The sequence below is a fragment of the Coturnix japonica genome, chromosome 2 (assembly GCF_054131305.1).
Source record: "Coturnix japonica strain WE chromosome 2, WE-NBRP24, whole genome shotgun sequence".
NCBI lineage: Eukaryota > Metazoa > Chordata > Aves > Galliformes > Phasianidae > Coturnix > Coturnix japonica.
The window spans coordinates 20075569-20346083 of record NC_140664.1 but is presented as its reverse complement, the minus strand read 5'-3'; the positions used below and the strand labels follow the sequence as shown (position 1 = coordinate 20346083).

The following is a 270515-nucleotide window of genomic DNA, read 5'->3' as shown; positions in this document are numbered from 1 at the left end:
TGCTGTGGGGCAGCCAAAGCAAAATCAAGTCAAATGAGTAGCTTTGAGGAGGCTTTTAATTAAAACATGGAATGATAGCTGTTGTCTTCAGAGGAGAAGGAAGAGAAAGACTTCTATTTTGGTTGCTACCAAATGCACAGGCTACCAATTTGTACCTTTCCTGTTTGAAGGCAGCGCTGCTCCTCCAGAATGTCTCTGGGCTGAAGCTCTGGGCAGGGTTCTTCTGGCTCTCCTCCTATGCCCGCTGCCCTTTGTGCAGGGCTGTGGGTCAGGACAGGGCGACCGCTGTTTGGTCCTTGCTCCCAGGAGCAGGGCAGCTCCAGCCCACAGGCTCCAGTGCTGCATGCTCGCCTGCCCTTCATCCCATTGCAGTGCAGCCACAGGCTCATATCCTTGAATTTCTCCTTCTCTTGAGATATTCAAGACCCACCTGGACGCCTACCTGTGTGACGTGGTGTGGGGAGCCTGCTTTGGCAGGGGGGTTGGACTCAATGATCTCTAGAGGTCCCTTCCAACCCCTACAGTTCTGTGATTCTGTGCCTGATCAGACGAGCCTATCCCTCATCCATGCAGCAATTGGCAGCGATGATCATTGATTCTGTCTGCTTTTCTTCTTGCACCACTTTGAAATGGAAGCATTTTCTTTTGAACAGTGCATAGAATACAGCAACGTCCATGGGGTGGTCAGCGAGTGTGTGCTAAAGGTTAGAAACGAGGACAAAGGGTAAGTGCCTTGTGTGCGTTTCCTCAGGAAGCTGAAGACAAAGACTGGGGTAAGATTCCAGATCGTCGGTTCCCATGCCGTAACCACAGAATTATCATGGGACTTGCTTAAAAAAATGCGTTTCTGTAGTAAATCCAAGACCGTTATCCACACTTCTTAATCCCTAAAAATGAAAACATACTGTGTGATATAAAAAGGAAACAGAAGGAAGGTGACGCTACTCCCACCCTATTAATATATTCTGGTGTTCGGTTTGTTTTCCTGGGTTACTTCAATTTACCCACGTTTCCCAATGAGTTTTCATGACCAATGCCTTGACTGTTGATTTAAAACTGCTGTTGACTGAAGGTAGGTAAACATGTGTGGGGCAAAGTGGAGCTTCACACTGCAGGTTTTGTTACGATTGCAGTCGTTGCTCTCTGGCTGCTCTGTGCTTTTGCTGTGCACAGTCATGCTGGAGCACAGTGCTTCCTACCAGCTCTGTGTTTATCTGACTGATTCTTCCGGTTGCATACATTTGTCTTTCCAAGCAATGAAGCAGGCAAGTAATTTGTGTTCCTCATAGCTCACCAGGTGATGTTGGTTGGATCAGGGCTGCAGAACAGGCATCACACAGAGGCTTGGAGCGAGGTTCTCGTGCTGGTTTTGAATTGGAGCCCATTTCAGAGTGAAATCTTTGCCTCCTGAAAGAATAAAGCTTGTTGTTTGCCCCCGCACCTCCCTGTTTTCCATGTACCTTAGCATAGATTCCAGGAGGATTTTCTACATGCCCTTCCCTGGCACAGAGGTGAGGCTAACAGGTCAGCAGCTCCCTGGGCCATTCTTTCTACCCTTCTTAAAAATGGGTGTTAATCACGTTCTACCAGTCACCAGGCAAAGCTTCATTTTCCAGTGAGTGACAGAGGACAGTGGTGTCCCAGTGTGGATCAGTTTCAGCCTCTGATCTCCTGTTCCATTCACAGAGGCCTTAATCTGTGCAAGGGGAGGTTCAGGTTGGATAACAGGAAAAATCTCATCTCAGGAAGAATGGTGAGGCATTGGAATGGGCTGCCCAGGGAAGTGGAGTAGTCACTGTGTTCAAGGAACATGTAGCACTGAGGGACATGTTAGTAGGCAGGATGGGGCTGGGCTGATGGATGCAGTAGCTGGTCTTAGGGAGTTTTCCAGTCTTAACGATTATGTGATTTAATTATTTTTTGTTCATCTCCCTCAGGAGGAGCTGGAGGTTCAGATTCATCTCCCCTTGACACAACTGACAGAAGTGCAGGGTTGCCATGGGCTTCCTTGGCAGTCAATAATGAGTAATGATCAAAGAGCAAGGCAAATTGCAGATGGTTTAATCACTTTCTAGAGCTGCAGCTGACCTCAGATAGAGGTGCATAGCAGGTGTGTGGCTACACCAGGCCTCTAATAAACAGCACCTCTTGGACATGCCTGGATGGAAGGGATGGCTACCAGTCTTTGTCCCACGCTGCTCCATCAGTGAGCCAGCCATCTCTTTTCCCTAATAGTCATCAGTGTGCTGCTGTTCTCCAAACGCTCTGGAGAGCCCTTGGCATACGTTGTCCTTCTTTCTTCCCTGAACTCTCCCCAGGTGTAATTCATATTCCCTAAAGCTTCCAGCTTTAGGAACCCCCTACAGCTGTTAGAAGAGGCTTAAACAATCTCAGTAGGAAGCAGAGAACTTTATCATAGCTAAGTAGGATGAGTACACACGTAATCCCCCTTACAAAGCCACTTGCCTTCCAACTCTAATGCATAAAAATTAGGAAAGGATTGGATCAATGTTATTTTTCTCGTATCTAATTCGAGAACAATAGAGCACATTAAGTAATTAAAATGTTCACCTGTAAGGTGCTTAAAAGCAAAGCTGCTGGCAGATATATAATTAGCTGCAGTTAGCTGCTTGCTTATTTACTTCAGATAATTTATCTAGTGTGGGGTCTTTTGGCTTGGAGCTTCATTTAGAAAATGCTGTTGCATAAGGTAATGCAGCAGAATAGGTGGGGGTTACAATTAAAAAGGTACAAAAATTATAGTTTATTAAGCCAACATACATGCTAAGTTAGGGCATTTCAAGTCCTCTTTATAGTGCCATCTACAGGTGTTGGCAATTAATCTCTTATCAGAACTACAGTCCCTAACAGGCTGTGTAAAATCACCCCAAATGGTGCTATTTTATTGTGTTATTGTTGGGGCTGTTTTTGCACTTTGTTTAGCTCTCTCTCCATGAGCTGCTGGCATCACCACTTGGAAGTAAGGCCTGTTCTTTTTGCTTCTTTTTCCTCATGGGTCTTTAAAATCCAACTACAATGGGAAAGCAGACCTTGGGGGAACTATCTGCAGTTTGTCTATTGCTCTGATGCTGTCTGTGAATGAGGGACTCAGCCAAAGAACCCACAAACAGTGTTTGTGGTCTGGATAAGACTTATGGGAGGCTGTGAGATAAAGACTGACATTGGGGCAGAGGGAGAAATATCCCTTGTTATCGTATTGTTGTTTTCCAAGTGTTGCAGAGGAAGTGAGCTTTTACAGTGTAAAATGCCTCATCCCTGAAATGATAAGTAGTGCCTACATATATCAGCTGCTGGGATCTGCAGCTCTTGCTGGGTTGCCTTTGAAGGTTTGGGGGCTGCTCTGCTCTGGATGCCTCAGGGAACCTCCCCACCTCTCCCATCTTGATAGCTGATCTCAGCTACGCCCCTGGGTCCGTACGTGTTTGTATTCTGACTGCGATAAAGAACAGTGGTTTTTGCACGGTATAAATGATTGTACTTCACTGTAGGTCTTGAGTTCAACAGCCACAGGAGACTGAGCCTGTCAGCAAGTGAGCCCTGCCTGAGTTTTTCTTTCTTAGCTAAGTGTTGATTCCGTTGCTCCCAACAAATGCATCTCAATATAGAAATCGTGTGTGAGGTGACACTTTCCCTGCCCTATGGAATATTTTTCTCTGCCTGTATTTAGAGTGTTTCTTGGGGTCTGATGAGCAAACTTTTCCATAGCAGTTCTTTTGCTGAACCTGGGACTGCCCCATCCCTTCCAGATTACCATGTGCTTCTAATGACAACTTGATGCTCCATGGTCTTACCCAGCATACAACAAAGTGTGGGCAGCTGCTGGTATGCAAAAGATTTCCAAAGATAGTGGGGTTTTACCAAAGCTGAATCCTTCCAACAGGTGGGATCTGCTCCTCCCACAGCTGTCCCTGCTGGGCTGCTGCTGCTTTTCCCAGGTGACGGACAGATGAGCACATGGAGCCTTCAAACTTGACTTGGCCAACGCTAAAGGGCTGGGTAAGCCCAGCTCAGCGCACTTGAAGTCAGCAGCTCCAGAGAAATGCCTATGTGAAAGTTCAGTGTACAACAGGAACTTTAAGCCACACGTCCCGATAAGAAACTAGGAACCTCAAGAAACAGACTAGGAAATGAGAACAAAAGGTAGCAATTGTGTTTATCACTCAAAGGATCTGCCTCGCCCTCTGACTTCACCCTTCCCATAGAGCTGGGTCACCCTAACCTAGTTTTCAGATGACAGCTCTGGAGTTCGTAGAAATATGGTGAAGCTCCACTAAGGAAGAGCTTTCTCCAGATCATGGTGCTTTTCTTTACAGTCCCCCATTACCAAAACCAGCAGCTGTGGGTTATGTGGGCACCACAGCTGGGGAAAGCTAATTCTCCTTGCAGGCAGGGATAAAGGTTAGCTCAGCTGTGCAAGCTGATTTAAATTCAGCTGCACGTGGCCACAGATTACACCTTTTGTTCCTGACAAATACGAACACGATATTTGCTCTGCAAATTCACCGTTTCTCATGTACCATCGTTCCCCTCGCTGTTCATCTCGGAGATGCAGAGTTTTGCTTGGCAGGAGGACAGCGCAGAGGGTGGTCGGGCTGAGTGGGAAGCAGCACCTCCTAGGATGAATGTGGGGTTTCCTCTTTTCCCCTGAATTCTTGTGCAGCTTCTAATATCTTGGTGAGATGCAAACAGCAAAAATAATAAAAGTCTTCTAAGCTACTGAGAGCAAAGGGAAGAAGACATGCTCTAGTGAGAGCAGGAACAGGACTATGGTGGATACAGCCAGTGACAGAAGGCTTGTTGGAGCCCTTTTCCAGCTTGGAAATTGGATTCAGCTAAGGGAGCTGTCAGGGCTCCCAGCTGTTTTCCAAAAGCACAGTGTTATTTTTTTAGCTGCCCTCCCCATCCCACATCATCTTTGCTCTGGATGTAAAGGCACGCAGTCTCATAGAACTGAATCATAGAACGGCCTGCATTGGAAAGGACCTCAAGGGTCATCAGGTTCCAACCCCCTTGCCACAGCTGCTTGATTTCTTGCCTACCTGGGGGAAATACTGGCGATAGGTGGACAGTCGAACTGGATGATCTTAGAGGTCTTTCCAACCTTGGTGATTCTGTGATTCTATGACTTCACTCAATGGATGATTCTCATCAAGGAGCGCCCATTGTGAGCAGCGTGTCACAGAAGCAACCTGTGGTGCCCTACAAGGGCTGTCAGACACGCAGGAGCATCTCTGCTCAGGTACCGATCCGGATTTACCTCTGCCTAACAGAGCAGGTAGACATTGCTTCGAAAGAAGTCATGAAGAATTTGTGAAGGATTTCAAAAAACAATTACTATTTTATTAATTATCAGCTATGTTCTGTGACAGCTAAGAAACGACTGCATAATGTGGTCAGGCAGAGGGTTGTGAGAAGTTTCTGCTTGAGCTTGGGAAATAATGGGAACTCTCTCCAGGTGAGTGTTTTATGTAGTAATATCAGAAAATGCACATGCTTATAGTGTAGTGAATGTTTGCAGGTCATTTCTCTAACTCTATGAGCCGAGAAAATAACAAGAAATGAATTAGGAAATATGATGCAGGTGACCACAGAGCTGTTTCAAGGCTATTCTTCAGCCTGTTTCCTTCTGCACAAAAGGGCTGACTTCACGTCCTGCCCATTCCAAAACTCATCACGTTCAACACAGGACAAAACCATGTGCACAGAGCTGGGGAACACAGGAGAAATGGAAAAGCTTTTCCAGAAGTTGGCAGTTGACAACAGGCTCTTGAAAAATGATTTGCTTGCATTCAGTGATACTTCTTCTGCACTCCAGACAGGCCTCTTCTAGGAGGCTGTTAGGTTTACTGTGGTTGAACCAACTGAAATTCCAGCCAGGGAAAAGTTTCTTATGTTTCTTCCTTTACCCGCTGGATTTCTACCAGCATAACACTATTGATCTTAGGGCTCAGCCTGAAGCAGGCCCAGCTGATGGTTATGGCTGGCTGCTGTCTTTGACCAGGAAGCCAAGGGGCTGGGAGTCAGGGGTGCCCACTCCAAGCTGGGATTTGATGATGGGCAGAAAATTGCCTGGGTAAGGAAGCAGTGGTGCTTCCTTATCAGAAAGCAGTTTTTAATGAGTTCCTAGCTTATTCAGGAGATAGTTACTGATATCAACAGCTGGTTACAAAACTTATTCATGGCGTCACAGAATGATATGAACTGCAAAAACTTTAAAATCATCTAGTCCAACCCCTCTGCCATAAGCAGCCACTAGATGAGGGTGCTCAAAACCCCATAAAACCCACCTTTGAACAGATCCAATGATATGATCCATAACAAACCTGGGCAATCTGTTCCAGAGCTGCCAGGTTAAACACAGACCCAGCTCAGGCTGCTGCTGATGTCCTGGCCTTGGTGCAGCATGTAACATGGGGCTACGCAAGGCTGGCTTGGGGTCCTCATGCCACAGAGGCACTTGCATGTACTGCAGACTCTTCACTGATGATTAGATAATAGGAATTGCCCATTTACTTTCATTTCAATTGTGCGTGACTGGATCAAAGGATGTAAGCTCTCTCTGCTTCAATTACGTATTTTGGTTTAATGTAGTCCAGATGGCTATTTCATCTCAGCTTTTATATTTATTCACGGCCTTTCTATTTAACTTCCCTAAAACAAATACTCACTCGTAGGCGTGTGTTAATTCAGGGGTGGGAACTGCCTCAATCAATATGTTGAGGTGAAGTTCCTATACCACAATAGGTCCTATGTCCTATGTACATAATTTCTGTTTTTATTACCCCATTGCAAGCCTCAAATATATGACCAATGTCTTTAAAGAGTTTACTTTGATTTTTTTCTCAAATTTAAGTAAATTACAGTTTTCTTCATCATTAGATTTACAATATGCAGATATTCTTTCTTTGACTTTTTGGTTACACCCTTCTGCAAAGTCTGGGTGAATGCTACTAAAGCAAATACCCAAAATGTTAGCAGTGGTACAGTACATCGCCTCTGACTGTTGCTTGGGTGCCAAGCAGAAGGTATGATTTGCTGCTGTTTTTTTGTGCAATTCTGCAACCAGCATGTGAACAAGAAGAGAAAGAAGAAAGCTTGAGAGGCCAACAGATTAAATGCTGATACTTTTCAGCTTCCAGCCACATCATTGTCAAAGCTGATGCTTCCAGATGTGTGCTGTGTGTCGGTGTGGATGTTTCTGTGGGGACCTGAAGGCAGCACAGAGAGAGCCTGGGACCTGGAGGGAGTTGGGGTTCAAGCTGTAGGATTGCAGAGGGGGAGCTGGAAGTGGGGAGCAGGAAGGAGCATTTTGATCCTTCTGGTATTTGATTTGGGCTTTTAGTTCTTGTTTGGCTAACAGGATTGCAATTCCTCTTGGTGCACTTCAACTAAGAACATCTGAAACTCAGCTGCAGCCAGACAACAGACTTTCATTTCATGTAATCTGATTTTAGCTCCAGTGATTAGCCGTTCTGTTGTCAGCAGCAAAATCTAATTGTCATTGTAGTTTCTCTTTTGGAGCCAGTACGTGCAAACGACTTACAAACAGGGTTTCATCTCACCCCTTTTCTTCTTGTGTAATATCTCCCTAGATGTTAGCAAACAGGAATGTGCAGGGCAGAGTAATTTCAGACTGAGGTGTGAGGAAGCTGGTAGCAATCACTTGCCAGTTCTTCTGTTGCATTAAATGGGCATGGCGAGCTTTCTTTTAGTATTCTGAGTATTAATAATGGCCTGAAAAACTGATATCTATATACATCTTCTAGCATCCTTAATATGAATATACCCTTCATGAGGCATGTGGCACTAGGAGTCCCATAACCAAATCCTAAATAGGGTTTTTAGACCTGAGTAAGAGTGACTCCTCCAAAGATCAGCCTGAAACTGAGGCTAGATGGGTTGTTCCTCTTCTGACCAAATTTTGTTGCAAGTTGTCTTTTGTTTGTGAAATAATTTCCTCCAGAGGTTGCCTTAAAAAAAGATAAGGGTTTTCATTGGATCTTTCCCTTTCCTGCTAAACCCATTAAATCACGGATCCAGATGGTTTTCTTAAACACGAGTCCTACACCTGGGAGGAAACGGAGGTGGCAAAGAGTGGTGTGAGCAGAAGCTTTCTTGGGACATGGGATACCTCTGCTGATGTCACATGTGTGTGACAGCATTTAAGCAGCAGCCTTTGGCATCTCTTTCCATGGGGTTCCCTTTGGGATACCTTGCACACTTCCAGCCTAGCAAAAAGTTAGAAGTCACACCCAGTTCATGCTTCAAAGAAAACCCTCCAAAAATCCCACACATGAGAAAACATGCACTTTCCAGTGAAATGACCTTTGACTAACTGGAAAAGCAGGAACAGTACACGGTCATCCTCTATGCAATGGCATAAAAGTTTGCCTGCATGAATTAAAGTCCACCTGTTTGTCAATATTTCTGCAGTTGTGCCCTCGGGATTTCTAGGGCACACATGTGCTTGTTTATCCCAAGCTCAGGCCATGCCATCCGCCTCAGACAAGCACGTGCTGCTTGATGCTGCCAATAAGTGAGGAGGACAGTACTCAATGTGCTGGACCCCATGAGCCTGATGGAATGTCTAGATGGCTAAACCACTCTTGCCCTACTGATAACATGCCTGAATGAGGCATCATCTTTGCTCATGACCTTGTGAGTAAGCCTGGAGTTTTGAGCATTTGGACTTGACCCAAGCTGGAACCTCCATGGTTGGCCCATCCAATGTTTTCCTCATCAGCTGATTTAAAAGTTTTGCATGTGGGTGGGAGTCCACACATGGCCTGTAGCCAAAGGGAAGACAGGAGATTGTTTCACTCCAAAGTCTACATTGGAGAAGGACTGAGCAAGGTCTCAGATGTAACTGCAAGTTATAACTTGGCTTCAGAGTTATGATGTATGCACTCTGGGCAGTACAAATACTCTGTGGTTTTAAGAAAAACTGTTAATTTGTTGATCTTCTGGGTAAACAATAAAAGCACATGTTAAAAAAATCTGACCACAAAATTGATGGTCAGAATTTCTGTCCCTTGAATATAACATCTTTGTGAGCACATTTTCCAGCTCCCTTCCCAGGCTTACCCAGTGCCAGCCACCCAGTGCTTTAGAGGGTGTGGGTTCATCTGGAGTAAGCTGCACAGGAGGACAGCCAGCATTTTGGTTACCCTCATGAGGCTCTGTATTGACAGCTGGAACCTTCTGCAATTACTTGAATTATATCTATCTGACACATGCACACAGTGATTGCATAGAAATTTAAGAACAGTTGATGGTGCTGAAAAGGGGAGCCAGGTTTCTTGCTGCTTGCTCTTATGCGTGCTATCCTGGATTCACTTTCCTTTATTGCTATGGTTTTCCTTCCTCTCTCTAACCTCAGCCCCATAGGCCATCTTCAGTCAGATTACTGACAACTGATTTAATCGGTCTTATGAGGCTGTACTTTGAGAGGCTTTCATGGAATAACGTGAGATAGTTGGTGCTGGCAACCATTCATAACATGCCTCACTTCATTTTCCTCTTCTATTAATTTTTGTAGTGTTGAGGAATGGTGCTCATCTTCGTAAGTGAATTGGTTTCGGACAGAAACAGGATGCTGCACAGTTTGGAGAGTGATTTTGCAATTGCTTTTAATAAATGTCACTGTGCAGCTAGATGGGAATTTAACTCACAGTGTGTGGTGTTGGAAAGCAAGAAGCCACCAGTCCTGCACTTGGCTTGGCTGATCGGGCTGTGACTCAGTTCTTCTGTGTAGGTTGTTTGAAACACGGGGTACTGGGGAACAGACCCATGGTGGGCAGCTTCACTTGGGGCAGGTATGGTTCCCTTGGCATACTGCTGGCTGGGGAGAGCTATTTGTGTGGGCTGGTGCACAGTTAGTGGTGTCACCAGCTCTTCTGACATGAGATCAGTCAGAATAATAAGTTTAGCAGAAGGAAGTGACCTTGTGGAAAGAGGAGTACATGGGGAGCTCTGAGTAAAAGACACATGACTACTGAGGAGCGTGATTGCTTCTAAATTGTGAATCAAATGGAAGTGGTCTCTACACTTTCTTTCTTTGGTGGTACTTGTAGGCAGTAGTTATAGAGCAGCACTTGAGTTTTATCTCTGGAAATGTGTTGTAGATCACAGGAAATTGCTATGTCTAAATAAGTGGGCTTATTAACTAAATAGGATATCTATCAAGACCAGACTCTTTGTGATCACATTTCCCATTACATTCCAGTAACTGTTTGAAACTTGGGCAAAAATCCCCAAAACCCAAATAGATCCAGAGTTGTTCCTGACTTCAGCACGGCTGTGTAAGCACACAAAGGCGGATCCTGTGGTGGGTCTAAAGCACTGACTCACACAGAATCCCTGGTAGATATCTCCCACAGGTTTCACCGCACAGGATCTTGGTGTTTCACCGAATTTTGAATTGCAACTCTCCTACTTTCTTGCCATTTTCTTACTCCCCTTACCTCATTACCAACCTTAAATTCACACTGTGGATCTAATTGCTCCCCACGCATTGGGATGTGGCACTTTCAGTGTGCCAGAAGCTGCTGTAGCTGAGCATGCTCGCTTCTGAGTGCCCACTGAAATTATTTGACTCACCTTGGAAACACTGCAGGTAATGGCAGAACTGTGCTAATGTTTCTGTGTGGGGAAAACGAATCCCACAGAAATAGGCACAAGAGGCTGGTAATAGCAGCTGCTGCCCACAAGATATTAGACAAATCTCACTCTGAAAAACTATTGTTTTAAAGCCGTTTGATTCATTGGTTCCCTCCTTGGCAATGTAAAAGAAGATGAGAAAAATGCACCAGGAATAGAACAGCACTAGAAAATACTCAAGTTTGGGAATACGAGGAAATGTTTTGCGGTAGTGAGTAAGGATTGACTAAATGCTATCATGAAGGGTTGAGAGCGGTACTGCATTTCTGTAGCTCTGCGGAGTGCTCCAGGAATTGACTAGTCAATGCTGCCCATAGTTCTCTGGGAACACATGCACCAATAGGTAAACATGGAGCAAACAGCTTCAGGAGCCTGGGGTCTTGAAAATAGGATCAACAATTCCCATTACCACTGGAAATGTTTCAGTGGTGATTGGTGGTGATTTACAGCCAGCCAATGACTGAGGCACCTGCAATTTTTTCTGCTATTACTTTTAATTCCAGGTTTATGGTAGGAAGTCTTTTCTGATCCCTAAGTGCCTGAATTCCTATCCATTACCTGTGCCTTCATAGTCACCCTGTTTGCCCCATCAAATATCCCAGTCCAATCTGACAGTGTTCTGTAAAGTGAACTGTTCTAAGCCACTTCTGTGTTCTGTATCAGCACCATTTCTCAAAATACACACACAAAAGCCAGTTCCTCAGTATGACCTTTCTACCTGAATTATCCTCTAATCTCTTAATTCCCAATTAATACTTTCTCATTATCTATTTCTTCTTCTTTACTTTCCTCACTGAGATCCCCTCTTTCCCATTTCAACTAATAATTTCCCTTTTGTTCTCCCATCAATCGGTTCATTGAAGTCTGGGTCGATGAGATCTATGATCTGTAAAAATTCAATCGTCCACAAGATCAGCTCCTTATTAAAGAAAAATCTACAATTTTAACCCATTTCCCATTAGCTCCACAGTCATGATTACTTTTCCCTGCAAAATATGATTTAAATTGTGTAGAGCCTTCTGGAACCTGACTTTATAGGAGTTACAGAAATAGTCTGGGAATTGCCTAGATTGATTTTCTCTCTGGTCCCTTGTAAGATATTAGGCTCTTGTTCTCTTTGTTCTTAAGCCATACAGTACTATTCCTGAGCTGAGAGATTTACTACAACCTGTCAGTATCAAGCCTTCACTTTCACAGAGGGGATCTTGGAGGAAAACTTGAGCAGACAGAGCTCTCCATGCACTGCTTTTCCCCTTGACAGGGCAGGATTTGATGATAATACAGGTGGCCAAATGATGAAGAAGGTGGATTGATTGGGACTGGGTCTTGGAGGGGAAGTCTATGCCCTGTAGATAGATAGAGCAAGATAGAGCAGCCTCAGTGAAGGGGAAATGTCATGACTATCAGATGGCACAGGGTCAGCTAAAGGCTCCAGACTGCCTTTGAGCAGTTGAGCTCTTGCTTGCTTTTTTGGGCTAAGCCATGTAAAAGATCAGTGCACTCAGCTCTGCACCATCTTCATTCAGCACCAGGCCAGAAAAGGCAACTGAACCTTGTGCCGCGAGCAGGAGGCATCCCTGAACAGCCAAATGAGAGCAAGGCTGGCTCTGCCAGGAGGAAATGAGTTTAGGTTTTCAAGACAGCACTAGCAGGTCACTCATTCTCTGAGGAAAGGAGTTTTGATGTGTAGCTCTCTCTCTGACCGATTAAGAAGCAAGGTTAATGAGTGCAGTCTTGCCCAAAGGCTGTTGACCGTGGCCTGAGAGGCTCTGCAGCCCAGAAGCACAGTTCAAGGATGGACCCAGGAGAACCTGGTCAGTGTCCATGTTCCACCCTGTGAACCTCTCCAGAGTCAGCATCTTTATAAAGAGCCAGTTTTTGACGCTGATTTCAAAGGAATTGTGAATCACTTGTTACTTGGTATTACAGCCATGTTACGCTTGAAGGCAGAAGTGCCCACAAGGGTTGTTCAAAAGCTATTTTTACTTCTGCAAACAAAGAAGCCCTTGATACCAAACAAGTGACTATGTCCCCTAAGTATGCCTGCTTGTCTAAATATGGAGATATTAGTAAGCATTTATTTTCATTGTCCGAAAAAGGAGGAATTACTGTTTCCTTTCTTTTTTTTCTTTTTCTTTTTTTTTTTTTTTTAATGTTAATGGAGAGCTTTTTAGCCCTTTGGACAAGGGCACTTTTTTTGTTTTCCCAAGAAATAAGACTCTTCTATCTGTGCACAATATTGGCCTTGCTTCCACAACAGAAATATTCTTCCAGGATATTTTGATTATGTCCCCTGGGAGGACATCATCATCAGCTGTTTTCCAGATGTTTTCGTCTTTCTTAATCATCCTTTCTCACTGGCTGTGAGATCTGATTCAAAACCAAAGAATGTCATCCCATCCGGCATAGCTCTTCTCAGTCCCCAGGAAGTGTTTATTTTTGCAGCGTATATACGTGAATTTAATTAGAAGATGAAGTGAAATAAATCTATTCAGAGCATAGTTATATACATGACACTCCACTGGCAGCCTAGATCTTCCAGCATTACCAGTAGGAGATAAATGACGAGGAGAATTTATCTCTCACATGTTCTCCTCATCAGGTTGAACTCTACAAGTCTACCCTGGAGAATGCCAAGTGTCCTTTTTGAAACCTTTGGAGTCACGGCACCTTGCAGAATCATAAGAACAGCACGCTGTAACCATCTCCATCAATGGCATGGAGAAAATGAAGAGCGGGACAGGCACACATGGTACTAACCTTCACTTCTCTCTCAGCCTCCAGCTGCTTTCAGACAGCTATTGAGACAGAAGAAGAAATTCTTCCAGGATTTCCCCCTCATTACCATGCTCAGTTCCCCTGAGTCCTTCCAGCAACTATGTGCTTCCCAGCCATGACGCCCTCAGACACTGCTGCCTCTTGCTGGTCTTAGACATGGCACTGAGGGACAAGGTTAGTGGGCATGGTGGTTGATGGCTTGATGACTGGATTAGAAGATCTTAGTGGTCGTTCCCAGCCTCAATGATTTTATGATTCTGTGATTCAGCATGATCACCACATTGTAACAGATATCTGTTAAACCTCCCCAACACATGCATCTCCTTTCCACACAGGGAATCATCCACTTCTTCTCCTGCTCCCTGCTTGGCTCCTGTTCCTTATTTGCCATCACATTTGCTTGCGTCTACACCAAAGCTCTCCTTGGTCATGAGGGGAAAGGTCTGCACCATGACACAGTATTTGGACAAACTATGGAGTTCTGCAGTAGTACTTTCTATTTTCTTCCTACTTGCCTGAAAGAGTTCAAATTTACTTTTTGCACACTATCAAAAACTGAGTGGAAATTTTCAGAGGACTATTTGTCATAACCACAGAACAGAAAGTTCCTCAGCAGGAGGAGTAGCTCAGAACCCATGATTTGTTTTGTTTTTTTCTTTATTTGGTTTGGGTTTTTTTTGTGTGAAATTAAGATTTTTCTTCCCTTTTTCATTTCTATGAATCTATCTACACTAAATTCTACCCACCATTTTAATGACAAAATCATCCAGTTTATTCAGGCCCTTCTGCCAGAGCAGGGGGCCCAGTCCCATGGCCAAGCAGCTTCTGAACATCCCCAGGGAGGAGACCCCACAGCTTGTGGGCAACCTGTGCCAGTGCTCTGGCACCGCATGGCACAGCAGTGCTGCCTGGTGCCCTGAGGGAGCCCCTGTGCTCCTGTTTGTACCCATGGCCTCTTGTTCTGGCACTGGACACAACTGAAAGTCATATTATGTTTCTTCTCTTACGACCAAGTCTTTGGTTTCCCTAAGATCCTGCTGAGGAGTTTCATCAGAAGCATTTGATTGAGGAGCCCTGGCAAGGCAGTATTGATTCTCTGTATCTATTGGGAGATTATTCCACTAGATCCATGATGCAAGAGCATGCCTTTACTCCAGGCACTTGATTTTATGTTTTTAGGCTGAAATTCTCCATCAAAATGTCTGATTTCCCTGCTGACCCATACTCCAAATTGTCATCTATTTCTGCATGTAATAGAGGTCAACCGCTCCTTAATCAAAACAGTACCTTCTCCTTCCATTTCATACTGTGTAATAATAACCTGTGTATTCCTGCTCTTAAAAGTTAGTTGGCTGTGCATATCTCAGTGGGATTATGCAGGACCTCGTCTGATGAGAATGGGCCTCCAAAATCCCACTGAAAGCCTAACATACAGCCAGCAGCCATCCTGAGCAACCCAGACAGCACCTGAAGCACACTCGCAGCATTATGGGATGTATGCTCTGACCAGCTAAACAAAATGAATGAGAATTTTTGAGAAAATAAATAGTTCTATTTCTGAAAAAAATCATAATTTACAGTAATTTCTATAATAACCTCAAGAATTTCTTTTCATTGTCTATACAACAATCCTTCAGGAATCCTTGTCCTAAGACATATTGAGGTTGAGTTTCTCTTGTTTTCTTTCCTAATATATATGTATTTAATGGGTATCGCATGTTAGGCTAGCAACCTTGAGAGTTTGGTCACTCCTACAAATGCAGATGAAGGAAAAACTCTGTCAGAAGTTTCTACATATTTTACTCTGGACTTTCCTATTTATCAGCCCCCTTGGGATGTGCAGTTTTGGGAAGAAGGATGTGGTGTGGCCCTGTGGCTTCAAAGAGCCTGAGACTGCATGAGGTGTCCCCTGGCCTGAGTGAGTCTCTCCCGTCCATTCCTCCAGACTTGCTGGTGGGCAGATCAGTCACAAGTCAGACTGGGGTCACAGTGCTGCAGGCGTCCTGGGGTGAGATGAGGAAAGTGAAACTCCTGGGCAGCGGAGCTGGCTGTGAAATTCATTCCTGCTGGGGTGTTCACAGTGTACATGTTTGCTCAGGTTTCTCTTCTTCCTTCTTTTCCTTAGCCACATTAGACACAAGTGAATATCTTTCCAAGGATCATTACTAGACTGTTTTAAGAACACACATTTTCAACATTTCACCCTCCCCTCTCATCCCATTGTCTCCTTCCCCTGAAATACAGGCTGCCAGCCAGCTGGGACACTGGGCCTTGTTTATATGTAACCTCAGCATATACACAGAATCACAGAATCAGGAAATCATCTAGGCTGCAAAACAACTTCAAGGTCACCAAATCCAGCTATCAACCTGATCTACTGAGCCCTTTTATTAAACAATGTCCCTTAGTGCCACATCCATATATTTCTTAAAGACCTTCGGGGATGGGGACAACACCGTGTCCTTGAACAACCCATTCCATTGTTTGACCACTGTGAAGAAATTCTTCCTAATATCCAATGCAAATCTTCCTTAGTACAACCTGAGACAGTTTCCTCATGCTTCTTTGCTTCCGCACAAAAGCTGGGTCTGACCCTACCCATTTGTTCTCTCCTTCCCCAGGACAGAACCAGAAAGGAGAAAAGAGCATCAGCACCAAAAGAAAACTGGGCAGAATATTCATTTTCCTTGTAAGATTAGTCATGTCTGCCATTTATTTTTTAAACCAGTCTATTACCATTGTGGAAGGAGAAGCCCATGGGTATGGATTGTATAAGAGAGTGAGAAGAGTGTGAACACAACAGTTTGACATGGATCCACCTCCAGTGGCCTCCAGTGGTCCTGCAGGGTCTGAGTTGAAAGTCTTTCTGACATCAATACCATGAAGCCATCTGGGCACCTGTTAGCTTACTGCCTCCTTTCAGCCTCAGTTAGAGGAAGATGGAACCACAAACCACAGGAAGAAAACACACACACTGGAGATTGGAATGGAAATTGTCCATTTTTTGGCTTTTTCAAAGGAAGTGTATGCAGGTGAGCACAGACTGGAATGCATTTTATGATCTGTTGACATTTGGTTATTCAAGTGCAGAAGAGGTAAGGCAAAAAACTCGCTGTACATTTAATACCGTTATCCATTAGAAAGTACAGACTGTTTATTTCAGTGCTACCTCTTTCTGATTTATAACTCCCGTGTAAACTCTATGCAGGCTTTATAGAATAGAGCAATGCCAGGTTCAAGGATTAAGATCTTTACCATACATTTCCATTAATAAAACCTTTGTATTTGCCAGAAGCAGCTTCTAGTTTGTTTTCATAAAAAGGAAGCACTGTGAACTTCTCCATGGAGTTTTCACTTATGATCTTCCTCATTTCATTTCTCCTTAATCTTAAAATAGACTGCTTCAGCTGAAAGCTGGTGGTTCCACTTTGTACAGGGAAAGCAGAGCAGAACAGTGTGAGATGAAATGTGGGAGCTGGTCCAGAATGATGCAATGAAGAAAGCGTCTTCAGCTGCAAATGTGGAAGTAGCCAAGATGTGCAAACCACCTCTCTCCTTCAAGCTGGAATGAAAATGGAACTGAAAATATCATTTCTGAGAGGCATGAGCAATAGCCTCAGGACCTGCTGTAAAAAAAGGAAGTTGTTTAAATATACAAAGTTTGCATTAGGAGCTGTTGGAAGGCACATGAGCAGAAATTACTTGCTGATCATGTCATGCATTTTTAGAGGTTCTCCTCATTTATCCCCGTTACATATGTGCTCACTGGTTCTTTCACTTGGAAGAGCTGCTTAGCCCACAGAGATCCATGTTTCACCATGCATGCATTGTAAAACTGCTATAGGAAGAGCGTTCAGCGAAGAGTTAATGGCTTCCTTAGAAGGATAATACAGTTAACAGTGGAGAGGATGTACAGCTAAATATGGCCCTTATAAAACTTAGCAGATAGCATTAAAAAACAGACGTGCAGGAAGTGTCTAGTTCCTATTAGAACTGATTGTACACAGTTGCATGGGAAGAAATAAATTTAGTGTACAGAATTTTACATCACATCCTTTGAAAGCAGTGAAATTCTCTGGGGTCCACAACTCTGTGCATCTGGTCCGCATGCACATAACATACACACACAAACAATTAACTGGTGTGCAAGGTCTTTAAAGGAAAATACACATCTAAAAGTTAGCGCCTGCATATGCTGAAGTAAATGGCAATGTTGTGACTGGCTGCAACGGTCCCAGATTGGGTTGCACCCAAATCTATAAGTGAGATCCTCCTCCTCCTGATACTGCACTCTCCTGGGGGAGCTCCATGTGTATGTGAAGAAGGGAGAAATCCATTCCTGTGCTCTGTGTGTTAGAAAAGCCTCCTCATTCTTTTATTTGGCCTAATTCTTATTTCAGAAATAAGACAAGAGCTACTTAAAGAATTTCCATTGATCAGTAGATCATTTGTTATGAGCAGAAAATTGGATTTACTCTTACTCAAGTTGACTGATTTGATGGGATTCTACATGTTTATTTTGGGGATATTTTCAGGAAAAAAATATCTGGAGCCAGAATTATCTAGCATTAAATAGATGCTGCTCACAGGAGCCTGAAAAACCTTTCACAACTGTGTTTGAAATGACTTTTTTATTCATTTGCAAGGACATCAAAGAATCACTTTGCCTCTAGTCTCAGTCCTGCCGCTGGCAGGTATTGCCAAGGAAGTGACCCAGACAGCATAGAGACAAATCTGTGCTGAAGTGCAAGGTAAAAATGCCTACCAGCAGAAAGAGCTGGACTCTGAGTATGTTTCTGGACTCAAACCCAGGGCTTTTGTTCCCAGAAGACTCACTTCCCATCGGTACACAGTGAAGCTTCAAGCCTGTGCAGTGAGGATGTCCCAGCTGGGCTCAAGGCCTGAGGAGGGGGAAGGCTCCAGGCCTCTTTCAGATGGGAGACTGAGCTGTTCTTCAGTCCCCAGTGGGGGCAAGAGTCATGCCTGGTTCCTCACAATGCCCTGTGGCCTCTGAGAACTGAGACAGCAAAAGAATAATGTTCAGAACAAAATATCCTTGAAAGCTGTTGGGTTGTAGCACCCTAGAAGAATCTCCATCCTTTGGCGTCTAGTCCATAATAAGGGGAAAAGCTAAAAATGCAGATTGACAGATCAAAGCAGCAGCCACCATACATACCATGGACGAGTCCTTAGACAGCTTATCTCCTGTATTGACATATCACCATATACTAGGAAGCAAACCAGGGTGCCCGGTCCATCTGGATTCTCAGCACCAGCAAGAAAGACAAAAGTGAATAGAATCACTATGGCAAAAAAGAAGGTATGGAAGATGAAGATTTCCAATACAGAATCTGGGTTTTATGTTGTGTTTTTCTTGCTACAGATGGCCTTGTGTGGAATATGGCAGCTATCCTGCTGTGTTGGAAGAATTAAGTTCAATTTAAATGTCTGGATTTCCAGTCTACAGGTTTTGTAGGAAACAAGCAAGCAGTTTAATGGAAGAAATAAGCAGAAAACTCTCTGCTGTGCACTGTATTTACAAATCATTTTTTGGTCATTTGATATTTAATTGAATTTTATTCTTGCATCAAGAAAATTGAGACCAAAAGTGAAATTAAATGACTGATACTGGCCAATATGCACTGCTGGGGCAGAACAATTTTTTTTCTCTGATGAAAGGTACCTATTTCAGCTACTTTGGCAGCTCCGCGGTTCATCTGCCAGCATGCAGGGTTGTTTCCATTGGCATCTGCCGGCTTTGGATAAGGTTTGCACAGCAAATCCCCCATCCACAGCAGGGCACGGGCAGGCAGGTCTTTACAATGAGGTTACTTTGCAACTCCAGGAGCACACTATGTAATGAGAATTCAAAGCAGCAGCAGAACATTATTGAACAGCACGCCAAACATGCTGCTATTACTTACCATCTGGTAAAAGTTAAATTTCATTAATAAATATTATTATTATTTACTGTGGATTTCAGGAGCCTGTGAGAGCTGCAGGACAATCTACCCAAGCAGCAGCAAGTTCCTTGATGTTCTTCATAATGGCCTTTTTACAAAGTCTACATAATTTTCCTGTTAAGTACTATCCAAGCAACAAATCTGTTCAGAACAGGAATCTATATTTCATTTTGTACAGTGTTTCTTAGAGAATTCATCAGCTGAATTTATCTGGTGAGCACAGATCATGAGATTAAAAGGATGACACACCCCCCCCACACACTACACCAGCTAACCCACTTTGCTTTGTGTGACATCAATAGGTTAGCAATGTTGCTTTTAACCACTGACAGCAGCATCAAGCTTCTAATGGGCATGTTTGTTGTCACAACTGGTAATTCCCATCACCAAACTAAAGGCATGGATTCCCCAGCATGTCTTTTCACATCCTTTTTCCAACTGTGCCAGAGTACTTGGGCTAACAACCACCTACTTGTGGCTCCAGCATAGTTTATTCTGAACTGGGGGGATGCATTTATGTCTGTACATACATGTATGAATTCAGGCTTGTAGTAAAGGTGTTGCTTTGAAACTATTCACACCAACAGGATGGACACGGACCTGCTTCTGTTGAGTCTGACTTGTAATTACCCAGTGGGGTAGTTCCAGCTGCTGCACAACAGAGCAACAAGTGCCTGTGTGGTTCCTGTAGGGGTATCATCATCCAGCCTTCCTTCCCTAAGCAGTAAACCACTAGCACTGCTGTTAACAAAGAGAAGTATGATCACACACACAAAAAAACACCTTGTCATTCACTCTATTTGCCCAAGATGTCAGTGAGGGCTCAGGAGTTTCTTGTCTCTTCCATCTGCATTTCCAATGAGAATCAGTCTCCTGGTCCAGTGGCAGGGTGTAGCTGCCCAAGAGCTTGGCTGTGCTGCTGCCCTCTGCAGTCCCTGATCTGAGCCTGAACCAGTGAGGATCCCCTGTTGTCATCAGGAAGATTGATCATCAGCTCAGTTCTGCAGTGTCACATTGCAGCAGTTCTCAAACACAATGAGACCAGTGGCCACAACTGTCTCTGAAGTCTTCAGGAGCAGAGTGATTGTCTCAGCAGTTTTTTTTTTTCTCTCTCAGGGTATGGAGAATTTTAGACATAGGATCATAAGAGTTGGAAAAGACCACTAAAGTCATTCAGCCCAACCATCAACTCATCCCCATTGTGCCCACTAACCATGTCCCTCAGTGCCACATCTCCCATTTCCTGAATGCCTCCAGGGATGGTGACTCCATTACTTCTCTGGACGGTTCTTTCCAAGGCCTCACCACACTTCTGCAGAATAAATGTTTCCTAATATCCAACCTGAATCTCCTGTGGCACGACTTAAGGCGACTATCTCTCACCCTATTGCTGTTACTTGGGAGAAGGGTCTTACCCCCACCTCACCACAGCCTCCTTTCAGCAGAGAGCAATTAGGTCTCCCCTGAGCCTCCTCTTCTCCAGACTGAACAATCCCAGTTCCCTCAGCCCTTCCTCACAAGATTTGTGCATCAGATTCCTTACAGCTTCATTGCACTTCTCTGGACACACTCCAAGGCATCAATGTCCTACTTGTGTTCACCCAGGCTGACATCCTCATACAGTAAAGTGAATTCCATGATCACCCTGAGCAGGGTATCCTTTGCCAAAGGTCTTGCTTGCCACAAGTTAAACCTGGGGCTTCCAACCTGATAATATCTTCAGTACTCAAGATGTCTAAATAAAGATGATGAGGATCAGAAAAGACAGAGGTAGATTTTTATATTTATACTAAACACTGAATAAAGAAATTAAAATTTTCAAAGCTGACAGTATGTTTTCTTTCACTCAGTTTTATGTTCTAGAAGTGTGAGATGTTGAGACTCTGCAGGTACACCACCACACTACTGAAACACCACCACTCAAGAGCCACTATCCCACATCCCTATCTGCAGTAGTGATGGATCAGGGGGAATCTTCCAGGAGATACTCATGTTACTTGCAGTGAGGCAGCCTGACAACTCGCATCATCCCCTAAGAGCAAACCCTAGGGCTGCGGGTCTGAATGACCCCTAGGCAAGTTTTGCATGACCTCAGTGATGCACTCCTCAGAGTACATCTCCAAGAGAAGAGTTCTCTGTCAAGGTGTCCACCAAGGTTTTCCTATGGCCATTCATCTAGACCCAGGGCAACTACCCTCTTTCTTTAGCATGCAGTCACTGTTATCAGGCTAACTATCTAACATATCTAACTGCAGAGATGGACTATACTTATTACTGAGCTGGCAAAGCTGTGGGTCCCCAAAATACCTGTTAGAGAGCAGTTTCGCTAAGAGCAATCTCATTATAGCCAGGCCTTGGCTATACCTTCGACACCCACACTTGGCCAGGAGGTGATAGGTGGTGTACTGCCCTGAAAGATCACAGGGAGGGCTGATAAACTGTGCCCGTGACCACCCATAAACCAGCCACAAGGGAGAGGGAAGATATTGAATAGAGCAGTTGTTACTAAGGCACTATAAAGCAATCTGTGCACCTGAGCACACCTGTGGAATGGGCTGAGGAGAAGGAGAAGGTCCTGAACCCATCACAACACATCAGGAGGAAGATAGTAGGAAAAAGAGGTGTAAGGTACAGCCCAAGCTAATTGCGGTAAGGGTGGCATCCACCCTTAACTGTGGGTCAACCCTAGCCCTGATTTTCTCAAAACAGGCTTAACAATGATTAACTTTGGGCTGGATGAGGAAAAAATAAATGTTAACTAACAACCTTGATTTCCTAGTGCACACAACACCAGTTTTTTTTTTGTTTTTTTTTTTTTATGTTGGCTCCTCTTGCCTTTTCCTATTTGCCTGGGAAACACCGACCCCATTCATTGCCCTTTTTCTTCAGCTTTATACCAAGGAAATGACAGAAAATCTGGAGTGATGAATCAGGGATGCAAAGCAAAGCCTATGACCCGCAAGCATCAGTCAGTATGCAGCCATGCTGATGGAGCTGCAGATCCTTTTTCTTCCTCTTACCTTATGAATTAATTTGCCATCATGTCAGTCCAATTGTAACTAAACTGGCTTCTTTTCTTCCGCTTTTTATGATGCACTCTGCAGTGCTATGCTTAGCCTGAAGGTTTCAAATGGCATGTAAATGGATATTGCCCTGCAAGCTGCATTCTGCCGTACAATCACAACCGTCTCCTAAGTCTTAAAAGCCAGAGCATGATGTGAATTATAGGCTTTTCTTCTCCGTGTGGGGCTCATAGCTTATAGTCCCAAATTACATTTTGTCAGCCTGTTAACAAAGCAAGATAGAAGACCATTAAAAATAAGCTGCCGTTATGTAAGTGTTCACGAGTGTCTAAATATTAATGTCAGGACTCCGTATTATGGAAGTGCTCTAAATAATCCTTTTTAGCCTTTTCAGTTTAATCTTTATTCATATTTTATCCATTAGTTACCTTTAAATAGCATGGTTCTTTTGATAACTAAGAGGCTGTGAATAACACTCGCTGAAATTACAATATCCCTGTCTTTCAGTGCCACAGTCAAAAATGACTGTATTGCTGGGGCCACACTGTCTTTGGTATTTCAATTGCAAATGAACTGTGCAACCTGCAGCAGTTTAAACAAAATAATGCAAACATCCTGGTGCCCACCTCCTTCCTCCATCCACCATCTGCAGCAGTACCGAAATCTCAGCCCACTGCTATTGTCAGCGCTGAACTCACACCACCATAACACTCCCTGTTATTTACTGGTTTCCAACATTTACCTCCAAAATGCTACCTTGATGATGTCAAGGTGATGAGATAAAATGATAAAAAAGCAGGAACTAAAAGCTTCCATGCTGTGCTTCACTAGCTGCTGCTGTCCACAACCCATCTATTGTGTCAGGGAATTGTAGGGGTTGGATGGAGGCCACAGTAATGTTCTCTGTGTTTGCTGCAATATCCAGTGGCAGGAGAGGAGATATTCATTTATTTTATTTGCTCTCAGTATGGTACGATCCCTGCCTTACCAGGGCTTTCATCTAGAAAGCACACAAGCAGTAGTGGAATGCAAGGAGTTTGCACATGAAGAAATAAATGACCTCAGGTGATCATTTGTCATGTCATGGCAGAAGGCTGGATCTTGTACACAAGTGGCTACAACATCTGCTGTAGCCCAGAAGCTGCATCTCCTCCAGTCTTTACTGGTCATCACACTGGTTAGCATGTGACAACAGCTCTGGCACGACTGGTGGCATCAGCATGCAAAGTGTGTGTCCACTGCAGAGGGTTCTCCCCTCCACCAGGATGGACTACTCAAGGTTTGGGTAAGACAAGAATGAATTTCACAAATATCCAAGCCTTCTGTGTCTCAGCAAAGGCAGTGAGAAGACAATTGCATCAATATTTTGTTGATGAATGCCTGTATCATCTGGTCACAAAGTTCTGAGATCCAATTCCAGAACGCTCCAATGACGGTTCTTTAGGCTGAGATTGCGCTTACTTAAATAAAAAGAGCCAAGCAAGAGGGGTTGGAATATCATGAGAAGGAGGATTGTTCCAGTTCATCTCACTCCACCAGGCTGCCCAGAGAGCTGTGTGTGCCCCATCCCTGGAAGCATCCAAGGCCAGTGTGGATGAGGCCCTGGGCAGACTGAGCTGGTGGATGGCAACCAGCTCACAGCAGGGGGCTGATACTGGGTGATCTTTAAGGTACGCTCCAAACCAAGCCATTCTATGATTCTGTGATTCTATGATCACCACTGTTTGGAGGCACAGTCATTGTCTTGTCTCCCATTGTCATGGGAATACAGCACATCCAGAGGAGGACTCACCTTGTGAAGGAATTCCTCATCATTAGATTTATGAACAAGGGTATTTTCTATGACAAGACGCAGTCTTGGGATACCATGTTGAAAGCTTTGCTGTTACAACCAGGTTTCTGAGGAAGTAGGGATAACATTATATGCTGATGAGAAAGTCCTCCGCACTGGTGCTAAATGATTCACAGGGTCACGCTGGAGCGCGCTGTAGAAATAGCTGCTGGTAAGGGAGAGCATCCCAAACTGTGGCCTACAAAGCAAATCCTACTGCGTGAATCATGTGGGAGTCATTCTCTCCCATTGCTTCCAGCTGCTATATTGCTCAAAATGTTACTAAAAATACAACTGTTACTTAATATAATCCTTATATGTAGCTTTTCTGCAACATAATCTTGCAAGTTGTATGGGGAAATCCTCCCACTCATGCGACAAAAATATGTGATTACTCTTCAGTATCTGGGTTTGTCAGGGGATGCATACATTTCCCCTACTTTAAACAAATTCTTCATCAATTGCTCAAAGGAATGTGATTTTTAGATGACCAAAGAAATGGAAGAAGCCCCAGAGGCGCACTGCCAACATCATAGAGGAGGGGTCGTTGCTCCCAGCTAAAGCACCTCATATTGACATCCCCCTGTTTTGAGGAACACACACGTGGACTGATGCTTTTATTTTTCTTTCAGGGCTTCAGTTGATGGTAATAACTTTAAATGAGAACATAAAATTTCACTCCTATTATCCAAGCTCTCTGGAGCATCGCATCATCTTGAATTATAGTAGAAATAAGTAATTAGGTACAATCACAGTGTCTAAATGTTATTTGATTTTGAACACTGACTTCCAGGAAATCAATGATAAATAAAAATTTAGTTCTCTGAATCTTTATGCCTGGGATTACAAGCTATAAACAGAGGGACCAAGGGTACCAAGGGAGCATCCAGAGGTTTTGCATTGCAGCAAGCAGCGCTAAATATTTCTTTAAGCTTTAAAGAGGACTTGCAAAGTGATCTATTTTCACAGCAAAAGCACAGAAACCATCAGTGTTTGCAGTATTTGCACACGAGCTGTATTTTCTTTTATACTTGTGCACCCACACACACACCCATGCAAACATGCACACACACGGGAGGCTGGATAAATGTAAGAGAAACCTACAGTTTTGATTTATTTAAGAGAAACCTACAGTTTTGATTTATTTAACACCCTCTGTTCCATTCACTATAAACTGTGGACTGATATTACTGACATTTTGACAGCAGCTGGACAACTGTTGATGCCTACAAAAATCCGGTGGAAGTTTGATGAACTGTAGAGCAAATGTGTGTTCACAGCAGAAATGCATTGTTTTCTGCATGCCATTCTCTCCTCTTCTCTTTAAAATACTTCAGCCATCTAATCTGGGATCAGGAATGACACCATGTCACTTAAATTGCCAATCACACAGAACACGTAATGAGCAGTGAGTAGCTGAAACAAAACAGTTGGAGCACAACCGGTAATCTGAAAATCATCTGTCCAAGCAAGTCGGTGCCTACTTATGAATAACAAATGCATTTTAAGAAATTGGTGCAGGCTCATGAATTGATTTGCTAACCACAAACCGGGACAGAGTATTTACAGCCCCAAGCAACAGCCATCATTATGGGAGAAGAACCAGGCTATAGCACCTTGGAGATGCTTCTGAGGGTGTCTTTTGTGCTCCCTCTGAGCTGTTAAATCTCTCAGATTGTGCGATGATTGTGGTTCTTTCCTGTGATGCTCTGATCTCTTCCTGGCCACAAGAGAGCACCTGTCCCAGAGAAAACGGCTGTGAGGTAGCCAATGAACACAGGTTTCAACACAGCTGAAAGCAGGGACAGATGCTGCTTGCTCTGTGCTTTGGGTTGTTTCCAGCACTGGACTGGAAGTTTGCTGGCAAATGTTGGCAAAAGTTGCCTGTGACCTCTGCAGGAGGCACAGGGAGGGATAGAGTTATGCAGGGAGGGTTCAGAAATGCATTTGTGCAAGGCAGAGTTACTGCCCTTGTGAGGTCTGTGGTTCTGTAGCAGCAGAACCTCTCCCTTTCTTATCACCATTTCTTATACTCATCCTGCAAGAAGCATACATGAAGAAGCATGGAGTAGTTACGTTTTCCATCAGTGTTGTATGCCATTCATCAGTTGGACTCAATGATCCTAGCAGGTCCCTTCCAACTTGGGATACTTTCTGATTCCGGGATTCTGCGATTGCATGCCAGAAATAGGCTTTAGTTCTTTGTTGGCTTCCAGTCCACATTAACAAAACACAGCAAAAGCAATTGCTGAGCAAAGACAGAACTGGAGAGAGCTGAGGAGAGAGGAGAGACTGAAAAATGAATGGCACCTCTGAGCTGCTGCTCAGCCTGAGCATGGGCTGCATGGCACCTCTGGGACCTTACAAAGCAACACCACTGACCAGGAGGGACATATTTTCCACCTTCCTAACAGAAAAAAAAAGAAAAAGAAAGCTATTTTCTCTTTGAAATCCTTGGAAGCTCTGCTAGAATAAACTCTCTAATCCTGTTTGAACAAATGTGATTTTATATTCTCAGTGTTTGCTTTGAGTTGCGTTTCAAACCCCCATAGCCACTCACTTGGAAAAATGTTTGTGGCTCAAACGTAGTGAACAGCAAAAAAAAACAACCCCACAAACACTGTTTACTTCTCCGACTGAATTAAAAGCATTTTATTTAAAGTGTTTACAAGATTTTCTACCCGTAACAACAATTCACTGCAACATCGGAGCAGCACTTTTAGGGCTTTTTGAAATTACTGCCCAGTAATCATTGTAATTTGATTATGTTACGAAGACTGTTTAAAAAAATCAGGAAATTGGGTTTCTCTTTGCTAAAATGAAAACAGGTTGTAGGGAAGAGATACTCGGGCTCTGAGTGCTGCAAGAGCAGCTTCTGCAAATAGCCAGATGTTCCCATGTGGTGCACTGGGCAGAACGAAGGGTTTCAGAGTAGGATGGCAGCGTGATGTGCAGCCATAGACTGTCCTCGGGCAAAGGGATGGAACTCCAGTGCCCTTTTGGAAGGCACAGGGCAGTGAGTGCCATCCTCTCTGAGCTCAGTGCGTGGAAGCAGCTAGCGCCAATGGCTCAGTGAGCACGTTTGCAGTTTGTCACTTCAGGATTCATCACGCTGTGCATGTGCCTGGCAATCCGCAATCCACTCGGGATAAAGGTTCTCCTTGAAAGTTTGGAATGACTGAACCGTCCCACACCTTGAGTGCACCCTCTCTTCTGCCCTGTCTGAACACAGGATCCACCTGAAATCAAAACTCCTGTGGAGTAAGTCCCAGTGAAGTTGGCTTTGCATTGTGTTTTTCATGCTTGGGGTTTGTAAAACTGCAGTATAAATTCTTCAGCATGCAATCATCTCACATGGGTAGTTGGGTGCAGCAGCCATGATGGCTTTGGATGTGTATTGCAGCTCATAGAATGGTCAGAAGGAATTTGGCAACGTTGTCTGGGTTACACATTCACTCCTCTCTTTTCAGGAATGCTGTGGGATTGATCTTTGACCCAGAGGGCGGCACAGAGGCGGCCTTTGCCTCTGACCTCTCTTCCTCTGAGCTGCCCTGTGAGGTCTGTATGACATCCTCCTAGTCTGACAGCAGGGGAGTGGGGGGTTCATAACATCATAGAATCATTAAGGTTGGAAAAGACTGCTAAGATCATCCAGTCCAACTGTGAATCCATCCCCACCATGCCCACATCCCTCAGGGCCACATCTCCACATTTTATGAACACCTTCAGAGACAGCTACTTCATCACCACCCTGGGCAGCCACTTCCAATGCCTCACCACTCTTTCTGAGAAGAATTTTTTCTTAACATCCAACCTGATGCCCTCTGGAAGGCACGCAGGGCCTAGTCTCAATAACAGAGAGGGCAGGAGCATATTACCTGAGCAGGAGCACCACTGAAATCCATACAGCAATAGCCATCCTCCCCTGGGATAGCTGTGACCAGGGACTGCCTGGCCACTCCTCTGTACCTTCCTTGCTGGTGCCTACTCCCACAAGAAGCCAAACCCTTCCCATCTCCAGGTGGGAACATCTGCAGGAAAACCTCTAGGTTTTCTGTCCATTTCTGGCTCCCAGTGATGTTTACCACTTTCATTAGTCTTAGTTCCTACCTGTTTGTCCCTCACTATCGGGAAAATTTCTGAGAAGATCATATAGATGGGAGCCTCCACCTACAAGGCTGTAACTCTGATGGAAATCCTCTAAACTGTTTTGAGGTCCCAAGGGTATTTTTTTTGAGCATTCCTACGTTTTCAGCAGCACATTCTGGATTAATCTCAGGTTTCCATTAAAAAGGCATACACCTTATCTAGTACACTGTCATTATTCAGTACATCCTTTTAATGTTCTTCAAAGAGTTGTTCCAGATTGGAAACAAAAAATTTGAAGCACAGTGGGCAGATATATCCTTTCAGAATTTCACCAGAGAGTTGTATCATGGTCTTGTTATTTTTCTTTATTCCTGTTTGATGCTGTTATGACCATAAAACCAATTAAACTGTTGTGGGAGGTAGGAAGGCAGTGAGGACACCCCAAAAGTGCTGGACCTGAGCCTTTGCTGCTGGCTCTGTATTGTACTGGACTATGGCTCCACAATGCCTTAGATGTCTCACCTGATGTCTCACAGAGAGATGGAGGTGTGTGGGGCTGCTCTTAGATCTCACTGTGAAGGAATAAAGCATCATCTTGTGGTGCCCACAGGATCATATATTCCCAGGATGGATGAAATTGGCAGGGACCTCTAGAGCCACCTGTACCAACCCCTGCTTCACCAGAGACACCCAGAGGAGGGGTCCAGGCCCATGTCCAGGCAGCTTCTGAAGAGACCTCAAAGACCTTAGGAGACCTCAAAGCCCCTGGGCAGATTGTGCAAGGGCTCCAGCACCCACATAATTAAGAGAACTTCTGGAGCTGAATGTCATTCTGCCAATGACAGGCAGAAATTCAGGATTGTGGGGTCTTTTTAGGCAAGAAAGACCCATATTAATCTGCATGGAGATGGACATCTGATCTTGTAGGTCCTTTCCAACCCTGTGATTCTATGATTCTATGATCCCTCAGGCACTTTTCTGGCCCAAAGTGGTTGTTGCACTGCAAGTCAGAACACATGATAATTCCCATAAAGCTTCCTATTCATGTGGTGCTGGAACACCAAGGCAACAAATTGGATTTAGTCTCTTAACAACGTTTATTTAGATTTTCTCTAGTCATGGATCTGAGGGTTCAGGAGACCATAAACCTTTTTTACTCTCTGGCTCTTGAAAAGAAAGAGTTGAATCTCCAGATATCATGGGAAAGAAATGGGTGACTTTGGATTGTGCCCTGCTCACAAGGAATGCTGGAGATCATGTTCCCTTTGAAGAACTAGGCAGGGATCTCAGGCAGGGATGTCATCTCTCCTGGCCTTTGAGTACTCCTGGGCTAAAGAACAGGGACTGTAAAGACGTAGAATTAGCTGCTGAAAAAGAACCTGTCTTTTTATATATCTATAACAAGCACTATTTTCCAAAAATTTTTATGAGAAGCAAAGGATATTCTGCAAAATCCACTCTGTGACTATCGGGGCTTGAAGACACAGTACTCTAAGCTGCTGAAAAAGGATCAAAGCTCTCAGCAATGGATTTATCAAAATGCTTGAGTGAACTTTTCTGAATGTGAAGTGGAATTGGTATCCTTGATAATAAGGATTCTTACCATGTTAAATAATAATGTAGGATTTTGAAGCAACTAAACTCCTACAGCCTGATACTGTCACTGTACTTTTCATCTCAAGAAATTTCGGGGACTAAAACAGTTAAAGATTTATTTCATTGTGTGCTTCCGAAGGAAAAGCCATGTTAGAAAACAAGGACTGGAGCTGTGGCAGATGGTGCTATTCTGGAGAAGAAATTAGTGTTTAATAAAGATTATAACAGCGTGAACCAGATGTTCACCTCACATTTTATCTTTGAAAAGATTTGGGAGAGTGCCAGAGAGATACATATGTGCATCACAGATCTTGAAAGAGTACACAACTGGATCCCCTGGGACTCGTTAAGGGAGGAGTCACTTTTGGGGAGCTATCAAACTTAACTACAGAGAGCAATGAAGCTGTGACTAAACATCTCCTCGGAACTCCCCTTCGCTTTTCACATGGCCAGAACTCTGGCAGAACAAGGGTGGCAGTTACCCATCTTTCCAATGAAAACGGTGACCCTAGTTGGATTGCACCATGTAGGAATCTTCTGGAAAATAATAGATGACTCAGTACCGAAAGCTTGCAATGAGATGCTGCTCTCATCAGGCTTTGCCTAGCCACACATGTGGTGCCATTCCTCAGCCCAGTGCGAGCCCTGCACGCAGTCATGAGGTGATGCTTTGGTGTGGCTGCCTGCAGAAGCACAGCTGTGTCAGTACTGCTCAGGTACCGGTCTAGCCTCTGCTCTCCTAGGGCTGGCTGCTCTAAGAGGGACTTCACTGCATGATGGAAAGAGATCACACCACTGTGAACTTCAGCAGGCACAGTATGTGGTCTCTTAATTTTTAGGGGGAGGCTCATTCCCAAAAGATCGTGTGCAGTAAGTACTGATGCTGGCATCAGTGTTACTGTAATCAGAGCAGGTGCCTACTGCAGGATTTGTTACCACCTCCTATGTTATGGTAGAAACCACATATCTATGTATCTACAGAACCTCTGAGCTCCCGCTACCCTCCCTTAGTACCCAAACACACTCTCTACAAAGGATGTTCACAATACGTGAGGCACATTAGAGGAGTGCATATCTTACTATAGCCCATGGTGAATTTAGTTGCTAGGATCTTTTTCTGTGCATGGCATGTGTACTTCAGAGCACTGCTGGGAGATTCAGTGCCACAGCCATTTCTGCTGTCAGAGCTCAAGGTGGGGTATCAGAGGAACCTGTTCTGTATAAACACAAAAATGGCACTAATTAATGGGATTTTAATAAAGAAGACTAGATAGCTATGCAGACATAAACTGTTTTAGAACTGATTTACATCAATTTGCTTGCTATTAGTCAGTTGTAAATCAATTAAATGTGTCCACAAGGAGGCTCTGATTGGTACAAAAAGCAAGGCCAATTCGCAGACTGCCTGTACTCACACTTCAAGGTCTCCTCCTCACAGTGGGGTGAGGCTCTGTCCTGTAAACAGCATTCTTATCTTTTCCACTGTACTGTTTCTTGAGGCTCAAATGCAAAACTGAACTACTACTGTACAGCTGTGTAGTAGATGCTTTAGCTTTAAAAATCTCCCACCAGATTCATGCTAAACTGCCTTACCTTGCAATTACTGCAGGTGAGGAGCTCACGGAGATGATTATGAACATCAATGGAACTCAGCTGATGCGAGGTTACATATTTAACTCCATTTTCTTCTGGAGCCCTCAAACTAAAGTAAAGGTTATTCTCACTGACAGCATCTTTTGTGTACGCAAAAGTGCAGGAGAACTCATTAAGGACTTTGTTCTGCTCTGAAATTCTTAGGAGTCACGCCAAAACCCCTGGGCTGCTAAAAGTGTCCTTCAAGATCTGGAAGTTAATGATTTTAAAATGTTCATTACAGAAAAGAAGAAAGAAGGAACCATTGTAAATGTCATCCTATCACATTGGTGAAGAATTTGGAAGGGAAAGAAAGACTTTCTTTTTCAACATGAAGACATTTGTGTGGTTTTCCACTACGGAAGCACTGCAGCTTGTGCTGTCAAAATAACTGTACTTCTGTAAAGAATTTCTGAAGAATATTTATGAGCAAAACCAGCTGAGATTTCTGAAGTGAGGGCCACATCAGCCAGCACCAGCAGGCAGAGTCCTCCAGCACAGCAAATGAATGCGGGCTCATTGTTGACCAAGGCTCAGCCAGCTCTGCACCTGGAAGTCAGCAACATCACCTACCTAACCCATCAGCATCTATCTGTTCATGGGACAGATTGGCAGAGAACTAGGTGGGACAGAAGCAACAATTTCCCTCGTGCCTTGAGAGCTGTTGTAACTTTTCAAGCAATGCCTGAGTGGATGATTTTAACAGCAGGGTGTTCACAATTTTCTTGGCCTCAGAAGGCTGCTTCCATTTCCTTTGTCCCAGGTTCTGCACTGACGAGCTCCAACGCTGTCCAAGGTCCATTGCACATTAAGAGGCTGGCATGGCCGGATCTTGCAAGCATGCATGGGCAGTCACCCCCAGAGCAATCCCAGCAATACACACATGGAAATGCTCAAGGGAGTTCTGTTGCTCATATGGGTTATCACTTAAAAACAGGGCCTTTATAATAATGTTTATGACTGCGCTTACTGCCCCACATAAAAAAAGAGGGGAAGGAAGAAAGAACCCACCACCTTGGCCAAAGTGCAGGCGATGATCCCCATTGCAGTGCATGTTACTCTTTTTTCTCCCCACTGCTCGCACCCTTCTCCCTCCCTCCTATCCTCCCATTTCCTTCCGCTGCTACAAAGCCCTTCAAAGATCAAAGTCATCATTGACCATGAGTTTGCACAATGTTTCTGCTTTGACACTGGCTGGGAGCCAGCTGGCATGTGTTAAAAACCATCATCAGAATCTGTTTAATTACTGTTCCCAATGCAGTATTTTAACAAAACACTGGAATGGACACAGTTCCAGCAAGCTGATGCCCAGTGATCGGACATTGCAGAAGTGCAGATATGACTTTGATGTTGGCTGCTAATTCTTTCTTTTTCTTTTTTTTTTTTTTTTTATAATTTCATATTGTTAATCCACTATTTGGCCTGCTTTGAAAAGATACCTTTGCAAATGCAGTAAAAACATATCTCTGAAATCTTCCTCAATTTAATACGAATACCTTAATATAGGAGACCATACGGAGATTCATATTGAAGGTATTCTACTCCAAAAGGATGCTTCCTCTGCTAGGACTCCCTGCATCTGTGACCTGCTGCTGAAGAGGGGCACTCTCCCAGCCAGCCATGGAGAAGAGAGTTAGCAGGGCTGATGATATAAACCCATACCGTCTAACTTCTGGACCTGTCAAAACCTTTGGATGTCTCACACCTCTGGATTATTCTCTAGACTATAACTGTGTGTCCATGCTGCCTCTGGAGAGCACACCTAGCACAGATCAGGCCTTGTGCCCCAGGTATCCAGCAGCTCTCCTCATTGAAGACTTCATGCCCTGCAGCTCTCTTATGTTGGTACACATTTCCCTGCCACCCACAGTCTTAACCAGTCCTAACACTTAACTACTCTACTGCAAGACATCAACCAATACTTCTACCTCCCTCGAATCATGTGGCAGGACACCTGTGGGTCATTCCACACTTTGTGCCTAAGACTTTGCACCTCCATTGACTGTCCACATGCATCTGCGTCCTCCTGCAAGTCAGGGAACCACAGTCAGTTCCACAGAGGATGGCCTCTGGTACCTTTAGTGACTGTGAATAATCCATTTGAGCTCCTGCCACAAGTTCCAAAGTGTGAGCAGCACACAATGATGCCAAGGACATAACCTGAACCTTCTCCCACTTTAAGTGGCTGGATTTGACACTGTCAAAACTCAAACAACAGTGACAGGAAAAAGCCAGGATGTAGGGGACACTCAAGAGGACATTCCCCTTTGCACAGATCCTGGGACACCATATCACAGGACAGTGCTGCACACAGGCCATGTGTTAGAAAAGTATTCTCCTGGTCACGGGAGGGGGATATACAACACTGCTTAATCTCAGCTCATATGAAAAACATGTCCTCTTGTCCTGCTTCCCATACCACATCACAAAGCCTGACACAGGCCTCAGTCCCATGACCCCCAAGTGTTTTGCCATAAGAGAAAGTAGGGGAGATGTTCTTCAAGGCCTTCATGACACTGGGCTGGACACTAATCAGCACATAGGGTTCCCAGCAGGATGTAGGACATACAGTGGCCAAGTCACGTGGTGCTGTGTCCTAAAACAAGGTTGTGTTTGCACTCCTTGCTTACAACTGCCCTGTCTTGTGAGATTTCCTGCACTTCAATGGTGTTTTCAGATAGGAAGACCGCACATGATGCCGTCGCATTGGTGTTTAACTGCTCTTCTTGCAAGCCTGGTTTGACCTAAGACAAGAGTTGGGAATGGAGGGGAGGAAAGGGAGACAGGCTGGGCAGGAAGCAGAGTCCAGTGAACTTTCACAAACCTTAAACAACGGCACTTGGCCAGGATTCAGCATGTAAGACGGACCAAGGTTCAGGGTGATTTATTCTATCTGGAATCGTTTCGCATCTCTGGATGTAACGTGTGGGCTTGGCTCTCTCCCTTACAGAAAGTAAGCCTTCTGACTCAGGCTTTCAAAGTGATAATTCATTTATCTATAGCACAGCATTTGCCTTCTCTGCATTCACAAATTTGGAACTAATTCCCTATACGACATAGCATTTAATGAGTTTGTCTCCTGAGTTCTGCAAAGCATTTAAAATCCTTTTGATGGCATTTTCTCTTTAGTAATTAATGTCTTATCAGTGAATTTTGCGGAGAACAATGGCCTGATTCTCCTCCGATGCCATTTTACATCTCCGTAGCTTCACTGACTGCAAATGAATTACTCCTACTTTGCATAGTGTGAGAGGAGAATTAAGACCTTAAGCCTACCACTATTTAATCACATGCTTTGAACTCATTTTCTCTCATTCAGAATTTGTCCTTTGCTTGCAGCACTGCATAATTTCCATTTTACTATCATTAGGAAGCTGGTCATTATCGAGAATGTCTGTGTACCAGCCTTTGATTTCTGAAACCCCAGCTGAGGAGTGCTCCAGCCTCCCATGGAAGCTGATCAGGGGAAGCCCTCACACCATGGTCTGATGGTTGTAGGTGGTGGCTCTTCCCCTCACTTAGGTGTCTGACAGCAATATGAGCACTGAAGGACACTTCTGATTATTTCACTTCATCCCTATTAAGTAACCTCTTTTAGATATCTGATGGTTTTCCAGGTATGTGCACACACATAAAAAAAAGAAAAACCTGAAACATGAAAAAGAAGCTCTTTCACTGACATAAAAAGTCCAGCTGCATTTTCTCTTAGAAACAGTCAGACTCTCCTTGTACTGCAGACTAATTTGTTTTGATGCTCACAGGATGTATATCCTGAGATTGGAATAATTATGCTGAAACAAGCATGACCTGGACACATCTTTGTTTTGTTTTTTTGGCTCTCGGTCCTGTTCCATCAGGAGAAGGTAAAAACAACAGCAACAGACTGAGAAACAGAAATGCAAAAAACCCCACCAAAAACAACAAACAGATGTGATGAAACTTGACATAGATGCCTGCTTCCAACTGGAATATGTTTATGCTGTACATACACACACATTTATGCATTTGTATGTGACCTGTAAAGCTGGTAGCAGTAACTACTGATTCCTCAATTACATACAAATCTGGACTAATTTTAACATGCTCGGTATATGATATGGGAAAGTTGTGCAGTATCTGCTTACTCACAAAAGTTAGGAGGTAAGAAGTGGTGATAGTTAATGCCAATGACCTTTACTCATCTAGGTAAGGATTTCCAGGGACAGACAGAAGAAATCTGTTATACAAAGCGTGACATATTGCATGTTATATTTTAAGAGAAACATTAAGAAAACATTTGCTATAAGAAGTACAAAGCAAAGTACTCAGAGTTGAGAAACATCTGAAATAAGGTTGTCCTTGCAGCTAATGCCTTCTGATACCATCTGTAATTACAGTTTTCTTTGTCATTGCCTCCATTGCTTTCAACTTCTGTATCAAAAAACTGCACGGATCTTCCTGGCAGCATCACCTCTTGCAGCACAGCCCATTATTTATGTCAAGTAGCCCACGCAGAGTGCTGAGACATCTTCCTGTAGCTATTTGCAGAGAGTAGAGAAACATGGATCCTTACCATCAGTGGTGTCGTTTTCAGGTCTGGAAGAGAACTCAGCTGCCTGATGACAGGCAGTTTCTACCTGCTCTTTGGTAGGGTCATCTCCATCTCACTCTTCTCCTGCCTGTTCCTGGACACTCTGGGAATCACCCACACGCTCTGCCACCTCTGCCTGGTGCCATCCTCTTCCAGCCCAACCCCTTGGTGCAGGCACCCACTTGTGCTCACACCTTCCTCTGCTCTCAATCTCCTGTTTTCACAATGCTGCTCCCTTCCCTCCTCAGTCTCTCATAACCACCATCCCTCTCCATCTTCCTCTGCGAGTAAGCCCAGATCCCTTCTCATCCTCATTGCTGCAGGAAGCATACACAGCAGACCTTGTCTCTCCTGAGCTGGGAGGAAGTCTACAGCAAGCTCTTTTATTTGGAGACCAACCACAGAGACATTTCTGCGGTTCTCAGCCGGAATGCGGCCAGCAGAGATGGGATTTTTAGATGTCTGAATTTAACAAGTCTCTACCAAACATGTACAAACTGCAAAGACAGTTACACTTACTCGTGGTCCAGACTGGGGAACAATTTCCCAAACGTGTTGAAAAGCAAATTTCTCTTGTTTGGTTGACTCCTCCTGCCAAAATTTTGCTCTTTGCTTCTGTGTATGGAGGTAAAACATCTCCTCAAAGCAATGCTTCTAAGACTTTGGCTTTACATAGACAAAATAACATACTTTCTCCTAACCTTGCTCTTGGATACAGATGAGCTATTCTAGATAAAACTTTCAAAACAAAAATAAAACAAAACATAAGAAATCAGCTGGAGGCTGATAGCCAGCATAGGAAATTTCAGTTTGATGCATTATGCTTTGGCAAATGTATAAGCAACTGACAACAAGATATAATAACGAAAAAAGTGTTGGGCAATCTCTGCACCTATAATTCATAACTCCTACACATTTTAAGATAATGGAAATTACTCATGTTCATCAGGAGTTAAATGGATGCCTCTGTTATTACTTGGATTATTCGGTGAGCGACGGCAGCCAAATGTATGTCTAACTGACTTTCATTAACTTCAGCAATATACCTGGCAGAATTAAAATCTACTCCGATTCAGCCCTTCCATATTTTTCTCCTGCTGGGCCACATACAAACCTTAACTATGATATGATCTTCTGGTATAATAAACTAAATCAACAATGCATTTCATTTGCAGGGATTGTCATGTAGGCAATGCTTCCAAGTATGCAAATGTCTCTAGGAAATATTGAGCCATGGCTCTAAATGAAACTTTCAGAGATAAAGAATTATCTCTTCAATTTTAAAGGTACTTTTTGTACTAATAAAATAGAAAGCATAATAGCCTTGGCTAGAATGGCAGAATGGTGAATTTTAACCTTTTCAGGAGGCCAGCACAGACTGACACTGAAGTCTTTACGGCAGTGAACATCCAAACCCAAGGTTAGGAAATTAGCATTTTGTGTCAAAGTCTCCTACTTTGTGGAGACCCTCGCTGTCAGTATTGCACCAGTCACTTTGCTCTTGTTGTTTGGTAGGCATCCCTCCTCCATAGCAGCCAGACACTTGAGGCACGTGCTTTCTGTTTAAAAAACAGAAAATTCAGAGATTTGCTGAACAGCAGGGACTTAGACATATTCCAGGAGTGCAGCCAAATCTGAGCATTAAAACCTGACCAGGTCACCTTTGAATCAGGACGAATGGTTAGTTTGGGCGTCATCCTCTACATGAGTGTCAGAACATCCTGAATGTGAATCTTCCAGAAAACCTGTTAACATCCTCCCCATCACATAGGAGACTGTCTCAGTATCCTGCCTGCCTCACCTGAAGCCTTTGCCTTCCCAGTGCTGGTTTTCCTCAGCATCTCTTTGTACCCACTACCACTTGTCCCAAAACAACAAACACAAACCAGGCTATCCTTGACTTGCTTTTACTCTACCCATAATTTTCTGCGAGGCTGTTGCTTGTGCCCTGATGACAATACCAGCATTTTTTTACCTTTTGTTTTATTTTGTTATGGAGGGAAGGAACTCATGGCCTTCACTATTCATTTCCATTCTTAACACTCTCGTTTTCCATGAAAAAGAACCAAAAAAGTTAGGTTTGTTGGAAGTTTTTGGTTGCCGCATGGCTCAGTTGCAGGCCACGTTCAGTCTGTCCGCAGTGTTTGTACAAAACACAGCATGCAGTCTTTGTGCACAACCCCTGCCCTCCCACGGCAGACACAACAAGTGCTGGGTACTCAGCAGTGGCCTTAGCTCCTACCATGCTATCAGGGAGGGCCCGGTTCTGTGCAGACACATTTTGTATTTTGTATCTAACCAAAATAAAAAGAATAAAAAATAAATAACCAGCATCTATCTGTGATACAGAAGCTGCACAACAGAAGAGCCTTTGAATCAAAGAGAAACAAAGATGTCCCCGGGCAGTTTGAGGATGCTTAGAAGAGGTACCCTGGAACAAGAGCCTGTTGGAGAAGGTTGCCTGTTCATACATTGCAGTGTTAAGCACCGACACAGGAAAGAACCATTTAATGGCATGTTAACAAAATTACTGCCACCCCTCCTGAGATTCAAAAGACTGCTCTTTAAATGGCCCCACAAACAACAGTCCCACTCTACGACATCCCTGAATTCAGGTTATAATATGGGAACTAACTTGAGTGCACTTGCAAATATTTGGTGAGATATTCTCATAGAAGAGTTGGGCAGTTTTATTGTTGTAAAATTAGAAGCATAAAATTCCTTATTTTGGGGATGTAATAATGAATCTCACACTGGCCTGTCCCACTGATGAATTTTAACAATTTTATTTCAGATTGCTGCTGGCTTAGGATCAAGCAGATTCAGCATCACCCGCTCTGTTTTATATGTCTCATTTATTCCTTTTCACAGGTTTGGCTCCTCTTTGAATAGGTTATGTGAGAACATTTGTCACCTCCTCTGACCTTTGAACGTGATGCCAAGACTGTCCCACCCCAGAAAAAAATCACTCGTACCATACAGGCTAGCTCCAGCCAGTATCACCTCACCCTCTCCTCATCGCAGTGAGGGGCTTTCGCCTCACTGGGCCACACTTTGTGTTATTAGCTGAATCTTAACAAGAAACAGCACGATGGGAAGCTCTCCACAGGCAGCTCTCTCACCTTACCCCTAGTGGTGGGTTATGTCCTGAAGGACACAGCCATGCGGAACTGGAGGCTCAGGAAACGCTTGGGAACTTGTTAAACACAATTCTCCCTAACTGCGACTCAGTAGCCATAGCTTGAGGTCTTCTCAAGGTTTCTAGACTTGATTTTGCACAGTTCCCACCTCTTTCCAACCACAATTCTTCCCTAAAATGTCAGTAACCAGAGGGTACATTCTTCTAAAAGTGTCCTGCAAAGCATTTTCTGTGCTCCACAGCGCTGCTGGCCTTAGAAATGCTTGTATTTGTGTGAAGTTGCTCTGTGCTCTGACCAGCCAGTGCACAGGAAGGCAGGCCACACACCCAGGTGATGAACTTCTCCCTGGGAGAGACCCTGAGCCGAATTTTCATGTTGCACAGATATGTGGGTTATAGCTCAGGCTTTTCTGTGGTTTATAACCACACTGCTCATGCTAGGTCCTTCCAGCAGATGACGTTTCATAAAAACTACTGTTTGGTGAATCATAGAACATCCCAAGTTGGAAAGGACCCACAGGGATCATTGAGTCCAGCTCCCAGCTCCACACAGGACCACCCCACATTCCAGCCCAGTGTCTGAGCTGTGTCCAAATGCTCCCTGAGCTCTGGCACTGGGGGCCGTGCCCACCACCCTCTGGTGCAGACCCTGTCCCTCACCCCCAGCTGCCCCTCCCCTGATGCAGCTCCATGCCATTCCTCAGGCCCTGTCACTGTCACACAGAGCAGAGCTCAAGAGGAGCTGCAGCCGCCGTCAGGCCTCCCCTCAGCTCCTCTGCTCTGGGCTGCACAAACACAAGGACCTCGCTGGCTACCTTCTCACTGTAGTTCTTATTACATCATTCCTTTGGGTTAAAAACATTTTGTTTCAGCTTCATGCTGGGCCTCCCACTTGCCTCTATCTCTGTAAACACAGGGTGACAAGAGATGCAGGTGCCAGGGCCTTGGGCTGTATTATCACAGCCATTTTCCATGGGGCTGCAGACTGTAGGGAGGCAACAATTGGTCTCAAGAAAACTTTCTGTTATTTCTGTGAACTACAGGGGTCATCCTTCCCTTCCCTTTTTTCCCTTTCCCCTTTTCCCTTCCTTTCTCCCCATGTCCATTTCTATGAGTCCAAATTATCCGTCCAACTTCTGGCCTTCAGCCCTGCTCCTTCTAGTATCAGTACGTGGGCCCAGCCATGTTCTTGGCATCAGAGGACATTCCCCTGCACCTGAGGCTGTGTGCAGGTCTTTGCAGATGTTGCAGACCTTCACTCCAAATCTTTCATTGACACCAACTACGTGGACCCCTGCTGTCCATACAGAGGCCATTAGGCACTGTTGTCTTTGCCTGAGGAACACCTTCCCTTAGCTGGATGTGGATAACATTTTGTCTTTGATATATTCTACTGAGTACATAAATCCCTGATAATCATGGATTGTAACAAGGAAAAAAAAAAAAAAAAAAAAAAGAAAAGGTGAGCTAGGTTTATTTATTGAAGACATGTGCCTGCAAGGTCTGAAAGCTACAATCTGTAGTAAATCACCTACCCCTTGGTGTTTGTCAAGCCTTAGGATGCTGCCTTTTATGTTATTTGTTTCAAACACTCCGGTTTTATGCTATTAAGGAACCTGCCAGCCCAGGGAATGCTATTTCTGGTTCCTGCTTTGACACTGGGCAAACTGCAGCTTCTCTACATCTGCCATCCCTGCAGATAGGGGTGCCTGTAGGACCCCATGAGATCCTGCAGGTTTGGACCAACCTGAGTTTTCCTCCCTTTTTTTCCCTGTGCTTCAGCCTCTCTCATCAAGACATGATGCATGCAACAGTTGCTCAGTTTGTTAGGTTGCAATCCAACCACCCGTCAAAGAAGAGAATACACAGAACTGGCCCTAAATATTTGCAACGGCCTTTGAAGGAGAAGGAATCTATTAAACAACCTGTTTGTGCATGACGCCTGCCAGGAGTAGACCATTGAAAATCTGCTGAGATTTCAGCAGTGAATGCAGCCTAAAAATCAATGACACGGCATGTCTGGGAGGTAGGTCTGGAAATAGCATGGCCAGCGCTGCTGAGAAGTATCACGTTCCTGGCAGTGGGAACACTCAGGACGTGGCCACCTGCCCCATGGGGACATGAGTCCCGCTGCTCCCCAGGACACAGCCGTATCACCGGCATGTGTGGGGTGCCTTTGTCTGGGAGAGGCTGGGAAGACGACAGACTGCGTGTGCTTAATTAACCACCTTTGGTTTTGTTTTTCTGTTTCCATAGCAGGGACTGGAGGCAGATGGGATCTCAGCACCACTCAAAGGCCAATGCAGGTAAGGCGATGGGCATGGAGAAGCACCTGCACTGGGATCCTCATGCTTCTTGCTTCCATGGGGTCCTCTGAGTGGGACAGGCTTGTCTAAGAGTGATCATTATGGTCCTTGTGACTACCTTAGTTTGGCTATAAACACAGCCTGAAGCTCAGAATTGAATCAAATGCAGTTGGTTGTAATCAAGAGCAATATTTCACCTTCCTGTGTCCAGTGACTGATGTAACACATGGATACGCTTGGCAGTGGAAACGCACTGGCACAGGTACCCGAGTCAGAACGATGCTCCTAAGCTCTGCAATACTACCACTTTCCCTGCATGATAAACACCATGGGCCAGTCCCAGCAAGACCTCTTGGCTTCGCTTCTGGAGTGCGCATCCTTGGTGCTGTCAATATTTGTTTTGAAGACATTCTTCCTGGCTCCATGTATGAGACACAAATCACAGCCACTCTCTTATTTCCTAAAAGTTTCAGGTCTTCTGAGAAAAGTCTGGGAAAAAAAGCAAACCAAAATGAGCTGCCATTTTGGCACCCATGAGCCTCATCCTTTTTGTTTCCCAGCACCTGATTGCTGCCTTCTAGGTAACTGGGGGAGGATGTGAGAGGCAGCGCGGCTCGGTCCGGCGGTTGAGGACACAGAGCAGAGGGAAGAATTCCCTTGAAATAAATAAATAACTATATGATAAAAAAGCAAGCAAGCAAACAAACAAACAAAAAACAGCAGAGGGAGACTTTCCAGGTCCCTGCTTCTATCCGGGTCCAGCCCTCTCATGTTTTCCACTGGGGGGGAGGACGGCAGAGTAGAGGATAGAGAGGGGGCGGTGGTTATTTTTTTTGGTGGAGGGGAAGGTGGAAAGTTGCTTGAATTTGCGAGGGGCGAGAGCCGGCGGCGGAGACGCGCCGCCTCCTTCCACTGGCTGGGGGAGCTGCCAATCTGTGTTGTAATCCTGCAGGAATTTCTGCGGGGTTTAACTGGGAGCCGCGCTGCCGCTGCCGCGCACACGGGGCGGAGGGCGGGAGGGAAGGAAGGAAGGAGAGGAGCGGGCGGCGAAGAAGAAGAAGAAGAAGGAGGAGGAGGAGGAGGAGAAGGTAGCAGCAGCAGCAGCAGCAGCAGCAGCAGCAGCAGCAGCAGCAGCCGGGCAGCGTTGTGCCGCCGGGCAGCGTTGTGCCGCCGGGCAGCGCGGAGCTGAACGCCGACAGCAGCGGAGCGGAACGGGCCGGAGGGCGCCCGCGGCCCTGCCCCGCGCCCCCGGGCGCTGCCGAGCGCAGCGGCCCCGCTTTCTCCTTTGTGCCCGGCCACAGGCGGCCGCCGCGCCGGCTCCTCGGGAAGAATGCGGTGCGTGTGGCTCGCGCTCACCCTCAGCTTCGTGGCCTGCGCCTCCGGGCAGCCGGTGAGTGAGCGAGCGGCAGGGCGGGGGGACGGGACAAGGACGGGACGGGGGCGGCCACCTGGGCTCCGTCCGCAGCGCTGCCCCCGAGGAATGTCCTCGATAGGAGCAGTGGGAGCGCCCCTCCAGACCCGACTTCACCGCGACGCCCCGACCCGAGGAGGTGCGGGTCCGCGTCCCCCCGGCGGCGCCTTCCCCCTGTTCCCCGCGGCTCGACAGGCTGCTACGGAGGGCACCTAATGAGTTAATTGGCCGTGGCTATGCGGCTCGGTACGCGCCCCATGACCCTCGCTTCCCCGCGGGGTGCGCGCCCATCCCGGCTGCCCTCCCCGCCCGGGCTGGCTGCGGATAATGCCGCTGTTTACGCTTCTCGCAGCCACAAGTGTCTCCTCTGAGCGGGGAACTCTGCTTAATGCAATTAACTCCGTTGTCGGGATTTGTACCTCCCGAAAAGCCGCTCCTCTGCGCAGCGCTCCCGCCCCGCGCTGCGGGCGGATCGGGAGAGGATTCGGGCTTCGCCGGCGGCGCTTCGGGACGGTGCCGGGGCGGAGGGGGATGGAGGAGGAGGAGGGAGCCGAGAAAAGAACGCGGTTACAGCGTTGGGACAAATATTAGGAAATAATAAATGGAGGTTTCAGTCCGAAATTAAAATACCGTGACAATTTAATCCAATTAAAATGAGCTGCTCCACTGAACTAAATAATGTCACCGGCTCGGGTTCGCTTTTGAAGTTGCCTGGCTATTGTATAAATAAGCCCCGTCGCAGCTTTCGTGCGGTCCGCCTCATCATTAGTGATTCCGAAGGATACAATTGCAAAACGCTTTTCTTGAGGGCTAATTAAGACCGAGTTGTGTCGAGCCCGGACTCCCGTTCCCGCTATGCGCGCTCCCCCTTGCTGTATGTTTTAGTTTCATAGGAACGCTACTGTTACGAAGTTCTCTGATGGCGGAGTAACTGCAACTGCCACAGTCATTAGTTAAGTATTAAGTTGGATGGTTTTGCCTTGGGATGAGCAGGCTCCTGCGGCTGGAACGGGGGGAGCCGTGCTGCCGGCCCTGAGCAGCGCCCTGACTGCTGCCAGAAAGTTGTGGGCAGATGGGAGAGGTGAAGGGAGGTGGATTTTTCTCCCCCCTCCTTTTTTCCTCTTTGGCGGCAGCTACGAGGTCCTTTAAGGAGGAGTTTTGTAGACTGGTGTCTGGGAAAAGACGGATGCTAAATCTTGTCTGTGCAGAACGCTGTCCTGGTCCTAAGTTGGATTTTATCTGGATGCTTACAACAACCCTGCAAGCTTTTGGAGTACTGACAAATGGTTTTAGCTCCTAAGTTCTTTTCCTTTGTTTGATTCTTGAAGAAGTATGTCCTGTGTTTGCTTCGTGTAACTACCAAGCCCCGCTATTTACTGGGGTGGACCCCGTTGGTGTTAATCACGTTAAAAACATACTGGGAATGTAGTAGGGAGCTGCGTGTCTGTGTGCCCTGGTGTTGGCTCTTGTGCTGCAGATGTACTGTGGTGTGCGGTGTCAGCTTGGCATCAGGATGCAGAGGGTGCCGGGCAGCTGTACCCTGTTGTGCCTGGCTGCAGGAGGTGGCAAGTGCCCACATCAGAGCTGGCAGATGGCACTGGGCTCACAGGGTACTTCGCTGTGCAGGGGGAGATGCTGGATATCAGTGGGGTCTGGTAACATCAGCAGATGTGAAGGCACTTTGAGACTCACCCAGGCTTGGGTGAATTGTGGAAAAGGTGTTCTTTCTGGTTCCCTTTTAGGAGAGGGAAAGAGAGTGATGTGAAAGTGCTGGAAAAAGAAAAGGCCAGCTCTCTAAGTGTGAGTCAGGTGTGTCTTTTATGAGGTTGGGTTCAGTCTTGATGATAGCAGGAGTCAACGCTTGCTGATTTTAATAGCAACAGAGAGCAGTGCCAAGTATCTCACTGTCCTTGTCAGTTCCCATTCTGCCGAGGCTGATAAACCTTTCTGCTTCTTTCTGCTCCTCATCAGTAGGACTAATGGCTTTCCAGGGCTTGTGTGATGCTCTGATCCTCTCCGCAAGCCAAGGTGGGTGCAGGGAAGACTTGCTGGCAAACAGGTTTCTGTGTGTGCTGCACTGTAATCCTGCTGCTCTCACAAATGGGAGAACAGTCGTGGCTCTCCTCCTGTGTAGTGGTGTATCTTGAGTCAAAGGACTCTGCTTCATGCCAACTCCCCAGCACTGTGTGCGTAGTGTTCTTTAAAATAGAGCACTGCAGCACCAACATCAACTATGTGGTCTGTCTGTTCCTTTTGTAAGCATCTAAGCACTGGATTGTTGACATATACGCTATTATTGAAGGATTACTTGGGTAATAATTTGTGTATTTTTGAGAAATATTTAATATTTTGGAAGCACGGTGCTGTAATTTTTTCTGCATTTGTTTCTAATCATTACTTTGCTTTTGGAATCTGGAAAATGGATCCCATGTTGGAGAGGGTGAATGTTTGTTTTGGTTTTCAAACACGCAGCTTGGTTTTGGGGATGGTAATTACAGGAGGAGAGAAAACTGCTGAAGAGATGGCTGATGTTTCAGATTTACATTCTGTGAGTGTCTCTCCTAAGCACGTTTAAATGTGCATTGCCAAGTAAATTCCAAAGAAAGATAGGAAACTTTTAAGTCTTGATTTATTTCCACCCTTCCTCAGCTCACGTGGGCTGCTGCTTCTCTGCAGGAGTGAGGAAGATCTTCCCGTGGCTGGCAGCACCTGGAACTAGCCACTGCTACTGGCCACTGCTCCCATTGCCCTGGCTCTGTTTTGGGGGCCTGGCAGCAGCCCCCATGTGCTGGAAGCTTGGGAGGGCTTCAGCTTCTGCCTCTGCCCTCAGGTTTTGCTATTGCGGTGCTGCAGTTAACTCGCTGCTGGAAGCATCCCTTTATCTGGATGTTCTCAGGAGTCCCTTTCTGGGAATAGGTTTCCCTCCCAGGTTAGCTTATCTTTTAAAAATTAAAGAACAGATGATTCTTGACCCGAGATCAAACACTGAAGCAATTTCTCTTTTTAATATCTTAGCCCCGAGGTCTGCATTGGAACTGACTTAATATTCAGGCCTAAAGTGCAGGGAAGTTTTCTCTGCATTTTTTTCTAGATCCCTATCAGGGAAGAAGATGAGCGTCTTCAAGGACAAGTCAGGACAAATAGTTCCCAGTTTGCAGTTGGGTGCTGGGGTTGTGGTTCCTAGGCAGGTGATACCTCTGTGGTAGGTTTGTGGCAATTGCTGCAGCTATGGGATAGAGATGGTGGGCTGGAAATAACGAGCCACAAACCTGGGGTTTACTTGACGTTTTGATGGATCTGAGTCTACGTGGTCATAATCTGAAGTACGGTTTTAGGATGATCAGATGAAGGTTTGATTGCTTGGCCAGCAGAGGTCCAAGCTGTGCAGAGTCCTACCTCAAATATGCTGTCATGATCTAATGCTTCCAGAGAGGACGGAGGAGAGCTGCCTGCTGCCCTTGCAGGGAACGTGGCTGCGTTTGGGCCAGGAGCCCCAGGCTTGGCAAAGAGCTCATCCATCACGCAGCAGACGAGCTCCCTGAGGAGCAGCCAGCCGCCTGCAGAGCCCTCTGTTTGCACTGCTCTTCATGGCCAGTTGTCTTTATAAAATGTCAAGCCGAGGCATATGGATGGCATTTATTAATTGCATTATCTCACCAAATTGACTTTTGCCATTGACCAGTTTAAACATTTTCCTTATGGCAAAGAACTACAGGCTTTAGTAAGGCTCAGAGGCTGAACAAAGGACTCTTGTCTACTTACGGAGAAGTGCTCCTTTGTCATCTGAAGAGATCTGACTGACCAGGATTTTTAACAGAAATGTTGTGTTTGAGAATGGAAAGCTTATTCTAGGCCTCATGCAAGACCCTGCTTGAATGTAGGGCATAAATATGCCCTCTGTGTTGCTGCATTTGAGAGAGGATGCACAAGTAATGAGCAAGCAATTTGGTCCACGTTCAAGTTGCTGTACTTTCAGCACTGCAGCAAGCATGAGAAAATTTACTTTAGGCTGTTCTGTGAAAGGACTGTCATTTGGTTATCTGCAGTTCATGCTCACAAGATGACAGTGAACTGCTATCTGCAATCTCTTCAGGACTAGTAATTTATTCATAGGTTACATGGCACCACTCAGTGATTTGGGAACAAGATTTCTCTTGCTCACATTTGAAATATAATTTGCAATCTCCCGAGTAAAGACTGCATTAGTGTTTGACCCTGTAATAATGACAGTTCTCCGTATGTATGTTGTTTTCTTGATTAGCTCAGCCCTGAGGGATGCTTTCAAAAGCATACTGGATATTGGGGTGGAAATACAAAAGATGTGTAGTTCTGCAATGTACCGGAAAACTAACTGCAAGAGGAAAAAATAGTGTGTAACAGCCGTTTACAACAAGTACTCTTATGCTGAACAGATGATTCTTGACGGTGTCTCAAGCTGGGTGCTCATTTAAAGTGAAATAATGATTAACAAGGAGTTGGGGAATCTGCAAGACTTGGCCTAGTCTGTAGATAGGCTGCTTTAGTGTGTTGGTAAAGTGCTTGACTGAAGTCTGAGCTGGATGCTACACCTAAAACCACTGTTCTTAGTTTGCATCTGAACAGCTTCTTCAGAATTCTCCCATCTAAGCTAGACTGTTTTGTTCCCAAAGTGAACTGATTTTTCTGAAGGTTCAAATAAAAACCTGTTTCTCAGTGGTTGCGTTGTGAGGGTGAAGATAAATACATACTTTATGCTCCCATTAAACATAGGATGAAAGGACTTACTAAAGGTCAAACAGCCTTTCGTATGTACAGGAACTGAATCACAATGTTCAGAAGTACCACAGTGATTAACAACCAGAATGCTGTTGTCTGGATTTAAATATTATGTTGTCAGACGTGTTGCTCCTGCTTGATTAAATGTAATAAAGCATAATTTTCTCTAGAGGTGCTTCCACATTGATGGAGGTTGCATGTCACCTTTCAAAGCAGTGTGAAGTGGCCCATCCTTATTTTCTGCACAGTATTTCAGAAGCGTGAATGTGAATGGTCTCACAGAGCTGCAGGAGGTGGCGCAGTGTGGGAGGTTCAGTGCTCCTCAGGGGGCGGCTGGGTGCATGGCTGGAGTGGCTTCCAGACTAAGGATGTCTTGAGAGAGAAGTGATAATGTGCTTGCTGGCAGTGAACTAATAACCTAACTAGGCCTTTCATCTCTTCTGCCCTATCTCACATCCTCTTCATGTCCTGCAGTAACTCAGTAGAAGTAAGCTCTCCTCTTTCTCTAGGCTAAGATGCATTAATCCCAGTTGTGTCTCTGTGGGTTTTGGTGACCCTGGGGTACCTGGCTGGAACTAACAGCTGTGCCCAGCCAAACACCATGCTCTGGGTCTCTTTCAGTTTTAAAAGCTGAATTCTGTTTGCCTTTCATACTGGGGTCTGAAGGAAAGGGCTGATAGTGGTTAGGTGTATTTAATATGAGAGTACAGCTGTCCAGGAGGCTGATTCTTAGAATCGTAGAGTCACAGAATCACAAGGTTGGAAAAGACCTACAAAATCATCTAGTCCAACCATCTTCCTATCATCATTGCTACCAGTAAGCTACTAAACTATATCTCAAAGCAGATATTTCTTCATTTGCTGGGTTAAACTATTCTTGCTCGCTCTGGATGCAGAGATCTCAGAATCAGTGCATCACTTAAACTGATTACTGGGTGAAAGCCTCCACAAAGCCTTTCCCTTCAGATCACTTTCGAGTATTGTGCAGTTCTCCATTCACATATATGGTCACGGAAGTGTGACATTGATGGTGTTCTTATAACTTAAAATGAAAACTTGCAAGGAAAGCAAACTGGAAAGGTGAAGCTAGTTCCAAGTAATGGAATTGCACCATCGCTGGGACATGCAAAAAGTCAAACTTCCATTGAATTTAAATTTGTGATGTTGCATAAATAAAAATAGGTATGGCTCGGTTCTATAAATAATAATAAAGTATGATTCCTGCAGCAGGGATTTGCATAAGATAATGTTGCTGAGGAGCAGGATTCTGAGTTTTCTGCATTGCAGAACACCCCCTGGCTGTGGAGCTATGTCCCCTTCCAGCATGGAGCCCACAGGTGCTGGGTGCTTGCACAAGCCACTGGTGGCAGTGCAACCACATTACTGTGAGGCTTTGTGTGGCAAGGAGATGGTGTGTCCATGAACAGAGCATGGGGAGTTGGTTATGTTAGCAACTGGCTCTTCTAAGTCTCATTGGTGAGAAGGTGAGAAGCTCTCAAGAACTGCTGGGGCAGCATGCAGTTAGGAGACTAATGCTTTAGGATTACTGGTGGCTAAAGCATTTGCAGCATGTGGAACTCGTAAATCTCTTCATGGAAGAACAGTACTGGAGGTATAAATGAAGTTGCCTTTTGTATCTCCTAAGTTCTTCTCATTGATGGGGTTTCTTGTAGTTTTCCAGTCATGTTCTCTTCAATTATTTTCCATCTGTGAAGAACAACTTTTTGAATGGAACAGCTGTGATGGTACAGAATGAAACTTCTTGCAGTACATTTGAAATCAAGTGTCCATAAAGGCTGAATTACACAGAGCACTTCTGCACTGATCTCTCTGTAGCTGTTGCCTCTCGAGCTTGGAAACTGTGTGAAACTTTGTGTGCAGATCTTTATCCTGTGTAGGTCTCTGCTTTATGTGTATCCTCATGTTAGGTGCTTCTGTGTGTGTGTGTGTGTCTCCTGTTATGAAAGGCAATATGTTTTTCAAACGTCAGGAAGGAAATGCCCTGCAGAACATGCAAAGTGTTAAACAAACAGAACAGAATTGCCCTCAAAATATTTAAAATTCTTTTGTGCTGGTACCAGGCTGGGAAGAGCGGCTTCTCTAACCTTATTTATCAGGGGGAAAAAACCCACAACCTTAAACACAAGGTGGTCTTTATGTATTGCATATATACTTTTTTTCTTCTTGTTTCTTGATTTTGTATTAAGTTTTCCTAGCTTTTGACCAAAACTTTGCTGCGTGCTTCTGCCTGCTGCATGGAACTGTGGCTGAGGTTGCCAGAGCGTTTGGCCGTGGATGGGAGGTGGCTGAAGAAATCCTGTGGCAAAGCAGGAGATGCTCTTCTGGGAGCAGCTGTGGTTGTCCTCACAGCACAGTACAGAGCATCCCTAGGGATACAGGGGGACTGATGAGATGAGGGTGTATTAAAAAGACATACTGATGTAATCTAACGGCTGTATCTCTGTTGAATCACACTTGGAAAACCCACTGCAGCTTAATGACTTGAATGCACAGGGCTTGAGGGTGAGGAAGGTAGGTCCTACAGGCGCCTCTTAAATAGAAATACTTCTGTAAGGCACCCAGTTGCAGTTGTTACTTGAAGAGATGGCACATTAAGGTTGGGGGTGACTGACAATGGCCCTGTTCCTATTGCGTATTGGAAATGCTTTGCCCCTGTGTTCAACCCAAGCAGCCATGTGGAACCAAATAGTAGGGCTGTGTTTGGCACTGCAAGGGGAGGATCCTTGTGCCTTTGTTGAGGCTCAGGCTTTGTCATAAATAGTGTTTCTGTGGGGTGAGGAGGCCCGTGACACTGTGCTGAGCCTCACTGGGCAGGGAGAAATTCTGAGCTCCAGCTAACATAAGAGCGTCGGGTACTGTTAATAGTATTGCTGTGCTGGAAATGTCATCCCTTGTCTGCTTTGTTACTGTAGGGCATTAGAAAGGGGAAATGACCTTTTTCCTTTTTGTTCCTGTTCTTACTGCGATTCAAAACCTTGAAAAGCTTATTCTACCCTTGGCTGGTCTGGGATTTTGTGATTTCGCTAATGCCGCTTTCCTGAGCGTATCTTTTCCACTTAACAGGGAGTTAGTGACCTGCAATTCTGATGGAGGTCTCTTCTGGCGCATACCTGTAATTGGCCTTCAGCTTGACGGCATAAAAACTGTTCTACACTAAAAACCAGTCCAGCTTAATAGAAATGAAGGTTTTCTGAAATGTTTTTGAGAGCCGTGTATCTTGGCTATAGGTTAGAGAAGTCTTCCAGCCTTGTGAATATTTATTAATGCTGCCATAATTATGTGTCTATAGCACCTATCTGTAACACACAGATAGGACACTCAGTGCTACTTCTTTGCCATACACTTCTTGCTGTTTCGCATAAACTCAGAGGATTTAATAACTGATTTAAACGTGTAGAAGTATTTCACTTGAGTAACTCCAGGGAGACTGAGGAGAAAATTTCTTCTGATAAACACTTCCAGTCTCAACAAAAGCAGATAGGATCCGTCTTGGTGGAGATTGTGGCTGTGCTGTGGCTGGGCCTGGCACGGTTCCTATAAAGCTCACGTGGCGTTCCTGTATTTGTGATCAGAGATGAATGTCTGAAGAGAGGATTAGCAAGAATGTTGCTTTGGATTTCTCTGTGGCTTTCTGTAGATGCACATGCAAAGCTGACCTCTCTCTTGTTATTTAGTGCAGCTTGCACAACTGGAAGACCTTAGAGGAGTCGAGCAGGCAGCTGTGCCAGCTGTGCAATTAATGGTGACACCTAACAGGAGCGCAGTGGAAAGCAATAGGTTGTTTCTGTGTATCTTAACAACCCTCCCAACAGCTGGGCTTGCTAGAGTGAGCTCAGTGAGCTGTGAAATTTAAAAGCAGGAAAGGAAAAAAAGGAACAGGCTGAGCTTCTAAAGATTTTCTTACCACTGGGTTTGTTGCACTGTTGAGCATAGATGTAGGTGACTCTGAAGTTACTGCTGTGTTTGTATATTTCTTGTTTTATTCCTTGAAACTTTTGGTCTTTGGGCTGTAAAGATGAGCAAGGAAGGGCTGTATAATTGTATTTATACCTAATTTTTGTGTCCAGGGCAGTTCTTCAGTCTTTGCCCTCCCAACATGGCTGTTGGAGCGTGCTCTAAGTGGGGATAGCCCTGAGCTCCTTAGGAGCAGGAGATGGTGTGGAGCTGGGTGTGTGGAGCTCTAGCTTGGCACTTGCCAGCATCGCTCATTACTGTGACACTAATCACCTCCTATACGTGCAGATGCAGAGTGTTTAATTAAGAGTACGTGCGGGGGGAAATCATAATTCCTCAATCTATGTGGAATTACGTGGTTGTCATATTTGAAATGTGTGACCATTGGTTACAAAGGATGTTTTCTGGAAGTGCTGTAGATCTGGTGGCATATGTCAGGGACTGGAAAATGTAGGCTATTTATAATTATCCACAGGTGGAGAGGGAGGCAGCAATGCACAGCGCTAGTAATAATTATCATCAGTGTGGAAGTTCATCTCTTAAGCCGCTGGTTCTAACGCACTACAAAGTATTTGATCTGGAATCTGGCACAGCCTTCAAGTGGAGCTGTTCAAAGGAGTCCTGACCTAATTTTGCTGAGGAAGTGTGCGAGCCTTCCTCATTCTGCTAATTTCTTGCAGAAGGTTTTAATGATAAAGTCTTCCTATCCTACATGTGCACATATTTTACCGCAGAGCATTTGAATAAAAGAAGCCATTACCAGCCAGGTGGTAAATATAGCACACAGCTTAGCAGAAATGACCTTCAATTAAACAGAGGCGGTCCCTTCTACCACACCACGCAGTTGTCATTTAAATTGTTTTAAGCCTATTTTTGCCGAGTCTTTTTGTGAATAATTGGAAAGCCTGAAGCACAGCGCTTGGCTCTGTGTGTGAGGGGAGACTCGGTGCTTGTGCTGAACTCCTGTTTCAGTCAGCACTTCAAAAATGGGAAGTGAGTTACAAATGTTTGCTCTCCTTTTCAGGGAAACATATAATTAAATTATAAGACCTTGTCCACTGAGCTATGTAGTTTTATTTTTATTTTTTTCCATTATGGGGTATAGCACAAATGCTTTGACTTTCCTCTGGAGAAATCAAAGCAGATGCAATGACATTATGTCTTAATGGGCTTTCATCTTCAAAAGAAAATGGGGGGGAGGGGACAAAAAGTCCTGTTATTCAGCAATGTACAATAGTGGTAGGGAGAGTTCAAATAGGTGTTCCTCATTACTGACTCTGTAGGTGTGGGCTGTTTTTATTGTAAGATAAAACACAAACAAAACAACCTCAACCGTGGGCTTTTAAGTTCTGTCTAACCTGTCACTCGTTCATTTTCTTGTGCCATTATCACTGCAGTGTTGTTGTAAGACTACTGCTTTCCTACCAAAAATGCAGCTTTTTGTTCAGTATGGTTTTCTCACTTGTGCTAATGGCATTTCTGAGCAGTGCTGTGCAGCATGCAGTAACTGTAGTGCGCTTAATTGTAATTTGTCTTAAGTTCTTTGCTCTATTTCTCCAGTCTCTTAAGTCTTCAGTCTCTTAAGCTTCCAGTCTCATTAGACTGATCTTTTTTTTTTTTTTTTCATTATATTTTTCCCCTTCTCTGCTACTTTAGTGCTGCCAAGTCAGCCAGGTAATGGCTAGTCCTGGCACAGCTCTCTGGTCTCATGTTGCAAGCATGGGATCCGAGAGCTGGAGACGAGGCACGTGAAGAGCTGGAGACAAGGCACGTGAAGAACTGGGTCTGCTCTGGTTGCTTGCCCACCATCAGGTGGCTTTCTGCCTGCTTTGCTGTGGGTGGTGATGGGAAGGAGGAGCATGTGGGGGGTTGGGGTTACAGCGATGCAGAGCATCCCAACCAGGCTGAAAAGCAAGGAGGTAGTAGTGTGGGGTGGGAATCCACCTCTGCTTGCTCAGCCCTGTCTGACAGCACAGCACGCATGAGACAAGTGTTTGAGCAGACGTGGATGATGTGAGCAAGGTATCCCTCATCCGCTCTGCTTTTTGGAAAGTGAGTGTGCGGAGCCAAACTCTGCAGCTTGGCGTTCATCGCTGCCCTTTGGGCTTTCTTGGAAGCCGTGCAGCTCTCCTCTTGCATGGGCAGGATGGGCCAGCAGGTGCAGCAAGCTGCTGGAGCCACTGCTCTCTTGGGACCGCAGCGTTGCTGCAGGGCACACTGGTGCACAAGCAGCAGTTGGCTGCTGGAGCAATCCATAACTGCGTCACCCAAGCAGAAGGGAGTGCGCCGGAGCTGGGATTAGTTGGAGAAGTGAGATGTGTCCGGTTACAAGGGAACTATAATCAAGGTGACAGCTGCTTTCCCTATACTATATTGAAACTAAATATCCCAAACCCTTAGATAAAGCCCCTACGCTCTTACTCTTTCCACAAGTTGTTGGAACACTTAGCGCTGTTCACTAATTAAGTATTGGAAGGGCAAACTCTTTCCGTGGTTACCAAAGGGGAAAAATGAGCATCACTATCCCTGGACCGGGAGCACAGATGGATGTGTACCCTATTTACACTTGTCCTTAAGTGTTTATACCAGAACTTCCTGATCATGGGGTTGATCTCCCAACACCAGAAAGTATAAATCCTGCCCTGCTTGGTGTACAACAGTGTTATTTAAAATAAATATTTATGCTTGTCCTTAAATGACCATTTCTTTCTTTGGCTACTTAACCTGGCAAACCTCATCAGAACTCAGGAATGAAAAGCAGGAGGTGCCACCTGAAATAGCATCAGTGTGCTCCTGGGGAGAAGTGTGCTCGAGGAATGGGCCCTGAGAGTCCACCCTTGGCTCTATTTATATCTTCTGCCTAATAATACCTGCTGAATATTTTTAAACAAAATGGTGCCTGTGGGTGTCTTACCCACAGGAAAATACAAAAATACCTTTCCAGGTTTGGGGGGCTGTAATGAAGGGAATGTTTGTGTGGGGAGAAGCTTTATGTGATAGGGTAAGATAAATGGAGACCACATGAAATTATTAGTTTTGAGCTTTATAATGGGGTTGTGACTTAGGTTTTAGGAATGATCCTTTGATACAAAGCCTTCTCTTAATAGGTTCTTCAGAGAAAACAAGTCCTAGGCTTTTATGGTTTTGGAGGGGGTGGAAGGGGTGGCCAGCATAGTGTCCATAAGCTATGTTTTCTTCAAGGACTCTTCCCAGGCCCCTGCAGAGGGCCCATCAGAACAGCATAAGAGAGAGGGGGCTTTTAGCTGGGGAGCCTGAGTCTGTGTAGTCAATGGGCTGAGAGATCTAAAAGTCATTGAAGGAAAAGCCAAGGCTCTGAAAAAAATCAACTTTATGAAATGTAACTCCCAAAAGTATGATAAAATGTGCTAGGAGCTTTGCAGGGTGCATTAAGGGATGGCTGTTCTCAATGGAGGAGGGTGGGTGGTTAGGCCGCGGCCTGCAGGGCTGTGCAGGAGATGGCAGCCCCACCATGAGCTCCCTCACGCAGCCCCTCGGCTGGAAACCTCGCCTTCCCCGGCCACAGAGCCTTCTGCAGCCAGCAAATGGAAAAGCATGTCTGCATCTCACTTCATTTGTGGTCGGTGATGTGAAATATTTCCAGAGTTGGAAGTACATGCTGAGCAGTGCTGATACTCCCATCAGCACAGAGAAATGGGATGGTAGTTAAGGTACAGGAGGAGCACGAGGTTTTCTGGCTGTCAGCTGTTTGGATATTTGAAGCTCCTGCTTTATCCTTTTATCTTCTCTCAATTGCACCCAGCATGGACCAAGGCCATGCTGTGCAGAGCCTGTTGGAAAAGGTGCTTGGTGAAGTGGAGAAACCGCTCAGTAGTTAGGAGGCACAAACATCTGCCAAAGGGCTTTTGTACCTAATGATTTTTACTCGTACAAAGCCTGGAGAAATAGGTACCCTGATTACAAGTATCCTGTGAGCTGTCCTCTTGCTTGAGGAGACAGCTTCTTCCGAGGGAGCAGGAACAAACACCATGGAAATGAAAAGCAGAGGCGGTCGTGTAAGAATCTCTAATATTTTTATTTTTTTTTCCCTCTTTCCATATGTATTTTTAATCCTCTCATACTGGCAGTGGAAGAGGATTCAGAAGGCAGTGTGTTCATTAGGTGTGGGACTTGTGAAGCCTGACCAAAATGAATAGGCTGTGCTGGGCAGTCATTGGATACGTGCTCTGGAAATAACTCCTTCATTTTCTCTTGAGGTTTGAGAGATGAAGGGAACTTTCATTCAGCCTTCCTACTTGTTTAAAATAATACGTTGGCATGCCAAGCAGAGCAGGGTTTGTTTTCTCTGATGCTTGGAGAAGAACCCCATGATTAAGAAACAGGCAGCTTGTGAGTCCTAGTTTGTTTTCTTGTGTATTTGATGCTTGTGTTTGTTGTTTGGCAAGGTATTCACAAAAGTAAAAGCTTATTTTAGGAAAGCTTGTGAAATAGGTGATGCTTTCAGAAAGAACAGCATGACTCTTTTGGCAGCACTGTGGCTAAACAAGTAAATATGTATTTTGGTCAAGAGCCTGATTTTGGATATGTCTATGGACCTGTCCCGCTGTACCCTCCTTGGTGTGCCTGTGATTGCAGGCGGTCTCTGGAACACCACAGATCTTGCATCAAGTATGTTTGTAACTACCCCCCGACCCCCATTTCATGAATTTTAAGACTTTTTAGTTCAGTGTCAAAGGCCTGGATGGCTCCACTGTAAATTCTTTGGATTTACAGTATAATTAGCACAAGTCGGAGCAAAGTGGCCCAGAACTCCAGTGGTGGTTTCTTGGCCCGTTTCTATGGAGGAAGAGAGAACTGAGTAACTGACTTCCCTGCGTTTGTAACCTCTGAACTGAAACTGTTGCTGGCAGAATTTATTTGTGCATTTGTATTTCCAGTGTAGGGGAATCTGTCCTGAACTGCCAAAAAATACTGAACATTCCTTTGCTGAAAATTTGGTAGAGGAGATGGGATCAGTTCCAGCACAGCAGCATTACTCCCTGTGGGTATAGAGGGCACTGGGACAGTCAGACTGAGAGACGGGCAAAGAGGAGAGCCACAGCTTGACCTCACATGCTGAAAACCACCCAGTGACTGCTCATGGCTGAGTGATGTTGCTCCAGGAAAGGTTTGTGGCCCTGCAGGGAGCGGAGGTGTCCCTGCTGCTGAAGCTGTTTGGCAGTGGGCTGCCTTCATGGGAGAAGTGAGGCAGCCTGTCTGTGTGGAGAAGGCACCAACACCACTTCAGGTATCTGAATTGGTGTGAAATTACACAGATAAGGCTGCTCTGTCAATACTTCAGCTCAACATAAGAATTTTCTAGCTCTTACTGGCACATAAGTTACTGCCTTGTTATGTTCGTATATACTTCAAGTACTGGTGTTTTATCTTTGGAAATCTGTGATTCAGAGCTTTCAATGAAGTTTAAGGTTGTGCATCGTGGTGTATATTGTTATAATGCTTCTATTTACGTGATTGAAATTAGGTAACATTATATAAAAGCTATTAAAACTTGGTTAAAGTTCACCTAATAAACACTTACTGGCTGCAAAATATCAGGCACTAATGCCTGATAAGTGAGGGTCTCCAGGAGGCAGCTCCAGCTCGGATGGCATCTCTTCTGTTCCTGTGCAGCTTTGCATTGAGTGACATCCTTCCCACCTGCTGCTTTTTGCCTGAGGTTGGAATTTCCTTCTTTCAGTGCTTGTCACTGTGGCTGGACGGCGATGTGGGGATCTTGCACTCTCCCAGTGCTCAGAAAAAGGCAGTAGTTCTCCAGGACAAATCCTCTTAGAGATGTGAATTCATTTGCCTCGCAGGGAGGGTTGAAGCAGAGCATCTATTCAAGCAGCGCTGTGATTTCTTCATTGGAATTCAGATGGATATTATGCATGTTACAGAGCTCAGTCTCTGCATATATTTTTGCTCTTTAAAGTCTGCTTTTAAATGTCAATATACTCACCTCTGAAGCTTAAACATCCAGAATTGACAGATGCATTTTCAGAACTAGAGGGAATGAGGAAGGCAGTAGTAAAATAAAACTCTCTGGGACCGATTCAGCATCAGTATGCAGTGGATGAGGAGTCCGGGAGTACCACAGATACTGCTTTCTGAGACAGCAAGAGCCACATGAATGTGTGTCGGTTACTTCTGGAACAGAGTGGGCAGGATTTTGTACAGAGCAAGAAGGCAATAATTCAATCACATGCATTATGGCTGTTTGATGGGAAGGGCAAAACTCCGTTTATGTATGGGGGAAAAAATGCAGGACAAGGAGGAATTCAGGAGTTGGTCAGAATGGTGCTGTTTTGCCTATTGAGGAAGAATTGACAAAGTAACAAACTATCCCCTGAGAAGAGTCACTGCAAAATCTGATTGTGCTGCTGGGTTCTTTAAAAAGAAGCAGCAGAAGCAGCAGAAGTTCAATGGGTTTTTCTTGATGCATTATGTGGTGGTTTGCTGCAGTTGGAATTTAGGGCCTTCACTTCTTCAAAACTAAAGTTTGCTGGTGCCCAGCTGTTCAGGGATTTCCATGCATCAGCTTAATCTGTGCCGATCATGGAGCCAGATTTAGTTACTAGCTATATCCTTTTGCCATTTAAAAAGCCATTACTTCTTGGCAATTCTGAATAAAGAACACTGGATACTTTATTAATTTCCTTTTTAGTTCTATGTATGAGGTTTTATTTTTCTTATAAGAGACCACAGCATATGAAACTTTGAGGATTAAAAGTAACTCCGAAGAGTGTAATTACCGCTCAGTTCTCTGCTGCATTACACTTGTTTTGTAAACTGTCGCTGTGCAGCTGAACTTACCCTTTGAATAAAACCTTATGTACCATGAGGGTTAATATTTAAACCAAACCACCTGCTTAAAATTGGCTCCCCATTGCCCCGGTTACATTAAATTAGGATCTACAGTAACAAAGTGAAAAGGTTCTTGTTTTATAGCCTGAGCCACTTTCCCACCCTCAGGCATCAAACTTATTTTGAGTCTCTTGCTTGGAAGAAAATAGAGTTCAGTTTTTAAGCTGCACATGACCGTCTCAGCATGGTGAAAATAGAAACTGGTGCTATCCCAGATGCATAATTCATCCCGTAGCTAGCAGGCATTCATGCAACTCAGTAAATTGTGAGGGCCGCTTCCAGCATGCAGTGCGTGTGGGTGAAGAGGGCAGTGGGGGATGCTGTGCCCTGCTCGGTGCCTTCCCATCGTGTGCTGGGACAGCTCAGCCGCTTCCTTCTGCACTGATGGGAAAGGTGCCTGGAGGACAGGGACTGGACACGGAGACCTTGGCTTTGGTGAAGTAAACATTGACCTTGCATCCATTTAACTTATGGGGAAACTTAACCGAATGTGCTCCCGATGGAATGCAAAGCTATTTGTATATGAACAGGCTGCAGCTTTGCTTGTATCCCTTGGATGAAAATAAATAGCAACAAGCTTTACAAAAAAATGACTGTTTTGAATTTCTATCAGAAGAACAGTTTTGTAGCCTGTGTCACTGCTGTGTGATGTATTTTTTCCTCCTTCCCTCTTTCCCCACAAACAGTATTGTTTGCTTTTCCACTGTTGCATCATTGTTACTAGTTACTGCCTCCAGAGCTGGAAAGCTGGAATCAAGACTGTGTCTGCTACTGAGTATTCCAGAAGCATTACAAAAGTTAGATCATTTTAGTAGCAAACTTTTCCTTGTCTACTTCAAGAGGAAGAGAATTTCTTAATTTCCATGGGGGGGAGAAAAAGCCCAAAACAAAAAACTAAGATACTTCTGCTCTTGATTGAATTTGGGCAAATGTGTGGTAACAGGATAAGGGATGATGCATTTGGACTAGAAGAGGATGGATTTGAACAGGACATTGGGAAGAATGACGGTGGTACTTGCCTGGAGTTCTAACTGCTACATTCCTGGAAGTGTTCAAGATCAGGTTGGATGGGGATTTGAGCAACCTGGTCTGGTGGGATGTTTCTCTGTCCTGCCAACTTAAACCATTCCATGATTCGATGAAATGCCATTGACTTGAGTCAAGTTGGTGGTGCAGTCATCAGAGACCTCATAAATGCTGTAGCTTTGGAGATGTGTCTTTGCTATACATTACCATCTCAGTCTTATGAGTGTGCCCCTAACACCAGCAGTGAGAGTGCAACCTGCTCCAGCCCTCCCACCAGTTGCCCACTGGGGGGTGGGAGGGATGATGCCCTGATATATGCTTAGTACTGTGTGGTCTTAGGATGACATTCACTTCACTGTGGTACATACTGCTGAAGAAGGTGTTTTGCTTGCATAACATTAAATAGCTCTTGATTGGCTCTCTTTAGATTCTTGCAGTGGTTGGCCTTTAAATAGAAGTTGGTAGGACTGTGATAAAATTTATGTTGTGACAGATATGAGCTGGGTTTCAGCTGGGTCTCATGTTAGATATATGCGATAGCTTCCCTGCACCACACCTCATGGTGATGTTCTGGTTAGATGGATTCCATATTATGTTTGCACCTAGTTCGTTTTCCAGGACCTCTTAATTGTGGTAATTGGATGCCAAGTAGATTAGAGGTTTAAAGCATGAGTGCTTACATGTACAGCATTTTGGAATTGCTAATAAGTAAGGGGAAAGGAGTAAATAGACCAAATAATGAAGATAATTTGTATTTTAAAAGCAATCCTTTGCCATATGAATTAAAAAATAAGCAGCCAAAACCACAACAGATCCAATGCAACCCATGACTTAAGCACATTTACCAGGTTGAGTGTGTTGAGCAAGTCCCAGTGGAGTCCCCGGTGGGATTCCATGTTGTGCATGACATGAGATATGGATGAGGGCACCTGACGGAGGTCCAAGCTGTGCTATAGGTTGTGGGCAAGTCCTAATTGAGAAGTGCTGCCAGGGCAGTGGGCCAAAGCTGACCCACGGTGTTCCTTGCAGGGTTTGCTGGCTGTGTTAAAATGCTCTGCTAAGTGATTGCATGGTTTTGGATGTCTTGAACATGCTTTTGGCTGCCGGTTACTCACTTATTTCTTATTGCTCTAGAGAGAGGACAGAATGTACAAAATTCAGTGTAAGCACCAAATGACACAAACACTCTGGGAGCGGTGCTGCTTTGTTCAGAGCTGTATCTGTGCTGTGACGGAAGCAAAACTTGACATGCCCTGTGCTGGGAGGAGCAGCGTGTTAGGCTCAGCTGGGCAGGGGACCTGATAAACAGGGAAGAGGCAGCTGGCTGCCTTGTAAGTTTGTTCTAAGAACCGCTACTTTATTTTTAAAAAATAAATAAATAAAAACTGAATCAGATTCTATAAACAGAAGGTAATTTATGTGCTGTGTTTGTCAGTTTGTTATGAATGCAGTTCCCAGGAGAGAAGCAGATCACTGAAAACAAATGTAGTGCCGTTTCAGTGGAACAGATGAGCAGCTCTAGAGGAGGCTCCTGTAACAAGCTTGTTTTGGTCAGCAGCCCTTCAGAGCGAGAATTCAAGCGGCAGAAGCTTGTAAGTCTGGATAAATTCCTGCCATGCTAACTGGAAGAAAGGGTGTCTAAAGAAAGTCTACTGGAACTGCATTGTAGCACCTGGGTGTTCACCTTCATGGACAACCCAGCGCTAGGCCAAGGTCTAAAGCGTATGGCATGTAGATACTGGTCTAATCATATAGAGATGTGTTGATGGTTATGCTACAGCAGCAGCTAGTTTTGCAGCCTGGGTGACCCTGGTGTGTGCTCTTCATGTGCTGTGAGGTGTGGACATGGCAATTCACACACTCCTTTTCTCTTGAAAGCTGCTTGCTTGGGCCCTGGACTGGGATACCAGCATGACTGTGGCCTATTTACCCCTGTGAGTGCAGTAAAGCTGCGCCCCCCCTGCCCATGGTGAGTTCTGTTCCATTCCAGTCGGTTTGCAGAACCACCCTGGGCTTTGCCAAATCTTTCCCTCTCTGCTCTTAAGGCTGGCAGATGAGTGATTAAAAATAGATCTGGCTGCTAACAGTTTGAATCCCCAGGTGGCTGAATTTCCATGTAATGGAACTCTCACCATAATTTATCTGGTTGGGGTTTATCAGTGATGAAAAGCTGCCTTTGTGCAATCACAGTTTTATTCATCATGTTTTGTTTCTGCAGTTGCTCAGCTTTTATGGCACTCATCTCTGCTAGTAAGTGGCTTTTGCTACTGTGAAATGTGAGGAACTCTAATGAAGAGAAGCTATACGCCTTTATTGCATCTGCCCTTTTACTTCCCTTGTTCATCTCTTACCTTTTCGTACTACTGCAGCCTTTTTGGGAAGCAGATTTCTAACTTGTATTGGTACCAGCAGTTGATAAGACCCATGTTTGTTACTCAAGGTGTGTGAGATCTGCCTGTGTGCTGTTTATGAAGGCAAGATAGCAGGGGGAACTTTTCCTGTCTCCTTTTCCAGTCAGTTTCAGATGTCTCTCGTCTCAGGTACACCAAGGCACTGCAGCTCTAAAAAGGTGTTGAGTGAGTTTGAAAACACATTATCATTTGCATGTAGGTTTCTGCTAGTGTTCCATCTCAGCCTGCCTCACCAGCCTTTTGAAGAACACGGCGAGGAAAGTATAAAATAGTTTATGAAATATTTATACATGGAAACTACCAGTATTTTTACCCTGCATCCATGTTTTTTTACTTTCTTCTTGTAACTTAGCTTAATCTGGTCGCTTCTAGAAAGGGAATACATTATAAAGCTACATTCTTATTCTTTTTATATCTTTTTAATATCCTTTACATATATTCTGTACTGAGTCCTTATGCAAATGTACTTTTTTGACAGCTAACTACCCATGTAATGTTTTTTTGGAGCTGTGAGATACTGAATGAACATTCGTCCTGTTTCATGAAGCATCTTGCCTTTGTTAACATATAATGTTTCTGCAATCCATTAAGCTTTATAAGAGTTTCTTCATCGTGAATGAAAAGAATTGCAGGTATTTCAGGAATCTGTGAATAGCTATTTCATAAAAAAGGGTTAATAAGAGAGGAGCATTTTGTCCTTGGGGTCTGAGTTTCCAGAAGTGGAGCTACTAGTTTAGTGTTAAGTTCTCCTTGCTAAAACTTGGTACTGGATAAAAGAGAGCTGTAGTCTTCTATGAGATTGTGAAGAGAGAAAAACCCAACTCTATGCAGTGTCAGAATATTTCTTGCCACAGCAGTGAGTAAGCATTGATTTTTGTTTTTTGTGTGATTCAGAAGTGACAGCAGTATTAACTTCATTGTAGCCAAGAGTTAGAATAGAGGGAGGGTGGCTGGATAACAAGTCTTATTTGAGCGCCTGTAAAAAGACAGTAAGTAAATTACCTGCAAATCCTATAGTGTGCTACAAGTCCTTCTCTGGTAAGGAGCATTAAATAATTCTGCTTTGGAAAGACATCTCAGAATGCTCATTTTACCTCTTAGGAAAGTAATTCTGCTAGATTTGCTTTTCTCTGTGTAGTACATTGCAGGAGCTGCTGTGAGAGCTCTTCAACCTTAATGCCTTCCTTTTAGGAAGTGGTATTGCTAATGGGAAGTTGTACAGATTAGGTTATATCAGTGCCTGGTTTCTATCGAACAGCTTGGCAGGAATTGCTGCATGCTCTGCTGATAGATTAGGTCCTCTAATGGAGTATCTTTACAAACGCAATCTCAAGTGAGATGGTGTAGGATGACTTCTATTTCATGGCGGTACTTAAGAGGATTGCCTTTACATCATGGGGGCTTATTGTGCTTCGGTTTACTTATGTTTAATTTTTAAGCAAGTATTCCCTTGAGCGATGTACTCAGTTTTACTTAAGCCACATAATAAGGTAAGCATCAGATGAGGATGATTGTTTTACAGCCATGGATTTTCACAGTGTAATTAAAGTTAATGTTTTTCTAAACTTGTTTAGTTTTGTATCTTTTACAATTAGTGTCCAATATAAAAGATAGGTTTGTAGGTTATCGCTGTACTAATTTTCCCCTCCCCCCTAATGTGATTTAATTATTTGGGGGGCAGGAAGCTTTCTGGTCTGGCTTTAATATTTCACCAACCTATAAATTTATAAGAGTATGCCAGAGCCTGAGTTTGGCTAAAGTTCTCTTTTTCCTCTCTTATCAAGAGTGATCAGGAGAGCAGGCTTTCATGGCACAGGGCTGATTCTTACACAGGCAGTCCTGTGCTCGGATGCACTATGGCTTTCATTAGGGATACCAAAGAGAGAATAGTTCTCGGGCAAGACTGCCAATGAAAGAAAGCTTTTTTTCTCCTCTTTTCAGCAGCCTTGGGCTTTTGCCGCTGGGAAAAGTTATCAGAAAATAAGAGTAAGTTTACAGACAGTGCAAATTCTGTATCAGTTTTGAAACTAATATTAATGCCTTTCCAAAATAAGAGAGATGTGGTGTGGTGGTACTGGTTTGAGTTATGTTGTCCCTTCAGCAGGACTTGGGCACATCCTGCCCATATATCTGAAAGGAGCAGAAAGATTCTAGTGATGTCTCAGTTCATTCACAAAGGGGAAATTTTAGGCCTTGAAAATAGAGTTTATTCAGCAAATTTAAACTAAGAGCATTTCATCTGTTTTAAATGACGGAACATGCATGAAGTATGCACCTCGCTAATGGCTTCTAGTTATCTTTTACTGTTGTAGTAACAATCTGCTTCATGTGAAAATCAAGGAGATTTGGAAGTATGGGGAAGTTTTCTATACTAGAGAAAGATCCCCTACAGCCCATGTTCTGACGATCACCAAGCTGTAGTGAAGAGTTCATGTATTGTTTGGTATTGTTTTCTGTTCTTACAAGAGGTTACTTCTAAAAATAACTTAAAAACCCCAGTGGGGATGCCTGTTCCGTAAGGTGTCAGAGCTTTCCAGATGTATGTGAAAGAAATCATACAAGTTGCTTGCATAAAAGTCAGCTGCTCCAGTGTTTTAACTTCATCATAGACCATGAGATTAAATAGGAATTAAAATCTGGTATTTGTCCTTCCTTGGATGTTGTTGTTGGGGGATTTTTTTGGTGCATGGAGCTCTGAAATTGTCCTTTTATCCTCTTTAGAATCATTGCTACAAAGCAAAATGCCTATTTTTAATACAAAAGAGTGCAGTATGAAATATAGTCATGCATTTTTATTTTTTTTTTTACTGCCTGTGCAAATTACTTTCTACATTTTGTGCTGCGGTTTGTTTATAGGCAATCTGATTTGCATTTGAAGAAAAATACTCTTGTGAATGTTTCTGAGAACCTGGGAAGGAAGGAAATAGGTAGTCTTATTTGTTAGCCTTCAGCGCAGTGCTCTGAAATGCTTGGTCTGCAGTCAGGAGAACAAAAGCTTTCTTGTTGGTTTAAGTTTAAGGGTGTGTCTATACCCTAAAAATGTATTAATAGCATTTATCTTGGAAGCATTATTTGGAGCTTTCATCAACGCCTTGCTGAGGAGGGGAGAGCTATCATCAGCCCCCATCCGGCCAATGTGTGGTTTAATCCAGCCAAGAGGGAAACCTCAGCGATAACAGAACAGGCAAATCCTGCCTGGACTTGTCTTTCAGGCCTTGAAAAAAACAGCGAGCAGTTCACCAAGATTTTCCATTAATCTCTGCAAAAATATTGCTAGTTTTCTTTACAGTGAGAAGCTCTGGAAGCAGGAGATCTTAGAGGTGTTTTAATACTGCCAGCAGGTAACAATTCATTTGTCTTCAACTGCCCACTAAGGGTAGGATCCAGCTCATGACTGGCTGACTGCTTAGAAGAATCATCTAATAGATTTGTGTGGCAAAGACTTTACTATTATTTTCACTTGTACAAGAAACAGCTTATTTAAATTAGCTGTGGAAACTTTCCATGTCTGGCATTCTTAATTAAAAAGGCAATCTGAGAGAAGAACAATCTCAATCGTATTTCTTCTTTTGATATAATCATGCTGCACGCGTGGAATACAGGCGTTTGTGTTGTCTGCTGTTGTGAGGAATGCTGGGTTTGGCCTGGATTGTGTGCCAACCACGGCAGGAGCATTTGAGTGGCTGAAGTGGAGTCTGGAATCCTGGTGGGGTGACATCATGGAGTGCTCTCCAAAACCTGCCTGTCTGTGCAGGAGCTGCTATCACTAACGGGTGACAAACTGGGTGTTGCTCGTGTTATATTCAGTATCTATGTTTATGTTTAGGGAGTACATACTGCGGTTACAAAGCTGAGCGCTTCTAGTGAGCTGACCTTGATGCCACTCTACTGATGAGATTTGGGATTTCAAACGTGGAGCTTGCAAATATTTGCCTCAGTTGCTTAAACAAGAGTGGGTGCTGCTGTTAACATAGACTAAACAAGACTTAAATCACTTCTGAGAAAGCTAACCCTGAGCTAGTACTTTGGTGCATAGGACTCAGTTGTACTTGTGAGTCCCTTCCAATGTGGGATATTCTATGATCCCGTGTAACCTTCATATTTTACTATGAAGTTATAATTGGCTTTGCTGTTCTAGTCCACACTGGGGGTTTTTTACTCTTTGAAGCTGAGCTGCCTGTTTTTAGGCATATACTTGTGGGCCTCACACCTTTACTGTCTGCTTGGAGAAGCCCATGTGTGGGCCTTACATTTGGGCTCCCAATTCAGCCAGCCAGGCCTGGACAGTGTTTGTGCAGTGGTTTAGTTGCCCAGGCTTAGCTTCTTTTGCCATTTGGGATGTCTGCAGGCTCTGAGAAGATCTGCATGGCCCTGTGGGGTGTGATGGGGCCTGCAGGAGGTATGTGTCCTTCTGGAGCAGAAGCTGGAGATGAGACAGGACACTGGGACATCCTGAGCAGTGCCACGTACCTGTGGTTAGGAAGCTGAGCTGGATCTGGGCTCCACTGGCTGCACCGACCAGATTTCCATCAATCTGAAACAGGATTCTAGACACTGAGCTCAAGGCAAATGCCCACCTAACGTGGGTGCCACTGCCTGCAGGAGAATCCTCTTTTCCTGGCCCTCTGGGCTGTAGGGCTCCGTAAGAGGAAGTTTTGGATTCTCTCTCTGTGCTTGTATGTGTTGTTGTTTGTTTTATTATTATTATTATTATTTTTATTTTCCTGTTCCTCTGTTGCTGAAGAACAGTGATGGTGCTTCAGCTTAGGGCCAGGAAGCATGCCGATATCCTGTAATTGCCTCTCAGACATCAGCTGGGAAGTGGCTTTTGGATAATTGTCTTGTTTTGTTCTCTCCTTGTTTGTTCCCACAGCCTCCTATTACATTAGGACAATATGTCCCTCTTGGAAGGTTTTCTAAGCCGCTGTAAAGTAATTTCATCTTGCTGACCAGGACACCGTTGTTTGTAAGTGCATTATTTGCAGGTATCCTTAGAGGTCTTACATACTGTGTGGGCATTTAGCAGCAGCCTGACTGGAAACAGAAGTAGGTGGCACAGGAACAGGAGCTGGAGTGCTGTCTTATGCTGAAGGAATAGGTCCTTATTGTGTGTAGGCAGGATGGGTGTACAATTACCAGAAACTGTGAGCACTTCTTAACAGAGGCACATCTCATGTTTACACAGGTTGGCCTTAGGTCGATTTTTCTGCTCTTCTGTAATTGATAGGTATGCTATGCTCTTACTGAAAAGCATTACATATATTTATGGTCCGTGAAGGATTCAGTAGGCAAAATGTCACTAAAATGATAATCAGCATGTTTAACTGCAGTAGTTTCCTGCCGTGCAATTCTGGTTCAGTTCTTTTCACCACGAGCAGACTCCATTAGTTTCTCATTTCACACCTGGGAGGTTTCTGATGCTAACAGCGTTGCAGAATTTCAGGAGGCTGTCTCACTTGCGTTTGGGTGCCAGTCTTGCTGCCTCTTGTTGATTTTTAGAATGAAGCTAAATGCGTATGGGAAAGAACTGTGAATTTTGAACGTTTGGCTGGTTTTGATCTTTCTGCATGACGGGTGTAAGGTGTTTACTTTTAATTCTTAATAGATTAAGCTTCATTCTCATTCTGCATGTGAAAGCAAAATATAGAATCACAGAATCACCAAGGTTGGAAAAGACCTAAAAGATCATCCAGTCCAACCGTTCACCTATTACCAATAGCTCCCACTAAACCACGTCCCTCAACACAACATCCAGTCTTTCCTTGAACACCCCCAAGCTCCACACTTGATAGCATTACATCATTCAAAGATAATGCAAAGATAGTCGCTTACATGCAGCTAATCCTTTGATTTTTATTTTCAAGCTGTTGTTATACATGACCAGTGGAATACAGCATTTTCTTACTGAAAGAAGTTTGCAGACAGGAATTGTGCTGTGCTTGCTCTTTTTTCCTTCCTTATAAAGCAACCAGGGAAATGAGTACCCGCTGTGCGAGTCCAGGGACAAGTCACCTAGCTGGTTGAGTTATACTGTGTCATTACCAATAAACAGAGATCTCTTCTTGGAACCATCAGCTGCAAAAGTATGGGTCTGTACTCTGAAGTCATAGGGTTTGGGTGTTTTTTTTTCCGTGCAGCTTATGACAGCACTGAGATGCTGAGGTTTCTTTCTGAGCCTTGTAAATACCCTGTTGTCACAGTAATTGTTCCTTTGGAAAATACAGATTTACTGGCTCTGCAAAGTGACTCTCTACTGTGTTATTTTAGAACTCATTCAGACCTACTGGAAGTTGACTACATACATGCCAATTCAGTCAGAGATTGACACCCTTATTTAACTTGTGTTAGAGGGACTGGTCAGCTGTTAAGTGTTGATTTGCATCTTATATGCAACAGGAGTTTTGCTGGCCGTGTCCTGTGGCTTCAGAGGATTATTCTTTTTCTTTTCTTTTTTTTTTTTCTTTTTCCTCCTGAGAGTCCAATTAAGTACCTCTGGCGGATGCTTAAAGCTTTAAAAGTCACACATCCGCCCCTAGATGCTTTCATTAATAATTTGGTTCTGGTTGGAGAAGTGTCTGAGTTCAGACATCTAAAACCAGAATTGAGAGCAGCTGTTGATCTGTAGAAGGAGCTCCTGGAAGTTGGATGCCTGAAATGCACCTTGATTCTGTCTCCCTGTTTCCTTAGTCTCACCTGAGAGCACTGCTCTATCTCTATCAAAGCCTTAAATGGATGATCCAACCTGAGGCCAGTGGCTAAAAAATGAGGGGTAACATCTGTCTGTAGTGATCATGCTGATTGTATAGCGATATTGAGAGGGAGAGAGATGGGCACATGTGTTGGTTTTGTGTTGCTGTCTGACGAGCAGTGCTTTCTGGGCCTTCCCAGCAGCCCTGCAATCCCAGCAGCTCACTCCACATCTCTTGTCTCACCTGTAGACTGCAGCGCCCAGGTACCAGCTGTGATCATGTGAATAGCCATGAGTTTTCAGTAAAGCCGTGACTTGGATGATGGACATATGGGAATGATTTTGTGAAATGTTTTTGCTTACAAAATCCATTTCCCCATGTCCATTGTCAGCATGTGTTTGCCATGGTACACCACAGGATGTATGGCAGTTTGAGCCACTTGGATCCTTCACATCCCTGTGCCAAGCAGAGAGTGGCACAGGGGAGAGGAACAGATGCAGATCAGATCTGGAACTCCTTAGATTTCATCCAGTTCTGTGTTTTAGGCCGAGGCACTTTCCACCAGCTCATCCCCATCTCATTTCAGAGCCAAGAGCCAGTTTGGGTGGCTGCTGAGCAGCGGGTGTGCTGGAAGTAGTGCCGTTGTTCTGGGCTCCCCATCTGGAGCAGCTGTGATGCCAGGCACCATTGGTGAATAAATATGTGGGACAGGAGCTGCCTCTAAGATGTGTGAAACCAGCCACTGCTATTCCACTTATAAAGACCTGGTCTCACCTTTGCCACATCTCAATTAAGTGGCATTTGTTGGACAATCTGTCTGCCCCGGCCAAATGAGGCAAGAGCCTCTGGGGCATGAAATCCTTGCTCTTGGCGGGGGATGATTGGATGGACAGGTGACAGATGCTAGTCAGGTGCTTTACGCACTGTGCAGCAACCTCCGCACAGCAGAATAAAGGAATATAAAAAGACTTGGCTTTAATCCACTCTGGAAGGGGCACAAGGCTTGGTCCCGTGTCACCGTGCAGCCCAGAAGTAGGGTAATCCAGGCGTGACCTGTCGCAAGGTGCTGTGAGCCCCAGAGCTGCCTGCCGCCAGCTCAGCCCCAGTCCCTTGCCTTGCCTGGAGGGCCTGTTTCTCCTTCTTTGCCTTCACGCACTGAAAGAGAAGCTGCTCTTGTTCCCTTCAGCACAGATGTCAGCTGAGTGCCCACGTAGCTGTTGCTAGCAGGGCCTGCGTAGCTCCATGAGTGAGGGATGCTTACATCTTAACAAAAAAGTGTCAGCACAGATTAGGTTGTTAAAAGGAATGAAGTAAGCCTTTGAATCCCCAACATGACAGTCTTAATCCCAGAGTCATTACAGCATCAAGCAACAAGTCTGAAAAAGCTGTGGAGCTGGAGGCTGCTGCCCAGGACGGCTGCAACCGGAGCAGCCTGGCTCCACGGCTCCCTCCCGCAGTGCTGGGGTTTAGGAGGAGGGAGGATGAGGATGTGTTGCTCTCCTTTGGCAAAGCCACCCTGTGTTTATTTCCACAGTGCGTGCAGAAGGGAAATAATGTGGCAAATAGTTACCGTAACGGGTGGGTTTATGGCATCTGCTGTGCTTTGCTTTGAAAATACAAGCCTAAGTCTTGACGTGTGTGCTGGGATCACTGTGAATGCAGAGCGAATCTGTGATTAATTCGTCTTTAGTGTTGGGGTATAAAAACAGAGTGTGTGCCCTGGATATTTTTCCAGCTGCTTGCAGAGAAGCAGTAATGAAAGTTCAACATTGAAACTGATTGATTACTCACAGATTATAGAGCAGTAATTGCAGACAGTTTTACTGTTAAACACTGCTTGGTATTAAACCACTTTTTATAGCAGACTAGGAAGGCAGATGTCCATTTAATCTGTTTGGCTCCTTCAGCGCTGCGTAATGTCATGGATGACAACCTTCTCTAGCAAATGGAAACCTTGGGCTGCACGTTCCAGGGGAGCTCGCTTGGAAGAGAAGGAGCAGCTTGTTCCTCCAAGTGAGTCATGGGTGGACATGAGCTGAGCTTTGGGATGATCAGGTTGTAAGGCAGCAATGGGATGTTGATTTCGTAAGGTAGTACAAAATGGAGAGCTGTATCTCCATCAACAAACTATCCCTCTGTTTGCTTGGACCTTCTGAATTAGTATGAAAAAGAAACAACAAATAAGCAGTACAGACTGAGTGTACTGACATGGCGCGGTCAAATTTATGAGTGATGCTTTTACACTTTGCTTCAGCAAACGCTGAAGGAATGCTTGTCTTTTTTTGTTACCTTTGGATTGCAACTGTAATGAGTAAAACCAGTGGAAAAGCAGAATCGCCTTCAACTCCACAAAACAGGATTTCTGAAAATTGGATCCTGTTTGCTGGTCTGCTTGCTGGACCTGCTGCAGAGCCAGCTGTGGTGGGGCGAGGGGAAATATACTTCCCATGGGTGTGTGCCCAGCAGCAGTGCACTGGTGTTAGAAAACTGGCAAGACATTTCCAATCTGGGTGTGCAAATTGTGTGCAATTTCAGGCTGGCTCCAGTGGGGAAGCAATGAGAAAGAAGTATTGCTTGTCCGTGTTGTGATGGGCTCTCCCAAAGGTCTGTGTTGGGCTCCCAGGGCTGTTTGCTACCTGCCTAATGCTGTTGGCTGCTGACCCAGCGTGTGACAAGTGGCAGTGTCCCTGATGTCACTCTGCTAGTGGCCTGGTGGCTCCGGAGCAGCTGGCTGCAGGGTGGGCTGGATTTACCTCTTCTGGGCCTTCTGTTTCATGTTTTGTGTTGGAAGCTGGAGGAACATCCATGAGCAGACCTCAAGCCTTGGAACAGTGGCTTGCAGAACATTGCCTATTGCTTCTTTTTAAGATTGCAAACAGCCTAATGAAGAAAGTGATGTTTGGGTAAAAAAAATTAGAGCGAGCTCTTGCTTCACAGCAGGCTGAGGAGCATCTGAGCCGAGGCAGCCGTTGACAGTGCCTTGTGACTCTTGCCTCACTCTGGTAATTGAAAACTGAAGCATTATACTGCAGCTTGTTTTCTCCTGCCTGCACTGCTTTTTGGATTTATGTCACTGGTTCTTCTTCATAGCTGTTCATTTTTTCCCCATTCCAACTAATTTTAAAAGAGGAATAGAGACCTGTTAAGCCTTTTGGTTGCATAACCTGCTGTATTTGAGCTGTAAGCCAGTAATCTGCTCTTTGAAACCATCACACGTTTCTCTTGGGGATTGCAGCATGAGTATATGTGTGTGCACACGTAATTAATGGAGGAAGGAAAATTGCTGTCAGAAGCTGACCGTGGGCCTTTATTCTCCAGAAGGGATCGTGCTTTGTCACTCTGGTAAATGAACACGTTCAGCACAGCAAACTCTTGGGGTGTCAGTGTAACTTGATAAGCTAATTTTCCCATTAGTGAAGGGTGGCTATGTATTTCACTGGACAAGCATTATTTGTTGTTTGTGGAATGAGCTGATGACTCTGCTTTATCAGAACACCAGGAACTGTTCCATTCTTCTGCCTAATGATCGCAGTTGATTGTGTCATTATGACGTCAAATGAACTTTGGAGTGACTTTGAAGAAAAGACATCAGTGAAATACATGAACAGAGTTTTCAGCAGCATTGCTCTTAACCCTCTTGGTTCTCAGCTGCTTCCCAGTCATTATATAAAGCAATCTTCCTTTATATTATTTGCAGAATCATATTTCCAACAAGTTCATGATCTAATTTGCTGATGTCTGTTTCTCAGAAAAGCTGATCTACCCACCATGCTCTGCCCTGTTAGAGGTTTACTCTTGATCCAAGTCCAAAGGTCTAATCTGAAATGAAATGCAAGAAATTATTACTGTGAGAAAAAACTCTCTATGCTTTCCAGTAAAGCCACATTCCAGATGTACATCTCTGTACAGGTGTGTGTGTTAAAAGCGTAGCTTCATTTTACACTGCTTGTGTTGAAAGCGGTCCTTGACTATTCTGTTTTCCTAGATATAAGTATGCGAATGCACTCGTAGTGTTGTGGCAGTACAGAACTTGTGGCCTCTGTGGCAGATGTGCAGCTTGTGACGTATGGTCTCCTTAAGCACAGTCTTTACTCTTCCCCCGTTTGTCCTCAGATTTGTTTTTAAGCTGCCAGAACTCAGGGGAGTGCACAGGTTTGTGTGAGGTCAGGTCTATAAAGTAGCCGACATCCTTAGTGTGTAGGCTGATGAACCTCTTTTTGTTTGTCCCGTTTCGAAGTGCTGAGTGACCGCTTTTACTAAAGCAAACAAAAACAGGAACAAAGCAGCTTTCTAATGCTGGCAGTGTAGCAACCGTTTTTATTGTTCGCAGAGGAAAAGCAGTGTTTTTAATTAAACTTCTGTTATTAATCTAGGGATAACCTTGTAAAGTACAATTACTCCGGAAATATCAACAATGAATTCATAAGAGAACGTGCTCAACTGACTGACATCTACCTGGAGCAGATTATGTGCTGTATTTCTGAAGCAGAACTCATGGTATGAAAAGAAAGTGCAGATAATAGGAATACATTTGTGCTGTATATAGAATATCCCAAGGTTAGCAGATAACTTAAAGCATTATGTTTCCTATTTTTATAAAGGAAAATGCCAGTGCTGAATTAGTTGCGTCCATCAAATATGAGTTGAAAGGTGTTCTGCTGTTTGCAGACTTAACTGGACTGATGATAACTTAAGGAAACATTTCTTCTTCCCATCTGCTCAGCAAGGTAGAGATGTAATATGGGAACAGCTGTTCTGATGACACCAAGTGTTGCTGGCCAGGCTGGCTTTCAGGATATGAAACTTACAAATGAAATGATGGGCTTCTGTAGATAGCGCACAGGCTCAGAAGTGAATCAAGCCGTGGCAGTTAGAACTGCCTTGTTGCAACCATTTCCCCGCTTTTGCGTTTGCTGTTGAAGAGCAGAAAGTGTTCCTCAGCTGTCATGATTTCTGTGATAATTCCGCTGTGAAGTGCTGTTGTGGAACCCAAGAGCACTGCTGATACAGCAATGCTTGAAGCGCAGCTGCGAGGCAGTGGGCACATGTTTGGTTCAGTGCTGTTGGATTTGACCTTGGTGGGCAGACCCATGGAAAGAGCATTCATTTGACCTTGAACCTGGCCTTCCTCACCTCCAAATCCAGGTGATGTGCTTCCTTACCAAGTAGGCAATAAATACATTTGTTTGCTCCTATTTCTCTACAACAGATACTAAAAAAAAAAAAACACCAAAAAAAACCCCAAAAACCAACCCACCAAAATAAAAAAAAAGCAAAAGAAAGCACGTAAATTAAATTACATGCTCCAGAAAAGATGTGGATTTGGTCTATTTCTTCTGCTGTGCATTCATGTTACCCCCTCACAGGAGGCAACTCAGGTTGTTAGCCAGACTCCTGGCAGCAGTGCAGTTGTCTGTAGGACATTAAATGATATCAAGAAAATGGGAACGATGAAAATAAGAATGGAACTTGTCAGACTTTTTTTCTGGCGTGTGCTTAGTACCTCCCCATTCTATGCTGTATTGTAAGCAGGGCTTCAGCAGTAATACAGACAAAACCTAACAAAGAGACTTGCTTGCTGGCAGAAAGTTGCTTAAAATAACTTACTGAGGATAAAGAGGCTGCCCAGGTCAATAGTGCTGTGAAATCCTCAATGTGCAACAGCCCCAGGAGGTTTTGTAGGCATATGGATTTTTAAAAGCATTAAACTGTTGATGGGGCAATAAAGATCTCAGAGTGCTGCCAGCCTTGTATGGGTGGCGCTGGGATGTTCTTATAAAGAGTCAGAGCTTGGCCATGGAAATAGTGAAATCCTTGTTCCCTCCAGCAGAACTGCTACTTAAAGTATAGATGCTAGAGAGGAAAAAAGAAAAATAAGGGAGTCGTTTACTTCTTTGTTAACAGATATTGAATACAATTAAGACTCTTTGTTGTGCTTTACTCTTCAGTCAGCTTTATGACTGTCGAAGTGCAGTCAAACAACTCACCTGGTTACTTTCTTTTAAACCAAGGGAAGCAGATTTCCCTTCATTTCTCATCAAATTCAGTAAAGTGAGGCAGGATCAGAGCACTGAATCTAACAATCTCACAGACCAGGAAGATGAGTGGGCGTCAGACTGGTTGGCAACTGGAAACAGCAACAAAGACATCTTTCTTGTCCTTCTGTTCATGGGATCTGGGATACAAAGTGGTATCTCATGAGGATGTCTGGTCTCCTCATGCTTTCAATGTCTGTCCAGGAAGTCCAGGCCAACAAAAAGTAGCAATGACAGTTTGTCTTTTTGACTGCTCTTAGCCTCATTGGACTCAGTTTCAGATTGATCAGAACTGATCCCCCAGCCCTGTGCTTCCAGTCACCTTTGGACAAGTTAGAAGCAGTCACTTGAATGAATGCAGCGGTGTTCATTCCTATGGGCTCAGGGAAAAAGTCAGTGTACGCAGTGTGTACTGCAGGGCAACACAAAGTTCACATTAACTGCAGTTCAGTTTACATTTTATATCACTAGGCAGTACTGTTTTTCAGTGGAAACTGTTTGTGAGTACCCAAAGTAATATAAAAGGTAATGCTTGTTTTTAGTTTATTTATTTTTATATATTCATTCTGTTGGAATTTAATTGATTGAGATAGCTTACTGCAAATCATTGCTACTAATGGCAACAGTATCTTAATTTAAGTGATTCCTTGCTAGTTGATTGTGAACTCCTCACATGAGGTTATTTTGTTAGAATCCATGTACTGGAAAGAAATCAATATGGGGCTTTTGAAACTGGTGGAGGTTTGCACTGCTCCCACTACGACTGATTACAGCTGCTTTTGTAGGGCTTTAAAAAGAACAATCTGTATTAAAAACATCATTCTTTGGTATGAGCTTGAACAGTTCCAAATAGGTTTCCATGGGGGCTGCCCTGCAATTTGACCACTTCAAGGGATTGCAGTAATCACCAGTGGGCTGGGGCAGTGAGGCAAAGGAAAGGCTATTAGGTGGGAAGTTATTGGCATGCATGCCAAGGAGGTTGCCCTGGCAGCTTTAATCATTCATCCGCATTCTCAAGAGGAGGGAGGAAAATGTAAGTGTTAGTTCTTCTGATTGATTAGGAAAAAGGATCAGTAACATATAAAAGCAGAGGTGGAGCGTGTGTTGAAAAGTCAGTGTGCATCAAAAACACTGACTGGGACCAGGTATGTGTAGTTATGGCCTGGACAGCAAAAGTTACTTGCATCTCCCATTATTGGTGTCAGGCTGATGATGGGTGATTCAGAGTCACACTAACCTCTTCATTCAGTAGTTTCAAAGGAGCACATTAACTTCTTGGTCACGGCTGTGCCTTAAATTTAACCTATCTACAGACAGGCGGATGTGTCCTTAGGAAACTGATGAGTGTTTTGAGCCGTGACAACAATTTGCATGGTGTTTTTGATCCTATTTTTGGTGAAACTGATCAGCACTTTTTGCAAAACGTGCAGAAAATTGCTATGCTAATTGAGATAAATCAATCCGCGATGCATGTTGCTGGCTTCTGCTGCCATTTCGCCTGCATGTTGTCTTCGTATTTCAGTCTGGAGTAGCACTTTGGAAGCTGATTGAGCCGCAGCCCATCTCAAATAGTTTCCCTGCTATACCACACCTATGTCAAAGGCAAGGAATAAACCGCTCTTTGCAGTAATTGATGGCTTGGCATGAAAGCTGCAAGGGCTTTGAATCTTCTAATTTTGGGATTCCCAGAGAAACTTTGGTGTTAAACTTTTTGCTTTTATGTGGGAAACTAGAATTGCTTTATCTTGAGGTTTCCTAGGTAAAGGAGATTACTGAATTGCAGTGTTTGATTCTGGGTTTCACAGATAGGTTTGTTAGTGTGAAGTCAGGGAATGTGAAATGAGGTCAAATCAGGGGCTACATGAAAACAGCATGGCAGTGCTGTTTGTTTGGCTTTTTGTATCAGGTTCCCTTTTACTGCTCTATCATTTCTAAGCAGCCTCTTCTGGTCTGGAGTAAATTCACATGGCTGTGAGACCAAAGGACCCTCTGAATCCAAACCTTTTGCCAGTGTGGAGGAGGGCTGACCACACAGCTCCCAGCTGTGGGTCTGCGGGAGAATAACAGGGCTTGTCACTTCAGCAGTGTGGGCTTCTGGCATTAATTGCTGTCAAACAGTGGAACTTTTATCTCTGTAGAAAGAAAATGAAAAGCTGCAGTTTCATATCCTGTAATCTAGGTAATTTTACATGCTGAGTTTTGAGTTGAGGCAATGGGACAGCTTCTGAAAAGACTACTCTGTTCTTCACTGGGGTATAGTATTGACAGAGGTTCAGAGATCTGTTTCAGAAGATTCTGTGTGACTGAATGAAGAAGTAGTATCTTCTGCAGGGTAGATGATGAAGTTGTATTTTGTAGGGGCAGACCCACGTATGACCTTGCTCAGATAGCAGTCCTTTAGTACAACTTCCTGTGGGCTAAAGCCTAGCTGGATGGCCTTGAGGGGGATGTTAGATAACTGAGATTCCCTCTGTTATTTATTTTCTAAGTATCTGTCATAGCTGGAAAGTGTGGAGCAAGTTGTCTGATAAGTCCCTTGTCCCAGATGTATAAGAGTGGAATGCTCTTCCTGCTCCTGCAGTCCTTATTGCCTTCCTCCAGCACTCACAGCCTCCCTGTCCCACCCCAAGCACTGCAGATTATAGACAAGGGACTGGATTAACAGACCTGAAGTTTTATCTCTGTGTGCACTTAGTAAATAAATGATGCACAGCTGGAAATCAGATGCTGTGAGAGGAAGTGGAAAGAGGGAAGCTTTTTCCATTGGAATTTACCTTAGTTGGGCCAAAACATTAGAGGGCATTTATGTTTTCCTGAAGGCAGGACAGGCCTCAGCTCCAATGCTGTGAGCAAGCCAAAGGCCCGACCTGTGAGCCTTTACGGTGTGAGGAAAACCATTTCCAGTCAAGCTTGAATAAGTTCCTCTGTTATCATTTTAAGTTCTTTTATCACATGGTGTGCCATACAGCATGCAATTGCACATCGGGGAATACATCTGAAGCATGGCTGGTTGTTAGCAAACAGGCACACAAGTTTCTGTGAATTTGTTAGAGTGTGAGCTGTGGTCTGTTGACTGCAGCACAGCCACTGTTTTGGTATATGGCCACCAGTGAGGAGCGGCTGCGGGGGCTGTGGGTTCTTCACGTCTCCTTTGCCCTGGGGTGCTCTTTGCCTTTGAGTGTTTCCCTTCAGGCACCATGGCTGTGAGGTGGTTTGCTTCAATGTGAGCCGTGCGGCTGCTGAAATGCCTGACTTGAACAAGAGTTGATTAATTCTGTCGCTGTCAAATATGCCTCTGTTATGCCAGACTAATTACCAAAACAGACTGCGTGCATCCTAAAAGCATGCATATTTTGACTGTTGGCTCCGACGTTAGGCAATCTGTAAATCAGCTCTTTGGTGGACTCCTCTGTTGCTGAACACTTGTGGGAGCAGAAGCTCTATTCACTACTCAGGTTTATTTTGGGCTTAGTGCTTTTCCTCAGCAGCCACAAACGGCCAGACCCTTTCTTCCTCCATCGGGAGAAGCTGGAAGCCTCAAGCTATAGTTTTGTGCAGCATCAGGGAGTTCTTGCACACAGGGTGCAGGCAGCGTGAAGAATCTTTCTGGCGTGTGCTGCCGGCGCCAGGGCAGCTCTGCCCGCACCAGGCCGCACTAGGCCGCGGGCAAGCACCCCGTTAGTGTCAGCAGGGATGTTTGCACAAAGCTGACGTGCTGTTTCACCCCTACCTGAGGAAGGGCAGCGAACGTCTTCTTTGCTTTTAAAAATTACCTTAGGAAATGAACCCTAATGAAATGAGTCACTGAAATACAGCCTGGTTGTTTAATAGGCCAAAAACCAGAGGTGGAGGAGGGCCTAAGAAATGCTGTGAGGGTGGTTCCCACTGCCAGGCTGGTTTTCAAATTGTGTATGGGGACAGCAGGAGGAGTGGCACTGGGAGGTGGCACTCTGGGTTTCATGCAGATCCAAAGTAATGGTAGGAGATGGTCCTTGTGTCAGAAACATTCCGAGGAAATGAGCAAAGCAGATGATAGAATCCCTACAAAATGCTGGCTCTGAAACAAGCTAAATTCAATCTGGTGCCTGTTGTTATGGGAAGAATATCTTTGCTGTGATTGCAATTACCCCAACTGTTGTGTGGGGCAGCTTTCCTGTGGCCGGCACCCACCCCGCTAACACCCACACTGTGTGTGGGCAACACAGTTTCTGCAAAGAAGGAAGTGGGGGATCCTCAGGATGCTGTGTGTAAATGACATTGCTAGTCATTAGCAGCCTTTTGCTGAAAAAAATGCCACAGCAGCTCACCAGCAAACCAACCCCCTCCCACTCCCTGCTTCTTCCACCTCAGGTCCTATTAGAGTTGGGTTTTGCTGGGAAGAGCTCAGCCTGTAAGTCCTTAAAAATAGCTACCGTGACTTTGAAAGGAAATAATAGGGACTACCTTGAGAGTAATAGAGAGTACTTCTTTCCTTCACTTTTCTTCCGTGCCCAGCTGCAGGACTGATCATTGAATGGGGGAAAATGGCATCAGCAGTAAGACAATTATTGGAAAACAGGCCTGGAAAGTTATATCTGATAACATACATTCCTCCCTCAAAAGCAGGTGTGTGCAGTGGGGTGCAGGTGGGGTGTGTGGAGCTGCCGGAGGTGAGTGAGTGCTGTCAATCCAGCAGCAACTCATCCTGGAGGTTGTGTATGGGAATATGATAGAAAACAGCAAGAGAAGCACGGCAGCTGGATAGCGTGACTCTCTGGAAAGAACTAGTGTTTCTTGTTTAAAATGGGAGCAAAGAATCATGGAATGGCTTGGATTGGAATGGACCTTAAAGACCACCCAGTTCTAACACCCTGTGGTGTGCAGTGCTGCCCCCCACCAGCTCTGGCTACCCAGGGTCTCACCCAACCTGGCTATGAGCCCCTACAGGGATGGGGCACCCACAACTTCTCTGGGCAATCATGATTCTTATTCCTGGATCAAGTTAACAAACTCCTAAGAGGACATTCTCACCAGACTTCTGGTGTGATGGGAGAAGACAGAGAAATGGCAAACAGCATTAGTAAGATGCCTGCTGCCTTTATGGCTGAGGTCTGCTAGGTCTGCCTCCTGTCAGGGCACAGTTCACAGTCTCTTCTGCAAGAAGCTTTCAAGGAAATAGTTTCTTCTTCATGCAACTGCCTTTTTCTCCACTCTTTTACTAGCGTCTGTGCAAGGGCCCTTGGGCTATAAATGAATATATTCAGATATGTGGCTTTCAAAAAAATGCAGTATTATGGACAATTTGTCACTTTGATGAACTCACAATCACCAGCTGAACATGCTTTTTCTTTTTTACCTGCATTAATTGAACAGCATGATCTCTTAATAGAAGAGGAAAATCTGTTTTCCCTCTCCTTTTTACATATGAGATCTCCAATTGATCAACAGCTGCAATGCTTGCAAATTTTTTAGAGCCTTCTGGCTTGAAGGTTTGTGATATAACATCACTTCTAAAATATGAGCCTCATTCTGCGCATACTAAACAGGTTAGATCTAAAAGATTTCCATCTGGGGAAAAAGGGAGGCAATGTACCATTAATAACCCTGCTGCAAACCTCAAATTCATTATCCCATAGATATACCAAAAAAGGCAAAGAAATAAATTTGAGTGCATCTGTAAGTAATAAAATGTTTCCTTCCATATGTCAGTTGCTCATTGCTGTTCCGATGGAGTTTCAAGCAGCCACGGCATGCGTGGTAGACATGACTTCCTCCTCTTCCTTCTCCATTGCTCATCACACCGGTTTTGTTATATATATATATATAAAAGTATGCTCAGGATGGTACAAATTTTAAGTTAAAAACCATTAAAAATGTAAGCTTTAGTAAAGTAAAGACATTGAGATTTCAGATTTAATATAGACTGGTATGGGAGTGTCTTTTATCTAGTACTTAATGAGCATTAATCTACACTACAGCCATGAGATTTAGATTTGTGCCAGTATAGTCAATAACCAGACAGGAAGCGGTGATCATTGGCATGTACTATGTGAAGTATTCAGGTCACAGGGTTTTGCAGCATTTTATTCTTGGAATAAAAATGTAAGTGGGATAACAATGATGGAAGAGAATGCAATCTCTGTCAAGAGGTAATGAGCAGTTTTTGTGCTTCGGGGCCAGATTAAAGGACTGATAACAGAGACATCCTTGCCTGGTGCTCCTGCCGTTTTAGTAGAACTGAAACTAATGCTGTTACATAAAAGTGACATGGGAGCCATCAATTCATTCGTTAGACATGGGAAATAGTCTCTTAAATATTTGGCCTTCAGAGTAGCTTAGAAAAGATTTACGGAATTAGAATTTGCAAACGTCTTCATTTTTTTCCTTCTAAATGTATTGAAGTGCCAGGACAGAGAAAGGTCTGTCCAGGCATACTGACAGCAGACCTCTTTTTCCAACTTGCCATTTATGGACATCCTGGAAGTAGTCCATGAACCCCTGTTGGTTCCCAGCTGACCAGCAAAAAAACCCCATTTGTTGAGAAAATATTAAATCTATTTTTTATTTAGCATAAAATTACCAAGTGTAGCCTCAGTCCTTGATGCTCTCTTAAGCACTGTGAAGGATTCTTGTATTTCCATTTCTCAGATTAACCCTTCCAGACTTATTTTAAATGGCTGTGCAAAATGTTAACTGTTCGGCTTTCCTTTTCTCTATGTTTTTTTCCTTAAGGTAATTTCTATTCCAAATGGACTCATGTTCTTCTGAGCAACTGGGAAAAGAGATGAGATGCAAGCTGTGGGTATAGCGAGGGATGCTCCTGTTCTGGCTCTACTCGCCAGCTTGCAAGGAGGCTGTATGGGCGTGCAGTGCATTTGCCTATGCTCATGCCTGGGGATTTTTCAGCCAAGGAGCACTTCTTCATTTCTCTGCTTTAAGAAAGAGCTTGTGTTCTGAGGCTCCTAAGCCTTCAGCAGTGGACTTTCTGATCAGAGAAGCTGTGCAGCTTCTTCTTCAGATGGAGTTTGATGTCTGATCTCAACATGCTTCAAGTTCTTATATTTCTCCATATAGTAAATAGCATACTAAATCTGTAAGAGTCTGTGGGGAATTTTTTTCTCATTCTGATAGAGTCATGCCATCCACATTAATAGATATTAAATAGTGTTTCATACTGTGTATCCTTTGCATCCCCAGGATAAAACACAACGAATGCTAAAATTGCTGCTGAAAGCTACCCAGGCTTGTCTTCCAATTCTGATCCTGTTTTCAGCTGCGTTAAATCTTGAGGACATCTCAGTGTAGCTAGAAATAATGGCTTTTGGCAGACAAGAAGCCATAATTCATTTAAGAAAGGGAGTGAATGTGACGGTGGGGAGCCTGGCTGGCTAGGCACTCCAAGCTGGGGCTGGGTTGGGTTAGCTGCTCTGTTGTCCTGCGGAAACAGAGACTTTGGGAGGACTTGTCAGGGATGTTTACAGGCTGTGCTGACTCCTCTGAGGCTGGACAGGGCAACAAAGCGGGGTTGTTTGTTTTGGCGGAGGTGGGTTTGTATGGGGGAGGGCAGGTTGGTTGCTTGTTGAAATCTGCTAAGTTTGCTTCTCAAATGGAAAGAACTGGGAGATGGCCTGGGAAAATAAAGTGATGGGTAAGATTTTATTCAACGGTAAAAATTCTAGGCATGGATTTGGGATGCTTCTGTTTGCATGCAGGCTTATTTTCATTCATTAGCATGTGCCATCTCAAGCTGTTTCTCAGCTGTCCTCAAATTCTATTGGTGATTTCCACTGCTATGAGATTTCCTCAGGTAGATTATATATATACACACATATATATATTTCACAGCTTGGTGTTGGTGATACTAATTACCCGTTATACCTTTTGAATATTGTGTGCCTTTTCTATACTCATAGGCAGCCACCTGCGTTTCCTTTTTAAATGTTTTACTGTTGTTGTTTTATTTTTCCTGCCTGATGTTGAGGTTTGAGCTGTTTTTACCGTGGTTGTGGCTGCAAGTAAAGTGGGGCAAAGTGGCTTGTTCCATTGTCACAGTGTGATCAATGGCAGGATATTTGTCCTGCTGCAGGGAGTTGTTTTCCCATACGCAAACAGACTCGGCTGAGTCTTAATTACAATACCACCTTCACACCCACCAAGGCACTGTAAGGCTTCCTTTGGAGACATCTTTTAAAGGAATTAAGTCAATTGATGGTGACCAAACATCATCTTAAATTTCTGCTTTGGACTGCAGCCGGTTTCAGGCAGACCGTGTGAACTGGAAGCAGCAATGGAGAGGCAGCCTTCTGTAAACCTGGCTTAAAAACTGTTTTAAGTCAAAAAACTCAAAGAATTCCCAAACCTCATGATGGCTGAGGCTGGCAGGGCCCTCAGGCCCACCCCTGCTCCAGCAGGGACACCCAGAGCAGGAGGTTTAGGCGGCTTTTTGACATCCCCAAGGAGGAGACCCCACAGCCTATTGGCAACCTGTGCCCTCACAGCACCTCTGTTTGCAACTGTAACATTTCTCCTTTTTGCAACGAGTTGTAGCAAACCAGTATTCACAGAAATTATGGTAAAATTAATAGCAATCACAGCGTAGGGTATCTTCTTAGTAATCCAAAAGAAATGGAACCTGTAGGCTATTTTATGCTCTATTGAGAAAACACATGCTGCTGTGGAGGAAGACAATTTCTAATCTTTCAAAACTTGAATTGTCTGTCTACAGCAATTACTGATACCTTGTTCTATTATCAGCTCATGTTATCAGAATTTCTCTTTTGTGGGGAAATAATCTGTAGGCATGTGATACAAGTCAGAAGAATCCAATTTTATAGCTTGTTGAAGCAACAGTTGAGTTTTAGGAGAGAGGCATTAGTTTATAAAGGGGGTACTTTGCCTGACCTGAATTTAGTAGACTTGCTGCTGGATCCAGATGGAAATATGTAATAATCCTTAGTCACCGGTGCTGTCCTTCACACATTTGTATTTTGTTGTCCCAGCTGTTCGTTTTACCTTGTAAAGAGTTCAGTGAAGTTTGGCTCAGTGTGTATCAGAGGCGTTTTCTGATATGTGCTCTTATTGCTTTCCATTGGAGATCAAATGACTGACTTCAGATGACAGCCCTGGCATTTGTATATTTGAGGTCCTGATGGAGGGTTTCAATCCTGGGATTTGCTTCTTTCTTTTTACAGAAGTTCTTGAGAGTATATTGCAAATCCTGTTTATTCATTCATGCATTTAATGAGATGAAGTGTGAGCTGAAGGAGACTCAATTCCCACAGACTGAGTGGTTTCTTGATTTTCATTGGGCAGCCTTAAATATTTTTTTATGCTACATTATTTACATATATATTTTTTTTAACATCTTCAACAAACGTGTTGCATAAACTGTTTAGTACACCAACATCAACTTTGGACATAAGAGAGAAGATTAAGAGTCAGCTGTGCTGAGGAACTGTTATCTTTCTAACCATTCCCTCTTATCTGTTTTCCAGAGAGCAGATTTGACCTCTGATAAAGATTTATACCTGGACAACAGCTCTGTTGAAGAGGCATCAGGCGTCTATCCCATCGATGATGATGATTATTCTTCTGGGTCGGGTTCAGGTGAGACAACATGTCACAATTTAATTTTACAGTGTGTAAGAAGCCACTTGTGGAAAGCTGTGCAGTTTTCCTTTGTGAGCAAGAGATGGTGCTTTCAGTGAGTATGATCAGCACTCTATTTACAGAGCACTGAGCACCCCTGAGGCCTGGGTTTTAAATATTAACCTTCTGCTCTTACTCCTTAGTTGCATCATTTCACTTCTCCCCACTCTGTTTTATTTTCTCTTTGCTCTCTCTTTTTTTGTAGATCTCTCTGGAGTTTAGAAGTTAGGATTAGAGAAAGCTTTACTTCTCCTTTGGCATGATGCTAATTTAGCAGTCTGTGTGAAATCATAGCAGCGGTAATCTCATTTTCTCTCATATTCTTTCAGGTTCATGTAAACGTAACGTCCATTTATTTTTGTTGTTGTTTTTCTTTTAAATTTAGAAGTCTGGAAACTGCCAAATACATGACAGTTTTCTCTGAGGTAATTACATCCGCATAGAAGCTAAATAAATTCATAAACATAACATACTGAATTCTCAGACTTAAACACTCATTAGATGCGTGTAGCAAGCTCGTCATTTTTCAAGAAACTGACAGGGAAGCCTCATTAATCATTTCTCTTAGAAAGCCCTCATTGTGGAATGTCTTTTAGACTAACTGGGAGACTCCAAACAGTAAAATCTAAGTGCGGGATTGTGTGTCTGTTCTGAAAGAGGCGTTTCCTTATTGCTGTCAGTATTTGCTGAGCTGTTGTGGAAGACTCCATTATTTACCCAGTGTCATTTCTTTGTTTGTTGTTGCTCGTCTTGTAATCTGTCTTGTGATGTTTATACATACCTCTGTGAATTCTGAAAGGTTGAGCTCTTCTTTTGTAGCAGCTTGTCTTTGTTACTGTTGTAACCCACAGCTTTCTCAGGTAGATTTTTGTTTTGCCTGTTCTTTGGAGGTTCAAAGATACGTTACAATGATGTCATCAGAGGGTTTGTTGGTTTTTTTTTCTTTCAGACAAATTCAGGCCTATTGGCCACTGGCATCTGGGTGATAACATGTGGGGCTTTTTTTAAGCCTGTCATGGGATGGATTTGTTGTTCCACTGTGATCAGAGGCTAAAACAGAACTACCTGTGCAGACTACTCTGATAGAAAATTTCAGATATAATTTGAGAGGAGAAAAAAAAAAGAAAAAAAAAGAAAAAAGAAAAAAAGAATGTATTCAATGGTTTCTCACAGTTCCAAGGACCATCTAAATAAAATTCTGATCTCTGAGAAAATTGCACTCTCAGTCAGCATCTCGTTTTATTGTGTCTTTGGGTGCTGGTTATTTTGTAAGCCTCAAAAAAGGAGTTAGGTTGACCGTGAACTGTCGTATGGATAATGGTCTATTTTCTTTTTTCTTCACCCCTCTGTGGCATTTGAGCAGTTTCTAACATGGATGATTCAAAACACAGTCCTTCTTTTGAAGATGAGTTATACAAGAACAGGCTTCAGACTTCCTTAACCCATCTCAATGCTGCCAAGTGGAGCCCAAAGGACAGAATGTACCACTAGACCTCACCCACAGCAGTATCTTTGTCTTTTGCCTTTTCCTGCATTGAGCCTTGAGTCATGGATAGAAGACGGAGTGTATAACTCACCAAGAAATGCAAGTACCTCATTCAGCCTTTGGCAATCACCACCTCTTACCTAAGAGAAAGTAAATTAAAAAAAAAGGAGTCTCATAGACTGGGACTGTTTAGATGCCCCTCCAGAGATTTCACATGACAGTACAAGAATCTAATTCTTTTGAACAAAGGAAGAAGTCTTAAGTTCAATACTTTCCTGGGCAACGTACAACCTAGTTTTATTCACTTACAGAAAAGAATAATCTCCAGAGGGAAGCAAGTCAGCATCCCCTTTTCTCCTTCTCATCCTGACAGCCTACACGAGGTACAAAGTGTCCTCTGGTTGTAGCAGTGATGAATTTTCCTCATACTGTGTTAAATGTGTCTCTCTCTACTTGATACTCAGTGATGTAATGTTCCTAGCTGCAAGAGACTTCCTACTTGAGTGGTTTTCTTGCTATGTAATTCTACTCTAAGCAAACAGATCCAAGATGACAACATGCTGACTCCTTTCCTTGGTATGAAAATTATTAGCTGCCACCAGTCCTATGGAGATAAACAGAAATTGTCAGCACCACTGTTACTGCCCTTGCAGGTTTGCAGGCAGCATTAATGTGGACAAATGTCAGTGTGAGCATGACACATTTCAAACTGAAAATTGGCTGAGGGCTTTTTCTAAGGAGACCAAAAAGGTGATGGTTTTCTGCTTTTCTTTTTTCCCCCCATTTTTCCTTCATTTTAGCTTAGTTTCATAGCCTCTTTATTCTTTATGTACATTCATATTAATTTACCCAACTGTTCCATCATAAAATCATAAAATATCCCACACTGGAAGGGACGCACAGTGATAATCAAGTCCAGTTCCCCACTCTACGCAAGACCACTCCAAATTCCAACCCACTGTCTGAGCTGTGTCCAAACGCTCCCTGAACTCCGGCACTCGGGGCTGTGCCCACTGCCCTGTGCAGCCCATTTCATCCCACCACCCTCTGGTGCAGACCCTGTCCCTCACCCCCAGCCCCTCCCCTGACTTCACTCCATGCCGTTCCCTCGGGCCCTGTCGCTGCCACACAGAGCAGAGCTCAGCGCTGCCCCTCAGCTCCCAGTCAGGAGCTGCAGCCGCCATCAGGCCTCCATCAGCTCCTCTGCTCTGGGCTGCACAAACACAGGGACCACAGCTGCTGCTGTTTCATTCATCTTTCCCTGTAGGCCCTTCACCATCTTTCTTGCTCTCCTTTGGATGCTTTTTAATTAGTTTAAAAGATTTTCTGCTTAGACACAACTTGAAATGTAAACACTTCTGTTTTCAGCTCTGGCATGAAAGGTCTTAACTGAACCCCGGTCTTCTCTCCCTGCCCAGTAATTCTCAGTGCTCCTGCTCCAGGTGACTGTCCCTGACAGCATCCCAGGAGAGTGGCATGCTGTTTCCCAGTGTGTTTATTCTCACTGGGTACAAGTGATGCTGCAGGTATTCATTTCCCCACTTCCCAAGTTCCCACTTCATGTGCCTTTTGGGTTGGATTGGAGCCAGGGCTTCTTCCATCCCCTTGCTATACCTTGAACATACTTCGCAACACTGACCGCCTGCTTCTCCAAGACCTTTAGCACAGAAAGCTACTGTGATATATCTTGTTTATGAGTATGCTTTTATTGTGCTGGGCACAACCTTGTACTCCAGTATAGTTAAGACTCTTCCTTTTATTCTTTCAAGTCTGACGCTATTTTATTATTTTCCTTTCCTTCCTCCTATGAGAGTTAACAGAGACAGGATATTTATGCATAACCTCCATTTATTTCATCTGCAGTTCCCTCATAGAATGTTAGTATGGTCATGGTGTCGTCCCTGATTGTACAACACTGTGTTGATTAAGAGTTGGGCTGGAAGTTTTTTGTGTGAGCTGGAGTGAGATAAGCCAGCTGCAAGTGTTTCGGTCAGGTATGTGCCACTCTGTTGATAGAGATGGAAGGTGTGAGATAGATGCTGGGTCTGTGCATACTCACCTTTTGCCAGGCTTGTTTTCTGGTGGCAGTACTTCCAGAGGAAGTTGTCCAACAGCAAACAGATGATGCCAAAAGATAGCGTGAAATGACTCTGGTAGGAAGAGTTAATCACTGGCTACTTGGCAAATTAAGAGTGCTAACTACCATGGGCTTGTACAGTAACATAAGCTGACAGTCTTGATTTGCTGGCAAGTTTCCTCAAGCAGCAGGAGTGTGAAGGCGCACCTATCTGTGCTGCAGTTATCTGTGGGGCAGCTAATAGTAGGCACATCACTGAGGGCTATATAATATATTTCCACACCACAATCTAGAGCTATTGTGAGCACTGTGCAGATAACAGTTGGGAGTCCTGAAGAAATTGCAATGGATAAAAGACATTGTGATGGTAGAGAGATCTCCATTCTTTGCTCTGGACATGGGTATGGATTTAATTACTGTAGAGTTCTTGTGATGCGCTCAGTAAGAAGGCTGTATCCACTTGTAGTGTCTTAAGGCAATTAATGCCCAGAGCCATCTCTAAGCTGACCAGTTCCAGAAACCTAAATCACAACTATTGCCTGAAGCAAAGGTGACATTTAAAGATTTGGAGGAATGGTTTTTATTAAATGAGATTTGCCATTTCACAGAAAGAGGGGAGGAAAAAATGAAGTTCTTATACTCTCAAAGTCTGCTTTATCAGATCTTTAATCTGATCATCAGTTTTAATTTCCTTGACTGTGAAAGTCTTGTGTAATTTGCAGAAACTTTGACAGGTAAAGCAGGCTGAACTATCTATAGAACTCTTTATTTCTCAAAGAAAGCTCTTGAGGCAAAGACAGGAAAATGTTCCTGTTGGGTATCTTTCCTCAGCAGTGTTTTGCAGCAGGATGGGTTTTTTTTTTCTTTTGATCTTTGAGTAGTATTTCTGGAAAACAATTGGCTCATGTTGTGAGGTCTTTCTGGAACAGTTGCATTTTAATTTCGATATCTCTGGATGGTTCTCCAGTATTATTTCTGTGCCGGCAGTTTTCATACACTGCTTTTTTTTAATTGTTTCAGTTTTACCTTTCTATCACACAAGAGTTGTCATAGCTATTGCCTTGTTAACAGCCTTTCTTTCAAATCCAAATGTATATAATTCTTGATCACGAGTTCAAAGCTTGTTTTTGTGCTTCATCTTTCAGCTTGTTTTCTCTCTCTAGAAAAATAAGATAAAAGCCGGTTTGGAATGACTGAGTCATACTGTTCTGTTGTAAGATATATTCCTATTTGTTAGGGATTACTTTTAAGAACATTTTCTAGATGTATTACCCAATAGTTATTTGGGCAACCGGTGTCTGCAATGAGCAGAACACATATTGAGATTCCCGGGAAGCGGATAGATCTATTATTTTCATCTCTCAGACCTTGCAATAATTTAGTCTATTGTCTGTCTCTTCTGCCTCCCAGTATCACTAAAGGATATTTATTAGACGTATCCATTATCTTATTATAAAGGAGCCTTCATACTCCAACAGAGCTTTGAATATGGAGGAAATGAAACGTAAGGTCTTCTTTAGGGATTTTTTTTGTCCTCTTAGCCTGCATTTAAAAAGAAAAAGGATTTTGAATTATGCGAGGCTTAAAAACACGTGTATTCCTAGTGACTGAAGTATAAAATAGCAGCATTTCTGTAGATGGCAGCTACGTGTTTTCTTTATAGTTAAGAGTCTATTGGGTTTACTCTAGAGAAGTGATTTTTTTTGTTGTTATTGGAACAGTTTGTCACAGGGAAAATCTGTGCAGTTCACATAGCAAAAGTCAAATCGGCATTGGAGAGGTGTATTGACTGATTTATAACACGTAATTAACTGGCAATCGTTGAACTATACGCTAAGAGTTAGTATCAGCCATACAAGTGATAACCACAGCATCAGCCACTTGAAAACAATACTGTGCAGCTACAGATTTCCAAGCCTCTTCTGCAGCTGATCCCAGTGCATCCCACATGCACATGCAGACTTGGGTGCACACTCACATCTCCCTTGCAGGCCCAGAAGCATGCAAGCCCCCTCATCTGGGCACACAGGACCACTACCCATATGTCCTTGCTGTGTCTCTAAGGTGCTGCTCCCCGTGGTGGCCATGGGAGAGTTGGAGGTGGCTGCTGGACTACAGGGCCACATCAGAGGCAGTTGTACTGGCTTCCACTCCAGAGTCTATTTTACTTCTATTTTAACAGGCATTGTTTTCTGGGCCATTTACCAAGGGTGGGCCATACCAGCACCCTACCCTCAGCATTGTAACAACAAGTGAAACTCTTCCAGACTTATTACAATGTCAATGAAATGTTGTCTGTTTTGCCTTCAGGTGCTGAGGAAGATGAGGACAGCACAGTGACAACAACATCCAGAATAGTTCCAAAGTTACCAACAACTAGTGATGCGTCTAGAGCTGAGACCACCACAGTGAAAATGCAGACCAAGATGCCTGCACAAACACAGGTACGTAGGTAGAGAGCAACACTGTTCCAAATAGTTCTTTTGCACCTCATTGTTGCCTTGATTTTATATATGAATTGCAAAAAGCATTTGGACATTTTTTATTAAATATTACTGCAACAATTTAAATGGATACAGAGCTGTTCAGTTTTCTGTTAGAAAGTCTGTGTAATGACATCTTGTGAAAGAAGAGAAACATGTAAAACATGTATTTTTTGTTTAATGAAGAAAACAATTTTTAATAGTATGTTTGAATCTGAGCCATACCCTTCTTTTATGTCTTTCAAAGAGTTATTCAAAAGTCCTCCTTTCTGAAAGGAACGTTTTGTTTGGTTTGGCTGTAGTTTGAATACTTTGTAGGTTCCATTTAGCGTTTTGGTGTTTTCTGCTGTCACTGCAGGTGATGTTTTGCTCAGTTATCCTCAGCGGTGTTCTGAATATAGCATATTTGATGTGTTAACTGCAGAATTGTTATTCCGGTCAGAGGCTGTAATTCCTATTATACACAGGCAGTGTTTACTAGCTGATTGCTAAATATATTTTGGGGAGCTCTTGAAACTCCGGACAGTGATTTTTCATTCCATCACAATGAGGATTAGTTCCATTTTCAATATCTAGGACAGTTTTCTGTTCTCAAAAAGCATCCCATGTGTTGTGACTGTCATGGGATGCTTTTTGACCACAGAATATTATGAAGCACGCCTGTGGGGCTGCCACAGTTGTGGGGCTGCCACAGTTCTGTGGCTGCCCGTGGCTGGCAGTGACAATGCAGTTCTGTGGTGATCCTGTCTGTAAGGGCTGTTTTTCTTTCTGTGCCACAGTCACCTGAAGAAATTGATAAAGAGGAAAGACCCGAGGTGGATTCCAAGAAAAAGAGCAATGAGCCAGGGGATGACACTGATGTGTTCACTGAAAAGCATTCCGAAAACCTCTTCCAGAGGACAGAAGTTCTGGCAGGTAAGGGTAGTTTGCCAAGGGTTCACCACCTCACCAGAAAAGGAACAAAGAATATAAAAGGCATTCACATCAAATAGCACAAACTCAACGTCTGTGTTTTCTTGTTGGGTTCTTGACACGTTTGGAGGGGAGTAGTCAGTGGTTGATTTGATGAGACTGAGACTGGCAATTTCTTTAATACCAAAAGCTGTTGCTAATTGATTTGACACCCACAGACTGAATACTCCCTACAGAGTAGCTGGAGCTTCCACAGCTCAGAAAAGGAGTTGCAACTTGGATTGATGCTTGTAGTGCAGAAGAGTATTTCACACCCACTCTCCTAGGAGCACAGCGTGGTCTAGTACAGATAGAACAGAGGTGCTCACAGCAGGGATGGGTGGGTGGAGAGGGATGTAAAGGGCCCATTTCTGTGTATGACCCAGGGAGGAAAAGGCTGGCCTCCTTTTATTTTTTCCCCAGTAGCTTTTCTACATGTGATTCATGTGATTTTTTTCTTCTTTTCCTTCTTTCTTTTTTCATGGTGTAAGACCTGTGCTTACTAACATACCTTCCTCCCACCTCCCGGGAGGGGTTGTTGGGAGCCATGGGTGGGAGAGTTAAATCACACAGTTTTGGACTTTATCTCCCCCAGAGCACTGAAATGTGAAACAGCATTTGTATCCACATCAGCAGAAACATTCGGGTTTGCTCTTCAAGTCCAGCTGGAGGTGTTAGTTTCTACACTCTAGCAAGTACATGATGAATGTAGTGTCTCTACTGCAGCTCCATGAAATGTTCTCTCCTATTACTCATCAATAGGGAGTCACTGAGTGAACACATGGAGAAATGGGATAACACATTTTTTAGCTGGTGCAACAGAGTAGTTCTTCTAAGGCTAAAAACATCAACTGCTGGAAAATCAGCTTGAAAAGCTTTTACATTTTAGTATTAAAAGTGAATTACAACTTTATGCTCTGGCAATATTGGCAGTTTTATTAGTCAAGCTTTTGATAATTTATTTAGAACCATGGGTTGCTGGATCACTTGCTTGCAGGTGAAATGCACTCCTAAATGATTCCCTCCATTAGAATAAACAGGGTTTCTCAGAATACAAATCAGGCTGCTCATGCTCAAGACAGTTGCAGAAAATAATGGCAAGCTGGTTGCACGAGGTGAAAAAGATAGGTGGTTCCAGACCCGTTCTTCTGGCACATTGTGAATTTCTTTTTCTTTGCTTACAGCTGTTATTGCTGGCGGAGTTATTGGTTTTCTGTTTGCAATCTTCCTCATCCTGCTGCTGGTATATCGCATGAGAAAGAAGGATGAAGGCAGTTACGACCTTGGTGAACGTAAACCATCTAGTGCTGCCTATCAGAAGGCACCTACTAAGGAGTTTTATGCATAAAATTCCTACTTAGTGTCTCTATTTATGAGATCACTGAACTTTTTTAAATAAAGCTTTTGCATAGAATAATGAAGATCTTTTTTTTTTTTTTTTTTTTTTTTTCATTAAAGAGCCATCACGGCACCTTTATGATAAAATCCCATTGTATTTAAAACTTTACACGTATTCCTTTAAAAATGTAAAATTAAAACTTAACACTTGCAGCGTTCTGTGGATAACAGTGGCAAAGCATTTATTTTATAAGAACCATTGGTGTTCAACCGAATAATTTTTAAAACTTGATGCATAAATATAATGAAAACGATTGCTTTATCCTATGAGTCAATGGAAGCTGTTTAATTTTTTGTCAGCATGTCTCAGATTGATCTTACGAGTTAGCTTTTATTTCATTAATTTATCTGTTTCCAAAAGAGAAAAAAAAAAGAAGCCTTTTTGTAGTTGTCATGGTGCAATTTGTCTTCAGATAATTCAGATAACAGTGACTTTTAGTGTCAATGTAATTTTTCAGCTCTGTAAACTCTAACCTCCACTTTGTATAGATCTAAGTGTCGGATTATCAATTTTACACTTTGCATTGTTTCTCAGCGTACCTGTAGCTTCAGTGAGATTTGTAACAGCGAATTAACGTGTAAAATTGGATCATCACTACAAACTGTATGGTCGTGTTCTTACTAAAATCTCCTGTCAGGAAGATTTGAAGTAAGCTACTGACAAACCTAAGCAAACCCAAAGACTCTAACAGTATTTTGAGAAGTTGCTGCAGATTTCTATGGCCACTGTATTTGTTAATTATTTGCAATTTGAAGGTACACGTAGGGGTTTAAATTTTTGTTCTTTAAAAATGCATTTAAGTTGTAAACGTCTTTTAAAGCCTTTGAAGTGCCTATGATTATATGTAACTTGTCGCAGACTGGTGTTAATGAGTATATAACAGTAAAAGAAAATGTTGGTATTTTATAAGCACAGACAATTCTAATGGTAACTTTTGTAGTCTTACATGGATAGACATCATTGTAATTTGGGAACATAAACACTACTGAATAAATCATGTGGCCTAATACTGACAATTCCATTGTGATATACTTTTGTATGCTTTCTGTTTTGTGTCTGCCATGGTTATGTTTTAATGTCACCACGTTCGTCCAGTAGGTCCTCAAAATCCACCCAAAACAAAACCAAAAAGGCTGTTGATAAGGCTGATCCTCAGACCAGATTTACTGCCGAAGAGGCACAGAAAGCCTGGAATGTATAAGTGCTACACACGGTGTGCGGGTTCCGAGTCATTTGGCCTCTGTGTTACATTTAACGGCAGTATTGACGCAGATCTGCTCTTCCTGCAAATGTTGTTTTCAGTACTGTAAAATTCAAAGGAGTACCTGATTCCATTTGTTGTGTATATTAGTTTTCGATTTGTCATTTCTTTTATTATTATTTTTTTTCCCTGGCCTATTGGAGAATTTTGTTTGATTCTGCTCGGACTCCAGCAGAAGAGTTGAGACGAGTGGAATATCTTCGTAAGAGAAGAAAGAAATATTCCAAGTAGAAGATGAAAGGCTCTGTTGCTTAGATCGCAGATAGGTGTTGGAGAGGGGGACACGTGGAGAAGACGATAGTCTGCCTCTCTATATTACGCTTTGTCACAGACAAATGGCTTCGTCTTCTGCTCTGTTAACCTCCACTCTTTTGATTTTGAAATTTCCAGAGTTAGATGTTCGGGATGTCGAGCTGAACTGCTTCTCAGAAAAGGCACCGTGTTGTAAATAAGAGCTATTAGCTCTTCAGATAAGAGTTGCGTCACTTGTATTTGTCGCTGTCCCAAGTTCAGTGGTCATTTAGAAACAAACGAACGCTATCCTGTGCTAAAATATTTAATATATTGCTTTTTAAATTACTTATACTTACTGGCAGGTTTTTTCGAAGCCATACAAGTTCAACAAGTAAAAACAGGGTAAGAATTTAACAGGTATATCTTATTGTGCAATATTTAGTGAAATTCAATTAGTAAAATAACTGCTTGAGATAACTGTGCCAAGAAAAGAAAACTTCTGGCAAATGCTGTGCCACTGCTGTAAAATAAAGCATTTGTTAAAGTGCCAAAATAAAGTCTACCATGCCTAAACTAATACTTTATTTGTACAGTCTGACATCCAGTTTTTTGAAGCCCGCTTTGCTTAAGGTAGTAGATTTGAATTTTCTTTAAGGCTACAAGGAATCTCGCTGGAAATATATCCCTAAATATTTAACGCCAGATAAAATGTCTCCTTCTCTGTAAGCAAACTGATATTAAGAAGCTGTTTTCATCTGTACATTCCAGAGTCCACCTCTACACCTAACATCCAGGACACTTTAGTCAACGCAGATGTCTGTTCTAATTACACAGGTTGTCCCATATTATGCTTGCCTGGTTCCTCCTGCATCTGCTAACAAGCAGAAGGAACGGTAAAGTTTCAGCTCGGTTTCACCACTCATGTTTTTTTTTTCTCCTATTATCCTCTCTGTTATGTTATAATCTCAGTTATAAACATTGGTTCAGTTTTCATCAGTCTAGAAACCCAGCTGATGCAGACAGCCATCTTCCTGCAATGCTATTCAGAAGAAATGGGCAGCTGAATGTGCTTCTCTTACACTGAGACTTCCTAGCGTTGGTTGGGCTCCAGTTCTGCTTCCCTTTTGTTCTCCCCTTCCTGGATGCATTTCTGGCAGTGCTCTGGCTGCGAGGAGGTGTTGCTGGGCAGCTGTGGTCCCATGCCAAGCTGTGGGTGCTGTGCCACATGCGCAGCTCTCAGCAGGGGCTGGGGCTCTGCTGTGGCTTTTTCCTCAGAGTCCCTTGGCTCTTTGGCTCTTCTCCATTGGGGCTGCTGTGGCAAGTTGGAAGTCTTCAGCAGCCTGATATGGTACTTACTGGGGATCGATGGGCTTTAATATTTATCAAAAAGCCATTCTGCTTTGATTTTTCTCTGGACTATAAATGGTTTATTCCTTTTAGCTTCTTTGCTAACGAAGCCCAGTGCTGGTAGCCTAGAGCTCGCATTAGAAGGAATCTCTCACCTTTGTTTTATTCCTGGAGAAATAAATTCAGAAGTTGACGTCCTGGTTCCTCTGCTTTCCAACTTGGAAACAAGGAGAAGGGAAGAGGAATCTGAGGGGGAAGAGAACTCTAAGAAAACTCTTGTTCTAACAGAAGAAGTATAGCAGTTGCTTTTAAATTTGCAGTCAGTCATGTTTGTTACTTACTGGTCACTTAATCAAACTGACATATTCTCCTGTACGGAATTTGCAATATTGTTGTCCATTTTCATTGAGCTTTGATGTTAATTTTGTTACGTTTAAGCTCTTGCCAACCTATCACACAGCTCTGAGCCTTGGTGTGAAAACGCAAACCTTCCAAGCAATGCTTTTTCATTACTTCTGGCTCAGAAAGCTTGATTTCAATACACAGTTTGTCCAAGAAAAGATACAGCAAGCACCCCTCCTCTTGGCTCATCCTCTGGTCCTGGGATCTCTGTGGCTGCAGCAGAACAGCTCTACTTGGGAGCTGGAAGGGTGAGCAGGACCGCTGACATGTGCATTTCATTTCCTCCCGGTGACCAGGCGCTGGGTTCAGCCGTGTGGGTGGGACGTGGAGGAGCTGTAACCCAACCCTGCCAGCGTGAAGGATTCTCTGCAGCGCTTTCTTCTCCTGTGAAGTCAAGTGAGTTGTATATTTTTGCTTTAAAAACAAACAAATGATAAAACTTGGGCTTGGTGTAGCTCCAAATGAAAACGTGGTCTCCTGACCTGACCCCTGTGAAGCAGTTTCACGTGTGCATCAGATGTGCAGAATGGTCTCTGGTGTGGATGGAAACGCTGAGAAACCCTCCGTGCATCTGCAGCATCTGAGCTTAGTTTGTAGTGAGGGAATGGGGAGGAGGCAGGAGCCACGTGGAGCCACAGACATTAATTTGGGGTGAATGGTAAGAAGGCAGGAAGAGAAACCGTCCTGACAGAAACCGTCCTGACAGCACACACTTTCTGCTGGAAGTTACAGGGCTTTTTGTTTTCTTCAGTTGTTGCCGTCATGCTGAATTTGTTCTTCAGAGAGAATCTGTAGGCAGGAGAGTGGGCAGATTTCGGTGTCGTAGCTGGAGAGGCTCTCATTCGCACACAGCTACCCCAGCCACAGGTCCGTGCTGCCTGCTGCAGGGCTTGCCAGCTTCTGCTGGTTATGGGCCCCTGGCATTCAGAAAGGAATTACAGCAGCAAAACGGGTGGAGGATCTACAGAGGTGACCCCATGCATCTCTTGCTGTCCCCAGGAGGTGCTGTGAGGGCAACAAGAGGGAAGGGCGAGAGTAAGAGCTGAGCTTAGGAGGGGCTCAGTCTCCTGTACTGCGTGCAGTTTTGGTGCCACAATATAAATGGAATCGTAAACAAAAAAACTATTAGAGAGTGTCCAAAGGAGGGCAACGCAGATGGGGAAGGGTCTGGAGGGTAAGGTGTGTGAGGAGCAGCTGAGGCCTTCGCTTTGTGCAGAGCAGAGGAGCTGTGAGGAGGCCTCATGGCGGCTGCTGATCCTAACAGGCAGCGGAAGGGCTGCACTGAGCTCTTCCTCTGTCTCTTTATTATTCCTGGGAGATATCAAGCTTTCCCATTTGGTGTCAGATGTGTTTATGGCTTAGCCTGTGGAGCTGTTGAGTTTTTTAATGCATGTTGGAGTTTAAAAACTGCCACAGTTGGGCTGGAGCTGAGGCGCTCTCTCATGGCTGGAGGTCAGGTCCGAAGAGCTCCTCCAGCCTGGTACCTCAGCCTGGCCTGCAGCAAGAGGAAGCAGGAATGCTTATGAAAAACTTCCAGAAAAACATTACAAAATCCGTAATAGTTCATTTAAAATAAACAGACCCAACATTCTCTGCAGGGGGTGACTTCAATTCATGCCTGTTTCTTCTGGGGCATTATGCAATTATTTTTTTTCCCATGGATTTTTTTGTTGATTTTTTGAATGCAGAGGAAGCTTGGGATATTTTTTCTTCTTCTTTTTTCTCTTAATTCTAAAATGAACCAAGCACTGACGTATAAGAAAGAAAAATTCCACCAGGAGTAGAAGTTATTTGAAGCTTATCTGGTGGTGGGAAATGAAGATCTGTGAAGAAAAAATGTTCACATCCCAGTTACCCCCCCACCTTGTGCAGCTCTGCGTGGCCCCGGAGTCTAAATGGGTGCCCATTCTCTTGGACTGCTGTGGTGGAACTGGAGCTTTCTGTAAATACTGGAGCTCTCCAGAGGATACCAAAGAGAAATGGGAACCGACTTCTGATGTTTTTGTGTCATAACCCATAATACTAACGCTTGTCTCCCTCCTACACCCCTTTCTAAATATAGCAGCAGGGGAGAAGTCAACAACCATCATGCTAAATAGTACTGAAAGAATGTAAAACAGTCTGAAGTTCAGTTTTCATCATTCCTCCCTATAATTTTCATTACCACAGAACTAACCAAAGGAATCTCTCGTCAAAGAAAGTGGAGCGTGTGTTCCTCCTAGACCAGCCCACAGTGCCAGCTGAGTTACTGCTGACTGGGGAAAAACATCTTGGGAAGGCACAGCTCTTGAGACTGAGTCTCAGGTTACCCATGGCACAGTTTGACTTCTGTTTAGACTGAAAGTCTCGAATGAAGGGCTGTGTTTCTAGGAAAGGGGCTGTGGTGTTCCTGCTGTTGATGCAAGATGAACAGTACCCGAAAATGTCTGTTGTCTGAGCTGCATATTGGAGTAGAGTCTTCCATAAGGATCACAATCAGCTTGAATTTTTGATCATAACTAAAGCAGCAGCAAAGAACATTGCTTTAAAACACTTTGCCTTGTTTTGCACACACTGCTATTTTCCTGAAGAGAATTAGTCGTCATTGGCTTGGAAAAAAAAAAGGACTTATTCACTTGTCACTATGTATAATTTTACAGTTGATTTTGTCCTTACTGCTCTTCAGGAGAACACACTATTTACGTATCTATGCTATTACATCGCTTAACTTACATTCTTATAGTCTGTTTTTTCCTTCCTTTCATGTTAAAAATGTTCAATAAATATTTACCAGCTGCCCGAATGCATAGGTGTTATTGCAACTTGCTTTATCCTGGGAACTGATATTCATTAAGAACCCATACATGGAACAAATCAGAAAGAAAGCTTAGCAAAAACATTTTGGCTTCCAAGTACCTGTCTTTATCCAAAGTAACTTATTTATTAGGTAAAAACATTTTGCCAAGTGGATTGAACTGAGTAATTCCAAACACAGTGTTTTTTAAGGCTTTAAACCAATGGCTCTCGTTGCAATCTTTATTTTTTGTTTCCCATAGGTTGGTAGAGCACAAACTTTCCTGCTTTTTTAGCTTCTAAGCCGTTATATCAAAAAACATCTGAAAATGAAAAAAAAAGAAGAGAATTGTATACCTTCTGAAGAGCTGTCAGAGAGTCTAAAGTTCTCTTTTATCCTCTCTGAAAGTGGCTACAGATGGACAGCTATGTGATTTCTCCCAGCTCATGGTCTGAGTTTTGTAACAGCCCTCACAGCAGAAATCATCGTTTTTTCTCTCCGCCAGTCTGCTTTTTACAACATGTTCAACCACTGAGAGCTGTGTCGATTTTTACACCAGCCTTTCCTGATATGATTTTTAAATGCTGATTCTTAAACTCCATAGAACCGCTCCCTTCTGATTCTTCTGGGTTCTAAGAAATACTCTACCAGTTCTTCTCGGCAGCCTGTTCTGGTGGTTGTTGACCCTGCCCACGTCAGGAGGGTTGAAACTGGATGATCTTTTAGGTCCTTTTCAACCCAGGCCATTCTGTGGTTCCAGGATCCTATGATTTAAAAAGTAATACATCCTTTTACAGCAACTCTTATTATTTTTCAACATGTGTATCAAATCCTTCACAATGTGGTCATTCAGACATATGGAAATTTGCGTGAGAATTTGCTATCTTCTAAATATTTACCAAAGGGAATCAGAAGAGGAGGACAAATTTTTCCATTACACTCTGCAGTTAAATGCCACAAATGTAGGGTTTTCCTTATGGCAGCACATTGACTCCCTTGCAGAATATCTGAGTGTAAGTGATTAATATTTTATTATCTCTGGTTGACTTTACTGGCTCGTTCAGAGTCTCGCAGTTGAACTCAGAACAACACATACGGAAAGCTGGGTCTCGGTGCCTCCTTGTACAGAATAGGGTGTTCAATCTGCTTGTATTCTAAACCCATCAAAAATAACAAAACCAAAATCCTCAGGCATGTTTCAGGCACGTCAATATGGTGAAGCCAATTTTGGTGCTCAGTTTCTGTCCAACTGTCTCCTATTTGCTGCTTCAGAAAAGCTCCATCTCACACTATTGTAGCTGATCTAGAGAAGCTGGGTCCAGAGGAAGACCGTGAAGATGACCAGAGGGCTGGAGCACCTCTCTCATGAAGAAAGGTTGAGGGAACTGGGCTTGTTTAGCTTGGAAAAAGCTCTGGGGAATCCTCATTGTGGCCTTTTAGTACTTGAAGGGAGGGTATAAACAGGAGGGCAAACAACTTTTGAGAGTCGCTGAGAAAGCGCTTGTAATTGAATTCTTTCATCACAAGAAAGTTATTTAGAGCAGTATTATTTAATGTATACTTAATGCAAATATGCGATAATTGATGTTAGGTATCTATATGCCTTTTCTTTCTTGTAAACACAGGAGTGAAAAACTTGTTAATACAGGTGAACCAACTGCTACTTGAAGCATGGAGATCCACAGGAATCTTCTTGCAAGTAAGCTTCTTGAATCTCTGTTTTCACATCAGGTGCTCTTTCTCTGCTCCCTATCAATGACAGCACAGGTCACACCGTTTGTGAAGAGACTCAAGTCAGAACACATTCAGCCAGTCACTGAATTGTCACTGTAATTGTCTGGTAATCTACAGGAAAACTTCCATTGCCAGACCATCTCTGACTAGCAAGTTCTGCTGCCAGGACTTTGGGTAGGTCACGAGTTACTGATAATTTTATGTCCCTGGAGCATGTGTGTTCATCTCTGCTTTCTTGAGGCGCTGCCTGTCCCTGTGGCAAGAGGCAGTAAGAGCAAAAGGCTGCTGCACACTGGGTAAGAACCCAGGGCTTGCAGATGCCAGTACTGCTTCATTCTTGGAACATGTACACAGTAGTGCTCTGCTGTATGTTGGCTTGTGTTCTTCAGAGAAGAAATTTCACTTCAGGAAGAGAGGCTGAATTTTCTTGCCTTACATCAGATTAGTTTGAAACTGCATAGAAACTTGAGGCAACTAATGCAGACTTCTGACAGTAAACCTGTATAGCAGCACACACAAAGCAGGCATGCCCTACCAACCTACTGCTTTCAGATGTTCTGTTCTCTGCCGATGAACTTCTTGAGATGTGAAAAAAACAGTCTCTAACACAGTAGCAGAAAAGCTAGCAAAACTGCACAGAAAGATAGATGCTACAAGGTGCTTGCTCTCTTTCTTTCAGTGTCTCTGCCTTTTTCTCCACTTTGTGCACTATTAGGATATATTAATTTGCTGCCAGGCAGTGCGAATGGAAAGACATACAAGTCAAGGTCAAACATGAACACTTTTTTTTCCAGGAAGACCTGAAAAGCAGCACTTCTTGGGAACTTCAGAATATTTCTTTTCAGCTCCTTTAACTGAAAAGAAGAGGAAATAAAAGCTGAAGTCTACATTAATTAGCTGTCCATACTTACCTGGCTATAGCAGAAAGTTACAAAGAAGAGCTGAGCTGAACAAAAATCTTCTGGAAGTAGTGAAACACTGTGTGAACCCAAAGGAGACTCTTGGGAGCCAACGTAATAAAACAGAAAAAAAATAGGAAAATAATTCAGTAAAGTAAACAAATGTCATAAAATGAAAGTTGAGAGCAGTCTTCTGAACAAGGGGAGCTGCTGTATCAGTAATTCCTTCAGGCTGATAAGAGTGTGCTCCCACTTCAAACATCTTTTGTGTCTGTACCTGTACCTGGCAGCCTTTCAAAGAAATCTCACACTTTTTTTCCCCTCCCCCTCCCGACTTTGCATAATAATTATTATGTGAACATGCTTGTGATTTCTTTACTATTTTAATACAGTCCCATCGTAGAGACTTCAGTGAAGTTCGAAATGCCACTGAAGCAGCCCTTGCTCCAGAAAGTACGTAGCGTACGCAGACTGGAAAAACAAAGCTCAGAGAAAAAGTGTCATCCCTGTGCCATGCAGGGAAAAGCACGTCCCAACCAAGCAGCTGTCACTTCAGAAGAGATTCAAGATCTTTTCAGCCAGTACCCTGCGTCTAACAGCACGCTGCACCAGTTGCTTCACACACTGTGTAATAGAAGGTGAAAAAATCCTTCAGTGAGAAGTGTCATCCATCCTCACATTAGATTTCATCCTCCTTTCGAGAAGTTAGATACAGGCTTATTCCCTGAAGCACAGTTACAATCTCATAATTCTGATTATTTTTGACGTTTATATCTATATGTATACATTGGCAATCCCTGTCTCAAGTATTAAATTAGCTCTTCACTCTGACACTGTTCCTACCAGTGTCATCACAGCAGCCCTCTCAAGATACATCCATACGAGTGACTTCAAGCACTCAAATATATGCAGGATAGATCACACGGGTGACTTTTGGGGGCAGGGGCTACAGCTCTGCCCAGTGTAGTACACAAAGTCTGGGAGACCAAACACAGATCTCTTCAGCTCCAGTCTCTCCCTGATGTAAAATTACAATCCCTAGGAGGGAAGAATAATCATCTGAAAGTCCTAAAGCTGCAAAGTAAAGGAAAACAAAATTATGCGTTTAGTGAATAACACAAAATATGAGAAAATAACGTAAGAGATGGGCGTGATGGAAATACCTTTCCTGGGGCTAAGTGGGTATTGATGTATTTCCAACCCATAAACAGATTTGTGCATGTTCCTGGCTGAAAAGGAGCAGGGTGGAGTTCTAGGTTGTGTTATTACGTCTCTTTACACGTTCTTCTTTCTTGCTTCACAAGCAAAGACAGCAGCAGACGTGAGCAGTGTGTTCTTTTCCATCTGATCTGGGATTAGTGACAGACATGTCAAGATTTCTCCATACTTCTGACTATTTGATGACAGGGAAAAAAGGTGGCTCATTATCACTCATCCTTTTCACTCCTTGGCTGTGGAAGTGTTATTAAGGGGAGCAAATCCAGGAAAAAATCATTGGAAATTGGGTTTGGGAAGTAATTTAATGGAAAGGGGGGAAAATGAAGAGAGAAGGAATGAGTTGCAGGGAACCAACCTAGACTGTAAATTCAAACGCAAGTGTAATTCTACATTAGTTCCTTCTTGAAGGCCTGTCTTCATTCTCTTTGCTCCTTGGAAGCAAAAGGGAGATCCATGCATTGGTGGCTAAGTTTCAGCCAACCTTTGAGAACGCAATATTTTCTTGCAGGATGTCCAACCAGTGATTTATTACCTCAATCACAGTGTATAATTCCTTCCAGGAATCCCTGCTTCTGACACAGCCCACGGGGGAGGTTATGTGAAGAATATACAGAATACACAGGGAAGAGACAGAAGGGCAGGTAGATCTCTAACAACAATTTGTTAACAGGTCAATTTAATCAATGGAACGGGGCTCTGGAGGAATGCAACAGTTTGAGTGCAATGCAATCCTGCATCCCGCTGAAGTACTCTGCAACCTATGCAGGAGAGGATGCCGCAAGAACGTGCCATCCAGATTGTTGCCCACTGAAAAGCACAGGTGAATAAATACAAGTGCCTTTTCTCAGACCGACAGAGGGGAGAGCTGGGCCTCCAGGGACAGCCATTATCTCTCACAGCCTCCTTTGCATCCTTCCCCAAGGTACCCGCTGGTGAAGCTCATTACCACCGCCGGCTTTTCGCTTAGGGAGAATGTGAATATTAGAGCACCGCGTTGGATTTTAGAGGGAAATTCTTCACTGTCTTCCTGATAGAGCAGCTTTTTGGAGCAGCGCCAAGGGCTTTGATCCTAAAACACTTACCTGCAAGCACTAGAGCAGTCCCATTGACTTAAATGGAACTAATCAAGCGCTTAAATTCAAGTGTTTGCAGATTAAGACCCGTGTTTGTATTTTCAGATCTTATCTACAGAAGAAATTGCACCCATTTACCCAAGTGCTTTTATAAACACGCCTTAATTTAAATGAACGCGGCGTTACTTGCGGATGGGCCCGAACGGCCACGCCGGCCCCGAAGCGGCTCCAGCCGCAGCCCGTCCCCATACCCCGCCCCGCGGCAGCTTCCTCTCCTCCTCCCCGTCGTCCCCGGCCGTCCTGGCGGAGGTGGGGGCCCTATTGGCGCCGCTGGGGCTGCTCGGGGAAGGTGCGTCTTTGCTCCCCTCCTTGTCTTCCTCCTCTCCGCAGGGAGCCGAGCGGGGCGGGGCGGGAGGCCGAGAGAGCCGTAGGGAAGCGCAGGCCTGGGCTCCTGATCCTGGCTGGGGGCAAGGAGAGCCGGCGGGCGGCCATGGCGGGGCCTCGGCTGAGCGCCCGCTCGCTCTATCTGCGGCTCCACCGAAATGGCGGCCTGTCTTCCGCCCTCTGTCAGAGCCCTCGGCCCGGCCCCTCCTGCCCTTCCTCCTCTGGAGGACAGATGGCTGCGTGCTGGTAGCTCTGCGGGCCGCCCCGCACAGCCAGAAGTAATACGTTCCTCCTACTTCCTTCCTCTTAGAGGAAATTAAAACGTATGTCGGTGCCCAGTTGTAGTTGGCCATAGCCACGTGCCTCAGGGCTTTGTGGTCAGTGTGAGGTGAGGAATGGCTGCTCAGGGCTCTCCTAGAAACAGCTGGGCTGAGGAGGATGTTGCACTGAAAAATATCACCGGATACAAAACTCAAAGATATCAGATGGATAAATCACATAGTCAGGTGTGCTTTATGGCACATCATGGTGAAGAAATCCAAGCGTGGAAAATGGTCTAGTGCTTCTGAGTAGGAAGTTGTAGTAACTAGTACCAGTTAGGTTTGTTTTGGCAGGACTTCATTCTTCAAAGACTGCTTTTTCCAAGTTGACGCGAAAGGGGAAAGTATGTAAGAGATTGAGTTTTATATACATGTATAAAATTATATACATATTTCATAGAACTACTAAATATATGAAAGAAAAATGAGGTTAAAAAAAACCAAAACAACAACACACACAAAAAACCCCAATGAGTTCTGTGAGCCCAAATGGATTTTGCTAAGAAAGTGTTAGATGTGCAGTAGCCCTTCAATGTGGTGGCTGCATCCGGCAGGTTACAAGTCTGCTCTTGAGTCCTACTGAAGAGAAGGTTCAAAATACACATGGTTGGATTTATGTCTAATTGATGACGGCTTTCCACTGCCTTCAAGCTGCAGCACTTTGGGACCTGACTTTTCCAGGTGCTGGAAGTGTACCCAAAAGGCTGCTCAGGAAGGGCTGTGCACGTTCACCAGCTGGAATCCTGAGTTTGTGGGTTTTAGTTTTAATGTATATATATATTTATCTGTCTGGTTTTCATTCTGTTCAAAATTAGATTAATTTTTACTGTTTCTGGAAACTGTTCCACATCTGGTTGCCTTTTTGTATTGAAGCGTGGTAAGAGTGTATTAATCTGTTGATGAGAGGGGAGTGCGTGGGTGTTTTCTCTTAGAGAGCAATGCTTGCTATGACTGGAGAACAGATTCCCTGTGTGGGAATGAAAGGACTGTTTACATCTCTGTCTTTGTTTATAATGTACCTTTCTTTGCTTGAGACAGTAGGGTTTAAGCCAGGATGAGGGAGGTTAGCCTTGTTTTTTCTTTGGTTACTTTTATGCAAGGACAAAGGCTTTTGTTAAAAGCCATTCTCATGCTTATCTTCTGTCACTCCTTAGAACACCTTCCAGTCTGGTCTGATGTTCCTTCTGTTAGATGATTATTATTTTGAATAAGTTCTACAATGCATCTTTCCCCAAAGAAACATTGTAAAGCCTACTGTATCTGTGAGAGGTCATAAGGCTTGTTTCCTTGTAAACTTTGACTCCTCTCCTCAGACGCATCTGCTCTATCTTAAATAGCATGTATGAGTTGTGCTTTACAGTCAGTGTTGCTTTACTCAGCTTCAGACTTTAAGATGAAGTCTGTGCAGATAAACTTGGATCAGAGCCGCTGCAGCTTTACAGTTTCATACTAAGCCTTTGTCTTACTCAATCTTGTTTCTTGGTGTTTAAAATACATATAATTCTTTTGAACAGCAGAACAATAAGATACTAAATCAGATACAAACAGATTGCAAATCTGGGCTGAGGAAGAGCAACCTGGCATTGACCTCTTTTGGGAGACATCTGTCAGTAAAAGCTCATATAAATTCTTCCTAGTTTTACTACATGGTTTTGCGAATGCCTGCATGTCTTTAACACCGACTCGGGAAAGGAAGCGACTTACGCAGCCTCTTATTGTTGATACGATTGCAGAAACTCATAACACTCATGGGATTCATTTATCTATTCCTGCTATAGCGCATAAACTTTCTTGTTTTAAGATTGAAAACTTTGTCTTGTCATTTCTTCCTTCCTTTCCAGTTGTGGGAGGATGAAAATGAAGGATGGCAGTACATCTAAGAGATAGCAGCTGCAGGGGTGAAGTATTTTTCTTAAAAAAGAACTTTGAGTGTAGAAATGTACGAAACGATTACAATCTTGAAGTTTTGCAGTTCTTTCTGTTCTGTCTGGACAGGAAATATTATCTGTCAAAAACTGCATTGTGGTAATCTTTCACGTTTTTGTTACCAGATGTCTACAATAATCACAAGGTACTGAAATGAATGTAAGTTCTTTCTTCATTTGACCCCTCAGTTACTTACATTTTTCACTCTGATGGCAATAGTGAATTTTGGGCTCTGCTTTGTAATCTCCTAAATGCCAATTACTTAGTTAAGTCAAAAGCTCTGGCAGAATCTGCGGACAATGTTCCACTCTTTTCTTGTTTAAACTTTACAATAGAAGACAGAACTGTATGTCAGCTTAACAAAAACGTTAACCTCATTAGCCTGTAGTTTTAAAAATGATATTGTGGTCCTACAAGAGGCCATTGAGACTGATAGCTGTTTGGTTTTCTCTATTTTAAACAGAGAGCATTGAGACACTCAGCTCATTTGGATTTATTTCTGTCCAGATATGAAGAATAGTAATAATAGTAAGAATAGGAAAGTTCTCCTGGAGTCTTTTAAGTCTAGTTAGCATAGAATCATAGAATTACCCAGGTTGGAAAAGACCTTGAAGATCATCAAGTCCAACCACAGCCTAACCGGAACCCTAACTCTAAAAACCCTACAGTAAATCATATCCCTGAGTACCACATCCAAACGGCTCTTAAACACATCCAGGGATGGCGATTCAACCACCTCCCTGGGGAGCCTATTCCAGTACCTAACTACCCTTTCTGTAAAGAAGTTCTTCCTGTATTAAGAATTTTCTTCATAGCAGTTATGAGGGAGAGAAGTGAAGATTCCTTTGGTTTTGTTGCTTCCAAATTGGGATTCAGTTGAAATATTCAGGGAACAGGTATTTGGATCAAAAAGTATCTCTTAGAAGCTGTTTCTCTGTAACACCCGTTGCAATGAGAGGTGTGGGAAAAGATCTGCAATCATAAAACCCGACTGTAAAAGAAAAGATTCTAGTCAGATTTATCTTAATTCTTAACCTGCCTAGATGAATTGTAAATTGAGGTGCTGTATGTTACAGTGAGAGGAGGCTAATCTCAGGTAATGTGTCATAGCCATTGATTACATCGAAGGAAATAACGAACAACGAAGCAGAATTACATTAAATTTGCTCCGCTGACCATCCTGCCTTCAGTAGAACTATGGCGTTTGCCGCTGGTTCAGGATACTGCTGGTTTAGGATTTGCCAAACCTGTTTTGCGACCCCACTGATTTAGCTTTTGCGTGAATGGCAGTTGTTACCATTGTGAAGCCCATTTTAGCATCAGTTTAGCAAGAAAACAGTTCTGGATTTTAGTCAGTTTGATTTTTCTTTTTATTTCTTCTTTTTGCAGTTGCCGGTTGTGGCGTCTGATCTTTTACTCACATGTAGCAGTAGTACATTTCCTGCTAGAACACTGTGGATGAAAGGGAATGAGATCACTCCTCCCCTAATTTTTCTAGCTTTCATCCATTACTTGTATATTGATATCCCGTGCCTTTAATTTCTGTATTACTTTTTTTTTGTTGTTTTTTTGGAGGAGGCACTTGACTAAATTTACATAAGACAAGTGAGTTGAAAGTAATTTGGTGTTTCAAGTAGCCCCACAAAAGGCGCTTACGTAATATTGTGAGTGTGCCAATAGACATTTGAGAAAAGAGTGTGCTGTTTTTGAGGCTTTAAAATGAGATCTGAGGCTGTAGACTCAGCTGTTGAAAACTAAAGCATAAATCTGATTCATCTGAAATGGTTTTCCGTTCTACTCTCCGCAGGTTTTGGGGTTAGCTTTTCCGATCTTGTCGATTCTTATTGTGCTGAATGATCGGGCTCACCTCCTAGGACTCTCTAGTTGTGCTCTCCCATACAAAACATGATTGTCCTTCCTTGGCTGGCTGCAAAAACTCTTCTTGGAATTATAGCCTGTTGAAATCCTTCATTGCTTTGGAAGCAAACAAAAATTAAATAACTAATTTGTTTCAGGTTGATCATATATTGCATTGGGCAGTGAATATTTTCTGTTGTGACAACCAGCTAAGTTGTCATAATAACACCAGAAAAGCGTATCACTAACTGCAGGTGATGTATTCAGCACTGCCAAGAATTATAGAGAGCAGACAGTTTCTACCTTCTTGATGCAATGTGAGATACCCTACAAGGAGAAGTCAGCTTGATTTTAATTACTAGTTGAGTTTGGTTATCTTTAAATAGTTGTTAGGTAAAGAGTTATAGGGGGTGTTAAGAAGTAAAAAAAAAAAAAAAAAGAAAAAAGTGTCTGTAGAAGAGGCTGGAAAAGTTCTGTGCATCCGCTCTGAGTTACTGCCTTGTCAAATCCAGCTGCAGTTGCTGCAGAGGTTACCACCTAAGCCACCCATCCATCCTTTTGCCCAAGGCTTTTCAGTAGCAGAGGTGATGGAAGGAGCAGTTTTCAGGGTGCTTTTTAGGATGTCTGCACTGCCACAGTCCAACCTTGCTTTAAGAAGGACACGTTCATTTTCTCCTTGACAATAACCTGCTGGTACTAATGCTTGTGATTATTTTCTGGAAACAAGAATGAATGTATTTTTCACTGGATTGGTTCCCAGAACCAGTGTGCTGCCTGACCACATGGGGCAATGTTCTGGTGTGAGTGAAAGGCAGCTGGGAGGGCAGAGCCACTGTAGCTGTGACTTACATGGACTTAAGCCATGACTGGACCAAACTTTTGTTGCATAGCCCATCAGCTGTTAGCATACACCGGTACTTATTTGAATACTCATTACTGCCAACCCAAGATCTCTGATTCATGTTTTGTTTTGGAGTTACCCATTATGACCAAAGAGAAACCTGACAGAAGGGTAGTAATGAACATAAATCACTCCATGGCCACTCTTCAAGGAATAATCAAATGAGGACAGATGTGCTTGTTTCCAGCATGTCGTGCTGCCTGAAGTAGCAAATACATCATACATTAAAGCTTTATCTGGAGTACGTTCCAGCCATAACTATTATAAAGACCCAACATAGCCAAGCCCAACTTATATGGCATGAGTGGATCTTAGAGAGTTGTTGGGTAGTTGCCTCACTTTGGACTGCTGTAGAACCACAGGGCACCTCTGAATTCCTCTAGCAAATCTGGTGACTGATCTAGAAGAAGTTTTTGGCTCAGAATCTTGCTTTTGAGTAAAGATAATCCTTTTGACACAACAGCAGTAAGTTCATAAGTGAGCAAGACTTCATGCTTTCTGTAGAATGGGAACTTTGGCACAGCTGGAAATTCTGATGTATTTTTTTCTTCCACATCATGTTCTCCTGTCTAATGTTATTTGTACTTTAACAGTCTGTGAAAATTGCATTATGGTTTAAGCTTTTAAGCTTTTAAGGTTTAAGCTGAAAAATGTTAATGTGTGCTTTAAGCTTTATTTGAAGAGATATCTGTTACCAATGGTGATATATCCCGTGTTTCTTTGATCCAAATCATATGGCAAATTTTATTTAAAGTAGGAGGATAAAAAACAAACATACAAAGTGAAGCCTGTTTTGGTGACCCTGATGTTAAGTCAGAAGATGAACTCAACAGCTAAACTCCATTTGGGCTGTGTACATGTGTCTGTGAAGCATATCTGGATTCTATATGCTCGTTTGTTTTTCTGAAACCAGAGCCATTTTCTGGGATTATGGCGCAGCCCTCACAGCAGTCTTAGCACTGAGTTATACCCCGCACTCTTGTCAGACCCACCACCAATGCTTTTGCAGGTCTCAAGTGTTTACCAAAGTCAGAGCAGTTATTCAGAGGAGAGAAATAATAAATAGGCATTTCACTTTCTAACTTTTTTCTTTTTCCTTTCACTTGCTGCTTTATCTCCTTTGGCGTTTCCTTGTTACGGTAGTGCTGGAAGATGTGGGAAATTCTCTATTGCTTCTTTTCTCAACAGCATGTTGGTTTTAGAATTAAATGTATTTAGATGTCTGTTTTCTGAAAATCTAGAACATGCAGCCTGGTTAGCAGCGTGTAAACAGAAGCGGGAGCATGGGAAAGTTCCTTTGAAGAATGTTACATGAAAGTAACTATTGTGAGCTTATCGCTATGTGAACTCTCTGTAAAAAGAAATAGATGCAGAGAGGATAAATAGTAATAATAACTAGAGTAGGCATCTTGTACAACCTTCCAAAATGAACTAAATAAAGCATGCTATCTAATATCTTCTCTCCCAGCAGAGGAGTGGCATAGAAAGGATGAAAGTCAGCTAATGCTGGCCTTTTTCTTGGGAAACCTAAACTACAATATGTGTAACTGATTCTTAAGTGATACTTCACGTATCCTCCAGTATCAGTTTCATTTCAAGTGGCGCTTACATTTCAGTTCATGAAGGGGCAGACCATCATCTGGATTTGCTAAAGGAGCACCAGTGTTAGACTCCTTATTCATGATATGTGTAAAGCCCCTGGATTTTATTAGTATGTGCAGAGGCATGTGGGTGGTTTTGAAGATCGCCAATGTCTAAAAATACATAATATCACAGAATCATAATCATAGAACCTCAGCCTGAGATGAAAGAAAGCTGTTTTGTTTCCTGCTGTACTTCTTTGGCCTTATTTAATTTCTAAGTATTATTGGGCAGGTGCAGTATTAAAGTCATGTCAGTGCAAAGACAGAGAGATGTCTTCACGTAATATTTACAGAAAGAGTGTTGATCACATTCTGCCTTGAATAGTATTGCAGATGCTACAAAGCTTGTGCCAGATGCTGTAAAATGTGTGCCAGAAAATGTCACATACATATACATAGTCAGCTCCAGTTTGCCAAAATCAGTATTCTCCCTTGACATGATGCTGAAGTACAGTATCAGCTTTTGTATAGTCACGTTCAAGACTATGTCAAGTATCCGAGTCAGACAGAGTACCACAGATAGTTGGACAGCTAGAACAAAGCACCTCTGAGTATTATAGAGAAGGAATCTCCATTCCTTTCTCTAATATCAGGAGATTCAAACAATAACTGTATTGAAAAAAGGCAGTTTCACGGTTCAGTAAACCACTTTTCTTCTCACAAATATTTCTTGCTGTTTTGGAAAGCTGTTTCCAGTGTAGCTCATAAATAAGTTTTAGCACTGGTGCATTTGTCATTTATTGTGAAGCTGCTGTTGATATTTGTGCAAATATGTTCTGTGGTGCCTCTGCACATGCATCTGTGCAAGCCTGAGACGTTTAATTGTGCTTGCAGAGTTACTCGTATGAACAACATTATCTAAAATATATTACAATATGGTAATTATGTCATTTTTGGTCTTTTTCTAAGAACTTGATGAAAATTTTGAAAGAAATCAAACCAGCAAACAATTATTTCCTGCAACTGATGGCTTCAGGTCTCTTTGAAAATGTTGTTCAAAGGCGATGCCTACTGATACTGAACCTGAGAACTATACTCTATGCAAAATCTACCTTTAACTTGAGGGATGATTAGTCATGTAAGCATCTTAATAAAAAGCAGATGTAGTTTATGGTAAGTGATACTGTTAGTCCAGTGCTACTATACTCAAATACTTTAATTTGAGCACATGAATAGTACTTCTGTGTACTGAGAAGTAAACACAGCCCTCCAAAAGATGCTTTAGACAATCTTAACTCCATTTTGAACATCTGTTCAGATTTATGCTGTTACTTCTGGCTGTTTTATATAGAAGTTCCTTCTGTTTTCAGTCTTTTGCTTAGAATGTTAATTCATCGAAAGGTATTGAGGTATTAAGAAGCTGGTGCTCATTCAGATGTCAGTTGTTTGGCTCTCAGTCCTGTGCTCCTCTTTCCCACAATAAAAACAGAGGAACTGTGACATACTGTAGCTATAAGTTAACAAGATGTTTGTTTGAGAACTACATATTCCAAATTAACTTCTTCATTTTGCATTGATATACTTTGATGTGAGAATTTTATGCATCTCGCCTTCCCAGTGTGTATTTTCCCATCTTAAAATGTAAAATTTTGGATGCTTTAGTAATGTTTTCTAACCTGTCACAGCTCAGTAGCTGTTTCCTCACATCACCTCCATGAGGAATCCTTGGAGTCACTGCATAAGAATTCTGGATAGAAACAAGCCAGCTGTGTTAGTGTGAACAAAGTAAATGGAGACACACTTTGCGAAATACTTATTACCAGCAGACTGGATACTTTTAATTGTTTACTTTATAAAGTTTTCACTATGCTCAATCAAAAGTCTTAAAACGCATCTTTAAAAAAATCAGTTTGGGATGTAGAATTGCTTGACTCAGAAAACCGGGAATTGCCACTCACTTGTGTCAGCATTTGTCACTGTTCTCTCTCTGTATAACTGGTGTGAGTATTACGCAGTGTATTCTTTTTTCCTTGTTTTGACTTTCATTTCCAGTTGACTCTTTGTAATACGAGCATATGCCTCACTGCAGAAAGCTTTTGACGGCTCCTCTTGGTGGTATCAGCAAAGAGAGATTGAATGGCCTTGCTAATTGAAATGTATTTTGTGGTGTTACTGAGTTTGGAGATGTCACTTTTGGGTTCCTCCTCTTTCAATTACTCATCCATTTTGTCTGTTTGTAGTTGTCAGGTTTTAATGGCAAGCTTACCTCCGAGTATCTGCAGTGCCTGGCACTGTGGACTGAATCCAAATTGGGCTGGCTGACTGCCTCTTAAAAAGAACAAAAAACATTTATAGCAATAGATTTCTCCTATAGTAACTAACTGATTTATGTTTCTTTCTTTTCCTGTAGTAGCTCAGGCTCTTTAGGTGTATTTATCTTGTTCTTCTTGATTCTTTCATTTAAACATTTTAACCCCCTTTCTTTTATTTTGTTCTTACTAGATTGCATTGCAGGCTACTCTGGCATGGTGGCCCCAGCTGTACTTTGCCACTGAGCAATAGCAGTTTACTTCTGACGCTGATATGTTGAAATACAATATGATATTTGAGTGTCAGTATTATGTCCGAGTGAACATGATAAAATCATCAACAACGTACTTTACAGCATGTCCCATTGAAATTAATACCTTTTCCCACTCTTAATATGAATAAATAAATGTATGCATCGTGAAGATAATTTTTCTGACTTAATTGGGAATTGTTAGTATATCTAAATAATAGGATTGGAGGTGGATGGAGTAAAGCAGCTGAAGTGGTTGAATGCATTTGAAAATGTTTGCATTTCTTCTTTAAAACATTTAATAACATGTATTACTGATTGACTTAAAATGATAAGTTTTATTCGGATGCTCACTGGTGACAGGATGAGGGGAAATGGCCTCAGGTTGCACCAGGGTAAGTTTAGGTTGGATATCTGGAAAAACTTCTTCCCAGAAAGTGTTGTTAAGTACTGGCATAGGCTTCCCAGGGAGGTGGTTGAACTTCCCATTGAGACATGAAACCAGTATCACTACCTGGTTGGACATTATAAACTGCTAGGCTGTAGTTGCCTTTTCAAGGATTTCATGATGTATCTTAGGTTGTAGTAAATGACAATAGTTCTTCTGAAGCCAGTAAGGGTAGAACAGCTCAGGATTTGATGTTTACTCTGGAGTGTTAGACTTTGTGATCAAATATGATAAGATTTGGAATTGTATGCAAAGTCTTGTATCCATATTGTGTAACACTCTTCCTTTCCTTAGCTTTAGACATAAAAAGCTAATTTTAAGGACTTTGTAACACAAATGATAATTTTGACTGTATGTTCCCAAAGCCAGGAATTTTTAACTGATTTGGAACAAAATGTACTCTCAGATGAGGATTCTTAACAACTCTGGAAGAGCCGTCTGAGAAATGTCTGCTTTCTTGCTTTACTCTTCAAGATTATAAAGAAGTGTCTTTGTTTTCTTTCTCCCTTATCTTTCTAAGTGATGGAAGAGTTCTGTGACTTTATTTTTAGGCAGAAATCTCCTCTTCACTTTGCAAGTCCACCTAACCTTCCAGCCATTCTACTCCACAGCTGTCACAACAAACTTTCTCTCAGATGCTATTAACTGTATCAGACAGCACTGTGCACCATGTGAGTTTGTTACCCTGGGGCTTTTCAGTCTATTCTAATGTTATCAAAATCACTGTGTGATTTCAAGGTTTCCTACATTCCTTGGAGGAAAATCAAATGGTGTGTGGTTAGGAAACCGATAGGTACCTTATAGATTTAGCAGACAGTTAGAAATTAAGTGGTTAATATCCTTAATTCACTGTTTTCTCTTTCCCCCATTTCCCATAACCACGACTCTTGTGAAGTCTTTGCATCCATTTGTCGTATTTTCAACTGGGATTTGGGGGGAAACTTTGCCCCACTGAAGCAGAAGCATTGCTTTCCTTCTTGTTTCTCTTATTTCCGTTCCCTCTGCCCCTCTTTCAGTTATCTGATTGCTAGAGATAGAATTCTCAGCAGATGCATTCTTTTTTTTTTTCTATTATCTTTTCTGCCACAATTTTCCATCTGTTACATTTAAGTAATTTGTATGATAATGATTGTAATGATTGTACCAAAGGTTAGCTGTTTACAGAAGAGGTGGGCTAAGGCTGTTCTTTAAAATGGTGCCAGAAAAGATGAAGATCCCAATGATCTTGCCCTTTTACTTCAAAGAGAATAGTTAACTGTGGACAAATGGATCAGACAGTAGGTTCAAGCATCTTTAAAGTGGCTTCTTAGCTGCTATTAAATGCATTTATTACACTGTCTGCACATCGAAGGTAACATGCTGTATATTTTATCCCTTATAGTACTCATGGGAGCTGGAAAATACTTTTTCCTGCCTTTTATTTCTCTTTTACATCTCTAACTTTTCTCCCCTTTTACGGGTCCATTTCATATTCTGAATAACAGATTTAGGCTAGAGGAGATATCCACCAAGTAGTCCAAACCCACCATCAGAGACTCTGATATGTGAGTGGCTTCTGGTTCTCCTCAGAATGTCAGGAGGAGCAGTGGTGCTTCCCACTTTTTGCTTAATGTGCCAGCATTCAGAAGCCCATTTTGAGAAGTGAAAGGTGGGAGTTGGAGGTTTTACATGTTCTTGAAAGCTGCACTTTTTAGAATGCCCTAAACATGAGGCTGCAGGCCTGGCTGCAATGGGACCCTTGTGGAGAAATAAACTAGAGGAAGCTTAACTGTAATGCTCTATTGAGCATCCTTGCCTGCTGGAAGAGCAAGGGGAATCCCAGGTTATTAGCCCTAAAAGATGCTTATTTTGCACTAGGGACCCACAAAATTAGTTGCATTAATAGGACTTGGAGAAAGGATGGCACTTCCTGAAAGTAAGTGTGTTTTCTTCCTATCTGATTTTGCTCTGAAGTTTTACTGAAGACATTCAATGAATAATTAAATGCATTGAAGATTTGTGCATATCCTATTATTATTATTCTTTAATCTGGCAGGCATAGTGACACTCATTTGCTAAATCCAGCTTGTGAAATGTGCAAGAACCAGTACTCTCTGACTCATTGGGGTGACAAACTTGATGTTGCAGACTGTGACAACAGATGTGCTCTTTTCTCTGAATTAGCAGCAGGGTGGCTCCTGTACTGCAGTCCAAGAGAGTATGACATTACTTTACCCAGCAAGAAGTTATTTATTTCTGAATGCTTCTAGTTGTTGACTGGATTATGCTGGACTATTTGAGGAAGGTGAGATGCATTATGGTTCCATCCTTGTGCTTTTGTTCAAGATTTGAAATTGGTAACATGCTCTACCATCAGGCAATGGCAGGTAGTGAAACACTGCTGGCTGCATCCTCAAAAGCTGTGGACACATCTGTTCTCAGTGTTCAGTGGGAAATTCAGGGAAGAAGTGTGGCTCTGCAATGCAGATCCTCCGGGGCAGTCATTGGAGCAAGGATGCTGCTGGTTTTGGATGAGACTAGAAAGAGCAAAGGAAACATTTCTTAGTTAAAGAGAATGTGATAACTGTGGTTTCATTTCTCCACTGAAAAAAATAATAATGCTGGGGAAGTTGGTAGCTGGGGGCTCTTTGAGGTCTTAAATGGTAATTAAAAATGCTTCCTGTGTTTTCCTTTCAACAACTTAAGTATATCAGCATAGTCTAGTAGATTTTCAAGCCCTTAAACAAACAAAAGCCCAAATTTTAAGTTTTTAAACTAACTCTACAAAATTGTCTTACTCCATTTGGCAAGAATTTGTTTTCTGTCAGAAGTTAGATTGTCTTCCCTGGTCCCTTGTGAATGATGAGCCTGGCAAAAACCAGGGGACAAGCAGAGCTGTCCTTAGAAAATAGCTGATGTCTCTAGCAGAGGATGTCTGTGAGCATGTAATTAACTGGTCCAAAGGGAAGAAGCGTGGGGAAAGTACAGAGCTTAGCAGTAAAAATACACCGATGTTCTCTGTGTACTATAACCACAAATAAACAGTAGCTCAGACTCTAACAGGCTTTTTACAGTTCTCTGTCAGTGTCCTGAGATAACCCCAGAATCTTCTGCTCCAGCTTGTGTCAGACCTTTGCCTCATGTCTTACAGCATGAGAGGAGATCTTTGTAGTGGATTTATTCTACACAGATGAAGTCACAGGTGATTTCTGTTGTTCTTTTGGGTAGATGGCACGTCACTCTCAGGAATATTTTCCTTCCACGGTCTCAAGTTTAGGAGCCATTTGTGTAGTTCAAGAGAACAGTTTAATATTCATGTATTGCTCAAACTGCTATTGAACTTGCTCTCTTATAGGCTCGCTTGCTCTCTTATAAGCTCACAAAGATTTCTAGGTGGATATTTAGATACACTGAAGCTAATAGAGGACAGGGGAGGAAATGAGACGAGACATATATTAGATGTGATGTCAGAATTCACTGTGTGTTCAGGTGTCTTCATTGTTTCAAAGGCTTCTTTTTATTTTTAGCAAATGCTGGAAAATGATCCAGAGTGAACATGGTGAGAAAATGAGTTCGGCTATTCATGTTTCACTGTAACAAGTGTAGATGGGAAAGTAATTTCTCTGTTTAGGTCATTCAGAGTGGGGATGGTGGAAGGCTTCAGTACAGTTGTCATGTGTTGTTATCCATGTTGTTCAACTAATTACTCATTTGTTGTTTGTAGAGAAATTGTTTCCAAGTAAAACGTCTTTGTAGAATAAAGGTTAATGTTAGGCTCTAGCACCTCTTGCACTGCTCCTCTCTGCAGTGTGGTTGTGGGAAGTCACTCCTTAACTGATAAACCTGTTAATAAAATGTTTGGTTTCTCTGGTAATCATGCGTTTGTGCAGTGAAGAAGTTAATAATTTCCTTATGGGCTCATTGGCCCTAAATTTCTCTGATGTATTTCTAGCATGAGAGAAAGTGCTTTCCTGGTTATGAAGATAGAGATTAAGAAGCAATTTTATTCATGAATGGTTTAAGAAATATTTTTGTCCAGATGTTTTGTTTGGAGACATTGAATTCAGCACTTCTGGCAAATCCTGCTTCTAGCAGAAAGGAGCTACAGAGCTCTTATTGGATGAGAGCAGCTCAGGGTTTTTATTCAGTGAAGGATACAATGGTTTAAAGAGATGCTGCATTCCACAGGCATTTCTGAAGACCACAACAAAAGTTGTGTCCAGTTGTCTAAGTATCTTTTTCATTTGTTTTCAATAATTGTGTCCACAAGTTGATTTTGCTTTCCTGACAGTTCTGATCAAAGCATTTTCATGATGAACTGATTACTTTTCATTTTGGTTTGTCTGCCAATCCAAATAACAAGGGACACTATTGCTGATAACTGTATAATCTTTAAATATTCTTTTTCTCTCTTCCAACAGGACATCTGCGGAGAAGAAAAGAGAGAAAGAATGAAGTACCTGTTGTTAATATTTTTCATGAACTTATTGCCACAATGTGCTGGCAAGTCTTTGAGCAGAGATGGCAGTTACCCAAAAACATTTGAAGGCATCAGAAATGAGATAGCTGGCTATAATGATATTGCTAAAGCTATTATTGATCTTGCTGTTTATGGAAAAGCTCAGAACAGATCTTATGAAAGATTAGCTGTTTTTGCTGATACCATAGGACCTAGACTAAGTGGTTCCAAAAATCTAGATGCAGCCATCAAGTATATGTACAGTGCCCTGCAGAAAGATGGGCTGGAGAATGTGCACCTAGAACCTGTGAAAGTACCTCACTGGGAAAGAGGAGAAGAGTTTGCCATGATGCTGGAACCAAGGAATCACAGTATTGCTATTTTGGGACTTGGGAGCAGTGTTGCAACTCCTCCAGAAGGTAATTCTTTTAACACCAAACTGTATCATACCTCTAAAAGTACTTTCTCTCAATGGACAAACTAAAGTTTGATTCCCGCTTGCATGGTTCTGCAAGACAAAATGCTAATTCATCAAGTACTTCTACGCCTGACATGGTTGTGGTGCAGTTTGATTAGGTTCAGTTTGGTTGAATGGAGCTGTAAAATTCCACTTGAATCCTGACCCTCATTTAAATCCATACCCTTTTCTTTAACATGAAAACTTGTTTGCAAACATCCTGCTCCTCTGCTGAGGTTCCTCATTGCTTCTTCCGTTCTGCATAAATAACAATAGACTTACTCCTAGGTGGCTTCAAATGCTATCATGTTCCTTTATAAGGAAAGAAATTTAGGACATAAAATGTGACATTATACTCATAATTTTCTTACAAATTGTACATTTGATACACTGATGATTGAAGATTGTTTTCAGAGCTGGTTTCTACTGGTAGAAATACAGCATCGTCTTTCTTCCTCACCTTTTTTCTTACCTTCGAGATCAGCCATATTTCTGAAGAGATGTAGATATTGGTGTGAGAAAGCTGGATGATAATCAGTTCTCTTCCAAAGAGCAGACAGGGGGGTTGTGGAGTCTCCTTCTCTGGAGATATTCAAGACCCACCTGGACACCTACCTGTGCAACCTGGTGTAGGGAACCTGCTTTGGCAGGGGGGTTGGACTCCATTATCTCTGGAGGTCCCTTCCAACCCCTTTGATTCTGTGATTCTGTGACAACTTCTTACGTGTGGTGGAATTCTCTTGAGGAAATGACTTGTTTTTCACTTAAAACCTACCCTACTGTTCGTGGTTCTTGAGATTTTTTCTGCCCTCCTCTTGCTGTGTGTGAGCTGTGGTAGGTTGCCATGCCCGAAAGCTCACCAGCCCCCCCTGTAACCCCTGAGGGCCGAGTGCCCTCAAACTGACAGTAGGCCCTAAAGCGCATCTCATCTTGATCATGCCATGAAAATCATATATTTAAGCTTTTTAACACCGCTGCTTCATTGCTTCTGAGGAATTTATTCCCAGATCCTTCTGCTTCAACCAGTGATTGTCACTCTGCTCTCTTCTTGAGAAACAGGGATAGAAGACTGCCATACAGTGCATTTAAAATATTTGAACCATTTCCCTCAGTCAGGGAATATCTGATTTCTCTTGTTTTAGCCAAGAAGCTGTGGGAACGTGAGTCATCTTGTAATCAAAATAATGCAACTTGATACAAGATGTTTAATGCTGATTCTGCTGGCATAGCTTTGCTGTTTCTGCGCAGAGTGAGGTCGTGCAGATCAGCCATGCTTGGTTGTGCCAGGAGGACACTGAGTATTAGCTGTAAGATGGCTGCTCTTTGGTCTGGCCATTAGTGCCTGTACTCTGGGAACTGTACAGGTGATCCCAAAGGTGTTAGGTGTTAGCTTAAGGGTTGTTGTGTGTTTAAATCACCATATTCACATGGGGATATGTTTCAGATATCTCAGTGCTCAAAATGATGTCTGTGAAGCCTTGACAGAGCCCTTCCTTGGCACTGCTGATCCCTGCTGACACCAGAGGACAGCACTGCTGAACTTTGTCCTTCAGAGTCAGTGTGAAGGCAGGAGGAGATGACTCCCTGCCCTGTGGTAGGCTCAAGGGACTGTTTCTTGCTTTTACATCCTCTCAGCCATATTCTGTATTCCCCCTATTTTTTTATGTGCCACCAGTCATGAGAGCTGATGAGCTAAGAAAGTAGGAAGCACTGGCAGAAGTTTTAAAAGCTGCTTCTCTTCATGTGTATTGAGTGTTTCATACTGGACTCCATCATTCCTGAGTGCCCCTCCGGCTGTTTTTGGAGCTCTGCTCCCAGAGCTAGCTGTCTGAAGGGCTCTTTATTGAAATGGCAGTACCGTAACAGTGGTTAGAAGCCTGGCTTCCCATGTTGGAAAGAGAGGATTCATTTTCCCTTCTGTCTCTGGAAATTCAAACTTATCTTTCCTAAGAGTAACCAAATAGCCAGAGCACATGCTAAGTTTGCTCACTTTCCATTTCAGTGTATGCTGCAAATGTATGGAAAAAAAAAGGCACAACACTTGGAGAAAGAATCAGGAAGCCCTCAGTAGCAGTAGTATTTTAGCCTTGGACATTGAGCCAGCGTTGGCTCCTGGATAAAAGGGGTGTTTCACTTCCTGCTGGTGTTCTATCTAACCCACACCTTTGGGACTGAAAAGCATATGGGACATGGACAGAACTTTGCCCATTTCTTGGATTTGCTTGGATTTACCCACTTTGGCCCAAGTATGAGTTTGACACAGAGCTGCTTGTCTAACTAGAGGCTAAGACAGATGTGATGTGCAAGATGCTTCTTGGGACCTTGCGATCTCATGGATAAAATCCATGTTTCTCTGTCTTTTTCAGGACTATGGGCAAGATGTCAAATTCCCAGATTCAGTCTGATTTACTCAACAAAAAGGGCAGGGCAGGAAAGATTATAATTTTTATTTAAGAGGAAAAAAAAGCTCTATTCCCTTTTAATGTATCCCAAGATTTGAAGATGTTGGGTCAAAGAGAAAGTTTTTTCTTCCTTTGACCTTGTTACAGTGAGGGAGGTACTTTCATGCTTGTCATAGTGTTAGGGAGAAAAGAAACATGAAATGCAGAGTGACCTGGATTTGTAGAAGTCAGCAAGGACTGAAAGTGGTTACCACCTCAAGGAAATGTATTCCTAGGTTACAGACAGGATTAAATGTTAGAAAGTGCTCAGTTTAGGAGGCTGAGAAACTAGAGGTTTACCATATTTAGTCAATGTCCTTGTCTCATTTCCAGTGTTTCAGCACTGGCAAAACATACAGATATATATATAGAGGTTGTGTTGATTTCTGGTAGTGCTGATTATATCCCCAAAATTTTGAGCAAAACAAATATAATTGTTGCTTTGAGTATCCTGTAATTGAGGAAAAATAGTAGTTTAGCAGATGTTTGACCATAAAGTATCAAAGAAATCATATTTTTTTTTTCATGTGTTTTAAAATGCACTTTATTTTTCCTGATGCTTGTCTGACCCTGAGATTTTAAAGAACTACTGACAAGGAGAATAATGTGTCCTGCCCTAAATGCCTCTCCTAGAAAGGAGCATCCTCTGGTTTCTCTGTACTGTTTGTAGCAGTGAAACTGAAATTAGGTGAATGTAAAAATGATACCTTGGCAGACTTTTTCCTAGTTTGTTTGTTAAGAGTTATGGGATTTTTTTGTTTAACTATCAACAACATTTGGTCCAGTCTTGCTCTTACAGAAGGTAGTGGGAGTTTTGCCATTTACATAATAAGAATTTAATTCCAGGCTGTTGTTTATAAAATAGGGATGATAATGTGTCATGAAGCTGTTAAGAGCATATAGTTGCCATAGGCTCAGTCTTTTTAAGCCAGGGATGCTGCTGAAAGCTGTGATCTGGCCTCAGTCTTGTCTGAGGTAGCTTCCCCCAGTGCTCTGAATCCTCTTGTTTCAGTTCTCAGTGGTGAAATGTATTAGGAAATTGAACAAAGCTCTACTTCCATCTTCAGTGGATCCCCATTTTTCAGTGCGTGGGGTGCAATTGATTCATGTTTTGAGACCAAGAGACTAAGTCTTGGATGCCTGGATTGCTTTTTTTTATTTATTACTTAGAGCAACACTGTGATAATAACACTGCTGTTATTCTTGGAATGTAGAAACTCCATTAAGGACTTCTGGTGCTGTGCTGTTCAGCAGCCTGGCATCTGGAACTGAAGTTGGGCTGGTGGCATTTTGAAGATTTAGAGAGTGGGAGTAGCTCTGTGGTTTGGGGTGAGCATGCTGTCTGGGAAGGACGTGAGTTCCAGTCTGTGCTTTAATGGATATGCATGTGAACTAGGGGAAATGGTTTTAAGTTGAAGGAGGGAAGATTTAGGTTGGATGTTAGGGGAAAGTTCTTTACTAGAAGGGTGGTTAGGTCCTGGAACAGGCTGCCCAGTGAGGTTGTGGATGCCCCATCCTTGGAGGTGTTCAAGACCAGGTTGGACGGGGCCATGGGCAACCTGATCTAGTAAATGTGTATGTTTGGTGGCCCTGCTAGGCAGGGGGGTTGGAACTACATGATCCTTGAGGTCCCTTCCAACCCGGGTAATTCTGTGATTCTGTGATTCTGTGATTCTGTGAACTGTACAGACTAGTAGCAGCAGAAAAATCAATCTTCAGATCATGACTCTTTATGGTGTCATTGTACTTAAGGTGCTTTCTGGGCAGCTGGAAAGCCCAGGCTGAGTCTCTTACCTCATACTAGTGATGTATTCTGAATGCATGGGAAATGTGTGTACAGAAGGGTGCTACAACTTCACTCCCAGGGAATGGCCTGCAGTGACTGGCATCTGTCTGTCTCATAAGGGAAGGGTTGCTCTCAGTGCTCCTTCCTTACTTGGAGTAGGGCATGTTCAGCAGCTGTTTTTTCTGGGTCCTGCATGACTCCATGCAGGCTGTTTAGCAAGCCCATGTCCTTTTCAGGGCTGTCCTGGGAACACCAGCTGCTGCAGTGCTGCTCTAACAGTACCTCGTGCTGTCCCACTTCACTGTCTTCAAGGGCATCGTGCTGGGTGTCAAGCATGGCCCTCTTGTAACAGGATTTACTGCTGCACAGTAAGCTTAATATTATTGAAACCACACTGCTGTGGTAAGATCCAGTACTTGCTGGAAATTGTAAGTCATATTTGTTGAAAATGTAAGTGCTATATAATGTTTATTTTTCTCTGTGTCTACCTAGAGAACTGAGTAATGTATTTAGTCTCTGTGCTGTGCAACAGAACTGAAGAGCCTCATCCTTTTGGATAACTCTCCCATGTAATTTTAGTTTTGTGAAGTAATTCTGTTTTCTGTTCCACAGAGTAGGTGAGATCACATTTTCCAAAAGCATATTCATATTTTGCAGAATAATATTACTTGATAATACCCCTCCTCTTCATTTCACAGTTTGCCTTAAATTATTTGGTCTTTTCTTCATATTACAATTGTTTTCAACACGTTGATATGTGTTGATGGAGTAAGAACGTTGCTTGGTGTAAAGAGTATTTTAAGTTTTCAGTCAGAGCTAATGGCTTTTGAGGGAGGAAAAAAATGTGATGATGTGAATCTTTCATTTGCTTTAGTCAGACACCAAACCTTAGTTTGATGAGTAGACCCAGAATTTGGGTTTGTTTTTCTGAATATTTTGTTGAATTTTATGGAACCTTTGGGGCAAGCTGAACTGCTTCCTGGAGAAAGCTCAAAAGCAACATGCTTATAAAAATATGTAAAAATGTGATGGATGCTAGCTCTTATTCATAGCTTACAATTATAGAATTGCATATACGAGTTAATTCTTCATTGAAAGCTGTTCCATTGGAAAGCATTTGGCACAGGCCCCCTTGCTGAGTGACAACTTTGTGTAATCCTTTGCTTCACACAGGAATGCAAGAAAGTCTTCTCCTAGGCATTTAATATGACGAGGTTAAGTACGCTGTACATGGAGTGCCACTGAGAAATAGTTTTACTTTTGTTTACTTTAGAAATTACACCAAAGCAGAGGTTTTTGCTTTGCTTCTTCTGTGTTCTGGCAAATGCACACAAAGGAGAGAGTCGGTTCTTTCTTCTAGTAAAGCACAAAACAAACCAGTCTGGAGCAGGGTCCTTTTGTGGTTGGTTTGGCATAAACAGGAAGAAAAAAGACCTCAGACCTTAAGATAAAGGTCAAACATTGAAGAAGTAAGACATAGTTGAGGGGGAAAATGTTTTCTGGGCTGATTTTAGAGGTTGCTAAGCCTTGATAGTATATCTTGGCGAGTCCCTTACCCAATTTATTTTTCAACACTAAATTTGCCGTTTCACTCTTCTACTGAAAAAACTTCTTCTGTTTCAACAATTTCCCCCCCAACTCCAGAAGTATAACTCAATCAGCCAGTCACAAAAACTTGAGACTTCTAATAGGTAAAATCAACCTGGATTTCAACATACCTTGATGGAGCAGATTTCTGGTTCCTTCATCAGCTTTGTGAGTGGGATGAGGTGCAAATGGAGAAATCTGAGGAAGAGTGGCGGTGGAAAAGAAACAAAGGCATCAGCAGCATCACTGTCTTCAGGGGGGATTCACATGCTGTGATGTGCTGCTGCTCCTATTCTTTCTTTGTCTACTTCCTACCATGAAGAAGCATCCTGTTATCCTGGTTGAGGTGTCCTAATGGTTTTGGTGGCAGTGGAGGCAGTGGTTCCTCCTGCTGCCGTGGCTTCAGAGTTTGGGACGTGTTTCAGATGCATTCTTGTCCAGGTTAAACATCTCGACCTTTATCAGAGAAACTGGCAGTATTTAGTGTTTTTGTGTTGGGATTTTAGGCAGTATTTGTTTACTTATTCTCAGTGCATAACACGCAGGGATGTTTAGTGGAGATTTGATTGGTGTCTTATCCAAATTTGTTGTGTCTAGACCTGGGAATAATGTATTTTAATTGTTTTAAGCAAAAATTGCCCTGTCCATCAGGGTATTTACTTGGCAATGGAAGTACCAGCAATATTGATCAGCAGCATCACGGTTCCACTGCGTGATATGTAAGAGAATTTGGAATTCTTATTCACATACAGTGTGAATTAATGAAGTATAGAAGTATGTATGGATCAGTGGCTCATTTGCTGTTATTAAAAAATATGTTGAATGATAACTGCAATTATATTTGTAACTAGATTCCCGGAGGACTGTTTCTTTTCATGTAGATGACAAAAATGAAACCAGGGGAAGAAAAAAGACAGTAATGTAGGCCTTAATTGAGTAATCAGCAGTTTACTATCCAGGAAGATTAAACAGTATGCAAATAATACTTCTTTCTGACTTCTCTAAATTCTTCTATTTTAATACAGCATCCCATAGTAACTAACTGGGTCAAATTTGTATGCAGTTAAGAACTGTAGGATAGTAATAAATAAAAACAGAGACTGGATTCTCAAATCTGAGAAATTCATGATGCTCGATACATTAAAATCTTGCCATGTCTTGCCCTGCCGTGGCCAAGAATGTCAGCAGTGTTCTGTGTGAGGTTTTCATTGAGTTGTTCCAATAGGAATTCATCAGTTTTTAAAACACAATTATAGGATGGATTTTATCTTTTTTCTTGCTCTTCTTTGAAACCTGTTACTAATATAGACAGGTGCATAACTCCAGGTACTAAAATTTCTTAACTTCTCGGTGCATTTAATCTTGAAGAGAATAAGTTGCTTCTTGGGAGATTCCCTTTGAACTAATCTAGTTCTAGCATCATTGCTGGCAGGTAAGCAGGTGCTGGGACAATGGCTGTCCTGATAGAACTATTCATGCCAAGAAGTCAGGCTTGTGACGTATGGCAGCAGCACAGATAGCTGACTTATGGGTGCTTTTTTAGAATACGTATCATTGGACTTTCTGCAGCTAATCAAGAGTAACTGTAATCCATCTCACCTACCTTCTGCCTGGGAAGAATTTCAGACCTTGCTAATACATGCAGCGCCATTTATTTCAATTGGCAGTAGGACCAACATTGTGGCTTAGCCAAGTGTTCAGATACAAACATACACTTCTGTGTACAGAAGACTGTAGTACTTCAGTTCATTGCTAGTTCCTGTCATTAACATTTTTCCTGTACCTCAGTTCTCAGAAATGGCATGGTGCAGTTTACTGGTTAATGTGAGAAATGAAAGGAAATCGGTAGCACTATGCAGATGCTTCTGCTCACTGGCCAACCCAACAAGTATTTCACACGGCAAGAACTAAGTAGGCTTCAGCTTCATGCCGTCAGCCAAATCTGTCATGTTCAGAGTTCTTTCTTCTAGGCTTCATGTGGTTTACTTACCTAATTCCCAAATGTCTTTCATCTCTTGGACCGTGCAGGTTATAATCCGTATTTTGCCTAAGTAAGCAGGCAGTTCAGCTCCCTCCTTAAATAGGTTTTCTGAACGTTCTGTTCACTAACACACTGACAAGCTCCGGATCAGGTGATGACAGTAGTGAGGAAGGGATAGAAGAGCATTAGGGATGGGGAGCCGAGCTGGAGCAGTAGGAGATGCAAGAAGAGTTTGATTGGTTTGGTTAAAGGCTTGGTGAGGTGAGACACTTCTCTTTTCTATAAGGAGCAATCCATTCTCCTTTAAGAAAAACTGTTGGGCCTTTTTTTTCCATTTCTGCCTTCACACTGGAAGTCTTGGGGGGCTTTATGTGTGTGCTCACATATGTATTTAAACTAAACATTGTTCTTGTGGCTTTAATAGATGAGAGTGAAATGGAATCAAATGGGGCTAAAATGCGAATGAGACATTGGATTAGTCAGAAGTTACACCAGTGAACTCTGTTTTGTCATGGAAGGTGCTGTAATAGATGCTTTATATATAACTTGCTGCCATTTAAGTTAAACTTGCAGAGAAAACCTTTGTTTTATTTTGTCAAAGGATGGCTTTATTTAGCTGCTTTGGGAACACTGAGAAACAGAGACCCTGGGCTGGAGGCTGCAGATCTAATCCTTGACTTTAACTCCCAAAAAGCACCCTACATGAACTCCGGGCCTGCTGGCAGGGCAGGGTGGTAAATGTGCTGGTTCCTGACACTTCTTAGATATTATAGATAGTTGCTGACTGCCTGTGGCATTCTCTAAAAACCACCCAGAGTGGATATTTGTTCATTAATGCAGCAAAGCAGTGCCAACACCACTTACATTCCTTGCTTCCCTTGCTGAACAGGCTGCAATGCAATGTCTGTCCTCCCAGTGCAATGCTGTGTGACCCAAGTGGAGCATTGGGATGAGCAACTCAGCTGCAGTGGGAGCTAGTATAAGACACAGATTGCAGCATCAGCCTACTGAGACCTTGAATTTTCTTGTGAGAAATGAGATTTTGCAGATAGCTGGCTCTATTTCCAGTGGCATGGTTCCATCTGCAGAATGATTCTGTCAGAGGGATGCTCCTTAGTAGGCATTGGGACCTCCAGTTCAGTAGACACAGCTGGAGTCTGTTAGCACTCTCGCCTACCTGCCAACAACGAAGTAGAATTTGAAGGTGATTCTCAGCTTTGGCTCTCAGTGCCTCTTCTTGTAAACCTAAGGATCCGAATAGTTACTTGGTTAAAATTTTTGCACATCTCACACTAGGTTAGTCCTGTAGCTAAAATCCACCGGCCTTTCCTGCAGCAGTTGGTGTCTTGTGCCCTCCTAGCAGTGTGCTCTTAAGAAACCAGATTTTTTGTGTGTAACAGTTTCTGTAGTTTGAAGTATGCTATAATTTCTTCTTAAAGAAGCCATGAGCCTGGATATAGATGCTATGAAAGGTGACCTTCCTGTATTTTTGTCACTCCTTTTCACATATCACAGTTTGAGGAGGAACATTTGCTTTTTCAAATCTGATAGTTTGACTTCTTCAGCAAATCCCTACTCCTTACCAGACCATTGTTTTAAGTTAAAGTTTTTCACTGATGGCTTTTAGGTTAAATGTGCAATGTTAACATTTCAGGCATCCATTCTATGTTTGGAAGAAAAGTCTTGTTTGTTTTTGTTTTTTAATTTATAGACATGCTGCAACATTTTCTTTTTTAAAGCCGTGAAGCTTTAATTTCATTTATGGATTTGATAATTATCTGTTTTAGTCTATAAATATATGCCTTCATGTGTCTGATGTTAAGCAGAGTTGGTTAGCAACGTATCAAAGCAATTCCATCTTTCTTATAATCCCATAGGCAGCTTTTGCAAATGTTTTTAACGTGTTAATGACTGTGGTGAGGCACTAAATCACATTTAGAGAACAGAATTCCTTCCATGTCTCCCTCATGTCCTTCAAATGTGGTACTGCATGTAGCTGGTTTAGGGCACTATTGCAGCTGTTTAGTACCAGGCCCCAGTGATGCTTTTTACATAGTCTTCCTTTGCCAGTACGGAATTGAGCCTGCTTTCCTGTGTTCTGTACAGCCCATGTTTTTCTTTCTGTTAAAACTGGCTTTTGGAGAGTTACAAGAAAGCTGTAAAAGCACTGTAATGCTTTCTTTCAGGAATTACAGCGGAAGTCATCGTGGTAGCCTCATTCGATGAGCTGCACAGAAGAGCTCAAGAGGCCAAGGGGAAGATCGTTGTCTACAACCAACCTTTCATCAGTTACGGTGAAACTGTGCGGTACAGATCACTGGGAGCAGTGGAAGCTGCTAAGGTTGGAGCAGTGGCATCCCTCATTAGATCCGTTGCTTCATTTTCTATTCATAGGTAAGCAATTCGTTTTTCTTTTCTCCCTATATCTCACATTTCAGCCTTTACTTCACATGGCATTTTTGGGTAGGCATTTTTTGTTGCTACACATTGGTAAGATAATTCTTTTTTTTTAATCTGAAGATTCTTTTCTGACTCTGAGAGCTTATACTTAAATTTCTCATCTGTGTTGAAGAACACAAGTTGAGGCACAGAGATGAGATGAAGAGGAGTCCGGTCATCAGGTACACACTGTTATTAGCATAACATTTTTATAATGTGACACAGTTGTTGGTGAGCTTAATGCCTGCAGTGGGCTTTGTCCAGCAAACTGCTGGCTGAGATGAGAGATCATGCAGGCTCAGAACTGGACTGAGGATTGTGGATAAGCCAGAAACGTCTCCCACCCCCCGCTCTGGAACTTGAGCTGCAAGCTGAGCAGGAGCCTGTGTTGTTAGAGGCAGGGGTAGCTGGGTGTTTAAGCCATGCCAGAGGGCAAGCTTAACTGCCTGTCAACAAAACCCCTTACACAAAGCAGCACTGAAGAGATGCATGGGTATTGATGGATGGGAAGCTGGACATGAACCAGCAATGTGCCACAGCCCAGAAAGCCAGCTGTATTTTGGGCCACATCAAAAGAAGCGTGGCCAGTAGGGTGAGGGAGGTGATCCTCCTGCCCCTCTACTCTGTGCTGGTGAGGCCTCACCTGGAGTACTGCATCCAGGTGTGGAGTCCCCAGTACACTATGAAACTTGGGCCTGTTGGAGCCTGTCCAGAGGAGGGGCACAGAAATGATCCAAGGGATGGAACACCCTCCCTATGAGGACAGGCTGAGAGAGATGGGGCTGTTCAACCTGGAGAAGAGAAGGTTCTGGGGAAACCTGAAAGTGACTTTTCAGTGCCTGAAGGGGGGCTGTAAGAAAGAAGGGGACAGACTGTTCATTGGAGTATGCTGGGATAGGACAAGGGGAATGGTTTCAGAGTACAAGAGGAAAGATTTAAACTCGATGTATTGAAGAATTTTACAGTAAGGATAGTGAAATGCTAGTACAGCTGCTTGGAGATGTGGTGAATGCCCCATCCCTGGAGACATTCAAGCTCAACCTGGACGAGGCTCTGAGCTACCTGTTCTATCTGTAGTTGTCCTTGTTCATTGCAGGGTCCCTTCCAACTCAAACAAATCTATGACTGAACTTTATAAAAGTAAGTGGTGCTGCATTTTGTAATACTATTTTGTTTGGTCTGTGTTTGTTCAGAGAAGTGCATATTATTTGTTAGCTGCCCATTAGGTCTTTACCCGAAGAGTCATCGTTGTCTGTAGCTGCCCTGACCCTGAGTGTGTCCCATACTGGAGATATGTCCTGGTAGGGTAATGGCATGATTTCTTTTCGATCTATGCTCCTTGGTTTTATTGCTATAGAAGTGAAGGCTGGGAAGCAGGAAGAAGTGGTGTAGCATTGGGTCTGTCTTGTGGCTGACAATGGGATGTGGCTGGGGCTGGCACTTGGAAGCACTCTTGAGTCCACCACTGGGGTCAGAATGTAAGTGGTCACATCTGAGCGGTATCAGAATTGTGCAAGCCTCATCATTGATGCTTCAAAAAGTCTGAGAAATGAAGTGATGTCAACTAACTGACTTGGATCACGAACTAAGCTGCTGATGTTGGTGCTTGATAACATTTTTATGTGCTTTGTATTCCCCTAAAGAAGTTGACATTACCTGCTTAAATTACTTTCTTGAAAATAAAGTATTTTGAATTAAGATACTGTCCAAATGATATTAGTTCTCCACAAATGCAGCGCTTTACAATATGTTTTTTAGTACTAACAATGTTTTAATAAATTTAATGCTGTTGAACAGGAAGTGAAATGTGTTTCAAACGACAGTTCTGTAGGAAAAAAACAAAAAAAAAAAGGTATCTTGAAAATAGCCTTATTTGTTATCATCAGAGAACACTGTAATCTATGACCTGTTTATTGTCTGAACACCAGAAGATGATCTGAGCTCTGATCTTTCCAGTTCTTATTTCTGGCACCCTGCGGACGTATTCATTTGAAAGCTACTCTTTGCATCTTCTGTTTGCCAGCCTGTTTCTGGAAATGTATTTTAACATGCAAAGGAAATTATAGAGATGTGGAACAGAGGCTCAAGGTAGTGAAGCCTATTTGTGGGATCTGAATACTGCATTATAGCTATTTCAGAATTGAATGAATAGACGAGAGAGACAGCTGCCAAATGCATGTTTGTTTAGAAGCATTGAATCCTTAATCTATGCTGTGAGCTGAGGTGTCAAAAGCAATTTCAAATTTAGATGCTGCCAAGACGCACTTTTTTTCATGAAATGTACTTTCTGTCCTCTTTATGTTTACCTTCACTTAGGGGTTTCTTTTAGGGAAAGAGGAGGAATTGGTTAATCTACTTTTCCCTGTAATAAGAGAAGTATTCAGGCTCAGTCTGTCACTCCTGCCACTCGTTGATGCACAGATCTGTGTTGTGTTTCTGTCAGAAAACAGGCATTGCTGCAGGGGAGATGGATTCTCCTGTATCTGTGCCTCCTCCTGTGTTTTCTTCTGTTCCCTATTTGTGTCCCCTTGTCAGTCTACAGCTACGCTGTGCTGTGGATTGGGCTGGGATGCAGTGCCTCTCCTCAGCCAGTGTCTGGGGCTCCACTTGCCTAACCTGCTCTTTGGAGTGATTGATGGCAAATGCTGCATTGCTGGAGGGAACAGCAAGTTAGAAGGGTGAGAGATGAAAGGTAAAGTGCTGATGAAAGGCTTCTTACTATTGTGAAAGGAAGTCCTGCATTCTTCCAGTTTGTACGCCACTATTTTGTTGACCAGGACCTTCACTTTGGAGGGCCCCCAGTACACATATGCACCTATATATGAATAACTGATAATGGTATTATGGCAGCTTTCCAAAGCAAACGTATTAGAAGAAAGTATCCCCCTAATACTCACAATCCCACCTTCCTCAGGTCGTGGAAGGGCAGAACTTCACAGTTTTCCCTCAGCTATATCAGTATGCTTTTAATTATGTGGTGGTTTTTTGTTTGTTTGTTTGCTTGCTTGTATTTAAGGTTGCAACCTATATTGAACAGGGCCTACTGCTACTCTATTTGCAGCTGTTTAAGCTGGCTCAAACAATGAAAACCTCTTCATGGTGTGATTTCGAGATGATCTTCCAGTGTGAACAAAATTGGTAGGTTAAAAAGAAGTACAGTCTAGTAAATCAGCTTCTTAGGCTTATTAAGGCAGGTTATTAAAGTTTACTGACAGGATGGAATTGGTAAGCTCCCAGAGTGAATGAAATCAGTGTTCTCTTACTGGCAGCTTGCTGACTGTTCCTTGGTCCAGAGATGGCAAGCAGCTACCATGCTGTCAAGGGCAAAAACTATGGATCCTGATGGGAACCTCTGAGCAGAGATAATGTGGGCAGCATAGTTGTCTTTAAGGTATGATACTATAGCTGTAGAAAGCATAAAACTGCTTAGGGTGTCAGGCACCCCAAGTCTGAATGAGGGCAAGGAAGAATGAACTTACACATTGCTTTGTTTCTCTTAGAGCTGATGCCAACTCGTGAGTGATAGTGAAGAGCTTTGTTGTTGAGTTTCCAGGGCAGAATTTGTTTAGGGTTAGGACAAAATGGTAATTGACTAAGAAATAAAATTGCCTACACCGTCTCTCTTGGTTTGTTAGAAAAGAGCAGTAGTTACATGGTTTTTGTTCCCATGTAGTCCAGCTGTTCTGTCATGTTAGGAGAGGTCTTGAAATTGTCACTGTTTTGTGTCAGAGTCAAATGGTTCTCTTGGTACTTCATAGGTGACACCTTACCGGTGAGTTCTGATATACGAAAGAAAGTCACAGTAACAAGCAAGTAATTTGCCTTGTCCTCCTTGCAAATGTTATGTTTATGTCAACCTTTTTCCCAGTAACAGATTCCAAGGTGTTGGCAATTTGGTGGTGAAAACACTAAAAATCTGTATTTTAGGAGTCAGGAGTAACAGAACTACTTTTAATGACCCTTCTGAAATAACACATATTATTGTAACTAATCAACAGTATCCATAGTATTTGGCTTCTTGAAGAAACCAGGATGTTGACTTTTATTTTTGGCTTTAGTAGCTTGACTGTACTATGATTAATAGTCCTTGCACAACTTGAAATGTGTAATATGTATATTTGCTGTTGTGTGCAATGAACTGATGAGTGTTTCTCAGTTTGTGGTGGACATTATGGCAAAAATACTCAGATTACAAAACAGAGTTAGAAAAAGTGGTTGTGATGAGGTAGCTATAAGTCTACTCCTTTACTTCCTGGCTGTAAGTTTTTAGGACTCCCTATAGGCAAGGCAAGAGATATCCGTTCACTATTAAAGTGGTCCATTACATTTGTCCCGTGTGAATGTGCTCTTATCAATCTGAGACTGTAACAACATCTTTCTGTTCCTTGAGAACCAGATTAGATAATATCATAACACTGTATCTTTCTCTTCTTTTCCTCATTTTTTCCTCCCCAGTTGGTTTATCTGCTTTTGCCACATATGGTAATTTATACTGTTTGTGTATATACATTGTTCCCTCAAAAATGTATCTGGCATTTTCCTTTCCTGTCTTTCTTTTCATTCTTCACCGCTTTGTAAACAATTCATTCCCTTCTTGATTGCTCTGGCAAAGTCAGTGTCATTTCTTGGCTCTCATGTGCTGGCACACTGACTTTTTACCACATCACCTCTTCCTAATGCTAATTCTTGGTCTACTGCCCTTGGTTCCAGATGTGAAGCTTCCTCCTTTCATGGATACTCTGGGTGTAAGGAAAGTAAGAGCTTCATGGGGACTTCTGCTTTTTCTCTGTCAAGATTTCTGAAGTCCAGAATGGCACAGGAGTTTTATTAGGATTTCCTTATATTTGAGGGTGATTTGTCTGTTCATTGTTGTTTTTTTATTGTTCTTTTAGCAAGGAGATGCATTTGGCCTTTGAAACTGGTGTGTTTTCATTGAAATGCTGTACCCTCTGGTTATGATAGGTGCCCCAAAGGCTCCTTTCCTTCTTCTTCTGCCCCTCTTTTCACCATGTGTGCCAGTATACTTGATTTTGCTGCCATCTTAGTAGTCTTAATGGCTATGATTAAATGGAATTGAATTTCAGCAGGTAAGTTCTCCAGAGAAGCACTATGCTACAACCTGTATGGTAGCAGTTTCTGTTAACAAGGGAGTCAGCATGACCTGAGTCCATCCTACTCACGAGCCGTAGGAGAGTCCCTCAGCAACCCTCCAGCGCTGTGTGTGAATCTAGCTGAGCAGACCTGTATTCTCTTCCCTGTATCAGTGCCTGTGAGTCAAGCAGATAAGATATGTCACTGTGCCCTAGAGGGCTGCCTCTCTTCTGTGTTAAATGGAGTGGGCCACCAGCTATTAGTGCGTTTCTAAAAGATAAGCTGCATCATAAAATGATTTCTGGAGCTCTGCAGCTGCCTATTTCTTGCTTGCTATCTTTTTTTTTTTTTTTTTTTTTTAGCTTGGGCATTTAATAAAGCAATTTCTATGAATAGGTAAACCCGTGGTCGCACTAAATAGGAGTTAGGTTTGCTATCACTTATTCTTCAGTAACATCATCTGTTGAAGCATGAGACTGGCCATCTATATGGCTCTTTAATTAAAAAAAAATAAAGTATTTTCTTGGGCATTTGAGCTTAATTAATGTTGTTGGGTTTTTTTATTGCATCTGATACCCACTGAAAGGAAAGCAATGAAATTGTTTTATATATACAAAACTAAATAGGATTTTTGTATTATTAGCTCTTGTAAGTTTTTGTTTTACTTCTCTCTATTCCCCCAACACTCCTACACCCTTCTTTTGCTCTGGGATAGCATCCTTGTAACTGCAGGATCTGGGTTGCAGAAGCTATGCAGCCTTCCTGGTTGCCTTCAGGAATGGGATTTATTGATGCCCGCAGGATGTGTGACTGGAGAGTAGCAGGCACGAAAATTCTCTGGCCTATTGCACAAGCTTCATGTACATGGGACATCAGGACCTTGGGTGCTCTTGAGATTTGTTTCCCTTTCTTAGTACTGTGTACGTCCAGGAAGCTGCAGTTATTCCAGCTTTTGCCTTGTTACGGTAAGGATACGGTAAGTGAGTTAATTTCCTGTGGTTCTGCTTGGTCCTCTCAATTTTTCTTTGATTCTGATTAAGCTGGCCTTGTGCTCTCAAGCCTGCAGGTGTGGATATATTTTAATTCATCTGTAAACCTGCTTTTTTTTTTTTCTTTTTTTTTTTTTTTCTGTCAATGAAATACTTTTGTATCTGGTTCACTTGGAATTAGGGCAAGTATTTTATTGGTTGTTTGAACTTCCTCCCCTTCTGATTGTTAATGATATTTACACCTCCCAAAACATAAATCCTTATTTTAAAGCATTTTTTTCCCCCACCTGATTAGTTAATTATTAAAAAAACTTTTTCTTTTTTTAAAAAAGCAACTACAATTAAAGCTTTATTATTTTAGGTACAACAGTGGAGGCTGAGCATATGTTAGCAGTTGGGCCATGCTGTGTACATGATGGAATGTATCTTCTGGCTTAGTTTCACTAGAATGGAATCTAAAACTTGCACTCCAGGTGGATCACTTCAAAAGCTCTGTCTCTATTCACACTTAAAGGCTGTAGAGAAATACCTTGTGAGACCTCCAGAACAGTCACGTAATTTGCATGATACTTCAAGTTGTTTGCAGAGTATCTGTGAGACGTGTCTTCTGTGATATAAGGGGACATGAACAGAGCCGATGCTTTCTGTATGCCACAGAAGATGAACTTAGGGATCATTAGAAAAGCTGGGGATGGACTTTCTGTAATGGCATGTAGCAACAGGACAGGAGAAAAGGCTTTAAACTGGAAGAGGGTAGATTTAGACTAGATATCAGGAAGAAATTCTTTACTGTGAGGGTAGTGAGACTCTGGAACAAGTTGCCCAGCAAGGTTGTGAATGTCCCCTCTCTGAAGGTCTTCAAGGCCAGGCTGGATGGGGCTTTGAGCAGCCTGCTCTAGAGGGAGGTGTCCCTGCCTATAGCAGGGGGTTGGAACTACATGATCTTAAAGGTCCCTTCCAACTCAAACCATTCAATGATTCCATGATCATCACTGCAAGTCAGCTGAGTATGACTCCTTGATGCTGATGAGTACATAATAATAACTTTTTTGCAGAATGGTGGAACTAGATTTCCTTTTTGTCAAGGAAAAACATGGAGAAAGATCTCTTTTAAAGGGAGAAATTCACTGACTTAACTTTCCAGAAATAATGTTTTCCAAAGGATGTCTGGGACACAAGACATTTCTTGGAGTGTAAAAGCAAACTATTTTTTTAATCCTTGAGTGAAAAAAATACACTGAATTTACCTTTTTTTCCATTTAATTTAATGCTCAGCTGGTATCTGGGATTTTTCTTGTCTGCTTGTAATGCTGTGTAATTTGGATACTGGTGTTCCAGTTGTACTTCCAGGGAGCTAATGGTTGTCAGAAAGGCTGAAAAAGAATTTACATGTATTACTTGTGGATGTGATGCCTTCATTTATTTTACTCTGTAAACTTTCTTTGCTCATCGCCATAACACAGTGACAGAGAACCAGTTGTTACTATTGCCTCATTTTGATTTTCAGGTGGCTTTTTTCCTCTCTAGCAGATGAGTTTTGTGCTTACAGGGTAAAGTGGTGGCTGTGGATCATAGAGTCCCAGAATCTTTTGAGTTGGAAGGGTCTCTTAAATGTCATCTGGTCCAAGCCCCTACGATGGACAGGAACATCTACCGCTGGGGCCTTCCAGCCTGACAGTGAGTGTCTCCAAGGATGAGGCAGCCACCATCTCTCTTGGCAACCTATTCTAGTGCTTCACTGTCTTTATTGTGAAAACCTTTTTCCTTATATTCAGTTTAAATAATCCCTCTTTTAGTTTGAGACCTTTCCTCCTTGTCCCATTACAGCAGACCCTACTATGGGGGAAGTGGTTTCAAACTAAAAGAGTTATTTTCTTTCAGTAGGAGGGAGAATGCACTCTTGGTCAAGGTAGTTTTAGAATTGACCTCGGAGGGATCTGGAAAACCAGTCAGCCTGGTTGTCCTCTGCCTGATGTTCTGTGTGATCTGTTTTGATGCTGCAGGACTTATATAAAAGGTCTTCTTGTGGGTAGACAGTACTTTTTGGCCATGTTGTGTAGGTTTGAGGAGTGCACAGACATGAAGGCAGCGGGAAGCTGAGTGGTAGCTATGGAGGTGTAACAGTAATTCTGTGTTGTGAAAGAAGAAGCAGGGAGGAGTGCTATGAACACTTATCACTTATAAATAGTACATCCACAAAATCTGTTCATAGGAAACCTTTCAGAGAGAGATTGTCCTGGGGCAATATCCTATGGTAACAGGATGCAGCAGTATTTTCTTCTGTTCTCCTCAGTGACCAGAAAACAAAGATAAAACTCTCATTTGCAGTGTAGTAAGAGGAAATAGGAACATACCATGTTTTGTAAGTCTCTGGTGAGCTTGTGCAAGATTCTAGTGATGTTTATAGCGCTGTGTTGTCTTGCTCCCCTAAGAGGTATGAATTGGCAGAGTGCTGTGGGATTTATTTTCTTGCCCTGCACTTAGGGGCTTTCCCTACAAGATATTTCAATATGTTGTTGACTGACAATTCATTAATTTTTACTTTGCTTCTTGTGTTCCCTGAAGGCCAAAATGCCAGACTGCATCCTGCAGTGTAGACTTTCTGCTTGTTTTTGGGCAAACCTTAGCTGACAGCCAGATAACTTGCATGTCTTAAGGAGAAATGGAGCTCTTTTCTAATATTCTACAGTCAATAAGATACAAAAGAACAGTTTCATTCTGCCTTTGCCTTTATTGCTGGTTCACATACACAAAGATGTTGACCTTCTAAAACTGCCACGTCTTGAGTTTCTTGCACTGAACTGTAAGGAGTTACAGCTGCGCTTGCTGAGGGTTGAGCACTGGGAATTTTAGCACTTTTCTGTGATTTCCTGTTAATTTAACCCTAATCAGTTCTGGCACTCTTCAGTACTGTTGGGCTCTTCTGAGTCTGTGAATATCTGTGCCTATGAAAACACTGCTAATGAGTTCAGAACCACCTAGCATTATCATAATGTCTTACTCCATCAGTTGCAGGTCCTGTTTTAGTGCTCTTGTGTTATTCTATTTTCTTGATTAAACCGACAAGCGTCTTACCAGTATGTAGAGTCCATGAATACAGAGGATAAAGGGAAAACCTGACAGGAAAACTGCATGTAAAGGTTTCTGAAAGAGATCTGAGTAATACAGTGCCAGCAAATTATTTTTACAAGAGGTGTGTCTATTCCTCAGCTGCTGATAAGATGTGAGAAACATGTAGAATGTCATTTCATTTTACCGTAATTCTCCATGTTTTTCCCACACAAGTGTAGCACTGAGGACTTTATCTGGAGAGGTTACCTCCAGAGCTTGTGAGCACATGACTCTGGACAACTGGAAGAGATTCAGCAGTACCAGAGTGTATCAAAATCATACGTGGTTTGTGTTTGGGGAACCAGGAGCTGGACTAAATGATCCTCAGGGGTCCCTTCCAACCTGAGATATTCTGTAATTCTAAGATTCTAATACTCACCATTAAAAAACATACAGACAAAAAAGGATATTGAGAATAGGGACTGTTCTCCTTGATGTATACTGGGATTACTCTAGTAATTTCAAGATATACTGCAACAGTTTAGATCTGAAACAGTTTGCATTGTGATCTACAGTATAGATTTACCCACGTATCCAGTTTCATTTTTTTCATGTCTCGGTTTTCCAGCCTGTACTTTCCACTCAATACTGTTTCCATTTCCTATACTGCTCATTCTTTTTCAAGATCTTTTTGGTATTGTTCTTGACATGTGGATACTGCTTAAAAAATTACCTACAAGTTTCTGAACAGTTTTATTACGTGAGCGTTAATGTTTTATTTATGGAATGTGCTGGATGTGCTATAGGACATCTGAAGTATTTTTGTCAAGGTTTGTTGCTGATTTCCAAAAAGTGAGCACAAGTTTGTGAGGGGGATGACTGGTTTTATGTGCTTTAAAACCTATTTGATGTGTACAACAAAATGTATTATTCCAATATGTGCACCAGGCATCTAAAGGATTTGGAAGCACTAATTCCTCATTTCGTATTGCCTTGTTTTCATAAATATGGGCAAATATATTGTTTGCTCCAACATATTATGATTTCTTTTTACAAGAATGGTTGTATTATTTTCCAGCAGTCAGAGGCCTCTGGTTTTGCTAGTTCTTCTGCTCCCTACACCTGTGCTTGTGGCTCTTCAATGTAGTAGGATATTTCTATGTTATTTCATTAAATGCTGTCTTCACATAGGATGCTCTCACTTGGCTGTGTTAACTCTAGGATGATGTGTGCTCAGGCATTTAAGTAACATCATAGCATCATAGAATGACCTGGCATGAAAAGGACCTCGAAGATCAAATAGTTTCAACCCCCCTGCTATGTGCAGGGCTGACTGAACCAGACCCAACTGCCCAGAGCCACATCCAGCCTGGCCTTGAATGCCTGCAGGGATGGGGCATCCACAACCTCCATGGGCAACCTGTTCCAGTGCACCACCACCCTCTGTGTGAAAAACTTCCTCCTAATCTCTAACCTAAACCTCCCTTCTCAGTTTAAAACCATTCCACCTTGTTCTATCACTGTCCACTCTCATAAACAGCCATTCCCCCTCCTGTTTATATGCTCTCTTCAAGTATTGGAAGGATCAGGTAGGATTAGTTAGACTTGTTTGTATAATGGCACTAGAGATTTTTGGCACATAAATTTTGACTAGTGTTCTTAGGAAGTCACAGTCAATACTTCCATGGTTATTGTTTAGAATTATTTTCTAAATAGATCCTGATGTTGATAGCCAACAGTACCACTGGGCTCTTGCCTGTAGAAGTAATGTTTTTTGCCTCCTAAGTGTAGCAATTACAATTACTCTAATCCTTTTCTCTATCTTTGGTTTTCCCTTCAAATCCAATCAGTCACCTGAGCCTCTCTCCTTGTGTCCATCTTGTTGCATCAAATACTAATTCTTTAATCTTCCTGCAGGGTAAGGATAAGTGGTCAAGATCCTTCCCCATCTGGTTTAATAAATGAGGAGTGCCAACTCCTGTCTCTGCTCTGCCAGTGATGCCAGCTTTGATTACTTGCCTCTTGCCTTCTCCTTCAGACACCTTATACTTTCTCTCTCATGCTGTTTCTATGCTTAGGAGGATGGTGCAAAGCTGTAACTTTGCTGTCTTTCAACTTTCCTTTTTAAACTGACCTTTGCCTTGGCATTACAGATCATACCCACATGTCATTGCCTGGGTAGATGAATGGGGTCTGTGACTTCTACTAAACTGTTTCACCAATACCTTGTTTTTCTACTCAATCTCAGCAGTAGTTCTGCGTTGGCTGCCTAATGTGGATATTGCAAATACTCTGTGAAGTGTAGAGTACCTGGTTTTTGTTTTTTTTAATCTACTATGATTTACTATTTTTATATAGACTTCATTACATTAGTGCACTAATGACTACGAAGTCAAAATATACCTCAAGAAAAGGAATTGAAACCATTGTACCATTTAGCTCTGGCAAATCCAGACTGATTCTAGACATTTGTGCACAGGGCAACAAATGATACTGATGATGAGAGACAGTAATCACAGGAATTGATTACAAACATAGATTGTGAGGTTCCATTCATCACTCTGCTTTTGTGTTCCTCTGGGATCCTGAGCAGCTCACTGCTATTTCTCTTCATGTTTAAAAACAGAAGTAGTATTTTTGGAACACCAATGTAGTGTCATTTGTGCCGTCTGCTAGAAAGAGACATCATTAGAAGTTGATTCTTCTAAACTGTAATCAGGTTAACAATAATAGATTATGATGTAATTTGCCTGTACCAAAACCAGTAGTAGTTGTATTGGGTGGCTATGTCTGATGAATAATCTACTATATAACCATTGCTTTTTGTTTTTCAATAAGATGTGTGTGATTGTTAACATCTGCTGGATGGAGAATACAGGTTGCCATAGCAGAGATCTGCTGGAAGGATCTGGCAGGAGTTGAATGACAGAGAATACATTGCATTATATTGAAATATCACATTTTTGAATGTAAATATTTAAGAATTATTGGTTGATTGTAGCTGAGAGGATTTGGATTTTGAGTTTAATTCAGTAGCAACTCACCAGGAGATTCCTGAAGCTTCTGGAAACAGCATGAAGGAGCTGAAATTTTGTTGAAGTGCAAGGCTTTCCTTGGTAACAGATCATTATCATCAAGGAGAACATTTAGGGTAGAAATTAGGTCTTGGCATTGAAATGTGATTGTGGCAGAGGTCTGAGGTTTGGAAGAAGAATGCTCACAGGAGGGATGTAAGGAAGGCTTTAAAAGTTGTTCTATAGCCTATGTATTGCTTGTTCTTTTTCAGGGTGTAGACCATGGTATTTCTTTGAGGAGGGTCTGTGTCACTCTCTTCCTACAGTCTCCAAATAAGAAAACAACAACTTTCAGAGCTTGCAATTTCAGGCTTTGAGAAGGCTGCAGTTGATCCTGGGGAAGCATGGGAGAGCCAGAAATAATTTGAAGGGACCAGACAGCTTGAGTATACACTTCATATCTCGTGAGAGGGTGCTAAGTTTGTGCTTGAGCAGGGAATAAGCACTGTGCAGATGCTGCCAGCACTTGGAATCTAATATCCTGGTCTGCTGAGTTCAGCTGAGAGATCATCGGAGACTGTATGTAACTCCACAAAACTATTTGTCTTCTTCTTTTTTTTTTTTTTTTCTTCTTTTTTAAAAATTTCTTTACTTAGTTTATAATGTTGAAAATTAAGGAAAACAGAAGTTGCATGCTGCAGTACCAGAGAGAATTCTGATATTTCAGTGTTGCCAAAAATGTGATGTGAATAGGCATACCCATGAGGAAACTTAGCAGAGCTACTTAGAATAATAAGTGCAGCTGCAATTTGTGATTTTAGAAACATAAATGTTTTTCAGTACCTAAAATTAGGCTTCAAGCATATAATACTTTGTATGGTACTTCTCAGCAACACTCAGCGATGGATTCTTTAACCCTTTCCCATATAGAACAGTTAGGGTGAAGTTCTTTACTAGGAGAGTAGTGAGGTCCTGGAACAGGCTGCCCAGGGAGGTTGTGGATGCCCTGTTCCTGGAGGTGTTCAAGGCCAGGTTGGACGGGGCCCTGGGCAACCTGATCTAGTAAATGTGTATGTTTGGTGGCCCTGGTAGGCAGGAGGGTTGGGAACTTCATGATCCTTGAGGTCCCTTCCAACCCAGGTCATTCTATGATTCTATGATTCTATGATCTTAGTCCTTTGATGGAAAAGGTGGCAGAATCCAGGCAAGTGGGAAAAGTTGACAGATAACTGAAGAACACTGTTGTACTGTTGTAATGTTCCTAAATCCAATTCACTTTCTCTACCACTCTTTTGCTGTGTGTACTTCTGTCTCTTCATTAAGGTCCAAAAGCGTGTGTGAATTTAAGTTTACTTAGGGACTGTGAAATTCATGGTTATTGTTGTACCTTCCTACCAAAGCTTCCAGCCTGATACCTTTTATCAAAAAAACATTTTCCTCAGCAACACGGATAAACTAATAAATAGGAAAGAAAATTGCATCGTTTCAGGCAGTCTTTCTTCCAACAGAGACTCTGGTAGACACTTCTAATTGGATTCTAAAGCAAGCCATAAAAAGTAAAAGCAGGATGGAGAGTAATCTTTCCTCTCCCTTTCAGCAGATGATGAAAGCATCTCCACAATTAAATGGAAAGAGAAGATATCTTCAAACAATAAGCAAAATAGTGTGAATAAGTAGAATATATTGCAGAGCATGATAAACTTGGTGTCAAAAACAAAACAGAAAGAGAGGAATTATTGCCATTTGACAGCCATTTCTTTTTTCCGTTTGAGGAAGGAAAATGACTTGAGTTCTTAAGATTGAACCATCTTATTGAGAATCCCCTACATTCATTTCCTTGTGGCTGCCACTTACAAAGACATCAGCAGCACAGAAGTCAGTCAGTTGTTCTCCTCAGCGTGGTTTGCACTGGAGAGATTTTGTTCATCTCCACACACTTCATTTACCAGTCATAGCACTAATTGCAGGGAGAGGAGCTGTTCAGAGGAAATACAGACCTGCTGGGAGATTTTCAGTTTCATCTGATTTAGATTACGAAGCTCATGGGAGAATGTGACACAGGCAACAAACACAACCAGGGAAAGAGTGCTCGTGCTTGGCATGATTTTTTGCCATGCTGTTCAATATTTAGTCCTAATTTTGAGGAGACTGTAACATTGCAGTAAGCTTTAAAAATATGTTCTGTTGCTAAAAGGTACCTTTCTGTGGATGGCAAATTTGAGACCGAAAAATTCAGGCTGTATCTGACTGAGATGACAGGCAGACTTGTCAGTGTTTTGAAAATAAAAACATACTGTTTCAGCGGAGAATGAATTTTGTCAGGTTAGTGTACACTACTAGATAACGTAACCCACACGCTCAAAACTATGCATTTCATTTCCCATTTCATGAATATCGTTATATAATGTGTGTACCGCATGGGCAAATATAAAGATCAGGTGATGCTAAAATAGCTGCTTTCTTGTGGAGCTACTGAAATCTCTTACTGTAGGGGAAAAATAGGTGATATCCTCTCCGTGTTTCTTTTTTTTTACTAAAATAATTTTTATTTTTTTGCCCTCAGCTGTTTTTTTGTTGTTGTTTTTTCACTCGAACACAGAATGTATTGAATTTTATTCCTTGTTAATTAGAACATTGAATAGGTGTTTGGCACTCTATAGAAATGAAATCTGTTGGAGTAGGGAAAGCATTTGTGTAGTGAAGATGTATCAGAGATTCAGTTTTATTCAGAAAATAAAGAGGCTTAATGAGTGTCTTATGGCAGCTTTTGGTTTCTTTTGGTTTGCTCACTGCTTGAGGCTACATCCAGTCAGGTCCTTTGCTCTTTCTTCTCATATCTTTTACCCCCCTTCAATTAGTCAGTTCTTAAAGCTTGCTTTTCCCCCCCTTTTTTTTCTTTCTTTCTTATTTTTTATTTTTTGTAATTAATGATCATGGAAACTCTACTGATTTTCTGTGAAAACCCATCAACAGCAAAAAAGATCACTAGATTTTTCTATTTCCTCTGCTTCACTCCTGGCACTTAATTCCAAGTTATCTATGATGATGGTATTCAAGTTATCCTGTCTAGTTTTTCACTGTTAAAAGTTCTCTGCTTTTGCCCATCTAAATGGTAGCCTTTGATGCTCAGATGCTCTTCTTTCTCCTGCTGTTTTCAGGGCCGTGTTCTCCCTCTGTCATTCACATTCATATCTGGTGGGTTTTTCTGGACTTCCCTTGCATCCCTGCTGACCTTTAAGCCTTACTTTATAAACTCCAAAAGTACATCTCCATGAGGCCTTGTGTTTTAGCACCAGCAGCGGAGAGAGCCTAGTCCTAAATATATTTCCTTTTAAGACAGGCTTGAGTTTCAGACTTCTTGTGGAGGCCAGTGCCCGGAGAGTGTACTGCTCTGAAGGGTGTGGGGTGTAGAGGAGGACAGAAGAAAAGCTCCATCCACCCCCTCTTTTTTGGGTTTGAAACTCCCTTGGCTCCTCGCTGTTTTCCTCTTCAATTACCTGATAGAAAGGAAGAATTTTCATGGTGAGTGAGACCAAGATTGGTATCCTCCTTTCCTACCCTTTTTGCTCAGCTCACTGAAAGCTGTTTCCTGTGTGCTAGCCTTTACCACCATCACCTCTCTGAAGGGTGAGGAGCCTGCCCTTCCCATGCCCTTGGATTCCACTCTGGAGGGAGGTAAAGCTCCATTGTCACTTTGTGTATATATGCTTGAGAACAAGACACCATCACCTGCTCTGTTTCTGTCTGCAGTGAAGCAGAGACTTAGACACACTGATGTGGTAATTGGTCCTTTCCTGAAAGCTGTAATGCCACTTCACACCTGTTTGTGGATGAGCATTTTAACACGAGTATTTGTTACTGATAATAATGAATGTCGTTAAGTGGAGAAGGTATGAGCGCCAGAAAAGTATTCTGGACAGCTGGCCGGCTACAGTTTGCTTATGTATTGCTGGCCCTGTGACTCCTCTTACGTTCTCTGCTTTCCAAATAAAGAAAATATGTTTCCTTTTGTGTTTGGATTTATTTACATCCTTCCTGTAGGTATAAAATACAACATCTGTCCTGTGTACTCACTAGATTCTGGTGATTGTGAGGTCACCAAAGATATAAATACGAATTCTGCTCAAGGCTGAGAAGCCAGGAGTTCAACAAAGAAAAAAATATTAAAAAAAAATCCCTGAAGCCAGAAGTCTTGCAGCTGCTGGCAATTAGGATTGTCACTGGTGTTCCCTCCAGGAGCCCTCTACTAGCATGCCTATGGTAATGTGGAGCAAGCAGCTGTGGTCCCACAAGGCAGGGATATTAACACAGCAGGAAGGGGGTTGGTTGTTCTTGTTGAACACAAGAAGGCCAAACAGGTGTGTGGCTTAAATGGTTCCCTCAAGGTATTGCCAGCTGCTGGAGAATCTGCCTAATGCCTGCAGGATGCAGAAAGTGTCCTACAGCAGTAGAGCAGCTGATAACAAGTTTCCATACTGAAGTCTGGGAAGGCTGGTGCAGGCTGTTCCTCGTTCCCACCAGCCATACAGTCCTGGGATGGAACTCACTGGATTTGCTCCATTTAATCATTTTATCATCAACAATTGCTTTCTGCTTCTTGCTTAACAAGGCATATACAATCCATGCTATTTTTTAAAAAAACTCCTGTGGTTGTCATGGAATTCCCTTAGCGCGCGTGATACTGAATGTTACAGTGGAGTACAAACATACACATTAGTTGTGTTCTGTAGCTTAGCAGATATCTAATTATGTCAAAGCTATTATGCTTATTTGGTAAAGCCTAATTTTAATGAATGCCTAGCACTGATTAGATGAAGTTTTCCAAATGCTGATTGAAATGGAGTCCATATGGTTACAGAGTGATGCTGTAGCATTTTTCAAAAGGAGTTTTCTTTGGTAAGACCAAACGTCTCTGGAGTCTCTTGTACACTCTGTTAGACTTGCAGCAGATGCTACACCAATTAAAGGTCGGTACAAGTAATCTGGAAGAGACTGCGTAACTAGTTTGCCTGACAGCAGGCAGCTATATTATCTTCTATAATTGTACAAGGTTATACTTTTGCTTCATAGTTCCTTAGAATTTTCTGTGTATTCATGTTTTGTTTTCAGTTTAACAGCCTTGCAATTATTTCAACTTGCTGTAAATCAAGAAATGAAATCCTACAAAAGCCAAAATAAAAAGCAAATAAAGCAAGAGAATCTTGGGACAAATGATGACAAACAAAAAATTAGGCTGAATTTATTTCCTTTATATTTTGCCAAGTGACTGTAAATGGGTAGTAGTCTCAGTTTTCTTTTTAAAGACATAATTCTCCTGAGAAGATTATCAGCACTTTTCACATTTTGACTTATTCTGATATGGATTAGGACATCTTGGCCTCTCTATCCAGATAACAATGGGAATGTTGAACTGATGTTCACAGTGTATAAGCGTTCCCAAGAACAAGTTTTGATTTGTAAGGACTATGCTGCTGTGCGGGTCTCCTGTGGTGCTGGAAAAGGAAATGTGCTCAAGTGGAGTTTAGCCTTTATTGTGCTGCTACTGATGAGAAGGATACTGTGGTGAGGCAGCCATAATTAGCTGTTCTCCATAGGCAAACCAGGAGACTGAGATGTAAAGATTTCCCTTTTTTCTTTTTTGCTACAGAATCACTGTAGCATCTTCTGTAACACCACACCTTTAAAATGTAAAGCTTTGTTTGTGAGGGGGGAGCAGGAGTATGAGAAGAATGCGATCTAGTTACTCTTCAACCATATTGTTTCTCAACATCTTTATCAGCACAAACAATGAGATTGAGTATACCCTGAGCAAGTCTGGAGATTACACTAAGCTGAGTGGTGCAGTTGATGCTACAGAAGGAGCGTACACCATCCAGAGGTACCTGGACAAGTTTTAAAAGTGGGTCCACATGAATCTAAAGAGATTCTACTCTGCCCTGGTCAGGCCTCAACTGGTGTAATATATACTACTGCTGTTGGGACCCCAGCACAGGAAAGATGTGGAGCTGTTGGAGCTGGTCCAGAGGAGGCCTCAAGAATGATAAGAGGGCTGGAGCACCTCTCCTATGAAGAAGGGTTGAGAGAGCTGGGTTTACTCAGCCTAGGAGAAGAGCAGGCTCTGAGGAGACCTCATAGCACTTTTACAGGTGGGAGACAGACTTTTTACATGGTCTGATAGTGATTGGATGAGGGGAAATGGTTTTAAACTAAAAGAGAGGAAATAAAAAGAGAGGAAATCTAGGTTAGATACTGGGAGGAAATTTTTTACTCAGAGGATGCTGAGGTGCTGGTACAGTCTACCCAGAGAGGATCTGGATGCCCCATCCCTAGAGGTGCTCAAGGACAGGTTGCATGCTGTCTGATCTGGTGGGTGGCAGGGCAATTGGAACCAGGTGATCTTTAAGGTCCCTTTCAACCCAAGCCAGTCTATGATTCTTTGATTTTATTACTGAGTTAAGGCTTTGATCACACTTTGGTTAAGCTAGAGATTAATACAGTTGTAGCTCAAGTCAAGAAAGTATTTTAGGGTGTAAGTCATGGTTAGTGTAATGAATTTGGCCTGGATCCTGAAGAAAATATGTTATCATGTGTGTAGCTGGAGTTTCACAATGCATTAATGTAAGGGGATAAACTGAGGTTACTTGGGCAACCTAGATTTTGTATTTCCCAACCCAGGTTTAGGGTGAAGAATTGCGCACTGGAGTGTGTGTATACACGTGATGGCTGAAGGAGATACTAAGAAATTCTCTTTTTTCCTTTTTTTTTTTTTTTTTTTTTTTTTTCCTTTAGAATCATGTTACAGTTCTTGTAATACCATGCTCACTTGTACCTTTAGGATACTGTTAAATTTGCCTGAGGCTTCAACCTGAGATGCTTTTTCTATTAGAGCATCCAGTTTAGCTTGGAGCACTGTTTCTTATTTGTCCTTCGGCACTTTAGCTTACCATGGAGATAAGGGTTGGTAGTCTAAGAATGAAGTAATGAATCATGTAAGGTCAGCTAACACAGTAAAAATAGTTAGAACTGATCTGACACCAGCTACCCATCCCTTCATCAACAGTCTTTAGTGACTCCGCATTTGATTGCTTTACTTTGAAGACAGACTAATTAACTAACAGCCTCTTGACTGTTTTTACCCTTCCTTTGCACTTCTCTGTAAGATGCAAGCTACATTTTTTTTTCATACTTGTTATTTGACACGCACTTTTAAGAGAGAATATTTTATTTGTTGGAGCCTCTACTGCTGTTTTTCATACTGTGCTACTCCTTAAATTCCATTAAATTCACATTCCAAGATATGAAATCTATGTGTTTATTAGAAGCAAAACCCAAAAGCCTTATTTATCTGAATCTTGTCAAAAATTGAATAGGAATGACAAGACTAAACAATGATGAGTTTTTATTAACATTAATAGATTTGTAAAGAAATGTTCTTAAGCAGCTGTAAAAAAATTGTTTAAATATGGATGTAAGGTAGTCCTATAGAACTAAAATCTAAAGAACAGGCACTTTTGTTAGAAAATAAAAGATATAAAGACTCTACCCCCTCTCAATTACTGAACACCAGACTGGGGTATTGGAATATGGGTGTGTCAAATGTGACATGGTGTTATTACCCTTAAGATTTTGATGGATGACATCATTTTCAAGACTGTATTGTTCTGAAGCTCCAGAAGCTGACGTTACCCCCAGGCATGAGGAAGAAGCACTGAAGGTTCCTGGCCTCCAAGAAGAAGCCTGACCAGCAAGTCAAGGGAGGTGACTGTGCCCTTCTACTCTGCTCTCATGAGACCTCACTTGGAAAACTGCATCCAGTTCTGGGGCCTCCAACACAGGAGGAACATGGAGCTGCTGGAGCAGGTCAAGAGGAGGATTGCAAAGGTGAACAGAGGCCTGGAGCACCTCCCCTACGAGGACAGGCTGGATGAGGCTGTGAGCAGCCTGGAGTAGAGGGAAGTGTCCCTGCCTACAGCAGGGGGCTGGAGCTACATGATCTTAAAGGTCCTTTCCAACCCAAACCATTTTATGATTGTGAGAAGAACAAGTATTGCAAAGACCAGCCAGCTTGGCTTTTGAGCTGAGTCTCTGTGATACTTCCTTTTGTTTTTGAGGAGCAAAGAGTGGAAGGTGCAAGTTTTCTATTTTCTCTGCATAAAAGGGACTTAATTTACAGTGCTTAGCATTTAAGTATCCTCTTTGACACTTTATTACACAATTTCTTATGTAGATACACTGAACACATATGTATTGCATACACGTAAACTTTAATCAGGTATAACTCAATATTCTCAGTGTCTGCCATGGGTATTTCCTAGTATTAGTCTGTGAGTTGGCCTTGTAGCTCTAGGAATACACAATATGTTGGTGCTGCACTGAGCCTCACAGTGGTAACTCTTGGAGTTCTTTTCTGCTTGCCAGTCACTTGGGCAGTCATCATTTCCTTGGAATCCTGATATCAGCTGAACAGTGGCTGACTATCTGCCCATGGCAAAATGTCATGATTGGGTACTTTTAGTGTAGTAATCTTGGTAAAGAAATAACTCTAGCATAAAAAAGACAAGTTTTCCAGGTGTCTTCTGGGTTTTATTTTGGTTCTGGCTAGTTAAGCACAGTACCTGTAAATGGTCATTCATTTCAAGTGTGTTAGCATGCATGCATCTCACTACATTGTCAGGAGCCTTATTCACAGTTACAGTGGAGTGCTGGGACTGAGCATCCAAAAGAAATGTGATTGCTACCTACACAGGAGAAACAAATATGATTTTAGGGATTTCTTTTGTTGAACATCTGGGAAGTAATAAGAGGAATGGAATCAATACAAGTGGTGATAAAACCTGAATTATTGCTGCTCAGCAGTTGCACAGCATGTTAGTACTAAGCCATAATCTCACCAGAAGATGCAGGTGAATGGGCTCATTTAACTGTTTGTTTCTGCACAGCTGTTGAAATGTAAGGTTTTTTGGACCATTAATATGTGAAATGATCGTACTGTTGGTAGTTTGGGTTTCTTTCAGTCTACTGTTTGTTTTATGTTTTTTGGAAGGTCTCCTGGTTAGCATTCTGACTATATCTCCAAACACTGCACACTGAACATGTGCAGCAAATTCTTGGAGTAGTTTAAAAATTGGGGTTGAGGGACTGTTATGGGGAAAAGGGAAAGAAAAGATCTGTAAGATCTGAAGGTGTAAAACTATGTGAGTAGGGCTTGGCAAGGGCTCTACGGCACAAGGATTCTGCCTGCCTGGGATTTCTCTGGAGTTTGGGGAAGCTCTGTTGTTTCAACTATTGCCACCTAATGAATGGATCCAACGATGCTCTGAAGCAGCTCCTGTGGAAGCTCTGTAAATGACTTTTAGTATTTATTTTCAATTAAATGCTTTAATGTATCTAGTCTGCTAGTTGTGTTATGGACTATGGTACATCTTGCTGCTGAGATGAGAGGGATTTACTCTTAAAGAACTGGAACTGTATAGTCTCTCCTATTTTATCTAATCTGTATCCCTAGAAAGTGGATCTCTCCACACATCTTCAGGAATATCTGAAATGTATTTTTCCATGTTAGAAGACTTAAAAAAACACAGATTTATTGTTTAAATATGTATAAATATGTGTTCAATGCTATAAGTAGGCATATGAGTGAAGATTTCATGTCTAGGATGTAGCCCTGGGCAAGCATCTATGGATGTCTCTGATGGAGAGAACGCAGACTGGATGGTTTCAGAGGTACATGCTAACCTCAGTCATTCTGTGATTAATACCTATGTGGATAATGTAATAGCTAGCTATTACATGTGTTACTTGTGTGAGGAATGTCTGTAATCTGTCCTCAAAGCTTCAGTTTCAGCCCTTCTTTATAGGGTAACATGTAGGTTAAAAAAATAAAGGCTTAGTTTTCTTTTTAGAGATTTCTTTTGGAAACTTCCTTCACAGGTATTTCACTGTTAAAGTTATTATTTAGTAACTGAGATAAGTACTATATTCATGAGTATTGAGGAAACTTTTACACAACTGAGAATTTTATGTATATTGGAGATGCCTCTCCTGGGCAGTGTCTGAAACATAAGAATTATGAAGTAAACCTGAAATGAAGGGAGAAAAAACTGGTGGGAGATGTACCAATATTATTTCTGCATTAAACCTCAGTGCAGAAGATGGCCAGTACTAAAGAGCATCTCATGCAGAGTTTTGCCCTAATATTTCAGTGTGCAGTTCTAAGCTTACTTTGGGATGTAGGGCATGTAGTTGAATAACGGTCAGTTTCCTATTGTTACTGTGAAATCAGAACGGTTCTGAGGTGTTCATTGAGTCTGTCCTCATCAAAGTCTCTGAAGCAAGGAGCAATGTTGCTCCCACTTAATGAATGGGAAACGAAGGAAAGGACTGTTTAAATATCAGGAGTATTTTCAGACTTGGGCATACATCTATTTCCCAGTTTCTCTTTTATTCTGCATGTAGTTTTTCTGCACATCTGATCCAAAGATCCCAACCACAGCACCAGAGAATGTCCATTAACTTTTAGCAGTCTGTGATGCCAGATGTGGAGTCACCTCAGGTAGCACAGAAGGAGCTTCTGGAAGGGGAGTATGTGTTGTACATAGTAGTGAAACATCTGTAGCTTTCTGGGAGAAAACAGAGTGTTATACTGGAAGAACTATGGCTACCTACTGCTATCTTAGTGAAAGAAAATGTATAACTGTAAGATTAATGCTTTTTTATTATTTTTGTATGATTTCTTTTTAATTTCATCTCCACGTTTCATTAAACGAACTGAAGCAATTAGTGGTGTATATTTTTCTTCATTTTTTTGTGTTTTGTCTAAAATGTACTGCTTCTAAGAAGAATTTTATTTCATCAGCAGGTGGTGGCTGAAGTCTCAAGTGCACCGAGAATAAGTAAATGTGTACTTTATGGTTTCATTGTCTTTCTGAAGTCTCTCCTATTAGTGCTCTTCAAAGTAGGTGTCATTTTGACAGCCACTCTGATGTTGAAATAGGTGAAGCAGCGAATATTATTTTGGTTATTTGCCACAGGAAAAAAAATGCACTTACTGACTTTTCATTGTTTTTCTTCCTGATGAAGCAGCAAAATGTGGTATCGGAGGATTTACTACTGTAATGTCAAAGCACCTCAATTGTGCTGACACAGAATAACTTCACAGGAATGATGACAGTCAGATATACTGATAAGTATAAAACCGCTTGAGGTATTTTCTAGAAAAGATTTACTCCAACATAACTGATATATTCCTTTTCACAGTGTGCTGGGGATGGCAGTGGAAGTGTTCTTTCTAATAATTCTATAACAGTGATAATAGCTTACATGCTAAGTTGTTAACACTCTTTTATTTTTCTTTCCTGTAGCCCACATACTGGCTGGCAGGACTATCAGTCTGGCATACCCCAGATTCCCACTGCTTGCATCTCTGTGGAAGATGCTGAAATGATGTCACGGATGTCTTTCCGAGGCACTAAGATTGTTGTGTACCTGAAGATGGGGGCCAGGACCTATCCAGACTCTACTTCTTTTAACACAGTGGCAGAAATAATCGGAAGCAAATACCCAGAGCAGGTGAGTGAGAATATACAAAAATAAACTCATTTTGCTCTTAAAAATGTGAAGAAAATCCCAAAGAACATCCATTCATAAGATATCCTTCAAATGAGTATCTCTTGATCACTCGTTTGTCCTCATTTTGGACTTGTTGGCATTTTGTTGTTTGCCAGGTAGCAGGATTGAAACCACTTGGCTTATTTATAATCATAGAATCACAGAATGGCCTGGGTTGAAAGGGACCACAGTGATCATCCAGTATCAGCCCCCCTGCTATGGGCAGAGTTGCCAACCACCAGACAGGGCTGCCCACAACCACATCCAGCCTGGCTTTGAATGTACTTGATGTGCTATTTTACAAGACTATAAGCATTGCTGTATTGTAAGAACAGGGAATTCAACAATATTGTGCACAATTTAACATCTTTGTTTCCATGGCTTAAGGCTTGCATTAAGTAGTGCCATCTGCACAGATATCATATCATCTATGCAAGCCAAGGTGAAATCCTAGCGCTGCAATAGTACAATTATTATTTTAAATAGTAAGTTAAAGTTATGGTTATCAGAAGGATTTGTGCTTGGAATTTGCTTATTTTTCTATTAGTAATCTACAAGCAGTTTCATCATCCACCCAATAAAGCATGTCCTGCTGACTGGAAATAAAATTGTTTTCTTGAGATTTCCTTAACTTTGAAAATGAATATAGGATGTCAGATCATCTTTTTTTCACTTTTATTTTATTTTACTTTCTACATTTAGCTGAAATTGTGTGTGTGTTAGACAGGAGGAATGAACCATCTACACTAAGAAGGATCTGCAATCATTGTTTGAACACGGGTTGATCCGAAATTGCTGATTTCAGTTTCAAGACATTCTTGTTTCTTTTTTCTTCCAAGTTCTTAGCCAAAAATCATACGAACTACATTTGTAGAGCTGGAGGACGTATGCCTACTATGAGGTCTTCTGTGTCAGCTTACAACACAGATTGAATTTTCTGCCAGTATTTTTTGTCATGAAAATGTTGATGCAACCTTACTTGCAGCAGCAGTAGGAGTTGCTGCTCAAGTACATCTACCGAGCCATGGTTTCTTTCTAAACATTGTAGTCTTCTGACTTCAGTGGATAATCTGGCCATAGTTATAAAATTTCATCTGATCCAAGATAGAAGTTCCATAGCTTTGGCTTTCAATGTCTCAAAATCCTCAGTATTAACACAAATATGCAATTTCAGAAGCTTGATCACTGGGCAAGGAGTTAAGTGATGACAGTTGTGGCTGATTGCTTTACATACCGTCAGCTGTGAGTTTAGGTTCATAAAATATGCACTGAGTTAAAGACAGTGCCCAGATTTATAAAACAATGTAAGTACATGTCATCCAAAGAGGCTGTAATGTGCTAATCAGCTAATATGCTACCTTTCCTGAGTTACGTTCAGTGGATTTCAATATTGTGGCATTTCAACCTGGATTATAAAATGTCCAAATGTAACCCTCAAGTATGCTTTCAAATGCTCTTTGCTATCCTGCTCTGTGTCTTTAAGTAATGAAATGGATTGTGATCTCTTCTTACCCCAAAAAGCTCAGGTTTTTGAAATGCTGGATAAAGACTTATTTACAAACCCCCTGCTGATGTTAATGGGAGTGGTAGTGTACAAACTTTGAAAAAGTAACCAAGAAACAGAAAAATAAAACAAGTGAATGTTTAGGTTTTTTAGTGCTCAGTTCCTGGAAGCCTAATAGATGCTTCACTACGCTAATTTGACTTTGTTATCCAGAAAAACAATCTAACTATTCAGGCAAAAAAATACATTGCAGACCCAAATTCTTGCAATGCCTTTTTTGCCAAAGTGTTTGGAAATGCATTCCAAGTCCAGTGGAAGAGAAAGGTGCTGTTTCCCAGGGACCAAAATTACAATTTGAGGTTTGAAATGAAAGAAACGCAAATTTGGATGTCTGAACTCTGAGAAAGAAACCAGCAGTGGGTGGTATAGCTATGACAAAGGTCTAAAGCCATACAGTTCAAATTAGGCTGGAGTCTGTGAAACATAACCAATCACAGATATTGCAGTTATAATTCTAAGTTAAAAGCTGGAACAGAATTGAATGTGAGGGTCATGGTGGAATACAGATGAAGTCTGGTGAGCAGTGACACAGTTCTGGAAATAACTATGTTAGGAATGCCTGTATTTGTTGGTGTATTTACTGGGATTTAATATACTGCCTGGTTTATAGGTCATTCTTTCATTCCTCCTCTGAGATTTTAGCATGTTTGTTAAAAGTAGGCACCAAGACTGAAACCATAATTGTTTAAAAATTCTATCTGTTTCAAGCACTGTTTATTATTATTCTTTGACCACTGACCACTCTTGCAGTATGTCAGTTCAGAGCTTCCTTTTTAAGTCATTTTTTCCATGTGGATTTTGTGTGTGTGTGTGTGTGTATTCAGGCATGTAGCAATGAAGGAGGAAAAACAAAAAGAAGTAAAATTAAAAGTAGTTGAAACACTTCTGGCATGTTTTCCTACAAGTGCTTAGTTTTCTTTTTTGCGAGGAGTGTTTGATGTCATGATGTTTGATAGAGTTGTTGAACTTGCCAACCTTTGAGCCCAGCCTAGTTAGGCTCCCATGCAAAACTTTAATACGTTTGCATTTCTGAATCACTTAAAGCAATGCAAGAAGTATAATTACTGCTTTGTGAAGCATGAAGCTCATGCATGAATCTTCAAAAACAGGTGTTGAAACTTGGGTGCACCCAATGACAGTTGTTTGAACAGTTAAACCTGTGATATCTCTTCTGTTTGGGTCTGTCCTTTTGATTTGGCCAGACAGGAGCAGTGAACAAATGCTTTGACATCAGTTGTTCCAAGTAAGATAAGTGTTCTTTGAAACCTACCTTATGTTGCAACTTTGCATTACTAAGTTTTTTAGTGGGGTAGAGAAAATCCGAACAGTAAAGGTAAATGCGCCTTATTGCAGTGCCAGTATAGTCCAGTGTGTCCCTGTTCTGTTTTCTCTTGTGTTACTCCTTCTGAGCCAGGGAGGTGCAGCTCTCCCATACGGCATCCTTGCTGATATCACAGTGGAGATGACTGCGTGTTCTGAGCAGACACACCCAGAAACATCCAGCATCATCACAGTCACTCCTCAGGTGCTCACTTAGTTCCTGCTGAAGCCCAGATCTCTTTAAAGGAGGTGAGTCTGTGCCCACAAGATAATGAATTCAAGATCAAGCTTTTCTACATATAAGTAGGTTGGAAGTAGTGGGACCAAACATGCTATGACTCGATGCCCTGGCAACCTTCCTGAGCTTGGAATCACATTCCCACGGTGCTTAGGACAGCAGGAGAGTGGAAAACCTGTGGGCTGTGGGGCTTAACATATTTCAGCCCATATGACTCCTGGCAGTTGAGCCAAAGAGTTGTGAAATGAAAAAAATATGGCATCAGAACTTGCTGAGTTCCAGGCTATTGCAGAGTAGAGATATTTGCAGTCAGTTCCTGACTTTTGTTCTGGGGAAGGAGTTTTTGAAGCATGTTGTTGAACCTGGGATGATACTGTTAGCATCCTTTTGTACTGCGTTGTGTACTGGTGAGTTGTTTTATATAGAATGTGTAAACTGACACCGGAGACTGACTGACTGAGAAATTCACAACTTAACTAATGTGGTTTTCATTTGATATTCAGGCAGAGCTGGCAGTAAAACATGTTTGTCTTTTCATTGTAATACAGATGTAGCACGATTGGTCTTAAAGTGCAGAAGCAACCATTCCCATCTCTGGGGAAACACTATGTATAGTGACTGTTTCTTGCTAATCTGGTTTCAATGTACCTAATGTGCCAAACACGGAACTGCAAAGTATTTGATTAACTGCAAAGGTATCAAAGCGGATAAAGATGTAATTCTTCTGTAATCCTGACTTTCAGTATCTTTCTGTACTGCATATTTCTTGGTGTACAGTGCTGTTTTACTTACTTTACACTTAATAAGTGATGGGAAAACAGTTTCCTAAGTGCCTTACAAAGTGCATACATTTAATGATCGCTCATTATTCTGTGATCTAGCATAAATACTGTAGAGCACAAAGAGAGAGGCTTATAAGTGGCTTTTGTAGAATCCTGAATAGCTGTTCCAGGAATTCACTCTACACTGCTTTTTTGCCTCCTGTTTTTATGGAGTGCCATATCTACAAAAAGTACCATTCGAAAAGTGACTGTTTTGAACACCGCGGGCATAAGAGACCATTAAATAATGTGCTGTAGCTCTGAGCCAAGTTTGGATGGCACTTTGAAAGTAGCTGTCCTGGGAGTGACCTGAGAAACAGATGCAAAGGTAATAGATTGTGAAGTTCTTTACCAGTCTGTGATTGATGTAACAGAATCTGTTCTACAAAGGAAAAGGCAGCTTATTTGCTTCTACGTTCTTCTTCCCTTCCCCATTTCAAAAATTATCCCTCTCTTGGAATTTGTGATACTGGGCAAAACTCCAGGGAACAAGGGAACATAAAAATGTCCAGGCTTCTGAGTCTGCTAGGCATTCATGCACATAAGGAAAGAAATAATTTGTAGACCCCCTCCTCCTCCTGCAAAAAAAAAAGCATTGGGGGAAAAAAAAGGGCTTCTCTGAAGATGTGTAATACTCAGTACAATGTTGTTTTATGGCCTGGCATCAGTTCTACATATGTTAACAAAATGTCTATCCATTAGCCCTTTGATGTGGCTTCCAGATATCCCTATGTTCAAACTAAACCATGCATACAATGGAGTTTTGAGCAGAGATGTTTTAAGAGCCTGGTGCCATCACATTATGTCTCCATTAGCACATTTGCTCCATGTGGATTGTTTTGCTGTTCATTTCAAAATGTTGGAGGGTTTCTAAGTGCCTTTTGTGATGTTGTCTTGTGTGACGGCAAGCTGATGCTTGTCACAGCTACTCTCAGAACCGAGGAGATGTTTATGGAGATTGGGTTTTCCAGAGTGCCAGCCCATTACTTCATAGTCACAGACTGATGGGAAAGAAGGAGGAAGAGAAAGGTTATTATTTCTTTCAGCAAAAATTTTAAAGAAAATGAAGTATTTCCTAACAATGCTGGTGTTTTTTCTTCATTCTCTCTCTCGTTTCTTTTTCATCCAGTGTACTTGTCTGTGTGTACATTATTATTGATAGGACTTTGCGTTATTACTTGGAGGACTGTTTTTATGATGTGCCTTGTGGGAGTCAGGGTCCCGCCATAGTTTGTTCTTAAACAAAGGTCTTGTCATGATAAAAACCAATCAAATTAATATGAAACCAATACGGAGGAAAACTTTTAACTTGACAGTTTTGTTGTTTTTTGTTATTTTTTTCTTTTCAGTCTGCAAACTGAATTTTCAGTCCAAAGTGCACACTGCATTTTGTGGTGTGCAGAGCTTGGCAATTCTTCTAAAACTTGAACTGCTCATTAAAAACCCAAGAGCCGACTGAAAGCATTTAATTCTTCTGGGGGAGAACTTGGCAGTGGATTCCTTAAGATTCTGAGTGACCAGTGAGTTCTCAAGAAGGCTTTATTTTTGTTCGTTTGCTTTTTGTTTTTGGTAAATCTCAATATCTGTGTATGCAACAAACACATCTTATTGGTGATTTGTATGTATGCACTGGGCAACGGTCAAAAAGCACTGTACTACATTGATGGAGTCTGAAATGTCAGCGGAATGAGTGCACTCTTATGGAAGAAAGATTCAAAACAGCTTTGAAAAAATATGATACTTCTGATAGTTTTGCTGAAAGATATCAGTTTAGGTGCACTAGTGTAACATGATGTTTGTAATATTCAGATGGTATCAAAATGATAAGACTATATCTATAAATGGGCAACTGAGAACAGGCAAAGGGCTTGCTCAGCCATTTTTGCTGATCACTGAGAGGTCTTCGGGTCCTGTGTCTCTCAGCTTGATAGAAGAGCAGAAGCAAGGGATGAACTCCATGGGGTGCAAGCAAGGCAGCAGATCTTTACAAGGATTCTTCTCTTGCCAACTGAAGCACGGGAGCTGCCACTGTGTATGAGCCAGTGGTGTGAATTGTCAGCTTTACATGCCTTCCCTGCCTGCTGTCCAGTGGGAGCTGCACCTCTTTCAAGTGGGGTGATTCAACCTGCCGTCAAGCAACTGGTTGTGTTTTAGGCTACTGAAGTGCCAGGCTAACAGTGACCAGAGATGAGGACTGTGATCTTCTGAATGCTGAGTTTTAGCTACTTTTCTTGCTAAACTGAGCCTGGTATTTGTGATGGTAGAAATGACAGTGGAACAGTTTGCTGGTGAATTTATCTAAGCACACAGTTTTGTAGTCCTTTTGATGATACCAGTATAAGCAGATACGCTGTAATATTTTTTCTTCCTACTCATTCCTTTGTCTGTACTCCCACACAGTAGTTTGAAGAATTACAGTGGGATTTTATTTCAGTAATAATTTACAAATACACACAGGGTTCACAGAATGATTGTGGAAGCATTTTTTTTTTTTTCCACATTGAAAAAGATATCTTCTAAAATGATACCGGATCCTTCTTGCATTTTAATACACAAGAGTATCTAAAGGGTAGTTCTTGGTTTGGCAGATGTAGTGGTTGCCTGAAGCATGAAGTAAGAAACCACAATATTGAGGAAGAAGGAGAGAAGAAACTGTATTCCGCTTTTCATTCTGAATAAGTAGGTGCCAGAAATGCTACTGCCAGGTATCAAGGATTAGTGCTAAACCATCTGTTCACTAAGGTAGAAGTCAAATAGCTGTAGTAACACACTTCTATTTGTTAGGGGCAGACTATATGTTAGACCTTGTACAAAAGAAGAACTACCAAGAGAGTTTGTGAGTTTGCAGTCCAGGAGATGAATGCAGTGTAAAAAAAATAATAGATATTTTCATGCAAGTTTAATGGAAAATGGCATGTCTGTGAGCATGTGGGTTGAATGTAGAGATATGTTTGGTACAGGTTCAGAGATTCCAACAGATAAGACCAATGTGGAGAAAGATTTGATTAGTGGAGTAGAAGGGGAACTAAGAGGAGTGAAATCTAAAACATGAAAACTGAAGCTGAGTGAAAGGGGAAAAGTACTTGGCTTGGTCAGTCACACTGAAACAGACAGAAAGAGTAGAGGTGTTGTGGCAAGAAGCTTGTGGTCGTAGCAACAGAGCAACAATTATTCAAATATATAGCAGTTAGTAGATTTAATGGTCAGAAAGATGGTTTTCTTGAGAAACACTGAACCAGCAGCAAAAATGTGGGTAGACTCCACTTATTGTGAATTCACTTGTTACGATTTCACACTTAGCGCTTCTGCTTGGAGGACAAGATGTGGAGAGAGTTGGTAAAAATGGTGGGGCTTACAACAGTTGCTGTGGCTTTTAAGACAGTTATGCTCTGTTCCTTGGCTTGCCTCACTAGTATATTCTTCAAAACTTTGATATCATTATGCCATTCATTCCTGTTGCTTTATTCCATTGTTAATACAGTTTTTATACATTTTCGTCAGCCTAAAAAGAGTCTTTTAGGCTTCTAGGACTGTTTTTCATTTAAACTTCATTGTAAATTGTAGTCACAATGATTCAAAAGCATTTATTGTGATTTGGCAAAGAAAAATAAATTGTAAAGCACATGTTTACCAGAAAGGTTTGTTTAAAATGATTGTTAATAAAATGTTATTCCTGCTGGGATGCACCTATGAGTGCTGAGAGAACAGGCAGGTGTCAATGCAAGGCTGCTCTTGATAATCCTTAATTGGTCATGGTAGTTGGGAGAAGTGCCTGAAGGCTGGAGAGAAGCCATTGTCACTTGTGTATTCAAGAAGGGCAAGGAGGACTCGGGTAGCTATGGGCTGGTCAACCTTGCCTTGATCCCAAGGAATGTGATAGATAGAACAGCTCACCTGGGGAAACAGTTCCAGTCATGTGAAGGGCAAGGAAATGATCAGGTGTATTCAGCATGAGTTCACTGAGGGAAACTCATGCTTGATTGATAAGCATAATCTTAATCTGATAAGTTCCTGTTGTTTAATGACCAACCTCATGGATGAGAGGAGTGCAGTGAATATTCATTAAAGCCTTTGGCACTGTACCAATGTGATCCCAGTAGAGGGAAGCTGTTGCTATATGGACTGGATGGACAGTGAGGTGGATTGAATAGCTGGACCTGCAGGGTGATGGTGATCAGCAGACAGTGATGCAATGTCTAGTTGAAGAGCTATAACTAGTGTAGAACTTCAGGTCTCAATACTGGGTCCAGTCCTATTCAATACCTTCATTCAAGATCTGGACAGTGGGGCAGAATGCACCTTCAACATGTTTTCTGGTGATACAGAACTGGGTGAAGTGACAAATACACCAGAGGGCTGTGCTGCCATCCAGAGGGACCTTGACAAGCTGGAGAAATGGGCTGACAGGAACCTCATGAAGTTCAGCAAGGAGAAGAGAAAAGCCCTGCAGCTGGGGAGAAACAGTCGAAGGCAACAGCACCTGCATATCATCTTATGCATATTATATATTTAGTGGAAATATTGATATTTAAAAGTTTATCTGTAGCATAAAAATTCTGTGAGTTCCTTTTCTTTATATTACACTTTTTAGTTGAAGTTGAATAGGAAAGAAAAACAAAGGGCCTGTTAAAGGACCTTTAACAGAACATTTACTTTGCACTGCAGGTTCTTTAAGTATTCTCCTTTATATGCACTGAAAAAATATGTTTCTCACAATCTGCATTTGCTTTCCCCTTGGTTTTTATTCTGTCATTAATTCCATAGACTTGGTTTACAGATTTGAACAAAAGAAAAACTGAAATGGTTACTCTTCTGGTAGTTACAAAGTCCTTCGACATCTGATTTCCATTTCAGTGTTGGAATTTACAACCACATTTGTGAAATATTAGTCTCAAGAACAGTGTATAATGGCCCGATATACACTGCTTAACTCCCACCCCCTAGCCCATATCTCATTTCATCTAATCATACATAAATGGTCATATACGGGGTGGAGAATGGAATGATATCGTGATGTAAGTTGAAACAACATTCTGTGAACTATACTGCTGTAGAAATTGCACCAAATCAGTGTTTTCCCTCAACTGTTGGTACTCAAGTAGAAGTGGGATTTTCCTTAGCTCAGCAGGGAAGGATGTTAATGCTGTCTCAGTACTTCTGTATTATTTAAAAATCTGGGCTTTATTTTTTATCTGTTTGCCTGGTCTAATGGTCATTGGGCTTAGTTTGTGCTTTTACTGATGTCAGCGGGACAAAGATCCTTTACTTGTGCCAAGTTTAATGTATTGCTTGTGGGAGAAGTTGTTTCATGAAATAATATTCCTTCATTCTTATGGAATTTGTTGCTGTAAGCTATATATATGAGCTATAGTTACAAAACACCTTCTTCTGTGATGTGCTGCTCAGCAAAGAAGAGCATGTCCTACTGTTCCAAATGGGAAACGTCTGTCACACAGCTTCTTGCCAACAGTGATTATTGAGCTCTAAAATGTGATGTCCTCACTCTTTTTTCCTCTTTCAAATCATATGGAAGAGGACTTGAGATAATGGTTATTCTTTTTGAAGGAAAGAGAAAACACAGTCTTGAACTGTTGACAGTTACGTTCCTCTCTGTCTTACAAGAAGATAGTACAGCTTGCGCTCTGCTTGTATGATTTTCTTTCTTGGCATTGCAAACCTGAGATTTAAGTATCTTGGATCTCTGTTCTTTGCTTTTGCCTGATGTCCACTGACTTCAGTTTATATGCTGAAGTGCTGCAGGGATGTGCTCACTTAACTGGAATTAATGCTCAGCTGATGGTACATTTGAACCATCTCTTAACACATTCTGCAAGTTGTTCAGCAAGTCTTTCTGGAAGTCTGCAGCTGTTACACTGTGCATATAAATAGTCTGTAGTTAATAAGCCTATTTATAGCAAGCACAAGTCTGAAGATTAGTTTGTTTTTTGTTTTTTTTTTCCTCATTCATTAGAGTTTCCAACCTTCAAATAAGTTAGACAAGATGATTGGATTGTACTCTTACCACCAAGTGTGGTGCATTGACTTTTTCATTGATTAATTTGTCATTTAATTTAAAATTGCCTACACAAATTTCAATGCTGAATTTCAGGGAAGAGATATAACTAAGTGCAAAGGAATATAAATAAGCTGGCTTTGATAGAATGTCTAAATTTCAGTAAATTTGGTGTTGATAAATTTCTACATTGTATTAAAATGTATAATGCTGTATGTCCCTTATATGTGGATGTTATGAGATGCTCAATTTACAGTTAGAGAGCAGCATAACTGCCCTCTTCATTTCTATGAAATAACCAGCAAGCCTTTCAGAATGGCTGAAATTATTTGTTGCAGAGAGTCAGCAGTGGCTAAGAGGTGTTTATATTCACCTGTATCAGATTTTGCTGTAAATTAAGAACAAATAAGTGGATGTTCTTGGTTGCACTTCCTTGTGACTCTCCAAATCTGATGATGTCTGGAGCAGCATGAAGGAAAGAAGAATGTGATAGCAAGTGTTAACCAGGGTCTGAAAGGTAAAGTACTAAGTACTCTGGAGGACAGAATGGAGATTCTGAATAATCTTGATAAATTGGTAGAGATCATAAATACTGTGAAACAAGAAATGTGATCTACCTGTCTTTGGGAGGAAGAAATGGAATGTACGGTGTACCTCCGGTAGGGTGGATCATATGGGATTCTTTTCCTGTTTGCTGTGTGCTGTTGTGGTTTATTTAGGATTGAGTAGATGTGGTAAAACTTATGGCATGAAAGTAAAGTGGTGACATCCAGCTTTTCCCTGGAAATGTGTGACCTGCCATGTAAACACGCTTATTTTAGGCAGATCCATGAATTAGGGTCTGAAGGATGGTACTTGGAGAAGGTGTTTGTACTGAAGCAATTGAAGACTTTTGACAGTCTTTCATGAGTGCCAAAGGCACAGGCTGTGGAGAGAGCATCTGATTATTTCACATGCTGTAATTGATGCAAAAGCTTTGTTTATCTTATTCTCTATGCAGCGCATTTAAAGCTGTTTTAGTGACCTGTAAGCATAGGATTTTGTAATGTCATAAACCATTAGTGTCAGCTATTAAAGATCCGCCTAACAATCCACACAGTAACATACAGATGGAAAAATATGTAATTTGCATGTCTGTCAAATCATTTGCTGCTATATTTGATTTTGTTAAAGAAATCCAAGGTCCTATTAAAGCACTAAGATAATACGGTTTTGTTTCCCGATTAGGGAAAAATTATACTTAAGGGAAGAACAACTAGAAATACCAACAAAACCATTCTGTGCTTAAAAGAGCATCACTTACTGCATTTAAGATGATCTTCCAAAGCCACCAAGAGGCTAAAGACAGAACAGCTAATTGCAGTGATTTTAGCACCTTAAACCTAGTACCACTGAAATCATTTTAACTGTTGTAAATACAGGTGGGGGTTTTGATGTGTTTTTAAAGAATCTTTCTTTTTTTGCCTACAATTATGTTTTTGTTTAAATGTGTGTCTTTGGAAGAGGGAAGAGTTTCTTCTCTGAAGGTGGTACAAAAAGATGCTGATGTATTTTCAGTAAGTTCATTTCTCTTAGAGCACTTTAATATCTCTTGATGAATCTTTAAAGCAGAAAACTGATTTTTTTTTTCTTTTCATTTGTCTGAAACCAGGTATTTAATTGTAATATGGATCATAATTGCTAATATCAATTTACAGCAGGGATCTCAAACCAAGTGGAGCCAGAAACTAGCTGTAGCGCCATGAGCAAAGGAAGCTTGTTGCAGTTTGGATGCAACATTGACCTGAGATATGAACGTAATGTCAGTAGGTGATGTGTTGTCTTTCCTATCATGGAACTGAAATTATCCATCTCCTGTGGTGTAGAATAAGAGTTGTCTTTGTTCCTCTCTTCTTTGGTGAACCAACTGCAGTTATAAACTCTATCAGATAATGTTCTACAAAAATTGTAGCTCTCTAGACAGAGGTAGGTGAAGAAATTCTGTTTTCAGAGCTCTACTCATGATCTCTCCAGTGCTTCAGAATTAATCAAAACTTGTGCTTTCAGAAGAAAATGAAATAATTTTCTGCTGCAGTTTTAGCAAACATGCATCTTTGAAGGTTTTGTTCTGCAAGTGAGATTGGAATTGTTCTGCAAGTGAGATTGGACCTGTGTATCAACATGGGTTCCCTAAAAATAACAACAGTGGTTGATCTGAAATGTAAATTATAAACTTCCTTGGACCTTTGAAAAGGGATCTGGATGCTAGTAGTCTTCTTAGAAGAGTTTTCTTGCACTCTGTTTTAATGCTTTGTGAAAGGAATGAAAATGAAGGAAAAATGATAGCACAAAAAAGTAAAATTGACTGAGATCATGAGTGAAAGAATGGGATAGTTCTGTGTCACCTTTTCATGTTCATAAGGGCACAAAAATATTTAATTGTGATAAATAAAAGAACTCTCTATGTAACTTACCTATTTCAAATCTACAAAAGCAAAGCAAATGTGAATTCAGGATACCACAGCGTGGCCTACTGTTTCAGTCTTTGACCTGATACAACCTTCACTGTTGGAACAATCCACCCAACAACAGATAATGAACTGCAGTGGGAAGTCTGCAGCAGTGGAGATGCCAAATTTCTAGCTCCCATCCCCTCTCATCATACTGTAGTAAATCAACTGCCTTCCCCCAGACTTGATCCCGGCCAGCTGAATTACTGCAGTTCCCTTTTGAAGTGGGGTAGATAGTCTTCCTTCTTTCTCACGTTTGTTTGAAACCGCGTACAGGGATCATTTTTAAGCTGTGTGCTGCAGCCATATTCTTGCACCATGGCCTGCAAAGTGACATATGATTAAAACCTTTTTGGTGGTGGATGAAATGAGATGCCCTGTAGTAAAGCACAGTGTAGGGACAAGGAAGGTCCTTCACGTGGGCCTGAAGACTGTGACCTGCAGCTCTGCGATTCAGCCATGAATAGGCTGTCATTTTCTGTGCCAGCAGGAGCATGTTTTTGAGTGAATACACAGCATGCCAGAGTTGTGCTTAAATAAATACTCATTCTGTGTTTGCTGTCAACGCTTACGAGCTGTTGTGAAGCTGTAACTGTAGGCCTGCACTGCTAGAGGGAGATTATCTTGACAGAGGATAGAGGAGGAGATTGTGCCCCTCTACTCTTGGAATGCTGGGTCCAGGTCTGGTGCCCTCAGCACAGGAATGATGTGGAACTTCTGGAGAGGGAGCACCTCTCCAGTGAAGATAGGCTGAAGGAACTGGTCTTATTCTGCCTGGAAAAGAGAAGGCTGCAGGGAAGCCTCATTGTGGTCTTCTAATATTTAAGGGGAGTTTATTAACAGAGTGGAAATGAACTTTTTACTAGGGTAGACAATGATAGGACAAGAGGAAATAGTTTTAAACTAAAGGAGAGATTTAGATTGAATGTCGGGGAAGTTTTTCACTGAGAGGGTAGTGAGGTGTTGGCACAGGTTGTCCAGAGAGGCTGTCTATGCCTCATCTCTGAAGGTGTTTAAGGCCAGGTTGGATGGGGACCTGAGCAATCTGATCTAGTATTTGATCTAGCAGTTGACAACCCTGCCTGTGTCAGAGGGGCTCAAATTTGATGATCCTTGAGGTACTTTCCAAACATTCTTTGATTTTACGAATCTTTGACTGGTGAAACACTTGAAAATGAATCTAACTGGGGAGTAGTTTGTCATGTGCATTCCCCTCCGCAGATAAACGTTTGTCCATGGTGGTATACATCCCAGAGCCACTATCCCTGTGAGGATTCACATGCATGATCCAGACCAAACGTGTGAGTTCTGTTCTGGGATGAAGTCATTCCTTTGCCCAAGGATTATCTTGGATTTTCTATTCCTCCTGGATGCCCAAATAGTCATGATAGTAGTAAACTGGCTTAGACTTAGTTTGTCAAAAGATGCAATAGGCTAAATCTATGACTTGTAATGGTCTCTTTGAAAAAGAAACAAATAAAAAAAACAACCTGGAAATTAAGTGGCTCTTCAAAGACTCAGCAAACACCAAAGATCACTAGTCTGTGAGCTGAGCTCCCTTTTCAGTCTTCTGCTGACTGCAGTAGTTCCCTACTGAATATAGAATCAAGATCTTATGTTAGTACCTTAATTTTAATGCCTTGTGTGCCTCCACTGTATGTTTTGGAATACATTCTTCAGAACCTTTGCAATTAGGTTGTCAGCCATTGGAGGGGTAGGAGACAACTGCCATGTGAAATGAAGATTAGACTAAGCAAATTCTTCCAAGACAAAAATCAGGTTTCAAATCCATTTATTAGGATTGCAGCTTTCCCTTTCTGCTTGCATAGGAGGGATAGGAGAAAGAGATTTCTATTTTTGCATGTGTTGGTACAGTGATGAAGGGGACCTTAAGTACCAAGGAAAAAGCATTCTAAGCTTATTCTCATTTAAAAATTAATTAATGTATGAATGCTATATGTGCTGAATCCTCCTTTTGGTCAATGAAAGTTTTGCATTTGACAGCCTGGCATATACAATTTTTGGAAAAATCTTTGTCTGGTTATACATGTTCTGCAATGAAACAGGAATGTTTTAGTTCAGTTATTCTAAGAAGAGCCAGAAAATTCTGTGGGAAACTTTTGCTGCATAAGATGCTTTGTTTCTGGGTGTGACAGCGTGCAAATGATGTATTTGTAACACTTGGGTTTGGAGTTACATTGTTCTTGGCGATCTAATCAGGAAGATATTCAGTGAATGTCAGAGCTGAGAGTGGACTACAGTACATATTTTTGAAACAATAACTAAGAGCAAACTACTTGCTTAGTAAGTTGCTCCAAGTAAAAGGCTTTTAAGGGGAGGACAATGTGCTGTGACTTAATCAGATTCTGTTTGTTGGGGCATTATTTCTCCCTTACCTCTACTACTGTTATTGCATTCATTTCTTCCGTGAACTGAACATGCAGTTTTCAGTTTTAAAGTGTATACAAGCCCTTGGCAATGCATTTTGGCTTTTTACATCGTCTTATATGAACAAAAATCACTGCAACCTAAAGTAGATTTGGTAGTTTTGATTTACTGTCTTACTCGGAAGCATATGTGACTCTGCACTCAGGAACTATAACTCTTGTAAAGATAAAATAAATTGTTATAATCCTTTCACTAGCTAATTTCTGCGTGCTGTGAATGGATTGCCATGTATCCAGGGATCAAGGGGAAAAAAAGAGTTTGTGCCTTTTATTCAGTGCATCTTATGTAGCAGTTAGTGAGCTAGACAGAATGATTAATAAGTTATGGGTTTAGTAGCTTCAAGGAAATCACTTTTACTGTAACTGTATTACTAAGAAAAAAAATAACAACAAAAGGTTTTTACAGTGAAATTAAATACTTGAAGTACTTTAAGTACTTTCTGTACTTGACGAGCTAATGGACTTCTTTTTTATGGAATAAATCATTTTACTGTGAGTTAAGGGAGGAAGACTTGGCGTATCATACAGAATTGAAGCATTAGTGTAGCACCAGATTTATTATGATGCCGAAGATGATTCAGCTGAAGAAGGACATGCCCTTCTTTTTTCAATGCAATTGTAGCACTGAAATTGCCTTGGGATGCTCTCACCACACTGCACCATACTCTGACAGTGAGCCAGCAGGATCAGCTTGGTGAATCTGAACCTGAACTCTGTGAACAGAGAGAAGTGGAGGTTCCCCAAGCCCCTGCTGCAGGAGTTCTGCTCCAGGGGTAGCTGTGAGCAGCCCACGGCTCCATTAGCAGCTCCATGAATTGGCAGGGTTCAGGTAGGAACTGAGGGAGCAGCAGGATGAGAACCCATGGGGCAGGTGTGCTTCCATTGGCAGTGCTTTTAAAGGCCTTTTTGGTCTGTATTTATTCACTCACCCTGAACTGAGGTGTTAAGTTTCTCAGATTAGCATTTATGTCAAGCATTACGGGACTCCTGGTTAGTGCCTAATTCAGAATTGTTCTCGTATACTCTGAGCTTAATGATCAGAGGCATCCGGCTTCTTAATTTCCTGACTTGGTTTGTGTTGTTTGTTTTGATCACGTTTCCTCTAAGCTTTTAGCAATCCCAGCTAAAGCTCCTTTGTACGCACAGAATGCTTAACATTTGTCACACAGAGCTTTTTTTGTGTACACGCTTGTTGTGTGGGGCTTTTTTGAGGGATGGCGTGTTTTTGTCAGCTGAAAGTGGACTTCATCATGAACTGTGCTTTTTTGTGATATTTTGAGCGAGCGAACACAGTTCATACAGTTTCCTTCTGTGTTTAGCAGCTCCGGAAGAGAAACCAAACAGCCGTATCTGTTTAGACTGCCTCCATTCTGCAGGGCCTTTGTAGCCCTGCCAAAGCTCTCCACATCACTGAACCTCCTAGCTAAAAACAGAGCCCACTTCACTTTGTTCCTGGAGCTGAAAGCCGCTCACAGTATGGGATTTGGGGACCAAAACTCTTTCAAGAATGAATTGCACTCTACCAGCTCGAGTAGGCAGAGGAGTAAATCAAAAGGATTATTTGTTTTGACTGAGGCCTGGTTTGTTTTTGCCAATATTATGCTCAGTCAGAAAATTAAAAAAAGAAAAAAAGCTCCTTAATTAATTGGGATATTTTCATAAGCAAAAAAATAGGCAGAAGAGCCAGGCTTAGCTTTCACTTTGTCCTGCATGCTGGAACTTTATCGTCTGACCCACACGGGGTGCCTCCCATTGCGCGTCCCAATGGACGGCAAACATGTTTGAAAAATGGAGTGAGAGGATTATGGTTTGTATAATATAGCGATTAAACAGGGGACAAAAGATTGTCCTTATATCTAACAATCTGATCATGGGAATTGCTCTGCTTCTATAAATTGTTTATAAAGAATTAAAACCAGCATGACAGAAATGCAGATGGATGCGATAAGGAGCGGGCAAAGCCAAATGATTTTAGGGAAAAGAAAACCAGCCATCTTTTTTTGTTGTTCAGTTTTCTGAACATTTGGAAGGAGCTGTGATATGGTGTAACTTTATTTGTCTGAGTCGTTGTCAAATAATTGCAAATGACTGCTGGGGAAATGACTGCTCATCCCGGAACTGTTTCCAGCACGTTGTGCTTGTGAAACTGCTTAGGAGACTCAATGAGAATAGGAATGAACTGTTGCTTTATTAAAATACAACAAAAACTGTGCTGAAATGGTCAATATGTTATTATCTCTGTTATTATCTGTTGTTACTGCTGAGTTTCAAAAGTCATGCTTTGATTATGAACTTAGGAAAAGTTTAATAGAACTGTATAAATTAGCTACATAATAGAAAGTAAAGTTAATGAAGAACTGTCATTGTAGAGCCTCTGGTAGGGAGATTTCAGGGGATGAAATAGGGAGGTGCCTTTAGCATTTTGTAATAATTCCAGGACATTGTATTGCATGCTCAATCTGCTCCTAAGGAAACACATCTCATCAATGTTAGTGAATTAAATTGTCACACTATTCACCTAAATGGCAATGTTAATAGTTGGAACATACTGATACCTTAAATCCCATAGGACTCACAATAGTTTTAGATGCTGTCTCCCTTAAGAGACATTTTTTGAGCATATGTACATTTGAAAATCAGGTATTCACCAAACAGCAGTGCTGAAGGAGTGATGCTGAAAGATGGGACCAATCAGCAACTTTAAAGATGTGCTGGATGCCACTTCTAAATCTAGACGTAAGAGGTAACAGTGTCTGTGTTACCTTTTCCATTCATTCAAAGTTGTGTCTTTTGGAAATTCATTTGGCAATCAGTAACTCATAGCTGGTACAAATTTGTATTGAAACAGAACATGTTCTGAACAATGCTAGTAGGTGAGGTTTAGAGATTCATTATTCACCTATGTGGCATCATAAATGTATGTCGTCTCTTAGTTACTGTAGTTAATTAACTACTTAAAGCTCTGTACCCACTGCTACTTTGAAATCAAATGTAGGGAATAAAAGCTCTGGGTCAGGCACTTAAACTCTCCCTGGGAGAAAGTTGTTTTTTTTTCCAGAAAGTGATCCTCTTAACTCAGGCAACTCTCTGTCTCATTAAAGCAGATATAAATTAGCTGTATTTTAACAAGCGTCATTAAATGTTCCACCCACTGAGCACTGGGGGTGACAGCACCTGCACACCTCTACTGCTCTGTTGTTTCTTCTGGCACACCATCTGCAGCTGTGTCAGAGCACTGACTGCTGGTTTCGTGTCATCTTTGCAGTTGTTAAAATTCAGGTCATGGAACACCTGAAAATAAAGATTGATATTTTGAAGCTGAATGGATGTTTTGGAGGAATGCGTGAAAAGGGTTAACTGCTTTCACTGTAGTTTGTGTTGCTCTAAAGGTACAACCTCTCACTTGTAGAATGGTGGACTTTCATGGACACAAAAAGCTGGGTTCAGATATCCATAGCTTGCAGCCTTGGTGCAGTTACCCATCTCCTGTCACCCTCTGTGTGAATTTCCAGTACCTGCTAAGCATGGGGTCCAGTAATACAAAAGGGAGACTGAGCAGTGTTTTCATCTAGATCAAGTAATTTGATTGCTCTCCCAGTTTGGCTAAAATGGGAGAGCTGTGGTTGTGTTCATAGCACCCCAAGTTTTCAGAACATTTAAGCAGGATAGCAGGGCATTTACCCTCCTAAAGATTTTACAGTCAAATCTAGGGATGAGTTAAGTGGATGACACACGGGGAGCAATTAAAATACTGCTCTTTAAGAAGTTTAGCAGTACAGATCTTGAAATAAAAGTTCCAGAAGGTCGGTGGAACTACAGAAAGCTATTTAACGGAAGTGGGAGAAGCAGAGGGATTAAATTCTCTAAGAGGATTTTGAGGCCTGGGGAGTGACATGGTTGGGCAGTAGAAAGAGAAATTCTTTTACTCGATCATGTTTAACTGAAGAATTAGGAATGCCAGAAAAAAGAAAAAAAAATCCAACAAAAAAAGGTAAAGAAAGAGGATGGATGAAAGTGTGAATAGCAGTACGTGCACAAAGAAATAAACTAAAATGACTTCAGAAGACATTGAGAGGGGACCCAAGTATTGGAAGTTCTCACACAGAAAGAAAAACAAAAGATAGCAGATAGAAGAAATTTGAGAGTCTTTTCAATTATTCAGCTCCACTGAAACCAAAATCTGTTATCATAGCCAGCATTTCTTGTAGGTTCATATAGATCCTACAGGGGTCTGCCAGTTGGCCTTCTCTGGTTCTCACAAAGTCTCATTTCAGCTATTTTATTCTTGTTGATCGTTCATAGATCTAAATTCCCTGTATGTAGTATTTTTGAACCCTTTATATGACTAGTATTTTCAAGAACGCCCAACCAATTTCCTTTTAATCACTTTTTCCCCAGCTTAACATAGAGTGGCTGCAATGAACCGGAGCTGCCACACAGTAATAGTAGAATTGTTTGAATTGGAAGGGACCCTTAAATGTCATCTGGTCTAACTCCCCTACAATGAACGGGGACACGTACAGCTACATCAAGTGCTCAGAGCCCCTCCAGCCTGACCTTGAATTACTACAGGGACAAGGCACCCACCACCTAGCATTCATTTTTCAATCCTGTAAAGGAAAAATATCACTTTCAAGGAAATCTGTGGAAAATACACAAATGGTAGGCACAAGATGAGGAATGGGAGAGGCGAATGACCATAGACATGAATGATTTGGTTGGGGAGGAGGACAGAATTTCTGCACATAGCACAAACAATTGCTTGAGAGAATCTGAGCAGGGGAAATATAGATGAAATATTATGAAAAGCTTCCTGAGAGAGTAGTTCAGGTGTCGATAAAATGGCCAGTGTGTTGTCTCCCAGTTTCACTGGTTTATGTTTTAAATGTTTCAAATACTGCAAAATACTGACAAGAAGACAAGATTGCTCTCACGTTATGCCTCTTCTATCTCTGATGTTAATGTGTTTTTGTTAGCTGCACTGTTTTTAGGTCCTACTTAAAAAAATAAAACAAATCCTCTGTGTGAATAAATAACCAATTGAATCGACCCAAGCTTTGCTCAGCTGTCTTCTTACTGGAGAGGTCTTCAGTTATTCCAGATCTGAAGAGGACAAAGAGCTACTGGACCACTGACTAACGGACCAAAGACTCCAGGCTTGGGTTTGTGAATTGAGTTCAAAGCTGAATTTTCTTTTTTCCTTACCTCTTAATGATTTTGGCTTATGTTCAGTCGGTGTACATGGCAGAAGCTTGTGAGTTAGAAATAGTGAAGTAGCTTTTATTTAATGCAGGATTTCTGTGACCTGGAAAATTTGGGAAAAAGCCGCAAAGGAAAAAAAAAGGAGCTTAAAAGCATCTGTATGTGCAGCTTGTAGAAGACTGATGAGCTTCATTTGATAATTCCCCTTCCATGCAGTAGATAGACAAAGGTAGTAGCGACAGAAATTACACAGCTGTTGGGAGCAGACTGTTGCAGTTGTCTTAATAGCACACTTCTAGAATTGGCTGAACTTCTGCTGGCCTTGTACTTGCAGCCTTGTACATCTTTGATGCTGCTTTGGTATTCACAATGTGTAGTTAGGATGTTTTCTTCTTGCTCATCCAGTCCTTTGATCTCTTTTGTTTTGATGGAAATTGAAGCTAGCCTGGACTTTTTCAGCAGCTTTCTGAATATAATGTCATCCACCTTCTGAGATAATCCATCTTTTCCCAATATGCTTTCTGGTGACCTGTTTTTAAGACCCTTTCAGATACTTCATGTGTAGTAAAATGTGACTCTCAAGACAAGGAATTTTGCATTTTATGTCTGTTAACAGTGACTTGTCCAAACTGGATCTATTTTGCTGAGCTATGTGAAAGCAGCTCCAACTGAATTGTTTTAAAGAGAATTTGTCCAAGTTCGGGATAAACCAGGATCTAGCTGTATTTACATCTAAGCATCTCATGGAAGAGAGAGATGAATTGACTGTCTGCTAAGAAGCATCACTCCAGAAGGACAGTTCATTTGCTGGATATTGGTTCTAATTGCTGGCTATTTACACAGAACATTAATGCATGGGTTATGTTGTGTAAGCCGAGAGAAATAATAAATACTGTAAACATGACTTGGTTCAGATGTATGCAGCAGGAATAATCAAAAATATATTTAAACTGTGTCAGTTGTGAGTGTTTAGACAAGAGTCAATACATTGGTTATGGCTGGTGTAGAGAAAGCTTATGTTCAGCTTCAAAGGCTTTCACACAGGGTCAGAGTTTCCTTATGTTTCCCTTCCATAAAAGCCATGAGAAAAAATCTGTGCCCTTTTCTGCTTTCCTGTTCTGTTGTTATGAGTGCTCATACTTGCACTGATGTCCTTAATGAATTATTCAGTAGTTGTCTTACGCATCCTCTTTCATAAGAAATAAGTGGCTCTCATCCTCTGCTAGTCCAGAGAAAAACGTTTTGTGTTGTTGTACTTCTTGTTCTAGACTCTTAGTTCAGTAATCTGATAGCTCTGTCCTCTTCCTCCGTCATGTTTTTGTTTGTTGTATATTTTTTTTAATCTTTCAGAATTTTCTTTTTTCGTGTATGTGTATGTGTAGGAGATGTAATTTAATGTGCCATCTATTAAACACTTCAGCTACGTGGCAAGTGTCAGATTGCTCCAAATACTGTGCAAGGGTAATTCTTCCAGCAAGCGCTGAGAGGACAAACTTCAGACCAACCACCAAGCACGCACAATGGCTTCTTTGTGCATGTGGTTAACATATTCCAACTAATAAACCTGGCTAGCACTTTCACTTATGAAGGGCACTCTGCCAAAGCCCTTGATGCTGAAAACAGTAATTTTATTCAGTAAATATATACAAACATTAAAAAAAATCACAATGTAATTAGTGAAGTGTGACCCTTGCAGACAAAAGCATCAGAGCATGTGTACCTTGTTTACTAACTTGCTTCCCATACAGTATTGCTTTAATTTTTCAACATGTCGGTCACCCTCTGTAGAGACTCAGAAGTTCCTCTGGCAAAAGCTTGCTGTGGTACATATCTCCATATGAAGAGATGTGAGCATATTGTCTGTATATATGGAGGGAACAGCTTTCCTGGGAATCAGTCAGACTCCAAATTGCACCAAATCCAATAACCATCCCTTGCGGATATAAAATACACATCTTTTACATTGCTTCAAATCAGAGCGTAACAGATGCAAACAGGGCTTTTTCATCAACAAGAGATTTCCCACTGTGATGGAGAGAAGGAAAGAATATGCATGGATGCTGGACACGTCACTAAACAGCATGGAAGTTATTCAAATGTTGTGATGGGTTCTGGGAGACTGCGTGAGATGAAAGAGTAGTTCTAAGGTTGTAACTTCAATTGGAAGAAAGTAAAAAAAAAAAAAGTAAAAAAAAAATAAATACATGAACTCTGAATAGAGTCCAGACTCTGCAGATCATCTGGAGGGAAGAATCAAGAACGAAGTATTTTTAGGCCACTTATTAATTTCCTAGGATGTCTCTGACGACTTGTGTTGTCTAGATTAAAATCATTTGTGCTCAAGAGTTCCTTTGTCTCTCATGTGTCAGCAGAACACAGGTATACGCTCACTGGAATTTCAGCCACTGCTCGTCTGTTCACCACTACACATTTCTAAACATGATAGCAATATATTCAGTAGTAATTTCCTTTCTATTGAGAATCCTGGCAACACAGTTTTCATTTCTCTGGCTGGCCAGCATGAGGAAAAATGCCTTTACAAATATTTAATAGTAGACTGGAGACAAGGAGTATGATTTAATACCCAGTAAGTTGTGAGTTGATGAACAAATGTGTGTAAGGTCCTGGATTTGGAGGAAGACACTTTGTGATAACAGAATGCAGTCACATTGAAGACACATTCTTTGTTTTACTTTAGCACGCTGTTACTACTGGCCCAGCTAATCTAACCATCACTGTTTCCCCTCAAGAATAAGAAAATGTCCTTCTCTGGTTTTGGTATAATTCTGGGTTCCACAGTATTGCATCAGAAAAGGAATCCGCTACAAATGTCATGCTAAGGGAACTTTAATCTTGTAACACTCCATTGTATTTTGTGTGTTCATGCGTTTTCTCATATTGAAAAACATGTGCATCTCATTTTACATATAAACTGTTGTTGATTTAAGTCTTTGATGATCTGGGATTAGATTCTGAAAACTAAAAATTTAATAACTTGCGGGACATTTAGGAGTATTTGAAATGTTATGTGTTCTGGTTAGAGTGCGTACACACATCATATCTGAAGATATATGGTCCTTTATAACATACTGAAGATGTGTGATGCTTTATGAAGTGTTTTCTGGTTTTCTTCTGTTTCCTCCATGGTGGTCCAACTGTCAATAAATACACTTCTGTGACTGAATTAATTGAAAGTGGGGTTGAACATTGGAGAGGCAGCAGAAAAGAATGAAATTGGATGATAAAGTAGCTTTCCAAGACTGCGATGTCTAATTTTCACCATCTCTGGTTACTGAATGCAGGCTAGCCTCTCCTCTTTGTCCCTACTATCAGTGCTTTTACATAAGGTTGCTCTGATTCAGCCCAAGTCAAGCTGTTGGAGACGAGAGGTGGGAAAAGTCTTGAGGAGAGAAAAGCTCTCACTTCCTGGTTGGTAGCCACAGCTACACACTGAAGCTGGCTGACCACTTACATCTGTAGGAGAAATTCTGTCAGGATGGGGAAGCAAGGAGGGAGCTGTTAGTTATCATCTGATAATTAAGCTTGTTTTGCTCATGAAAAACACTGTGAACATGTGGATGTAATTGCTAATCAGGATAATGTGGAGAGCGGGTGAAGGAAAGACTCCAGCTGCTGTTACAAAGTAAAGTGGTGTGGGGGGATGCCAAAACAGCCTTGGGATGGAAAATCATTGGCATGACTTTTGTTATTACCTAAAATGCTTTTTTAACAACTATCCTTTGCCAGTGCAGTTGTTGCTTAGTCATAGAATCATTTGAGTTGGAAAGGGACCCATAAATATCATCTGGTCCAACTCCCCTGCAGTGAATGGGGACACCTACAGCTACATCAGGTGCTCAGAACCCTGTTCAGCCTGACTTTGAATGACTCCAGGGACAAGGCACCCACCACCTCTCTGGACAACCTGTTCCAGTGCCTCATCACCCTTATCATAAGAGACATCTTCCTTATATCCAACCTAAATCTCCCCTCCTTTAGTTTGAAACCCTTCCCCCTTTCCTTTCACAACAGACCCTGCTAAAGACTCTGTCCCCTTCCTTCTTTCAGCTCCCGTTTAGTTACTGAAAGGCTGCCCTCAGGTCTAGCTGAAGCCTTCTCCAGGCTGAACAGCCCCAGCTCTCTCAGCCTGACCTCACAGGAGAGGTGTTCCACCCCTTGGGTCATTTTTGTGGCCCTTGTCTGGATGTGCTCCAACAGGTCCACATCTCTCCTGTACTGAGGGCTCCATATCTGGATGCAGAACTCCAGATGAAGTCTCAGCAATGCAGAGTAGAGGGGTAGAATCACTTCCCTCAACCTGCTGGCCATGCATCTTGCAGCATTAATGGATCTTGAGCTTTTATTGTGCTTTATCCTTATTCCCAGTGGAAATTTAGGTCTCATTTAAGTATTTAGCAGTTTTTCCTGAAATATATTTACAGCTTGGCTTTCAGTCCTCTTCCTGTTTCTCAGGGATAATTTAGAGAGATTTCCTGAGTACAAGAGTCTACTATAGCTAAATAGACATGGATCACTGTTGAGGCAATCTAGCATGCTTCTTGTGTGTGTTTGTTTTCTGAACTTCTGGTATTCAGTTGTGTCTACACTGGTGACATTCTCAAAGCAAATGATGTGTTACAACACGGCCAGCTAATATATGTTGCCAAGATCTGTTCCCAAGCAGCAATTTACACGAATTTGTTCCCCTCAAACTTATGCTGATTTGATGATACTGGCACTAGTAAGTCATAGGCAGTTCTTGTGGACATACTCAGATTTGAGTCTATGCTATGGTGGGCAAAGCCCTAGAAATATTTCAGTCTCTGATACAATTATAATGGTGTAATTATGGTAGCACTGGTAGCTTCAGGTATCTTGCAGTGGGAAAGAAGTGAGTTACTAAAGTGAGATCTGCAAATATACTGTGGATTATGCTTATGTAGGTGGTTTCAGAAACCAAGAGTGTAAATCTATGCTTTGGAGATATCTTCATCCAGGTGAGTGTCTCTGACACCTATTGTTCGAGTCAATTATTCTGCTAAGCTCAGGTGTCAGTGTGGCAGGAATAGCTGCCTACTAGCAGTGTAGTTTTGCCTTTTTTAATCTCAGTAATCTACTTATTGTTTCATTTGTAACGTACAAATTCCAAGTAAAAAACTTTTTCTTGCTAGAAGACCAGTCTAATTAAGTTTCCTGTTTCTCCTAGTGCTATTATTTTGTGGTCAGCATTTATCAAAGCTGGAACTAAACTGTCCTCCAATGTTAACAGCTCTGAACCAACCTGTAGCTCACATTCCCTTCTGTCTGTCCCTGCCAGATGAAGACAAAAAGGGAACTCGTAAGCAAAAAGGCTTCAGTCTCTTGAGGAGAAAGTGGAGGAGATAAGATATGCTGGCCAGCCTCTGAGCATCTTTTCTACTTTTGATAGGAATGATGCATCCAAGAATGGCTTGGGAAGTCAGTAGTAAATTTTATAAGACGTGTGGGAGGAGAAGAGTTTAAAGAGAACTTAAAGATTTCTATCAGTTGTTCTGAAATTGTTATGTTATTAAATCTACCACAGCGGGAATAAAAAATTTCTGAATGCAATGCAATGATAAACATATGAACTAAATCTTCTAATGCAGCTACTTTTGATAGCAGGGACTGGAGTCAGTGCATTAGGAAAATCTTGTTCTTCCTGCCCCTAATCCTGTGTGTGCAATCTCATCAAAGGTTTATTTAAAGGCTAGTGTTAGTTTCTTTGAACGTTCAACCATTGCAATATTTAAACAGTGACAGTCCTGATAGAATCTTAACTAAACATGCCTTTCAGAAGTATTAATCTGGAATATAACATCAGTTTTGTGTACTACTGTGATAATCATTGTGTTTAATTTTGAAAATTAAAGATATAAAATCTAATAAAATTAGGATGGGAGCCTCTGAGAACAGTGCCTGAAGGAGCAATTAAATTAATTTCCACACAAACAGATATGAAATGAAGTACAAATAGTAGAGCAATAATAATTCTAGTGTGACACAAGACTTCATGAAAAATAATAATAATCTTTATTGTACTTCAATGTGAGGGGAAGACTGAATGTATGTGGGGTCTCTTTATCTACATTCTGGAGATGATTATATTCTGTAACCTAATAGCACTCAGTAGCACTTCTCAGATTGTTTAGCCAGCGCTATATAGATGTCAGGATTTCTGTGTGTTTACATTCCTCTATCACATGTGAAACTGGGGGCTGCGGGGACAATTAGGTAAATAAGTTACTTCAACTTGCAGCCATAGGAAGAGAAACTAGAGGGAGATGGCACTGGCAACAAGACACGGGGCCTTTCAGATGAAGGTCAGGTGTTCAACTGTAAAGTGAAGTGACAAGGAGTATTAGTTAGCACTGACAGATTTTGAATGGCCTAGGGACGTGAATTTGGTGTTAAGTCCAAGTAGACAGAAACCCATGTCACAGAAACTCATATCTGCATAACTTGGACGTACCTGGAGTTTCTGGTCTTTTTCATTCTAATTTCCTTTCTGCATCTTGATATGGGGAAAAAAAAAAAAATCATGCTGCGAACATTTTTACCAACTCAGAAACTTTCTTATGCTGTGCTGAGCAAGCAGAAATTTATTCTTCTGAAAAATGTCAACAATGATGCCAGCCTGCACCCGTTCTTAATCCATTTGATAGGGGGAGATGAAAGCCCCTGTCCAAAGCACAATTCAGTTTAGTTCCAGTGTGTGGCCATGAGGACTCCTCTCTCACCTTTAGGATGAGTCCCTCCCAGTGGATACTCGAATGTTTCTTACAAGCTGGACCATTTCCATACAAGATAACTTTTGTTTTCTGATATCCCAGCCTGTGGTATTTACATCATAGTTTTGGAATGAGGTGGGACAAGAGGCTTGTGTATGTCCTCCCTTTCTGATACTGCAATTGACTTGCTTTTCACCTTTCTCCAGGGTTCACTCAGAGCCATGGGTTATCTATCTCCTGTATCTTCTGTGCACGGGAAGCTCTGTTTTGTGTCTTCGAAGTGCAAAAGTTAAAACATAGCAACTGGCAGTGCCTACACAGTCCCCAGATTACTTGCATTTGAACTATTTTCCAATCTTGTCCTATGGAAGTGTATGTTATCACTGTTTTCTCCTTTCTTTTTTTTTTTTTTTACTGCAGCCGTACTTTGCCTGAAGTTTTCTGAAGTCCTCTGCACTCCAAATGAATTCCAGAGCCATTGCATTATTGGTTCTAGTAATAAAGTGAATGTCTTTTGATTTTCAGCTGAAAATCTACCTCGGAAATCATCCTGACATCTGTTGTCTGATCTGGTCTTTTACAGAAACTGTTTCAATTTGATAGATCAACAGATTCTCCATCTGGGTGAAAACTAGTGTCAAACATGATTAAATTTCATGGTAGCATATAAACAAAGAAATAGGGACAAATAAACATGAAGGGTAAGCTATCACTTTGTATCAAAACTCAGGCTTTTTGGATTACACTGATGGGATTTGAGCAAGGACAGTCAGTGCTAGTCACAAGTACTTGTCTGTGTCTCTGTGAATATGAATTGGGTTTTTGTTTTGGAGTTGTAGATAGGTACTGGAAGATGTGGGCTGAATTTTCATTTGTGTAAGTAGACACAGCTCTGATAATTTCAGTATAACACAGGGATTTTTTGGTACTTTCACACATGCACACAGCATGATTGACATTGGAAGGTACCTGTAGAAGCAGTACTACAGATGTAGCCTCAGTAGGACTGAGTAGAATGGGAGGAGAACATCCATTAACCTGCTGGCAGTGCTCTTCCTAATGTATTCCAAGATACCATTGATTTTCTTGGCCACCTGGGCAACTTGCTGTCTCATGGTTAACTTGTCCAACAGGAATCCATGAGCCGTTTTCCAGTGAATCTGCCTCCAGTACTGGTTCCTGAGATTATTTCTTCCTGCTCTTGCCTTTGTTGAGCTTTGTGTAGTTCCTCTCTTCCCAGCTCTCCAGCCTGTCCATGGCCCTCAAATTGCTAGCATTGGCCTTCTACTGTACAAGTTATTGTATCACCATCAAGTTGAAGGTGCATCCTGTCCCTTCATCCAAGTGCACCTTGATGAATAGGTTGAACAAGGCTAAACTCAGTGCTGACCTCTGACACTAATAGCTGCAGGCCTCGAACTAGACTGTACTGCTGGTTACACCCCTCTGAGCTCCACCATTAAGCCAGCTACCTCTCAGTCCGCCTCGTTGTCCACTCATTTAACCCATGCTTCTTGAGCTTATCTATGAGGTTGTTACAGGAGACAGTGTCCACCACCTTGCCATCTTGGCTGGTCTTTCCTGAAAATCAGATAGCTGTCCATGCCAACATCACAGTCATGTGAGATATCCAACCACATCTCTATTGCTGCAATGAGATCATGGCCCTGCAATCATACATGGGTCTTGAATTCTTCCTGTTTGTTCCCCTTACATGAGTACTTTCATAAAAACGAGAATAAATGCTGATCTCCCATATCCCTAATAATAAACAGTTGTTTCATCCTTTTTACTGATAAAAAAAAAAAAAGATCAATACAATATAATTAACTAATTTAAATTTATAAATGGGAAATTAACGATTTTCTAAGTCCAAATTCTACCTTTTGATTTTTGGAAAATGAAAGAAACTTAAGGGGGCTGTAGATGGTGAAAGAAGAATTGTAATCCAACAGTGTTTTTGAGACTTTGAAGACATGTCTCGTTCAATATGTTAAGCAAGTCCTCCAGGGTCAGTGTAAGATAAAGACTTTTTTGATGTTGCAAACCAAATAATATTCTGTTTCCATGGGTTCCTGCATCAGTTAATATTAGACAAAAATTGCAAATGATTCCCTGAAATGCATTTAATACCAATTTTAATTTGTTTCCATGATTCTGGCTGCTGTAAGTACAGGAAAGGTCTTTTTTCTTGTGTATGTAAAAGACTATATTGAAGATTGCAGTCGTACTTCATCTGTATGAAGGACATGCTTGGGTTTGGTAGAATTGATTTCTAAGTTGTGTTCGACTTTTTGGTTTCTTTAATGAAATCTTCAAAGACAAAAGAAATGTAAATTATTTATGGAGCCACAAGAAAATGTGAATTACTCATTCCAGAATCAATGTTTAATTACAAAAAATGAGAGATCTCTGGAGGTCATTTAGATCTAAATCTCTGATGGGCTGACCCCATGCTCAAAGCCGGGTCAGGTTGAGCAGCTTTCTTAAGGCTTGTGTTTTTCATATCTCCAAGGGTAGAGATTCCTTCGCCTCTGTCTGTCTCCAGTGTTTAAAACCCTTATAGTAAAAAGATTTTTTTCTTACTTTTAAACAGAATTTATTCTATTTCAGTTTGTGTTTTTGCCTCTTGTTCTATCAGTGTGCATTACGGAGGGGAAGAATCACCTCCCTTGACCTGCTGGTTGGTACAGTTGTATATATCGAGGTTACATTGCTGGCTCATACTCATCCTGGGGTACTCATGACAGATTACACCATCAGCACTTCTTCAAGTATGCATAATGGTGAAGGACAACAGTGTGGTCAAAGGCAAGAATTTCATTTTAATTGTGTTCAGCTGGTTGTGCCAAATTAAGTAAAAGCTTCTAGAGATGTAAAGTTACGCAGTAGACTTGTGAACTGACAACATTCTAATTTCAGTTTGGCTTTTGAATGCCACAGTGAGGGCCCAGTGTGGGACATTGGAAAAAAAAAAAGCACACATTGAAATAGGCTTTAGGAAAAATATTTTACTGACAGCAAACATTGAATTCATTTGTCCAGAGCTGTGGAATCGCCGTCTTTGGAGATTTTCACAGTACAACAGGCCTAAGCTGACCCTGGTGTGAGCAGGATGTGGTAGTAGATGAGCATCTAAAGATCCCTTCCAGGTATTCTCTAAGTGTCTGACACTGGGACATAAACATTATGTTTTAAAGCTTCCTGTCTTGCAGTCCTTTGACATTATTACCAGCATGTAAGAATTTATTTGACTTGCTTCCAGTGACATGGAAATTAATAAATTGAAACGCACTTTTTATAAGATAATTGAAAGATGGCTTTTTAGGATGGCTTTCAGGACATTTTGTGTCATCAGAACGCTCAGAGGCAGTGCTGGTAGGGCATACAGTCCTCTAATGTTCTGAAAAAACAAAAACCAAAACAACAACAACAAAAAAACTTATTAATGTTTTGCATAGAAGTCTGCCATTTCTACAGCTCAGGAAACTGATGCTTGCCAGAAGTGCATAGCATCACGATGTTCAGGTAGGGCAGTTTGGGTTAATGCTTCAGAGGGAGAACTAGCACAAGGCTTTTGTGTTTTATTTTTGCTGAAATTAATTTAAATATCTATAAAGGAAATTTGAAAGTTATAACATCTTTGAGTGTTGCTTGGCTTTGTAGTAACATGGTGAAATCATATACTGACCTGAAATGAAAAATGTGTAGAATCATGGAATGGCCTGGGTTGAAAAGGACCACAATGACCATCCAGTTTCAAACCCCTGCTATGTGTAGGGTCGCCAACCACCAGACCAGGCTGCCCAGAGCCACATCCAGCCTGGCCTTGAATGCCTCCAGGGATGGGGCATCCACAACCTTCTTGGGCAGCCCGTTCCAGTGCATCACCACCCTCTGTATGAAAAACTTCCTTCTAATCTCTAACCTAAACCTCCCCTGTCTTAGTTTAAAACCATTCCCCCTTGTCCTCTCACTATCCACCCTCATGAACAGCTCTTCCCCCTCCTGCTTAAAGGCTTCCTTCAAGTACTGGAAGGCCACAACAAGGTCTCCCCAGAGTCTTCACTTCTCTAAGCTAATCAAGGCCAATTCCCTCAACCTGTCTTCATAGGAGAGGTGCTCCTGCCCTCTGATCATCTTTGTGGTAAATTCTTCACTAATTTTTGATCTGTGACGTGACTTCTACATCATCATCATCTCTATGTAACTTCATGTGATATTTCAGTGATAACTGAAAATGTTTAGATACAGTTCTTGTTATGGTTTTTACTCTTAAAACCTGTAGGGGGTCAGCTGAAATGTGTAAACTAAAATCCTTGTTTTTCTTATGGTATTTTGAAGCATGATGTTATTTTTAAAGTGTTACAGCTCGGGGAATGGGAACTAAAGTATTCTAGAGAACTTAAATATGGAAATGCTAAGCCTTAAACTCCAGTGTTTACTATGAAAATGGATATCATTTCAGTACTTGGTTATCTTCTGAATACTTACATGGTTTCTGTGTCTCTTTACCTTTATTACGATTCTCTTATTAGTAATAACTTATTTTCAGACTAATTTTCTCCTCCACCATCCTATATTTCATAAATGCCATCAGCCTATGCTATTTAACTGCTTCAAACAGGGAGGCTGATTGGCTTCAAACAGGGAGGTTTTGTTGCAATAATTTCTGAGAACACTTTACTTTCCACCACTTCTGCAAAGCACGGATTCCGCTTTAAAGGGTTTACTGTATACTGTGGCATACAGATTCTTTGAAGGTTAATCAGCTTTTTAGCAATAATAGGGTTTGATTCTTGTGTGACTAAGTGAGTCACTTCTGTTTCATGTGCAGATCTATCATTTAATCAGAAGGCTGGAAGTTAAGACTTACTCCATTGCATGTTAAGTAGAAAAGACAGTTTTTGTTTTAATCATTTTTTTTTCTATCTATCTGAACATTGCTGTGTCTTTAGGACTGTAAATTAGTTCAGACAGCAAGACTGATTATTTTAGAACCATTGCTAATGTGCATGAAATCTAATAAAAGGTGCTGTACAGTGGCATCATATTATTTGGACATGATAGCGAAGAATTAATATGAGGAAATATTCTTACATATACAAAATAACATCCCCTACATGTGGTAACATTCCTGATTTACATTTAGAGCATGATGTAGTCCAATTGCAGTTTAGCTGAAGACAGAGTTTTCTTAAAAGGCAAGAATTCATAAATCTTTGTTTCACATATTTGTATCCCCAACTATTTAAGAAATGGTTGGGGTACACTGTCACAAATAGCATTTGCCAAATAGCATCTCTGATACAGCAGCACATTTGAATTTAGCCTTCTAACTGATGGAATTACATATAAAAGAGTATATCTCTGCTTAAATGAATATTTCTGGTATTAATGAACTATACTGCTTTAAATAAAGAGTTTATATTCGAAAATATTAATATATTTCTACATATAACCTCACACATGAACCTATTTCTAATCCCATGATGTGTAATACTTTGTTTCTTCTGGGCATTCAGTTTTTACAGTTTTCCCCAAAACTTGATATTCTGAGTTTGAAATAATGGCAGTATTGGTACCCAATGCAGTATCCCTGCAGAAACGAATTAAATGGTTATTTTTATTAGGCAGTACTTGATGAGTTCCCTTCTACTGGCTGCATTATCTCTGTTTTGGACAAGCTGAGTTGGATTCCAGTCTGATGAATTTGCTGCGGTCTTTTAGGATTAAAAGTGCTGATTTGTTTAGATTTAGGAAGGCCTTTGATGGGAACAGAATACAGTCTGATTTATGGAATGTTACTGGATGACACAAATAAATATTATAAATATTTTAAAACTTGGGGAATGTTGGCTTGTGTAAAGGAATGTGATTTTGCCTGGTCGTTAACTATTAAATAGGAATGGTAGATAACTCTTTAATTTGTCATTTGTTTTTCTGCATTTGTTGAAGGGGTGAACTGAGGTTTAGAATGGAGTAGGGAGGAGAATGGACCAAGGGAAAAGACTTAATTACACACCAAAATTGTACTCCATGAAGATGACAGAATAGTTTGTGGGTTTTTTTCTTTTCCCTACATGTGCCAATGAGAACAGTTTTTCAACTAAGAATTAGTGGAGCAGGTTGTAAGAAGGTCAACAAGGCTTGTGAAGGGCTTGTGAATGTGCCCTATGAGGAGAGACTGAAGGAACTGGGCCCACTTAGCCTGAGGAAAAGGAGGCTGAGGGGAGACCTTATCACTCTCTTCCAATTCTTGAAAGGTGCTTACAGCAGAGAGCAGGGTCGGTCTCTTCTCACTGGTGACAGGTGACAGGATGAGGGGAAATGGCCTCAAGTTGTGCCAGGGTAAGTTTTGGTTGGATATCAGGAATCACTTCTTCACAGAAAGGGTTATTAAGCACTGGCATAGGCTCCCCAGGGGAGGTGGTTGAGTCTCCATCCCTGGATGTGTTTAAAAACCCTTTGGATGTGATGCTCAGGGACGTGATTTAGCGGAGGGTTGTTAGTTAGGGTACTATGGTTAGGTTGCGGTTGGACTTGATGATCCTTAAGGTCTTTTCCAGCCTGAGCAATTCTATGATTCTGTTATTCTATTATTATACTTCCAAAGAAGAATGTGACTTTTGACAGTAGTGCCAGCTTTGCTGTGTGGGTAAGCAGTGGAAAGGCATAATGATTGGTGTTGCCATTTTGTAGAAATTATTTGCCAGTGCTACTGCAGGTGATGCTAATATATTCTAGGCCTGAGAGCCATGCCAGATACAGTACATTAATTTGCAAATTGTTATTTGTTAGACTTTGTTTAATCATAATTCTGAAGATGAGTTAACAGTGATGGGCTTGCATTTAGTCCAGCCGACTGATTTATTTGTCCACTAGTTAGGTATGTGATGTGCTGTCTTCCTCTTTTCCCTTGCTCCTAGGCTTTTAACACCGTGAAATGAAGAAAATCTTCAGATTCTTATAAACTGAAGCCATCTGGCAGTTCATAGTTTTTATGCTGTGCAATAGGGTAGATTACTCAAAATGTACTCCCTATGCTTATGAGTAAGAGAATGTACTATGTAGTGGGTTCCTCTGTCTGAGAAGTTCGGATTAAGAGTCTTTAAGTGGTGATTTACTCAGTATCTGAAATTTTGTTTTGGTCTGGGGAAAATAAAAGATGGTGAAGTGAAAGTGTGTGTGTGTGTATGTGTGTAAAGAGTAACAAATGGCTGGGATAGGAGAGAATTTAAAGGCAATTTCTGGATTGGACTGCATTGGATTTGGGACCCTAATTGTTATTTAATTTCTGTCTTCTAATTTTGGTCCAAACACAGGTCTGCCATGTGTGGTGTTCATATGTATAGATTGTATATTGTGCAAATACCTCATGTGCTGAAAAGAGGAGATTCTTGAAGACAGAATGTCTAGTCAAATAACATTAGACCCTATTGTGGTACCATGAGCTAAAGATGCACTTACTTAGAATCAAACTGATGAAGAAAGAACCACAAAAATTTCAATGGAAATACTTTCCATAAAATTCCTGGTAAATTATCAACTGTGTTGGAATACCATAGGTCTTTGTTGCCTGAGCAAGTGACTGAATGGTGGCTGTATTTGGTTGAAAATATAAGCAGGCTGTTGAAAAGAAATTGAGTTAGTCTGGAGCTCTTTGCTGTTTTAGCTTGAAGTTTAGGCATACATGAAATCTTCTTCATCCACGAAAGGCAAAGATGAATGATGAGTTTCATACTCTCCCATTTCCATCTACCACAGTGGCATGAAATAACATTGCATGCTAGTTTTCACAGCTTGGTGCAAATATTTTTCTAGATTGGATTCTGGGAATGAAAATGTTTTCTAGCTTTTGTCATTTATCATCTCTAATGTTGCATAGCAAGAAGCCTTTGCTTCACACCTATGGAGGGAGGTAGAAGTGACATTACAGAGACTAACTGTAACCGTAATAGACTTCTTCTTAGACTCTCTCCACCCAAGCAGAAGGCAGTTCACCTACATTTGACGGAGTTATTATGTGACACATTGAGTAAGCATGTGTGAATACATATGGAGTGGGTGGTTATTTTTAGTGGCAAAAAAAAAGTGAAGCTTAGGAAAAGATAAAACTCTGTGGCTTATGTAAAAGTACGGGTGGTTCCTTTTCCTGGTCTTGTTTTAAAAATATAAAGTATAAAAATATAGAGTTATATAAATATTTAAGATATACTATAACATTCAAAATATTTCAGTGTGCTTGACTGAAGTGCTGGGTTTGATTTATAAGCATCCAATAGTCATAATGTTGTTGCAGAAGGAAACAGGATAACTCAACTTCTATTTGAAACACTACCTGAAGTGTCGTTTCTCTTGTATTGAGACTGCGTCTAGGGCAGTATTTTCTTAGCTGTGTCACTGCCAAATCTGAAGTTGCCATGTGACATGCAAGCTATCTTATCCTGAATGTGTGTTTAGTTGATTTGGCAAATACATATTGCTGTATTTAGGCTGTCATATACAAACGCTTGTGGTTTCTCTGTATATTTAAAGCAAATACTTACGTATACTTAAATTGTTTTGCAGTGATTACATTCTCTTGGCATGTGCTTACATTTCTATATGGATGTTTTGTGCAAATGTAAGTCATTAGCCTGTGTGCAGTTTAGGAGGGGGGAGCCACATAACATGTTTGAAAGCAATGTAAAAAATACAATAATCATGCCTCCTTGTTAGCTTTAAATGTCTTTCTTATAAGCCCACTTGTATATAGAAATATAATAAATTAGAATTGTAATATTTTAAATAACATAACGGTTTAGAGTGAATTTCAATCATCATTGCTCCAGCCACGTTTTATGTACTGAATGACCAAGAAGAACAGAGTGTTGGTGTTCTTGCTGTTTTGTGACCGTGTCTTACTTTAAGACATAGATATCAGTGGGACCACTGAAATTCATTTGAGCGGGTGCTGCAGAAACATAATAGTTTATAAAACAACGGTCCTGCAAAAACTTTCATACAGAAGTACACTGGTTGCATTTATGTAATTGCTGCTGGCATCCGCTGGCGTATATTTAAGTGAAAGTTCATCTGTAAAATTATCTGAATTTCTCAATCTGCTTGAACCTTGATCCATTTTGGTACAATGTTCTGCAGTTGGTGAAGATGGTTTGTGATTGGAGTCTAATCCCAAATGGGATTACACCACCTTCTGATTCAGAATTTCCTGCTGTTGCAATGCGTGTCGTTTCACAGAAATGAGAAGCAACTCCCTGTCAGACACTCAAATTGAGGCTGTTGCCAGGGAACAGCGTTAGTGCCGTTTTCTTTCCCAGCTGAAGTCAAGGCATTGTTTCTATTGTAAACTTGTTTCTCAATGAGTTTATGTACTTGATTTAAATAGCTGAGTTTGAAGTTGCATTTCCCAGGAGAGTGAGTAGTTATCTTTCTAAAACCAATTTTTGCTCAAAATAAATAAACCATATGAACAACATTCAAGTTGGGAATAGAAGCTTATCCTTTATACAGCAGTTGTTCTCACTCAAAGTCTTTTCTATTCTTTTTTCTTTTAGATTTTTATTTGTGGTGTTCTTTGAGATCTGTCCTCCATGCATACATAGCAGAAGGGCTGCCCATGTGTCACAAGCTCTCAAGCATAGTTCATCCCTGTGCAAATGCATGCATGTGGGTATGTGTGTGTGCTCCATCCATCCTAACAAGAAAATGAAAAGAGTGACGAGTAATGCAGTGATCACATCTGTTTTGCTTTCATTTCAGAAAGATTTCTTCCTCATGGCTTTTCTTAGATTACCTGGTTTCAAGCTACGCTGCTTTTGTAGCAGAGACCAGCTACAGAATGAGAACTTCTGTGGAGAGGTGTCCCTGAGAGCAGTGCTGTTTACCAGCTTTCACAAAGAGCCTGGGAGGATCACAATGCTACGTTGCAGGAATACCTCCTGAGTAAATCTGAGGCTTCTGCAGAGGATCCTGTAGTCAAAATTCATCTTTGAATGGCAGGAGGTTTAGGAATAAAGGCTGCAGCCTGTCTGTCTACTACTGCTCTGGGCTGCAAAGCAAACATGTATTCAGGCTGTGTAAGCACAAATGAAAGCTGAAAGATCTGAGAAGGAAAGAGTAAGCTGCTCTTCAGATTTTCATTGCAAGATTTTCCAGCTTTGAAAGCAAAAGACTTCTGTTTGTGGTTTGTTTTTTTTTTAATGATATATATGTTTATAAACATATGATGCATTTTCTGAATGCAGTGGATTCTGGTTACTCTGATTGGACCCATGTCAATGCAATAAATGTGACTAGTAATTTATCATGGCCTTTGCTAAACTCAGAGGGGCATTTTAGCTGTGTTACTGAAGGTTCTGTCTGCTTGGATGAAAAGATGCAATGATTTGATGAACACATGACGCTTTTGTCTTGCAGCGCATTATTTGCTGTGCATTATTTTTAGTAACCAATGAATGCTTCTTAAGGTTTTTTCTCTTGTGAGGAGGAAAGTAGTTAGTTCCTTGCAGGGTTAGCTGCACACTGGCCCCATAGGCTCTCACGTTCCAGGAAGGATAATAGGAAAAACTGTTGTCATTTTCTGTGCTAGAGTGCTTGTCCTGTGATGAGTGAATGCTGAGGTGAAATGCCAGGAGATCTTTACCCCATAACTCTTTAGGGAGTTGAAGGTGGCAGAAGAGGCAAGTGTTGTTTGCCATCTTCTAGATACCTGAACTCTGAGATCTGATTGACATCAGCAGACCAAGGAATTGGAAGCATCCCTTCATGTATGACCAGTTCTGGGTAGGGCACAGCTGGGTGCTTCAGGGTCTCCTTCAGTTTTTCCTCTGTGCTCGTTTTTGTCCTGTAGCATCATTTTACCACACTTAACGAGTTGCCTGCTCAGATCAAGAGTTCTTTTCCCTCCTTGACTTCCCCACTGCAATCACAGATCCGTGACCCTAGAATTCCAGGCCCAGCTTGGGAACTGTCTCATTTCTGGTATTGATGTGATGCTTTTTATCAATGTTTCAGAGAGCTCAGATCTAAAAGGGAGTGTTTCTGGGGACATGTATAATGCTATTATCTACTGTAGCCACAAAGCTCTCTTTGCGGAAAAACCGTCTGGGACTTGCTGCCATGTAGTTTTTAATTTAAAATAACCTTATGACTTACAGAACTATAAAATACCTTGTCATTGTTGCAGCACATAAGGGACCGAGTAATAAATTAGAGGTCCTCTGTGGTAGGAGCCGTAGATAATAGCAATAAAACAACAACCTCTGTCTGGAAATACTTCAGTCCAAGTTCATATTTCTTACTTATGCAGCCAAAAATTGGGTTAATCAAATTTCATACCTAAGGGCTTAAACATTTCACAACTGGAATATGAAAGAATTTTTCCCCATTCTGCATATGGTAGCCTTGTATCTCTGTGAAGTATGCACTTAACATTTCAAGACAAAACCTTTCATTTAAACTTTTCTTGCAGTGTACTTATTTGATTTAGCAGGGGTTTGTGAAGCAGCGGGATGCATCTGGCCATCCCAGATTTATGCCCAGTGGCAGAGGACAAAGTTTTTGTTGAACTAAGAAGCCAAATTTATGACAAAATCATTAACAAGCTTAAATGCTGAACTGACTTTTCTCATTTGCCATTTACATATAGATGTGTTTTCTCATAATTGCTTTTCCAGATTGTGCTGGTCAGTGGACATCTGGACAGCTGGGATGTTGGGCAGGGAGCTATGGATGATGGCGGCGGAGCATTTATATCATGGGAAGCATTATCACTCATTAAGGATCTGGGTAAATATTTAATTTAAAATATTATTAATGCATGATGTTGCCAGGATGTTTTCTATGTTGTATAAACTGGATTTTCTATTTTATCCATTTCTCTGAGCACAAATATTCATACTTAGTATAAATATTTTGCAAGTTTGTCTGTTAAATCTGTTTCATCGTAGGGGTCATCAAAAAGCTGCACATCAGTCAGTGATCTAGAAAGTGCTTTGAGCTTTCATATCAGAGAATGAAAGCCCACTATAAGATTCCCTATTAAAGAAGATGAAGCTTCATGAAGTCACATGAAAATCAGCTTTCAGATATTCTTCTTTGCCATCAGCATTGATGTTCAGCACGTTCTTAAATCTTCCACTGTCTTCCACGTTGCTTTTCCAGTGGCTGCTCAGTTAATCTAATTTCCACACTCATACCTCTGTCTTCATAGATTCTCAAGACAATGTAATCTATGTCTCTCTCAAGAACGTGCAACAATGGCTGGATCCAGGCCATGATTCTACTTTTGGTCTTTTTCTTTCCACCTGCATGTAAAGACAGTCATCAAAACTGATCCTGAACTTTACAGAGATTTATATTTCAGGGTTCCTTTTCCTTGATTGTTCTTCTTAAATAAATTTATATCCTGCCTAGTCTTCTTCCACCAAATACCTTTAAATACAAGTATATCATCAAGATGATGGGCTCTAAGATTTGCACTTTAGGGCTGATTTCCTGATCATCTGTGCTGCTTTTATGTTGCCACGTGCTTGGGCTTTGTTCTGGGCTGTGACAACTTTCTTCCTTAGCGGAAAGTAATCCAGGTCAAAGGGATATGCGCTTGAGTTTCATCAATGCAAGTATATAGTTCTGTCAAATTTCACTTCATCACAGCGTTTTGTCATGAGTCCACAGTGGGCTCATATGTCTCATCATATAATGTGACACAGAGATCCTGCACACCACATTGTCATGCTGCAGTAGGTTTGTGTGATGATCTCTTTCCAGGGATCACTTCTTTGAACCTGTCTTGGTCATGAGCGGGGTGACAAGTTGACCAAGTTCTGGAATTCAGTCTGTAGATGCTGGACATTTCTGTAGCTGAAATTCCAGCACAGATGCTGTCAACCAGGGAGTTGCTGGTGTCCCTCCTCCAAAATGTCTGCTTAACAGAAGTGTGAGGTGAAGTAAACCACTGTGCTGTCAGTCTCTTCCAGTAATGCTATGGGTGAAATACCAGTGTGGAATTGCTTAGCCTATTGCCTCCTGGTTTGCATATTCCCTTTTGTAGGATCTGAAGGATTGGGTTCTTTTAGTCGTGAGTTTCTTCATATTTATGGGTAGAAGTATGTTGCAGATAGAATGTTGTTGTAGAAGGGCATGATCCACGTGGGGTGTGTTTGGCAGGATATAGTCCACAAGGTAAGATGAGTAAGGGTGAGTGTATAAGCAAGAAATAGTTGAGCTGGTTGTGCTGAGAAAATTACATGCAATTCCTCACAGGCTGGAGGATGAGTGTGGCACAAACACTCTAAAAGAGATGTGAGGGCATCTGTGGGACTTCAGCTCATGGTTACCATCTCCCAGACTGGGATCTACAGTCAGGAACTGATACCTGAAATGATCCAGACATTGACCTAATTGGTAGGAGTGAAGCATTCAGATTCATCTGTCTGTGTTCTCTGTACACGTAGCCTCTCAAAGTTTAGCCTGGTATCCTGCTGTTCTTAGTGTGTTGTAGGATTTCTGATCTCCAAAGTACAAATTCCAATCTTTTGCTTGATCTGTAGATTTTTGCTTTATTTTATTTATTTATTTTATTTATTTTAACTTCCATATGGGCTTTCGTCACTATGCCGCTCAAAACTAGTTCAAAGCAGACTTCTTAGGTTGTTGACATGATATCCACGGATGCTTTTCCTCCTTTTCATCAGATGAAATCGCTTTTTCCCCATAATTCCCTTTTTTTTCCAGAACTGTAACCTGCGGTCAATAGGAATGCTCTAAGTATTCATTAAAAAACAAAGTCAGCTGCTGTTCCTGCTCTTGGCTCTGGCAGAGTTTACATAAGAACCTAGCCTTTCCTGCTTCTAATCAGAAGAATTTGTGCACTTAAACAATCTCAGTGTTTCTTGAAGAGCACTTTGTAGACAGGCTCTGTTATGTGATTAGCCACTCTCACGCTGTAATGATGAGCATCAGACATCCTTGGGAATCACTATTTATTTCACATTATTTGAACTCCTTATCTCTCGTTTTTCACAGCCTCAGAATGACTGGAATATCAGCCATCTTCTAGATACCAGAATGGAATATCAGCCTGTGACGAAAAACAAAATGCATGTGTTTGAATTTTTGTTCTTTTAAAGGAGTACTAAAAAGGATTCTTGCACAGAAGAATCCAGACCTACTCTTTCATGTAGTGTTTTGTGACCTTTTTTTTTTTTTCATTTTAAGATTCTTGGAAAATTGTCTATGGTTCCTCCCCCTCTAGGATAAAAACCATGTTCTTGTATTTGCTGATGCTATTCTATTCAGAACAAACTGTTTTGTGTCCCTTAAGGGCAACTTCATGGTGGCATCGTATAATTCTTATTCACTGTGCTTCCTTTCAGGCATGAATGAAATGCATCGCTCACTGCTTGCTCAAATATTTGATTTCCTCCAGTAGTATAGCCTGTGTGTTTGCTGTACAACCTGTGGTGAAATGCTGTTTTCTCAGCAGAGAAATGTCTGAGCCTGTGCTGATGCTCTCCGTACTGGTTAGCTGTTGCATTGAGCTCTTCCTGTTACAGTTGTGTTCTGCAGGAGCGTGTGACTGGAAGAAAACATCTGGGTCATCCAATCTAACCTGCAGATTGCAATGTGGGGCAGAACCTTTCATCTTCCATAAGAGAAGATGTTGTTTAGTGCAGATTTTGTATCTCATAATGCATATAAAATCTGACCAAGGAAAAGGACAGCAATGTGACAGATACGTAGGTTGCGAGAGAAATGTTTTATTGAGGTTTATCTAAAACCAACTCCATAAACTGCCTTTTCAGTGTGCAGTAGATTCCAGCATTATACCTTGAACTGTGAAGGCTTGGTTTCATATCCTTTTGGTCTCTGATAAATTTAGTTTCAATCATATCAAATACATTTGGCATGAGAATAAACCAACAAAACTGTCTTGTCAGTATGCACATGTTGAGTTCTTTACTGTTCACTGTAAGTCTTAAAGTCATGAGGCATTGCGTAGCCTTGAAAACGATGTCTGCATATTGCATAACAGGTCTTACAAATACAGGTATGTGATCTGAAAGCTGAAGGGAGCATCTGAAATACGAATGTTAGGAAGTAAAACTTGTATTATGTGTAGTAGGCATTACTGTCGCTGTGTCTGCTGTAGTCTATTTCTTTCCAGATAAATGAGATACTGCCGCAATATTAAAGCAAGTTTTTTAGTGGTGATCTAATAGCATTTCATCATAATATCAGGGTTACCCTTGGGATGGCCAGTGGACACAAGTTAGGCTTGTTAATTAGGTCTTTGTTAATTCCATGCATTACTTGAAGAATGACTGTAATTTAAACGCTATTCTGTACTTTCAAGCTAACCCCTCCCCAAACCATTCAGTAGCTTTTGGCGTAGGACCAGATAAATTAGATTCATTGACAAATCATTAAAATTGCAGTATAAATGGTTACTTTTTAAGTAGTGCCGTTTTCTTGCCCCAGTTAAAAGTATCTAATACTTTTATTTCTAAATATGTCATGTGCTTAATGTGTTTGGCTTTGTGTTTTCTGACTCTTCATTCTTGGTTTTGGTGTGCTTTCTTTTTATTTCAGCAGGCAGTTTCATGATATCATATATTCATATCATTTTTTTTTCTCTTCCTGGGTGTTTCTATAGATTCCCAGGCACTGTGACAGTCAGCTCCGAGTTTGCTGTAAGAACACATAGCAATAACACAATCTTACGCAACTTCACACAGAGACTTCAACGCTGTCTTTTTTTGAGGGGGAAATAAAAACTCTAACTTACTGTTTTTGGTAGGATTTCTTTTTTTCCATTTCACTTTTTAACTTCACGTGGATGCTGGTTCAGTTTGGGACAAAGGGAAGCAGCTTGGAGGCAGCGAATAACGCATATGGAGGCAAGTTCTGTGTCTTCCACATCCTGGTGATGAGAATGAGCACCACTGGTAGCTGCAACTTGTGGCCATTTCCTCTGGTCCTGTTTGTTGCCTGGGAGAAGAGTCCAAAACCCTCCTCATCACAACCTCCCTTCAGGAACTTGTAGAGTGCAATGAGGTCTCCCCTGAGCCTCCTCTTCTCCAGACTAGCACTTCTGAAGCCTGTGTGTGCCACTGATCAGTAAGATCCCTGGCAGGCTCCTTGGTGGTTAATTTCTTTGAAAAACCAAAAACTGGAGGCATTTCCACAAAAGTTGTTTATGTGAAAATAGATGAAAGCTTCAGCCAGTTGGTATTCTTTATTCATAGGAAAAAGTAATAAAGAGACCTTTAGAGACACTGAGGCACCTTTGCTGATTTGAACTGGTAAAGTCCCTTTCTTTCAGTGGGGCTGTGGCTGTTTATGGTTATCCGAGGATTTCCAACGCTTAAGAAAATACTCTTCAGTACTGTAGTCAGGGTTTGCAAGGCAGTAAGCTTGTGCAAATGTGCTGTTTGCCTGCAAGCTGTGTCAGCTGCTGCCTTCCCCAGGCCTCTTCAGTCTTTAACCTTTTGATCAATTCTAACTAAATTTGATAGAGGCATAGAAATATTTACAGTATGAAGTTCTGAAGCGTTCTTTGCAAATGGATGAATGAGGAAAGATGGATGAGTGGTTTTACATCTCAACAGAGGGAAAGGCAGGAAGAAGCTCTGCTTTTATCCTTTCTGTATGATGATAAATGCATGTTTAATCAGCACACATGTAACTGGTGAGTAAGCGCCAAGGATATTTTCTTTTGGCACTGTCTACAAACCTTGTAGGCTAGTGGCAAAGACTGCTATGGCAGTAGAGAGAATATGGTTTGGGGTAATTTAGAGATAATGGGTATTTTTGGAAAGAATGCCTGAAGGATTCCTGTCTTTGAGCAGAGGTAATCCATGGGGTGTTGCACAAGCTGTGATGTGGTGGAGGGTACTTGGAGTTGTAGGAGACACAACACACAAGCAAATGTTTTCTAGAAGCCTCAAACCCATCCTGTTTTCAGATTGGATTTATGACTCTCACATTTTACATTTGTTAGTTCATGTTGAAAAGCTGTCTTTGGAGATAACGTGTGCCATTTACCTCAGCATTTTGATGTTACAGCTGTTACTGCTCTGATGTTGTTTAAATCATGTTTTCTTGTTCCTGTGTCACACGAGGTTTACAAAAGAAATTGCCTTTCCAAGTGAGGTGCAAGACTGATTAAACAGCTATTCATTAAGAGTCTCCATACAATTGCCCTTAACATTATCTTGTTGCCCTACTTTACCTTTAGTTAGCCCTGCAGGTTGGACTGGCAGCCTGTGGGACCCAGTGCTGCTCTAGATGATGACTGCCTGTTTCTTTTCTTGGGCTCCTTTCCCACCATTTCAAGCCTGCTGCTGCCATGATGGTCTTCCTTGGGACTTATACTTGCTGATTTATACTTATATTCTTGTTTTTGAACAAGAAACAGGTAGTCCGTATCCAGGGGTCTTAGAGCTGTAGCACTGTGTTCTGCTTCTAATCCAGCTGCCTTCCTGCATCTCACAACCTTGGTGGGTACTTCCCACTTGAGCCCACAGGTGCCCTTCCAGAGGAATACATGGGTGAAGCTCTGGCAAAGCCACCTTCTCCTCCAGCTCTACAAACACAGGACTTTCATCCTTAAAGGGAGCTTGGAGAACTGAATAATAACACTGAAAAGCCTTTAGGAGGTGATCATATGGCAGTGTCAGCTTTCCAAGCATAACATTTTATGCCTTTTAACTGCAGTAGAGAGCACTAACTGAAGTTAGTGCTATGTTCAATTTTGATTGATGAATTTCTTCTGAAAATATTCAGACATTGCAACTGCTGTGTCTCTTTTTAATTGAAAAAGCTGGATCCAAATTTCAGGGTGTTTTGGTTGGTTTGTTTTGTTTTTTTTTTTCCATTGAGAAAAGAAGCTGTTGGGATCTGCTATTCGACACTACAGCTGGGATCTGCTACTTGACACTACAGTCTGAGTTATTTCCAGAGTCTCACCTCTGCCAACATAAGGAGAATGAAATAGTTGACAGGTCTTTTGTTCACATCTCAGGTTTCTTTCAGGAACAGTTATGCAGAAGCTCTCCTTTTTCAGAGATGTGCTTTCTACCTTTGTGTGACCGTCCTTGGGTCTAACTTGTTAGTCCACTTACAGAGGTCTCCCAAGCCCAGAGGGGGACATGCCCACCCACTACTGCCCAGCCTGTGTGCTTATCTGGTGCATCTTCAGAACTGACTGTGCCAAATTGCAAACTTACCCTCTTATCCCTTCATTGTTTGAACAGAAACTTGTAAGACAGTTCCCCTCCAAAGAAGTCTATGGTGATGGCTTTTGGTAAAGAGTAAAAATTTCGCCTTTCTCGCTGTTGTCACATGTGCATTGAGCTCATGTTCAGTCATGTCTGCATACCACGTGAGACCAGAAGTCTCCCGCTATGACTGTGCCTCCAAGTGCTTCTGGGAATTCTGGTTCTTCCATATAAAAAAATATTTGTCTTTAGATGTTGCCAAAGGAGTCAAGTAAATGAACAGGGAACATTTTCCTCTTCCTCAGCATAGAGCACAATGCATGATGTCATTGCTGCTATATCAATCTGATGAAGGAAGGCTTATTGTTGACAAAGACTAATAGCCATCACACCATTTGCATGGCATTCTTACATTACTGGACTGTGATCTGGATATACATAAGAAGGGGAGAAATTTATGGTCATAGGTCCTATGCATACTTCTCCCTCTTCTTCCCTTTACCAGTGTTAGAGGGAAACGGGATTTTCATGAGTCAACTTTCCTGTAGGTGTGTACAGGCATCTGGTACGACCAGATTTCTGTTTCTTAGCATAAAAACACATAAAACTAAAGAAGTGTTTTCAAACTTATGCACATAAGAATTCCAAGGTGCAACCTGTATTACATTTTATGTAACTCATAAGGAGTTGATTAGGCAATTTTTCCACTTTAAAACTTATTTTAAATTGAATATGTAATTCTCCTCTGAATTATATCCATTACTAATGTGACTCAGAAACCATAAGACAGATTTCTATTCAGCTCACAGAACTCTTGGTATGAAGTTACATTTCTCAGTCCCAAATTCACTGGTTAATATACGAGAACTAAAGAGATATTTTATTAAAAAAGTATTTATTGGAGTCATTCTTTTTCTGCTAGTTTAATTGAAGTCATATAACTACAATTTTAACCTACTTTATAAAAACGTTGTTAAATGAGTTTCTGCATTTTCTGTAGCTGCAGAGATGCAGTTGTTACTGTCTCAGATATGTTGTGGAACATCATTAAATGGCTGCTTTTATAGTAGACTTTTTTAATTAAATATCCCTGATAATAACTCCTTGTTCATACATTCTTTCCACTTCCCCAAAGCTGCAAATTTTATTCTGACGTTCATAGTTTGCAAATCTGCTAAATCTGTTTAATATGAAATGTATGTGTGTGCTGTTACACTATACAACTGCATTTAAACCTTCATTTCAACATGCAATTGAATGTGTATTTGGCAAATACTGAAGTTTTCGGCTTCCATACCGAGCTGGCATAGCAGGGAGGCGACTGCAGACTTACAGTGATGTTAATTGGGCAGTACATTTAGGCTTACTGCCCTCCTTAGCCATGTTGCCTTATGTCCTGCAGACTGCTGCTATGCTGCAACTTTTAACTTACTGTTAATGAGTGTGCTTTATTTATGAAAATATTAAAAACCTGGTGACAGAAGCTATTATGATCTCCTTTTTTTTTCACCAAATTTGAGGCCCAGCCAGCAAGGTAAAATACTGGAAACTTTCCTGGATGAAGTCAGAGGTATTTTGTCCTTGCTGTCAAGATTTTTAGGGTGTATGTTTTCCATATGGTGAAATGAGTTGTGGTTGGTGCATGTTCTGAGTTGTCAGCTCAGATGCCATAACAGATTTGGGCTGCTGTCAGAGCAAACAGAGGGACAGCAGAAGCAGAAGGTAGAGCCACAACATGGAAAAGGTCAAACCACATTTAATGCTTGTAATGTCAGAGGGAGTGAGGGAGAACGGCCTGCATTGCCTTTTCCGCTCTGCGAGAATTTTATGAGATCTTTGAATAACTTTCAGAAAGAAGGACAGTAAGGTGGATTTTCAGTGTGGGCTTTGTGACACCAACACTGCAAAACTGCAAGCATAGAAGAGCGTTTCCCAGGGCTCCTGTTGGTACTGTCCCTGAGCTGTGTGGGTTGGTGGCTCTGAGGCAGCACCCGCTGCAGCCCAAAGCACAGTGCCCTGCACTCTGCTTCCCTCTTCTCTTCATCTTCCCAGTTAAAAGGCTTAATATGCGTTAGGTTTAGTTACTAGACTTGCAAATCATTCACAGCTTTCCCCTCTAGTCTTGTAAGTACAGCTCCTTTCTTGACATTTCCTCTTGGATATTCCATCGCTTTCTAAAAATAAATCTACCTCAAACTTCTCATGTTTCCCATTTCCAGTCTTCTGTAAAACTTCCCTTCCTAGTCTGTCATAAGCTCATCAGCCTGCTCTCTTCTAAAAAGAAGAATTTCCTTGGGTTAATCTCAGCTGCAGTCAGTGCTGCACACCTGCCCCTCCAGCTGTCAAACACCCTTTGTATACAACCCACTCCTTCCTAAATCCTGAGTCTTGCCTTGTATCCCACTTACCTCAGCCTTGCTATTTCCCTGACCCTTTTTTTTTCCATACACCTGTCCAAAATCTCTCATTCTGTGACTGAAGCTGGTATGTCCTCTTCCCACCCAAAGCACTCCACTGGAGGATCTCTTCTCTGGTATCAGCCATGGTGGGGGTGCAGACCCCGACCTGCTGGCACTGCCCACTTGGCTTGGCTCAGTTTTCCTTTCCTACTTTCCAGAATCTGTCCTGCCCGTTTTCTGTCTTTTTCTTCATACATTTCCATGGCTCTTCTCCAGGTGACCCTGTGAGACAGCCTGGCTTTATCTGAGGCCCAGGAAAACTCATTCTTTTTTACTATAGACCTTTATGACTGCCTGATTCCTTCACTTCCAAGCATCCTATACAATCAGCACCTTGTCTTCAGTATGACAAGCAAAGCCTGTATAATGGAACAAAGAAAAATCAAGTAGATTACATTATATAAGAAAACAAAGGCAATTTCTCAAAAACCTGAGGCTGTACTTTTCATTTAGGTTCTCCAGAGAATTACATCTATATCATAGTCACAGTTTAAGTAATACTGACATTTTTTTGAGGTGTGCTTTGTCTTCTCAAAGCTTTTAACTTCATTAGATCATTGTTCTTCACTCAGTTTTGAAGCAATAAATATTTCTTAATGCAAGGTCTTAGGAGAGAGACTTTTCTCAGCACAAATAGTAAGATAAGGTTTGTTCAATCATAGGGGATTGTCTTTCCACTAGCAGAACAGAAGCACAAATCCTGCCATTTTACAGTGAAGAGTTCTTCATCTTCAGAAGAAAAAGTATGGACATGCTGAATAAATTGTGTTATTACTTTTATTTTATTAAAGCTGTAAGCTGAACGGCTATTTGATTTGCTTATAGCTGATACTGGGGTCTTGATTTGCAGGGGAAAAAAAGCTCCTTTTTACATAGAGGTGGAATGCTTGTTGTATTTTTAAGAAATGATCAATGTCATAACAACATGATGACTCTTTAAGTAGTCTTATTAGCCTCCATACAGTGTCTTCTTAGAAAATACTGTATCTTCGTACTTAATCCTCCCCATTAGTAAAGATGTATGTTTATAAAGTGGAAAAAACTAGTAAATATTTACTAAAGGAAACTCAGAATTTACATTGCTGATTCTCATTTTGGTTAAAGGAAAGGCACAGTTCAATTTCTCCCTTCTGGCTTATATTTTATTGTGAGAGTGGGGCACCTTTTTATGTATATATATATATATGTATATATATATACATACATATATCTGTGACATATTATTATAATTTATACCAGACTGTGTGTTTCATTTTTGCTGTATGGGAATCTTTCAATTCTATCAAGCATGAACAAGATACGTAGGACATAAAATGCAGATTCTGCATAGCGCCCTGTTAAGTACCCTGCCACAGGTAGGTCATCCAGAGTTGTGGGAACCTAAGTGGATTTAATAAATGGTATAATGTCTGGAAAATATCAATTTTCCACTTCAAATTAATATAAAATGTACAGATATGCACGTATGTGTACTTTCCCATGTTATTTACTGGCATTCACACTTTATGTAAATTATGAGATTTTTCTCATAATTTTGGCTTTTGGCAAAATACTTCATTGTAGTGGATGGTTGAAATCAGGATGAATAGTTAATACCTTTAGTACAACTATGAATCTTCTTTTTCACAAGCATTTGATATTTTGGCTGACCTAGGCTTGCTGCTGACTTCTGCAAGTCTGAACAACTTCCACTTGAGTTAATTTCAGTTCTCAGTGACCCAAAGAGGGCACAGAAGGGTCCTTGCGTTGATGCAGAATACAGTTATAACCTCCTGCATTTTCCAAAATTATCCATGTACTTTAATATTCCAGAATCTTGAAAAAAACATTCTTTTGATATCCTTTGTTTTAGACTATGTCATATTTCAAAAGGGAGAGAGAAACTGTTTTACATATGAAACAGTTTTCCCTCACTTTAGAATTTGCTTCATGTCCCTCTGCATGATATACTCAGCACAGAAGGTAGTTTTGTGGTCCAAGTGGTATTTTATCATGTCTTTTCAATATGCATTTGTGCTGTGATCTGCAAGACTTCTGATTTTGTGCTGGTGTTTTCTTGCTTAGGAACTGGTAGTCTTTAAGAAGTAAGCTGCTGAGTCTGATGCACCTACTCAGATGTGAACAATCCAAATCCTTTACTACAAGTTCTCACATCACTTATATGCCTTCACAAATTTTCTTTTCCTAGCTTTCCCATTCACCCCTACATGTCAACAGAACATTCCACAAACACTCTTCAACTGTTCATGTGGTTACTTATCCAATGAGATCTGCGAGCTGATCTTCTTCTGGAGGTGTCCTTGGTTCTCATGCTGTTTATCTTACACCACAGCTGCTGCTCCGTACAGTCCTTCTTTTATTCCCACAGTAAGCCCAAATAGTTAGACTTACTTTATTAAAAAGGAAAAAAAAAAGAAAAAAGGGTTGTAGCTTAAGTATAATCCCTCATGCTTTCAATAAAGGCAGGCATTCAGAATATTCTTGGTAATTTTACTTGTGAATATTGGATTTATTTGATATACTTTGGTCAGAATATCTGTGTTGTTAATAACAGGTAGATAAATACTTATCGCTTTCAGATAATGAGGAAATGAAATTTTTCTCTATGTACTTTGTATTTGAAATGAATGCATCCAGAGGTTTTGGTCTTTTATTTCTTTATTTATTCATTTTATTTGCCCATTTTGCTTCAGTAAAGCACACAGTGAATCTTCTCACAGTGATCTCTGAGCTCTGAGGTTGGAAGAGTTGTTACACTGCCACCAGGAGCAGAAAGACCAAAGCCCAGCAGGACATTTTCCCCCTCTACTCCAATGGAAGGATAAACTGACAGGCTAAGGAAGGTGTGTGAGCCAAGACCTTCTCAAGGTTTAGCAGAACACAAGCAGACAGAGTTATAGCAGCAGTAGCAGACCCAGACTTGTTTATTTTTGGACTAACAAGTCTTGATCTTCCATGGCTGAGAGCAGGCAGGAGATGCTGCTTCTCTGTCATGAACATCTCCTGCCCAAGCTGTTTTCACAGCTGTGGTGTGGTAGGCTGGAGATGAGACTTCAGTATGTTGTAGTTTATGATATGACATACATAACCATTCACTGGCACCCCTCTTTGGTGCGTAAGCTGTGAATGAATTACCACCTTTTGTAACCAAGCCACTAACACATCTGGGGTTGTTTTGTGACTGAAAATTTTCTAACATCAACACAATTACTATTTTAGCATCTTAATTTTCCCTCGTTGGCCATCTGGCTGATTTGAAATGTGAAGGAGGCTAATCCTGTACAGTAATGATTTAAGAGGAGAGCAGGAAAGGGGAGGGGGGAGGGGGGGCTTAAAGTAATGATTGCTGATGACCTTACTGTTTAGAGTCAGCAGATTGACATTTAGAAAATGCACTTTTTAATCCCCTAATTCTGTTCTCTGTCTTCCTTTTTTTTTTATTGAAATAATGGACAATCCAAGGTAGTTTGTTCAGATTGTGAGCACTTCTTTTTTGCTCTGTTTTCAGTTATTAGAATTTCTAATGGAGTGGATGGAGAAAAAACCGTCCACTGATTTTCATTGGATTGGGAGAAAAAGTAATGAAGATCAGGTCTATTTGTAAACATCATCCATTTCAACTAGGAAAACACATTTTCACAGTGATACTGATATTATTTCTGCTCAACAGAGAAGCATAGGAAGTCATTTACCCCTTATTGTTTATTATATTTTCCTATCTGGCTTCTCTTTGGTTTTGTGTTTTGTTTATGAGTGTATTTTTTTAGACATTTTTGAGGGGGTTATTTGTGCTGAAATACAATTAGCAGAGAGCACTATTTCTTCTTGGTCTTCTTGCTCTTCCGTGCTTTCAGTCTTGATGTCTCAAATGTATTCATTTATGAGTATAGTCAATCAAATAAATAAACAATGTCTATCTCTCCAATTCTGCCATGGCAGAAACAGTTTCAAAATATATCTGAAAACTTGTCTTTCTTACTGAGCTATCACAGCAAAATGCTAAATGACCCTGTGTTTGCCTTGCTTTGCATACATTCAGCAGCCAAATGTATTTTACATTCCAGAGTACAGATTGCTTGTCATTTGTCTGATAAAAAGCAAAGTAATATCGTTCTGCCTCTCAGTTTTAGAGAAGGGGAAACATCCAGTAGCTTGCATCCAATTAATTAACTTTGGTGAAAAGCAGTAGCCCTCATGAAAATCTGATTTGGATCTGCTGAAAGCATATGCACACTATTTATTGCAGACCACCAGAAAGAGGATATATGTCAGAAATTTATCAAGGCAGTTATTTTAGGTTATATTTATGCATGTTTTGTCGACACCTGCAGTGTATTCCAAATGTACTTCTCCTGTACTACTGCAGGACAGGCAACTGGTTGCAGCACCAAAACTGCCCCTTTCTCTGCAGTCCTTGCTCCAAACAAGCCAAGAGTAGTCTGCAAAACAAAATCCACACTAGGAGTATCATAGAACAGCTTGGGTTGGAAGAGATCTCTGGGATCATCAAGCTCCAACTCTCTTACCACATGGACTCCAACCTCCATATCTAAAACTAGACCAGACTAACCAGGGCCTCATCCAACCTGGCCTTGAACACCTCCAGGTACAGGGCATCCACAACCTCTCTGGGCAGCCTGTTCCAGTACCTCACCACTCTCTTGGTAAAGAACTTCCCTCTGATATTCAACCTAAATCTTCCCTCCATCAACATAAAACCATTTCTCCTTGTCCTGCCATTATCTACCCATGTAAAGAGCTGACTTGTCTCCTGTTTGTAGGTTCCCTTTGTGTGCTGGAAGACTGCAATGAGGTCATCCCACAGCCTTCTCTTCTCCAGGCTGAACAAGTCCAGCTCACTCAGCCTGTCTTTGTAGGGAATGTGCTCCAGCTCTGATCATCTTTGTGGCCCTCCTCTGGACATCCTCCAAAAGCTCCGTGTCCTTCTTGTATTGGAGGCACCCAGGCCTGGACACAGTACAGTAGTTTGTGGTAGTTTGTATAGTTTGTGTTTGGTGAAGGTAGGGGTGATTGAATGGAAACTCAGGCTTTTCTGGCATTGAGCAATAGACACCAATGCAAAACATGTTCAGAAAGATGAATATGAAGACGATGAACACTAATAGTAAAAGATAAAATTTATCATATGTTTTAGGACTTCGTCCAAAAAGAACTCTACGTTTGGTGCTCTGGACAGGAGAAGAACAAGGAGGAATAGGTGCTGAGCAATACTACCAATTGCACAAGGTAAATAATGTCTTCAGATTATTTGCTTGGTGGCACCTTTCTCAATAGTTTTGCAATACACTCATTGTTTTTGTCAGAATGCTCAGCTTAATATTTAACTGAAAATAGTGTTTCTAGTTCTGCCTGAAAGAATGTTTCATCTTCTATCATAAAAGCAAACTTCATACTGTTTTTAACATAAAGTGATGTGATTGTGTATGGACTTGTTCCACTTGACCTAATGTACTCTATCACAAAATTGCTCTGAAGCAGATGTTACATGAGGATATCTGCCATAGCTCCCAAACATACTGGATTTCTTAGAATATATGAGGAATGGCTCACATGTGTTGGTAATATAAACAAATTTTGTTTGGCTCATGTATTCCTGCTTTATGGCGTCTTTCCATAATATTTTACAGTGTAAAACAACAAAAATTTATTTTTAATGGTGTCTACTCTAAAATGCTGTGTGCCATTATTGTTTTGTGCCATTATTAGTTTTATGCTATCTGTAATATTGCAAATACTTGATTCTGTTGATGCAATCTCTGTTATCAGGATAAAAATATTGTCCATTTTCACAACTGTTTCACCTGTCAGCAACTACCTTTACAAAGTACAGCATGAGATCTAGGACAGCTGCATAAAACTATTTTGGAGATAAGATTTCAGAATATGTTTGGTTTTTATTTCCTGAGAAATTTATGCTGTACCTGTACAACTAAGGTTAAGTAGATATCTTTTATTCTTTTCCATAATGTATTAGTATTTACTCTCAGCAGTGGTTATTATATCTGAGTTCTGCAGAGAAGGACCTAGAAGTTCTGGTGGACAACAGGTTGACCATGAATCAACAGCGTGCCCTTGCTAACAAGGCCAATGGTTTTTTAAGATAAGACTTGTTTAGTTTGGAGAAGAGAAGGCTCCAGGGAGGCCTCATTGTGGCCTTTCAATATTTGAAAGGAGCGTATAAACGGGAAGGGGAACAGCTGTTTACAAGGGTGGATAGTGATAGTACAAGGGGGAATGGTTTTAAACTGAGACAGGGGAGGCTTAGGTTAAATGTTAGGAGGAAGTTTTTCACCCAGAAGGTGGTGACTCACTGGAACAGGTTGCCCAAGGAGTTTGTGGATGTCCCATCCCTGGAGGCATTCAAGGCCAGGCTGGATGTGGCTCTGGGCATCCTGGTCTTGTGGTTGGTGACCCTGCACATAGCAGGGGGATGAAGACCAGATGATCTTTGAGGTCCTTTTCAACCCAGGCCATTGTGTGATTCCATGATTCAGTGATCAGATGCATCAAGAAGAGAGTGGCCAGCAGGACAAGTGGGGTGATCTCCAATCTACTCTGCCATGCTGAAGCCACATTTGGAGTACTGCAACCACTTCTGGTCTTCCCAGTTCCAAAAAGACAGAGATGTTCTATAGAGAGTTCAGTGGAGTTGTGGAGTTTCCTTCTTTGGAGGTGTTCAATGCACACCTTGTTGATTTCCTGTGCAACCTACTGTAGGGAAACCTGCTCTAGCAGGGATTTGTACTTCATGGTCCCACCCAACCTCTACAGTTCTGTGATTCTGTAAAGACAAGAATAGGAATGTGTTTTGGAAGTCACCTGCTGTATAACAGTACACAAGCAGACTTACAGGAAAGTAATGAATTCCTTGAGGGATGCTATTAGTGGTAAACAGCCTAACAGAATAAGTGCACGGAATCTTTACTTTGAATCAGCCTCATTGCGATGAACGAAATTAAATTGATTTGCATCTGCAACAGAGTGGTCAGAGATAGCACTGTGATGCTACCACTAACTTGTTTAATATTCCTAAGAAGTGTTTTAACTGCCCATGCATAATGTAGCCGTCCTTATACCTCTACATTATAGAGGAAGCCCAGCTCTCTAGTTTGGAAGAGGAATTGAAGAGCTTGCTTTCTCAGGTTCAGAGAGGTGGCAGATTGCAGTTTAGTGTGCATTAAGTATTCCGGATTTACTCACAGATGCCCTGATGTTCAGCAGGATTAAACTGGCATGAGATATTCTGGAATACATCCCAAGGGAAAGAGCTGGTTCTCATTTACAGAAGTGCATTTTAGAAGAGCTGGAAGGGACAGAGCAAACATTTTGTGCCTGGTGCATTCTGCTCGTGGGAAGTGTATCACCTCTGAGGATTTTGGATAGAGCCCCCATTTCCTTTGTGGAAAATCAGCTTTATCCCATGGTTTTACAACTGCCAGAACACACGAAATTGTATTTTATACTTCTCATCTTTTATCAGGAAGTTTGTATTTCAACTATAGTCTCTAGGATTTATATTCAGGAGTAATATCAAAAAATGGGCTTAAGGATCAAATGTGAAAATATAAAACAGATTTGGGTATTGTTTGAAAGATACCGGAATACTTTACTTTTTAACTGAAAAAGATGTCTCAAGTTTTGCTGTGCTGATGCCATTCCATCTAGATGTTGTGCTCTGCAAACAAAGTACAGTCCAACTTAACATGAATTTGTAATTTACATGGAGAATTTAAGCAGAAATAACATCCGTCTGTTGTTTGTTGTTCTTGTTTCCCCCCCCGCCATGTGATCTGGCAGAATTATAAATTGATACAACAACAGGACATCACATTACTCATAATAACAAAATAAAGCAGATTAATACTGTACATTATACTTAGCTTGAAAAATATCTTAACCTTTTAATGATTCACTAGTGCAAATTTCTGGCAATTAGAGGAGTATGGCGCAAAACATTGATTCTTGATATTAATGAGTACAACTGAAGTGAGAACGTTATTTAAAGACGCCTTGTTAAATGAGAGATGGTCCGTATGACTCATCTGCATGGCTGGGCTGATTATGACTCTAGTTCACTACAAACAAGTAGAAATATGAATGCTGTAATTCAGCACAGACAGACATGGATTTCCTTGACATTCTAAATTACAGCCTCATGTCAGTGGAAATGTGGCAGGGGAGAAGAAATGAAGACAATATAGTACTGGACGAGTACAGATACTCTTCTTTTTGTAGCCTATTTATTTTTTCTTTCCACATAATTTCTGTTCTTTCTTCCTCATCTGTCATTGTAGGTTGCCACTGGTTTATAGGGAATAAGTTACTGCAGAAGTAACAGATAGCAGCAACAGTGATTTTAGTATGGTTCAGGATAATTAACTCATACCCCAAATAATGGCATTATTTGTATTATTTGCATTATTATCATGCTCAGGTGTTTCTGCAGAGCCTGTTACAGTGTCTGTTTGCTAAAACCAGTCATAGGGTACATTGACTGTTCAGAGCTTTAATGAGCTCAGTCTAACCCCATCTCCTGTCCCTGACAGCACTCAGTAAATAGATGCCAATGCAGCTAGAGTAAGATCAGTCACATAGATTACTAATGCAATCATTTTCTTGTTTTATGAAACATTTTTCTGGAGAGAATCTTATAGGCCTCATTCCTTTGTATGATTTTTCCAAGATGTTTCCAAAAGCAGATAGCCAAATTCTGTTCAACAGTTTCAGTGCCTCCACTGCTGCCCACAAGTACATCTCAAGCACTTCTTAATTTGGGGTAGAAGCCTCCCAGGGGAGTCCCTAGCATCTTTACTCTCGAAGAAAGTACCCATCAAAGTGCTCAGTGCTTTTAAATTGGTAACCAGTACTTACATTTACTCCTATACGGGAAAAAAGGCCTTGTTTGCCTTGACAATAAAGACTCCTTACTCTGGTGAAGAGAAGTGAAATAAAAATATCTAAGTGTAAATCAGGCTCCAAATCCTGGTATTCAGTGTTAAATGTGAAGTGATCTGAAGTTTTGTGATCTGTTTGTTGAGGATAGCTCTTATCTACAAACCATGTAAATAACTTGAAACATTGCAGCTGCTGCTTTCCTATACAAGTTGCATGACGGAACATGGTTTAGTAGTTCTGGAGGAACTCATTGCATCTGTTCTGTACAGACTCATATACTCTTTAACAACAGTACCCGATTACCTTCCAGAAGGTTTGAAGTATTTCATATGCCTATTTTTATGATGTCTTACCGAGGGGACAAATAAGCATATGTAATTGCCTTACCTTGGAAGAGACTTCTGGAGTTTTCACTCTTGGTTTGCAGAGGGAAAGTTCAAAGATGCACCTCACATTGCACGCAGGTTGCTGAGGTTGGTGCTGATCTTTTGTTCCACATTCATTTCATTGCTTTGGACTCATCTCTTCTAGAGATCTGTGTACCATGAAGACAAGGTTATTTACCCCTTTGAATTAAGGGACTGTGCTGGTCCTTTCTATGTTCTACTAGTTTAGATTTGTGTGATACAATACATAAAGAGCAAGAATTTAAAGAACAGAAACAAGAAACCGAGCAGAAAAGAATATGTTTTAGTTATGGATATAGGGTTATTTCACCAAAGGGTAAAATACAGCCACCTAGGATGCAGAAAGATACAAATGAAGAGGTAGCCCCTAAAGACCTTGATCACAAACCCTGCTTGCTTTCTGAGTGCTTATTTGGGCAGTTCCTTGACCTGCGTGTCATTTTGTTGTCAACTTTGATTAAGGCAAGTAACCTTATGTGATGATTTCTATTTAGGAGATCAGGTTGGTGGCACTCTCTTAAAATTCTGCTATGAATCATTAAGTTGAGAAACAGAAGAAATTAATAAAAAAAGTTCAAAACTACCAAAAGAAAGTAATTGCACTGCCTAATTGTGCTGCCTTTGCCAGAATTACATTTAACAGCCAGTAGTGTACTTGATTATATTCACCACAGGAAAGCTAATATAATTGATCAATTATATTTTACATCAGTTCTTGATCAGCAGGATTTCATAATTCTTGATATAAAATTGTCATGCACCTAGTGACATCTGCAATGAAAATCAGATTTTGCTACAACACAAAGAAGAGTTGATTCCCTACCTGTCCAGAAACAGGAAAGATACAGAATCAGTCATGGCAGTATGTCTCTTGGATGTCTGATCAGATTCCATACATGACGTTAAGCGAACTTTCTTGTCTTTTTATATCTTTTATCATGTTCTGATCCCTCAAATGAGTAGCAGAACTGTCATCTGAAACTTGTAAACTGGTGGAATGTCTGCCTGTGCTGCCCAGAAGGAAACGTCAGGTTCCCTGTGTTACTTCAGGTACACAAAATGAACAGCAGACCAATGGATGAAGCCTGTAGACTCTTAATGTTTATTTATCTCCACCAGTGTTGATTCTACCACCTTAAAAGATGATTTTGCTCATCACAGGGTGGCTTAAACCTCATGAGAACAATAACTCATTAACACAGTGTGCACAGCAACTATTTTTGAAGTGCTTGTACATTGAAACAAGCATGTGTATGCATGCATATATACACATACACATTCATACATGTGTACTAGGTCTCTATCTATTCAGCTGCAGAGGTATCCCAAGTATATAGAGGAATGGCCTCCAAGTACATACTGAAGGTATCCTTACTCTTCCTCAAAGTCAACATTTTCTAATATGTCCAGTCCTTGGAAGAACCAGTTCCAGCAGTTCTGGGACTGTACAAAACTAAATGGAGTTATTAAAAGAGACATCTTCTGAGGATGGCAGTTTCTTGACTTTCATGTTCTCTGCTGACTGCAGCTCCTCAGTTCATTGGAGTGTTGTACTTTGGGAGAACTGGGACACACCAATCCCAGTTCCCTACAGCTGTGGAGAACACAGAAAGCCATCACTTTTTCTGTTTACAAGGGTGGATATTGATAGGACAAGGGGGAATTGTTTTAAATTGAGACAGGGGTTGTTTAGGTTAGATATTAGGAGGAAGTTTTTCACCCAGAGGGTGGTGACGCACTGGAACAGGTTGCCCAAGGAGGTTGTGGATGCCCCATCCCTGGAGGCATTCAAGGCCAGGCTGGATGTGGCTCTGGGCAGCCTGGTCTAATGGTTGGTGACCCTGCACATAGCAGGGGGGTGAAGACCAGATGATCTTTGAGGTCCTTTTCAAGCCAGGCCATTCTATGATTCTATGATGTCTTCAGTTTTTGATTTCTTTCCCAACTGTCACATTCACGTAGGTGCTGTGTTTCCTGTGCTTTCTTTTGACTTTCCTATAGCGCTGGTTGTCAGACTAACTTGGGTGTTAATTTAAACACATTTTTAGTAATGCAAGTGGGATGGCTGTCATTTCACCCTAAGTCCCGTGACATGGTTGTTGCCTTGGATCCAAACTGCTCTGAGTCAAATACCAGAACACCAGTGTTGGCATTTCTTAAAGCGTAAATCAATACCAGAAAGCTGAAAATGCACTGACAGTTTAACCAATGTCCCCTATTACTGGAACAAATTAACCATTAGTCAAGGGCAGTGTTTTGCCATTAAAGACTTGAGTATTTTCCCTGTAAAGTGGTGGTTTTTCTCAGTAGAATTAAAAAGAAAACCAGTAAATGAGGCTCTGGAGAAGTAATAACACTTAATTTTAATAGCCCCAAATTACAGAAGGCTTTCAGGACAACTGTTGCATCCTTTGGCCTTTCAGGTATTTCACTGCTTTAGCTGGGTAAGAAGAATTTTCATTAGTGATTCAGTAGATTAGTGATGAGATGCTGAAATCCAACTTAACATTTGCTAAGAATTGTAGGGGTTTTGGATTGAATAAGTAGCTGCGTGAATGATCAGGTTTGCCAGCATCTGCTGCTGATCCGTGTTTCTTACTCCTTGATGTACCTGCAATTGTTTGCTATCTGTGCATAGCCAGGTGGGTTTTCTTTGTAATTGAAAGAATTTTACTGCAGTTTCATGTATTCAAGTTATTGCCTTAGAGATGAGGAATACCTATATTTCAGTTCTGCTTAGCAGGTAAGAAAGATTCTCTTGTAGCTAAAAAAGAAATTAAAGAAATTAAAATACAGGAGTTAAAAATAGCATAAGCATTGGCAAGGATCAGCCTATTTGTATCTTCAGTGGAGATTATGGCAAGCTGTAAAAAGCCAATTTGCCCTTGCAATATTTATTATAAAAATTCAGTTAAATGTTTAGCCTAAGAGATAAACATTGATAATGTAAAGAGAAATGATCCGTTTTTGTGATAGGAAGACAAAGGATATAAGTATGTACAGCAGTTCAAATTATTAGGCAGCAAGTTACACCACCAAGATTCCATTTTCCATTATGTGCTAAAAGAAGTGGCAAGTATCAGGATGCAGCAAATGGAATTAATCTCTGAAAAAAAGTGTGCACTGCATTGAAAGTGCTTGTTTAAATGATGCATTGAGTATGGGGAATAAAGAAAGAAACAGCTGAGCCTACAGTTATTTTATTTTCTAAAATCTCACTGTTTTGTTCTCCTGTTCCTGGAATTAGCCAAGGGAGCACTGAACAGACAGCCTGCTTTGATAAGTGCTAGTTATCCCTGCACCATAAAATGCAAATGACAAAGGATGCATATTCCGCATAGCGTATTTCTCAGTGTGTATTTCTTTACCTGTGAGTAGCAATGCTAATGGACATACATAAGCAAAAGCAGGCTTAGTGAAAGCAACCCAAACTCCTTTTTTTTCTTCTTTATTATTATTATTTTTAAAGATTGCAATACCCTGATTTGAAACTTGACAGTGGACATATATAAAATGAATCCTATCTTCCAGTGGAAAAAAAATAGGGCAAAAACTTTCTTAAGGACACATGGTACTTAAGTAGCTGTGACTTGTTGTTTGCTGTCCCCAGTGAGTCTAGTTTCTCTCCCCAGAGCATTTTGACTTCGTGTTACTCCTGCACATTCTAAGAACTGAACTGCCTTTTTCTAGGGCAAGAATACATTGTAATGTATTGTGGGTGGTTTGTTTTCTCAGTTTCATATTAAAAACACATGTGAACATTTAAATGAGAAAGAAAACAATTGAAGACCACAGTAATACTACTGGCAGCTTATGAAGTTTTGCTGTTCAGGCTTGTTATATAAAGATGGATTACATTCAGAAATGCTCCTTATTGATGTTTGTAAGTATCTAAAGTGTGGGAGTCAAGTCGATGGGGCCAGAGACTCTTTCTGGTGGTGCCCAGCGAAGGGACAAGGGGCAGTGGGCACAAAGTGGAACACAGGAAGCTCCATCTGAACATGAGAAAGAACTTTTCTATTGTGGGAGTAACAGAGCCCTGGAATGTGCTGCACACAGAGGCTGTGGTGCCTCCTTCTGTGGAGATCTCCAAAACACATCTGGATGCTTTCCTGAAACCTGTTGTGGGGAACTGCTGAGCTGGGAGTTGGGCTGGGTGACCTCTAGAGGTCCCTTCCAAGCCCTATGATTCTGGGATCCTATGACATAACTAAAAAGAGGAGAGTCTAGAGAAAGCAGAGTATAAAACACAGTTCTTGGCAGATTCTTAGAAAGAACTTAAGAATACTTACAGGGCCAAGTTTTGATATTTGTGGAATATCGTATTCACAGCCACTTTTTGTTTGGTTTTATATCCAAAAAATGGTGATGGAATCTGTAGTGACTCATAGGCTTGTATAACCTGCTAATGACATGAACCTGTTACTCATGAATGTCACCTTTCTCTTGTAGCGATTTTCTTAAATAACTCATGACAGCCATAAAATTCTAGAATCACATCTGAGCACAAGAGTAAAACCTGCAGTCCCCTACATGTACGAGTAGGTTCTCCCAGTCACATTGAAGACAGTCTGAAGAACGGCTTTCTTCTGTCTGACCTGGCCTCTTTCACTTTGCAGAAAATGTTCTGTAGCTCTCAAAGAGAGGGAGAGTTTCCTTTGTGTAAAGGCTGTAAGTACTTCATTCCAATTAGACTTTTGTAACTGAGTGCTCTGAGCGTATAAGAGGCAAATAAATGGCTCCTAGGTGCTAAGTTTTATTCTTTCAGCTAGAAAGAATTTTCCATGTATAGAAAAAGTGAACATTGTTATGCCGTTTATGCCTGAAATCGTAACATTTTATGTTTCCTGTAAGAACTTACCTTGCAAAACACCAACGTCCCTTAAAACAGACATTATTCCTTCAGGTCAGGCAGAGGCTTGGCATTTCAATACTCAGCTGAAGTCAGAGTTGACAACAGGCTGTATTGGAAATAATACAATTCTGAAGAGGGAACAGCTGTTTTTGTCAAGTGGGCTATCTTTCACAGTCTGAACGAGCTTTGGAAGGCATCTAATTTTAAAGCTGACCAGTATGCATACCCTCCCCTGTGCACCAAAATTCCTGGAGCTGCAAATCAGAGTGGGAAGTGATTGCTGCAAGTGAAAACCAAAATAAGGTGGGAACAGCTTATCTAGGTGGTGTTTCATAAATCCCAAACAAATCTGAAGTTATGCTGTCACAGTTACTTGTAGTGTGCAATGTAAACTGCCACTTATAATAGAAATCACAAACCATTACGTTCTTTCCTTTCACATTTAGGAAAACATCTCTAACTTCGATATCGTCATGGAGTCTGATGAGGGCACCTTCAAGCCATCTGGGCTGGCTTTTACTGGGAATGCCAAAGCTCGTGACATTGTGAAAGAGATCATGGCTCTGCTACTGCCTATCAACGTTACAGAAGTTTATGACGCTGCAGATGGAACAGACATCAATTTCTGGATGAGGGATGGAGTGCCCGGTGAGAGTACTTTGCAAATAAAATTCCTTCCGTATACAGTGGCACGTCAGGGAACATTTCCTGCCGGCTCTGGCAGCCTGATGTTTTTAAGATCGTAAGGAACACTTCCCCTCGAGGAATAATATTTATCATAGATAAAATGCAGAAATGTTAAAAGGTAGCCAACAAAAATAGGACATAATTTGTATTTGAGCTTCAGTTTCATAATGGTATAGATTATGCATAGCATAACATGCCTAAAATCTTCTTTTAGGCTTAAGGATTTATAATAATTAATCCCAGACTGGTGGTTTATAAATAGTAAACTAAGGCAGAGGGGAATTCTGCTGTGTGGAACAATTTTTTCATTATTAATATTTTGACTTTGAAATACATGACATCTTTTTACTGTTTTATATTTATATGAAAAAATGATATTTTCAAGAGATGACGTTAAAAGCATATGGGACATTAAAGAATGCTGGAAAGATTCTGTGAAGTTTGATTTGGTATAGGGATTTATCTAGAGTATTGTATCTGTGTCCCAGTGAGGAGCAGCTTGCTGGTAAAGAGGCTTGCATGCTGGCACAGAGGTCCCCCCAGCAGCCCCCCTGGCCAGGACACCTCATGCTGCACCAGGTTTTGCAGAGGACAAGAGTTCTAGTTAGAGGCCAGCCTGGGAAAAGCCTTAGTGAATTTCCATGGTGGTTTCCACTCGAGATTAATAGCATGAAGAACAAAGTTTCATAACACTGATACTTAAAAAATTATGGTCAGTTTTAAAATTTTAACATTTTTTTCCTTGGTTCTTTACGGTTGAAGTAGGCTGGTGCATTTCTCATGCTCATTTTACCAGTATTTACTATGTGATTGGACTCTCCTAGTGGTTGATTAACTGCCTTGTGTCTTACTTGGTCTTGTGCAGTGAGTCATACATTATATTCTTTTTATTTATGGGCAGAACTCTTTGCTTCTGGCCTGTATGGGTTGCACCATGATACCATAATGTTGACTACCATGATAAATGTATAGAAATCTAATTTTCAAAGCAGAACATCTATGCTGGTCAAGAAGTGTGGAAGGGTAGATATTATTACACAGCCAGAGATCTGTCTTCAGCTGGCATGCTGTTCTCCAGGTGAGGTGCAAGCTGTTCAGTGCAATGACATACAACAGTGACACTGTTGTGCACTCATGTTCCTAGGCTCTGCTTACGCATCTTACATGAATATGAGCACTTTGTGCTGTGTTTAGAGACAGTAAGCACTGCTAAGAAGCTGTAGCTGTAATATGCATCATCCTCCATCACCTGTAAGCATCCGTGCAAGGATGTGTGGTCCAGAAAATGCAAGTGTATCAGAACAGGTAAGACACTGGGGACAGCATGCTAGGGATATTACAGATGGTTAACTGGGAACTTCCAGTCAGTGCGTAATAGATCATGGAAAAAAATACTAAATAGTGGAGTTCAATTGTGTTTGATAAGAGCTCACTCTGAGGAACAGTGCTTGGGGAAAGAGGGAGCCCAGATCTCTCAGCATGAGGCTCTGTGGTCAGACAAGTGTTCAGAAGAAGACTTTAGAAAAGTATAAGCTGTAAGAAACATCATAACCTATAAGCTTGCTTTACACCTTAGCGTAAAAAATAAATACATCACCTCCGAATCCTCTCTTTTCAAATCTGATGTTCTTTCATATTAAAAATTTGACACATTAATTCATATTAGTTTTTTTAATATACTTTTTGAAGCTTTGATTCATTTAACTTCCAGTTACGCAAATAATATAGTGTTCTTACAGCATAAGGCACAGAGATTCCTTTTTCCCCATTGAGCCCTGATGGGAAGGATTCAACTCCACTAAAAACATTTCTGCTGCTTTGGATTGTATTTCATATTATACCAGGCAGAAGTCTACGGCATCTTGTAATCTTCACGCCTTGTCTGCAGTATTCTCACTGCTTGAATGAGTCCTTATGGTATATTATAACATTGGAACAAATTGAACACCCTGTAACAACTTTTATAATTTTGTCCAATTTAAACATGCAGTCAAGTGTTGACACTTCATCAATTTTATTTAAATATTTTCTTGAAAGTACGCTTGGTGCCTTTCTTTCTGTAACAGTTCAAGAAAATACGGTCTACTTCTTGAACAATAAGAACAATAAGAATGGTTCTCTAGCATTTTTCTCCTTTTTAAATATATTCTGAGATTCTCCTTTTTATATACAACTAGAAATCTGCTCCTTCTGCTCCATTTGGTCTGAAAGATCCACAGAGCACAAGAGTATGTGCGTTTTTCAGAGCTGTTTGTGGTTGCTTCTGGGACAGGCACAGCGATTCCAGCTCCTCAAGCTCTGCCATTTCCAACATTTTTGTATTTAAAGGGCACGCAATGAAGTGTCCTTACATAAATTTTTGTAAGAAAGAGGTGCTGTCTGCTCTCAGAGAGTAAGAGAGGCCAAATGAGTTCAGAGTGCTTTGCAAGCTGTGGAATGAAGCTTAACAAATGCCCCTAAAGTACAAGCAAGGTGAACTGTGCTGAACACGGCAGTACAGTGCTTTGTGTCTGCGAAGTATTAGGTATATTTCCATCAGTGGCCTTTCTGTTTGATTATTTTGAGAACAGCTGAGCCCAGCAATGAGGAATGTCTGGAGCTGTGTTTTTCTACTGATAGCCAGTTTTCAGCTACTGAAAATATTTGTATAGCATTTGTTGTGATTTTTCGTGGAACATAAATTAAATTAAATCTTTTTGTGTGTGTGTGGTATTGTATTTTATGCTATAATTTTACGGTTTGAGGTGGCTATTGATCCTTAGACTGCTTCTTTATTAATTACACAGTTACCTTCCTCACTTTTAAAGAGCTCAATTATGTACTTGTTTTTAATCAGGCATCTATCTAAACTGTTGCACATAAAACCATTCCTTTCCAGTGCTATGACCAGAATTTACAGATGTAGGTGAGGAGACATTTTTTTGCTTGCTCTTTTTTGGTTTGTTTGGCTTCTGTTTAAGTCTTGTTCATATCTGAAAGGGATAAAAACCATTCAGCAAGCTGAGCTGGACCAGCACTCTGATGGTTTTGTCTAAAAAAGCAAGATACAATCATCACAGATCTGCTTCTGAAGTGATTTTAGGCCAATTCTTAAGGTAATAGCACTGGGGCTGGGTCAACCTTCCCTGCAAGCTACTGGAAATTGAGAAGGGGAAATGAGGTTATTCTATTTGTGTTATGGTATCCAGAGAACATTAGTTCAGCTTTAGACACCGCAGGAGAAGAAAACAGGTGCTCTCCCATTTCTGCAAAGTGAAAGCTGTTATGACACACAGTTTCCCAGGGAGCTGGTTCAAGTTGGCTCCTTTCTACTGGTCTTGTAGGGGAGCTTATTTGTTGCTACGGTGCTTCTGATGAGAACATTTGTCCATGAGAAACTGAGCTGTATTTGAGACCAGGCTGACCCAGGACATCAAACAGCTCTCAGAAAGCATGTGGCAACTCTTCTATTTAAAATTCAACCAGAGACCTACAGGTGAAACTCCTTTTTACAGTGTCACACTGAACCTTGCTAGTTGTTCGTGTCTCTCTGTCTCCACAGTGACAGCATCTTGCTTTTTTGATACCTTACAGGAGAGGAGAAATTATTCTTCCAGAAATGAATAAACCAGTAGCTCATCTAACTTTAATATTTCTTTAAAAATCAAAAACTCATTGCTAACCCAATCTATTTGTCATTTTCCCTGAGCTGGCAAACAAATACTGTCATATATCATTTCTCTCATTATTATAGAACTTCTTTAATACCTTCATCTACAATAAAATATTTTTTAGATCTTGGATGCTGGACATTTATATGCAATATATTCTTTCTTGTCACATAAGAGGTCGAACCCTCTTGTTCCAGTCCTTTTCCAAACCATGCTGTCCCTTCATCCCCTGCCCTCCCATCAGTCAGAGCACCAAGCACCATCTTATGCCTGCTTGAATGCATGAGCTGAGCCCAGCCATCTGCTTGGTGTCAGCCAAACGCGTGCTTGAGAAAGCAGCGTAATGGGAAAACTCCCTGACTTGGGCCTGCCAGCTGAGTGTGGAGAGTTAGGTAGGCTCTCTGTTCTCCAAATTATTAGTGGACAGACTCTGTTAACTCTTGGCTGTGCCACTGTTTGAAAGCAATTTTCTGCTGTGATGCTTGATCCCTCAGAATATCTGTTCCGTGGACTCATGCAGACTTGGGCAATCTCTGGATCCAGTATCTAAGCTATTTCTTTCCTTTCTTTTTTTTTTTTTTTTTTTTTTTTAATAAAATAATAGAAACTGTAAGAGAAAAATAAATAAATTAAAAAAGGGGGGGGGGGAACCAGGCCATCGTAGGCTTAGGACTTCATAGACCAATACTGAAGAGTCTGATTTGATTGCTTAGAGTCAGTGAGTTTCTCCATTTGCAAAGACTGTCCTATAAGATGAGGGAAAGAAAAATCGTTTTCCTTAAAGAATAGAGACATTAACTATAAGTAAGTCCCCCACTTTAATAGATAGTATTTGTGATCTGAGATTTTTAGTGCAGAGTGTCACTTGGAGAGCCCCAGTCTTTTCAACCAGTGATTCACAGAAATGAAATGGCTCCTGCTACTCAATGAGCAAAAAGCTGAACAAAACTTTTAAATCCTGCTCACAAAACTGGCTTTACACATTATATGCAAGAATTGTGATAATTGTAGTTACTTCATAGGTGCCTCAGTTTTGTACTTGCCGAGCTTCCAGGCGCTGTTACACACCAGCAGCACCAGTTGCCAGTCTCCTGGTACCTAGTTTGCCTCTGTGTGGAAATGAGGCGTAAAGGAGGTCAGATACGCACCCATGTCATCCCCATGTCTTGGTCTTATTAAGTATGAGTTAGGTATATCAGTAGTGTTATGTGATAATTAACAAAATCATATTACTTTTTCTAGGTCATTTATTTCCTTTTAAATATTCTCTCATTTTAAGGGAAATATGGTGAATGAGTACATTCCTCTGCAGAAGACAAATTTTCTGCAACTTGGGAGGTATTAAATTAAACCAGTATGCTAAGAGAACAATTTTAATTGCTTAGCACTTAAAGAACCTACTATGCAGACTACAGCTATTAGAACCATTTAAAATCTTGATTGAAGTTTGAACTATGTGTATTAATCTGTACAATAATTCATCTATTCGCAAATTTATCATTGTTCCATAAAAATAGGCTTTTGAAATTAGAAATAGCTCTAGAGTAATTAAAGGAATTTAATATGCTGTAAATTTTTATGAAGGTGAATACCTTAAAACGCTCATAGTTTAGCATAATGTCTCAGTTACATTAGCCTCTCGTATGACCTTGCCTGCTTTTGGTAACATTAATAAAGTCTTTAAGGCTAATCATTTAATGAAAGAACTAGTCTGTAGATTATGGTATGTTTTCTTATTAGTTGTGCTATTTGACTACCAGACAAGCTTGATCATACATTGCATATGGTTCTTTTCACCCTTGTTCTTATTGGAAATGTCTTGTTTTTGGCATATTGCAGTATTGAACTATTTCTAGTAATTATCCGAAAGCATCAGAATTGTATGGTTTTTTCTTTGATGGAGAATAGACCGAAGACATGCAGATATTCAGCTGGAATAATGCGTCTGGAAACAGGATGAAGAACAGTGCCTGAATGCAAATTTTAATAGCAGTTTTAACAGGGCTCCTATAATATGCTTCTCATCATTAGAACATGTACATTTCTAATATGAGAGCACAGAATAATTCTGTCAGATAAAAAATAATGTGTCATTTTGGGGGCAAAATATTTCATGATTGTAGCAAATACATGAAAGCTGCTCATTCACATTCATTTTGCCACAAATGAAGACTACTTCTAAATTAACTTTATGAAGTCTACTTTGAGTTCCTACCATTCAGCTAATAAGTTTTTGAGTCAGAAAACTTAGAATGGGTGAGCAATGTCACTTCTGCTATGCAAAGATCAGGTTTGTGACTACCTAAGGAAACTGAACTTCCATAAGTCTTCAGGTCTCAATGAGATGCATTCCCAGAGTCCTTAGTGAATTGGCTGACATAGTTGCTAAACCACTCTCAATGATATTTGAAAAGTCATGGAGGTCATGTGAAGTCCCTGAATACTGGAAAAATGACACATGGAACTACCAGCTCCTCAGCCTCACCTCAGTGTCGAGGAAGATAATTGAGCAGATCCTCGTGGAAGCAATGCTAAGGCATACGGAAGAGAGGGATGTGATATAGGATAACCAGTATGGCTTCACCAATGGCAGACCCTGTGCTACATCAAAAGAAGCATGTTCAGCAGGGTGAGGGAGGTGATCCTCTGCTCTATGCTCAAGGGACCTCACCTGGAGTACTGCATCCAGATATGGAGTCTTCAGTACAGGAGAGATGCAGACCTGTTGGAGCACATCCAGAGGAGGGCCACAAAAATGATTCAAGAGTGGAACACCTCTCATATGAGGACAGGCTGAGAGAGGGCTGGGGCTGTTCAGCCTGGAGAAGAAAAGACTGGGAAAATCCAAGAGCAGCCTTTCAGTATCTGAAGGGGGGATATAAGAAAGATGGGGACGTACTCTTTAACAGGACAAGGAGAAATGGTTTCAAATAAAACATGGAAGATGTAAATTGGATATAAGAAGTCTTTTATTTTTACATTGAGGACAGTGAGGCACTGGAACAGGTTGCTCAAGGATGTGATGGATACCCTATCCCAGGAGATATTCAAGGTCAGGCTGGATGGGGTTCTGACCAACCTGATCTAACTAGTAGTTGTCCCTGTTCACTGCAAGGGAGTTGGACCAGATGACCTTTAAAGCTCCCTTCCAACTCAAATGATTCTATGATTCTATGATTCTGAAAGTCATTTATTTGAGACAGATAGGAATATTTAGATAAATGTCAAGACCAGCAAGGGTGAATGCAGCTATTACTAGCAGATAGTATTAAGTGGTTTACTACATGCAATATTAGTGACATTTTGGTGAGAGCAAGATCACGAAAGAACTGCAGGAAGATCTGGAAGTCTGGAAATAATACCTTACATTGTGAAGCTGAAGGTGTTAGAATCTTTTTCAGTTCATGGAAAGGTATGCCAGTTTATGGAAAAGAATGACTGAAGCACAGCATACATTTTAAGGCTGGAAAGAGATTTTCCTAATGGCAGTGCATTTTTGCCTAGTTGTATAAAATAGTTCATTACCAATTCAGTCTGTGAGGTCCCCCCAAAATTCCAAGTAGATGAAAGCAAGCACCTTCTTGCAGTAAGTTTAGTTGGCTACAAAAGCAGCTCACATTCTTGGTGAATTCTACGTCATTTTGAATGTGTAAAACAAGACCTGAATGTCCTTCAAAAAGTAAAGGGTAATTCAAGCAGGAGGAATGGGTTTGATGCAGTAGTTACAAGGTGAGGTTCTGTGCCATGTGTTATTCACAAGATCTGATTAGATGGTAATGGGTCTCGCTGGCCTTAAAAAAATCTATGAATCTGCCAGTAAATTTTGCAAGTATTTTTCATCATCTAATGTCTCCTTCCCATTTAACTCTCATCTATTTCAAGCAGAGTAGATTTTTCAATATCACAAGCTCTTGTCTTCAGTTTGAACAGCATTTAGGAGGTTTTAACTATGATTAAAAATACAGAATTATTGTTAACTTGCCAATCCCAGAAAAAAAAATAAATAAATAAAAATAAAATAAATTGAGCTCTGAAATAAAAAATATTTGCTAAGCTATATCCTACAAAGCTTAAAAGCTTGGTTTATATATATATATATATATATAAATTTATATATATATATAAATATATATATATTGGTTTATATATATATATATATATTTCTATTATTATCTTTTTTCTTGGTTGTCATAAGCTATGAATTGCTGCATTCTGGCTTGGCAGCTGATAATTCTGTATTTATCATTCAAAAAACTGAGGCAGGGCAACTTTGAAATAATGTTATATGAATGTTACAGTAAATCAGTTTGAAGCTCTGACATTTTGGCTGGCTTTTATAAATCTAAAAGAAGTAAATTTTTCCACTGCATTCAACGCTTTTCAAATACTATGTAATGCCATTAATGAAAAGCACAAATAAAGTGTTTCAAACAAGATCGGAAATTATAATGATTTCTGCGCTTCCTGGCTCATGGACTTCTGCTTCTTAAGGATATTTTATCACCGTTATGTCTGTAAATATCAGAGTGGTTGATTTTAGTTCCTAGTTTTAGATGTTTGCTCTTTAGAAAAGTTACAAAAGACCCTGTTATTATTTGTGCTCCTTATGAAAGCAGACAGAATTCCAGAACAATTCAAAAACCATCAATGAATTTGTGCCTGGCGCCCACCTTTTGTAGTAGGAGAGTAGTAGGAGAATAGGCTCTTTCTAAGGAAAGAAATGCTGAAAATATCTGACTGAGGATCTCATTTGGATTTGGGGTGTGGTTAGTTCTTTTTCTGGCTGTGCCTCTTGAGGGACATTTTAATTCTCTATTGTTTACTGCTTATGAAAGCTGAATTCTGTTTCTGTGGGTGGGAATATTCTTTTCATATGGAAGCGTTTGCCGTTTGTTGATCCTAAAAAAATCAAGTGTCCTCCATTAGCGCACAGAGCTCAGTGTTAACGTGTTAAATATGCAGCTTGGAAGTACAAGTTTCTGTAAGCCTTATTCCTAGAACTGTTCTCTATTTCACTGAAGCTCAAGGAAATAATGAAGTAAATAGGAAAAAGAAAAAAAGAGTTTAATTTGTGTTCTGTAAGGAAGTTGGAGATGGAAATATGTTTGCCAGTGGAAAAGTGTGAAAGTTACCCTTGATTCTGTCCAGTTTTTTACCTTTCTGGAATTTGATGCTGAAGAATTAGATAGGATCACAAGCTGGAAATGTGGGGAGATTTCTAACTAAATGTGCACCAATTCAGAATGCCTCAGCAGCAGTTCATTTAATTCCTGGAAAATGAACTGTAATGGCATCAATATTAAAAACTGAATAAAAAATAAACTGTTCAGTATCTGAGCGCTCCAGCAAGACCATTTGTAAGCTACTCCTGATGGGAAGGGCACAGGTTAAAAGGATTAAGATTTGCCTTACAGCTTTCAAGTATTTTCCTGCATGAAGTCATATGATGTTTCTAATATGATTCTTTAGGGATTAGTACATCCTCAGCTATTCAGTTTTCATTGATGGTTTGGAGTCGAGTTTAAAATCACAACTTGTTTGAAAAGCATACAAAACAGAGCTGATGTAAATACCGTTGGGATGATGGGAACAAGCTGATCATCTGGGTACAGCTTTATTTTTAGAAGCCCTTTTTATAAATATATATGTTTTGGTTTTTTTTTCACTTCATAAAATGAGCTCAACCTAATCCAAGTTGACCTTACTTGATGTCTGCTTTAAGAAGGGGAGTAAATTTCCTTCTGCATTTGCCTCTTTCTTCATTGCTCATGGAGATATCCCAGAGGGCTTCCTTGGAGTAGGTACCAGCTGTACAAGCCACTGAAGGTAGATTAGAAGAACCTCAGCACAAGAGAATTTTCATAGTTCGTTTGGTTGAGCTGGACTCCTGGAAGTCACGGTGTCTTACCTTCTTCCCCAAGCAAGACTATTTTCAAGGCTAGATCAGGTTGCTCAGGGCCTTATCCAATTTGAGTTGTGAAGATATCTGAGGTGCTGTCATCAACAATTTTATGCTTCCTTGGTTTCCTTAATGATAACAGTTACCTGAGAGGTGCTGAGGAGCTTATTTTTGTCTGTAAGGAGCAAGGAATCGTCATCCTTTGTAATTAATTTGGCCCCAAAATAGCTTTACCTGATCAAATGTATTGGGAACTTCCTAGAGATGTATTTCAGGGACACAAAAACAGATCTGTTAGCAAGGACAAAGTGTGCACCTAAATATGAGCAGTAGTTTATTCAAATTCTCCAACCGAAGAGCCAGAAAACCTAATTAAGAACTATTAATCCATCAGGGCCACTCTGTCCAAGGCTCCTGGCTATTTGCAGCGCCCGTGACAGAGCACATTCTCAATCACCATGTAGCACTTGGAAGTCCACCAAAGAAAATCAGCACTTTTCCTGTTGCTTAGCTGGCTAAACTGGATTTTAAAACAGTTCAGTTCTATTGACTATGTTAAATGTGGGCAATGACCTTCTGGGACAGCGGAACTTTTGTAGTGGTGGCTGGTGCTTTTTAAGAAAGCTAAAGAAATAGCTGAAAGCAAGAAGGCTCAGACTTTGCTCTCCAGACTCCTAAGGGATTGTGGATTGCTCCTGAAGCTTCATCTGCAACAGGGAGGAGGACAAGTTTATTGTCAAGGGGCTCGATTATCCATCTGTTGTTGGTGGGGATCATCCGTGTGTTAGGAAATGTGTATGGATATTAAAATTGTAAGTAGTTGAAAGCCACTGATGTGGCATTGTGGGGAGGAATAAAAGTTTAGTCTCTTGGTTTCCCAAAAGCTAGATTCTCCATCTCTACAAGCAGAGACACAAAGATTTGAAGCACTGGCCTTCTCAGCTATCTTGGATTTCCTCAGGATGTGTAATGTGCAAATATGTCATTAGCTGGAAGCTGCTGGGATTAACCTACAGCAGTAAACAGATACTATGCTGAAAAACTAAAACAGTTTTTATATTTGAGGAAATAAATTATTGTAAAGAATTGTCAAGTTGAGCCATTTGGTTGGAATAGTGATCCTGAGTTCCACTCCACCTTGCTGGCCAAGATTGACTATAATCATGGGTCAGGGCAAGAGCCAGAGAAAGATCTGTAGTTTATCAGAAATGCACGCATTTCACATAACCACAGGGCTGGCAAGAAGGTCCCAAGAGATCCTCTAAACAACGTCCATCTTTTCAACACCATCTCACCAAGGCCTGTGTTGTTTCTGTCACATTTGTTTATGCTCTTTTTGAAGAGTTACTGCGATGGAAACTCACTGTAGACCAACCTTGTAACATACGTTGTTTTCTTTACCTCTTATGGTAAGAGAGTAACAATATATCAAACAGTTATTTTGGTGTCCTCAGAGATTAATATAACTTTGAATTTTGCATGTGTTTTAGGTCAAGACAGCACATTGTGCATAGTGATAACACAGACTTAGCTGCTGGACCATAACAGTAGCATTTGGAGGTCACGGTGCTTGTATAGCTAACATTAAAAGCACTGATCCTAAATTTATGTTCTGGTGTTTCTTCATATTCAGAATTCATTGCAAAAGTAGTTTTTCTAAGTAGATTTGCTCTTTACATTTTTAAAGAAAGGATAGTATTGTGAAATGTTGATTAATATGGACAATATCTAATCCGACAGAATTATAATAGGAAATAAAATAGTGAGTTACACTAAGAACAGATATTTGGTTAAAGTATTGAGTAATCATAGAAACTATTTTTTCCTTTGTAAAGTTGTTAAGTAATAAGTATTTACCTTTTCTTGTGCAGTTGAAGGATCAGGATGTCAGTCCAACTAGAGGGCAGACAAAAGAGAACTTCTCTAGGCAGTGCATATTTGAAAGGGGGATATGAGCACCACAAGATGTTTTGGAAACCAGAATCAAACATGAATTTTAAAAGGATGGATTATTGCAGGGGATAAAGTCCCAGCAAGGGCTGTTGAATACAGTGATAGGAATGCAACTTCTCTTTCAAAAAAGCCCTTAAGCTGCAGATGGCTGGGCGGGTAGGTTGAAGGAGCTGGCTCTGGTTCTCCTATTCCTTCTCACAGCATTGGCTGCTACCAGAGGCAGGATAGCAGCCTTGTTGAAATGTTGCCTTATTTTCTCAGTTGTCTCTTCTTGTGTTCTAAGTCATCCTAGCATGCATTTAGGTAAATATTTCTAAGTAGTCTGGCTAACCATACACAGCACTCTGTATGTTCCCAGGCCTTTTAGATGCAGGTCTGTGCTGGATATTATTTAGGGTGTTAGCACATAATTGCGCTGCAGCCTTTCACCTGAGACTTGTCTCCATATGGAACAAACCTGAGACTCTCCTTCTACGGCCAGGTGTTTTCAGGCTCAAGATGCAGCAGCTGGCCCAAGCAGAGGGGCAGATTGAGGCAGATGAGGAGGAGAAGGCAAGAGGGATGATGATGTAGCTGGTGCAGTGTGGTATGGTTTATTAAGCCTGCAGCTTTGCAGTCTGACTGCTTTCAAATGAAAGCATTTTTTAGTTTGTTCCAGGTTTAAGCCAGAGATAAACAGGAAATTAATGATACCAGTGGCTGTTATTGACTCCTTGTTTATTATTTCTGTTCTGTGCTTTAAAAATGTTAACCTAACCTGCAAGCAGACAAAACAGTGCACAGCAGACCTTCAGAATTTCAGACTCTGAAATAAAGCTGCTTGGATTTGAAATACTAACAAAGCTGTTAGTATCTTTCCATTTGTGTTTCAGAGGAGAATTAAAGACCCCTGTACATGATAGAGATGTCACCAAATGAAGGCTGCACACTGTTGTTTTTCTTGGACTCAGACCCTACCTGGTGCATCTCACAGACTGACTGAGGCTGTTTGTCACAGTGATGGACCCCCTGGAGACACCAGGCAGCCCTGCACAAGCTGCAGTTTGTACCTACCTCATTTGTACGATTTTCAGACAGGCCGTAGTGCAAAGTCCTTTTGTCATCTGTTCTCAGCCTGCACACAGCATGCTACAGATAAATGGCAGTTACAAATCACTAAAATCCCCATAGAAGAGGTATAGGAGGCTCCTAAACTGTAGCTGCTGCTGTTATTGAGAGCTAGGTCTGCTCCAGCATTGCTCTCCAACTTATAACTGATGGGAGCAGGAAGGAGAGTGGCTTTGACAGGGCTGCACCAGCTCTCACAGTTCCAGGGCTGCAGAACCACAGGCTGGGTATCTCAGGACATCATGTGTTGTGCAAATATCTTATGCCTTCTCCGCCATGTAGATTCTCTTTTGATCAGACAAGTAAGTTCCAGGAAATTGTCATGCTATTCTGAGACATGTTTTTTGTGAACGTTATCTTGGTGCTTTTAAAAGCTGTTTCTCTCTGTACAATCAATTTCGTGTCAACTTCATGTTACTCTTCCTTGCCCCAAGGTGTGACTTCAGATTTCTGATAGCCAGCAAGTGGGACAGGGATACGTGTGGGACCTGTATGCATATCTCTGACACTCACATCCCTCTGTCAGAAATCCTCAGGGTTTATCTAAGAGAAGAAACTCCTCTGGAATAACCTAATGAGGCTGTGTGTTCCTGTGGAAACCAGCAGGACCCCAGCTTCACCCTGTGCCTTGAGCTGATGCTGTTCTCTGGAGCAGCTGTGCTGTGGCTCTGTGTCCCCCAGCTGTGAGCTCCTTCCTGTCTGTGGCCTGAGCTTCTGCTCATAGTTCCCTTCCCAAGATCTCTGCATCATCTGCTTTCCTTCTGCTTTTCCTTCTGCATCAGCAAGTCATACAAAGGAAAACCTGCATTACTGTTTTGGGGTTCTTTTTAACTTCGGTTCAGTGGAGACAAAGTAGAACATCCTTTCTGCAGAAGAGAAATTGGGCAGCTTTCAATGCCCATCCCGTGTCATTCCAGGTGTTGGCTTCTTTTGCTTCTTTTCTTCAGCCTTCTTGATTTGTAGTGTATTTTAAGTTTACTGATACATGAAGAAGTGTGATTCTTCTTTCACTGTTCAATAAAAGGCTGTTTGGCTGCTCCATTCACAGATTGCTTCTAAGGTACTCTGGATGCTTCTTTTAATTCCAGTTAAGCCTTGGACTCTTGGTACACAGCACAAGACAGAATCTAATTATTGAAATAATTATTATTGCCTTCTGTGCTACACTGTGGTTTTAAAAAAACCCTAAGCCACATTTGGAGTCCCAGCTCTGTTCCCTGCTGGCATCAGCAGGCGGTGATTGCAGTCTGTCAGCCCAGGAACAACGTGACTGCACTTACCTGCCATGAGTTACTCATTTAAAATTGTCCTGGTGTATTTTTGACCCTGAAAAGAATATATGACAGCAGAAAGCTTCCCACTCTTCAGTCAGCACATTGTGATTTCTGTGGCTGCTTCTTTGAGAAGATGGTATTTTTTCCACCTGTTCTGAGGAATCTGGTACCACTTGAGCTTGAGGTTGGGTTACAAAAGGACTAATGAGACCTGCCTTTTTTTCTTCTGTGATGCTCCTCGTCAGGGTGGGAAATACAAAGTATTCAAGCAATCATTGGTCATGATTATTCTGCAAAAACTATTTTGAAACTACCAATTTTAAAAGGAGAAAAAATCATCCCCTTTTCCTTTTTTCATCCAGTGTCTGGCAGTTTAAAAGTGAGGATATTAAAGTAAGATACATATTAGACAAGTGTTAAAAGTTTTTCTTTCAGATGTTGTTTATAGGCAGCACCTTTTGTTCTAGCTTGAGTACTCATTACCATTCTTTCAGTCTGTGGTGAGAACTATGAGGGATGCTCTGAATGTACTGCCTCCTATTTCATGATTTCAGCCCATGACATCCGAGATACATGTTGGTTGTATGACATTAGAGGTTGAACCTTCCCACCAGTATCACATTATATGTTGTTGCTGTGTGACAGAAGGCAGCAGAGAGACAGTTTACAAAATGGTCTCTGACATGGAAGTGTGTATGAAGCAAAGGTGTGCCTCTGATTTCTTCCATGCGGAGACCGAGGAATTGCATTGACATTCATCAACACATTCTGCACATTTATAGAGACCAAACAGTGGATGTGAGCACAGTGAGGCAGGTAATGGGTGGTGCATATCAACACTGGTGACATGAAAAAAAAGGCATGTTCCAGATGGCCATGTACAGCTGTCACACCATGAAGTGAAGAGTCTGGATCAGCTCATCAACACAAACTGGCAGATTACAAGAAATGCTTCAATGCTTTGGAAACAACTAAGATTGGAATATCACAAAGTTCGCTCTAGGTGGGTCCCACAGATGCTCACACAGGAACAGAAAGAGTATGTATGCAAGTCCCTCAGGATCTGTTGAACCAATATGAGGCTGAAGGTTACGGTTTCATGGATCCCATCATTAATGGTGATGAGACGTGGTGTCATCTCCAAGAGCCAAATTCAAAACAGCACTCTGTGGAGTGACAATGTGAATTCCCTATCAAAGAAAAAGTTCAAGACACAGCCGTCAACAGGAGCTTGTTTTGTAGCAGTGTTTTGTAGCTGAGAGTTTGCTCTATCAAATAGCATTATAGTGCTCTTTGTATCTGTTGTAATGTCATGGTTTTGTAATTTTGCTATCAGTATCAGTATTCCACATCATAACATCATGTCAAGTATGGATACTTCTGTTGAATGTACAGTCCACAGAAGAAGACTACATATCCCAGAGAACAACAGGAGTAACAATAAGTCACGGGACCAGGACTCTATATAATCTCGTTCCCAGGCTGGAGTGCCCTCCTTCTTCTCTCGAACTTCTCGGAGAGTGGGAAGCGTTCCAGCCGTGTCGCCTAGAGTTCACAGTAGGCCTCTCGGTTTTCGGAGACTCTCTCTCTCTCTGTTTCGTTCGATTTTGTTAGCCTTAATTATATTATATTGTGTTATCTTGTATTTCGATATCATATTTAGTAAAATAAGTTTTTCCTCCTTAGATTGTCGCTGTTTTATCCCACTCCCCTTTTCCCCCTCCTTTCCGGGCCCCGGGGGGGGGCGTGGGGTGGCTTCCCCTGTCACGGGCATAGGTAAATCTAACTAACCCGTGACAGATTTTTGGTGGAGGATGCGGGCATAGAGCTTTTTAGCTTTTAGAACAACTCTCTCTTTACTCTTAAAGAGCTTCGTTAGGGGAGTGTTATCTTTTTGTAGCTGCTCACTGAGAACGTGACCTTGAAATACCAGACAAATTGTCAACATTAAGGGCTGCTGTACATTCTCAGCACTGCTATCAAACTTTTGTGTAGAAAACAAAGGGATTTCTTTCTCCCTTAGAGCAAAGCTAGCTAGCTCTGACTTTTACAGAGCCTGCCAGCTATGAATCCACTCTTTATCCCAGTTGCTCTGTTTAAGGGATTGAAAGCAATTATGATCTTCTTAAAGTATTGGTCAACTATTAACACCATAATTTGGTGTTGTGGAATTGTGCAGGTATATAGCCTAATAAGGTGGATACTGATGGAGACACCTGCCTGGTACTTTTATGAGATGTGGTATGGTCAGAATTTTGGCACCTACATCCCAGATGGAATTGTGAATCTTACAAACACTTGCATCCCAGATGGAATTGCGAATCTTACAAGTACTTGCATCCCAGATGGAACAGGCAATTTTACAAACACCACCATGTTTAATTCATTGTACAGGCTAAAAAAACCCTTTTTATTTAGGTTGTACTCTCAGATTTCCACACGCCTTTCAATAACTGAGATAGGGTTCATACTTGCATCCATGTTATCACTATTAATGAATGCATATATGTTCCTATGCATTCGTTCTATGCGGAAGTCTCCTCCAGAACCAGAGAATGATGACTGGCAGGGAATATGGAAAGGTTTAGGAAAAGTCTTGGAAGCATGGGGACCCGCAGTGTCATGGGATTTCACTCTTGAACACCTAAGGGACCCTAAGAAATTAAGTGAGTATTTGGGTCAGAGATCTAAGGAGGTAAACCTTATGTGGGGTTTGGCTTATGCATACCGTGCTTTGTATCATACTATTCTGGAGAGAGAGAGTTTCCGATCTGAGATTCAAGCCCAAGTTAATTCTGATCAGTCACAGGAGGCATCAGTAGCAATATCAGTTGCCCCTGTGGAAGGCAAGAAATGGAAACGGGTGTCCACGCGTCTAGAACGAAAAGAAGGAGAAGCACAGGGGGGGGCTGCAGAAGACCCAGGTGCCGGGCATGGAGCAGTACCGAAAAAAGCAAAGGCAAAAACCAAGAGGCATGAAGAAGAGACTGATGATGAGGAGGAAATCACCTATTGTCGACCTCTGAAGCTGACTGAAATCCAAGGCTCAAGAAAGGAGTTCACACGGCGTCAAGATGAAGGTATCCTTGCTTGGTTGCTTCGCTGCTGGGACAACGGGGCCAACAGCTTGTCTCTAGATGGTAATGAAGCTCGCCAACTAGGAAACATTGCCCAAGATGCAGGTATCGACAGAGGGATTAGCAGATGTTCGGATGGAGCTGCCACTCTCTGGTTGCGGCTGTTAGAAGCCGTGAGAGAAAGGTACCCCTATAAGGATGCTTTGAAGCCTAAATTTGATAGTTGGAATACCGTCCAAAAAGGTATTCAGCGCCTGAGGGAATTGGCCATGGCGAAAATGTTGTACAGCCCTGATCCAAGCGAACTTGACCCTGAGAGGGTGAGGGCCGATCCTGACATGTGGCAGAAAATCACAAGTACAGCACCAGAGAGAATGGCACAGTCATTGGTAACAGGTTCTAAAGGGTTCGTGGACAGATGGCCCCGAGTTGTTGAGCTGATTATAATGCTTCAAACCACCGATCAGCAGCTCCCTCAACTGCATGCCGCAGTTTCTGCCATCTCACGGCTAGAAAACCGAGTAGATGAAATGTGCAAGAAATTGTTTCCATCAACTAATCGTAATGATGATCCCGTAATAGTATCAGAAACAACTGATGAAGGTCAATCCTCGTACGGGCCACCAGGTCTAATGAAGGATCTGATCAAAGTATTCCAGTCCTACTCCCCACCTGCATCATCAAAAGTCTCAGCTGTTAAACGCACACGCTTCCCAGCTCGAGCAAAGAACAACAGTACGATTGCACCGCGTGTTTCCATGTGGCGCTACCTACGTGACCGTGGAGAAGACATGAGGAAGTGGCATGATCAGCCCACGTCTGCACTACGAGCACGGGTGAAAGAACTGCTAGACATACCAACCACCAGTGGAGTTGCTCCAGTCATCACAGGTAACCAATAGAGGGGCCCTGCCCTCAGTCAGGGGAGGGAAAGGGATAATAGAGTTTATTGGACTGTGTGGATTCGATGGCCTGGCACATCAGAACCACAGGAATATAAGGCGCTGGTGGATACCGGTGCACAGTGCACCCTAATGCCCTCCAGTCATGAAGGGACAGAATCAATCCATATTTCTGGAGTGACTGGGGGCTCTCAAGAATTGACTGTGCTGGAGGCTGAAATAAGCCTCACTGGCAAAGACTGGCAAAAACATCCTATTGTGACTGGCCCAGGGGCTCCATGTATACTGGGTATTGATTACCTCAGAAGGGGGCATTTCAAGGATCCTAAGGGGTATCGATGGGCCTTTGGGATAGCTGCTGTTGATATGGACAACATTAAGCAGCTGTCTGTTTTGCCTGGCCTGTCAGAGGACCCGTCTGTTGTGGGGCTGCTACGAGTAAAAGAGCAGCAGGTACCGATTGCTACAAAGACAGTGCACAGACGGCAGTATCGCACCAACAGGGATTCCTTGCTCCCCATTCATGATTTGATTCGCCAGTTGGAGAATCAGGGAGTGATCAGTAAAACTCACTCACCTTTTAACAGTCCCATATGGCCAGTGCGTAAAGCCAGTGGAGAATGGAGGCTGACAGTAGACTACCGTGGCCTGAATGAGGTCACACCCCCATTGAGCGCTGCTGTGCCGGACATGTTGGAACTCCAGTACGAGCTGGAGTCAAAAGCAGCCAAATGGTATGCCACCATTGACATTGCCAATGCCTTCTTCTCTATTCCTTTGGCTGCAGAATGTAAGCCACAGTTTGCCTTCACCTGGAGGGGCATTCAGTATACTTGGAACCGTTTGCCCCAGGGGTGGAAACACAGCCCAACCATTTGCCATGGGTTGGTCCAAACTGTACTGGAACAAGGTGGTGCTCCTGAACACCTGCAGTACATTGATGACATTGTTGTGTGGGGTGATACAGCAGAAGAGGTTTTCACAAAAGGAGAGCAGATCATCCAAATTCTTCTACAAGCCGGCTTTGCTATTAAGCGAAGCAAAGTAAAAGGACCTGCCCAGGAAATTCAGTTCTTAGGTATAAAGTGGCAGGATGGACGTCGTCACATCCCAACAGATGTGATCGACAAAATCACTGCCATGTCTCCACCAACTAGCAAGAAAGAGACACAATCTTTCCTGGGTGCAGTGGGCTTTTGGAGGATGCACATTCCAAACTACAGCCTCATTGTAAGCCCCCTTTATCAGGTGACGCGGAAGAAGAACGATTTTGCATGGGGCCCTGAGCAGCAGCAGGCTTTTGAACAGATTAAACAAGAGATAGCCCGAGCTGTAGCTCTGGGGCCAGTACGGACTGGACAGGATGTAAAGAACATCCTCTATACTGCTGCTGGAGAGAAAGGCCCCACTTGGAGTTTGTGGCAAAGAGCCTCAGGAGAGACCCGAGGCCGACCCCTGGGATTCTGGAGTCGATCATATAAGGGGTCTGAAGAGTGCTACACTCCAACTGAGAAGGAGATCTTAGCCGCGTATGAGGGGGTTCGGGCTGCTTCCGAAGTAGTCGGGACTGAAACACAGCTCCTTTTGGCACCTCGACTGCCAGTGCTGAACTGGATGTTCAAAGGACAGGTTCCCTCCACTCATCATGCTACCGATGTCACCTGGAGCAAGTGGATTACGCTGATTACACAGCGAGCGCGAATGGGAAACCTCAATCGTCCAGGAATCCTAGAGGTAATCATGGACTGGCCTGAAGATAAAAGGTTTGGAACATCACCAGCAGAAGAGGTATCACGTGCTAAAGAGGCCCCACCATACAACGAATTACCAGAAAATGAAAAGAAATATGCCCTATTCACAGACGGATCATGTCGCATTGTAGGGAAGCATCGCAAATGGAAAGCTGCTGTGTGGAGCCCCACACGACAGGTTGCAGAGGCCACCGAAGGTAAGGGAGAATCAAGTCAGTTTGCAGAGGTAAAAGCTGTCCAGCTGGCCTTAGATGTTGCTGAACGGGAGAGGTGGCCAATGCTGTATCTTTATACTGACTCATGGATGGTGGCAAATGCCTTATGGGGGTGGTTACAGAGGTGGGAACAAAACAACTGGCAACGGAAGGGTAAATCTGTTTGGGCCGCTGAATTATGGAAGGACATTGCTGCCCGAACAAAGAATATGGTTGTAAAGGTGCGTCATGTGGATGCACATGTGCCCAAAAGTCGGGCTACTGAAGAACAACAAAACAACCATCAGGTAGATAAAGCTGCCAAAATTGAGGTGGCTCAAATTGACTTGGACTGGCAGAATAAGGGTGAATTATTTCTAGCTCGATGGGCTCATGAGACCTCAGGTCACCAAGGAAGAGACGCGACATATAAGTGGGCCAGAGACCGAGGGGTGGACTTAACCATGGACGCTATTGCGCAGATTATTCATGATTGTGAAACATGTGCCATAATTAAACAAGCCAAAAGGATGAAACCTCTCTGGGAGGAAGGGCGGTGGCAAAAGTATAAATATGGGGAGGCGTGGCAGGTTGATTATATCACCTTGCCACGATCTCGCAGTGGTAAGTGTTATGTACTCACCATGGTAGAGGCAACCACTGGGTGGCTTGAAACATACGCAGTACCCCATGCAACTGCTCGAAACACCATATTAGGTCTTGAGAAACAAGTCCTGTGGCGACATGGCACCCCAGAAAGAATTGAATCTGATAATGGGACACATTTTAAAAATTCCCTTATAAATACTTGGGCCAAAGATCATGGCATTGAGTGGATTTATCATATTCCCTACCATGCACCAGCTTCTGGTAAAATTGAACGATATAATGGGTTGTTGAAAACTATGTTGAAAGCAATGGGTGGCGGAACATTTAAGCACTGGGAGAAGAATCTGGCAGAAGCCACTTGGTTGGTGAATACTAGAGGATCTGTCAATCGTGATGGTCCTAGTCAATCTAGCCCCCTACACACTGTAGAAGGAGATAAGGTCCCTGTTGTACATGTAAAGAACATGTTGGGAAAAGCTGTTTGGGTCCTTCCAGCTTCTGGAAAGGGCAAACCTATCCGTGGAACTGTCTTTGCCCAGGGACCTGGGTGCACTTGGTGGGTAATGCAGAAGGATGGGGATGTTCAATGTGTGCCACAAGGGAATTTGATGCTGGGGGAGTGCAGTCAATAATTTTATGTATTTATATGTATATATGTTTGCATGTGTAGTGTATTTTAGTTATTATAGTTGTACATTTAGTTATGTTACATGTAATTCTACTGTTTAGCTATCATAATTTTACATACGTGTATATATATGTATATATATATTTACCATGATGTAATAATGTAGAATAAGGGGTGGAATGTCATGGTTTTGTAATTTTGCTATCAGTATCAGTATTCCACATCATAACATCATGTCAAGTATGGATACTTCTGTTGAATGTACAGTCCACAGAAGAAGACTACATATCCCAGAGAACAACAGGAGTAACAATAAGTCACGGGACCAGGACTCTATATAATCTCGTTCCCAGGCTGGAGTGCCCTCCTTCTTCTCTCGAACTTCTCGGAGAGTGGGAAGCGTTCCAGCCGTGTCGCCTAGAGTTCACAGTAGGCCTCTCGGTTTTCGGAGACTCTCTCTCTCTCTGTTTCGTTCGATTTTGTTAGCCTTAATTATATTATATTGTGTTATCTTGTATTTCGATATCATATTTAGTAAAATAAGTTTTTCCTCCTTAGATTGTCGCTGTTTTATCCCACTCCCCTTTTCCCCCTCCTTTCCGGGCCCCGGGGGGGGGCGTGGGGTGGCTTCCCCTGTCACGGGCATAGGTAAATCTAACTAACCCGTGACATGTAATTTCCATGGAAATAAATAGTTTGGTTCCTGAAAGGTTTTAAATTATATGTGGGTTAGCGTACATATTTGCTGTGTTTAAAGATGTTTTCACTATATGTATTTGATAGGAAACAAATTTGTTACTCTCCTCTTTTCCAATGAAACCTGAATGTTTTGAACTTTTCTACATTCTCAGCCTTTTCTTAATGGTTAAATTAGAATAGCAAACATTTTGATCAATTATAGAGGTATATATTAGCAGAGTAATCAAAAGGTCAAGAAAGAAGGTGAGGATAGAGATCCAAATCCATCATATCTGGATTTAATGTTCAAACATCTGTCAATTTGGAATCTGGTTATGGAAAGTTGAACTTGGGGAGCATGCCTTTCTCCCATGTAAGGCAAGTATAGCAATGTGAAGATTTTTTGAGGGACTATACGATAGCTTTCTCTATTAAACTAATTGCGGTCATTTAGAAATAGTCTTGCAGTTACATAACTCGTTTTAGGCTGCTACCAGCCCTCATCACTGGCTCTTTTGCCCTGCTGCATCAGGCTGTAGATGGTTTCTGAGCACCACACAATAAACAGCTTTACAAGAGGGTACTTGCCCTGATTTCTTCGACTTAAAATCATATCCAAGCTACTTCTATTTATACAACTGAAAACACTGCTCAGAGTGTTAGGACGGTCACACTGTATCAGAAGAGCGGCAGGGAGTGTTTGAACTAATAAGCTAAGTTTACTTAGCATTGCATAAAGACAGTCTTATCAAATTATCCACATTTGTTGCATCATATATAAAATGTGCCATTTGGAGCTGCTCACACAGTTCCAGAAAAAGCTGCACTGAGCAACATTAGCATATAATTTAAAATGAGGCCTTGGGCATTCTTACTCCCTAATGATAAAAAATACGTATTGATTCTTGATTTGTGCAATAATATGATTGCAGTGGAGATAATCAGATCATATCTGGAGGAGGATTTCAAAGGTGCACTCACAGCTCGGCATCCAGGGGCGGCAGGATACGCGAGTGCCATCTTGTGCTTCTGGAAAGTTTCACTCATACGGTTTTCTGTATGAGTTTCCCCCCATGCAGATTTCATTTGAATAAAAATAAATAAATAAATAAAATGACAAAATAGTAAGGAAAAAAAATGGCATATCCAGAGCATGTGGCACAGAGAAAGCGGTACACCTCTCTTTAAGGCAAATGGTATTTTCACTAACTGATGGGAATGAGGTTCTGTCACTGAAAGGGAGCAACCTTACGACATAAAATTAATTATCGGCATCTCTCAGTGATCTTTCTGACCTTTGTGACTGATCTTTTAATGCATTTGCATTGCGACAAGTGACTCAGCATGTTTGCACTGTGGGAAAATGGCTTTTCACATCAACTCAAATTTACTGGCAGAAAGAATTTTGCTAGAGAGGGACATGGCTTTATTTACTCTGTGTTTTTCTGATATAAACAGTACCGTGTGGATCAGTCAGAGTCCACATCCAGTTAGGTGATGTACCGCAGAGTCTGAGCAGGTGTCGGGATTTTCTGTCCTTCCCAGCCTTAAAGCACAAGCATCCTTGAATGAGCCCTGTGTCTCTTCATGAAATATGAAAGCAAAGATTCTGTAATTGCAGTCAACAGTGTTGTAGTGGCTGTTTTGATTGTACATTAATTCCTTTTTGGGGAATGAATGTTATTGTTTAAGAACATAGAAACATTGGTTTCAATTGCTTTTTCTTCTTTCCTGCTTCTTTTTGTTCAAAGCCCATAGAGTACCACCATCTGCATATCAGAATGGGGCGATTTACTGGAATTTTGTTTTAGGAAGGGCACTCAACCACAGATCTGAACTACCCTGAACCTTGAGATAAGATCAGAGCTGAACTTTGTTTCAAGTACCTCTCTGTTTTTCTATTAATAATAAACTAGTTACACATACACTGGTTTGTAGATCAGATGAAAGAGATATTTCATCATCAATATATCTGGAGCATCTAACATTTATTAGGAAATAGCTTATATGGGTTTAATTCCATAGTATGCATTAATCAGTAACAGTAGATATAATTATGTTTTGTTCTTGTAGTCACAGTGTTCTACCAGCTCTGTCTCACAGTTCTGCATCTAAAATCTACCATCCCCTTCAAGTGTTTGAAGTTTCAATCAGGTATGACAGCGATGAGGCAGTAAAATACATTGCTTATCCTGCTGGTGTGATTGTATAAACATGCATTTTTTTTTGTGTTGTATAAAATATAACTAACTCATGGTTTGCTTAAAATGTGTTTTCTTTACAGCAGGGGTGATCATTTTTCTCCATGACTACTCATCACTGGGCTAGTTGCTAAAAGGCTTTGGTCACCATCTGGACAGAGGAAAGTTCTGCTAAGCCAGGTGCTTTGAATTTAGTGTTCCTAGGAGTTAGCAAATTGCTGGAGAGTCCCTGCAGGAAGTCTGTGATTAAGCATCCACTTGCATTTGTGTCCAGCAGAGATTAGAGTCTTCAATGGAAAGCTAGATGTTTTTTTCTGAGTCTGGTACCTCCTCTGGGAAAGCAGTCCTAAAGGCTTGTATTAAACTGGGCTGCAAATTTGGCTTAGGTAAAACCTCCATTATATGTGAAATACAAGGAAGTTTCTTAAAGTGATTGAAAATATGAATATATACTGTTCCCGAAGAAACACATGATGAAATAAGCCCTGATACGTGGCTCATTCCTCTGGTTCTAGCTCCCCACATCAGAGCTTTAACATATCCCAGGAAGTACATGTCTCCTCTGAATGCCTGAGTGTCTTTGGAATTTCATAGCACAGAGTTTCTCTGTAGAATAACTCAGCACTGACAGCAAGCTCCTTGGTTAGTGGAGGGTGCTATAGAAAGCACATTGACACTTTGAGTTTCTTAGCAAGTCCAAAGCATCAACACCGTGGAACAGTTATACAGTGTGTATAGAAATATATAAGAATGCATTAGATTGGGAAGGATGGTTCACATGGGTCTCAGTCTTACAAAGTACTTCACTTAACCCTCATGTGCAATATTTAAAGCCTTATCAGTAAATTACATGCTCAAATTTTAACCGCTTTACTGAACTGAGGCATAAATAAGTGCATGAAGACAAATTCTAGAGTAGAGAAATTGTCAATTTTGCAATGTCTTTCATCCATTTTAAGTAATGCTTTAAAGAGAATGCAAAATGTGAAGAGTTTACAAATTCGAAAACCAGTTCTGAAAATACCAGCTTTGTTAAATAGTCTCTGTGTAACATAGGTGGTCACGTAGCTCATTTTAAATGAAGCGCAAATAAAATAAACTGTATTTAAATATACTGAATGCATTCCTACAATTAATATGGGTATATAATATTAAATTGAAAAGCTCTGCCTAAGTAAGGATCTGCAAATCATTGAGCCAGGGTGGTAAAAAAGCCAGGATAAGGGAGACCTTGTAGCAGCATTCCAGTACCTAAAGGGGCCTATAGTAAAGCTGGAGGGATACTCTATCAGAGTGTAGTGGCAGGAAAAGGAGTGATGCCTTTAAACTACAAGTGGATAGGTTTAGATTAGACACTAGGAAGAAATTCTTCACTATGAGGGCAGCTGTGGATGCCACAGCCATGGACTGTGTTGGATGGGGCCTTCGGCAGCCTGATCCACTGGGGGGCAGCTCTGCCCACGGCAGGGGGCTGACATTTAAATGGGCTCTAAGGCCCCTTTCAACCCAAACCATTCTGTGACTCCATGATTCTATTGGCTGCAAGGTCAGAAAATATGAAAGGAGCAGAATAATCAGCAATGCTTGTGAAGAAAGTTGTTATTCCTCGCTGATCTAGTAGTGTTTTTTTGGAGTTTATGACCATTTTTGTAACTGTATCTTGTCATCAAAGTGCAGCTTAAAAGACATTTAGAGAAATACACTAGTAGGATAGATAGAGATATTTCCTTCTTGCAGAGTTCTATCACAGCTCTCTGTCAGAGTACCTGATTAAAAGAAGGTAGAAATAAATTGCCAGTTTTCCCAGTGGAGGAATAACTTTATTAGGCTTCCCAGACACCCTTTTTTGGGTGTCACAAACAGAGTGAGCATCAGCTTGGCAAAATTTACTGATGACAAACTGAACATGTGTCAAATATTTCACATTAGGAAGTGCCTAAGTGATAAAACAGCCAGTGGCATTTCAGTGCTACTAGATGTAGAGTGATGCAGTTTGCTGTGCATATATGCAGGTGCTTTGTGTACATGACAGCAGGATCCAGATTAGTTCTTTTGGGTAAGAAAGATCTGGGGTGATTGTCTGAAAGCGTCAGTTCAGTTCTGGGGGACAGTGACAAGCAGGGAGTTTGTGCTGTGGGAGGAGGGCCAAACAAAAACGCCATGGGGAAGTTTGTTGGGAAGATGCTGCAGTCACACAGAATCAAAGAATATCCTGGGCTGGAAGGGACCCACAATAACTCATTGAATCCAGTTCCTGCCTCCATACAGGACCACCCCAACTTCCAACCCAGTGTGTCTGAGCTGTGTCCAGATGCTCCCTGAACTCCTGCACTCAGGGCCGTGCCCACTGTCCTGCTTTATAGAGTAGAACTACTTACCTTCCCAAGACCTGATTTTACAGAATTCCATTCTGTAAGCATAGATTGGATCTCCAGCTGCCACTTTTCCTTCACTGCAATGAGTGAAAGGTTAATGTGTTGCAAACATAACTGTGATAATCCCGAGCTGTAATTTAGTCTGTTTAGCGTATCCAGAGGATTCATTCTCCAATGCATTGGGCAAAACAAGAAATAATACATGCTTCACATTGTCTCCCTTACACTGCAGTTTCATTTAATTAGCCGCTGAAACAACCGACTGAAAGCTTTCTGTCTGCCTTGTTGTTTGAATCATGAATTTTAAAGACTTTTGAGAGAATGACTCAGGAGGTGAAACAGCAGGACTTCTGATGTTATTTATAAGCTCTGCAATGGAAACCATTTCAGTGTCTCTAGCCATGAAACTTGGGCAACTTAGCCTGTAATTTCATCATTTGAGACTGTCAGTGCCCCATTAAACAACAGTAATGTTCTCCATTGTCTCTGCATACTTGAAAAATAGGTAATGAAATAATTGGCATTATAGCCAGCTATCAACTACAGGTTGTCCTGTGAAAGAAGAGGTAAATACGTGCACTGAAACACATGCAGGAAGTTTCTACAAAAATTGGGTTTTTGTAAGAGAAATGGTTCTGAAGATTGCTTATAACTGAGAGCAGCTCACAGAGCATCAGGCACAAGCAGTGAGATGCCCCGTGTAGCACTGGGGGTGTAGTCCTCCAGTGAGCCCGTGATAAACAGAAGTATGACTGTAGTAGTTTTAATGCCTGACCATTTAGGATGTGAGATATTGCTGGGATTTAGAAAGATGCAAAACAAAAAGCAGAATAAGAAATGTTATTCCTGTTCAAATCTTTTACCTACAGGTGGTTGGGGGTTTTTTGATAGCTCTTTGACACATACCCTTTTGAGGAAAAATCATGTGTCTCTTCACCTCTTCCCTGCAGTTTTGACCTTTAGAAATGTTCAGGACAGCAGTGCTCTGCTTATGAAAAGTGAGAGCCTGTTGATTCTGTTACTGCGTGGGCATATACGTAACCCCATGCCCCCATTTCACAGGGTGTACGGGAGCATGAAAGCTGAGTGAGATGTCTGGTGTAAGCCAGAGAACGCTTATTTTATACTTTCCTGATACATAGGAGTTCTTAGCTATGTAGAGGACTATGCTGCACCCCTTTGCCTGTTTTCTTCTGAGTACTCAGTATAAGGAACATATCACAGAATCACACAGAATTGTAGGGGTTGGAAGGGACCTCTAGAGATCATTGTGTCCAACCCCCCTGCCAAAGCAGGTTCCCTACACTATGTCACACAGGTGGGTCTTGAATATCTCCAGAGAGACAATATCTCCAGAGTACATATATATATGTATTTTATCAAGTCTACTTTTATTGCATGGGCATTGTTTTTGTTTTTGTTTTTTTGTACATTCCTGAGTAGTACCATTGATGTTAAAAAGACCTGAGATCAGAGTCCATTTGACAGTCAAGGAGTTTTTGTGTTTCTGAAGGGAAAAAAAAAAAAAAAAAAAAAAAAAGAAAATAGAAGCAATCTTTGTTTTGTAACCAGGAAATTAGTGCAGAAATAAAGTTTCAGATCAGATATCTGTATTTACAACTCACTATCAGCAGTTCTTTTTGCAGATTTGACGTTAAGATGAAGCTAGAAGATGTAGGCACTTGGAAGATGTGATGTGTGCAGATGAAAGTAATCTTACAAGGCTTTTCTTTTAGCTTCTTGTACTTTTGGAAACCTTGAACAAAATATCCTTTGTGGAGGCATTTCTAGCTTTGCTGTTAGGAGGTAGTATAGCTTGCTCAACAGGGCACTAGTCTAAGCTCAGATGTTTAACATTTATTTCTTTCTCAGCTGCTGTGAGAAAATGGATGTGCCATTTCATCTCTGCATGCCTCTCTTACCCTGCAGTCCCTCTGGTCTATTTACAGTGTATGCTCTTCTGAACCAGAGTCTTTTTTTTCTCTTTTCTTTCGAGAGGTAAATAAATATACTGTGTGAAACAGTGGAGTGGCAATTCTGTCATCTCCTCTAGGGATTGCTGTAAAATGAGGTCTAAAAAAGTTACACATTGCTTATACATTGTTGTTATTTATTAGTATATTAACTTCACTATATATGGCAGTGTACATACAGAGATCATGGGGGTCAGTATCCCAAAGATCCAACTCTAGTATTGAAGACCCGACGCACTCAGGGGACCCGACACAAACAGTAATATATGAAAGTTTCACTGAATTCTTGTGTTACAAAATTCATTTGAAAGCAAAAACAGCTGGGAATCCATTGGTAGGGCAGTACAGCAGACATGCTTACTACATGACTTACATTGGGCTTCCTTTGGCAATTACATTTATTTGGTGTATAAAACAAAAATGAAAACAAATGTATGGAGAAATATAATGCAAAACATTTTGCACTGGAAAAATGTTTAGCAGATATTACATGCTTTCCCCCTTGAAGATACCTCAGTTTTTATGGAAACTGTCTTTGCTCATTATCACTAACTAATATTCGATTCATTGCACAAATGAGAAATAATTTTAAAGCTTAAATGTCTGTCTGTGGATGACTAGTTACAGCAATGTGTACCAAGGCAGTAGTGTGCCTGGCTGATTGACAAGAAGCAGTGGTCATAACTGACACACTCATCATTCATTCTGTGATTCATTCATCTATTCTATCTCAATAGCACTATCTCATCTAATTAAGTTAGCAAGAAAAAAATGTGGCAGACAGTTTATTAACGTGTGAAAAATTGCTGTTTGATGAAGATATGTTGCAAGACAGGTAAATATTCTGCTCACTACTCGATTAATATTCACAGTGTGCATTTCATGCTGAGATCAGAGCTAGAAAGAATTGACTGTTTTTCAGTATTCCTCAGTGTGTGTGGGGGGGTTTTCATCAAGATACTCTTACACAGCTGATTACTGAAAATACATCAGTTACCAGAGCAGCTGCTTTTACCTGCCTTATGCAGTGCAGCAAACTGTTGTAAAATAGCTGGTCATGCAGAGACTTGAGAAATGGTTTCCAGACATGAATGAGCAAAAAGAGAATTGAAAAATGTATGTATGGTGTATCTGTTGTAAGAGATGTCTGAATTGGCACCAGGGATAGCAGAATCACCCGGGGTGGGTATACCCACTGATGAGATCCCCTGAGCCTTCTCTTCTCCAGGCTGAGCAGTCCTATCTCTCTCAGCTTCTTCTCACAGAACAACTGCTCATGGCACCTTGTCGGCCTCCATTGCACTCACTCCAGCACAGAGCTCCATGTAGATGTGGTTCCTCGAGATGAGGCCCCTGGTGCAGCAGTATTGAAGGTGGCAAGTGTTATTCCTGCTGCATATGGTAACCACCATCTGGGAGCAGGGCATAGTCATGACGGTAGCTCAGGCAACTCTCAAACAGAACTAATGGAAAGGTTTGCAATGGTAGCAGCAGCAGGTTGTTATGTTTGGTTATTGCTTCTGGAAACAGTGACAATAATTCACATTCATAAGGTAAAGAGAAATTGACTGCTTTGGTGTAGTTTTATACCATTGCCCTGTTTTTCTCATAGCTTCGTGATGAGGCTATGAGAATCAATCTGTGAAGAAACACTTGCATTTGATGGCAAAGCTTGGAAGGTGACTAGTTTAAAGGACAATGCAGCGCTTGAGGAAGAGAGAAGGAGTAAGCCCGGTTTATGTTTGAGTGACTGGTTGAGCAGTATGTAGCAGGCCTGCAACACCTGGCAATGATAGTATCCTAGAAGTGGGGTCTGATCACAGGACGCCTGCCTGCTGTGCTAAGGGGACCCCTGTGATTAATGATTTTGCCAACTCAGATGACACCAGCACTGCCCCACGCCCCTCAGTGTAATCTGAGTTTTCAACAGGCATCTGGTCACAGAAGGGCACATGCTGGTTGTATGTTTTAAGAAGAACTGCCTTAATGAAGTAAGTTGGACAAGCTCTGCTGCTCTGCTCTGTAACCTGAGGACAAAATCAGTTTCACCAGCAGCTTGCTCAGTGCTCACTAGAAGGTCATGTATAGTGAAATTATCTCAGGAGTTGAGAGCAGAAGAACAAAAAGGTGTAACACCCACAATGAAGAAACCCGAAAGCCCAGAATGAGAAGTCAGTGGCATTATCTGAGTGTTTGTGAGCATTTCCCACCAAAGGCAGATGAACGAGGCAGCGACCTGCTGCCTCAAGGAGATTCCAGCCGAGTGTACTTTAGGCCCCTAAGCAAATACATGGTCCAACCGAAGAGCAGACTGTTGGCCTCAGCATTTACCCAGACCTGCGATGTTTCTTCTCAGGCTTTTGGGGAGTCAGAAATGGCCCCAAGTGGCAGCGTTTAGACAGCTAAAATGCACCACTCTGCTAAAGAGGGATTCCTGCCATCCTGTAATGGAGTTATGAATTATCTATGTAGTATCTTACTGAAACTGTGATTAATTATTTTCATGTTTTGATTTCCAGTATTTTTGTTGCATTTGAATAAGTACAGTATTTGGCAGCTGCTTTTAACATTCCCTATTTTCATGCTATAACATTTACTACATCCAGCTAAAAGCAGTTTCTCACTAAATTCCTTATTGGCTAGCAGTGCTCCTCATGTGATTTCCATCCCTGTAAATGTGAACAGACTGAAAAAGGCCAATTAAAGAAGGTTGTTTGGCAAACATTCTCTTTTTCTTTATGGGTGTTCTTGCTCTGCAATCTGGAACAGAAGGAAAACAGAAAAGAGCATAAAATGTAACAGTGGAGCATGGAGCCCATCACTGTTTTTTCTGCTTGTGAATTGGTTCCACCTGGAAATCAGAGCTAAATACCTGATGTATACCTGTGTAACACCTTCCATCTGGAGGATTTTTAAGTACTTAATTAGGCCATTCAGCACTCTTGTGGGGCTGTTGCTACCCACTTTGTAAATGGCTGGCATGGAGATGGGTAAATAATTTATTGACAGATCTATGAGACGCAGCTACTCACCTGATTTACTTGACTGCTAGTTTACATAGCTTGCAAAAATAAACTTCCATTTGTTACTGTGTGTATCTGCTGTTCCTCAGGGAGATTACACCATCTAAATAGTAACAGCAGTACTCTCTGGTGGGAAAAACAACAACAACAAAAAAACAGCACAAACTAGTTGGTAATTAGTGCTTTAAAATTTGCATGTAGGTGAATGTTTCTGATTTCTCACTACCTTTCAGGCTTCTGGAAGTGACAAATGTGGCTACTGGCCAGATTTTGCTTGAGAAGAGTTAATAGTACAGTGTCTATGTTGGATCCGCTAAGGTCAGCCAGCCAGCCTACACTGAAATCTTACTGTCCAAAGTAGTGTGCAGAATTCTCTCCCTTTCACCTAAATTCTATGGGATAACTGTATTTAAAGTATTTCTTTATTCTGTTCGTATATTAGAAAAAGGGCTGTGGGATCTCACTGACTTTATTTAGGTAATCCGACATGACTTCAGTCTGCATGGCCTCTCAGAATTCCTCTCTTCACAGTCATTTGCACAGGTTGACCTCAGTCTGGGACATGTGCTGGTGAAGGGGCAATATTCAGCATCTTCCCACAGCCTGGCGACCTCTGAAAGCCATAAATATCTTCTGGCAACTAACATCAATATAGAGGGGTCTCATATTTGGAGAAGGAGACGTGAAAATTGCTTACAGTCATATCTGTGTCCCAGGGTGTTTCATGTCTAGAGGCTTGTGCTGGGTGCTCTGCTGTACGCCTCTCTTGTACTCCAAGCCAAGAATACAGATTTTCATGTTTGTTTCTAATTACATAGGATGAAACTGCTTTCTTTGGGTCTTTTCATCAGTCTCATAAGATGTTTACGGGTCAGTGACTTCAATAATAGCCTAAGACTTTAAAGAGTCAGAATGGCCAGATCAGGAACCCTTTAATATTTTGTCTACTCACATGCTTTGTAACAAATCCTTCTGCATGAATTTTTACACGGTAATTGCTTGGTGTCAAAGTTACATCATTATCTTATTTTTATATCAGTTTAGAGAAACAGATATTTCAGCATTTTGTGGAGTTAAATGTTACAAAGTAAACATATTTATACTTGTTCCATTCACAGAGAAAAAAAAAACACTACTCTCTAAGTTCATAATTACTGTGATTAGTGAAATGTCTACTAGAAATTCCAGGCTACTCATTTTTGCTGTGATTCTCATTAAAATGTTCAAAAATTGTGATGGATTTGCCTCAGTGACTTAACTTGTAATGCTTTCGTAGGGCAGAAATCCATCAGTTAAAGAATTTATCATAGCTCAATTACCTCATGATTGTATATATTTAAAGTAATTCAGAATAAAATTTAAGAAGTGAATATGAGTTGACATAAATTGAATGTTACAATTACTGGAACATATTTCAGAACCTGTACCAAACCCATTGACTTTGGCAGGACTGCTTTGATTCAAGTCAATGGTAAATAGGTTTCTTGAGCAAGAAGAGCCTCTTAAATAAAGTCACAAAACCATGTAAGCATCTGTTGCAGCCTTTGGCCTTTCTTATGAAGGGATCTTCATATCAGATGGGAAAAAAAAAAACACTCGTATTTTCTTTCTCTCTTATAAGAGCAGTGAAACAAGCAGTCTAGATTAGTTCCCATTACAACAGTAATTACACAGCAAGAGCTGGACTGTCCTGGATGACTGTGTGAGTGATCAAAAGAGATGTATTACAGGAATGTACACTTATATTGTGAGAAATTCTTCTTTCATTCTCACCAAAGGCTTCACGCATTTCAGTGAAGAGAAATCATTATAGCAAGCCTTATGAACGCATGTGAATTTATCAAAGCCCTCATCATCTGATGCTGATTTTCCACTGCTTATAAGTGAAGATATGAATAATTTATTTCTTATAATCAAACGGTCCTGATTTTTTTTTTCTATATTACTTGATATAGTAGGAGTAATTTCAGTCTGTGTTTCTGACTGTAGCCTATAGCTCTTACTCTTGAACTCATATCAGGGCTTGTTTTCTCAGCTCTGTGGCCATCCAAGGAAAAGAGGCTTTTGTGCTAGCAACTTCCTACAAAGAGATCTGCAGGCCTTCTAGACCTCAGCGTTTTGCAGGGAAAATGATTCCACACCAAGAAATTACAAGCAGCGAATCGATATGATGTTGGCAATACTACATTTACTTATTTTCTAAATTTTAGATAAAGTTTTCTTATGATGGGAGAGTACTTTACAGTAATATAAAGCAAATGGAAGCTGATAAAATGGAAAAAAGATGTCAGCAATGTCTGGTTTTGGACTCTTCTATATTGGCATACTGGAGAGAGTCCAGCTGGGCCTTGAAGATGCAGCATGGCCTGGAGCCCCTCTCCTGTGAGAAGAGTAAGAGAGCTGGGCCTGTTCAGCATGGAGAAGAATGGGCTCTGGGGGACCTCATCAGTCTACATAAACACCTAATGGGGTGATGTTAAGAAGACAAAGCGAGGCTCTGTTCAGTGGTGTCCAGTGCTAGGACAAGAGGGCATGGGCACAAACTGGAGCACAGGAGGTCCTTCTGAGCACCAGGCAGCACTGCTGTGCTTGTACCATGCTGGAGCACTGGCACAGGTTGTCCAAGGCCCTGAGGTCCCCTCCTCTGGGGGCTGGGTCCTGCTCTGGGTGTCCCTTCTGGAGCAGGGGTAGCCCAGAAGGCTCCGAGGGTCCTGTCAGCTTCAGCCATCCTAGGGTTCTGGGATAAAACCAGAAAGAAGAACAGAGATAGTGAATATAAAGTGAATTAATAGCAAGGAGAAAGGTTGTCAGGGCGAGTCAGTGGATGCTGGACCACATGGAGGAGGGCCAGAAAGAGAAGGTCACTAACACCATACCAGTGTCTCTACTGCAGTGTCTATTGGACAGCAGCTTCTTCCGCTTCTCTTGCTTTCATTCTTCTTTGAGGCCTTGAGTGACTCCTCATCAGCAATAGTTGAATCCTCTGAGCCCACACTGCTCAAGGAAGCTCAGACCTTTCTGTGTCCCAGAGGGAGCCATTTGTTCCTGACTATAAAGAGTTGTGGCTTCCATCACCCATCTTGAGTCTGCCCCTGGGTGACAGGGTCTCTTGACAGCCACTATGATGTAGCGTGCTGGGTTATCTCAGGTGAGCTGGAAAACTGCACTGAAACAGCACATCACTGTGGTGAACTGAGACTCATAAACAGAATTTAAAAGCTTTTCTGCATGCAGGTAAGAGCAAGAAAAGGACTCGTAACTAAACAGTTACTAATCAACAGAGTAGGCATAAATATTGATACAAGGTCTCATGACTAAAGAATTCTGTGGAATTAAGAACTGAAGGAATTGCTGCTGTGTGTGTGTTATTGTATGGATTTTCCTGATTGGACTCTGGTAGTCTTAGATGGAAATGGATGCACATCGTTACAGGGGACATTAATCTCTCTGGGGAAGTGCAGCTTTCTCTCAGTGTGAAGTTATTCTGCCATATGTAGTCAGATCAGTTAACATAAACCTACAAACGGCACATGCCACAGCTCTAAGCAGTTATTATATGGAACTTTATATGTGGATTTAATAATAAACAGTGCAGGAATGGGTTCAAGTTTTATTGTCTGCTTTAAATATTTGTGTTCTTATAATGGAATATTGCCCATTTTTCTCGGTAGGTGCCAGCTTGCGTGATGACCTCAGTAAATACTTCTGGTTTCATCATTCTCGAGGGGACACGATGACAGTTCAGGATCCAAACCAGATGAATCTCTGTGCTGCTGTTTGGACTGTTGTCTCCTATATAATTGCTGACATGGAGGAGATGCTGCCAAGGTAATAAAGCGTCAAGATAGAAGATTTCTGTTCATCAGTAAAGACTGTGAGTCCCCTAATACATGTGGTCTACAGCTGTGAGAAATTCCTTTTTTCAACCTGATTTTGCACAGTATTTTGTCTGTTTTCTTCAAAGCATGTACTCTCTTTTACACATTCCTGGTTCTTTTTGCTGTTTTAATACCTTCCATTTGTGAATTTCCCTTTAAGTTTCCCAAATACTTTTAAAATTTCTGATGAAATGGTATCTCTTTGGCATGATGAAGTAATCATTTGTATGCAAACTGATCCTTTGCAGCAGGAAAAATACAACAAAATAAATTTGTCGCATCAGAATAATCATTGTGTTGAGTACATATTTATGGGTTTATTTTCCATCTTTCAGTCTGTGTATTCAAATGATGTGCAATTAACAAAACAATCTTTTCTTCTTACACTTTTAAGGTAATAATGTGTTTTTCAGTTCATTGTTTTAATGGTAATGTATGGTAAAATGGTCAAACTGGTAAAATGGCATGGCTTTTAATAGTTCACTCCATTCCTGCTGTTAAATCTTAATAAAAGTTATTACGTAACTGCAAGACTCAGATAAACCAGGAAAGAGGAAAGGAAGCCAGTAACAGGATGCCCAGATCTCTAGACAGCAGCAGCTCCCTTGTGTCTTCAGTCACCTCCTCATAGAAATCTGTCTTGTTCTCTTCTTTCTGATGGAAAACTCCCCACGGTGACGTGCAGAGGATTGCATGTGGCAGTTTTTCTCTGAAACTCCATGGTGTTCCAGAAACAGCCATCACAGTTATGATCTGTGACCTTCAGCATCGGCCAACTGGTGTCCAAACAAAGTGTAAAAGCAGATTTTGATTCCTGCTGCTGGAGTCATTCGCAGAGCAGCCCTCTTTGCTGGGGTGCCCTCCTCTGCTGGAACAGAGGCAAGAGGGCTCTGGAATTTCTGAACTTTCAGGGAAGAATTAACATGGGAATCTGATTCTTGCTTTTGGTTGGTTGTTGATGTTTTGTTTTTCCTGCTGAAAGATTATGTATATTCAAGCTTTCAGAGGTGTCAAGAGATGAGATATAACTGCTGTTGGGAAACATTATGGAGCATTTATTTCTTCTCATTTCTTTGTGACTTGGTGATTTCTTCTGCTTTTAAGTTTAATGATGTGACCAACTGTTGCAGTCTAATCAACACAAAACAACTAATGTAACAGAGTGTTAAACTGCAATGACAGCCCATCTCTGGTGCTGTTTATGAGTTCAGTGTTGAGCAGTAGCTTAGTGATGAGCCATTCATTTTTATGGAATTAATTAATAACTGTGATACCTGTTTACCACGATAAACCCCCTAATAGTGGCTTTACATCAACTGTATTAAATATTTCAGTTTTCCTTCCAAACCATTTCAGGAACATAGGGAGTGCCTAGAGACATCCTGCCATTTCTTTTTTGAAGAAATACTATTTAAAGAAAGATAGCAAAAATTTCCTCTGCTTTCAAGGCAAGACGTGTTTGTTTCTTCTTGCTTATGTGACGAAAGCGTAGCTAGCGGTGCATATCACTGATGGACCCTCAGATGCCTCTGAGTGCAACCTTTTGACCTTCACAGATATTACTGGATGCTTCTTCATTTTTGTGCTAAATCCTTTTTCCTTGAGGTATGGTGCTCTGCACATTGGAGGTTCAGGAGAGTTTTCAGTGAAATTATATTTGTTGTTTTAAGTCTTCACCTGTGCTCACCTCAAAACAGGCTTTATTTGTGTGAGTTTTTTTCCTCTATAGGTGAATTAAATTCTTAAATGCCTCAAGTCAGATCATTTGATTTCTTTGGACTCAGGAGTGATCTCTGAAGAGGAGAACAATGCTGCTGTATGTGCATTGACTCCACAGTACACCCCAAGATGAGCATGTCGGATCATCAATTAAATAAGATCAGCCTTAAAACCTAAGGTCATCATGCTCAAAATTGAACCTTCACATCAACATTGGATGCATAGAAGATCTGTAGAGATGTAAAAAAAAAAAAAAAGAAAAAAGAGTTAAAAAATTTAAATTGAAATCTTAATGTTAACAATAAAATTAAAACTTATATTTCTTGAATTGAAAACCAATTTTTTTCCCTCTAAAAAAGAAGGGTTTCATTAAAATAAGATGTAATCTTTTTGATTCACCTGTTCTATTTTGTCTGACTTGTAATAGTTCTCAGATCTTAAATTTCAGGTGCTCACATTATTTTCCTGATATCCTTGCTCACTGAGATGTACTTCTCAAAAATTTCCATAGCGGAGAGATGTTAATAAATGTCTTTCCCTGTGGGTTTTTGTATTCGCTGTGCAACAGCTCATCTTTGTCCCCGCTCAGTGTAGCAATTATGCTATACAAATTACCAGCAATTAAACATATATAGGATAGTCAATTTTCAGTTCATGAACACTTCTTAGTGATCCAGGTATAGCAACATTACTTTCCACTTGTATACGACTGCAACACTGTTGTCTTACCTTAGCTGAGAAAGTAGAAGCTGAGGACATTATTTCTGTTACCATTATTGTAAGCATCAGCTGTCATAAATATGTGCTTTTCATAAGTATTCTGATGACATTCTAAGATACAGAGACCACAAATATTTTTCCCTGTGATAAAATAAAACACTGTCAGCTTTCGACTAGATTGCTTTTTGCATGCAATGGTCTGTGAGCCGTAGTATTTAAATACGTGTCAAAAAATTTCAATTTCAAATAAACATTTTCCTGAAGGTATTACAAACCTCTCACATCCAGTGAGAAGAAGGGAGGCCCCTGGGTAGGCTTCCTGCTTGCTACAGTGCAAATCTTTCAGGCATAGTTACAGAGGGACGAGTAGATAAATAATTCATTTACCCAACTAGACAATAGCACAAGTGCTGATGAAAAGTCTCTTTTTAATTCTACATAACGTAACATAGGTAATTTTGCCAGTATTAAGAGGAAAAATATGGGATCAGAAAGCAAGTTGCTGCTTTTGTTCTTCACATGTCAAAACATTATTGGAATTTCAATGCCACTCTTTGAATGACTAGGTTTTATGCAGTCCCACAAGATTTTTACCTCATCTAAAATAATTAAAAGCAAAGAAAGGGACAAGGAAATAGCTTCTTCTGCTGTTACACTGCAAATATTTCTGGCTGTGTATTTAGTTAGTATGCTCCCCCCATAACAATTTGAGACTCCTCCATTTGCCATGAGTAAATATCAAACCGATCTTGATATCTATATCTGTCTCATGAAATATACATATCATCTAAATGTGCCCAAATGATTAATTTACTGCTGCATAATGATTAGCATAAAAATCTCATCATTGCATAGGATAGAAATGTTACCACTAATTGCTGGTTGAAGTGAACAATGTTTTCTGCATAGAAATTAATGATGCGTGTATCACAGCACACTCTTGAATGGGAAAATTCAAGACTTTCTGGAAGAAAAACTTCTTGATTTTCTTGTTCTCTTTTCTGCTAAATGATATAGGAGCTTGATCTTGTATCATAGAATCATAGCGTTGTTTGAGCTGGAGGGAACCTTTAAAGGTCATCTGGTCACAGAATCACAGAATCACAGAATGACCCGGGTTGGAAGGGACCTCAAGGATCATGTAGTTCCAACCCCCCTGCCTGGCAGGGCCACCAAACATACACATTTACTAGATCAGGTTGCCCAGGGCCCCGTCCAACCTGGCCTTGAACACCTCCAAGGACGGGGCATCCACAACCTCCCTGGGCAGCCTGTTCCAGGGCCTAACCACTCTCCTAGTGAAGAACTTCCCTCTAACATCCAACCTAAATCTTCCCTCCTTCAACTTGGATCCATTTCCCCTAATCCAGCTATTGTCAGCCCTTTCAAAGAGTTTACTCCCCTCCTGGGTGTAAGTTCCCTTCAGGTATTGAAAGGCTGCAATGAGGTCACCCCGCAGCCTTCTCTTCTCCAGGCTGAACAAGCCCAACTCCCTCAGCCTGTCCTCATAGGGGAGGTGCTCCAGCCCCCTGATCATCTTTGTGGCCCTCCTCTGGACTCTTTCCAAAATCTCCGTGTCTTTTTTGTACTGAGGGCTCCACACCTGGACACAGTACTCCAGATGCGGCCTCACAAGGGCAGAGTAGAGAGGGACAATCACCTCCCTATCCCTGCTGACCACCCCTCTCCTGATGGAGCCCAGGATCCCATTTGCTTTCCGGGCTGCCAGAGCGCACTGCTGGCTCATGTTGAGTCTTTCATCCATCAGGACCCCCAGGTCCTTCTCTGCCGAGCTGCTCTCAAGGTCCACTCCTCCCAGCCTGTACAGGTGCCTGGGGTTCTTCCGGCCCAAGTGCAAAACCTTGCACTTTGCTGTGTTGAATCTCATTAGGTTCACCCAAGCCCAGCTTTCCAGCCTGTCGAGGTCCCTCTGAATGGCTCTGAGTGGTCCAACTCCCCTGCAATGAACAGGGATGTCTACAGCTAGATCAGGTGCTCAGAGCCCTGTCCAGTGTAACAGTGAATATCTCCAAAGACAGAGCATCCATGACATGTGTTGGCCACGTGTGTAATGGAAAGGAGTAATATTTTGTCCATAGTTACTTCTGGAAACTCCAAGCCATTTGCATGAAGATTTAACCAGCTACGGAGCAGTTACTTGTAGTTATAGTTGTTACATAAATATGTTGTGCAAAAACCTGGTGGAGGACTTCAGGTGTCTCACTTCTTACTAATCCTCTTGACACATGGAAGAGGGACCTCCATGACAACTTTATATCCTGTGCTGTATTTGGATTGTAGTTTGGTTTCTCTTCAGAACAGGCCAGCCTCCTTTAGTTTATGTTACATTTTAATTTTCCAAGTCTTTTTGGTGTTTCATTCTGTTTTTCCCAGTGTCTGTACAGTGATATGGGTATTAGAAAAGATTGCCTGACTTGCAAAATGTGCATGTTTTGTGCCTTGGGGATCAGGAACTGCAGGATGCAATTGAGATGACTCCGAAGAGCACATGGGTAAGAGCTTTATCAGGGCCTCCACTTGCTGCTGTCCTTGGCCTATGTTATTGGCAAGCTTTGTGGTAAGTGCAGTGAATTTTCATCACCACGGAACATTTTCTAAAGGTGACAGACAGGTATATGGAAACTAAAGGGCAACTCTAGAGGAGGGACTGCAAAGAGCAAGGCAACACAGAGGCAAGGACAGTGGCTTCAAGTACTGTCTTTTCAGCTGGTGAGCTTTTCAGCTTTTGCATGGTGAGTTGAGGAGCATTATTTGAATCGACCTCAGATTCACTAGTAGTGGCAGTGATGCTTGCCCTACTCTCTCATGCTTGGTGTAGCATGATTTAACAACACAGCATTAAAATTCATACTGCATGTAAAATGTAAGTTAATAGCAGAGTTGAGGTCCCATTGGAGGACAAGAAAAAGACATTAAGGATGATTAGCCACTTGAGAATTCATCTGCAAAATGTGTGCAGTTTAGTAGTTACTATTTGCATTTACATTACTTGCATTATTTGCATTTGCATTACTATCTGCATTTGCTATTTATCATGACAAATAGTGAGAAACATTTCTCCTCCTGATAACACTACTTTGAAATAGAAATTGGTTATTAAGCATATCTGTTTTAAAGCAGTGCTGTTTTGCAGCCAGGAGGGATGTGGGGCAGTTGCACACGATGATATATACCTATCTGTACTGTGAAATTGCAGATTCTCCTTTACAAAGACACCACAGCCTATGGGTGATTTTTCAGTATTAATGTAGGAAGTCTTTTCTAATGGGCAAAGAAAGGAATTCAAATGGTTTCCCAGAAGTCACACTGCCAGACAGTCCTAAATCTAAGTTTGGGGCACAATAGTTCTGTTCTTTGCCAGGCTGTGTAGCCTATTAATGAGATGTGATTTTCTTTTTATCCTGTGATCATTTTGAAGCTAAAGTGTAATATTTTGCACAGGAGTAACATTTTAAAGCCTGGACTGCAAATTCAAGAGAGAAATGAGAAAATCACTTTATTTTTTCCATCAGCTACCAAAGTAACTGACTTCTGGAAGGAAGGCATAGAGATCTAAATCCTTTATAAGAATCTTAAAACATATTCAAAAATACCTACGCCCGTTTCCCTCTTTATGCATAATGCAGAAAATCTTTCTTAGCCTGAAGATTACATCTTCATTTCTACTTTTTTTTCAAAGTATGCACTTCACCTGCCGAATCTGCCAAAAAATATCTGGATTTATGGAGTGACAACTTTACTCTTTAGTCTTAGCAAGAAATGAGATAAAAGTGCCTGTGTGCATCTTGATCAAAACCTGAATATGCACTGAATATCTGGGAGTGCTGGAAACTGTGATTTCTCTGAGGTTCTTCATGTCTTTCATTATAATTTTTGGAATATTTTGAATTTACTTTTCTGCATTTGATATATTACTGACCCTAAATTATCTATACCCCTGCCTTTCCTGGGGATATTACTTCAGTGATACAGCTGCAGGGAATTCATACCTTATTGGCTGTACTTAAAAGCAACTTTCACAATTCTTTTACAGGTCATCATGTTTGGTTTTTTGCTTTAGATTTCTGTTATGAGGATAGAAAATTATCTCAGCTCATAATTTAAGACACAATATAGAGAAATTAGTGATTGCTCAAAAATAGATAACAAAATATCTACACTTTTAATATAAATTCCGTGCTGTTTTTTCTGTACCTATTATCCAGTTTTAGCTCATCAGTAAATTGAATTTAACGAAAAGAATTACTAGAAAGTGAGTCATGGGATGTTTAGGCTTGTGGAGCTTGAAAGGCCTAAAATCACTGTGTAGTTTCTGAATGGAAGTATAATGTTGACTGTACTTTACCCCTCCAAATTGCTCATCACAGGAGCAGAGAAGACTATAAATATCTGCAGTAAAGTACGTGCTTCTCTTCAGCAACAATTCTTAATACTGAGTTCTGCGTAGAATTTATTTTAAGCCTGTACAATGTAGCCTGCACCTTTAACATGAAATGTTGAGTAGAAAATGCACAGTAGCTGTGAATTCCTGTATGCCTTTTTGGAATGGCAAATAGGATATTGCTCTACTGGGAAGTGAGCTTGCCTTTAATATTGCTCTTTTTCTAAGCAGGAGTCGTTTTGGCTATAGCAAGCTTATTGGAAAGGTAAGTGTGAGTAGTAGAATTAATTACTTAAAATTGTTGACTTGTTTGTTAGACAATGAAAATGCGTTTTTACATATAAATACCTTTAGCCTATTAAATAGCCAGAGTTTGTTTTTGGCCAGTGTAGTTGTTGAAACCTACTTTTGTTCATCTCATAAGCAGTAGTGTTTCCAGATGTATAAGATAAAATATTTCAGTAATCTCTTTCAGTGCCATATGCATTAAACAATAATCCATCCCTGTTTTAAAAATGAGTCTGTTTATCACCCAGAACAGATTTCTAATAGTAAGGAGGATTCATGTGGCAAGTTGATAGAAGGAAGCAGACTTGGCAGAAAGAAGACTAGAATTTTAATTAAAATACCCCTTCAGATTTGCCACCCTGAAAGACCAATTTAGAGCAAATAAGCATGTACTTCTCTAGTGATCAGACTCCCAACAGTGCATGTTGGTATCATCAGGGACTGCTCTATAGGAGGCTGTAGGGCTATAGGTTTCTCCATCCCCTACAAAGAATCACAGAATCGTAGAATGGCTTGGGTTGGAAGAGACTTTGTACATCATCTAGTTCCAGCTGCCTGCCATGGGCACACTGGGTGTGTTGTGTTTTCATCTGTAGGTACTATGTAAGCTTGATTTCCTGGAGTGAAATCTAGAAGCATTTATTGAGGAGAAATGCTAGGCCTGACCCCACATCTTTGCATTGGAAACAAAGAATAAACAAGCTGTTGGTAGCTCAGCCTCACATGCCAGCCCAAATGACTGCCCCTGGTCCAATGGATTCTCACTCCTCAGCTGGAGAAAAGAGAACCGAAAATCCTTCCATGCAGCTAATGCAGGATCACCACGGAGATCTTTCTGCTTAGTTACTGGGCACAGAGTTCCTTTCCATCCACAGTGCTGAAGTGAGAGTTTTCTTGCCTGGCGGCCATGTGGAGGTGAATATGACTTTTGCTTTTCCCACTCCAAATGGTTGAAGTTCATGAAGAGCTCAGGGTCACAGGCTATTTTTTTCTTTTCTCCCAAATAGCTTGAGTTATAGTTCAAACTGCAGTACTTGTGTGTGTTTTAAACTTGGATGTGCAATGGATTTGTAATATATAACATTGTCATCACACTGTGAAATCACTGAAGTTGAATACTTTTCATGTTCCATATCTCCGCGTTTCAGAACTGTGTCTAAACAAGCAGGAACAGGAATGGCTGTCAGTGGAGTTCTTGACGGTATCTTCAAAGCAGAAGAACAGAGTAAACATTTGCTGTGTGTGCTCTATGAGGTGTCAATGAAAATTTTATCCCTCTTGTCCTCATCTGTGAAGTGACGGATGGGGAAAACCTGACTTCTGTGTTTCTGGCATGGTTAGTCTTAGAGTTGCTGCTACAGTACTTCTAAATCTGTTTGAGGTGCAAGATTATACAAGACATCAGGATATGACAAACTTCAGAGAAGCTGCAAACGTACCAATGTTGTTTATTGCGCACTGTTTATGATCCTTTAAAACAGAAGTGTCTGAGTTTTGCACTGTCTGCAGAAATGTTTTTACTGACCAGATGAAGTTTTGAAAGATCTCTGTAAGCTCAGCATTGTAAAGCAGCAAAATGAAATGAACGCCTGTGTTTTTAACGTATAATTTTAGGCCCTCCTGTGTAAAAAGATCATCAGCGCAGTTTAAAGTAATTGCAGGAAGAGTTCCCAGTGTTCTGTCGATTTACACTGGCTTAAAATACAATGAAATGAAGATTGCAGCTTCAGATAGGCATCGGTCACATCAGGAGGAATTACTTTAAAAACAGTTGTAAATGTGCACAGATGGCATTGGGTGTTCAGAACTCTAGCAGGGGAAGCAGTTACATTGGATTCGTTCTTTTTCCTGAAGTTATTGTGATTTCTTCCATATCCCCCCGTTGCCATTAATCCCCAACATTCTAACAAGCTCCAAATTTACTGCCATGCTGTAAAAGTTTGCTTTCTGACCACTTTTTTCCTTTAGGATCAGCTCCGTCTGGTGGTTTTCACTTAGAACAATAAACCAGAACTCCCAAGCCCTATCCTGACTCTGTAGCCATCGTTCTGGGTGGTCTTGGCACACCCTACAGGTACGTCTCCTGTGCTGATGTGTTTTGTGAAAAGCCAAAAAAGGTCTCTTTCCTAGACTTGGTGCTGTCAAAAGCATGGGACACTCTTTGTTCTAATGAGGCATCTTTTATCCTTGGTCATGACTTGAAGGCAGTTGAGGTTTTGGCATCATGGAGTTCTGCTACATAGGTGAGTTAACCTTGCAACCAAATAATACTTCAGCTTGGCTGGAATCTGAATACCATCGCAGCCCTCCTTCACTGTTACTGATTCGTGGTCTGGGATGGAAAACACATCAGAAACTGGTGGTTTTCTGACCTTCAAGCAGATGAAACCTTGGAGTTGTGGAGTGTTTTTTGTTAAAACTGGCTTCTTTGCATGTGAATTGTAGACTTTTCCCTTCAAAGTTCCACACAGAGACTTCTAGAAAATAACATTGTGAGAATAGCAATGTTTAGTATAAAAGCCGTCATACATAGTAATACCATGAGACTGCAAAGAAGTAATATATCCCAAAGTCCCAATGTTGCTTTTTCTTTTTTTTCCCCAAGAATGAGTGTTAGAACAATAAAACTGTAGAGTAATTTTAATAAAACGTCTTATTTGTTCTTAACAAGTTTTCTTATTGCTGCATGAAATGAGCCTTACTGGAGTAAATTCAGAGAAGACTGCAAATGCAAATAGGTTACACCCTTTTGTATTATCTTGAACAGAAATCCACACAAAGCTCACACACATATTCCACTTCTGCTCGTGGTGGTTACGGAACCTTTAGTACAAATAATTAGGAGTCATTCCTCATGAAGCACTAACAAGTTAGTGAAATGTCAAAGGATTTCCTTCTGTGTTCAGTTTCATTACAAATTCTTTTACTTACTGTTTTCTTAGTAGATACAATTAATGACACTGAAGACTTCTCAGGGTAGAAAATTAAAGTGAGAATTTGAAGAAATGCCAGTGGCTCAAGAGGAGTGTTTATTGATAACTCTGTTTTCAAGCTCCCAAATACATCAATTGTTTGCTTTTTCACCTGCCAACCCCTGGCTCCAGATTTGATACATGGTATTAACTGCATCGCTTTGCTAAAGGAAATTGCAGCAGAACTTAGTTATATAAAACTGTTATTTGAACTTTAAGGTGAAACTAGAACTCTGTCTTAAAGATGACTCAAATGTTCCTTCAAAATACTTTCTTTAAAAATTGATTTTAATTTGTGTCACTGACAATATGCATATCCACCATTCACTCATCTGGAAGAAAGCAGTGCGAAGAGAATGAATTGCTTGTAATGGATCTGAGATACTGGAATCTGGAATAAGGCTTTGGATTTCATAAACCACCCCAGTTTGCCAGCAGTGGCCACCAAATACAAGTTAGTGTCATATATTCAAGGAAGGAAAACCACACTTGTGCCTTGTATTTAGTATGGAAGAAAACTAAACATCCTTAGAGAAATAGGATGTATAAGGTAAAATAACAAGAAGTGCAGGTGGGAAGATAAGAAATTCTTAGTGTGCCCATGTACACAGCACCAGGATACCTGAAGCACTCCTCCATTCTCATGGATGGAAAAATAAAGAAACTGTAGACCAGAATGCCTACATTCAGTACAAATGTATGAAAAAGTAAGACATTCAAATCCAGGAAATACTCTGGTTGCCTCAGATGTTGTTACAGGACCAAGACCTGAGTTGGCTGATGTCAGGCTTGGAAGTTTAAAGCAGCTTTAAGCAAATCTGTGCCAGCTGGATGGAAGAAGTGCATAACTGATGGGTTCATTATCGTTCATCACCCAAGTAGGTGAAAATGAGCTGATCTCGGTGCACTTTTATTAGAATTTTGATTCAAGGAAAATTGGGAACAACAATCTCTGGTGCCAGAAGAAATGTTATATGAAGTTGTGGTTGGAAACTGCAGTGTGTAATGCTGCTGTAGCAGGGTTTTTCATCTCCCTTTTATGCTTTTGCAGAGGATTGTTTCATGCAGTGAGTTCTGAGTTTCTTTGTTGAGGTTTACTTTAAAGTTTGAAATTGATGGGCTTCCCACTATTTCCCCGAAGCAAGTTTTCTTGGCAATGAATCTGCTCAACAAACTTCTTTGGAGCTTGTACCTTACCAGTGGGATAACAGTGGTGGTCAGTGTGCTTGCACAATCTTCAGACATGAGAAATCTGCCCTTTAATTTGTCTTCTAGGTGAAAATGAAGTTTGTGTGACTACAGATGTTGATTTATTTATATTGCATGCAGTGATTCTTAACTGGAGAGAGAAAGGAAAAAAGTCCCGGCTGCTTTTGTGCAACCTCAGCAGCAGCGGGGGAATGACGGATGGAAGAACTGCTGTATGGAGCACAGGCACAGTGCTCTTCGCTCATCATATTGCTGTGCTATTTGCCTTCAGTATGTCACTAAAAATTCAGTATCTCAGTAACACATCCGGAGAAGGCTCATGAAATCCAAACAGCATTTCCGCCTCACCTGTCTTAATAGAGACTCTGAGATGTTCAGGCTTGTCTCCCTTCCGTCCAGAGGGTATCATGTCAGACTGTGGTTGCTATCTAATACTTCAAGGTAAACAGCAGGAGTAAGATTGTGTCAGAGATTGTTTTTACACTTTAATCTTAAAAATAAATAAATAAATAAAAATCCCCAACAAATGAAATTATCTGAGGATGTATCTTATCATAAATCTCTCCTCCATACCATATGGATTCATAAATTCAGGACAAATTAAATAACCAGCCAATTTGAATTTTAAAGAATAATGTGGTTAATAAATAGAGAAAAGATGAGAGAGCTATGACGTAGCAAGTCCTCTGAAAGTTGCTTAATGGCAGTTAATATAGAGAACTTCAAAATCAATATATGACTTTCCTGGAATTGGACGTGAAGCCATTAAAACAGAAGAAATAAGATGCAAGCTGGTGTGCTTGCAAGAATTCAAACATTTGCATCCTGGACAGTTTGTGTCTGGGGAAGAAGATGATCGAAACTTCTGTGAAATAGTGTTATGTTCATTTTTGAAAATCAGAGGTTTTCACAAGAAAGTGAAAATCATTCCCTCAATATGTCACCTTGGCAACATGTCAAAAATGGTTGTATTCTCTCCCTGAATGGCTATAAATGGATGTATGGAGTTCTGTTTTGTCTTGAGAAAACTCACTGCTTTCTCCCTTTGTAATATGTGAAATGAGAAAGGACTGTTTGTGGCACGAAGGCCAGCTCTCCCATGAGTGCTACATATTGGTTTTTATTGTATTTCTAAAAGCCTTTTATTTCCCACCTCTCCCTGTCTCCTAGACCTGGCTACCAAAGCCCAACAAGACCTTAAACCAAACATGATTGTAATGCAACAAGAACATACCCCAGCTGTATTCCAAGGTTTGAAAATATTTTTCTTTGTTCAAACAGCTACCTCAGTGCCAGGCAGCCTCCTTGTTTTAAGCTGTTTATGGAAAGGGTCTCCTCTCCATCTTCTGGTGATGCTTTCTGAGCATTTGATATTAATGATTATGTGTTGAAAAGAGAAAGAACGTCCCTTTGAATCCTCCTATAGACAAGTGCTACTTGCTGGGTCTTACATTTTGGCATGGATTTAGGGCTCAGAAAGGATTGACATTGCTGGCATGCCTTACTCTTCAGACTGAGAGAGCTTCCACTAAGCCAGGCACAACTTTCTGCTCTGTATTTTCCTTTTGAGTTTCAAGTTTGAAGAAACACCGTATCCTGCAAAGAAAACTCAGTTGTAAAATTGAGTTTTATAACTCAGAAGAGAGAGCTGTTTCTCTTGGCTTCATGGTGAAGATGAGGTGGAAAAAGTAAGTTCCTCAGTGAATTTAGGTTGTTGCTATATATAGACCTAGTTTTGTATAAAGGCATAGGAGGCTTAGGAAACCTGATAATGAAATACATGTGAAGGCACAAAGCCAGTTACATTCAATATCATTTCAGGTTTTATTGAGAAGACCCTATAATGTATTTTATGGAGTACTTAAAGCTGACAGTGTAATAAAGCCAGGCATAGAACTTGAATGCACACAGCCAGGCTAGCTCTGCTTATGGCCAGTTCAAACGCCTGGGCTGCTGGGGCCTTCTCACCACAAGTTCTTGCACCAATGCAGTGTAACACTCATACTAAAATCTCCAGAATGGAAATTTGAGTGAGTCGTATCCATTTAGTGGTATTATCTGACCCCACTGGAAGTACCTATTTCTAACTGAAATCCATGTTTGCCCAAGATACTGCACTTGCTTGAAAAGCAAACTGTAGATTGATGGTACTTCTGCATGGAGGTATGCTGGCAGGAATGGGTCCTTCCATTAGTCCTGAGACAGCCTTGTGAGTTCAGGGGTGGAGGAGTGGGTAAAGTCTTAGAGAAAAGCACAGTCGTGTGAGACACTATCCCAGTCTGTCTACTGGCAATCTCAAATATGTTCCTTGGTATCACTTCTTTTCCAGCACTGGAAAAAGGAACATCAGTAGTTTCAATGTTAAGAAAGATTTCAGCAAAGATGCTTTGCAAATGCCCTGTATTTATAAGGCGATGTTCTAAGATCTGATGTACAAATTTTGCTTGCAGGTGTATATTACAAAGATTATTGTGCTTTTGATCCTGTGATATTTGGAGACAAGTTCCTGACTTAAAGTCACAGATATGTAAATGGGGGGGGGGGGGTGAAGGGGTGTAAAGCTTGACAAAAATCAGAATATGCAAATGTGGAAGTTACTAATTGCACAGCTTGCTTTAATTTAAATGCTTTTAAAACAACAACAACAAAATGCAGAAAAACCACCACATCTTTCTGTAAGCAATTCAAGGTAGGTCTACCCTTTTATTTATGTATAGGAAGGATTTAGCTGAAGGTAGGCAGCAACTGCTTTGATTGAGCTCACAAATATTTTTCCGTGTATAAAAGGCAGCACAGAAAATACACTGAGTAGTTCTTGGAAGAGGAAAACCTGCAGGGCCAGGCATTGTGGAAAGAAGTATAAAAGGGGAGACAGAAGGGACTTATTCTTCTTGTTCATTTAGTTCCCCAAACTACAGACTCTTGCTTTGCGGGTAAATATTGTTAGGGTCTTCATTCCCTCCTGTGTGAGCAGGAAGGAGCCACTCATCCCATAGAGCCTTCAGCAGCATCTCTGTGCTCCACTGGACCTGTGCCACATCTGGGTGACCACAAGCATGGAGCTGTTGGGTTCCAGAGGATGATCAGAGGGCTGGAGCACCTCTTCTAACAAGAAAGGCTTCTACAGATAGCTCAACCAGGGGAGCATAACCTCCCTACTGAGTGAAAAAGGCAAACTGGTAAAAACAGTTGAGAAGGCTGGGGTAGTTTACAGCTTTTTTGACTCTGTTTTCTCCAATAACTGCTTTGTCACACAGCCCTCAAATGTTTGGATTGGTAGGAGATCTAGGAATCAGTGTCCTTCCCACTGTAAGCAAAGGTGACCACCTGAGGAATCTGAACATCTACAAGTCTATGGGTTCCAAGGAGATTCGCTAAGGGAAACGTAGTTGCCAAGCCACTCTCCATGATATTTGAAAAGGCAATTCGGTGCCTTGGTGACTGGAAAAAAGGTATCACACCTCTTTCTAAGAAGGGTAAAAAGGGTGATCCTAGGAACTACCAGCCTGTCAGTCTCATCTCTATGCTGGGAAAGATCATGGAACAGATCCTCCAGGATGCAATGCTAAGATACATGGAAGACAGGGCAGTGATGTGGGGGAAGCAGCATGGCTTCAGCAAGGGCAAATCCTGCTTGACCAACCTAGTGGCCTTTTATGATGATGTCACTGAATCAATGGACAAGGGAGGAGCCACTAGTATCATCTGCATGGACACTGACATGGTCCCGTACAACATCCTCCTCTCCAAATTGGAAAGATATGGGTATGATGGCTGGACTGTTTGATGAACCAAAAACTGGCCACAGGATTGAGTCCAGAGAGTGGTGGTCAGTGGTTCAGTGCCTCAATGGCGATCAGTGACAAGTGGTGGCCCCCAGGGGTTGGTGCTGGGGCCAATAGTCTTTAATATCTTCATCACTGGCATTGATAGTGGGGTCAAGTACACCCTCAGCAAGTTTACTAATGACACCAAGTTCTGAAGTGCAGTTGACACATGAGAAGGATGGGATGCCATCCAGAGGGACTTAGAAAGGCTTGAGCAGTGAGCCCAGTTGAACCTCATGAGGTTCAACAAATCCAAATGCAAGGTCTTTCACCTGGGTCAAGGCGACATCCAGTATCAATACAAGCTGGGGGATGAAAGCATTTAGTACAACCCTGCCCCTCTCCTCTACTCTGTGCTGGTGAGGCCTCACCTAGAGTGCTGCATCCAGATGTAGAGTCCTCAGTACACAAGACATGTAGAACTGTTAAAGTGCATCCAGAGGAAGGCCACAAAAATGATCTAAGGGATGTCCTACTAGGACAGACTGAGAGCTGGGCCTGCTCAGCTTGGGAAGAGAAGGCTCTGGGGGAAGAGAAGGCTCTGGGGAGACCTGATAGTGGCCTTTCAGTACCTAAAGGGGAAGATGGAGACAGACTCTTCAGCAGTACTTGTGGTGATAGAACAAAGGGAAATGGCTTCAAGCTTAAAGAGGGAAGATTTAGGTTGGATGTAAGGAAAATGTCTTTTATAGCGAGTGTGGTGAGGCACTGGAACAGGTTGCCCGGAGCTGTGGTTGATGCCCTGTCCCTGGAGTCTTTCAAGGCAAGGCTGGATCAGACCCTAGACAACCTCATCTAGATGTGCATGTTCTTGTTCATTGCGGGGGAGCTGGAATAGTTTACCTTTAAAGGTCCCTTCCAACTCTAAGGATTCTGTGATTCTATTATTCTAATCGGAATCTATCCTCCAAAGCTAGCCTTGGATTTTTCACTTCAGCAAACATTTCATTAACTTTGGTGGAAGCACAGTCCAACCTTACTGTCAGGCCTTGGGATTTACAACTGGAACTCCATAATTAAACATACAGTTAAACATCCAGTAACTGCTGGTTGCTTTTTGTTTTGTTTGTTTTTAACTATCACACAAAGAATACTGATTAGGAATCTGAAATGCCATTGATTTGAACAGCATTTATGAAGCAATGAGTGGAATAAGAATTGCTATGCAAGCTTCACACTGTGTACTTCCTGGCTTGCACACTATGTGCTTATAAAGAGAAAGTACCGTGGAATATCTTTCCTGAAAAATAGCTCAATTTTCATGCATAATAAAGGTTCATCTCTTCTTCCTGGGCTGTGTTGCTTTACATCCATGTGAAACCTTTCCAATATGCAATTCCAGCAGAATCTCCATGACTGATTTTAGTTTTATTTATCACAATACTTTTTGTCTCCAGTGGTCTCTGTTATTGAAATATCCCTGCAAGATAATGTGAAACAACTTAATCTGATGTCCACTCATAGTCTTGTACCTGAATGGCTGAGTTCAAAGCTACATACTTTGTACGACATGAATACCCATAAATGGATGTAAGAATGTGGTTTGGTTGTGTGGTACTTGAAATACCAAAGATGTTACAACTGGACCCCATGGAAATTTTCTGCATGAATCAACTCTCCCAAAAAAAGGACTGACATATGAGGAGAAAAATGTATTTCCTTCTAAAGTTTGGGAAGGAAGGGGAAACCTCCCAGATAATCACTTAAGTATTTCCAGATTTGAGACATACATGGATTTTATTTTTTCCTTCTTCTCATGTCTTTCTTCTTTGAAGGTGACTGCAAAAGTCTTTGGGTGAGGAGTTTCTTCTCTCTTTATTGTTCTCTCACCAACTTTTCAAACAGTGGGGATATAGAAGGGAAAAATGAAAGTTAGAACTCTTTGGTTATTATCTATTCTAACAAGTACAGGCAATAACTCACACATTCATTTTCAAATTAGTTTTTGGTTTTTGTATTGATTTGTAGTGTTTTCTTTTAAGATGTTATGTTTCTTTGAATTTGTCCTCTACATTGAGTTTTTCCTTTATTCAGCTCACTCTTTTGACAGTCACTTGAAATACTGAAAAATATATTATCATTACATTACATTACGTTATGGTAAAATTGTAATACAATAGATTAAACAACAGTGCATTTAGAGTTACAGCAAATCTCTGCAGTTTAAGCTACATTTCAATTATATTTAGACCTGGGATTTGATTTGCTACATGATAGACTACACTTTTTTTGACTGTCATCTTGTTTGTGGTCTGTAATTACCAGGTACATCCCTGCCTGCTTCTCTAAGCTTTCTGGAGTCAGAGTGCATTGCAAAGCGAGCTGATGGCTGACTCTTCAGAGCCTGGGAAGTCACGAGCTCCAGAGTACTCCAGGATCCAGTTTTGCAGCCTGGGCCCTTCTTACACAGCACAGTGCATTTCTGTTGTGACTTACTGGTATAAGCATGGCCTCATTTTATAACCTATTTCTGTTAAACTCAGAGAAACTGTCCATATTAAAGGCTGTGTAAATACCTTCAGAAATACCAGTGGAATTTTCCTTTTCAAAGGAAAAGCCAAAGTGTTGATTTATCATACAGAAGACAGGGAAAGGATACAGGGTGCTTTCCTGTCCTCTACAGAGGGACAGGATACAGTCAGCCCTTAAATGGCACATCCTGCCACCACTGTCCCACTGTCACCAACAGAAGCAGAGACTTTAGCTGTTTCAGGCAAGCTGGAGATCTGAAGGCCACCAGAAGCTCCCAAGAACAGCTGGACTCCATTCTCAGACCCACTGGGGTCTCCTATTGTGTCTTGGGGTCTTTCAGATCTATTTTCAAGCAGAGAAGTTCTTGATCAAGAGAAACACTCCAAATACAAGATCCACATCTAAAACACACCTTATAGCTTGCAGCATAATCCATTGCCTATCACAGAATCATTTGATCTTTTGATGCAGACTGGGATGCAGCTGGTTTTCTGGGCTGTGAGGGCACACTGGGGGCTCAAATTGATGACCAGCAGTGTCTTGTTCTCTTCTCCATCCTCTCCTGTGTGGCTGTAAGTGGCTAATTCAGATTCCTTCATCATTTATGAGGGATCAGTCTCAAGTTTTACCTACTTGTAATGTGAAATACTTTTATTTCATGTTTCTAGGATGGCAGGAACCTTCACTGTTGCATGACTAATACTAACAGAACTGGGCTGCCTGAAAGGTGGGTCTGTGTTGATCAGCAACAGCACTTAAAAGAGATTTGTATCTTGAAAAGAGTTGGCAATTAAGTAAATAGTAATTTATCCTTCTTGTTCTTTGGTATAATATGTAGATGTGTGCTGGTATTTAAATATTTCTTTCAGTTTATTTTTTGGTGCAGCAGATTCAGCTTAAAACAAAAAAGGCTGCTGTGGGAGTGTGGCATGAAAGGGGAAGCTTTAGGTTGAAGCCCAAGAGAGGACAACTTCTTTCTCTGGTACAGCCAGATACAGCATATCTTTTCCTTGGCTTTTCCAGGCTTTTCTGGAGCTCCTTCAGCCTTTGCCACCAGCCTCCTGCTGACATGGGAGTTGCGGGGGAGGGCAGCCCACTCTCCTGAGCTCCCCAAAACCAGGTGGGAGAGTGGAGGACCCTTCCACTGGGTGTCACTGGAAACTGCAAACCCACCCCCCATGCTGGAGTCCAGGATCAGTTTGGGATTTAAATGAGAGTTTGGGCAATGGGGTGGGATGTTAGGGCGCTGGCATAGACTGTGCTGTGAGATGATCCCTGTCCTTCACATGAAAGCTCTTATTAACAATGGAATCATCAGTCTTCCTTTATAGAAGAGAATAGCTGCCTGGCTGAGGCCAAGAGACTGCAAAATGCTTTCGAGTAACTTCAAGTTAAAAAATATTAAGGCAGTAAGTGTTCCTTGCTGGTGGCAGGACAGAGAGGGAACACAAGCATCTAGACTGAGGGCAGATGCACTGAGTCAGCTGAGAGCACATGAGATGATAGGTGCACTGTTACTAAAATGAAGATGCACTGGGGAGTCCAAAGCCTAACAGTTCCTTCATTGTCAGCTTAAAGGCTTGAAGGAGTTGTGGCTAAAATATGAGACATCAACGGAACAGGTCTGTTTACAGAGACTTCTCCAAACTGATCTCCTGTCAGAGCTTTTGCTCCTGCAAGCTCTTTCTTTTCCCTTGTGTTTTGATTCCTTTCATCTTAAAGGACACTCTGCCATTTCCCAATCTGTAAATAAAACTCACTCTGATAAAGGTCACCAGCACAGTCTCTGGGAATAGCTGCCCCACAGTAAAAGGCAAAGTCAGGTCGGGGCTGCCCAGTACTGCCCTTTGAAGCACAGGTCTAATGAACATCATCCAGCTCCCAGCACCTGTTGAACCTGCAGAATAAGCAGATCATCTCTGTGCAATTATCCTGTGAAGCAAAAACAGGATTACTGGAGCTTTTCTCGCGGGTCAAGAGTGAACCATGGTGGGCAAAGAGGGAGCACAGCAGGGAACACAAGGTTTGGCTGGTCTGGGTCGATGTCTCTCATGTGGTGGCCAAAAGCCAGCTTCACTGGCAGCTCCTGCCTGAATTCCAAAGGAAGATATTTGGCAAATCGCATGCTGACATGTTTATCTTGTTAGCTGTCAGGATGAGTAAGTGTGCAAGCTGAATGCTATCATTCATCTTGAATGGAGAAATAGGTACTGCTCATGAAATGTGCCACAATAAATATATTTTCAAACATGATTTTTGTCAGATGCATATTAATTCCCTGTTCAGCTTCTGTCATAAGTGACCCTGAATAGACCTGTACTCGCTGGCAGCCCCAAATCCCCGCTTCAGGCTTGCTTGGTGACACTGTGCAGTCGTGGGACAACAAAGTGACACTGTTGCCTGCTTATAAGCGACGGATTGAGTTAGCTCCTGCCCTGGCAGATACACATTTATATGTCTTCTAGCATCTAATTACACTGAAGTATCCAACAGAAACCTCATATTTGGGCTTTTAATGCTAATCCAATAAAAAAGCAATGCAGCCATTTCAAGATAATTATGGCATCAGCAACCCCCTGCCTGCTTGCAGGCAGCATTCATGGGAACCCCTCCTGGGTGTTCAAACAGTGTGAGAAAATAGCGAGTGCATTGAATCCCATTTCTGTGGCACAACCATTGCAGTGTATTGGAGTACCTCGGAGCTAAGAAACCTCTGAAACAT

The 270515-nt window shown here is 41.5% G+C and overlaps 2 protein-coding genes and 2 long non-coding RNA genes across 7 annotated transcripts; all 4 read left to right on the top strand.

The window, feature by feature from the left end:
* The first annotated feature begins 16079 nt into the window (after nucleotides 1-16079).
* On the top strand, nucleotides 16080-17130 carry LOC107310399 (uncharacterized). The gene is made up of 2 exons (XR_004306271.2): nucleotides 16080-16490; nucleotides 16856-17130. It is a non-coding gene; the product is annotated as an uncharacterized LOC107310399 (long non-coding RNA).
* Nucleotides 17131-42603: 25473 nt separating this feature from the next.
* Nucleotides 42604-94889, top strand: SDC2 (syndecan 2). Its single transcript, XM_015855925.3, has 5 exons — nucleotides 42604-42997; nucleotides 84268-84379; nucleotides 90295-90428; nucleotides 91247-91382; nucleotides 92603-94889. Exons 1-5 carry the CDS (start codon nucleotides 42938-42940, stop codon nucleotides 92764-92766), a joined length of 606 nt encoding a protein of 201 aa, XP_015711411.1. The 5' UTR covers nucleotides 42604-42937; the 3' UTR covers nucleotides 92767-94889.
* Nucleotides 94890-96270: 1381 nt separating this feature from the next.
* On the top strand, nucleotides 96271-250473 carry CPQ (carboxypeptidase Q). 4 transcript variants are annotated; one of them, XR_004306273.2, is made up of 9 exons: nucleotides 104043-104107; nucleotides 118138-118594; nucleotides 128614-128821; nucleotides 152372-152579; nucleotides 191143-191254; nucleotides 205303-205394; nucleotides 214772-214973; nucleotides 239019-239115; nucleotides 249978-250473. XR_004306273.2 is itself a non-coding variant. In XM_085539400.1 (8 exons), the coding sequence occupies exons 2-8, from the start codon at nucleotides 118168-118170 to the stop codon at nucleotides 250136-250138; spliced, it is 1410 nt and encodes a 469-aa protein (XP_085395526.1). In that variant the 5' UTR covers nucleotides 96271-96457; nucleotides 118138-118167; the 3' UTR covers nucleotides 250139-250473. The 4 variants fall into 4 exon arrangements, 3 of the variants coding, with proteins under 3 accessions (XP_085395526.1, XP_085395525.1, XP_015711639.2); XM_085539400.1 differs by lacking the exons at nucleotides 104043-104107; nucleotides 239019-239115 and adding an exon at nucleotides 96271-96457; XM_085539399.1 differs by lacking the exon at nucleotides 239019-239115 and having other exon boundaries at nucleotides 104042-104067.
* A 15248-nt stretch (nucleotides 250474-265721) lies between these two features.
* On the top strand, nucleotides 265722-267846 carry LOC146761721 (uncharacterized). The gene is made up of 2 exons (XR_014943319.1): nucleotides 265722-267116; nucleotides 267587-267846. It is a non-coding gene; the product is annotated as an uncharacterized LOC146761721 (long non-coding RNA).
* Nucleotides 267847-270515: the final 2669 nt, after the last annotated feature.

Bases quoted from the DNA above. Each gene is read 5' to 3' on its own strand.
- SDC2 (XM_015855925.3), top strand. From the start codon at position 42,938: ATGCGGTGCGTGTGGCTCGCGCTCACCCTCAGCTTCGTGGCCTGCGCC. The intron at 84,380-90,294 runs GTGAGACAACAT...TTTTGCCTTCAG, and splicing joins TTCTTCTGGGTCGGGTTCAG to GTGCTGAGGAAGATGAGGAC. The intron at 90,429-91,246 runs GTACGTAGGTAG...TCTGTGCCACAG, and splicing joins AGATGCCTGCACAAACACAG to TCACCTGAAGAAATTGATAA.
- CPQ (XM_085539400.1), top strand. From the start codon at position 118,168: ATGAAGTACCTGTTGTTAATATTTTTCATGAACTTATTGCCACAATGT. The intron at 118,595-128,613 runs GTAATTCTTTTA...GCTTTCTTTCAG, and splicing joins TGTTGCAACTCCTCCAGAAG to GAATTACAGCGGAAGTCATC. The intron at 128,822-152,371 runs GTAAGCAATTCG...TCTTTCCTGTAG, and splicing joins GCTTCATTTTCTATTCATAG to CCCACATACTGGCTGGCAGG.